Source organism: Dendropsophus ebraccatus, chromosome 9, assembly GCF_027789765.1.
Source record: "Dendropsophus ebraccatus isolate aDenEbr1 chromosome 9, aDenEbr1.pat, whole genome shotgun sequence".
NCBI lineage: Eukaryota > Metazoa > Chordata > Amphibia > Anura > Hylidae > Dendropsophus > Dendropsophus ebraccatus.
Window position 1 is genome coordinate 89,895,764 of NC_091462.1, and position 271,148 is coordinate 90,166,911.

At 44.2% G+C, this 271,148-nt stretch overlaps 9 protein-coding genes and 1 long non-coding RNA gene across 29 annotated transcripts in view; 6 read left to right on the forward strand and 4 right to left on the reverse strand.

The window, feature by feature from the left end:
• The first annotated feature begins 54,557 nt into the window (after positions 1-54,557).
• On the forward strand, positions 54,558-59,351 carry LOC138801822 (oncomodulin-like). Its single transcript, XM_069984919.1, has 5 exons — positions 54,558-54,598; positions 54,961-55,022; positions 56,810-56,942; positions 57,462-57,571; positions 59,193-59,351. Exons 1-5 carry the CDS (start codon positions 54,558-54,560, stop codon positions 59,228-59,230), a joined length of 384 nt encoding a protein of 127 aa, XP_069841020.1. The 3' UTR covers positions 59,231-59,351.
• Positions 59,352-63,101: 3,750 nt separating this feature from the next.
• LOC138800373 (parvalbumin, thymic CPV3-like) lies at positions 63,102-73,588 on the forward strand. 4 transcript variants are annotated; one of them, XM_069982004.1, is made up of 7 exons: positions 63,102-63,277; positions 63,922-64,011; positions 64,131-64,180; positions 65,808-65,875; positions 68,768-68,900; positions 70,614-70,723; positions 73,362-73,588. In XM_069982004.1, exons 4-7 carry the CDS (start codon positions 65,815-65,817, stop codon positions 73,385-73,387), a joined length of 330 nt encoding a protein of 109 aa, XP_069838105.1. In that variant the 5' UTR covers positions 63,102-63,277; positions 63,922-64,011; positions 64,131-64,180; positions 65,808-65,814; the 3' UTR covers positions 73,388-73,588. The 4 variants fall into 4 exon arrangements, with proteins under 4 accessions (XP_069838105.1, XP_069838106.1, XP_069838107.1 ...); XM_069982005.1 differs by lacking the exon at positions 63,922-64,011; XM_069982006.1 differs by lacking the exons at positions 63,102-63,277; positions 63,922-64,011 and having other exon boundaries at positions 64,113-64,180.
• An 11,115-nt stretch (positions 73,589-84,703) lies between these two features.
• Positions 84,704-121,367, forward strand: CCZ1 (CCZ1 homolog, vacuolar protein trafficking and biogenesis associated). Of its 4 annotated transcripts, none has more exons than XM_069983823.1 (16): positions 84,704-84,761; positions 91,825-91,915; positions 96,373-96,470; positions 96,685-96,778; positions 97,781-97,855; positions 98,359-98,406; positions 99,950-100,033; positions 100,513-100,688; positions 103,724-103,805; positions 105,937-105,998; positions 107,661-107,772; positions 110,119-110,152; positions 113,558-113,675; positions 115,493-115,651; positions 116,740-116,867; positions 121,048-121,367. In XM_069983823.1, exons 2-16 carry the CDS (start codon positions 91,826-91,828, stop codon positions 121,101-121,103), a joined length of 1,416 nt encoding a protein of 471 aa, XP_069839924.1. In that variant the 5' UTR covers positions 84,704-84,761; position 91,825; the 3' UTR covers positions 121,104-121,367. The 4 variants fall into 4 exon arrangements, with proteins under 4 accessions (XP_069839924.1, XP_069839923.1, XP_069839922.1 ...); XM_069983822.1 differs by lacking the exon at positions 84,704-84,761 and adding an exon at positions 84,775-84,900; XM_069983821.1 differs by lacking the exon at positions 84,704-84,761 and adding an exon at positions 84,909-85,010.
• Positions 121,368-129,927: 8,560 nt separating this feature from the next.
• Positions 129,928-145,535, reverse strand: RSPH10B (radial spoke head 10 homolog B). 2 transcript variants are annotated; one of them, XM_069982008.1, is made up of 19 exons: positions 145,452-145,535; positions 143,826-144,068; positions 143,264-143,339; positions 143,114-143,182; positions 142,724-142,897; positions 142,561-142,646; positions 141,820-141,940; positions 140,293-140,469; positions 139,929-140,070; positions 139,162-139,277; positions 136,854-137,043; positions 136,482-136,590; positions 135,223-135,302; positions 134,994-135,142; positions 133,803-133,910; positions 132,379-132,555; positions 131,982-132,075; positions 130,346-130,526; positions 129,928-130,252 (listed from the first exon to the last, which is right to left on the reverse strand). In XM_069982008.1, the coding sequence occupies exons 2-19, from the start codon at positions 144,047-144,049 to the stop codon at positions 130,033-130,035; spliced, it is 2,493 nt and encodes an 830-aa protein (XP_069838109.1). In that variant the 5' UTR covers positions 144,050-144,068; positions 145,452-145,535; the 3' UTR covers positions 129,928-130,032. The 2 variants fall into 2 exon arrangements, with proteins under 2 accessions (XP_069838109.1, XP_069838110.1); XM_069982009.1 differs by lacking the exons at positions 143,114-143,182; positions 143,264-143,339; positions 145,452-145,535 and having other exon boundaries at positions 143,826-143,901.
• Positions 145,536-145,808: 273 nt separating this feature from the next.
• On the forward strand, positions 145,809-158,970 carry EIF2AK1 (eukaryotic translation initiation factor 2 alpha kinase 1). Its single transcript, XM_069982010.1, has 15 exons — positions 145,809-146,038; positions 150,463-150,618; positions 151,268-151,404; positions 151,574-151,611; positions 151,703-151,802; positions 151,986-152,066; positions 153,060-153,159; positions 153,534-153,591; positions 154,152-154,524; positions 154,899-155,007; positions 155,263-155,369; positions 156,132-156,249; positions 156,589-156,668; positions 157,482-157,715; positions 158,805-158,970. The coding sequence occupies exons 1-15, from the start codon at positions 145,930-145,932 to the stop codon at positions 158,916-158,918; spliced, it is 1,914 nt and encodes a 637-aa protein (XP_069838111.1). The 5' UTR covers positions 145,809-145,929; the 3' UTR covers positions 158,919-158,970.
• A 3,072-nt stretch (positions 158,971-162,042) lies between these two features.
• AIMP2 (aminoacyl tRNA synthetase complex interacting multifunctional protein 2) lies at positions 162,043-169,454 on the reverse strand. The gene is made up of 4 exons (XM_069983829.1): positions 169,252-169,454; positions 166,448-166,657; positions 165,297-165,528; positions 162,043-162,604 (listed from the first exon to the last, which is right to left on the reverse strand). Exons 1-4 carry the CDS (start codon positions 169,345-169,347, stop codon positions 162,219-162,221), a joined length of 924 nt encoding a protein of 307 aa, XP_069839930.1. The 5' UTR covers positions 169,348-169,454; the 3' UTR covers positions 162,043-162,218.
• Positions 169,455-169,598: 144 nt separating this feature from the next.
• On the forward strand, positions 169,599-185,860 carry PMS2 (PMS1 homolog 2, mismatch repair system component). Its single transcript, XM_069983828.1, has 15 exons — positions 169,599-169,759; positions 173,343-173,482; positions 174,004-174,090; positions 175,463-175,565; positions 175,972-176,155; positions 176,371-176,541; positions 177,383-177,480; positions 177,844-177,943; positions 179,286-179,370; positions 179,735-179,887; positions 180,708-181,446; positions 182,621-182,788; positions 183,103-183,203; positions 184,132-184,301; positions 185,547-185,860. Exons 1-15 carry the CDS (start codon positions 169,746-169,748, stop codon positions 185,685-185,687), a joined length of 2,454 nt encoding a protein of 817 aa, XP_069839929.1. The 5' UTR covers positions 169,599-169,745; the 3' UTR covers positions 185,688-185,860.
• On the reverse strand, positions 183,862-187,305 carry LOC138801240 (uncharacterized). Its single transcript, XR_011364586.1, has 2 exons — positions 186,931-187,305; positions 183,862-184,299 (listed from the first exon to the last, which is right to left on the reverse strand). It is a non-coding gene; the product is annotated as an uncharacterized lncRNA (long non-coding RNA).
• Positions 187,045-212,654, forward strand: USP42 (ubiquitin specific peptidase 42). Of its 3 annotated transcripts, XM_069983825.1 has the most exons (16): positions 187,045-187,197; positions 191,873-192,101; positions 194,605-194,814; positions 197,630-197,740; positions 198,550-198,652; positions 202,650-202,717; positions 202,816-202,886; positions 204,533-204,615; positions 206,052-206,163; positions 207,135-207,275; positions 207,514-207,614; positions 207,707-207,839; positions 208,511-209,074; positions 210,453-210,538; positions 211,012-211,821; positions 212,519-212,654. In XM_069983825.1, exons 2-16 carry the CDS (start codon positions 191,882-191,884, stop codon positions 212,532-212,534), a joined length of 2,829 nt encoding a protein of 942 aa, XP_069839926.1. In that variant the 5' UTR covers positions 187,045-187,197; positions 191,873-191,881; the 3' UTR covers positions 212,535-212,654. The 3 variants fall into 3 exon arrangements, with proteins under 3 accessions (XP_069839926.1, XP_069839928.1, XP_069839927.1); XM_069983827.1 differs by lacking the exon at positions 208,511-209,074; XM_069983826.1 differs by lacking the exons at positions 187,045-187,197; positions 191,873-192,101 and adding an exon at positions 195,253-195,515 and having other exon boundaries at positions 194,727-194,814.
• A 33,868-nt stretch (positions 212,655-246,522) lies between these two features.
• SUN1 (Sad1 and UNC84 domain containing 1) overlaps positions 246,523-271,148 on the reverse strand; it is a 36,838-nt gene continuing 12,212 nt past the window's right edge. For 5 of the 11 annotated variants that reach the window (XM_069983832.1, XM_069983830.1, XM_069983831.1 and 2 more), the window contains 21 exons: positions 270,062-270,158; positions 262,865-263,062; positions 261,818-262,005; positions 258,410-258,433; positions 258,071-258,283; positions 257,742-257,864; positions 255,640-255,723; positions 254,723-254,836; positions 253,038-253,136; positions 252,584-252,677; positions 251,520-251,578; positions 251,232-251,368; positions 250,860-251,093; positions 250,496-250,570; positions 250,232-250,408; positions 249,891-250,136; positions 249,497-249,581; positions 248,813-248,928; positions 248,256-248,423; positions 247,506-247,598; positions 246,523-247,245 (listed from right to left, as the gene is read on the reverse strand). In XM_069983832.1, the coding sequence (XP_069839933.1) occupies positions 247,132-247,245; positions 247,506-247,598; positions 248,256-248,423; positions 248,813-248,928; positions 249,497-249,581; positions 249,891-250,136; positions 250,232-250,408; positions 250,496-250,570; positions 250,860-251,093; positions 251,232-251,368; positions 251,520-251,578; positions 252,584-252,677; positions 253,038-253,136; positions 254,723-254,836; positions 255,640-255,723; positions 257,742-257,864; positions 258,071-258,283; positions 258,410-258,433; positions 261,818-262,005; positions 262,865-263,062; positions 270,062-270,138 (2,718 nt within the window). In that variant the 5' untranslated portion in view covers positions 270,139-270,158 and the 3' untranslated portion in view covers positions 246,523-247,131. The remainder of the gene's footprint in view (positions 247,246-247,505; positions 247,599-248,255; positions 248,424-248,812; positions 248,929-249,496; positions 249,582-249,890; positions 250,137-250,231; positions 250,409-250,495; positions 250,571-250,859; positions 251,094-251,231; positions 251,369-251,519; positions 251,579-252,583; positions 252,678-253,037; positions 253,137-254,722; positions 254,837-255,639; positions 255,724-257,741; positions 257,865-258,070; positions 258,284-258,409; positions 258,434-261,817; positions 262,006-262,864; positions 263,063-270,061; positions 270,159-271,148) is intronic. The other 6 variants (XM_069983835.1, XM_069983837.1, XM_069983836.1 and 3 more) reach the window with 6 other exon arrangements.

Consider the following 271,148-nt stretch of genomic DNA (forward strand, 5'->3'; position numbering starts at 1 on the left):
GGGTCCCCTTTCATTATTTTGCAGTGATCGCCATGGCTACGAGTGGTAAACGCTCCCAAAAGGGGAAAGCGAAGTGTCTGTTGTAAATAGAGCGGACTAGTCAGCAGAGATAGGGAGCAGGATGGGGAAGGACAAGCGGCAGATGCTCCCTTCAAAGGTCCCATGACACCTGTCACTCTGCATACTTATGTGACATGCTGACCATGACCTGTGTTCAGCTGCTTCTCTTTTCTTACCAAAGTTCACAATTTTACTACTCTGCAATGAAAGGTATCTTGGGGCTTGTTTTTTTCTTTTTTGGAGGTGATCATATTTTATGGCTTTGTGTCACCCCTGCCCTGTAGTGTAGCATTTCTGCCTCTGCATGTGGTTCGTATCTTTATGGTTCATCCTATATGACTGCGGAAAGGATATTATTGTAGTCCTGTCAATATTACTAACATCAATAGACAAGTGGTTCTGTATGAATTACATATAGCCAGACAGATTTTTTCCAAAGCAACCAGTCACAGCACAACATTTCACCGAAGCAATATAAGATATAGAAGCTGCTTATCATGCGATGGTACTTGCCCTTACATCCATTATTTAAAAAACTGGACCCTGAAAATGACCTACCTAGTGTGAAGATATCCATTAATGTATGTTCACAGTTAGGGCCCTATTCCACCGGACGATTATCGTTCGCATAATCGTTAACGATTAACGATCTCAAACGACCGCTATTGCGAAAGACCTGAAAACGTTCACTCTTTTCCATGGACCGATAATCGTTACTTATGAACATAATTGCAATCGTTTTTTCTTCGCTATTTATTCGCTATTGCGTTTGTATCTACTGCGAACGACCGAACGATGTCTTATTCAATGCGAACGATTTGCGAACGTTTTGCGAATGAGCAACGATAAAAATAGGTCCAGGTCTTATAAAGCGATCAACGATTTCTCGTTTGGTCGTTAATCATTAACTGCATTTCAACCGATTATCGTTTAGATTCGAACGATTTAACGATAATTTGAACGATAATGGTCCGGTGGAATAGGGCCCTTAATCTAACACCGTCCGTTGCATAGCTGCCAAAAGCCGGGTGAACAGCATCCAGAAATAATAGGCATGTTCATTATTTCAACGTCCATTCTAAAGAACTGATGTTGAAATAACGAAGTGGGAACACAGAGGTCAGCATTGCATTGAATTCAATGCAGTGCCGCCTCTGCAGAGAAGAGGCCGTTCTTTTCTAAAAACCAACGTAGTGGGAACATAGTCTCACTATGCAAAGATTTTTGAATTATAATTAGAATGATCTTAATTATAGAAGTGTTTATAGTTTATTTTTATTAGCTAACAAAATGCAAAGTAAATGAATAGAAGAGAATCCAAATCAATTGAGCAAAATGGAAAGTGAAAATTCAAAGCCCCAGTGACTTCTATGGGATTTCTTTAGTGGAATTCGCCCAAGGAATTCACATGTCAATTCTTTGAGCGGAAAGCGATACAGCAGCAGAACATTCTGTGCGTAAGTTCTGCCGTGTGAACAACAGAGCAGAAATCCCATTGAATAAAATAGGACATTGCTCTGTAATTCGGAATTCAAGTTGAATACGCAAAAATTAAGCCTGGATTCAGCTTGAAATTCCTTGCCTATTCCTCTGTGTAAACATACCCTTAGTCAACTGCACATGACATGTTAATGGAATCTATACCTCCAGAATACACTGTAGCATTATAATAGGATGCAAAAATAAGAGAATTCATCTGTGTGTTTTCAGTAGCTATTGAGGAAGTGATTATTTCTTGAAAAGATTCTTAGAGAAAGAGGAGGCAGAAGAGAACAATGCAGGATGCTTCCTCCTCGGGTCCTGTTTGTAGACAATGAGAACAGTAATATTTATTTCAGTTCATTTAATTGTATCAGAAGGAAAGATGTGTTTCAGATGAGAAGCGTCTTCAATAAATAAGTAATGTCTGTAACTCTAGATCCTAAACCGACCTCAATATACAGCAGCAAGATCACCCTGCATTGAAGGTCTTTTACATAGTGGTAACATATCTTTCTATCTGGATGAGCATCAGATTTAGATCTAGATTTTAACCTTGTACGTAATGCCTTAGGCCATGTTCCCACACAGTATATTAGCTCATTTGCTCCATATTTTTCGACCAAAACCAGGAGTGGATTGAAAACACAGAAGTTACTCACTGAACACACTGAAGTTATGCTTTGTGATCTGTTATGTCATATGAGGCATCTAAATTACATGGAATCCACTAGCGTATAATATTCCATTATTATATGGAAGGTATAGCATAGCATACTACTCTAAATGTGCGATAAAAATGGCAGGATCCCCAATGGGATTCCCTAATGTCTATGTGAACTGATAAAGGAAAACAACAAGAACAAATACAAGATTACATTACTGGTTATTATATGTGACATATCCCAAAGCATACAATAAGTGCTCGTACATGGCAGTATGCTGTATTTGTGGTGTATGGATGCAATGGATCCACTATAGTGCTCATACAATTCTTAGGCCGGGTCACCACAGTGTAAGACAGGGGTTTTTCTGTGAAACGGCCACGTCACTTAACAGCCGCTGTCAGTGAAGTACACGCTGGCCGGTACGGCAGTATCGGCTGGATGAACTTCACTTCTTTCGATTTGGAGTGCGGGCGCATTTGGATGTCGAACAAATGAATAGCAGCCACACAAAAGTGACATGTCGGTTTACTATGTGACTGCATGAACTTGTGTGGCTGTATACACTCCAGCTGGGATTCTATAGGACACAACGTTATTTTAATTTCAATAAATAGCGGCCTGTGTTGCAACGGCTGTTATTTATTGAAAATTTACGTGTGTGAACTTATAACTGTATCTCTGTTTTTTTAACTATATACTGTATTGCATGAGAATCCATGCTTGACATTCAGCATTCTGTGTTATGGTCGGTTACAGGTCAGTAACTTAAGGGACTCCAGATACATACAGGCTCCTTTGTCATATGCAAGAGTTATTAACCATATGTTTCAACCTTACAAGAGATGTCAGGTTTGTAATTCGTGTCTTTCAATTCCACATACAGGCTGCAGCAACTGGAGCTGTAATTGTATAAATATGGCCAAATATGTGTAGCTAAAGAATCATGGACCCTGGTACAAAAGTTCTGTTTGCACTCGTCCCCTGGTTCTACAGCTCTATTGGGTTAAGCCAGAGATGGGAAACCTTTGGCTCTCCTGCTGTTGCAAAACTACAATTCCCATCATGCTTGGACAGCCAAAGCTAAAGCTTTGGCTGTCCAGGCATAATGGGATTTGTAGTTTTGCAATAGCTGGAAGGCGGAAGGTTCCCCATCCCTGTGTTTAGCAAAGGACAACAAACAACTATCCGGAAGAATGTGATATTTTTAGTGGCCAATCTTGTCCATAAACCTAAGAGCTGGTACCCCAGTCTTAACAAAAGTCCAGCAAATTACGGAACCCCAGAATTTTCACTCATTCATAAAACAATCAATGCACATTTGGCAAGCAATGCATATTGTATATAGACTATAGAGGAATGCACAGCACCGTTGATAAAGGCAGATGTAGGAATGTGCAGAAATCTATTATATCAGTGCCACCCATCTCCTCATTTGTTAATTTTGCAGCCCAATTTCATTGACGTGAATGGAGCTGAGTTTTAATACCACATACAACCTGAGGATAATAGGAATGGCGCTATTTCTTGAAGAAAACTATTATGTTTTTACTAATCCTGATTCTTGATCAATATGTAGTTATCCCTTTCACAACCTGGCAATCAACTACAACCATGTCACCTTTTATTAATCCCTTTAAATTGTTTGGATTTGTTGGCATCTTGTACTATATAACACAAGCAAGTCAAGTAGACCATATATACTGTAGTTTCTTGGAGGCTGGTGTAACAATCATATTAACTATAACGGACCGAGGTGACACTAGTAAGGACTATATCATCCACCATCCTGTAATATGCTTCAGAAAGTGCAGCAAAAGCATCACGCAAGATTATCCCATTCACCATCTCCGGAGACCAAGTTACCTTGTGCTTCTAATATTACCGCCTCGGCCAAAGATTCTCTTTCATTGTGCAGACCGCTGAAAAACCAATACACCAAGGTGGCAAAAAAGTTCACAGATACTTCCTTGGGTTATGTTCACAGGGTGTAAAATAGAAACACAAAAATACATGTGCAGTTCCAGGTAGAAAACTTCTATATGAGTGTTTTACATGTGTGAAAATAAGTGTTTTTTTTTTTTTAGAACACAGTTCATATTATGCTTCAAAATACATGTGAATCATACCTGAAATGAATTTCCTTTTGAATTGCAAAAAAGGTGTATTTTAAAGCATAACACAAGCTGGCTAGCTAACTGCTCAAAATTGGACCAAGAATTTAGATTTTTTACTCATTACTTTTAAATAATAATTATTTACAATTCACAGTCACAAAAATTTGGTGGCTATAAATTTACAGCTGTAAAAGTGAACCGTCCTTTTTTTTTCCCCGTCAAGAGCTATATGGCCAAGATATTTGCATGAATGCAATAAAGGGAACCTGTCACCAGGGACACGGGCAAAGAGCCCGCCCGACCCCCCGGTGCAGCCCCCGGATACTTACTCTTTCCGTTGAGTCACGCTCCTGGAGCCGGTCCTGGGACAAAGATATGAGATGAGTCCGATGCCCATAGAGAATGATGGCTCCATTCATTCTCTATGGGCAACGGACTAATCTCTGCAGCGCACGCGCACGGCTTCGGGCCCTGATATCTTCGTCTCGGGACCGGCTCCAGGAGCGGGACTCGCCAGAAAGGGTAAGTAATCGGGGGGTGCACTGGGGCTCTGTGCCCGTGTCCCCAGTGACAGGTTCCCTTTAAAGCGAATGTACAATCAGTACATTTGCTTTAAGTGTTTCACATGAATAGAACAGCGCCAGCAAGAGGAAGCTGGTGCCGCGGTAATTAGTTTGGGACTGCGGCATGGTTCCCACGTACAACACCGCTCTAGTCCTGGGCTGAAGCACTGTAGTTGGGCAGTCCCGCCCTTAGTGGGAAGAAACCCCCGCCCCTCTACATATACCGCTATTATGTATAGGCAAAGATAGTCTGGTTAAAGGGGTTCTCCAGGATTTAAAAAAAAAAACATAGTTGCTTTTTTCCAAAAACAGCACCACCCCCGCCCCTGGGCTGTGTGTGTATGGTATTATAACTTGATCTATTCACTTCAGTGGAACTGAGCTCCAACACCGCAAATGACCTCAGGACAGGGGTGGCACTGTTTCTGGAAGAAGGCAGCTACAGTATGTTTTTCTAATCTTAGATAACCCCTTTATTTTTTATGTGGTTATATATGTGAAATGTAGAAGCCTCTTACACTGTCCTTAATCTATATTCAGTATTCAGAATAATGTAGCAGAATATACCATTTATCATTCAGATTGGTGGCCTATTCATGCTCCCTCATTACCACCCCCACGCCCTTCCCCAGGCTGAACCCCTAGATATGCCCCTGGATATACAAGAAGGAGACAGTCCACAACTAGAGGTAAGTGACATCTCAATTAACATCAATCACCATGTGGTGAGGGGGATCTGTACAGACTTCATTATAATATTTCATATATTGTTACAGTGACTGCTGATAGAAGGAGAAGGCGCAGCCGAGAGGAGGAGGAGGAGCCGGTCACTGCCTCAGCACAGACCACGCCAGAAATAATCACAGAGACGCCGGTCACCACTGAGGCATAGGCGGAGGAACCAGTCACCATCACAGCACCCAGTGAAAAGACCAAAGACCAAAAGTACCCACCGTACACTCAGAAAAAAGAAAAGCTGGTGGGAATCCCAGTCGTCCTGCTGCTGAAGGGAGATCAACAGCAGTATCCCAGCTCAAGCATGTTCTGGAACAACTAACACCGGGCCCAGGCAACAACCACCAGCAGCAGCAGCATAGAACATGGCAGTGCAGAGGAGACCACACAGGAGAAGCACCAGGGCCCAGAAGATAGAAAGCCTCCCATCTCAGATTATAGCAGACAATAAAGGCCTGGTAGGAATTTGGTGGGAATTGTGTAACGATTGAGGGGCTGCAAGTTTGCCTCTTTTTCTCTGTGTGAACAGGCTCTGGCACAGTGCTTTCATGTCATGCTGTTGCTGACAAAATCTTGCAGTTGGCCAATTGATACAGAGAAGGCCTTTGGCTGATGTGAGAAGTGATCGGTATTCACAGCCTATGAATCATTCTATACATATGAAGCTCCCATCCACAAAGCCAAGGTGGCTGTGCTGTACATAGACAATGTGTCAAAGGATCAAAGGATAAAAAAAGTATATGTCAAACAGATGTTATAGATGCTGCTCTGTCTGTTTTCCATTGAATTATATTAGAAATATTACAAGATTGCAACATATACAAAATGCAACATATACTTTTATGGCGTCCACGATGGCAGAGACTACTAGGCAACACCAGACAGCAAAAATAATTCTATCACTTACATGTGTAAGAGTAACTAACATCTGCAGCATCTAAGGGGTTAAACAGCCGGGATCAGAGTTATTTTTTTTTTATCCGATATGTTACCATGAGATGTCATGTGTCAGGGTGTCAGGATTCCAGAAATAATGGACTTCATCATCAGGCCTCATTTATTAAAGCTATTATATTGGGAATTCTGCTGCCTATAGCAGCCAATCATAGTGCAGCCAGAGCTGGGATTGAGATTGGTTACAGTTTGGATAAATTACACCTAACATCTTTGGTCCATTACATCCATATATAATGGAGGCAGAAAAATTGTCTCTGTTGCCCATAGCAACCAATGACAGCTCAGCTTTTATTTTTCTATAGCGCTATTGGAAAAACAATGTTCTGATTGGTTTCTATGGGCAACTAAGACAATTCTTTATTACAGAGAAATGTCTCAGAGGGAGGTTTATTGTGTCAATAAAGTTGTGTTTAATATATATGACATCACAGTACAGTGATTTCATCAGTGTTCTATGACATACACAGCTAGAAAAAGCCACAGCACGGCCATTTTGGTGTCATTTCTTTAGTGGAGGTTTTACCAACACTAGTCCTGACTGCCAGAGAAGCAGATTTTTTTGCTAATCTGATTTTTTTGTGTGAGAACCATGAGCGGTCGTCAGCGGGATCACCGCGATAGAGGAGAAAGTAGACAGACTGCTACTAGAGGTAAGTGATATCTCTGTCACCGTGGGGTGGGGGGGTCTGTGCTGGATTTATTGTAACATTTCATATATTGTTACAGCAACTGCCGATAGGAGGAGGAGGCGCAGCCGGGGGACATCGGGGAGGAGCCGCCCACACCATCAGTGAAGGCGGAGGAGCCGGTCACCCCAAAGGCCACGCCGTGAAACATCGAGGCAGAGGAGAAGCCGGTCTTCCCAATTGCGTAGGGAGAGAGGCCGGTCACCATCACGGCGCAGGAGAGCAAGGCCGAGGCAGATGGAGATCACCAGGGCCCAGCAAATAGAAAACCTACCATCCAGGACTATAGAAGAAGGGGAGAGTCTGTCCTGCACCATCTGTATAGAAGATTTAGAAGCTGGAGACCAGGTGACAGTCCTACTGTGCAGCCATATATTCCATCCGGCCTGCATATCCCCCTGGCTGCAGCACAATACACAATGCCCCAACTGCCGCGCCAATTGCTTCCCATAGCCGCTCTGCTTCCTCCAGGGCGCGAGCCTAAACATCGCTCCAAAAAAAAATAAATCAGCATAACATCCTACCTGATTTACTGTAGAGGCCACAGTTTCCATCTAACCCATCCCAGTATTTACCGACATCTGTGCATGCTGGGATTTGTAGTGCGCCTCACAGTCTAACTACAAAAAGTGATTACAGCAAAACCATTCAACATCAAAAGACTAAAGCAAAAATCTAATCTGGTCACATGATTTGCTCCTTGAATTTTACCAATAAAGTGATTTTTACCGTTAAAATAAGTGCAATTGAAAATGGTTCCTAAGCGCTATAGCTAGCTGGGAGGGATATGACAATTGAAAGTGATAGGTGTGACAATATGCATATATATGAACTACAGATCGATCCTAAGGTCTTGTAAAATGCATCTAAAATGTGATGAGATATGAGCACATGGTATAAGTATATGTGAACAATCGTCCTACGGCACACAGTGCTGATGTACTAAAGCTTGAAACCCTGTGTCCGCTCGACAGGATCGTACAGCCCGTGATCCGTGTGAATGTGAGTATATAGACGTGATTACCTGTTGCTGGCCGCACTGTCCTCAGGTTAATGTCCGTATATTACGATTTTCCTCTTACACGTCAGGTTGTTCGTAATGCCGGCCGGCGGCTCCGCTACTACCAAACGCCCGGTGTAACAGGCCAGAGTATACCCCCAGCCAGTGGCGAATTATAATATGGGCGGTTTGGGCGGCCGCCCGGGGCCCGAGGCTCCGGGGGGGCCCACGCCACGCCGCCCACATTATAATCCGCCACTGCAGAGCCACGTCTGATGAGCGGCTGCCGGGGGTGTCCCGTCCTATCCCCGGCAGCGCGCGCATCAGAGAGCTCCTCGTGCGCCTGTGGCTGTGACTTCCGGCGCACGGGGAGCTCTCTGATGCGCGCGCTGCCGGGGATAGGACGGGAGACCTCGGGCAGCCGCACATCAGCCGGAGGCTGCAGAAGGACAGAGACTCGACGGGGGAACGGACGGCAGGTGAGTTGTGTTGTTTTTTGTTTTGTGTTATCTGCACGGGAAGGGGGGGGGGAGAGGGGGACCATCTATAAGGGGGGGAAAGGAGGACCAGCTATAAGGGGGGAAAGGAGGACCAGCTATAAGGGGGGGAAAGGCGGACCAGCTATAAGGGGGGGGGGAAGGAGGACCAGCTATAAGGGAGGGAAAGGGGGGACCATCTATAAGGGGGGGGGGGAAAGGGGGACCAGCTATAAGAGGGGGGGGAGGGGGGACCATCTATAGGGGGGGGGGCAGCTATAAGGGGGGGGGGAGGGGGGACCATCTATAGGGGGGAAGGGGGACCATCTATAGGGGGGGAGGGGGACCAGCTATATGGGGGGGAAAGGGGGACCAGCTATAGGGGGGGGAAGGGGGGATCATCTATAAGGGGGGAAGGGGGGATCATCTATAGGGGGGGAGGGGGACCAGCTATATGGGGGGGGGAAAGGGGAAAGGGGGACCAGCTATAGGGGGGGAAGGGGGGATCATCTATAAGGGGGGAAGGGGGACCAGCTATAAGTGGGGGGAAGGGGGACCAGCTATAAGGGGGGGGGGGAAGGGGGGACCAGCTATAAGGGTGGGAAAGGGGGGACCATCTATAAGGGGGGGAAGGTGGATCAGCTATAAGGGGGGGGGGGAAGGGGGACCAGCTATAAGGGGGGAATCGGGGACCATCTATAAGGGGGGGAAGGGGGACCAGCTATAAGGGTGGGAAAGGGGGACCAGCTATAAGGGGGGGGGAAGGGGGGCCAGCTATAAGGGGGAAAGAGGGGGACCATCTATAAGGGGGGAAGAGGGGGACCATCTATAAGGGGGGAAGAGGGAAGAGGGGGACCATCTATAGGGAGGGAAGAGGGGGACCATCTATAAGGGGGGGGAGAGGGTGACCATCTATAAGGGGGGGAAGAGGGGGACCATCTATAAGGGAAGGGGACCATCCATAAGAGGGGGACCATCTATAAGGGGGGAAGAGGGAAGAGAGGGACCATCTATAAGGAGGGAAGAGGGGGACCATCTATAAGGGGGGAAGAGGGGGACCATCTATAAAGGAGGGGGACCATCTATAAGAGGGGGACCATCTCCTATAGGATTAGCACCCTCCTCTCCTGACATCCTCTGTGCTGCTGTGACCTCCCCTATAAGATCAGCACCCTCCTCTCCTGACATCCTCTGTGCTGCTGTGACCTCCCCTATAAGATCAGCACCCTCCTCTCCTGACATCCTCTGTGCTGCTGTGACCTCCCCTATAAGATCAGCCCCCTCCTCTCCTGACATCCTCTGTTCTGCTGGGACGCTGGGACCTCCCCTATAAGATCAGCACCCTCCTTTCCTGACATCCTCTGTGCTGCTGTGACCCTGCAACCTCCCTTATAAGATCAGCACCCTCCTCTCCTGACATCCTCTGTGCTGCTGTGACCTCCCCTATAAGATCAGCACCCTCCTCTCCTGACATCCTCTGTGCTGCTGTGACCTCCCCTATAAGATCAGCACCCTCCTCTCACGACATCCTCTGTGCAGCAAGGGACCAAACATTATGTTTATTGGGGCCAGCAGGGAGGGGAGGCAGGCAGTGTTTATTGGGGACAGCATTGGGGGGGGGGCAGTAGTGGATCATAATGTGGGCGGATTGACCGGGAAGGGGCCCAAGGTTGGGTGGACAGCCCGGGGCCCAGGGTACATTTAATCCGCCACTGCCCCCAGCCCAGACTATACCCGGGGTTAAATGGCCTTGGCTAGATTATACCCCGGGTATATTTTGGCCTAGGCTATTTTATACCCCAGGGTATATTTTGGCCTAGGCCAATTCATACCCCCTCAGGCCATTTTATACCCCCATGAAATCAGCAGCACTGAGTGATAGAGGCAAGAATTACTTACTTTTTCACCATTTTATTGGGGATTCGCCTTTGTCTGGTGAGATAATTGAGAACCTGCTGATGGATATCTTAAAAGTCTAAATACATTGGGGCAGATTTATCATTGTGTTTGCACTATTGTTTTACTTTTATTTTTTGCTAATAAGATTTGTGCAAAATCTGTCCAAGATTTATTAAGGGTTTTGCGCTATTTTCCATCAGTTTCCACCACCTGCACCTTTTTTCAATGTTTGCACTGGGAGGGGGCGGGGTTTTCTGGTAACTACTTTTATCATTAGATTTATCATGTGCAAATTTTCAGTTTTTTGCGCAAAATCCTCCCCTAGCGTAGCTTTTTAGCAAAGCTGTGTTAGGCTGGGTTCACACTGCATTTTTGCAGTCTGTTTTTTTCCATCCACTTTTTGCAAAAAAAGGATGAAAAATGGATGAAGAATACGGATGCATTTGTCTGCCTCCATTTTGATCCGTTTTTTCCATTGACTTCCATAAAAAAAAGGATAAAAAAGGGATCAAAATGCATCAGTTTTTTTAGGGTACACAAAAATATGGTCCACCACGTTTTTATGTACGCTAAAAAAAAATACATTTTGATTTGTTTTAAATCCGTTTTTTTTTTTGAAAAAAAAAACGGACAGCAAAAAATGCTGTGTGAATCCAACCTTAGACATAAAAGATGTATCAATGCACTTCTAATAACAATTTTAGCACAACTGTAAAATTTTGCGCAACCCATACAAAGCACCGCCTGCTCAAAAAAAATGACGTGTAATACACCAATCAGCACATGACGTGTAATACACCGATCAGCACATGACGTGTCCTACACTGATCAGCACATGCCTATAATACACTGATTAGCACATGACGTGTAATACACGGATCAGCACATGACATATCCTACACCGATCAGCACATGACGTGTAATACACTGATCAGCACATGACATATCCTACACCGATCAGCACATGACGTGTAATACACTGATCAGCACATGACGTGTAATACACTGATCAGCACATGACGTGTAATACACTGATCAGCACATGACATATCCTACACCGATCAGCACATGACGTGTCCTACACCAATTAGCACATGACATATCCTACACCGATCAGCACATGACGTGTCCTACACCAATTAGCACATGACGTGTAATACACTGATCAGCACATGACATGTAATACACTGATCAGCACATGACGTGTAATACACTGATCAGCACATGACATATCCTACACCGATCAGCACATGACGTGTCCTACACCAATTAGCACATGATGTGTAATACACTGATCAGCACATGACATGTAATACACGGATCAGCACATGACGTGTCCTTCACCGATCAGCACATGACGTGTAATACACCGATCAGCACATGACGTGTAATACACGGATCAGCACATGACGTGTAATACACCGATCAGCACATGACGTGTAATACACAGATCAGCACATGACATGTAATACACGGATCAGCACATGGCGTATCCTACACCGATCAGCACATGACGTGTCCCGCACCAATAAGCACATGACGTATGCCGCACCAATCAGCACATGACGTGTAATACACGGATCAGCACATGACGTGTAATACACGGATCAGCACATGACGTGTCCTACACCGATCAGCACATGACGTGTCCTACACCGATCAGCACTTGACGTCGTACACGGATCAGCACATGACGTCATACACAAATCAGCACATAATGTGCAATACACCGATCAGCACATGACGTGTCCTACATGGATCAGCACATGACGTGTAATACACAGATCAGCATGTGACGTGTCCTACATGGATCAGCACATGACGTGTAATACACAGATCAGCATGTGACGTGTCCTAAACCGATCAGCACATGACGTCATACATGGATCAGCACATGACGTGTAATACACGGATCAGCACATGACGTGTAATACACGGATCAGCACATGAGGTGTAATACACGGATCAGCACATGACGTGTAATACACGGATCAGCACATGAGGTGTAATACATGGATCAGCATATGATGTGACCTGGAGGCCCTGCAGAGATAGGAGACAGCGCACTTTTTAACAAAGTAGAGACAGTGTGAGAAAACCAGTGAAGTGATAACATTGTGACCTGGAGAGATATAGTCTATTTTAAGCTATTTTACACCCCCGGGGTATACTCTGGCCTAGGCTATTTTATACCCCGGGGAATACTCTGGCCTAGGCTATTTTATACCCCGGGGAATACTCTGGCCTAGGCTATTTTATACCCCGAGGAATACTCTGGCCTAGGCTATTTTATACCCCGGGGAATACTCTGGCCTAGGCTATTTTATACCCCGGGGAATACTCTGGCCTAGGCTATTTTATACCCCGGGGAATACTCTGGCCTAGGCTATTTTATACCCCGAGGAATACTCTGGCCTAGGCTATTTTATACCCCGGGGAATACTCTGGCCTAGGCTATTTTATACCCCGGGGTATACCCTGGCCTAGGCTATTTTATACCCCGGGGTATACTCTGGCCTAGGCCATTTTATACCCCGGGCAGGGCCGGTTTTAGACTAAATGTGGCCCTGGGCAAAGTTAAAGGTGGGGCCCCATATGCTGAAATATTGTAGGAATAATTTAAGGTCCCCATACATTTTACACTTTTGTTGGTGGTACCTGCTGCTCGTGGTGGGTTCGGCCATCAGTGAAAGGTGTATGGGGCTCTGTGGACAGTCTGACAGATGACATCAGTGGACATAAGGGGTCGGGCGTGATGGAAAATCAACATCCAACCTCTTTGTTCTCAGAGAGATAAGCCGCCATCAGATCTGTCTGGCTAGAGCTTATCCCTCTTATAGAGAACACAGGAACACTCATCTGTGCAGAACATTCCTGTGTATGGGGAGGATGGGGCCAGATGGGAGAGAGAATTGTCTTCTGAAGGACCGTTCAGCCAGCAGTTATTGGAAGTGTACGGCCACTTTAAGGGCTGGGTTACACGGCCTGATATTCCGGAGAAGTGAGCGCCAATCTAGTAGAATGGAGCTCGCTTACAGAGCCTACTACATGGCTCAATTATCGTGCAGCAAAGGCTGTATATATATATATATATATATATATATATCATTAGTGATGTCTGTGCAGCCCTTGCTGTATATAGTGAACAATAAAGATATATATATATACTACCTGATCACGTTTCCCGGTGTCCTCCAGCCGTGTCTGTGGGATCTCCCAGTCACCGCAGCTGCAGCTCTCACTTCTGGTCCCCTCTCTGAAGTGATCGGCCGCTCAGACAATCACTGGCCGTAACAAACAGACAAAGCCTGAGGACACCGGGGGACGTGATAAGGTAAGTAACAGCTTTATTATGTTATACGCACACGCATTAGCAGCCAATGATTTTTACACTTGCCAAAAGACAATGATCAGTTAATGACTGTAGTCTTTATTACACAGAGTGATATCGTTCGGATTTGGACAATTTTCGCTCCGTGTATTAGGCCCTTACTCACATTGAGTTAGTTCAGAAGGTTACATGCCAGGACTGCCGCTACAGGGCAGGACTGCCGCTACATTCCAGGACTGCCGCTACATGCCGGGACTGCAGCTACTGTACATGCCGGGACTGCCGCTACATGCCAGGACTGCCGCTACATGCCAGGACTGCCGCTATTGTACATGCCGGGACTGCCGCTACTGTACATGCCGGGACTGCCGCTACTGTACATGTCGGGACTGCTGCTACTGTACATGCCAGGACTGCCGCTACATGCCGGGACTGCCGCTATTATACATGCCGGGACTGCCGCTACTGTACATGCCGGGACTGCCGATACATGCCAGGACTGCAGCTACTATACATGCCAGGACTGCAGCTAGTGTTGTAGACACAAAAACTATTCATATGCTTTGTTTTAAAAAAATGTTTAAAAAACTATATCAGGGCCAAATATTACCTCCATTCTGTTATTGAAGAAAACACACTATTTGTTTTCTTCCACCGCATAATGACACTATATACAGACCAATATTAGCACCACACCATAACCGCCACATAATGGCACTATACACTCTATATACAGACCAATATTACTGCCTTAGAGTGACCGCCAAATAATGACTCTATATACACACTATATACAGACCAATATTACTGCTGTAGAGTGACCACCACATAATGACTCTATATATGCACTATATACTGACCAATATGAGGTCAGTCTATGGCAGTAATATTGGTCTGTATAGTGTATATAGTATCATTATGTGGTGGTAACTTTATGGCATTAATGACACTATATACAGACTAATATTACCCCCATAGAGTGACCACCACCTAAGGATTGAATATCACCTTATCTCTTCTCAATAAAATACACGGTATTACCTTAATGACATCATCATACACTATACATAGGAGCTGCAGCCAATCACCGGCCTCAGTGGTCACCTGCAGCAATTACATAGGACTGATGAGGCCGGACAATGGCTGCAGCTCCTATATACAGTCTATTCACTTCTACACCTCTGTTGGACAGTGGAGTCAGCAGTGCTCATATATATATATATATATATATATATATATATATATATATATATATATATGCACACACACACTAACACATCCATGAAAAGACATTATACAGATCCAACCCATCCAGCCCATACACTATACACATGACATGTAACACACACTACATTCATCCCTCATACACCTACATCCATACACATTACACACTACATACACAGTATACTTACTACCACTAGCAGCATGCTGGGAGTAGTGGTGCATCCACACATGTCCATGCAGCAGCAGCAGCAGGCTGGGATCCTCACACTGCAGCCCTCTCCTCCATGTCCCGACGGCTGTAATATTACACCATGTGACACAGGGGAGGTCACATGGTGTAGTGAAGCTGGGGGAGAGGGGAGCAGCACACCTGGAGCAGAGCGTCCTGTAGCCTCTGTGTGACCCCTGATAGCTGTAGCCAGGGTTCATTCACAGACGCTGCAGGACGCTCCCACTGTGCTCCTGCCCCTGACACATTATGTAATTGCCGTAGGGGGCCCCCGGGGGGTGGGGGCCCTAGGCAAGTGCCCTGTTTGCCCCCCCCCCTAACGCCGGCCATGACCCCGGGGTATATTCTGGCCTGGAGGGGTATAGTTTGGCCTAGGCTATTTTACACCCCGGGGTATACTCTGGCCTAGGCCATTTTATACCTGGTATTGGACGCCGAACCCAGTGCAGATCGCGTCCCTGTGCCCATGGCAACGTGCGGCCTTGAAGTCCGGCCCAGCCGCTCTGTGACGTTGTTACGGGGGCGGGGTTTAGGACGGAGCGGCGCAGCGTCATCGGCGTAGTGACGTCTGAGACGCATGGTGGAGGCGTCCGCTAATGAGGGGGGATTATATCAGTATAAATACCGGCGGGCAGCGGTATATACATAGCCCCGTGATCAAGCTGCCACGCGAAACGTGCGTTGGGAAGGGAGAGGAGCCATAGACCACCGGATACCAGGTATATGTAGCACTTTGCATTGATGCACTTTACTGGAGCTGGGCACATCCTATGGTTAGGAACCTATATACCCATGTGATTAGAAACATTGGAGTTTATGTTATTGATATTAGTTTATGTACTGCACTTGCACTTTATCCAGCTTTCCTCCAATGCTGCTCAGATGCTCCCAAATACATAAGTAGGGTCCAGGTGTTATCTGTGGTTTATCTATGTCATCTTTGCACATCCGTTTTTAGTGTAATCTGATTTTATTAAAGAATTTTAGAAAGGAAACAGAGGTAATATGCAATACCGTACCAGAATACGGCTAAGAACAAATAAAACAGCCACCGCACGCAGGCGGGGATATGCACAACAGCAGAAACATGAGTAAACGGGCAAACTCTTAGAAAACAAAAATCCATCATAACTGAAAGTAAAAAGTCCAGCCCATACAGCAACCACGTCCCAACCTCTTAGTACCAGAACTTCGAATGCAAGAGGAAGAGAGAAGAAGAAAAAAAAAAAAAATACTAGTGCAATGGCCTATACAGTGCCAGCATATAGCTAATGCTAGCACGCTATCAGAAAGAAAAGAAGGGAATAGGACAGTAGCAAGAGTAAGAGAAAGGGGAAAAGAATGTCTCCGTCCGGGACATCGGACACCAGCACAATAGGACTCCAGCACCTACTCCAAGTCCAAGAGACCGCCGGTATATACTGGTTCAAGCTCAACCAATCAAGCTCGGGAAATCTGCAGAATCCCGAAACAGGATCCAACCCCCCCACACCTTGGAGAACGTAGCATTGCGATCATTGTCTTCCGCAATCAGCTCCTCGTATCTGCAGATCTTATTAAGCTCTGTTAACCATTCCACCATAGGGGGACAGATTTGCGTCTTCCAGTGTCTCGGGATGACCAACCGGGCAGCCGTCAGAAAATGTCTCAAGACCCCTTTTTTAATAGAGGACAAAGAGCCTGGGATAAGGCTCAAGAGGGCGCATTGGGGGGAATTAACCACTTTTCTCCCAGAATATTTTTCATATAGGGAAAAGATATTATCCCAGAAAGGCTTAAGCCTAGGGCAAGCCCACCAAATATGTAGGATGCCCCCATCTGCAGAGCCGCATCTCCAACAGTCCCCCGAAGCGGAAGGATACATGCGATGAATATCAGCAGGACAGCGGTACCATCTAGAAAGAATTTTGTAGTTCTTCTCTTTTGCGTGTGAGGCCACGGAGAGACCATGAGTAAGTGTACAAATTTTCTGGACCTGATCATCCGTGAACGTCAGAGAGCAATCTGCCTCCCATTTCTCAAAGAAACGGGCACGTCCTGCATTGCTGAGAGATTGGAGTAGTTGGTATAGCCGGGACAAGGTCCGCGGCCCCAGCGCATCAGAGAGGAACCAGTTATCAAAGTCAGAAAGCGATGTTGGCAGATCTGCCGAGGCCACAAGGGTCCTATAGAAGGATTGGAGTTGCCCATATTCCAACCAGGAGATCTGCGCATCTGGGTAGCTAGACATTAGCGCATCCAGTGAGGGCAGAACCCCCCGTGGGAACACCCGCGACAGGCGGATCCCCTCAGTTTTGTCCCACGCCAGAAAGGTGCGTCTAGTCAATCCCGGTAAGAACGCAGGATTTCCAAACAGGGGAGACATAAGGCCAGGCTGGGAAGAGATTCCAAATCTCGCAACCCATTTATCCCAGATGCAGAACACATGCGGCGCCAGGAAGGGCCAAGAAGCCGGCTCCCCTCTCGCGCCCCTAGAGAGCCACGGGGCCATGAGAAGATCAGAGGGGGAGGTGGACCTCTCCAGCAATACCCACCGCTTTGCAGGAGCCGCGTGAGACCAATCCAATAAGCGGGTGAGAATTGCCGCTTCATGGTACAGCTGGATGTCCGGAACCCCCGCTCCGCCCAGGTGTCGTGGTTTGGACAAGAGAGTGTGTCGCAACCTTGGTCTCGACGCAGCCCACACGAAGCGTGTAAATGCGCGCTGAAGTGACCTAAAGAAACCAGCTGATACATGAATGGGAACAGTCTGAAATAGGTACAAAAACCTGGGAAGAATATCCATTTTAAGCACGGCCATACGGCCGAACCAGGACAGAAATTTTGTGTGGTAGGAGGTCAGTTTCGCTAGGATTTTGGTCTGCAAGGGAACGTAGTTGAGCGGGAACAGGAGGTGGAGCTGGGATGGAATCTGAATACCGAGATATGTGATATGATCTTCCCTCCATTTACAGGTGAAATTTTGTCTAAGCCCCTGTAACACAGAGGGGGACAAAGAGATGTTAAGTGCTTCGGTCTTGGAGAGGTTCATCCGAAAATTACTGAGTCTACCGAATCTATCGAATTCAGAGAGGATAGTTGGGATAGAGACATGGGGTGAAGTCACATACAGTAGCAGATCATCTGCATATAGAGCCAGCTTATGGTGATCCTGCCCAATACCAAGCCCCCTCACATCTGGATTCCGTCTCAGGGCGACTGCCAGGTGCTCCATCGTTAGAATATATAACAGAGGAGACAAAGGACAACCCTGTCTCGTTCCGTTGCGAATGCTGAAGGCCTCCGACAGGATGCCGTTGGCTCGGACTCTGGCCCCGGGATTCGTATAGAGAGCCATCACCCGATCTATAAAGGCTTGGCCCGCCCCAATCTGTGCCAAAGATAGGCGAAGGAAGCGCCAGTGCACCCTGTCGAAGGCCTTCTCCGCATCTATTGAGAGAAGACATAGAGGAACCTTCGATCTCTGGGCGTGGGCTATCAACGTAATAGTTCGGAGGGTATTATCTCTAGCCTCACGACCAGGGACGAAGCCCACCTGATCCAGGTGGATTACCCCTGGGATCACTGCGCCCAAGCGATTAGCAAGGAGCTTAGAGTAAAGTTTAATGTCACAATTGAGCAATGAAATTGGGCGGTAACTCCCGCACAGCAAGGGGTCTTTGTTGGGCTTGGGCAGCACCACCACGTGGGCCTCTAGTGATTGACGTGGGAATGGGCAGGAAGGTGAGATGCTATTGAAGGCTTTAAGCATCAATGGGGCTAAAAGGGACTTAAAAGCCTTGTAGAACGGGGCTGTGAAGCCATCAGGTCCCGGGCTTTTGCCATTTTTGAGTGCTGAAATGGCCGTCTCAATCTCCCCAACAGAGAAGGGGGAGTCCAACAGTTCCATCCCCTCTGGGTCGATCTCCGGCAGAGCTGTTTCCCTGACATAGGATTGGATCTTAGCCTCTAGGGTGGGTTCCGACATATCAGAATATGCGCCTTTGAGATTATAGAGGTCTTTATAAAAGGTCCCGAACGCATTCGCAATCGCGCGAGGATGTTGTATAAGGTCACCATTAGGGAGTCGCAGAGCTGGGACATATGTAGGGGCATGCTGCGGGTGGAGAAATCTGGCGAGAGCTCTACCGCACTTATTCGCCTGTTCATATAAGTAACTGCGAAACCTCTCCTGTCTCCTGACCGCTGTCTGGGAGACCAAAGCCTTAATGTTGTCTCTCAGTAGAGTGATCTGGACCCATAAATCATGAGCTGAGGAGGATTTGTGGGATCTAACTGCCAAGTCTAGCTTCTCACAAAGGGATTTAAGCTTAGCTCCACGTTCCCGCTTCAACCGTGCCCCCTGTTGAATGAAGACCCCCCTTACCACACATTTAAGGGCCTCCCATTGGATCGGGTGTGGCGTCTGGTCCGATTCATGCACAGCTATAAATGCAGAGATCGCCTTCTCAACCTCGGCCCTGCAAACCACATCTTTCAGGAGTGTCTCGTTGAGTCGCCAGGACCATTCTCGTGGTACCCCGCCAGGCACTGCAATAGAGAGATAAACCGGAGCATGATCTGACCATATTGCCGTTCCTATAGAGGCGGAGGGGTCAGATAGTAGAGACATTTGTGATATGAGGAGCATGTCTAGCCTGCTATGAGTGCCATGCGCTGGGGAGAAATAGGTATAATCCCTATCTTGTGGGTGTAGAATCCTCCACACGTCCACCAGACGATGCAGACTAAGTGCTTTAAGCGCCTGAGCTCTAGAGGATTGGGGAACCACCGACCTGCCAGTAGAGGTATCTACAGAGGGGTCTAAAACCAGGTTGAAATCTCCCCCCACTACCAACACCCCTTCAACAAAGTGGTCCACTTCCAGTAGGATATCTCTCAATACAGATCCCTGATTAGAGTTAGGGAGGTAAATATTGCCAATGGTATACGTAGTGGAAGCCACCAGCAACTTCAAAAAGACAAATCTACCTTCAGGGCTCACCAGGGTGTCGAGGACTTGATGCTGCAGCGTCTTATGTAAGGCGATCGAGACACCCCGAGACTTGGAAGCCGAATAAGAGCTATGTACCCAATACGGGTAGTACGGAGAGCGCATCGTGGGGATATGATTTGTCTGAAAATGCGTCTCTTGGAGAAGGAGAACGTGAATGCGCTGGCGGTGCATAGAATAAGTGATATGCGAACGCTTAGAAGGCTCATTGAGCCCCCTAGCATTCAAGGAGGCCAATCTCAAGGATACTAGAGCCATAAGGATTGTCCACAGACCCGGACGGATAGGGGAAAGAAACAAAAACCAGACCATAAAGAAAACAGAACTAAGAAAAGAGAAAGAAGAAGATAAACAATAGGAGAGCCCACAGACAAGCTCCCACTGCTGCAAGAGAACTAACCTCTTGCAGAAAGAAACCCCCGTGAATACGGGAACAACGCCTATAGCGTCCACCTAAGTAGGGATTAGTCTAGCGACAAGTAGAGTAGAGACCCTGCCCAGGGGAATGTTAATGCAAAACAGACATAGATACACCCTTCACCTCTCAGAGAAACGGCAAGAAAAGAGAAGAAAGCTAAACACAATTGGAGCCAACCCCCCCCCCCCCCAACCGAACAGAAACCCATATGTCCGCCTCTGACCTTGACCCACCCAAGGAACTCTAATGTCAGGCTGCCTCCCCAACCCCCCCCCCCCCCCCCCCAAGCCCTGTAAATGGTTACATGAGATAAACTGGGAACCAGAACATGACCGGGTACAGTAAGCATATGAACTGTTAGTGTAACTACTTCTACCCTATCGACGTTGCAAACGAGTAGACTCTTAGTCCATCTAGAAAGGATACTGGAAAAGGCACTTGTAGTTAGGACCGCAACTGCAATTTCAACGGCCCACATCTTCTGCCGCCGGCGCCCCTGTAACTGCCCCAGAGCCGGAGCGGTTTGGTAGCAAAGGCATCAAGGACCAAGCTGGAAGTGACACTGGGGGCAGGTCCAACGCAGAGAGAAAGTCTGGGAGGCCTTCAGGTTCCCGTAGTTCATAGCGACGACCATTTCTTCTCACAATTAAATGGAAAGGGAAACCCCATGCATACGGAATCTCCTTTTCACGCAGCAAATCCAGTAAGGGTTTCAGGGCTTTTCGCTGTAGCAGAGTGTTGCGGGAAAGGTCTTGAAGCAACGTTAAAGAGATGTTCTCGTAGACAACAGCATCTAGATTGCGGACAGTGCGCATTATTTCCTCCTTGACTCTATAGTGATGGAGTCTGCAAATGACATCCCGTGGTCTCGCAGGGTCTTGACTAACAGGCCCCAGAGTTCTGTGCGCACGGTCTATTTCCAGATCATCAGAGATAGGGCGCTTCAGTATATTGCTAAAGATATCTTGGAGAGTTAGCACCAGGTCTGACGCCTTCACCGCCTCGGGCAGCCCCCGTACTCGAATATTGTTGCGTCTGCTGCGGTTTTCTGCATCATCCTGCATTCGGTACAGATGTTGAATATGTTGGTTGTGTATGTCACACCGCTCTTGTATTTCAGTAACCTGAGAAGTGAGGGAGTCCTGCGCAGAGGCCATGTCATCCACCCTGACTTCCAGCTCCTGAACCGATGCTTTAACGCTAGAAATCTCTTGTTTGTAAGATGCCTCCAGCCTCTCAATAAACTTTTCCATCTCATTCCTAGTGGGCAATTGTTTAACATGATCCTTCCAGTCCCACTCTGCGGCATCTACAGTAGGAATAGTGATGCTGGCAGATCCAGAGGAGGATGAGGAAAATGGAGTGGCAGCTGGGTTCAGGGAGGGACCACAGGATGGAGCATGTTTAGGGCCGCCATTTTGTGGCTTATTGATGGGCCCGTTATTTGGCATGGTGGAATCGTCACTATGCCCCTCTGTCCAGGACCGTGCTGGGGTTGGGAGAGATGGCCACTCCTGAGGAGCAAGCAGGCTGCCCTGCTGACTTTCAGAGGCTGCAGGGGAGATACGGTGAGGAGAGTGGAGGGACGGACCTGTGCTGCAAGATGGCGCCTGCTCCCTCACAGCGTCGGAGAGGAGAGCTGCACACGTGTCCCCTGCCAGACCGGGAGAGACCCTCGGGGAATGCAGCGGCGTCGGAGGGGTGGACGGAGCCACCGGGGGAGCCAGAGAGGGAAGTACCGACTCACCCCCAGGATCTGCGGCTGTGGACTCGTCCGGGACCAGGCGGGAAGATGGCGGCAGGTCTTCTGCTTCACACGGGAAGGGAGCCCGCCGGTGGTTCCTGTGAGTCTGCGGGAGTGGTGTCGGCAGACCGGGGGAAGCGGAGGCAGCAGACAGATCAGGTACCGGGTCGACCGGGAGGCGTACGCGTCCCTCTCTGTCACCGGCGGTTCGGGCAGGGGATGGAGGCCGTGCTGCAGAGGAGGACCTGCGGGGCACGGAGAGAAACCCGTCTAAATTGCCCTGACGGGTCGCCGATCGTAGCTCTCGGGTCTGCCGGGTGGCCCCCTTAGATTTGGTTCTCATAGAGCCGGCAAAGGCAGGTGATAGGAGGGTGAAAAAGCTGGATTAATTCCCCTGAGGCAGGAGCTCCAAGGATGTGCGTCTTCACTCAGCCATTGCCAGGACACGCCCCCTGCACATCCGTTTTTAATCAGTATATTTAAAAATTTCTTCTGTGTATTAAATATTCATCTAATAAAGGAATCATTGACATTTAATAGTTGCTGTATATTTTTTGGCGTAAGCCATTTTTCTTGTAGGATTTATACATTTTATACCTGGGTATAATCTGGACGGGGGTTAATCTGGCCTGCTACCCCGGCGTGATGGGTAAGTTCCAAGGAGTCCACGTTGTAGTGATGTCACTATGGTGGATACAGAGGCCATTCAGGATCAAAAACTAACGCGTTTCAGCGAACTCTGGTCGCCCTCGTCTCGTGTGCATGATGTTTAAATGGGGAGAAGTGAGAAAGTTACTTCTTAAAATATCACACCCAACCATTTACCATCAGAGGGACAGTCAGGATCCCCCCCCCCACACACACACACACAATAACTGTTCATCCACACCCACCACAATTGGCCGACTCGTAGGAAGTTATTGTTCCTCCTCCATTTTTCAAGGGCCAGCCCCCTGTGTGGTTGTACCTCTGTTGCCCCCTCCAAGAAGCAGCTCTTATAGTATTGCTAGTCAATTGTAACAGTTGGTTATGACCACATTACATTACCGTCAGTTGTTACACAATCTGACCTAACCTCAACTCCATGATGTAAGGTAGTGATCCCAATGGACCTTATAAAGTCAAATCCAGAACTTTGGGATGAATGATATCTAAGGCTATGTGCAGACTATGTAATAGACCGGCCGTTCCATGACCCGGCCGGGTCATGGAACGGCCGGTCTCTGAAAAAATCACCCTGGCCGGTACTGCAGTACTGGGAGGATGATCTTTTCAGCTGCAGAGTTCTGATGCGGGCGCATCCATGCGCGCCCGCAGCAGAACTCCCCTCAGCACACTATTGCCGCTCGTTCCACAGCGTGTTCTGACAGGGTTTTCTGCAACCGCTATTCAATGAATAACGGCCGCAAAAAATTGATATGTCAGTTGTTTGTGGCACTGCTGGTGATCCTGGCCATAGCGTATACTATGTGTATAAGCTCCAGCGGGTGTAAAAGGCCAGAGTATACCCCCAGCCCAGACTATACCCGGGGTTAAAATGGCCTAGGCTAGATTATACCCCGGGGTATATTCTGGCCTAGGTCAATTCATACCCCCTTAGGCCATTTTATACCCCCATGAAATCAGCAGCAGTGAGTGATAAGACACAAGAATTACTTAATTTTTAAACATTTTATTGGTAAATCAGTTCTGTCTGCGGAGTTAAGCACGTATTTATTTTTTTGGAGGCTAAGGCTAGGTTCACACTGCGTTTTCAGCATCCGTTTAACGCATCCGTTTTTTGCAAAAAACGCATGAAAAACGGATTGCAAAAAACGGATTCATTTGTGTGCATCCGTTTTTCCATTGACTTCCATTATAAAAAAAAAACGGATCCGTTTTTTTTGGCGGACCAAAACGGACCAAAAAACGTTGCTGACCCTATTTTTCTGAACGTTAAAAAAAACGGATCCGTTAAACGGATGCTGAAAACGCAGTGTGAACCTAGCCTAATAAGGAGATTTTGTGCACTTCATAAAAATCTGTGCAGGACTTATGAACTGCTTCGCACTATTTTACAACAGTTTCCAATGCCTGCATCTTTTTTCAATGTTTGCACTGGGAGGGGGCATGGTTTTTATTTTCAGTTTTTGCGCAAAATTCCACCCTAGTGTAGCTTTGTAGCCAAGCTGTTTTAGGCTGGGTTCACACTTTGTTTTTTGCATACCCTTTTTTTTATTTATTTATTTATTATTTTGCAAAATGGATGAAAGTAAACAGGAAGCGTTTGTGTGCCTCTGTTTTGATCAGTTTTTCCATTAACTTCCAGAATAAAAAACGGATCAAAAAACGGATGAAAATGCATCCATTTTTTTAGAGTACATAAAAAACGTGGTTGACTGCATTTTTGTGTACACTAAAAAAGATGCATTTTGATCTGGGGTTTTTTATCGATTTTTTTTTTTTTTTTGCTTGCAAAAAATGATGAAAAAAATGGAATGCAAAAAACAGTATGAACCCAGCCTAAGGCATAAATTGAGCAAGACTGAGCAAGGCACTTGCGTTTAATGATGATTTTTGCGCAACAACCGTATAGTTTTGTGTAGTTCCTAAAAAGCTCATAAATTGTGCAGATGATGCAGTGATGGGACAGCGCCATCTATTGTCAGTTCCATGTAAGCACTATACTGTATTTCCCAACAAGGAAGCAGCTGTGTATCCGAGTATGAAATTTTTTTTTTTCCAACAAATTAGACATTCAGGGAGAGATTTTTTAAACTGGTGTAAAGTAGAATTGTCTTAGTTGCCCCTAGCAACCAATCAGATTCCACATTTCATTCCTCATAGATTCTTTGTTGCTAGGGGCATTCTACTTTACACCAGTTTGATAAATCTCCCCCTAAGTGTGAAAAACAGTGAAGAGGTAAAATTATTTTTAACATTATGACCAGATATATTCTGGCCTAGGCTGTTTTACACCCCCTGGTATAGAATATATCCCCTGGGGTATACTGTAGCCTGGGCCAGAAGTGAGAAAAACAGTGACATGATAAGTTGGAGGGATATAGTCTGGCCTAAACTGTTTTACACCCCCAAATATAGGGTTTATCCCCCCGGGTATACTGTGGCCTGAGCTAGACTATACCAAGGTCTATAGTAAGGCCTAGGTTACTTTACCCTCCTGGGTACGAAAATATATCCCCTGTGGTATACTATGGCCTGAGCTAGACTATACCCAGGTCTATAGTAAGGCCTAGGCTACTTTACCCTCTTTACGAAAATATATCCCCTGTGGTATACTGTGGCCTGGGCCAGGGGTGAGAAAACCAGTGAAGTAATAACATTATGGCCTGTAGAGATTTATCATGGCCTAGGCTGTTTTACACCCCCAGCTATGGAGTTTATCACCCAGGGTATACTGTGGCTTGGTTCGACATTTGATGGATATATTCTGGCCTGGATGGGTATACTTTGGCCTAGGCTATTTTATACCCCAGGGTTTAGTTTGGTCTAGGCTATTTTACACACCGCGGTATAGCTTGGCTTAGGCTATGTTACACACCGGCTATAGTTTGGCCTAGGCTATTTTATACCCGGGGGTATACTCTGGCCTAGGCCATTTTATACCCCGGGTATACTCTGGCCTAGGCCATTTTATACCGCGGGGTATATTCTGGCCTGGAGGGGTATAGTTTGGCCTAGGCTATTTTATACCCTGGGGTATACTCTGGCCTAGGCTATTTTATACCCCGGGGTATACTCTGGCCTAGGCCAAAGTATACCCGGGTATAATCTGGACGGGGGTTAATCTGGCCTGCTACACCGGGATCCCATAGAAGACAAGGCAACATAATTTTCATAATAATCTGTATTTACGAAAATATATGTTGTGCGAACATAGCCTAAAATTTTTGGAAAACAGATTTACAGCTTTATTTTTATTACAGTGGTACCTTGGTTTAAAAGTAACTTGGTTTAAGAGCGTTTTGGTTTAAGAGCTCACAGTTTTTCAAAATTGTGACTTGGTTTAAGAGCATTGCTTTGGTTTAAGAGCTCCCTGTACTGGGTTGGAGCGCGAGTGGAGGAGGGGCATGGTCTGCATAGCGGGGTCTACAGCTCTGTACTCTGACCCAGGAAGTCTTACCTTACCTTCCAAATCATGGTAGATCCACTTCAGGCTGGGGCTTACATCAGGGGACAGGACTGTGGAGGTAATTTCTCCATAGCTGTAACCCTTCTCTCCCCGGACAAAGAGAGTGCTGCTATACAGTGCCCACATCTGCTCTGCTCATTCTTTCATGCTCCCTGCAGTCTCTGTCTGCCCTTGTGTTTCCCATCCTCTCCAATACTGCACAGTAACTTATAATATCACATATTCAGCTGTTTCTGAATGTTTGTTTCATCTGTTTTACATGTTATTCAGAATAATAAATCATTATTTTTGGGGTGTGGAACCAATTGTCTCCATATCAGTGATTTCTTATGGGAAAATTTGCTTTGGTTTAAGAGTGGATTTGGATTACAAGCACGGCCCCGGAACGAATTATGCTCGTAATCCAAGGCACCACTGTATTTATAATTACTGTAACATAAACCCATGACGGCAATTACCATAAATGAATGTGCCAAAGGGATGCGGAGCTTTCCTAGCGGCACTGCCCCTATGTTCTGCCGAGACTCCCACCGATTGGACATTCGTGGCACTTCCTTGTCTTAGGTGATGTGCACCTACATTTACAATTTGAGATTTCCGTTGTCCTGAGGTTCTGGATTTGGCGATATAAGGTCCATTAAAATCACCACTGTACATCATGGAGTTAAGGTTAGGTCAGATCATGTAACAAATTATGGTAACACATTTTATGTGGTCATATTCACCTATTACTGGCAGTATTTGGCCAGTAATTTGGCCAGTAATAATCGCTTTGTGTAATAAAAGGCAACGATCAGCCAACATGCACAATGTTGGCTGAACGTGTTGAAACACAAACGATTAGTATAACAATATAATCCGTGTAACAGGAGCAGAGACAGCACACCGCCGCTATCTCCTATGGGCTCTAAAGACCGTCCAGGAAACCCTCCCACTGTCCCCTCCCCCCACCACCACTTACTCGCTCACTGTTGCCGCGTATAATATCGCCAACAGCAAGCGGGGAAAGAGGAGCAATAAGAGTCTGCCAATAATGGTGGGTGTGGATGACCAGTTATAGTCTAATGGTACTTTTACACGGAGCGATAATTCGCCCAATCGCACGATTAACGATTTAGAATGAACGATGTTTTTTTTTATAACGGTGAGCGTTTAGACGGAACAATACATCGTACGGAAAAATCGTTTTGCGATCGCTTAAGCCTATCTCACACATAGGTGAAATCGTTGAAAGACTGTTTACACTGAACGATCTGCGAATTTTTACACTGATTGATCAACGATGATTTGAGAACATGTTGAAAGATCCAAATGAACGATTTCTCGCTCGTCGCTTGATCGTTTGCTGCGTTTACACGTACGATTATCGTTCGAATTTGATCGTTATCGTGCAAATTCGAACGATAAATCGTTCGGTGTAAAAGGACCATAAGGGGAATCCCGACTGTCCCTCTAATGGCAAATATCAGGGGAGAAAATTGTTGTGTATGTTGTATTTTAAGGAGTGACTTTCTTCTTTCTCCCCTTTAAGAAATCATGCACACTTGGTAAGTTCATCCATGCACAGTGGTGGATACAAACATGGGTCTGCCCAGTACTGCAACTTAGTCCTATTCAAGTGAATAAGACTAAGCTACAAGATTAATACTCATTAACCTCTTAATGACCCATGATGTATATTTACATCATGGCGCTGCTGGAGTACTTCAGAAAGGGGTTGCGTCGTGACCCCGCTCTGAAGCTCTGCGATCCCTGCTGCTATCTGTACTCAGAGACAGTTAGGACAAACTTGAGAGCTGCATTTAAATGCCCTCCATAGCAATCACCTGGTGGTCTAGTGGACGGATTTCCCCCCCCCCCCCCCGCGATATGGTCTCAGTATACAAAATTTAGTCAGTACATTATGGCCTCAATATGAATGGCGATAACTTTTTAAAGTAATTTACGAATCTGTATAACTTTCTGACACCAGTTGATCTAAAAACTTTTTTTTCACCATACTGCCCCTTTGTATAAATTCTTTGTATTTTTTCTACACTTGTATGTTATTGTTATTGCTGTTGTTATGGTATTGTTCATTATTGTTGCAACGTTTTATATTTGTAAATAACAGATCTACAGTATATACATAGCCCATGATTTTCAATAGAAATTGTGTAATACTTTATTTCTTCTGTGGTGGAGCTGCAAGAGAATGAAATACTTGCTTTCAGGTTCCTTAAAGGATTACAGCTGATCACTGAGGCTTCCAGCAACAGAACACTCTGTATACATTCGGGCCAGGATTCCTTGTGGCCGCACAAAAAACTGACATGTCAGTTTTTCAATGAATAGCGGGCGCACAAGACTGACAGAGCAGACAATGTAAAGTGCGGCTCTGGCTTTACACTTAAAGTGCGGCTCTGGCACTTTACATTGTCGGCTATGGTGAATTGGAACTCGGGCACACCCGTATGTGCCCGCATTGCAATTCAAAAGAAAAGAAGTTCATCCGGCCGGTAATTCACTAACGGCTGGGATGAACTTCACTGCCAGCGGCCGTTCTGTGACACTGTCTTACTAAGTGTACCTGACCTAAAGTTGTGATCGCTGGAAGCCTACAAGTTAAAAATTGTAATATGTTACCTGAGAGCAGCCATAGACATGTCTGCATGATGTTTTATAGCACCAAATGAGGTCATCCTCCTCATCCTCTTGTCCTCTAGTTTTATCGTGGCTGCACCTGTGATACATCATTTCATGAATTCTTCCTCATCTCAGACATGAGGTTATATTCTGTGCGGGTCATGAAGTACATTCATAGCTTCATAAATCACATAAAATACCTGGCAATATGACCATTTAATTATAAAGCAACAGACAAGTATTATGATTTATTATAAAGGTGTAGTCTATTATAACCACAATTGTTTGGGAGAAGAAAAAAAAAAATCTGATAAATCTGTAAAAATATCATGTGACGTGAACACTTGTTACTCTGGGCTTATACTGGACATGTGGTTTTTGGAGAGATGTGGGTGACATGCATTACTGACCTGACGTGGTCATTTCCATGGATGACCAGATTTTGGTAGCAGATGAATCGCACTCTGCGCCAGGTCCAGACTTTGTGACAAGTATACCTTAAATATATTATTTGTTGGGGGAAATCACAAAAACACAACTAGAGCACCAAGCCGTTGAAAAGAGAACATCAAGTCATTACAGATACGGGTTGTATGGTGTATTGCAACTCAGACCTATTCACTTAAAAAATCAAGGGGTACCCTGGACATAAAGATTTTTTTATATATTGCTGGGGTTGCTGAGAACATAATAAACAACCCATACTCACCTAGCACACTCTCCCCAGGGTCCTCCTATAGCATCTTTGGGTCCTCTGCTAGACACTCTGGCCAGTACTTCTGAAATGGACTCATTTCAGGAGTGACAGCCCACTCAGCCAATCACTGACTGCAGCACTATCCTGCCTCAGTCAGCGGAGGACCCAAAGAGGCTGCAGGAGGAGCCTCGGGCGAGTGTGTTATGTGAGTAGGGGTTGCTTATGTTCTTAGTAACACCAGCAATATATGAAAACAATCTGCATGTTCGGAGTACCTCTTGAACCCAACTGAAGTGAATCATTGGCCCAATGGCTAGTCAAGTACACATTTGCATATCAGGTGCAGGTGTCCAATGACAGAAAATGGGTGGGTGGGGAGTAGGCTTTTGGGAGGTGAGCCTCCTGTTTTCCAGCCTTCTATGTAGTGACAAGTCTTTTTTGTTTAATGCATGGACGCAGATATGGGTTTCAGGATGGCCCAGTGGGAAAGGGTGTCTAACTCTAAAGGTCATTGCCAGATAACAGCTCATGAAGTGGGAATTGGTGAAAGGAGCATACACATACCGTGTTTGTCGCGTTTGTCTGGAAAAAAAATGATTTATTATTTTATCTATTTAATTAGTTTTTAAGTTTTTTTGACGAAGAAGAAGATGATGAAGAAGAAAGGGCTAGGGCTTCTTTTCGGGATGTTTATTATTTTTGGAGAAAAACACTCTGCCCCTACACTGTAGCTAATACAGTACTTCCCACTGTTATTAAGCTCCTATACTGTAAGTTTGTCTGTAGTTAAGCCTCCATACTGTATACCTCCCTCCCCCCTCTGTAGTTCTTCCTCCACGCTGTATATATCCCCCCTTCTACAGTAGCCCCCCCCCCCCCACCCCCACTGTATACCTCCCTCCCCCTTCTGTAGTTATTCCCCCATACTGTATACATCCCCCTCTGCAGTAAGGCCCTCCATACTGTACACCTCCCTCCCCCCTCTGTATTTCCTCCCCTTACTGTATACCCCCTCCCATCCTGCAGTAAGGACCTCCATTGTGTATACCAGTGCTTCAGAAAAGTGCTTCTAAAAAACTGTGACTCAGGCTTCACCGATAGCTGCTGGTGAGGCACAGTTTGGGCAGATTTAACAAAAGTGATTATAAGCTGCACAGTCATGTTCCAGGCATCAAAAATCTCTACTTTAGGAACATTATTGACTCATTTTATGCTTATTTTAATATCATATAGAGTTTAGGAGACAAATGAAGAGTAGACTGAGCAATAGTTTTTATTTAATTTTGCATGGACTTTCACCACAGATGGGGAGGCTTAGCTTTCCGCTTGGCCAAAAAGCCTGCAAAATAAAGCTAGGGCTTAATTTCGGGGTAAGTCTTATTTTTGGAGAAACATGGTAGAATGATACAGTTCTCTGCTATAAGAATGGGCAGAGGAAAATACAAAGTCTAAATAACTGGAAAAATAAGCAATAAAAATTAGTTAATAACTAATCAGAAAAGCATAAAGGTCTCTCCTAAGATCATGTGTTAACATATGTTAAACTCTGTGACCGCTCCCTGAAGCAACTTGGCAGACGCCAAAATAGTAAGGTTGCAAGATGACAAGACACAGGTCATGTACCAGTTGCAAGCAGCTTCTTCCAGATGAACACAGTATATAATACATCATTCAGTCATCCAGAAGCTGTTTTAAGAGTCATCACATTTTTTTTAAACTAAAAGTTTTCAATTAAATTTCAATTCAAGTCATAGAAACTTTAAAGAAAGTTAAATCTACCTACAACCAGCACTTAAAGTGGTGTACAGAATATGCATTCATCCAGAAATAGCACTACCTTGCAATACTACACACAACCTGTGTAAAGGTGTGGCGCTATTTTTCAAAGAGAAAAACCATGTATTTCTTATTCTGTACAATCCCTTTACAAAGTGTACTTGTCATTTTAAAGATTTTAAAAGTCCTGCCTCCTTCTGTTAGAGAAACAGAATATGCAAAACAAGAGTCCGTGGAGCCTCAGTTACGAGTCTCAAAACACGGGATAGCCAGATATCTCTAGCCTGTTGCCAACGGGGTGCCTCCATGATGGGGAGAGCACCACACCACCCTGATAAATAACCCCTTAAGTCCCACTCGGTTGCGAGTATTGGAACATAGACAGGGAAACAATAGGGTGGCCCCTTTTGTCAATGTCTAACTCAAGGTGCGAGTATTGCGATCATGACAAGGGCTTGCAAAGGCAGGCTTCCACCCACAGACAGCCGTTTCGGGGGTTTTGCCCCTCGTCAGTGTGGGGTAGGATTCTGGCTAGTTGGGGCAATGAAAAATCAACCAACAAAACACAGTAATCACTGAACTTAAGGAGAACAGCGAAAAAAATTCCAATGAAGTACTCAATCAAGAGTCTCCACTGATGCCCCCAAAAATTTAAATATGCAAAACAAGAGTCCGTGGAGCCTCAGTTACGAGTCTCAAAACACGGGATAGCCAGATATCTCTAGCCTGTTGCCAACGGGGTGCCTCCATGATGGGGAGAGCACCACACCACCCTGATAAATAACCCCTTAAGTCCCACTCGGTTGCGAGTATTGGAACATAGACAGGGAAACAATAGGGTGGCCCCTTTTGTCAATGTCTAACTCAAGGTGCGAGTATTGCGATCATGACAAGGGCTTGCAAAGGCAGGCTTCCACCCACAGACAGCCGTTTCGGGGTTTTTGCCCCTCGTCAGTGTGGGGTAGGATTCTGGCTAGTTGGGGCAATGAAAAATCAACCAACAAAACACAGTAATCACTGAACTCAAGGAGAACAGCGAAAAAAATTCCAATGAAGTACTCAATCAAGAGTCTCCACTGATGCCCCCAAAAATTTAAATATGCAAAACAAGAGTCCGTGGAGCCTCAGTTACGAGTCTCAAAACACGGGATAGCCAGATATCTCTAGCCTGTTGCCAACGGGGTGCCTCCATGATGGGGAGAGCACCACACCGCCCTGATAAATAACCCCTTAAGTCCCACTCGGTTGCGAGTATTGGAACATAGACAGGGAAACAATAGGGTGGCCCCTTTTGTCAATGTCTAACTCAAGGTGCGAGTATTGCGATCATGACAAGGGCTTGCAAAGGCAGGCTTCCACCCACAGACAGCCGTTTCGGGGTTTTTGCCCCTCGTCAGTGTGGGGTAGGATTCTGGCTAGTTGGGGCAATGAAAAATCAACCAACAAAACACAGTAATCACTGAACTCAAGGAGAACAGCGAAAAAAATTCCAATGAAGTACTCAATCAAGAGTCTCCACTGATGCCCCCAAAAATTTAAATATGCAAAACAAGAGTCCGTGGAGCCTCAGTTACGAGTCTCAAAACACGGGATAGCCAGATATCTCTAGCCTGTTGCCAACGGGGTGCCTCCATGATGGGGAGAGCACCACACCACCCTGATAAATAACCCCTTAAGTCCCACTCGGTTGCGAGTATTGGAACATAGACAGGGAAACAATAGGGTGGCCCCTTTTGTCAATGTCTAACTCAAGGTGCGAGTATTGCGATCATGACAAGGGCTTGCAAAGGCAGGCTTCCACCCACAGACAGCCGTTTCGGGGTTTTTGCCCCTCGTCAGTGTGGGGTAGGATTCTGGCTAGTTGGGGCAATGAAAAATCAACCAACAAAACACAGTAATCACTGAACTCAAGGAGAACAGCGAAAAAAATTCCAATGAAGTACTCAATCAAGAGTCTCCACTGATGCCCCCAAAAATTTAAATATGCAAAACAAGAGTCCGTGGAGCCTCAGTTACGAGTCTCAAAACACGGGATAGCCAGATATCTCTAGCCTGTTGCCAACGGGGTGCCTCCATGATGGGGAGAGCACCACACCACCCTGATAAATAACCCCTTAAGTCCCACTCGGTTGCGAGTATTGGAACATAGACAGGGAAACAATAGGGTGGCCCCTTTTGTCAATGTCTAACTCAAGGTGCGAGTATTGCGATCATGACAAGGGCTTGCAAAGGCAGGCTTCCACCCACAGACAGCATGGAGGCACCCCGTTGGCAACAGGCTAGAGATATCTGGCTATCCCGTGTTTTGAGACTCGTAACTGAGGCTCCACGGACTCTTGTTTTGCATATTTAAATTTTTGGGGGCATCAGTGGAGACTCTTGATTGAGTACTTCATTGGAATTTTTTTCGCTGTTCTCCTTGAGTTCAGTGATTACTGTGTTTTGTTGGTTGATTTTTCATTGCCCCAACTAGCCAGAATCCTACCCCACACTGACGAGGGGCAAAAACCCCGAAACGGCTGTCTGTGGGTGGAAGCCTGCCTTTGCAAGCCCTTGTCATGATCGCAATACTCGCACCTTGAGTTAGACATTGACAAAAGGGGCCACCCTATTGTTTCCCTGTCTATGTTCCAATACTCGCAACCGAGTGGGACTTAAGGGGTTATTTATCAGGGCGGTGTGGTGCTCTCCCCATCATGGAGGCACCCCGTTGGCAACAGGCTAGAGATATCTGGCTATCCCGTGTTTTGAGACTCGTAACTGAGGCTCCACGGACTCTTGTTTTGCATATTTAAATTTTTGGGGGCATCAGTGGAGACTCTTGATTGAGTACTTCATTGGAATTTTTTTCGCTGTTCTCCTTGAGTTCAGTGATTACTGTGTTTTGTTGGTTGATTTTTCATTGCCCCAACTAGCCAGAATCCTACCCCACACTGACGAGGGGCAAAAACCCCGAAACGGCTGTCTGTGGGTGGAAGCCTGCCTTTGCAAGCCCTTGTCATGATCGCAATACTCGCACCTTGAGTTAGACATTGACAAAAGGGGCCACCCTATTGTTTCCCTGTCTATGTTCCAATACTCGCAACCGAGTGGGACTTAAGGGGTTATTTATCAGGGTGGTGTGGTGCTCTCCCCATCATGGAGGCACCCCGTTGGCAACAGGCTAGAGATATCTGGCTATCCCGTGTTTTGAGACTCGTAACTGAGGCTCCACGGACTCTTGTTTTGCATATTTAAATTTTTGGGGGCATCAGTGGAGACTCTTGATTGAGTACTTCATTGGAATTTTTTTCGCTGTTCTCCTTGAGTTCAGTGATTACTGTGTTTTGTTGGTTGATTTTTCATTGCCCCAACTAGCCAGAATCCTACCCCACACTGACGAGGGGCAAAAACCCCGAAACGGCTGTCTGTGGGTGGAAGCCTGCCTTTGCAAGCCCTTGTCATGATCGCAATACTCGCACCTTGAGTTAGACATTGACAAAAGGGGCCACCCTATTGTTTCCCTGTCTATGTTCCAATACTCGCAACCGAGTGGGACTTAAGGGGTTATTTATCAGGGTGGTGTGGTGCTCTCCCCATCATGGAGGCACCCCGTTGGCAACAGGCTAGAGATATCTGGCTATCCCGTGTTTTGAGACTCGTAACTGAGGCTCCACGGACTCTTGTTTTGCATATTTAAATTTTTGGGGGCATCAGTGGAGACTCTTGATTGAGTACTTCATTGGAATTTTTTTCGCTGTTCTCCTTGAGTTCAGTGATTACTGTGTTTTGTTGTTAGAGAAACAGTTCAGACAGGTGACAGGGTTATTTTAGTGTTATAGTTGCTGTTAAGCTGAGAGTCCCCTTCATGATGCAAAGTTATAGTTATTTCATTTCAGGATCAGAGCTGGGCTGTTGGACAGTATACACACACAGTTATTTTCTCCCTTAGTTGCCTAGCCAATTACAAAACAGCATAACAGTCAGTCCTTACTGCTAGACCTTGACATAGTTCCTGTGAAAGTGGACTGAATAGGCTGGCTTTGTGTTGAGGGTGATTTACACAGTACCCTACTATAGATGGCATGTGTTGGTGGTGTGTGTGTGTGGGGGGGGGGGTTACTAATACACCAATTTGCCAGATCCACCCCCTTCTTGGTTAAATCGGTGAGGGGTTTAGCTATGAGCGAGAAGCCGTTAATAAATTTCCAATAGTAATTGGCAAAACCCAAGAACCTCTGCAGAGCCTTAAGGTTATTGGAACAACGATTCCTCCAACCACAAACACACGGGTGTGAGGGCGCAGGTCCAACAAAAAAATATAATAAAACTAAAAAATATGTATAAAATATATGTATAAAATTCATTAAAAGACTCAACGCGTTTCGGAACCGCTCCGGTTCCTTTCTCAAGGAACAAAGTGTTGGAAGACTGCCGGGGCATTGCATAGTCCAAAGGGCATACCAAGGTGTTCGAAATGCCCTTCGGGGGTATTGAAGGCAGTCTTCCATTCATAACCTTCCATAATCTTCATCAAATTGTATGCTCCCCGCAAATCAGTCTTGGAAAACCACTTAGCTTCCACAATTTGATTAAATAAATCAGGAATAAGGGGTAGAGTATGTTGTTTTTTCACAGTAATATTATTCAATTCCCGATAGTCAATACAAGGCTGAAGCCCACCATCTTTTTTCCCCACAAAAAAGAATCCTGCCCCCAAAGGAGAGGAGGAGGGGGTGAATGTGACCTTTACATAGACTCTCCTTTATGTAGTCTCGCATGGCCTCCCTTTCTGGGCAGGATAAGTTAAATATGCATCCCTTAGGATATTTGGCACCAGGTAAGAGATCAATGGAACAATCATAGGGTCAATAGGGAGATAACCCCCCCCCCCCACACACACACACACACACACACACACACACTGAACCCTCATCAAATACACCAGCATATTCACTCAAAAATTCGGAGAATTTCCCCCTCCCCAGGGGAACATTCCGCAAGTGACACAACAATACAATGAGGACCACACTTAGGCTGAACCAGTTCCCTGCTGGACCAATAGAACACAGGTTTATATGCTTCCAGCCAGGGCATCCCAGGAATCACATCAGAAGACAAATTCTGCATAAGAAGAAAATCAAGGGTCTCAACATGAACAGATCCCACCTTTACTTCAAGGTGGGGGGCGATATACCGTACATCCCCTTGGGCAAAATGGGCACAGTCTGCTCCAGTGACGTTTACTGGAGACCTGAGCAGCAGGGGACATACCTCTAAACCAGGCGGTGGTTCCGGTCTGGAGGGACATTGCTGTACTCTATGTCCTGCTTAACACAGTACAGACAAAGATTGTTCTGCATACTGTGTACCCGTCTGGTCTTGGCGTCTGTGGTATCCACTTGCATCGGTTCTTCCCGAGGGGGTGAGACAGGAGGGGACGGTTTAGGGAAGGAGGTCGGAGACAAGGAGGCTCTAGTAATGCCTGGGGAACCCCTTTCCCTCCATCGGTCCCTCAACCGTCGATCCACCCTAAAGGCCAAGGTCATACTCTCCTCGAGGGTATCAGGAGTCGGGTAGGCCACTAACATGTCCTTTAGGCGGTTGCTCAGTCCGGCCCAGAATTGGAACTGGAGGGCGGAGTTGTTCCAAGTGGAACTCGGAATAATATTTCTCTACGGGACGTTTACCTTGCCGTAATCTGGTTAGTTGTCGCATTGGCTGTACTATCCGGGTCATCATACAGCAGGCCCAATGCAGAGAAAAATCGTTCAACTGTTTGCAGGTCGGGGGAGTCAGGTGACAGGGCGAATGCCCATTCCTGCAGTGGCCCTTGGAGGATGGAAAAAACTATGCCCACCCTCTGAGCCTCGTCTTCGGAGGAACGAGGATGCAGTCGGAAAAACAGCTTACAACCTTCCCTGAAAGTGCGGAAGCTTCTCCTGTCCCCCTTGAAATTCTCGGGGAGCTGGACGGGAGACTCAGGAGGTGGCGGAGAGGTCATATTAAGCTTACAGGGGGCGGTCTCCTGCTCTTGGACCCTCTCAGCCAGCTCCTGCACCATAGTGTTGAGCCGCTGCATTCGGTCCACTATGTTGGTCGTAGCATTCATGTGACCGTGAGGCAAAACAAGCTGGCTGGCTATTCTGTCAGGACAGGGGAGGTAGAGACAAGACACGACAGTGAACTCTGATGCTGAGCTCACCCACTGTCCCTACCTACTTGCCTCAAACGGCCCTAGGAAACCACAGACAACCACGAAGGTGGTCCCTGCACTAGTATAGGTGTTTACAAAAAACAAGACAGACGAACAAACACAAAGGGAAAGTCAACATGCCAAAATCCAAACCAAATGGGAAACACTGTACAAAGTCAGGTAACAATTGGATAGTCAGAAGTCAGGCGGAAGGTCAGATAACAGGTCAAACATGCAGAGAGATTAGGAACGGGGATCGCAGGAGTAAACAGGGGGAGCTGGAATCAGGGTGTGAACCTCAATAGCCAGCACTGTGAGACTGGCTTAGCTTTCTTTTATGAGGATCAAGAGTCCGGTCCGGATCCCCATTGGACCGGCGCTCTAATCTTCCAGGTTGCAGACAGGCAGAGAAACAAGTCAATCAAATAGACTTGCTTTGGTGTGGCAATCAAGTCTAGCAGAGTTCAGTGTAACTCTTGCATTGCCGGAAGCTGAAAAGCAATCGGGTGTGTCACACAAAAGCAAAAAAAACAGGCCCAGTTCACACCAGGCTACTGCACATTCCTGACAATAGGATTGCAGGATGTTGTGCTGTGCTGGCTTCTATACACCAAGGGTGTATGAAAGGGTGTAAATATACACCTGGTGTAAACTGCCCACAGCAACCAATCACAGCTCTTCTTTTATCCTACCAGAGCTGAAAGCTGAGCTGTGATTGGTTGCTGTGGGCAGTTTACACCAGGGGGGACATTTATGAAGTCCGGTGTTTTTTACGCTGGGCTTACAAATGTCCCCGCAGCTCCGCAGCTCAGGGGATTTATGTAGGGGTGCATTGCCTCTACATAAATCCCGATCGCACGGAGCCAGTCCGTGCTAAAATTTTGAAACTTACGCCAGCTCAGAGCTAGCGTCGGTTTTTATATAATTTCTTCACGGAAAAAATGATAAATGCAGAGCAAGCAGAGGCCGTGCCCCCTCTGCGTGTAGCCGCCCCCCCATTACGCCCCCTCTATGCCCCACTGGCGAAGGTGTCGCAGATGGGAAAAAAATATTTACGCTGATTTGCCCCATCTGCGCCTAAAAAAGCCATTTATGCCTTTTCATACATGTCCTCCCAGTTGTATATTTACACCCTTTCATAAATCTCCCTCCAACTGTATCTCTCCTTTCGCTGCTCCCTCCTGCAAAGGCTGCAAAACGGCTTTTTGAGTACAGAAGGAAACTCTTTTGCTTAATAAAAGCTATTACAGAGTTTCTTAAAATGACAGTTACACTTTAAGGTCCCAAGCCGAGAACAAAACTCAATAAACTGGTAATGTTCTTAGTTATATTCATGTCCAGTGTCTATTCAATGACCTGATGTCCTGGATACTTTCAATGCCTTTTTTCATTTTCCCATGTCTCAACTGAATAAGATGTCTTCTAAGATTGAATCTTTATTTTATTTTATTTTTGCTTTTAAATATCAGTTTTGGGTTGAAAAAAGCTTATCATAATTCTGAATGAGCCTTTGGTTATACTGGTCATTATAAACTTCACAGAGTTTTCCTGGATAAACACAGAAAGTTCTCACAAGGGTCCATAACTAGAGATGAGAGAACCGGGTTTGGGTTCAAGTCCATCCGAACCCGATTGTTCGGCATTTGATTAGGGGGGCTGCTGAACTTGGATAAAGCTCTAAGGTTGTCTTGAAAACATGGATACAGCCAATGACTATATCCATGTTTTCCACATAGCCTTAGGGCTTTATCCAAGTTCAGCAGCCACCGCTAATCAAATGCCGAAAGTTCGGGTTCGGATGGACTCGAACCCGAACCCGGTTCGCTCATCTCTCTTCATAACAAATGGATCCAGAGTAGAGATGAGCAAACCGGGTTCGGGTTTGAGTCCATCCGAACCCGAACGTTCGCCATTTGATTAGCGGTGGCTGCTGAACTTGGATAAAGCTCTAAGGTTGTCTGGAAAACATGGATACAGCCAATGACTATATCCATGTTTTCCACATAGCCTTAGGGCTTTACCCAAGTTCAGCAGACACCGCTACTCACATGCCGAACGTTCGGGTTCGGATGGACTTGAGCATACTCCGGGTTCGCTCATCTCTAATCCAGAGCCTTCAGCACTGTGTTCAGCACTATGGACAACATGTCAAATGGCAGTGCATTACAGATATTGTAAATTTGATAGTGGCAATCTATTTCTGAGACAATTCTGGTCTTCATGCTGCATGACCACCTTCCCATTGGAAAAACTTTTCCTTGTTTCAAGATAGCAGCACCCAATTTATCATTATCCCTTAAAGCAGAGACGGGGAACCTATGGCTCTGTAGCTGTTGCATAACTTCAATTCCCATCATGCCTGTATGATGGGAATTGTATTTTTCCAACAGCTGCAGGGTCGTAGGTTCCCCGTCCCTGCCTTAGAGATACACAATGCTGCACATATAAAGCTAATTATCACCTTATCATAAGAGGCTGGGATTAGAACATAGGTGGAAAGTTCAGTGGCAGGAGTTGTATGGGTGGAGGCGTCACATAGGGGTGTCTGCCATCATTTGCACTGATGGTAAAACCTGTTATTTTGGAATAATGGTAATTAATAACTATAGTATAAGGTCTTTCAGTGCGGTGAGTTTATGATCATCTATTTCATCACGAAGAGGAAGTACAGGAGATCCAACCTGAAATACAGAACACAAAAGAATCAGTGTTAAAGAACAATGGGGCTGATTTACTAATGAAAATACACTAGATTCTGGTGCACTTTGCTGGTATACAGGCTCTGCATACTTTTAGGCTAGGTTCACACCCAGTAAAAAAAAAAATATTAAAACACAATCGTAATTTTGAGTGAAAATAATGTGTGAAAAGGTGAAAAAAGCAGTTCATAAAAATGAGCATGTTCATTATTTGGACGATCGTAATCAATATAGTCTGGGGAACGCTGGCCAATTTATCGTTGGCTTCAATGGATCAAATTAATATATGTTATTGGACACTTTTAAATCCACAACTGACAAGGGGGTATGACTTAGGGGGTATAGCTTGAAATGTGGCACTGTGCTCCACAATTGTAACAACATTTTAGTGGAGGCAAAAAGACAAATTTGGTCACCTGTCCTACAACACCATTCACACTAGGTTGGAGCATGTTGCCACGGTGGAAATTGCAAACACACAAAAACACAAAAAAATGCAACAGCTAATGGCAAGAGTCAGACTTAAAACAGATATAAAAATCGATAAAATCACCCTCCCCCCAACTGCCAAAAAAAATCTCCATAAAAATAATGAGGCTCTTGGCTCAGGATGTACTTTAGCTGTACTTTAGCCATTCACACTAATACTGGCAAAAATACCACCTAGGTTGGATGGGTAAAGTGAACAATTAAGTAGAGGCAGCCGCTGCCCTATCTGGAATACAGGCAAAAAGACAAATTTGGTCAGCCCTCTTGAAAAACCATTCACATTAGACAGGAGCACGTTGCTATGGCAGAAATTGCAAACACACAAAACCACAAAAAAGCAACAGCTCACTACTAATGGCAAGACACAGACCCGATACAGATATGAAAATCACTAGAAGCAGCTCCCCAACTGGCAAAAATCTTGCAAATAGTGTGAACTGTGAACCATCCCATCATGATAAGGTGGCCTCATGCCAGGACAGACCTACACTTTACCCTGGCCTCTCCATGGCATAAAATAAGCCTATGCTCTGGGCATGTAGGATCCAACTAATGGAATGGGATGGGGGGAGGTAGAGGCAGCCACTCCCCCATCTGGAATACAGGCAAAAAGACAAATTTGGTCAGCTCTCCTAGAAATTTTAGCGATTTTTATATCTGTATTGGGTCTGTATCTTGTCATTATTTTGTTGCAATATTTTAGAGTAAACTTTTGCCGGAAATTAAGCCAAAGTTAGACAAAAGTGTCTAAAGGCGCACCAAATTTATCAAACAGCATGAGCCACTGTGAAAAACTTGACTCAATTTTAGACTGCATCGGTGTAGAACAATTTCTTATTGGATCGTAATTTGAAAAGACAAAAAAAGACGCAAGATCCTGAGGCATAGAAATGCAGAGTGTGGCTTACCTAGACCAGGTGAGTAGAGAACAACACTACCTCCTAGGACAAGCGGCTGTGTCACAAATGTAACGGTTCTTTATTGGTCAACGCATCACGTTTCGGCTCAAGGGTTGCATCTCATGCTTAAAGGGAACCTGTAAAGGTGAAGCCTGCCCAACCCCCCGGTGGAGCCCCCTTTTTTTTTTCTTCTTCTTTATAATCTTTATTTTCAAACCATTTTCATTAACACAATAAATAAAATCATATATTGACACCAATACAACGCAAAATAAACAATACATACAAACACAAAACTTACATACATAGAAGAAGAAAAAAAAAGAAAAGAAACTTCACCACTTTACCTTCTGACTATATCTAACAGTTATGATCTTTTAAATCATTGCTTTGCAAGAGCTTATCTCCTCCCTTTACACTAGCGATTAAGCCCCCTATATTATCCACATTTATACCCCATACAGTCCATTACCTGATAAGTTCTTTAACCCTATTATCAAGTAAGCATAATTGAAAAACTGGAGACCTTAAAAAATCCTCCCAAGCGATCCATGGCCTAAGCATCTCCATTGGGTCGCCCTTTCCTTCAATTACTAGTTTCTCCATTCTTCTGTTAGAATTAACCTCATGTACCCATTCTAGTATGGTACTAGGTATGACCAGGGCAGTTTCTAGGTAAGTTTAACTACAGGGCGAATCTTGATAGATATCTTGATGTCCGAGTGATGTTGGATAGGGTTGTTGCTAGAAATAAGCAGAGTGTGTATTATTGTATTATGGCATAGAGCAGTGTTTCCCAACCTTTAAAAAGTCATTCAGTGACTCACAGGTGATGTCTTCTTTGACCTGAGGCGTCACTTTCCTTTTCCTCTCCATCTGGCCCAGATCGCCATGATGATTTCTTGCAGCTACAATTCGTCTCTTCTGAAACTGACAGACAAACATCTTAGGCTCCGCACTTACAACAATTTCCTTCCACATTTTTGTGTCATGTGCATTAAAGTCAGAAGATATGTGGGTTGCCCCCTGTATATAGGATCCCCTGCTGTGCCCCCATATAGGAATAATGCCCCGAGCTCTGTCCCCATTATAATACTGTCCCCAGTGCTCTGTCCCCTTCGTAATACTGTCCTAATTGTAATACTGTCCCCCTGTGCTCTGCCCCTATTGTAATACTGCCCCCCCTGTGCTCTGTCCCCATAGTAATACTGTCCCTCCAGCAGGCGCAATGACGTCATATCAGTGAGCCTGCTGGAGGGAGAGATGACGTGCAGTGGTGGCGTCACCGGCCTGCACCTGTGATGTGCAGTCAGCTGAGCTGAGCGCGGGGTATGCAGCCGGGATGCCGGCGGCAGGGGCGGCAGCCTGAGCAGGGGATTGACCAGGTGATGGTGCGGGGGTGGGGGGCGCGTGGCTCGCTATTAAACCCAACTGGGGGAGCTCCCGGGGGGTAGCCACCAGTGCCCCATAGCTGGCGCCGCCCCGTGCCATCACCCAGCCCACCCGGCGCAAGAAACGGGCCTGGGTATGATAGCTCTTGCGGCTACTAGTAAATGTCTCAGGTTCCTTTTTTAATTGTTGTAATAGCTCCTGGTATAATGGATAATAGAGCCACCTTCGGGGTTAAAGGTACAGGGGTACCCGACAAAATGGTTGAAGCACAGCACATTCCCACCAAATATGAAGCATCGAGCCCCTCTCGGTGCCACATTGCCAACAAACTTCTGAAGTGGATAGGTAAATGTTATACAACAATGTCAGGCACCTGTACCATTTTGAGACTACCTTATAATTCTTTTCCTGAGCTTGACACGCTATTGACATCTTATAAGAAAATAAGAAAGCCTTAGCCCAGTCATCCTCTGATATATTCTGTTGGAGCCCCTTATACTTACCCCTTCCTTGAAGTCCTGTACCCCGTCCCACCATCGAGAAATCCCTGTCAGATGCCGTGCGCACGCTCACCAGAAATGAGTCCGATGCCCATAGAGAATAACTGCTCCAGGATTCTTTTTTGTGGAGAAAAAAGACGGTGGGCTTCGGCCTTGTATTGACTATTGTGAACTGAACAAAATTACTGTGAAAAATCAACATCCTCTACCCCTTATTCCAGATTTATTTAATCAAATTGTGGGAGCTAAGTGGTTTTCTAAAATAAATGTGCAGGGAGCATACAATTTAATAAGGATTAAGAAGGATGATGAATGGAAGACTGCCTTCAATACCCCTGAAGGGCATTTTGAATACCTCGTTATGCTCTTTGGGTTATGCAATGCCCCGGCAGTCTTTCAACACTTTGTAAATTATATATTCCGTGAGTACCTTGGTCGTTTCTTGGTTGTCTATCTTGATGACGTTTTGATTTTTTCCCCCGACTGGGCTTCTCACATTTTGCATGTCCGCACTGTTGCATGTCCGCACTGGAACTTCTAAGAGCTAATCAGTTGTGTGCCAAGCTGTCTGAATGCCAATGTGGAATTCAGGAGGTCTCATTCTTGGGATATAAGATAACATCAAACTCGTTTAGTATGGACCCTCTTAAGGTCCAAGCCATTGAGAACTAGGAGCAACCCAATAACCTTAGGGCTCTGCAGAGGCTCTTGGGTTTTGCCAATTACTATCGGAAATTTATTAAGGGCTTCTCGCTCATAGCCAAACCTCTCACCGATTTAATCAAAAAGGGGGCTGATCTGGTAAACTGGACCTCTGAGGCTAACTTGGCATTTGACAGGCTCAAGCGGTGCTTCTCAGAGGCTTCTTGTGCTGATACAGTCGGATTTAGAGCGTCCTTTCATAGAGGAGGTGGACGCATACAAGGTGAGGGTAGGAGCTGTTCTATCTCAAGGGTCCGCAGCTCTTAACAACTTCCGACCCGTTGCATTCTTCTCAAGGAGGTTCTCCAAGGCAGAGTGCAACTACGACATAGGCAATAGAGAGTTGTTGGCTATAAAAATGGCTTTTGATGAGTGAAGACACTTCCTCAAGGGAGCAACACATAAGGTGATGGTTCTTACTGATCACAAGAATCTCATGTATTTAGATCAAGCCAAACGTCACACACCACGTCAAGCCAGATGGGCCTTTTTTTTTTACTAGGTTCAATTTTAAGATAACATACCGGCCTGGTTCCAAGAATGTCAAGGTTGAAGCACTGTCCCGCAGCTTTGACATCGAGACCACGCCCATAATCCAACCTGAAACCATCCTGTCCCCTGGTGTGGTAGTGTCCATTGTGAAGCCAGACTTGGGGACTCAAATCACTGAGTCTCAGTCCCTGGCACCTCGGAACACTCCAGAGTGACTACTTTTTGTACCCCCTAATTTTCGCCTCCGGGTCTTCACAGCTCCATGTTAGCGGAGATTCCGGATGGAGCTTTGCTTGTGACATTGGACATGGAATCCCTTTATACGAATATTGGACATGATGTAGGGGTAAGGGCGATATCCACTTTTTTGGCCCCTGGGAACATGCAACATAACTCGTTCCTGCTTGAGCTTCTTTATTTTATTCTGAATCAGAATTATTTTATGTTCGACAACGTCTTCTACAAGCAGGTATCAGGGATGGCCATGGGTGCACGTTGTGCCCCCTCCTACGCCAACCTCTTTTTGGGGTGGTGGGAGGGGGTACACGTGTACCCTAGGGCCTGCTTTCAACAGCATGTTTTTAAATGGTACCGGTACATCGATGACATTCTCATCGTGTGGACCGGTACCAGAGATAAATCTGAAACATTTGTGAACTCTTTGAATCATAATGATTTCAACATTCTTCTTACTTTCCATATTTCAGACACTGAGGCAGAGTTCCTGGACCTAAAGCTGATGTTACGTGACAACAGAATTCAGACTACTTTACATCGTAAACAAACGGCAACAAACAGCCTTTTGGAATACAACAGCTTCCATCCACAGCACCTTCGCTATGGTATACCCACTGGAAAATTTCTGCGCATCAGGCGCAATTGCTCAGATGTTCAAGATTTTCTTCATAAGGCCAATTCACTTACACAGAGATTTAAAGGACGAGGTTACCCGAAGAAGATAATTTCGAAAGCCTTCCAACGGGCACGTGACACAGAAAGATCACATCTATTACAACCTAGAATTCGCAATAATTTAAATAAAGTTAGGATGATAACTACATACAACAACCAGTGGAACGACATTTATTCAATATTGCGAAAGAATTGGGGCATTCAATTATCGGAACCAAGACTTACCCCACACATCTCGGAAAGACCACTCCTGACTGCAAGGAGAGCGAAAAATCTCAAGGACATTCTCACAACAAGTCATTTTACACGACCTCGAATTGCCCTGAATAGGGGCACCAGACTCAAAGGTTCGTACCCGCGTGGTAACTGTAATATATGCTCCTTTATGAGTCCAAGCCAACATTTTGACAACCCAAAGGACTGCCACCGGTATACCAGGCACCAGGGACGTGATCTATGTGATCACTTGTTCGTGCCCTATGGTATATGTTGGGCAAACGACACAGGAATTACGGAGGCAGATACAACAGCATCTGTCAAATATTCGGAGAGCATCATCTACAATACATGAAACACCTGATTTGACATCGGTAGCTGCACACTTTAAGGAACATCACAGAGGTAAGTTTGACGACCTGCACGTTGTGGGCCTTGAGAAAGTCTCACTGGGTGTCAGGGGTGGTAACATAGGCAAACTTCTTTTACGTAGGGAGTCCAGGTGGATTTACCGTCTAGGCAGCCTAGTCCCGGATGGCATGAATGGAGAACTCTTGTATACTGGGTTTTATGGGTAAGTATAGATCTCTATGATCCTTGAATTTATTCATTGTGTTAATCCTTTGGTTTCATATACTTGTGTTCACATACTTATGTATTTAGTTGCATTTTACATCATGGATCACTAGGTGTACACATGCGACCAGGCTTTTCCTGGTCTCTTTCAGCACTTTTTCTTCTTTTTTTCACCTATGATATTTTATTGTATATGTCTTTTATTTCTACTTGTTATTTCTTGACTTTTACACACTGTCCTTTTTGGATGGTGGGTTCTTTAACACACTCACATATACACGCTTATACCATGGTCTCAATTTCCTTCTTTCTTTTTTTCTTTTTTCTTTTCCCTCCTTTTTCCTTAGTTCCTTTTCTTAGGCTTCTTTTTCTTTTTCATTCTTTATCATTCCATTCACACACATATATAATTAATACCATATTTACACGGTTTTCGATTTTTGATTATTGTTTATTTTTCCACTAGCATTTTTCACCACACTGTTCACTTCACTCCAATCTCCTTGTGATGCATTGATTTGGATCATACTAATCGATGGTTACTTGCCTTGTCAAGTTCCGTACAGCGTCAAGACTTCGGGCTAATGTCGTCTACACCTGGGCTGCACTATGATCAGCTTGGATCTCACTTGCCCCTTCAAGTTTATTGCTCTCAGGATATGAAATGGATTTCTTTCTGTAATATATGGACATATTGTCTTTGCATATATATGCATGTATATCTGGGATTTCCTGATGTGGTTATTTTCCGTTTACCCTATGAATTATTTGTCCTCCTCATGGTTTGTATAGGTCTGTTGGAAATTATTTGATAACATATATTGATGTGGGATATTTTTAGTTACTTAGGTTACTTATACCCTTATCTGTGAATTTTCAATTTCATTTTGGTGTGTGATGGTCCGATGCTATATTGTTTTGTAGGATATCCTTTGTCTATTGCGCATTATATATATACTTTTTGTATCCATCCATTTATTATTTTTATTTCCTAATATTGTTTACTGTCTATACAATAAACATTTCTATAATGGTAGGTTCTCAATGCATGCTGTTACATTTATCATTGAACCGGTCTTATTATGATTGCTGAGAGATAATCGACTTGAGTATAGTGTTATCAGGCATGCTAACTGCCATATATACGGTTTGGTTATGGTGGCATGGGCGCTGGCACATATTTTCGCCGAATAATCATTATTGGACTGAATATTGCACTTGTATTATCTGCGCTTGCGCAGTAAGGTATTGGCACCGTACTTTCATTCTCTGTATGGGCAATCTTGCCCTTATTTTCACTGCGCTTGCGCATATTTACGTCAAGCAGCGTGTTGACGCGACGCACGTTACGCCATCGGCGGTTGCTAATAGTACTCCTTGGAACGCTGCGGCCATCTTGTGTGTATCTAACAGACGCCGGGCCATCACGCACCAATTAACAGGTATCATATGTGCATGTGTATCAATGTGTATATTATTGACATGTATATAAATATGGGCACTTGCCTCCGTACCAATAATCCCTGACGAAGTTCCAGTAGGGAACGTAACGCGTAGGGTCATGGACTCCAACCTTGTTGCTCCGGTTGCCCATAATTTTTTCCCGATATGGTGAAGTGTGGCTTATTTGTGTTTACAGTGATGTATTTTCAATCATTCATTTTTAGGTGGCTTTCTATTTTGCGTTTGATTAGTTGCCTGTTTGATGCACTTCAGCAGTATTAGTTTACACTTGCACTTGTTCACATTTTCTCTTTGGGATTTTTTTGACCTTTCATCATGTTATTGATTTCTGTATGCATCCGGAGCATATATCTCATATAGGTTGTTGAGTCTTAGGGTACCTTTATATTTCATAGGTCCCTTGTTGTACATTTTTTAATTGTTTTTAAACGTTAGAAGGCTTTGTGGTCATATGTTTTTCATGTATTTGTATATGTTTCTTGTAATCATGTGAATAAAAATTCTTTTTTCTATTTTCCTAAATCTGTTGTGGTGTGCCTTACGTTAATTACATACCTCTGTTGTTCTTTGTTGGTTGGTAACGCTCCATGTTAGCTGGGCACCTAGGGGTGGCAGGAACCAAATACTTGATCTCGCGCCACTACTGGTGGCCTTCCTAGGCCCGAGATGTGAAGTCCTTCGTTGATGCATGTAAGACCTTTGCTAGGTCCAAGGTTCCTTGTAGGTCATCAAAAGGGTTGTTACACCCTTTACCTGTGCCTACGAGACCATGGACACATATCTCGATGGATTTCATCACTGACTTGCCCCTGTCCAGGTAAAAAAATGTCATTTGGGTAGTTGTGGATAGATTTTACAAGATGTGCCATCTTATCCCTTTGTGCAAGCTACCAAACGCTCGTACATTGCTTATTAATCCCATTTTGCGCTTGCATGGTATTCCCGAAAATATAGTATCCAAGGAGGTGTTCAGTTTGTGGTTAAGTTTTAGAGAGAATTCTGAAGTTGATTGGGTATCTCCTTGTCTTTTTCATCTGCCTTCCACCCACAGACGAATGGGCAGACAGAGAGGATCAACCAGTCTCTAGAACAATTTCTGAGATGTTTTATGGCTGATGCCCAAGACAAATGGAGGGACTTTATATCTCTAGCTGAATTCGCCATAAACAATCATGAGCAGCGCTCGCTTAAGGTATCACCATTCTTTTGCAATTATGGTTTCAACCCTAGGTATTCCTCTACTCATGCCACAGAATCAGTTAACCCCTCATCCAAAGCCATATTCTCAAAACTGTGCACAGTTTGGGCCCAAGCTCATCAGAGCTTGGTCAAAGCCCAAGAACAAGTCCAAAAGCATTCTAATAAAAGACGCATACCTGGCCATCAGTATTCATTAGGTGAAAAGGTTTGGCTCTCTACAAAGAACCTGAGGTTAAGGGTGCAGTCCGGCAAACTGGCACCCAAATATATTGGTCCATACACTATTGTTGAGGTGATCAACCCGGTTACTTTTAGATTGAAATTGCCTGCTTCATTCCAAATCCATAATGTATTCCACAAAGCACTCCTGAAAAAATACATTTCTCCGGTATCTCCATAAACTCCTCCTGCTCCACTAGTCATTCAGGGTGAGTTGGAATATGAGGTGGAGAAAATATTTAATTCTCGTTGGGTACAGGGTTCCATATAGTATCTGGTCCTCTGGAAGGGCTTTGGCCCAGAGGAACGTACATGGGTTTCCGGGAAGGATATGAATGCACCACTTCTTATTTAACAATATCATGCACAAAATCCTTCTAAGCCTGGTCCATTGGCTAAGGGTCCTGAGGCCCCTCAAAAAAAAGGGGGTACTGTCAGGAATGTGCAGTAGCCTGGTGTGAACTGGGCCTGGTTTTTGGCAATGCAGGAGTTACTCAAAGCTCTTTAAGACTTGATTACTGCAGCTGAGCAAGTCTTTTGGCTGACTTGTTCCTCCGCCTGTTTGGAACCAGGAGGATTAGAGCGATGGTCCAATGGGGATCCTGACCGGGCTCTTGATCATCATAAAAGAAATCTGAGCCAGTCTCTCAGCGCTGGCTATTAAGGTTCATACCCTGATCCCAGCTCCCCCTGTCTATTCCTGCGATACCGTTCCTAATCCCTCTGCTTGCTTGACCTGTTAGCTGACCTCCTGTCTGACCTCTGACAATCCGATTGTTTGCTGATTCTGTACTGCGTTGCCCGTTTGGTTTTGGATTTTGGGGTGTCGACTTTCCTTTGTGTTTGTTCCTCTGTCTTGTTCTGTGTAAAACCTATTCTAGAGCAGGGACCGCCTTCATAGTTTTCCGCAGCTATCTAGGGCCATTTGAGGCAAGTAGGTAGGGACAGTGGGTAAGCTCAGCATTAGGGCTCACTGCCATGTCTTGTTCCTACCTCACCTGCCCTGACAATACTTTCATTATTTTTTTTTGTTGTTATCATGCTGTAAAACAAAGCTGAAAAAAAACCCATAATGAATGTAAATTGCAAACTTGCTTTATATCACATCTACTGTTAATTTAGATTTTAAAATTTACAACCACAGGTACACTTTAAGCAGCCTATAGCAATCGAGTACAGATAACATGGATCAATGTATTGCTCATAGATATGCGTGTTATTGTTAAAAAAAAGGTTTTCCCGATTATTAACACATTAACTAAAAAAAAAAAAGTTTACATCGTTATAATCGTACTGACTTGAGGAATATAGATAACATATCAGTTTTACCAGTTCATATCAGGGTGAACTGTGGTAAAACTACCACCCCCCTCAAGAAAGAAAAAAAATATCCTTTGATTTCATTGGAAAAATGTAATGTGTCATTGCAAAGTTGTGCAAAAAATAAGACCCCATATGAGCCTGTAGATGAAAAAAAGAAAAAGCTATGGCTTTTAAAATGAAGAGATAAAAACAAAAGCACATAAAGTAAAATTTGCATGCTCCATGAGGGGTTGATAATGTTATATTTTAATAGTGTTTATGTGGTGACCCCCGGAGATGTTGTGTTGCTAGATGGTGGGGTGTGACGCCACTCCGCTGGTGGATGGCCGAGATACAGCCGGACCTTAAGATGTTATTCCGTGACTGCTTCACGGAAATACGGGATGGTATTTTATATTCATATTTTAAATAGTTAAAACTTTTTTTTTTTTTTTCACTTTTTTAGTCCCCATAAGGGCTTGCATAAGCAACATTTTGTTTACGAATTCAATACAATATTATGCTGGGTTCACACACTGTATATTTCAGGCAGTATTTGGTCCTCATGTCAGGTCCTCATAGCAACCAAAACCAGGAGTGGATTGAAAACACAGAAAGGATCTGTTCACACAATGTTGAAATTGAGTAGATGGCCGTCATATAACGGTAAATAACTGCCATTATTTCAATATAACAGCCGTTGTTTTAAAATAACAGCAAATATTTGCCATTAAATGACGGCCATCCACTCAATTACAACATTATGTGAACATAGCCTTTCTGTGTTTTCAATCCACTCCTGGTTTTGGTTGCTATACAGCCTCACAAATACAGCCTCAAATATACATAGTGTGAACCCAGCTTTAATGTATTAAAAGGGTACTCCAGCGGAAAAAAAATTCTTTTAAATCAACTGGTGTCAGAAAGTGCCAGAGATATGTAATTTACTTCTACTGAAAAATCTCCAGTCTTCCAGTACTTATCAGCTGCTGAATGTCCTGCATGAAATAGTGTATTCTTTTCAGTCTGACACAGTGCTCTCTGCTGTCCAAAGCAGAAAAGGTATTCTATGGGCATCTGCTACTGATCTGGACAGTTCCTGACATGGAAAGAGGTAGCAGCAGGAAGCACTGTGTCAGACTGGAAAGAATACACCACTTCGTGCAGGAGATACAGCAGCTGATAGGTACTGAAAGACTGGAGATTTTTATATAGAAGTAAATGACAAATCTAAATAATTTTCTGAGACCAGTTGATTGGAAAGAATTTTTTTGCCAAAGTACCCCTTTAATTTATTGACAATCTGCTGGTAGAGCAAATACAGTACAGGCTGTAAGAGCAGATCGCAGGTGGCAGCCACGATTGCTGCCATGACAATAGGTTGGCTACCCACAGTCAGCTATAAGCTTTTACAGCAGCATTTAAAGAGTACCTGTCATTAGGAAAAAAAACTTTTGACATGTCACAGTGTACAGTGTACCATCTTGCCACATTACGGTGACCTCAGATAGATGGTCTCTGTTTTAGCTATGTAACCCCATTGAAGATCACAGTACCAGGATTAGCAGTGGATGTCGCTGCAAACTCACAGTGTGAAATCCACTGCAAATCCGGTATGTGTAAAGCTACCGTAAGCCTGCAAAACTAGGCAAGAAGGATCCAACTAATCTCTGTTTAAAACGCCCACAGTAGATGGGTGAAATCAAGCCAAGAGGAGGTAGCCACACACCCCACATATAACACAATTTAAAGCGTAACTGTAATTTCAGGGTCATTTTTCTGAAAACAATAAATATCTATAGTACAAGCGATTTTAAGAAACTCTGTAATAGGTTTTATGTACTAAAAGAGTTTCCTTCTGGACTGAAAAAGCAATCTCCCAGCCTCCCCCCTCACATCAAATGAAGCAGGATTTCTGTCTCCATTATGTGGCTATGGAGAGGGGAGGGGCTGAGAGGAGTGACTGAGCACGGAGCAGTCCTGCACAGCACAACACCCTGCAATCTTCTCTCAGTAAGTTCATAGATAAGCACTGACCTTTCTGACACCTGAATCCAGCATTTTAGGTGCCCAGAGAGTCTACAAACAGCTGACCTTCATGTCACCTCTTCCTGCTCCCTCATCTCCCCCGGCCCCTCCCCTCTTCATAGGCTTACAATGGAGAGAGCAGAACCCGTCTTCACTGGCTTCTCTGTAATGAAGACGTGTTTGCCTGATAATGCACAGATAAGAAGTCAGGGGGGGGGAGGCTGGGAGATTGCTTCTTGAGTACAGAAAGAGGCTTTTTTGGCTGATGAAACCTATTACAGAGTTTCTTAAAATCGCTTATACTACTGATTTCTGCTATAAAAAAAAAACATGACAGTTACGTTTTAAAAAAAAATGTCCAGCACTCCAATATCACTATTCACACTATGCAGGTTGCACACTGCAGGTTACATGCTGTAGCTAACATACAGACAAAAAAAACCCTGAAAAATGCAACAGCAACCTGCAAGTGTTGGGACTTACCATAAATACTCCACCTATGGTAAATGAGGTTCTTAACAAACCATTTGATCAAATAGAGTGTACCATCTCACCAAGATAAGGTGATTTTTCAAGAGGAGGTTCCAAACTCTAGCCTCTTAGGCTAACATTATAGGACAACTCCCACGGAAAAAAATTTTTGGCTTATTTAACACACATTACAAAGTTATATAACTTTGTAATGTGGTTAAATACCCGGTCTGGCCCCCTTCCCCCACTGTTGTCCTTTAAGCCTACAAAGTTGTTACAGAGACATGTCAAAAGTTTTGATCGGTCAGGGTCCCAGTGTTTAGACCGCAACCAATCAGGAGAACACGCCAGGAAAAGTCCATGCTACCATGTGCTCCTCTTCTCGCTCTGTGTCCGTCTCATCTGGATAGGCCTGTAGACTTACATTATGTGCTCGTCCAGGTCACATAACAAAGAGCCAGAGAGAACGCACTGCCCGCGGACTTGTCGCAGCTCATTCTCCTGGTCTTAAATAGTCTAAATACTCATACCCCCAATCAATCAAACCTTTTCATGTCTATGGAACACTGTTGATGTCCATTTTTGTCTTCTGTCAGTTTGTCTATGCTTTGTTGGTCTTGATTGATAGGTTTGTCTCTATCTGTGGGGGCAGAAGCCGGATGGGACCGCCCAAATGACTTTATGCTCCATTCCTGGGCAGTTTCTAAAATAGGATCTTATGTAAACATAGAGGTAATATTGGAGTCTGTCCTTGTCTCAAGCTGCCCGTGGAAGCTGATGACAGATCTTCTTTAATGGACCTCCCCAAATAAGTTGCAATAACTTTACCATAGTTACTATAATATAAACTTGAGCTGATGACAAGATTACTGGCTTCATTATTGCAGTAGACTTTGCAATCAGACAAGAGATTCACCCAACAGGTAATAATAATTACTTCTTTGTTATGAAATGAGGGAGTTGGCAGAAGGTTCCCACCCAATATATAGTATATATGGAGCTAGGAGTTGTACTGATGTACAAAAACACTTACTACACTGAGAACACAGGTAGCAGGTAAGTATTCTAGAATATACAGTATGCCTATGTCTTTTATATTGTTGCTGTTTTATCATTACGCTGTTGTTTTATCTTTAGCCAGATATGTAATAATACTGCACTGTAATGTATGTTATAGCCTGGCTCTAGACCCCATTGCTTCCCTCTTTTAGGTGGGACTAAAGAAGAATGTAGGCCCCCTTTCTCTTGTGATTGAACACATTGTACTATAATAGTTATAGTATTTTTTATCAGGACTACTACTATCACAATGTCTTGTTTTTACCCATTTGGAGAAATAATTTTAATGTATATATTGTATATTAAAAGAATCTTTTATACTCTATGTACGGTATGGTTGATTGTTCTTCTATTCTTAGATACAAGATGACTTCCTATCTCAGTGAATGCAATATCGATGCCGCTCTGAGTGAGTGTAAAGGTAAAAAGCAATTTCCACATTATTATCTGTAGGTAAAGCAAACAAATGTTCCCGTAGGTTATTAATATGGCTTTTATTAGCTCTGCATTGGAAAGTATTTTCTGTGTTGTGACTTTTAAAGAACTGTTTTGTGAAAACTATATCAGTATGTACATTACTAGTAGATAGATAGATTGATAGACAGATCAGGGTCGGCGTCAGCAAAGGGCTTACCCAGCCAAGTGTTGGGGCCCACAACGCCTCTAAAGGGCCACAGAGGGAGAGGGGCCCAGTGTTCTAATGTTTAGTCTGCTCAATGTAGTTCAGGGTGAGCGGCTAAACATCAGAAGACATAGGAGACAGAGCAGGACCTGCACAGAGAGAGAACAGGGTGAAGGACCTGATCACATGACCTGAAGGTCCTCAACCTTACAGTGTGGATAGCAGCTCGACATAGAGTAAGAGGGAGCTGTAAGAGCTGTGTGTCAGTTTCTGCCAGTGTCAGTCAGCGTGTGTCAGTCAGTCAGTGAGTGTCAGTCAGTGTCGTGTGTTTGCATATGTTAGTGGTGTCTCACGTTATTGTACATAGTGGATGGATGAGGGGCCCACTGAGGCTCTGTCGTCTGAGGGCCCACAAAAACCTGGAGCCGGCCCTGAGACAGATGATGGATATATAGGCGATGGATAGATAGGATGCAAAAAACTAAGACAACCAGGATCACAAAGAGACGGAAATAGAAAGTAGGGATTGAGAAAGAAAAGAAGAAATAAAGTTGAAGAGCCTCACAATATCTAAGTTGAAAAGAAGACAATATCCAGATACGTTGAGTAGAATGTATGAGAATGTAAACAAAGAAAATGGAGCTCAAATAACATGGCTGCTAATGTGATCACCAGAAGCAGTATATGAGCTGTAGAGCTAGTAATCCAAGAAGACCCTGTGAATATGGATGAAGTTCTCTTACATTCTATGGAAGTGGTTCATATGAGTAAGGTGCCATACGTTACATGTATATAAATGAAAACCATACCCATGGTGTGTTCATAGAGATGAACAGACTCAATGCAGTCTAGGCTTTTTCTTCCTCACTGCAGTATATGTTTAGCATAATATACTATGTTATTGCATCCCGCAAATAAAATATATCCTCTGGTATAGCAGATGAAACATAGCCCCATGTAGACTAGGTTTGGTTTATTCATCACTACAGGTACACAGTAATGACACCTTTTGAGTTGTTTTTGTGGTGTATATACATAATGTATGGCACTTTAGTGATCTGAAACCTTCACTACAGGGCTATGATCACTCAAAGTTTTTTGAACGTAAAAAAAAGATGTAAAACATTATTATTGATCACTATATAAAATTATATTAAAATAATGTCCATTATTATAAGAACAAGAAAGTTTTTGTACTTTAAAAAAAAAAAGTGTGAAAGTGTAAACATAGCCTAAAGATGACTTTGTGTATGTTTTTTTCTAATGCTAGAAAAAATTGAATTCCTTTCTAAAAATTTAAATTATAAGGCTGGGTTCACACTGGGCTTTTTTCATCCATTTTACGGATGAAAAACGCATGGAAAAATTTGTGTTCATCCATTTTGATCACAAAAATGTGGTCGACCACGTTTAAAAAAAAAAAAAAAAAAGGTTCTTTTTTTATCCTTTTTTTTTTAAAAATGAGAGTCAATGGAAAAACAGATGCACACAAATGCATCAGTTTTTTGTAAAAACATATGAAAAAAAAAAGTAAGTCTGAACTAAAAGCCTAAAAGTGTGATAGATACCATTTATTCTGCTTTCAGAACCTGGAACCTTTAAGGCAATGAAATTCTTCCGAACCTCTGAAATAAGTAAACTGGCACCTGCACAAGTAAAAGAAATCTTTAAATTACTGGATAGTAATGGAGATGAAAGTTTGGATAAAGAGGATGTTGCGTAAGAACTTCTATTTTACACAAATTAATTCACCTGCAAATATATTAAAGGGGTTATCCAGCAAAAATCTTTTTTTTTTCCAGATCAACTGGTTTCAAAAAGTTATATAGATTTTTAATTTACTTCTATTTAAAAATCTCAAGTATCACTTATCAGCTGCCGTATGTCCTGCAGGAAATGTTGTTTTCTTTTCAGTCTTACACAGCGCTCTCAGCTGCCACCTCTGTCCGAGACAGGAACTGTCCAGAGCAGGAAAGGTTTTCTATGGGAATTTGCTGCTCTGGACAGTTCCTGAAATGGACAGAGGTGGCAGCAGAGAACACTGTCAGGCTGAAAAGAAAACACCATTTCCTACAGGACATACAGCATTTGATACGTATGGGAAGACTTGAGAAGTAAATTACAAATCTATATAACTTTTTGAAAACCAGTTGATCTGAAAGAAAAAGATTTTTGCTGGATAACCCCTTGAAGAATAAAAAAACAAAGTAAATCTAAAGTATATTTTCTTCTGCTTAGTGTTTTCCTTCAAAAATTCCAGTCAACCGCCAGATCCTTAACAGATCAGGAAATATGCGGTTTCTTTGCTGAAGGTGATCCCAATAATGATGGCAAAATTGGAGTCAATGGTAGGTGGTGTATTCACTGGAGAAGCTGGTATATCACAACATGCTAGAAACTTAGTATATTTCCATATTTTAGTTTAGATTGTCTAAATATCAGGGTCATCATTTGACATTTGATTAAAAAAAAACTAAATTCTTTACATGCAAATACTATCAAAATTTAAAGTGAATATTCACCATGCAGTATAATAATTTCTAATAATTCTTGCTAATATTGTAAAAAATATTGACTGTGCTCTCATGTCTGCTAATTGTAATATAGAGCTCCAAATACCCTGCATGGCACAAGCGTCAAATAATATAATTCTGTCTGCCTCCAGTGACCTATAGGTAGAGCTTACTGCACATAAGATGACTTTATAATAAAACAGTGCACAGTTAGCTCCCTCTAGTGGTGGGGATATGTAGAGTAGCGGAAGCTTAGTATTATAAAATTTAAAAATAAATAAAATAATAATTTAATAAATTATAATTGAAATTAATTATTTAATTTAATTAATTATAAAATAATTTGACTGTGATCCTATGTCTTCTTATTGTAATATAGAGCTCCAAATGCCCTGCATAGCACAAGCGTCAAATAATATAATTCTGTCTGCCTCAAGTGTCCTGTAGGGGGAGCTTACTGCATATTGTTTATTTAGTGGACTTTATAATAATACAGTACACAGTTAGCTCCCTCTAGTGGTGGAGATATGCAGAGTATCAGAAGCTTAGTATTAGGGACATTAAAACCCAAACTTTAAATGCCACATCCCAAAAAAACAAACAAACATGGTGCACAAGGACACCCCCCCCCCTTTTTTATTAGGATTATAGCCATCCTGCTGATCACTATTTTCTTAATCAGCTGGGAATGTGTGGAAAGCCACTACAGTAAAAGTGTGGTGTTATATATCATAAAAATTCAAAAAAGCTTGGCAAAAAAACACATGGCCTTTGACCTGACATGGCCTAAGACTTTGACCTGAGTGATTGACCAATTTCTGGGATGTCCCTATGTTCTTACTGACAATACTTTACTTAAGGAAATACCTTATTACAAATGTGACTTTATTATCTACAACAACCAATAGAATTCTGTCTAGTCGGCACTAGAAAGATGAAAAACAGAATCTTGGCTGTTGAGATTTGGGGACAAAAAAACTTTTTTTATACCAGGCCAGCAATGCTGTAAAAACAAAAAAGAAGTGATACACGCTTACCCTAATCCCCTGCAGCTGCCCTTCTGACAGCTCCCGGTCTCCTGCTCAACACCGCCTCCTCCTGATTCCAGTGACACATTGTCGCTGCTAGTACTGCCCACTCAGCCAGTCGCTGAGGGAGGCAGGACACTTAGTGATTGGCTGAATGGGGCAGTTCCTGTAAGGATGACACATCAGGGAGAAGTGGGAACCGGCAGCAGCCAGAACAGCAGTTGTAGAGGATCCAGGTAGGTGAGTATCACCTCATTATTATTTTGACACCAGCCCTGTTTCATATATAAAAAATATTATCCCCAGACAACCCCTTTAAGCCTGAGCTTGGAGTCATAATGGAACAAAAAGATCTGTCTCTACCAACTAAGTAAATATACATTGGAACAGATTGTTCAATAATTCAGTATTCTTCTTTGTCTTTGCAGAATTCCAAGACATGGTTCTGAAGTCAGCAAAGGAATAAGCAGATCATTCTGTACTAGAACAATGTTCTTGCCATTCATCAGTGTATGGTTCTGATTAATACTGTATATTTATAAAAAAAAACCAGGATGAATTATCAGCCTAAAACAAATAAAAAAAACATTGTATATGTCAACATTGAATGATATTATGTGTATTGGGCCTGCAATGGTACTATTGGAATTTGGCTAGGGTAATCTAAAGGATATTGTAAATGTCCCTCACAGGAGTATAGACTGTGCAGACCATACCCTCTGAATAAGCCGTAATAGAAACCCTCACTGGCCTGTGGAAGATTTTTTCATCGTTAGGGACCAGAATTGATAAAAAAAAAAAGTGTGGTCATACAATTCTGAGGTCAGGGTAACACCTTAATAAATCATCAGAAACCAAAGAAGCTTGTTGCTCAGGCAAGGAGTGGCACTACTGAAGAAGCAGTACAGGTTTAAATATCAGAGATGACTAGTCAACATAAACCTGCAGGAGTTCAAAGGAAAAGGAATTGTTTTCAAACCAACACGTTATATATAAATTCATAAATTACTTCTATTTGAAAATCTCAAGTCCAGTACTCTTCAGCTGCTGTATGTCCTGCAGGAAGTGGTGTATTCTTCCGCCACACAGCACCCTCTGCTGTCACCCCTGTAAAGTTCCTGACACTCACAGCCCTTCAGCCCACTGGCATGTCTCACAACAAGTGCAAACTGTATTATTATACTGCAACACACGCGACAGGCAGTCACTGCTGCCCTCTATCTCCTCTTTCCTCCACATTCTTATTTTTTGCCCCTCACTATGCAGCAATGTCACGGTGTAATGCTCAACATCATCACCTTGACTCCTATGTCAGCATCAAGCCCTGCATGGGAGACAGGAAAGACAGGAAACTAACATTCTGACAACTTACGTGATCACAGTTTTTTTCAGTCAGTCCACCCTGCAGAAAAGTGTAAAACAAAAATGTAAAAAAAAAGGAAAACAAGCGTTATAATGAGTTTTGGCCCGATCGTACGATTAACGATGTCGGAGTAACGATGTTCGAAATTCATTTTGTGATCGCTTAAGCCTATCTCACACATTGGTTAAATCGGCAAACGACTGTTCACACGGAACGATCTGCGAATTTTTTGCGAACGATCAACGACGATTTGAGAACATGTTCAATGATCAAAATGAACGATTTCTCGCTTGTCGTTTGATCATTCGCTGCATTTACACATACGATTATCGTACGAATTCGATCGTTATCGTGCAAATTCGCACGATAATCGTTACGTGTAAACGCAGCATTATACAGGTATATATCAAATGTACATCATCTAAGCTTGTGGGTGTTGTGGAGAACCGCACATAGAGTAAGGGGGTGACAATAATACTTTAAAGCATCCTAAGGCCCCATTCCCACTGAGCAAACGTAGCGGAATTCCGCGACGGAAGAATGAACATGTTCATTCTTCAGCGCGTACAGAGCAGGAGCGCGTGCCTCCCATAGACTCCCATTATGAGCGGGAGGCTAATGGCATTCCGCGGCGGACAATTCCGTCGCGGAATTTCGCTACGTTTGCTCAGTGGGAACAGGGCCTAATACTGTCAGCATCTTTGGCTTTGAGAATTCGGACATAAATAGAGACCATGCCCCCTGCCCATTTCCTTTTGAAAAGTGTCAAGAATTGCTAAAAGTGACAGACTATTGTACACATATGATATGCGCTATAACCATTCAACATATCTTTACAATATTCTTCATCAAGATCCAACCATGGGGATTTCAATTCTGCATTGCAAATACAGTGGTGCCTTGGATAACGAGCATAATTTGTTCCGGGACCGCGCTTGTAATCCAAATCCACTCTTAAACCAAAGCAAATTTTCCCATAACAAATCCTAGAATTGCAGACAATTTGTTCCACACCCCAAAAATAATGATTTATTATTCTGAATAACATGTAAAACAAATGAAACAAACATTCAGAAACAGCAGAATATGTGATATTATAAGTTACTGTACAGTAATGGAGAGGATGGGAAACACAAGGGCGGACAGAGACTGCAGGGAGCATGAAGGAATGAGCAGGGCAGATGTGGGCACATACATGCAGCGCTCTCTGTCCGGGGAGAGAGGGGTTACAGCTATGGAGAGATTACCTCCACAGTCCTGTCCCCTGATGTAAGCCCCAGCCTGAGGTGGATCTGCTATGATTTGGAAGGTGGGGGAGACTTCCTGGTTCAGAGTACAGTGCTGTAGACCCCACTAAGCAGACCATGCCCCTCCCCCCACTCCCCCTCCCACTCAGTACAGGGAGCTCTTAAACCAAAGCAATGCTCTTAAACCAAGTCACAATTAAAAAAAACTGTGAGCTCTTAAATCAAAACGCTCTTAAACCAAGTTACTCTTAAACCAAGGTACCACTGTAATCTGTTCTGTGTAAAATCTATAGGAAGCGGATGTTACAAAGATTCCCACCTGAAATTCGCATCAGAATCCATGTAAAAAAAAATCCATCAAGTGAACATGCTCTTAAAGGGAACCAGTCAGCACTAGGGATGGTCCGAACCCTCCGAGGTTCGGGTTCGTATGAACCCGAACGCTCGGCATCAGATTCCCGCTGTCTGCCCGCTCCGTGGAGAGGGTGGATACAGCGGGAGGACCGCCTGGAAAACTGGGATACAGCCTATGGCTATGGCTGTATCCCAGTTTTCAAGGCGGTCCTCCCGCTGGATCCGCCCGCTGCATGGAGCGGGCAGACAGCGGGTATCATTATCGAGAGTTCGCGTTCGTACCAGAATGTAGCGGCAGTCCTGACATGTAGGGCAGTCCTGACATGTAGTGGCAGTCCTGACATGTAGCGGCAGTCCCGGCATGTAGGGGCAGTCCTGACATGTAGCGGCAGTCCCAGAATGTAGCGCCAGTCCCGGCATGTAGGGGCAGTCCTGACATGTAGCGGCAGTCCCAGAATGTTGGGGCAGTCCTGACATGTAGCGGCAGTCCTGACATGTAGCGGCAGTCCCAGAATGTAGGGGCAGTCCTGAGATGTAGCGACAGTCCCAGAATGTAGGGGCAGTCCTGACATGTAGCAGCAGTCCTTGCAAATAGCGGCAGTCCCGGCATGTAGCGGCAGTCCCGGCATGTAGCGGCAGTCCCGGCATGTAGCGGCAGTCCCGGCATGTAGCGGCAGTCCCAGCATGTAGCGACAGTCCCGGCATGTAGCGACAGTCCCGGCATGTAGCGGCAGTCCTGGCATATAGCGGCAGTCCCGGCACGTAACCTTCTGAATTGAGTATGGGCCCTAATACATGGAGCGAAAATTGTCAGAATCAGGACGCTATCGCTCTGTGAGGACACTGGGGAACATGATCAGGTAGTATATATCACAGACAAGGCCTGAGGACACTGGGGAACGTGATCAGGTAGTATATATCTTTATTGTTTACTATATACAGCAAGGATTGCACAGACATCACTAATGATATACTGTATATATACACCTAGAGGGAGATTTATCAAACATGGTGTAAAGTAAAACTGGCTCAGTTGCCCCTAGCAACCAATCAGATTCCACCTTTCATTACTCAGATTCTAAGTAGGAGGAAGCTAATTGGTTGCTAGGGGCAAATGAGTCAATTCTTCTTTACACCAGTTTGATAAATCTCCTCCATAGCTTTTGCTGCATCATAAAAGAGCCATCTACCAGATTGGCGCTCACTTCTGCGGAATATCAGGCCGTGTATTACGGCCTTAAAAGTGGCCGTTCACTTCCAATAACTGCTGGCAGAACAATCCTTCAGCTGACAATTATCTCTCCCATCCGGTCCCATCCTCCCCATACACAGAAATTTGGCACATCTCAGTGTTCCTGTGTTCTCTATGAGAGGGGAAAGCCATAGCCATACAGATCTGATGGCGGCTTATCTCTCTGAGAACAAAGAGGTTGGGCGTTGATTTTCCATCAAGCTCGACCCCCTATGTCCACTGATATCATCTGTCAGAGGACTGTCCAGAGAGCCCCATACACCTTACACTGATGGCCGAACCCACCAGGAGCAACAGGTACCACCAACAAGAGAGTCAAATGTATGGGGACCTTAAATTGTTGCTACAATATTTCAGCATTTGGGGCCCCACCTTCAACTTTGCCCAGGGCCACATCTAGTCTAAAACCGGCCCTGCCAGTCAATCATCCCCACAGAGCAGGCTGACAGGCAGAGAGCTGTGACTAGTCACGGACAGCTCCCGCCCAGATGACTACTTGCATAATAAAACTCCTTTTTCCCCCCATTTAAAGCTACCCCATCTAAAGCTACTGCTGCAGATGCTGCTGGTGACCTCGGGGAGCTGCACAGTAGATCTATACTGTACAGCTGGGAGCCATATAAACACAATGGTGCTGATTGGTTCCCTTTAAAGCGCCATCTTGCCGTAACAGGTATATCCACAGGAGCAGCTAAGCTTAATATGCCCTAAATCATAGAGTATATTCACATATTGCAGTGAATAAACCCTTAAGCTGGGTTCCATTGGGATCCAAGAGAGGGCAGATGAATTAGGCAATAAGACAAATGCATGGTGTAATAAAGAAAAAAAAAAAAATACTTATAATACATATGTTCTGCAAATATCATACGTCTCACTTTATATTAGGTATAGGAACAGATACTATGTATTCAATAAACCAAACTTGGTATTGTGATTAGGTCTTTGATGACAATGGACGTAAAACAATTCCTATGAACTGCCTATGTGTCATCCATGCAGGTATAAAGTAGAAGAGGTTGATTAGTTCGGTAAGAAACCTGAGCTTGTCACCAAATCATGCACTTGATCCCTGCATTGGTAACCCAAGTAACACTTATTGTCACCTGTGGCATCCTATATAAACCACACTTTTTCCTTCCATCTTCAGTTCTATCACCTGTCCTCTCTCTACAGAAACCTCATCCTTGACCACCCAAGGTAAGACGCTCTGTCTGATGGACAGTGGGCTGAAATAGTGAGAGATGCAGCTAGGTTTTCTTCTTCTAGCTTTTTATAGTTTATACTGCTTGTTGTAATATATATATATATATATATATATATATATATATATATATATATATTTATTTTTTAACATTTTTCCAGTAACTGAAAATTTGTTATAATATATATGTTAGTTACTTTAGAATACCATTTTTTTAATCCCTTCCCTTGGTCCTTAAAGCACATTTTAGTCATACACGTCTAATGCTATATATGAGGCTTTTCCGCTGTGGTTGACGCTGTCCCTATTGCCACCGTCACATATCCCATGAGATGGTATATATGAAATTTAATGTAGCAGCGCTTGGTTCAGTGGGTGGCACTGGAATGGAAATCATTGCAAATCATTTTTTTTTTTTACCAAAATGGTATTGCACAACCATCTTACAGGTTCGGTCCACACTTTGCAATCTAAACGGCAGTTTCCATTCAGCACTGGAGACCACCTTTATATTATGATAAATTATCAATGCATTATTATTTCCAGAATTGTTTTTAATAATTCTGTTTCTATTAGAAATTTTAACAGTTAGCATGATTTACGAAACAAGATGGGGAAACATCAGCTATAACATATCAGCCAGTGACTGAGGGCTCGGTAAGAGAGTAATAGTAAGAAGACAGAGCTACAGCAGCAAGGACCCAGTATCTAAGTGTCCTCCTACTTGTCAAGAATAGAAGGAAGCAGAAAACAGGGGGTAGAGGGGATCTTACATAATAAAAAAAGGTAAAAATGAGACAAATTGAAAGGTGTTTCCTAAACAGGATAACTCCTTTCTACTCGGATTATAAGGGAATATGGACATTATAAAAGAAGGCCCTGTGTTCAGGCCTTTCACTATGAGGGTATGTGCACACTGAGGAATCCGGGTGGATCTATGGTCCGGCGAATTACGCTGTCTACAGGTTCATTCTTTGGGCAGACTGTGGAATCTGCCTGTGCATAAAATGGAGTCTATGGCACAGGCAGATATGTGCGTGGGCGCGAACGGAGGAATTTGTGGCGGATTATCCGCCCTTAATCCATAGTGTGGACCCACCCTTAGGCTATGTTCACATGTAGTAAAAGTGGTGAAATTCCACTGCAGAATACCGCCAGCCTCCCTGTCATAATGACAGTCTATGGTAGGCTCGCGCGGCTCCTCTCTCCGCGCTGAAGAATGAACATGCTGGTCATTCACTTAAAGGGATTTTCTTATACTGTCAACTTATCACTTGTTTACAGGATAAGTGATGTGTTGGATCATGGACCCGTACTGATCACAAGGGTCCTGCGTGCCCCTGTTTGCATGAATTGGAGGTCAAGCATCCACAATGCCCCTCTATTTGAACTCTATACTGAAGATAGCCGGGTGTTGTACTTATTTACCTGACATCATGGGAAAAACTTTTTAGGATGAATGGTGTAACTGATTTCATATTAAGCTGCTTGGAAAATATGTGTATGTGTGCCTTTCTCTGGTGCTGGGGTTCATTGTAAAGGGGTCATCTGTAATATAAGGGTGGTGTTATTGAATTACTTATTGCTTATGTCTATCAATCCTTTTATCACATCTGTTACCAGATTAAAAATGACCCTCACCGATATCCTCAGTGCTACTGACATTGCCGCTGCCCTGAGGGACTGCCAAGGTAACGTCTGATTTTTAGTTTTACCAGATTAGTTATTTTCTTATTGTTACATGGAATAAAGTGAAGCAACATTAGAATTTGATGTTTTCAATTACAATTGATGTTTAAAGCTTGGTTGACACAGTTTAAGGATTTCCCAATGTATACTGATGGAAGACTGTGATGTCATACAGGACATAGTAAAAAAAACACAAAAACAAAAAACATATACTATACAGTGATTGGAGCTTTCTAGTTACGTTTCGGTCACTGTAGCTTTCATAACACATACTCTGAATGTGGAGAATAAATTAATGTAGTTTGCAAATTTGTTGGTTGACTAAAACACACATAATCTATCTATCTTCTATCTATCTAACTATCTAACTATCTTGCTTGATAATGATTCCGTGAGAGAATTCAACCGTTGCATCTCTTTTCACATTTTTTCATCTGGAGCTGGTGTGCTGTGGACTATCGCCATTTTAGCGATCTATCTAGTGGACTATCTATTTACATAAATATCTCTCTATATACAGTAGAACTGCCGTGCTAGAAGCAATCCCAACCTCATGTACAATTCTGTGCAACTAAGAAGGCCCCTTCTCTCAGCTAAATGTCGCAATAGACAGCCTGACATGTAGGGTAAAAAAGGGCCGATCTGCTAGAATGGCGCCTACTACACGCCTTGAAAATTGTGTGAGCAGGTCTCCACAGACATCATTAGTCTTTGCTTTAATTGTCCGTTGGCAGTGGCGAAGATTTTTAAACACGGACAACAATTAGCTGACACGCAAACGTGATCGCTGTCTATATATATTGTCTGATTCTGCAAATAATTGCTCTCTATAATAGAACAAACATTGATGACTTATGCTGGGCTAGGCTTATGTATAGCAGTAATACATGATAATTGGGGTCAGTATTGCTTATACTGACTAGTCATATATGGTATAGTGTTTTAGCAGATTAGGTTCAATAGCTCTAATGGGACTAGTGTGAAATTCTATTAGAAGCCGTGTCTTACTAAAGAAGATACAGTATATGGTTTCAAAACATTTTTCTGGATTTTGAGATATTGGCCCTGTTCACACAGAGCAAGAGGGGCGGAATTCCGCAGCGGAATGCCGTTAGCCTCCGTGCCATAATGACACTCTATGGGAGGTGCGCGCGCTGCATCTCTCAACGGTGAAGAATGAACATGTTCATTCTTCAGCGCTGAGAGACGCTGAGCAATGCGGCGCACACGCCTCCCATAGAGTCATTATGACACGGAGGCTAACGGCATTCCGCAGCAGACAATTCCGCGGAACTCCACCCCTCTTGCTCTGTGGGAACGGGGCCGATCATATAATTTTTTTAGAGGGGTCTGCCAGCTGCTATTTTAATGGGCAGTTTAATTAAATAGATGACGGCTTAACAAGTGTTCGCCAACAACTACTGAGGGTGTATAACCAGAATGCGGTACATTCGGGTGTGCCCATGCTCCAATTAAGCATAGCACACAATGGGAAGTGCGGCCGGGGGCACAGTCTAGTCTGTGTGGCCGCTGTTCATTGAATACCGCAAAATAGACATGTCAGTCACACAGAACCACGGCGCACTGAATACATAGGAGGAGATTTTTCAAACATGGTGTAAAGTGGAACTGGCTCAGTTGCCCCTAGCAACCAATCGGATCCTACTTTTCATTCCTCACAGACCCTTTGGAAAATGAAAGGTGGAATCTGATTGGTTGCTAGGGGCAACTGAGCCCGTTTCACTTTTCACCATGTTTGATAAATCTGCCCCATAGTGTATTCAGTGAGTAGTTCAATAGAAAACAATGCAGATGGCCACTGTCAATAAACAATGGCCATTGCCCCAAACTACAACAACGGCTGTTGTTTATTGATTATATACGTTGTGTGAACGTGGCCTTTGATCCACAATAGGCTATGTTCACATGACATCAAAAAAAGAGAAAAGACAGCCACCTTGTATATTAAAATGATGTCTGTTATTGCCGCAATGCAATGCAATGAAGTCAGTGGAATGACGGACATCCAATGCACAGGCGTCACGTTTTCTGCACGGACGTCAAAATAATGATCATGTCAATTATTTCTGGATGTCTTTTGAAAACAGTGGACGTTATTTTATAATTGTTCACACACAGTTATTCTTTTTTCATCTTCCTTTTACCATTTTTACTATAAAATATAATGGACTTTTTAATAAAAACACACCCAAAGGGCAATTAGTAAACCTAGGCAAGAATAATATACCAACAGACGTCATTGCACTGACGGGCGGCCAAACAGCGGACATTGTATTAACCTCAAAATGACGGTCATTTTAAATGGAGAGGAAAAAATGTGTGAACATAGCCATAATGTGACTTTTATAACCATCTGAACACTCAGGGCAAACCTGATTCCAGTGGCGTAGCTACCATAGTGGCAGGGAAGGCGGTTGCTATGCGGCCCATGGAGGGAGGGGGCCCAGGGAAGATAAGAGCCTCCTGTGTCCTTTTGCTTAACCCCTTATGTACTGCAGTGTGTAAGTGACCCAGTGTTCTCTTACATGCTGCAACAGAAAAAAAGGGTTAACAATTAGCTCTCTGCCTCACTACTCTGATAACCTCTGACCTCTGTTCTCTGAGCTCCTGCAGTGCAGGAGTAGTGAAGGAGAGAGCTAATTGTCTTATTAACCCTTTGTTTGTGTTGCAGCATGTAAGAGAACACTGGGTCACTTACACACTGCAGTAAATAAAGGGTTAAGCAAAAGGTAGTCTTCTCCTGTACCTAGTATATAACCATGCCTGATTCACAGACTTTTGCATAGAATCCTTCTAAGCTTAATATAGTACCTTACTTTTCTGCCCCCTTATACCCTATACCTGGCATAACACTTTTTTCCCGTATTTTACAGCTCCCGAATCCTTCAACTTTAAAAAATTCTTCCAAACTAGCGGGATGACTAAAAAAACAGCCAGCCAAGTGAAAGACATCTTCCGAATTCTAGATAATGATCAGAGCGGGTTCATTGAAGAGGACGAGCTCAAGTAAGCCCCATTATAGCAATAATAACTATAATGCTTACAATAGTGCATGTCAGTAACCCTCAGTCATAGCACTACTACATACTTCTTTAGTCTTCTTATTTCATACACCATTGACATGGCATGAACTGACCTTAAAGGGAACCGATGCCCATAGAGAATGAATGGAGTCGTCATTCTCTATAGGCGTCGGACTCATCTCTGCAGCGCGCGCCGGGCTTCAGACGGGGATATCTCCATCCCGGGACGGGCTCCAGGAGCGGGACTTTGTGAGATGGGGTAATCGATTGTCGATATGGGGGCAGGGCAGGGCTCCTAATGGTCATACTGGACTGAGGAATAAACAACTAAGTGCAAGGGAATGGTGTGGAGGATGAAGGTGAGAGACATACCTGCATCCTCGCCGTCTCCTGCACAATAGGGGACTATGAGCGGGTTAGATTAGTCTAATCTTCTGATTGTTCCCCTTTAATTTATTGAAATGTACAAAGGCTCTTCAAATGATCAAATGCTATAAATGTGTTTATGTAGAGATGCTAAGCCCAGGCGCATTTGTGTTTCACATAATCTAAAAATAATAAATAGGGGAGCTTACAATGCTTTCACCAGATAAATTGTGTAAAAATTTACAATTTGCAAATTTTTACACAATGGGGAAGATTTATCAAACATGGTGTAAAGTGAAACTGGCTCATAATTCGTCCTAGCAACCAATCAGATTCCACTTTCCATTCCTCACAGACAATGAAAGGTGGAATCTGATTGGTTGCTAGGGGCGACTGAGCCAGTTTCACTTTACACCAGTTTGATAAATCTCCCCCAATGTTCTCAAATGTCTGCGCAAAACACAGCAACAGTTGCCCAAATAAATGACTGCTCATAACTCTGCCAGTACTTTACACCAAAGTCTGCACAAAAACAGTGATAAATTCCCCTAAATAAATATATACTGTAAGTGACAATAGCTCACTAGTGGTTTAGTTGCTTGAAAGGTAGAACCATTCTATCCTTCCTAGAATGCAAATGGGTTCTGCATTTCAAAGTCTTCCCACTAAACTTGTGACGGGTTAACATGTACCCACAGCAGCTTATCTGAAGATGGGCTGCAGTGTAAAGCATGAAAGATAGGCAGAACCACTGAGCCTTACAAGGGAAGTCTGGCGGCGGCCATTTTTTTTCCAAAAGTCGGGGAGGAGGTAGCTTCCTGGTCTGAGCGCAGACTCGGATCGTGACATGTCAGCCCTGCTCAGCCAGTCAGCAGCCCAGCGGGACCAAGGCTCATTGGAAAAAAATGTCTGACGCTGAACTTCTCTTTTAACTAAGGAAGGGTGTACAACTTCATATTTCTATAAGACAATCTATTTAAACTGCAGTCACTGGGCAATGGAACATAGGTAAAAAACAGCCACATATGGAATCTCTATAAATTGTATTGTCACTATATCCTAATACTACCATAATTGTAATGCCTGACTCCTCCTGCGGTCTTCTTACAGTCATAGGTAATGTAGAAGCACATGGAATGCCTATGGGCACATTTTACCCACAAAGTTCAACTTGCTCTATATGCTCTATAGATAAAACCATGGGCAAGTACAGCTTCATTTGTATCTGCTTAGAACGGTGAGGACGATGAGGTAGGGGAAACACGTAGGAAATCTTTTCTTGTATGATTGTTTTCTCCTAAAGCTGGTCATTTTATGTTTTTCCCTCTAGGTTCTTCCTTCAGCGTTTTGACCCGAGCGCCAGAGAGCTGAGTTGCAAAGAAACTAGAGAATTTATGGCTGCCGCCGACCATGACGGAGATGAGAAAATTGGAGCTGACGGTGAGTAGAATAAATCTAATTCTGATATTGTTAATTCAACATCACAATCACGTTAGTTATGATGCGTATAGAAAAGGTGACCAGGGCCGTATTAACATCTGCTGCTGCCCTAGGCACTAAACCTGAAGACGCCCCATCTTCACTCACTTATTAGCATCAGGATTGGTAGATTGGTAGGCAATAGCTCCAGGCGTCACATTTAACACCACAACACCAAACCCGAACAATGCTGCCCTACTGTGACTGGATAACACCGCCATACTAGAACTGACGAATGACACTATAGTCCCACACACCCCTAAAAAAGACACCAGATTTACTGGCAAGTTTGAACAGGAGGTGGGAGACTAGGAAAAAAAAATGTTGTTTAATTCCCCCTGCTCCCTGGTGCTGCCCCCCTGAAAGGTGCTGCCCTAGGCACCAGACCATGGGTGCCTAGTGGTAAATACAGCCCTGGAGGTGACCCAACAACTTTGGCCATAATTGCAACATGTACCCATTGGCCCAGATTTATCAACCAATGACATCTCAGCTTTCATAAACCCTGATCATTATGCTCCTGGCAAGTGCTCATTTCCTTGGAAGCAGCCGGACCAAAAAGAGGAAACTTTTTTAAATTTGTTCACGCACAACGGTGATATTTGACCTTCTCTATTGTCACTAAGTCATGTGCTGGGTAATTTTTGTTGCTGAGGCTACCTTCAAAGGTTCATATTCCCGCTGTGCCACCATAGAGAGAATAAAGTATGAGGGTACGTTCACACTAAGGAAAACAGGCGGAAATTCTGAGTGGAATTCCCGCTGCAGACCTCACTCGGAATCCTAGCAGCCTGCTGCTCAAAGAATTGATATTTCAATTCTTTGAGTGGAGGGCGTGAAGAGAAGAGGCGCCCTTTATATAATTGAAAAAACAAAGGGCGACAGCGCTTCATGGCGAGGATCAGAAGGACAAGGTGCAAAGGGGTTAGGGGTGCACGGCAACCCTCACCTGATGTGGTTGTGCAAAGGGAGGCACAACACTCTGCAGCGTATAGATAAAGGACCGCAGCCACTCCCGATATCCAAAAGGAAACAAAGATACAAACAACCTCCAACTCCAAACTACACGGATTATGGGGCGCAGGTCCAACTTGAGATCGAGGCACAGTGAATAATAAAAATGTTTTATTATGGAGACTCAACGCGTTTCGGAACCGCACTGGTTCCTTTCTCAAGAGTCTTGATGACTCTTGAGAAAGGAACCGGTGCGGTTCCGAAACGCGTTGAGTCTCCATAATAAAACATTTTTATTACTCACTGTGCCTCGATCTCAAGTTGGACCTGCGCCCCATAATCCGTGTAGTTTGGAGTTGGAGGTTGTTTGTATCTTTATATAATTGAGACATTGAGGCAGACAAGATTCCAAGCGGAGTCCTTGGAGGGGATTCTGCTTGGAATTTCCGCCTGTTTTCCTCAGCGTGAACATACCCTTATACAGTTCCAGTTGGAATTAACAAGATGCTACTCTCTGTTCTGAGTAATATATACCGTCTTGAACATTACTGCAGACTTGACGGAAGGAGAACAGGGGTGAAAATATGCACATGACTAGAAAGGGGCAGGGATGTATTTGCTATCAAGCACTCCTGGTCCTGTGGCTAGGGTATCAGTGTGGGGGGGGGGCAGCACTTTGGTGAGAAAAAAATAGACAAATACTCTTGATGTAGCTGCAGCCAGCATACTGTAGCCTGGTGAAAAAAAACATTGTCTTCCTTTGGTTAAATCTACATGGATCAGAACTAAAGCAAACCGTACCTGCAGCCACGGCCATTTACTATGTGATGGATTTATGAAGGATTTCACCACTTTCTGGGTACAGGGGGAGATCCATAGTGAATCTGCAACAAAATCCAGACATAACTTCAATCTGGATGAAAAATTCTGATGTTTGTGGAATCGACCTACAGGGAGGGGTGTATTCAGTCAGGGTGCCTATTGCTGGACAAGCCATAAATATGGCCCTGGATTGCGCATATGTTTTTTTCATCTCCATGGTCCTTTCCAGTGGCCATTTTGCTAATATGTAAATGAGGCAAAAAGCCCAGGGACCATTCCACAGTATGGCAAGAGCCCAGGCAGGTCCACCAAATGTCCATCAGTGGGCATCAGTGAAACGGAGTAGGCAGATGCAAGTGGGTAAAAAACCGATGAATAAGAAGACCTGGGGTGGACTAATTTTCCTTGTGGTGGCGCGCAGGAAAATTGAAGACCCAGTCCCAGCGGAAGGGCAGCTAATTCGCTAGCGATCAATAGCGATGACAGCATGTAGAGAGTGAGCTAACAGGTGCCGCTCCTTTAAAGTGTCCAATCAGCACCACTATGACACAGTCACATGGTGCTGATTGATTCTTATGGAAAGTGAAGGCCTTCTGAAGGCCTCTGTGACTGCCATGGTAAATCTGCTTGTACAGTCTGCTTCAGGCTGGCCTCTTCTGACCTGGTACCATAATTCAAGCACATGAGTTATACAAGGATTTACCTAACCACGTAGCTCAGGACACACCACAGACATTGTAACTTTTTGTCAATTTTCTGATTCTTAGTCTGTTCTAATACATTACTTCTGTTTGAGTAATCCCTCGGTCTGCTATGCTTATAGAGTTCCAGGAACTGGTTCATTCTTAAGTGAGATGTGGACTCCAGGCGTGAACATGGCTCAGTGAACTTATCAAGGTAACAAGGATTGTAGAGGCCGAAATGAGGCGAGCATCACATCTCATCCATATCATTCCTCAGCAAGGGAACATAGGAATCAGCTTGGTGGATGTAAGGAAATAGGATGTTGTTTCATGTGGAATGTACTGATAGTCACTGAATGTACTGATGGACCAATAAAGTATATACACCTTATATGTGATTGTGTCACTCGGCTTATTGATAAGCATGGTAGAAGTACAATAAAGAAGCTATTGGGGCTGGCTAACCATACATAGAGGGATATACTGCATATCATTCTTCTACAAGAGTTGTAATCAGTATGAATAGTCTTGGCAAACTTGTATGAGGCCTAAAAGGTTCCAAAGTGGAATGTGCTATTGTTACATATACTAACATGTTTATAGTCAGCAGGTCATACCTAACCAGAAGAAAGGCAGAGAAGTAGATGGCACTGAGTAGTATGAGTGCCAGTAACAATGCAAGCCATAGAAGACTATAATCCAGACTGCTTTCATAAGTGTTAGCTGAATAAATAGCAGCCAGTTTATAGACCAGATTTCCCTCACACATGCCTTGGTTCATTGGGCCGCCATTGATGCTGAGAATTTTTGCGTTGACATACCTGACCAACATCATTTTGAGCCATCTCTTTACAGACCAGAGACCTGAGTCTGACAGCTTGAGAGGTGCTGATTAGAGATGAGCGCAACCCGAGCATGCTCAAGTCTAAACAATCAGCTGAATACTGATGGCTAAAGAAGTTGGATGCAGCCCTAGGGAGTCCGGGAGAACATTAATAAGCCTACTATCTCTTTCCTAGTACTAAACTCTCTATACTGAAAGCTAATGTACTGAGGGGTGTAACTAGAAATGTCTGAGCCCCATACTAAACTTTGATTGGGCCTCCCCTCCTTTTTCGGATGACTACTAAGCCGTCAAGTCTAGTCATAACTGCATAACTGCAAGTGGTCGTCAGGGACATTTGCAGAACTCAGGAGGCCCGCTTGGCTACCTGGTGCTGCAAATGATGACAGCTCAGGGGGCCCAGTGTATTGCAGGAGCAGGCAACAGGGCCCCCTGATGCAGCAGGCCCCATAGCAGCCGCTATGGCTGCTACAGTGGTAGTTACACATGGATATAATTTAACATCAGGTGGATCCTCTACCCTTGATATTGCTGCACATCAGGCATCAGGCCTAATGAGAGCAGGAGACTATTTGCAGAAAATGCATCTATGACAAAACATTTATTTGATCACTGCTTATAGGTGATTCTACATATAACAGAATTATCCCACCAGACTGATTCTAAAAATCACCAATGATACCTATAATCTAAGGTACAAACCATATGTGAATGCAACCATATACACAATATGCTGGGCATGGACACTATAAAGCTTATTGATCTTTGTATTAGCAAGTAGGAGCCAACAACTCTCAGCTGCAAACTTACTGAAAGCCATAAAGAGAAAACAAAACACAATAAATAAAATAAGCCCCAAAAACTAATTAACAGACAATTGAATGTTGAAAAACAAGCAACTGATACAGCAACGATCTGCTGCCGTCGCTCCGTTGAATAGGAGCATCGGCAGCAGACGCTGCTGTATCCTATGGGCTGCCCAGACGATCAGCGATCCTCCGAGCAGCCCTCCCCCGCTCGCTGCTGCCGCGTAGAATAGCGGCGGCAGCGAGTGGGGAACGAGGAGCAAACGAGCGCTGAGAGCGGTCGTTTGCTCCTCTTAACGACCGGTGGAATAGGGGCATTAGGCCACAATTGCAGATAGAAAAAAGGATCAATGTATTTGAATGGCCCCATTCACACATCCGTAGTTGTGAACAGGGCTGTGATCGGACCCGCAAAAAAAAATATATATATATTTTCGCGGGCGGACATATACGCAGTGTGAACATAGCCTTAGGGTATGTGCACACTGATTGTGACGGAAACTCTGTTGCGGAATTCTCAGCTCACGTGCACGTCTCTGTCCGTGTCATAGACTCCATGCTATGCACGGGCAGATTCTTTCATCAGTCCAAAAATGATCAAGTTCATTCTTTGGACAGAGGGCCGAATCCGCCCTCCCATAGAACGGAGTCTATGACACGGACTGAGACGTGCACGTGAGTTGAGAATTCCGCAACGGAGTTTCTGTTAAAATTACTCAATGTGCACATACCCTTACAGTTGAGAGCTAGACAAGGTATATAAAGGTTTGTGGTGTATGAACATAAACAAGACCCTACTCACGGATGCAAATAAAGGATTTGGAAACAGTGAGGAACTGACAATATATTATTAGTTTTCATTTATGCAGCAATTAAAGTGTTTGTCCCACAATTAACACATATCACCTGTCCACAGAATCTGATTGCTGAGGGGTTGGGGGCCTGGGTGTCCCATCACTGCTCATGAGAATTGGGGTAACATTTTAAATTGGGGTCACAGCTTAAATGGATTATCGGTGCATTTCAGCTCCATTCAGAGTCTAGAAAACTAGTGTACGTGCCTTAATAAAGTCTCCCCTATGGGTCTGACAGATATGGTCAGTGCGTCTAACAGTGCATGCTAGACCAGCGTTTTGCTCTTATCAGTTATCCTGTGGCTAGGTGTAAGAGCTAATTGGGAGAAGACCTCTGAAAGCCTTATTTGTATATACCCAGAAAACCTCTTAAGGTTACAAACCCACTTGGCGGGTCTGCAGCGAGTCTCCATGCTGCGTTTTTGCAGCGAGACTCGCTGCAGATCCCGGCCCTATGCTTTTAATGGCAGACAAACACGCAGCAGGGATGTACATCCCTGCTGCGAGTTTGTCTGCAGCCCACCCCATTAACCCCCCGGCCGCCGGAGCTGATACTTCGCCTGATCCCGGCTCCAGCGGTTCCCGATGTCTTCAGCAAGCCGGAGCGGGGACCAGGTGAAGTATATGCTCCAGCCAGCCGCCCGCAGCCCCGGCTGCCCGATCGCCCCCCCCCCCCGCAGCCCCGGCCGCCCGATCGCCCCCCCCCCCCCCGCAGCCCCGGCCGCCCGATCGCCCCCCAGCAGCCCCGGCCACCCGATCGCCCCCCCGCAGCACCGATCGCACGCCCCCCCGCAGCACCGATCGCTTACACGCCCCCGCAGCCCCGGCCGCTCGATCAGCGGTGCTGCGGGGGGGCGTGCGATCGGTGCTGCGGGGGGGGGGGGGGGCGATCGGGCGGCCGGGGCTGCGGGGGGGCGATCGGGCGGCCAGGGCTGCGGGGGGGGCTGCGGGGGGGCGATCGGGCGGCCGGGGCTGCGGGGGGGGCGGCCGGGGCTGCGGGGGGGCGATCGGGCGGCCGGGGCTGCGGGGGGGGGGGGGGGGGCGGCCGGGGCTGCGGGGGGGCGACCGGCCGGACTATCGCGCGGACGACTGTCTACACGGAACGATCGGCGAATTTTTCGCGATCGACGAACAACGATTTATAAACATGTTAAAAGATCAAAATGAACGATTTATCGATCGTTCGCCGCGTTTACATGTACGATTATCGTTCGAATTTGATCGTTATCGCGAAAATTCGCCCGATAATCATTTCGTGTAAATGTACCATTAGGGTCCATTTACACAGAAAGATTATCTGCCAAAGCCAGGAGTGGATTTGAAAATAGGAGAAATCTCAGGCTTTCCTTTATGACCTGATATCTGTTTATAGTCTGTTTCTGGCTTTGGCTTTAAATCTTTGGCAGATAATCTGTCAGATAATCTTTCTGTGTAAATGGACCCTAAGGGTATAAACCCACACACCGTATATGCAGCGTATTTACTGCTGCGATACGCAGCAAACTCGCAGCAGATTAGATCTAAATAACTAAACACAGCATCAAATCTGTACCAACTAATCTGCTGCATATTTGTTGCATATCTGCTGCGTATACGGTGTGTGGGTTTGTACCCTAATGGTGCGTTTACACAGGCAGATTTATCTGACAGATTTTTGAAGCCAAAACCAGGAACAGACTATAAACAGAGAGCAGGCCATAAAGGAAAGACTGAGATTTCTCCTTTTTTAAAATCCATTCCTGGCTTTGGCTTCCAAAATTGATCAGATAAATCTCTCTGTGTAAACGCACCATAAAGATGGTCCATTAACAGATGTAACTGAAAACCTCCTTTTTTTCTCATTTTTCATTCTGCATTCTGAGAGCTGCAACTATTGCTGGTATCAAGGTTTTCTAATTGTGGCGATACCTTATATGTATAGTTTTTTCATATGTCACATCTGTATTGTACAGTAGTGGATTATAATAGGGGCGTTTCGGGCGGCAGCCTGGGGCCCTGAGCTCCTGGGGGGGCCATGACCATCCAAAAAGACTCATACTTTTAGTGGTGTATTGTCTCCTGGCTACTGTTCTGCCATGATTTGCAAAAAATCACTGCTTTTTACCGCAATTTTGCACAAATGAGGTGATTATGACATTATCTGTCCTGTACTATGAACGCCAGGCTAGTGCTGCCATAGTTACAGTGGGGTGGGGGGGCCCAGGCTTGGTGAACAGCCCGGGGCTTATGGTATTGTATATTATCACCCCTGGTATTGTATATTATGGTACTTTTACACGGAGCGATAATTCGCCCAATCGCACGATTAACGATTTTGAATTAACAATGTTTTTTTTATAACGATCAGCGTTTAGACGGAATGATACATCGTACGGAAAAATCGTTATGCGATCGTTTTGCGATCGCTTAAGCCTATCTCACACATAGGTGAAATCGTTGAATGACTGTTTACACTGAATGATCTGCAATTTTTTTGCGAACAACCAACGATAATTTGAGAACATGTTGAAAGATCAAAATGAACGATATCTCGCTCGTCGCTCGATCGTTCGCTGCGTTTACACGTACGATTATCGTTCGAACTCGATCGTTATCGTGCAAATTCGAACAATAAATCGTTCCGTGTAAAAGTACCATTACTCCTGTCAGCCTTACACTCACTGGCAGCCAGTTCCATGGAGTGGCAGATGGAGCTCCCTTCTTCTATTTAACCACTTGGACTCTGTTCACATCTGTGTAGTGGTTTCCAGTCATAATGTACTCTGTTGATTTCAATTGGGACTCCTTCTCTCAAATATAATGGAATGAAAGCTTAGGCGGACACACTTTTAGATATTGCCTGTAATTAAAAATAAAATGTGAAATTTCATATGGCATATTAAAAGTTATTAATGTCTCCCCGGCTGTGTCTCTTGATTGCAGCGGGTGTTAGCAGTGAGATATAGATACAGCCCGGTACAGAGCACACAGGCTGCGCGATCCACTCCCCGGCTGCTTGCTAGTTTTGACAGTTTAGCCTTAAAGACTATAATAAAGCCAAAGTTTCGAAATTAGCGAGCGGCTGGGGAGAGGATCGCACTGCTGCCGCACTCTCTCTCCGGCTATATCTCCTGATCACAGCGGGTCTTAGTATTGAGACCCACTACGATCAATATTTATAGATATGCCTGATGCATGTCAAAAATGATTTTTAAATGACAATGACTCTTTAAAGGGTACCTGTTGTTTCACAAAACTTTTGACATATCATAGAGACATGCCAAAAGTTTTGATCTGTCCAGATCTGAGTGTTAGTGCGCTCTTCTCCCGATTGGTATGGGTCTGGACTCTCAGCTTATTTTTGCATTCGCGTTTTTCGTTTTTTCCTTCTTTTTTTTTACACATCAGTACGATTACAACGATATGTAATTTATAAAACTTTTATTTTATCTGACTGCTTTTAAAAAATTAAAACTAAATGTGTTTAAAATTGCTCTATTCCCAGCCTTAAAGGGCTTTTATCCTTTGGTTTATGGGGCTATGTTAGGTGTCATTTTTTGCCATGATGCCATGATCAGTTCTTTCTATTGGTACGTTGCTTGCGAATATGCGACTTTTTGATCGGTTTTTATTACAATTTTTCTGCATTTGATGTGACAAAAAATGCGCAATATTGCACTTTGGCGTTTTTTTACGCTTACACCGTTTACCGTGCGAGATCAGGAATGTGATAATTTAATAGTGTTTTTTACTTTATACTTTAACTTTGAGTCCCCCTGGGGGACTTTCAGTATTACTGCAGTGATCTCCCATAATGATCACTGCAGTATACTTTATACAGCAATGATCGATTCGATCATTGCTGTATTACTCTGGCCTGCAGCAGACCAGACACATCGATTGCCGAGGTAGGATCTGTGTCAGTGCGATGTTTAGCCCCCACTAGACACAAGAGGTAGGGGGAAATCATACATTTAAATGCAGCTGTCAGTTTTGACAGCTGCATTTAAATGTATAATTAGCGGGCACGAGAATCGGACTGCGCCCGCTAATAGCCTACAAACAGCACCCGGGATCGCAGCAGTTCAGAGCGGGGTCGCCACGCATCAGGACGTGCAGTTACAGCTGATGCGGGAAAGGGTTAAGACACTTCCTCTTGTTCCGCATGATAAGTTCAGGTATAAACACCTGACACAGGTATACTTGGTGCTCCAAATTAATAAGTTAGGGCCCTATTACGCCAAAAGATCTTTTTTCAGATTTTTTCAGCCAAAGTCAGGAACGGACTATAAACAGGGAACGGGTCATAAAGATAAGGCTGGGATCTCTCCTTTTTCAAATCCATTCCTGGTTTTGGTTGAAAAAAATCTGTCAGATAATGTCAGACATCTTTTGGTGTAGTAGGGTGGCTACAGTCTGCCGAAGATCAGAAAGGACACATGAAAAAACTTTGTGTTCAAGATAAAAAGCTTCTGTTTAATCAGACTGTAGCACATTGTTATAAGCAAAGATAAGGAAAGAGAAACCATTTCTAAACACACACCTTCTCTAAGGGTCCTATTACACGGGGCGATTTTTTTACGATTAACTACTAACCATAAACGATCGCAAACCAGTGTTTATCGTTAACCTGAAATCGTTCACCACTTTATACAGAACGATGGTCGTTAGATACGATCGTTATTGCGATCGGTTTTATCCTTCTGATCTCAGAAAAACAATGGGCAATGTGCTATTCCACTGAACGATTAGTGAAAAAATGAGGAACTTGAGCGAACAAATGTGGAACTACAGCAAACGATTAGCGAACGATTAACGATAATTTTAGGTTCAACTCTAAATCAAGGATCAACGAACGATTTTTCGATCGTTGCCTGCAATTACACAGAATGATTATCGTTTAAATTCGAACGATATAACGATTTTTCGCACGATAATCGTCCCGTGTAATAAGGCCCTAACAGTAGTTACATAGCCTGGCCCTAGCACTTCACTTTTTGTCACATATACTGGATGAGAAACTGATGTTCTTGGTGTTACATCCAGACATGTTCATGGCTATCTAGAGCAGGGATGGGGAACCTTCGGCCCTCCAGCTGCTGCATAACTATAATTCCCATCATGCCTGGACTTGGCTGTCCAGGCATGATGGGAATTGTTGTTTTGCAAAAGCTGGAGGGACAATGGTTCCCTATGCCTGATCTAGAGAGAGACTTCGAGGGTCATCTGCGTTACTATTGTGCAGACTATCATCACCACAGAGCATTGCATCTACTTGCTGAATATATGTTATTCCTTTATCAGAATTACCTTTTGTTGGCCATAGGATCCACATTTTCCTCTATGCGAGGAAGGAACCTTGAGCTGTGTCATGGCTCTACCCTTCTCATTTTAATTTCTAGTATTATGATCTCAGAATTTTTACATTACTTTGTTAACTTGATGAACTGCAGGAAAATATAAATATAATAAAAAAATAAAATAAAAATTCCCCTTTAAAAATAGAATGACAGGGGGCTGAATGCAGGCAGCTATTCCGGCCCTGACAAAGCAGGTGGAAAATATCCGTCTAGTTCCAATTTCATCCCATTTCCTTGATTGTATGTAGGGTAACAACACACTTTGAATTTAGCAAACAAGATCATTCTCATGTGAAACCCGAATCCTCACCTCTCCGTCATGTGAACTGACACCACCGCACAAAAACCGTATCCATTATATATGACGCTGGGGAATCCCTTGCATGGCTTGATGGCACATGGTATAATCCTGAAAGGCAATACTCCCCTTTCACTGTGCTCAGAGAATTTTTTTTTTCTTAAATAGATCTGAGGAGATGTACATATTGCTTAAAACACGGGAAGACTGGTACAGTATAAAACAGTATAGGAAGATAAATAGGTCTGAGGCCGTTGTCTAATGGCCATTGTTTGACATGGTTTTTGTTGGCAGTGTCAGACAACGGACGCTGTTTTGCATGTTCATCCAGCCAACATTATTTTAAATACCATTAAAATCCATTCGCTGTATAGGTGTGCCTGGAAATCAATTAACCCTTGATTTCCAGGTACACTATGGCCGACATGACAACCACACATCGCTGTTTCCGAACACCGTCCGCAAATAATGGACATGTCAACTATTTGTGTGGCCGCATTGAACAGCGACCGATGTTTGCCTTGATTTTAATGCTGCTCATTATTTTATGGCATGATCTTATCATCGGCTGATCGTTTATTTAGGGCCCGATCTAAAATGATCGGTCCCCCACCGCGCATCGCTACGGTGGAATAGCGGTGCACGGCGGGCGACTGACGATTTGAGAGGCAGCAGCATACATTACCTGCAGGGCTTCTCCTCCGCTCCTCTCGTCTTCCTCCCCGGGTCCCGCGACACAGCAACAACTCCGGAGCGGCCTGACTGAGCAGTCAGACCACTCAGCCAATCACAGGCCAGGACCGCAGCGGCCAGTGATTGGCTGAGCGGTCTGACATCTCAGTCAGGCCGCTCCGGAGCTGCTGATGCTGTGCCGCGGGACCCGGGGAGGAAGACGGAGCGGAGTCCTGCCAGGTAATGTATAGTTACCGATGTCCGAGTTTACATCGTTGATCGGGCCCCCATCAGCCCGTGAAATAGGACCCTAAGGCTATGTTGCCACACAGTATATTTAATGACAAGAACGGCTGTTGTTTGCAATAAAACAACAGCTGTTCTTGTCACAGAAAAATGTGTTGCATTTAAGTCAATGGAAAAAACGGCCATTCTTCACCCAGTGTATTGAACAACGTCTTTTGGTAAGGCCATGGAAATTGACACGTTGGAAATTAAAGTTGACTATGTTCCCCGGGGAGCTGAGGGGGCCAGAGAGCCCCGTCTTTGCTCATATGTGTCCTGCACAATGTGCCTGGCTCAGCGCTGCCCCATAGTACCCCCTTACTGGATGATGACAGCTCTGGTGCAGGGAGGGGAGACAGACCACCGGGATGATGAGTCACATGTCACAACATGTGGTCTCTCTCCCATCCCGCACCAGAGCTTTCCCTGCTTCAGGCTCCCATCCCCGCAACAGCACACCCCGCACCTCTGTATGTTAGACAGCAGGGGGGGGGGGGGGGGGCACGTCACCATTTTTGGTAGGAAAAGAAGACTGCATGCTTTAGTAATTCTATATGTGCATTTCCCATAATTAGTGTATATTGAGAAGTTGTGTAACTTTTGTTAGGCTGTAGGAGAAGTCCAATGAAAAATTTTATTAAAGTATTATATTGCCCCCCAAAAGTTATACAAATCCCCAATATACACTTATTATGGGAAATGCTTATAAAGTGCTTTTTTCTCTGCACTTACTACTGCATCAAGGCTTCACTTCCTGGATAACATGGTGATGTCACTTCCTGGATAACATGGTGATGTCACTTCCTGGATAACATGGTGATGTCACTTCCTGGACTGGACTGCCGCGATCCCAACTATCTGCAGCACAGGACCGCGGCTATTAGCGGGAGCGGTCCGATCGCCGCTCCGGCTAATTAACACCGTTGGATGCAGCTGTCAAACATGACAGCTGCATCTAACAGTATTAAATGCAGCCCATCCCTAGTGTCTAGTGTCCCCTAGTGTCTAGTGTCTAGAATCCCCCTCCCGCCGCGATGCAATCCCGGAGGGGGATTCCCTTCAGCTTACCGGGCCGGGCCTCAGGGACGTAATGATGCTGATCCCGGCTCGGTATTCTATTGAATTGGCCTGCAGCAGGCAAAAGCAATAGAGCACTGATCTCATGGATCGGTGCTGTTTTTATACAGCTACACTGATTTCTATGAGAGATCACTGTAGCTGTATTAGAAGTCCCCCAGGGGGACTTCAAATTGAAGTGAAAGAAAGAAAAAAGGGTTTCCATTAATAAAAAAAACTCTCCCCTAATAAAAGTTTGAATCACCCCCCTTTTCCCATTTTAAAAATAAATAAATAAATTAACATGTTTGGTATCACCATAATCGCGTGAACTCGTAATTTATCACATTCCCGATCTCGCACGGTATATGGCATAAGCTATACAAGTATGTAAGTTATATGGCGTAAGCTATAACAGTATGTAAGTTATACAAGTTGCATATCGTTTTAATCGCACCGATGTGAGGAACATATATAACATGTCATTTTTTCCATAGGACAAACAGCGTAAAAACGAAAACCGCCCAAAGAAAAAGAATTGGGTTTATTTTTCAATTTCACCGCGCACATAATTTTTTTTCTGGTTTCGCAGTGTACTTTATGCAAAAATCTGCAAAGTCTGCCTTTGGAAAGTACAATTAGTGACGCAAAAAATAAGGGCTCATGTGGGTTTCTAGGTGAAAAAATGCAACTGCTATGGCCTTTTAAACACAAGGAGGAAAAAACAAAAATTGGCCCCCTCCTTAGTGAATAGAACTGAATTGTAATACTACAAACAACCTGAGGACAGGGGTGGTGCTGTTTTTGCAAGAAAGTAGCTGCGCTTTTTTTCCCCTAATCCTGGAGAACCACAATGGAACATCCACTATTTGACCATGGAGACAAGGCTGCCATGTCCTCAGCTCCAGCTGTCTCATAGACTCGGATAGCACAGCGGGGGACACGTGATCTCCAGGATTTGTAGCAACATTTAGCCATAGGGTTTATTCACATGATGCGGCCATATGACGTTTTTGCAGGAATTCCGTTAGCAGTGACACCACTGCACTGGGCAGCCTGAGCATGGATTAAAACCTATGTAAATTCTATGGTTATAATGATAAACCGATCCCAACCCACCAGGATGAGACCTCCCAGAGATCGGGCACAGGATTATGACAATCCTAGCCGGCAACCTCCATCCAATCAGCAGCGAGCCCGGATTTCCTTCTGATCATTCTATTTACAGACAGTAGGGGGGTATTAAAATAAATCCGGCTATAAGAGGCCAGACCGTAGATGAGTTACTATTCAAACAAACCCCTACGATTACGGAGTGGTCTGTTCCAATGACGACTCTCTCCGCTATGGTTCTAACCATTCAGCCGTAGAGGGGTGTTTATAATGGTACGATCCGCAGAGCCTATAGTTTGTGAAGTGTGTGTGTCCGTGGAAGCCCCTCAGTAGATAGATCACTTGCAGAGTTCTTCCTGGTTGTGCCTATGTGTTATGAAAATATGTAAGGGGGCTCTGTGCGGCTGATCAGGTGAGTGAGTGGCAGAGAGCGCAGCAGCTGAGCCGGCAGGGGCTGTGCCCTCCGTGGGATGTGTGGACGGGGCAAACCGCCATGTCTCTGCGCCCAGTCACCGAGCTGCTGTATGTACTCATCTATTAGCACATAACTGATGCACAATGAACGTGCTGGCACTTGTAGTCCTCTCCTTTTATGCAATGCTAGTGGGCTGGGCATGCTGGGACTTGTGGTTCTCCTGGTGTATATATATACAATCAGCTCTTATAATCCAAAAATAGCAACCATTGCAGTATGGGCATGCTGGGACTTGTAGTTCTCCTGGTATACAATCATCTTCTATAATCCCAGAATAGCCACCATAATCTTTAGTATGGGCATGCTGGGACTTGTAGTTCTCCTGGTGTATATACAATCAGCTCTTATATTTCTAGAATAGCAACCATTGTCTGCAGTATGGGCATGCTGGGATTTGTGGTTCGCCTGGTATACAATCAGCTCTTATATTTCTAGAATAGAAACCATTGTCTGCAGTATGAGCATGCTGGGACTTGTGGTTCTCCTGGTATACAATCAGCTCTTATATTTCTAGAATAGAAACCATTGTCTGCAGTATGGGCATGCTGGGACTTGTAGTTCTCCTGTTATATATACAATCAGCTCTTATATTTCTAGAATAGCAACCATTGTCTGCAGTATGAGCATGATGGGACTTGTGGTTCTCCTGGTGTATACACAATCAGCTCTTATAATCCAAGAATAGCCACCATTGTCTGCAGTATGAGCATGCTGGGACTTGTGGTTCTCCTGGTGTATATACAATCAGCTCTTATAATCCAAGAATAGCCACCATTGTCTGCAGTATGAGCATGCTGGGACTTGTGGTTCCCTTCTTTTCTAGATCCATACATGTAGAGATTGGTGGTGCTCCTTATCCTGGTTATACCCCCTATGTAATAGATCTGTGCTGTCGCTTGTAGTTCTCTTGGCGTTGTATACAATTGGTCCTTATAGTTGAAGAATGGCAGACATTGCCTGGGATATGGGCATGCTGGGACTTGTAGTTGCCTCCCTAGGTAATACCCGCAGGCTGACCATGTGTAGACTTGTAGGTGTCTAATTATTATGGCTGTAGCGATCTATGGGCAGAGCATGCTGGGACTTGTAGTCCTCTCTATTCTTACACACCTCTTTCTGTAATGTAGGTTGATATCACATAATTGTGGCTCCATATGGCGTCAGTACTGGTGTGCCGATGGTTTGGTGGTGTTACCGTGTTTAGCTTTGGCTGTCCAGGCATGATGGGGGTTGTAGTTTTGCTGGAGAGCCAAGGTTCCCTACCCCTGCTCTATATGATACAGGACAGCTCTAATATGAATCTGAATATGAAGTATCCCCCATGTAATAAGAATCCTGGAGCCTCTCTCTGTGATGTGCCATCTCTGTGTTAATCTTACTAGAAATGCATGAATAAATAAACAACTGGGTGTTGCCATATGGGGGCGTGTCCACACACTGTCAGAGACTATCCAATCAAAGCTGACTGCATAGGGACACGCCCCTCTCTGGTAACACAAATCCAAACAGGACATGCCCTGCACATCTGCTGCATATGAACGTACCCAAACGGCCTCTTATTGGCCGGCAGGATCGCTCGTTGTTGATGATCGGCCACTGATCATCTGGAAAATGAGAAAACACTTGTTCATCGGCTGATCACATCTTTGGGCGCACGTTGAAATAGTTGCTAGTCGGCCAAAAATCTTATAGCGTAAACAGGACTGTGCGGCCAACCATGATGAAGGTAATAGAACCTACACAGTCCAACCATCACTTGAGCCCAGTTCATACTTTGCAGATTTCATATGTTTTATAGCTGAATTGTTCCATTGAGCAGGCGTTGTAGAGTATTGCACAGTTTCCTATTCAAGTGAATGGGACAACACTGCGATTGCCTGCAACTAAACTATGAATAGTACAGTATGTGCAAGGGACAGGGTAAACACAGAGGAGGCTGGGGCCCTCACATAAGCAACATGGCCCCTTTATGCAGCTGACCACGAGGGTTGCAGGACCCCCACTCATCTAATATTTATAGGGGGAATATATCTGATGTGGGTTTGAAAGGCCTGTATGGTAGAAACCCCCAATAAATCACCTCATTTACGGACTGCACCCCTCAAGCAATTCATGAAAGGATTTACACACTTTATTAAAGGGAACCAATCACCCAGAAAATCAATGTAAAGACAAGGATATGTGCTGATAGATCACCCAGCACACTTCCCAAATATGCCCCTGTAACCTCTGTGCCCCCCTCAATTAGACAGTAATCTTACTTTGTTCAGGTCACACGCTGTATGTAAATTTTTGCTAAGTAGTCCTGGTGGGCGTATGTAGTCCTGGTGGGCGTATGTAGTCCTGGTGGGCGTATGTAGTCCTGGTGGGCGTATGTAGTCCTGGTGGGCGTATGTAGTCCTGGTGGGCGTATGTAGTCCTGGTGGGCGTATGTAGTCCTGGTGGGCGTATGTAGTCCTGGTGGGCGTATGTAGTCACGGTCCTGGTGGGCGTATGTAGTCACGGTCCGGGGGCGTATCTAGTCACGGTCCGGGGGCGTATGTAGTCACGGTCCGGGGCTGTAATCACGCCCAGAGGGGCGTGATTCGGAGGCTTGCGGTCCAGTGACGTCATCCGGCGGCTTGCGTTCCGCGTCGCGGCCGCGCTGACGTGTTCGGGAACCCGCGCATGCGCAGTACGTCAGCGTCGTCTCCCGCCGTACTGCGCATGCGCGGGTTCCCGAACACGTCGGCGCGGCCGCGACGCGGAACGCAAGCCGCCGGATGACGCCACTGGACCGCAAGCCTCCGAATCACGCCCCTCTGGGCGTGATTACAGCCCCGGACCGTGACTAGATACGCCCCCGGACCGTGACTAGATACGCCCCCGGACCGTGACTACATACGCCCACCAGGACTACATACGCCCACCAGGACTACTTAGCAAAAATTTACATACAGCGCGTGACCTGAACAAAGTAAGATTACTGTCTAATTGAGGGGGGCACAGAGGTTACAGGGGCATATTTGGGAAGTGTGCTGGGTGATCTATCAGCACATATCCTTGTCTTTACATTGATTTTCTGGGTGATTGGTTCCCTTTAACACTTTAGGTGGTTCACAGGAAAGAAAGCAAAGGGTGGATGATACTTAAAGCGAATGTACCATTAGGTACATTTGCTTTAAGTATTGCACATGAATAGAATGGCGCCGGCGTGGGGAAACCCTGTCCCTTTAATGACGCTGCTCTATTGATTCTAATGGAGCCGTGTCATAGAGGGGCGGGGTTTCCTCCACTGGGGGCGGGCCGGCCCACCTCCAAAGCTTAATAGACAATTAATAGACAGTAATAGACAGGCACAGTGTGCGCGGGAACCGGGCCGCAGTTGAAAAAAGGACAGCGTCACTGGCTTCCCCACGCTGGCGACGTTCTATTCATGTGCAAAACCAAAAGCGAATGTACCTAATGATACATTCACTTTAAAGGGGAACTGTCAGAAAGTATGTCCAAACTGATTACATGGCTGCATAGCTATATAAGTAGTGAGACTATCCATACATTTATTGCAGTTTGCAAGTCACCTAGAATGAAAAAAATATACCGCATAATACACACACATACAAAGGCAACCCCCACACCCCCCCAGCCGGAGAAACCCACAACCCCTGTCTCACAACGTCCCAGAGCCAAGACACTATATGTAATCATTAGACAGCTGTAACACCCAGCATTAGCCAATGGATTCTTATATTTTGGATTTTTTTAGGACACATCCTACTCTCATATAAAACCTGGTAAAGGGGAAACAGTTTATTAACCAACTGTATCCAGTGAGAGAGTGAGGGGATGTCTAAGCTTTTCCACTCTATGGGCCAGTTCAAGTGGCAGAATTCTGTGGCGGAACCCCACCTGCTTCAGTGTGACTCTGTTTCTCTATGAGAGGGCTAGCATGCCTCCGCTTTCATCGCTCTCCGCTCAAAGAATTGACTTGTCAATTCTTTAAGTGAAGACCTGCAGAGAGCTAAGGTGTGCGAGCCCTCTCATAGAGTCACACTGAAGAAGGTGGGGTTCCACCGCGGAATTCTGCCAGCTTCATGATTGTGAACTGGCCCTATCATGACGGGCACAGAATAGGAGAAAACAGACCGCATGCAAAAAGGACCCAGCCGTGGGGTAGAAGCTATGCTCCACTTCCGTCCAGCAGTCTGCGATACGAGTGGGAATGCCCCCCCCCCCCAACTAGGCAACATAAGCCTTGTCAGATGGTGATGCAACAATCCATAGGCTTGGGCTAGCAGTTTGGGCAGGTCTGCAGCACCCAAGAGCATTTTAAGGTTTGGAGAATTCTGTTGTTAGGGTGAGGGAGCCAAATTGAACTTTAAAGGGATACCGTCATCCTCCCTCCCTTAGGGTATGTTCACACTGAGCAAATATGGCGGAATCCGGCCGTGCTCAGTGTCCTGTAGTGAGTGAATGAGAGGGCGCACGGGCGCGTCCGCTTCCTCCCCTTTCCTCTCCTCTCATGTCACTTCTTTGAGCGGAGAGCCGTGGCAGCGGAGGAACACGCGCTCTCCCATAGATGGACTATGACACTGAGACAGGTGGGATTTGCTCAGTGTGAACATACCCCTACTTTATGTGCGGTTCTCTGCACCATCCACAAGCTCAGGTGCTGCACATTTGATATAAACCTGTATAATTCTTTTCTGTGTCTTCTTTCTGCATTAAAATGACTTCATTTCCTCTGTGGACAGTGCCACCTAGGCGGGGCTTCTCAGCAGCTGTGCCCTCTCCCCAGTGAGGAAGCACCGCCTAGGTGACACTGTCCACAGAGGAAATGAAGTGAGAGTAAAGGGGGGTGACTATCACTTTAACAGCAGGTAATGAAGGTTTGTGGGAAGGTTGTGCAAGGACCTCAGTTGTTTAAAGGGGAGAAACTTGTCAGATAATAGCTGTGATCTAGCTAGCACCACTGCAGCGCTCCTTTATTCAGGTGCTGGTCAAAAGACTGTTCTGTTGTAGTTCCAGTATCTTCTCCTCTTATCTGTATGATTTTTCAGAACTAGATCCAACCAGCATTGTACACGCACAAGTTGGGAAACGATATAGTAATGGAACATTCGGAAAAGCCAAACACTGAATCAAACGCATTGTACATGTCCAAGCTAAGGACAAACCTAGGGCCATTTTTAGTGCCGATTTTTCTGGACCGATTTAAGGCACCATGTCGCTTATGCACAACCCCTGAGACCCCCGCATGTGACCCAATTGTGTGAACTACACCTCTCGAGGAATTTATTTAGGGGTATAGTAAACATTGACGCCCCAAACTACAAATGTTTTGCAGAGCTTAAATTCACTGCAGTATTTTTTCCCTTACTTCTGCAACAAGGGGTGCACACCCGATAAATTTAGGCCTTATTTGAAAATGTGTTTTCTATATTCTTTCTATTTTACATTTACACAATACAAAAACTTAAAGGGGTTATTCCAAGATTTCAATATACCAACCAACCATAGGATTGGTGCTGAGTAGGGATGGTCCGAACTCTCCGAGGTTCGGGTTCGGGCTCGGCATCAGATTCCCGCTGTCTGCCCGCTCCGTGGAGCTGGTGGATACTGCGGGAGGACTGCCTGGAAAACTGGGATACAGCCTATGGCTATGGCTGTATCCCAGTTTTCCAGGCGGTCCTCCGGCTGGATCCGCCCGCTGCACGGAGCGAGCAGACAGCGGGAATCATTACCGAGAGTTCGGGTTCTTACGAACCCGAACCGAACTCGGTTCGGACCATCCCTAGTGCTGAGTGATCACTGGGGGACTGTTGGAACCCCGCCGATCACAAGTATAGGGGTCCTGGGTGCCCTCTGAGTGAAGCGCTGGTTATGTACGCTCAGAGGTCTTACTGGATGATAGCTGATAAGATAGTGGAACATGACGCCCCGGTTATCCTGGGCAGTCCCATAGTGTGTGATACTGCTACTCCATTACCTGAGGGGCATTCAGGACCACCATTTTTGTGATCAGTCAGGGTCACAGCCGTCGGACCCCCACCAGTCATTTAAAATCAATCCTTTGGATATATCATAAATATCTTGGGATAATCCTGTAAAAAATCCTTTGTTTTTGCATCCCAATATTCTGGCAGCTATAACTTTTTGGGTCAGGGTTGTTGTTGTTTTTTTTTTTTGCAGGACGAGCTGTAGTTTCTGGTACCATTTTGGAGTATATATGGCATTTTGATCAGTACTTATTACATTTTATGGGGAGGTAAAAATAGAAATTTCAACCATTCTTTTTTTCTACACTGTGTACACTGCGCGGTTATCTCTATCCTGCCGGTCAGTAAGATTCTGGTGATGCTCAGTTTATACAGTTTGTTTTATGTTTTACTACCTCCAAGCCAATGAAGCGGTGTCAGGGCTTATTTTTGCAGGAGGACCTGCACTTTTTATTGGTAGCAGTCTTGCGGTACATACAATCTTTTGATCATTTTTATTCATTTTTTTTGCTTATTTTTTTTTGGTAATTTTTTTTACAGCGTTCACCAAGCAGGATAAATAACATTACAGTTTTAAAGGATAGATCACTACGATGCTTCGATGACTGGGCCTCACCGCCTTCTGTACCTAGCAAGCTGGAGGTCATGATAAGGGGAAAACCTTTAATACCATTACATGTATAGTACAAAGTGTGAAAGGGTTAATAACTGCTTTATGTCCTCCACACTTCTCATGTCTCAGATCTTACAGTGAAACCTCCTTTCTTCCCATCTGTCTTAGAGATACATCTGTGGTTCATTTTTTTGAGGAACCAGATTTGTTTTCTGATTTTATAAAACCAGACGTGTTAGACATCTTATGACTGAAGCCTTGTCTCCACAGGATGGCCTTTGCCGTGCAGGAGAAGCACTATCCCCCATCTCTGCAAAGTTTCTTCATCTACAACCCCAAGTTTGGTCCTAGAGAAGGAGAGGTAAGTTTATTGTAATCTAGATTGCCTTGTATCTATGGTAACACGTGGTGACAACCAATATGGCTGCCATCGTGGGGAGTCCTGTCTAGATGCCTTTCATTTGGAAGAACATGGCGTGGCAATGTGTTACCACCAGGGGCGGATTAAGGGTACCATAGGCCCCGGGCAGTTTAGAAATTTGTGGGCCCCTGTTAACCACACCCCCTCTAGCCCTGCCCCCACCTCACTAACCACGCCCCAACTAACCCTGTCCGCAGGAGCTATAAAACATGACCTTAGGCTATGTGAACTATAAATGCAGGGCTTTGCTGTGGCCATGTTTAGCATCCCCCTATATAGAATAGTACTCTCTGTGTAGAATTCCTCTATATACAATAGCCCCCTCTGTAGCTTCCCCATGACTGGCTCCCTCTCTGTAGCTTCCCCATGACTGGCTCCCTCTCTGTAGCTTCCCCATGACTGGCTCCCTCTCTGTAGCTTCCCCATGACTGGCTCCCTCTCTGTAGCTTCCCCATGACTGGCTCCCTCTCTGTAGCTTCCCCATGACTGGCTCCCTCTCTGTAGCTTCCCCATGACTGGCTCCCTCTCTGTAGCTTCCCCATGACTGGCCCCCTCTCTAGCGCCACCCCTCTGTAGCAACCCCCATGACTAGCCCCCTCTGTAGCACCCCCCATGAAGAGCCCCCTCTGCTGTGCAGCGTTCATGTGAAAAACAAAATGATAAAAGTAAACTCACCTGTCACATCGCTCCCCAGAAGTGTTTCATTCTCCTGGAGATAAAGAGCTATGTCGTTCTCCTCTTCTGGTCTCCGCTCCTCCGCATCTGTGTGCGTCCAGGAAGTGATGTCACCTGCCAGCGGGGAGAGCTGCACTGGATCCCTGGAAGGACCGCAACGCTGGGCAGAGGTGTGCGGCGGCATTATGATAATGGGGGCAATCTCACTGGGCCCACTGGTGCGATATGCCCCGGGCGGTAGCCCAGATTGCCCTCATTATAATCCGCCTATGGTTACCTTCTGTAGCCTGTGAGCCACGTGCAGCATTGAGTCTTGGTCGGGAGCCATATTTAGTTAAGAAAAGGAAGTGCTAAATATTAGATCTACATATGCGAGTCATGAAACTGCAAACATAAATACAATATGACTCACTGGTACTATACTACATTATACCAACCATGTCGGCACTGCTACATGGTTAGGATGTGTCTACAATGTGGGTGTTGTATTGTAACCAGTGCTTATGGCCATAATTCGGGCATAGGGGTCACAACATACAAGTCATTGCTTGGGGGCCCCAATGTTTCAGGATCACCTATTTATTTGTGGGTGAATTCACTGGGGAATTAAGCTGGGACCTGCATCTTTGCTGGGCTATACTGGATGATTACTGGGGGATTCAGGATCTAGACCCACCATGATCATTGAAGGGGAGAGGGAACTGGAAGAAGCCCGACCTCAGTGACACTGTCATCCTGGCGGCTCCACTAAATAAAATGCTTTTTCACCTAAAAGATGACACACACCACTAATAGTTATATCTGCAATGTGCAGCAGCTGCTATTGCACGGGGGAAGACACAGGAGACAGTATCACAAGATCCTCGAGCCATGTAAATAGGCGCAAATCTTGTAGCTCGCCCATCTACAGCATGACCTGGGCTATGTATTGAAGTGTCACTGTCGTTATAACTTTCAAAATCTAAATCAACAGTAAAATGTGAAATAAAGCAAGTTTGCAATATACATTTATATTTTTTTTATGTTATCTTGCTGTACAACAAAGCTGTACTTACCAGAAATCCAGGTCCAGTCTCTAGAAGGCAGATTTTCTGACTTGTGCTGGTTTAAAAAGACAGACTAAACACAGGAATTCTGGCCAGTACAGAGAGTCACGGCTCATTGTTTCCATCAGTCACATGACTGTCTTCTCTCTGTGAGCGCTCAGATGGCCAGGGATACACAGGATTTCCTGTTTTCTGACTGTTTCCTGTTTTTTGAGGAAAAAAAGAGTTAGAAAACAGGAAGTGCCGTGTTTTCCATGATAACTACAAAAAAAAAAAGAATGTAAATTGCAAACTTGCTTTATGTTACATCTATTGTTGATTAAGATTTTGAAAGTTATAATGACAGTGACACTTTTAAGACTTTCCCATCTGCAGAGGTGGCGGTGGGCATGACACAGCTGTCACCTACCTATCCCCCAGTGTTTTAATATATGAATACATTTCTTTCCCTTCCTAAAAAATGTGCAGTATGGGTAATTGTACAATAAAGTATTTGCTTTCTGTTCCTGTTTTCTATTAAAGTCCCTTTACTTTTGTAAGTTGATAATTAAAAAACAAAACTGTGAAAAGTGATGGATGCTTGTTAAGGGGCTACATTGCAGATTTTCCTATGAAAACCCTTCCTGTCAGTCAAGGCCGACTGACCACCCTGATGACTCGGAGCCCTGTTGCCAGCTGTAATCACATCTATGACTATGAGGGAATCATAAGTCAGTGTGATAACAGAGCCTGTCAGTGTTTCATGCAGCCTTTGGTTTGGCTAGCATCACCTTAGTGATAGATTCCCTTTAGGGTTGAGCAGAATTCGAGCATGCTCAGGTTTGTCCAAACCCAATCGGTACAGCATTTGATTAGCGGTGGCTGCTGAAGTTCTGGAAAACATGGATACAGCCTATGACATATGGCTGTATCTATGTTTTCTAGGCAGTCTCGAGGGTGCATCCAAGTAGCTATGCACGTCAGATGGTATTTAAACATCTTTAAAAGACAACAATCGGAAAATGATTGTTTTTTGGGCTGATCTAGTCTTTATTACATGGATTAATAGTTTGGCGAATCAGCCTGTTGGGGCAGATTATCACCCTGTGTAATAGGGCCCTAAGGGTAGCATAAACTAGTGACAGAGAAGCTGAACAGAATAATGCATCACTTACATTGTTCTGTGCAGCTGATTTAGAGAGATCCTCCTTAATAATGTGGACAATAACTAGTCCTCTCCATTATCTGTGTGAGCTCAGTAGTCCTGGATATCCATGAGCACCAGCAAACTCCCCCCTCCAGCTGCTGATTGGCAGTTATATATCCATGCTGTCTATAGGCGGCAACTGTCAATCAGCAGCTGGAGGGTGGGGGGATGTTTGGCAAGAATCCTATTCTCCTGCATATTAGGAGAACGGCTGAACAATGTAAGTATTACACTGATCTGTTCAACAATTCTGTCACATTTATGATGCCCTCATTTGAGGCAACATAAACCTAGTGACAGATTCCCTTTAAGCATTTATCAGGATGTTCCTTAGCACAGTGAGTGCTATACTGTCCATTAATAGGTTGTTCACACTCTCATTAGTGTTGAAAAATATTCATGTAAAAAAAAAAACTGTATATAGTTAAAGCCAGGCCACATGTTTTACACTTTGTATATGTTAATACAGTTCAAGCTTACAAAATGCTTTTGGCTAGATCACCCTTCACATTGTTGCCTTGACAAACTTATTCAGATACAAAAGAAGAATACTTGTGTATACAACGGGGGAAACCTTGTGAGTTTAATATGAGCTGGATAACAGAATCATCTGTCAGCAAGCAGGAAGTCATGTAATTTGATTTACTGATCATAGTCACTGTGGACGGATTCATTACAGAATTACATAAGACTTTGATGCTTGGGTTCTGTGATGAAATTCAGGATCTGATGCGACTGTGTGGGGGAACTCCAGAGAAATAAAAACTGTTTTCTAATCAGCTGGTGACAGAAAGTTATACAGATTTGTAAATTACTTTTGTTTAAAAATCTTCTAGTACATATCAGCTGCTGGATGTCCTGCAGGAAGTGGTGAATTATTTTCAGTCTGACACAGTGCTCTCTGCTGCCACCTCTGTCCCTGACAGGAACAGTCCGGAGCTGTAGCAAATCCCATAGAAAACCTCTTTCTCTTTTGACCATTCTTGTCACGGACAGAGGCAGCAGGGAGCACTGTGTAGTACTTAAAAAAATGTACCACTTCCTGCAGGGCATACAGCAGCTGATAAGTACTGGAAGACTTAAGACAAATAGAAGTAGTTCTTAAAAAATAAACAAATCTGTTACCAGGTGATTGAAACCATTTTTCTTCTCTGGAGCACCCCTTTATAAATTCTAATAATTTTATGTCCGCAGCTCCTATGCAGACTAAAAAAATGTAACTGTTTTTTTTTTTTATTATTTCACTTTATGCTAAAAAACATTTAAGTTAGCCAGACGTAGGAAACAGGTGGAAGGGAATGTATCTGTGGTATCAGACTACAAAGGATTTGTTTGTAGTCTGTTACCATGGAAACACATTTATATTAGCGCTGTAGATCTAAAGAGTGGATGCCTTTTCAGTTACTAAAATTTTTACATCTTTTGACCTTTTTTTGTATACCCTATGTGGCCATATTAACCTTTTTTGCTTTTATATTTTCTTAATGCAGGAAGAAAAAAAGATTCTTTTTTACCATCCCAATGAAATTGAGAAAAATGAAAAAATTAAAAATGTCGGCTTATGTGAAGCAATAGTACAGTTTACTAGGTAACAGAGCAAATCCATTATTTTTCATAATCCAAATGGGTGTGGTCATAGAGGCGGCCATGATGGGCATAGATTGTAGGGGCGATCTGTATCATACATGTAATGCCAGTGGGCATCACTGGATATTATTATCCTTGGGTACAGCATGTCACTAGTTTTTAGGAAGAATGGTTCAGTAATCCATGATAAATTTTCTATATTGTGTTGTCCTTAGGACGTTTAACCCAACAAAGCCAGCACAGTCATTACACACACAGAAGAACAGACAGTTCTTTCATGAGCCTGAAGATGGGTTTTGGATGGTTATGGTAAGACTAACCCTTTTTTTTTTTTTTTTTTTTTTTTTTTTAATTTATATTTGTATCCATACAAAACTCAAGAAGTTGCAGCCTTGTAGTTCCCAATACTGACATTGGTGGCAGCAGAGAGTCCTTTTATTGTATTTCATTTCAGAATATTAACTTAGTGGCCCAGATCTATCAATCCAGACATATTGTTGTCTCCAACAGAGGGCAACCAGTTCCAGCTCAGCCTTCATTTCTCATAAAGGACTGTCATAGGTTGTAAAAAAATATGTCCCAGTTTTCTCTTGGAGAGATGATACATCTGGGCCAATGTGCCCAACGCCAGTGAGAAGAAGCTGCTTTTAGTGCACCCATTTTTAGCAAGTATTGTTCTGCTACCTGTGTACAAAAGGATCCAGCGGGTGGGACTGAGCACGTGTGACCACTGTCACTAGACATATTAGGTGGACATCTTGGGGAATCCATAGTTTTGGATCGTAATAATTTAGTTATAGCATCTCAGTATTTCTTCTTATGCTGGTAGTGTGTGCCAGCACGGACAACTATCTTATGCCTATGGGCAGCTATTTGGTGTTTAGTAAATGTGATGGATGGGATAAAAGGTTGATTCACAGATAACATGTACCAGCATGATGGGTGTTGTATAATTCTGTATTCTGGTTTATACTTATCATACATATTCCAAGATTTGTTTAGGTGTTTACAGCACTGAGATCTTGGCAGATGAATGATAGCCATTAGGAGTGGAATCTCCAGGGAGGAATATAAAATCACCACTATGTTCCTTTCCAGTTGCACATCACATGACTGCGGACTAGGCAGCACTTCACACTGCTTAACTATTGCTGTTATTAGGGCAGATTATGTAAAGGATTGTTTTCCTTTTTTTTAGCATTGATAAATGTTTTGCATAAAGATGGACAGAAAATGTTCCAATTCCCCATTCCCAAAAGTATTTTTTTTACTGAAAAAAAAATGTATTTCTTAACTATTACTTTTTTTTAGGTGGTAAAAAATCCAGTTATAGAAAAACATAAAGATGGCAAAGCTGTATTAGAATATCAAGAAGATGAGTTACAGGTAGGTATAGTATAGTTACCTTTCTGAGTGTGTTTTTATGTATATACATATATATATATGATCTTGTCGCATGGTGATGAATCATTGACTTCTGGAGAGTGTTGTGGGCATGCTCTATGACCTGTGTGGAGGTCATTATGCAGTGAGAGGAAGAGGGGGCTGTGACTATGAACTATTGTGTATAGTGTTATCTGCCTTCAGCTATATATCTAATGTTCTATTTCACTGTAAACCTGCCTTGATAGTGAGGAAACATTGCTTAGCATGAGAGATTCAGAAGTGCAGGTATATGAGAATGTACATCACAAGGAATCTTACTTACAGACTTCATCCTACATCATACATTATATTTTATTATTTTTGTATGATTACACAGTGAAATACATAAATAATGAAGAATCAGTCAAGTTTCATTAACGTTAAAATAAGGGGATGTTAATCCAGAGACATACCTTTATAGACCTCTTTTAACTTTTTTTTTTTTTTTTTTTAATATACTTAAGGACAAGGTGTTTTCCTCAGTCTTGAAGCAATGCTACAAAATGTATAAGGTAAGTAGTCTACACACAGCTTCATCCATTATATAGTTCCCTATAATTCTGTGGCTTGTATTTATATGTTGGATCTACTAGCTACCTCTCTATCTAATATAATTATCTAGCAGGGAGAAAGTAAAGGGCTACAGTAATTTTTTATCTCCGGTTTTCTCAGGCAAATACTCGGGGCCCATAAACTAGACGTGCCTATAAGATTCCAGTTAGAGCATCTTTATAGAATACACAGGGTCTGTGCTTAAAGGAAAAGTCTGGCGAAAATTTTTATTAAAGTATTGTATTGTCCCCCAAAAGTTATACAAATCACCAATATACACTTATTATGGGAAATGCACATAAAGTGTTTTTTTCCCTGCACTTACTACTGCATCAAGGCTTCTTTTCCTGCATAAAATGGTGATGTCATGACCCGACTCCCAGAGCTGTGCGGGCTGTGGCTGCTGGAGAGGATGATGGCAGAGGGATACTCAGTGTCCCTCCAGTGCCCTGTGTCCCTCAGTGTCCCCCTGCCATCCTCCTCCAGCAGCCACCGCCCACACAGCTCTGGGAGCCGGGTTGTGACATCACCATGTTATCCAGGAAGTGACATCACCATGTTATCCAGGAAGTGACATCACCATGTTATCCAGGAAGTGACGTCACCATGTTATCCAGGAAGTGACGTCACCATGTTATCCAGGAAGTGACGTCACCATGTTATCCAGGAAGTGACGTCACCATGTTATCCAGGAAGTGACGTCACCATGTTATCCAGGAAGTGAAGCCTTGATGCATTAGTAAGTGCAGGGAAAAAAGCACTTTATGAGCATTTCCCGTAATAAGTGTATATTGGTGATTTGTATAACTTTTGGGGGGCAATACAAAACTTTCATAAACATTTTTAGCGGACTTCTCCTTTAAAGCGGTTTCCAGGAAAAATTAACTTTTCCCCTATTCACATGATATGGCAAAAGTAAGAGATCACGGAGGATCCATCCTCTGTACCGCCCACCGATAATCATATCGGGCCCCAGGTACTGGATTATAAATAAAGCCGCTGGTATGGCACGTGACCCATGGCTCTATTCATTCCTATGGAGCGACTGAAAGAGCGGAGCACGTCAGAAGAACGATGTACTCTGCTCTTTTTGTCGGCTCCATAGGATTGAATAGAGCCGCGGGTCACATGCCCAAACCAAGCTCTATTCATTACATAGAAGCCAGGGCCCGATACGAAGAACGGTGGGAGTTCAGAGGACGGAGCAACCGCGATCTCCTACTTTCCCACGATCCTGTGGATAGGGGAAAGTTAATTTTTCCTGAAACTCCTCTTTAACAGTCCATATAGTACACATGCCAGTGCTTGTCTAGATTGCTTTCACTTTATGCTTATTTGGGAATTTGTTAATTGGTCAGATTATCCCTTTAATTCCTATTCTAGTATGTAATAATAGAGTTTATACAGAGAGAGGGAGAATATAGCATAACCTACAAAAATTGTTGCCCTTGCTCCTTGTACCTGGAGGTATAATCATCTGTTTTTTTTTTCCCCCCGTTTTAGCTATTCAATGGCACTTTTAACAAAGCTATGGAAGCTGGTGGAGTTACACAGCTAAAAGACAGGCTGGAGAAATTCTTTATTCGGGTAAATATAATGTAATTTTGTGGTAGTAGGTCAGTAAATCCATGCAGGAATGACACTGACTGTATATAAACCTACAGTTGTCCTAACTCAGAAGGGTTTTTGGGACAACTTTTCAAAGACTTTTGCTGGGTTCACAGTGCATTTCACGTGTACATCAGTCAAGGGCATACCCCTAATGGGGCCCATTCAATTCAATGGTTGGCAAATAGTCAGCTAGTGAATATGTTCATTTCATGAATGTACAGATACAGTGTGAACCCAGCCAAAGTATATAAGTATATGGGTCAACAGTGTGCACGCCCAGCCGCTGCTCTATTCACTTGCTGTGGGACTTGTGAAGATGGCTGAGCGCTGAGCTTGTCTCATACAGAGTGAATGGAGTCACGGTGTACTATACCTGCTGAGTAACAAACACAGAATATGAGATGCTGACCTCTGTATTCTTTGGCTGAATTGTGCCTGCCTTCTTCTCTCCACAGTATTTACAGACATTGCACTTACAGTCATGTGACCTGCTCGACGTGTTTAGCGGCATCAGTTTTTTTCCGTTAGATAAGATGACGTACCTGAAAATTCAGTCGTTCATTAACCGAGTGGAGGAAAGCCTTAGTGTTGTGAAGTATACGGCCTTCTTGTACAATGACCAGCTCATCTGGTAGGTGTCTGATACCATGTTTACCACCACCTGTTGCATATAGCTCTCATAATATGTGGATTTGGGCTTGGAAAAACATTATCTTTTGGATTTTGCATTGATTCTGTATTACTGTACAGAGCTGCATTTACAATTTGGCAGGCTTCACAGCTGAAATCTTCCCAGCATTTCTTAAAGGGGTTTTGTAGGCAAAATAGACTGGCTTGGTGCTGACACCCAGCACCACCACCAGTCACATAACACAATGAATGGGGCTGGAAGCAGTTTGTCTTTGTGAACTGTGTAACTGCAGCTCAGCTCCTGGTCAAGTGAACATCTGGCCACTACACAGTGCATGGAGACATCTGCTTTAGACCCCATTTACTGTGTAGTGCGGGCACCAAACAACTGATTGACAGAGGTGCTGGGTGTCTACACTCCATTGATCAGTGACTCATGAAATATTTTGCCTGGAAAATCCCTTTAAGCTAGGCATGCCTGTTAAAGTGTCACTGTTAAAAAAAAAAAAAAAACAATCTCCTGCGAGAAGGCATGAATCATGGTTTATCTGGCATGAGGAGAGGCCATGCCTCCTCCCCGTCTTGCCACATCCCCTGCCCACCCATCTTGCGACATTCCCCCCCCCCCTCCCCCCTATTTCTCAGGCATCATCCAGTGTGCGGAGTAGCTTTAAGTAGGAGATGCTGAGCCAGAACAGGTGGGACAGGTTTTGGGTGCACTCACAGCCACTAAAGCCACGCTCTCCTAAGGGCCATGGCAGAAACGTCCGTAAAGGAGAGTGGCCAGGCAGAGGGTCACATACCTAGCAGGCACTTGATGGTTCCCCTTTAGGTAAAGGTTGTTATTGCAGTGGAGCCAGTAGGGGGAGCAAGTTGATCACATTAGAGAAGTCTCCCGCTTAGTGAAGGGCCTCTCATGGTCACCATCTCTAATATAACTTCACAGCGGTAGGTCGGCATATATAGCACCACCTGCGGCTGATCAAAATAGAAATAACAGCCTGTTTGTACCCATCTCATCTACATGGGTCATGTGTCCCATTTCTGCAAAGGGATAAAATGTAGTAATAATTTATGGCTGGGTGTAAATTGGTGTGAAAGGAGAGAGCGGAGGAGATGTGTCTCTTATCGGCTTCTAGTATTGTATCTTGTTTGCTGAGTGGCTGGGTGCATCTGTCAGCCTCACCCTCCAAGACCAATATATTACAGCTCATTAATAGTACAGGGATGGGTGTAGGTTACGGATGGCGTCTGCAGGATGACATCATTGTAGGCTAAACTAAAGGGGTTCGGTCACTGTGAAGACGCATTCATCATGGCCATACAGCTTGGTAATAGCAGATCCTCTATTTATGTGCTGCTGGCCTCAGGACCTGCTTGTGAAAGCAGAAAAGCAGTCTCCTTGTATAAACCCCAGGCAGGAGGGGGGTTCTGCTTAGGACATAAAGTACAAATTACTCCTTACCAGGACACTTTTCACATTAGACTAGAGAGAATAATTATCTTAAAGTGTCAATGCTAACATTTGACATATGTAGAGTTTTTATCGGTTAGGTTCTGGGCGTTCAGAGAAGCACTTGGTAAAGTGCTTCTCTCTCCATCTCACTTATTGCTGAACAGGACAGACCCAGAAGAGCTCTATATGGAGCTTGTCCTGTCCTGAAAACTCCTGCCACCTCAATCTGGCAATTGGTGGGAGTTTGAACACCCCGACCATAACCAAAACTTTTAACATGTTTCTTTGATATGCGACAGACAATTTAATGTGTAACAGATACCTGACTGTAACATTAGGAGTGATTTTATAACAACATATATAGCTATAGGTAATATACATAATTTTCAGAGAATTGATGCTTCACTTATTCCCTTAAAATCCTATCAGCATTTCAATGACTATAAATAAACTTCCATATTCAAAATTAATAAGATCCCTGAGGAAGTCGGCCTTTGATTAATAATACGCGTTGGGCAGGGAGCAGTACGGGTCTCTATCCAGTGCACCTATGACATTAAGACTTTTTTTTTAAATATACAGTGTAAAGCATGTGGCAATGTCAAGTGGTTATAACAGCCCTATCCATGTTACGAACAATGCTGAGTGTAAGGGTCTGTTCATGTTCCCTGATGATGGTGCTGATATTATTCAGCATCCACATTAGATCCTGCACTAGGCAGGGCACAGTGGATCAGTTTTGCAGAGAGTGTTCCTTTAAATTGTTAATAGATGTGATTTTTATTTTATTTTTTTATTGTTAACTTCCTTTTGATCCCCTTTGCTGCACTGATGTGAATGTAAAATATCCATACCATCCTTTTTTTCTTTTATGGTGGGAAAATATTAGGGAAACAAGTCCTTGTGTTCCTGTCAGTCAAAGCTGTCATCGCCACCCTCCTAGCTCTGCCATTCCCTGTTAACACTCGGCACTGGGGCTCTGTCAGGCTCTGGTTTCAGATGGTAGATCTCCTGCTCAGATTTCTGCACATACTATAGTGTGTCTCATTTACATGCTGTATCGGGATATAAATAAAGCTGCAAGCCGGTGGCCTTGTTTGAGAGGCGTTAGAATAACTAATAAAACTTGCATCATCTGAGAATCTTCCCTTCACAACAGTTTCTAGAGCTGTTATGTTTGTTAAAGGGTTTGTTTATTTTATTTCACTCTCATAGGGATTTGTGGGTTAATAGAGGGTAGCCCTCTCTTCAGGATCTTCATCCTTTGGCCATAGTAAACAGTGGCGACAAAGAGTGTCTCTTCCATTGGAGGACCTGTCCTGTCCTGACCTCTTATTGATCTTGAATGGGCACCATGCAATACTCCATGTCCCCTGTGGGGGTGCTATAGAGAAACTAAACACTTATTGTGTGTCTCCTACCTTTTGGTCTCCATTACCTTATCACCACTGTGAAATGATTTCGGGGAAAAACATCTAAAGAAAATTAAAATTCAGCGCATGTTGGTGTAGCCCTTTAAACCAACGTAGAATCTTCTCACCTAAAGATTATATGTGACGGGACTGTGCTCTTTCTGACAGGAGTGGATTGGAACAAGAAGATATGCAAATATTGTACAAATACCTCACTACATCACTCTTCCCAAGACACACAGAGCCTGAGGTAAATGCTGGGATCCGATGAAGAGAGTTATAGGAGGAAAACATGTCTGCTTTCTTCCAGAAACAACACCGCGCTTGCTTATGGGTTGTAACTAATACTGTAACATAAGCCTATTCACTTATTGGGGTTGAGCTGCAGTAACAGACACGGCCAATTATCCAGTGTGGTGCTGTTTACTGAAGTAATTAGCCATGTGTTTTTCAATCTTCTTCAGCCTTTTCAGTGTGTTAGGGCCCTATTACACAGGGCAAATATCTGCTGAACAGATGGTAAGCTAGCCCAGTGGTCAGCCTGTCCATCAGCTGACCCACACAACGTCCTGTGTAATGGGGGATGTGCCACTGTCAAATGATAGAATAAAGGATCACATGAGCAATTCGGTGGTTGTTGGTGTGCCCCTGTTTGCACAATGACAAAGCCATGTAATTGGTTCCTTAAACAAGTCGGGCAACAGTGAGCCCATATAATACCACCTAATTCTGATGCCTGATCCCTGTTGATGTAGAAACCTTATCCTAAAGAAGTCGGGCAAAAAAATTTATCAAAGTATTGTATTGCCCCCCAGAAGTTATACAAATCACCAATATACAGTTATTACGGGAAATGCATGAAATAAAGTGTCTTTTCCCTGCACTTACTACTGCATCAAGGCTTCACTTCCTGGATAACATGGTGATGTCACTTCCTGGATAACATGGTGATGTCACTTCCTGGATAACATGGTGATGTCACGACCCGACTCCCAGAGCTGTGTGGGCTGTGGCTGCTGGAGAGGATGATGGCAGGGGGATACTGAGGGACACAGGGCACTGGGGGGACACTAAGCATCTCTCTGCCATCATCCTCTCCAGCAGCCACAGCCCGCACAGCTCTGGGAGTCGGGGTGTGACATCACCATGTTATCCAGGAAGTGACATCACCATGTTATCCAGGAAGTGAAGCCTTGATGCAGTAGTAAGTGTAGGGAAAGAAGCACTTTATAAGCATTTTCCGCATTTCCATATCCTGCAGAGCATACAGCAGCTGATACGTTGTTTTTTTTGGGTTTTTTTTTCCTAATAAAAGTAATTTACAAATCTCTGTAAATTTCTGACACCATTTGATTTAAGTTGATAAATTTTTTCCCCTGTGGAGGACCCCTTTTAAGGCAGCTCGTTTTTTTTTTTTTTTAAGGAGTGTTCTTATAATATAAATACATTCTGTCATTAAAGGGAACCAATCAGCCTAATAGGGCTGATATGGTTCCCTGAACTGCTGTATACAGCGCCTGAAGCAGCCACGTCATGTACCGGCCACGGCTGCAGCAGGGGCTGTATACCCAAAAGAAAGGACTTTAATCCCCCGGGCCCGTGACAGGCAGCGGCAGGGAAGTAGTAATCTGGGCGGCTCCCCGCCTGTATCTAGTCACTGCGCTCTGCCTATCAGCGCGCTCAGAGAGGATGAATGACAGGCAGAGAGGTCCCTTACTGGCCTCTTTTCCTGTCAATCATCCCTTCTAGCTCGCTGACAGGCAGACCGCGGTGACTAGATACAGGCGGGGAGCCGCCCAGATTACTACTTCCCTGCCGCTGCCTGTCACGGGCCCGGGGATTAAAGTCCTTTCTTTTGGGTATACAGCCCCTGCCGCGGCTGCTTCAGGCGCTGTATACAGCAGTTCAGGGAACCATATCAGCCCTGTTGGGCTGATTGGTTCCCTTTTAAAAGGAGCCCCCACAGATCAAGCATGCTGTTTTGTGACACTGGGGGTCTGTACTTTGCCATCCCTTTTTTTTTTTTTTTTTCATTTGGATTATAGAAAATTCCCTTTAAGCATAAAAAGAGCATCCAACAGGAACATGGGATCAAAACCAACATATGATATCCACAATCCATGTGCTTCAGGCAGCTGCAACCCTTAGGGTACAAACACACACACCTTATACGCAACAGATACGCAGCAGATCTGCAGCAGATTTGATGCTGTGTTCAGTTATTTAGATCTAATCTGTTGCGTATTTGCTGCGTATCGCAGCAGTAAATCCGCTGCGTATACGGTGTGTGTGTTTGTACCCTAAGTCATAGGCTGTATGTATGAATAGTAGTGTTACATGGTAGTCACAGCTGTATGATTATTGTGCATTTGTTTTTATAGCTGGCAGGAAGAGATTCTCCTTTGCGCCCTGAAATGCCAGGAAATCTACAGCACTATGGGAGGTACAGTTCTTTTCCTGCCTTCATTTACAACCGCCTGTACCATTTACCTTTTACATTTTACATTTACATTTAATGGGGTAGTCTGTGGCTAGAAAAAAATTATATATAGTGGTGTGAAAATAAGAACCAATTGATTCTCACTTACCAGTAAGCCCCTGCAGCTGCTGCTGTGTTGGCTCATGGTCCCTGCTCATCACTGCTTCATCCTGGTTCCTTTGATGTGTTTTCGTATCCTATCAGCCAATCACTGGCCACAGCTGTGTCCTTCCTTAGTCAGTGACTGGCTAGGTGGGCACATCTCGCGGGGACAACAGGTCTCGGGAACAAGCAAGCAGTGGTGACAAGCGGAGACCAGAAAGTCTCAGGGACTAAACCTGCTCTTTTATAATGTTATTTTGATCATGTAATCCAATGGTCCCTTCCCCTTTTCAAAGTCAGGTGGTGTTGAGCCATATATGACTTTTTGTCTAGTGGTAACTACCATTGATATCAATGTACCAGGTTCTAGTAATGCTGTGACCTCTGTAGTGCACATAAGTACTGTAAGTGTAGCCAACAACAGCTGAAGAGGCACATGGGGGGCTTCCCAAGGTACAGGTTGGGTGCCACTGATGTAATTGCTGAAATTATAGTAAAAATATAGGAAGTATGATGCTATGTATAGGCTTTATCTGTCCCCCTGCTATCTGATGATATGTATAGGCTTTGTTATCTGTCCCCCCGCTATCTGATGATATATATAGGCTTTGTTATCTGTCCTCTGCTATCTGATGATATGTATAGGCTTTATCTGTCCCCTGCTATCTGATGATATCTATAGGCTTTATCTGTCCCCCTGCTATATGTATAGGCTTTGTTATCTGTCCCCCCGCTATCTGATGATATATATAAAGGCTTTGTTATCTGTCCCCTGCTATCTGATGATATCTATAGGCTTTGTTATCTGTCCCCCTGCTATCTGATGATATATATAAAGGCTTTGTTATCTGTCCCCTGCTATCTGATGATATCTATAGGCTTTGTTATCTGTCCCCCTGCTATCTGATGATATCTATAGGCTTTGGTATCTGTCCCCCTGCTATCTGATGATATATATAAAGACTTTATCTGTCCCCCTGCTATCTGATGATATATAAAGGCTTTGTTATCTGTCCCCCTGCTATCTGATGATATATAAAGGCTTTGTTATCTGTCCCCCTGCTATCTGATGATATATAAAGGCTTTGTTATCTGTCCCCCTGCTATCTGATGATATGTATAGGCTTTGTTATCTGTCACCTGCTATCTGATGATATCTATAGGCTTTGTTATCTGTCCCCCTGCTATCTGATGATATATAAAGGCTTTGTTATCTGTCCCCCTGCTATCTGATGATATGTATAGGCTTTGTTATCTGTCCCCTGCTATCTGATGATATATATAAAGGCTTTGGTATCTGTCCCCCTGCTATATGTATAGGCTTTGTTATCTGTCCCCTGCTATCTGATGATATATATAAAGGCTTTGTTATCTGTCCCCCTGCTATCTGATGATATATATAAAGGCTTTGTTATCTGTCCCCCTGCTATCTGATGATATATATAAAGGCTTTGTTATCTGTCCCCCTGCTATCTGATGATATATATAAAGACTTTGTTATCTGTCACCTGCTTTCATTTTCAGGTTCCTTACTGGACCTTTAAACCTCCATGATCCTGAAGCAAAATTTAGATTTCCCAAGATCTTTGTTAATACGGATAAAACGTATGAAGAGCTTCATCTCATTGTTTACAAGGTGACATGTCTTGCTTGATCACGTATTGTAGACAGGGATGCCCTGCAGTGGAGTGTTTCTCCGCCCGGCATGCTGTATAAATATGCCGGGAACGGGGAAGGTGTTTAATTCTCTGCGGCACTGTTATGACAGAGCCATGTGGCTGCTTCATTACAGTGCCATGGAGTTTCCCCTATCCAGGCATGGTATTGATGGGAGCGGGGACACTGTTTGATTCTTCGCACCACTGTAATGACAGAGCCTTGTGGCTGCTTCATTCCAGTGCAGCAGAGATTCAGACACTTTCCCCACTCCGGGCATGATACTGATACGTCATGCCGGGCAGGGAAACACTCCATTACAGGGCTTCCCCCTCTGTAGCTTCTGTGGAATAGGGGAATAAGCCCTTATTGTAGCACAAAAGAATGCATCACATATTGCCTATCTACATGGTGGGAAAATATGATATCCAGTGGAAACAGTAAACCTAACCTGCTGATGTGTCTCTATAGTGCCTGAGATACTGAGGAGGAAGGTATGTTTCTTACCTTCATCCTCAACACCATTTTCATGTACTTTGTACATTTAATCCATGAGCTAATAAGGTAGCTTAGTGAACTCTGGGAATGACTACCAGTGATCCGCCCCAGCTGACCCGTCCATTCTAATAAATATTTCTCTGGCTCTGCAGTGATGAGCGCTGGGGTAACACTACTGTACCCTCCCCAATATTCATTAGAAGGGGCAGGCCGGCCGGGGCAGATTGGTAGTCCCACCCCCAATGCATATGGATTAAACTACAAAGTACACAAAAATGGTTCAGAGGATGAAGGTAAGAAACTTACCTTTACCCTTAGCTCCCTGTGCTCTATAGGGACATGACAGCCGGATAGATACTTTTAATCTGCTGATAGTATCCCTTTAAAGCATACCTGTTTAAAGAGATTTTATAAATGTACATGATTTTGTTAGGATAAAGGTAACCAATAAGCCCAATTGGGCTGATATGGTTCCCAGGAGCACTGTATAAAGCTCCTGCAGCAGCTGCGCCACGTACTGGCCACGGCTGCTGCAGATGCTTTATACTGGAGTAAAATGAGTTTTATTCCCCGGGCGCATGATAGGCAGAGGCGGGGAGGTAGTCATCTGCGCAGCTCCCCGCCAGTGTCTAGTCACCGCTCTCTGCCTGTCAGTGCGCTCGGAGGGGATGAGTGACAGGCAGAGAGGTCCGTTACTGGCCTCTCTGCCTGTCAATCATCCCTCCGAGCCCCGCATCTGCTGCAGGAGCTTTATACAGCGCTCCTGGGAACCATATCAGCCCAATTAACTCTTCAGAATGGTGACAAGGTGATATTTCGGGACCTTTTTACTGTTGTTAAGCTCTTTAGTCTTCTCAATTGGACACAACTATTTTTTATTTTCTATGGGCTGTTTGCTATTAGTACACATACAGGTTTTCCTTGTTCTTACTTCTCTGGCCAGTCCCAAGGGACAGCTGCTCAGTATGGGTGATGAGAGGTAATAGAGAAGACTTGATTTACCTTTCAGGAACAGTGTGGATTTTCTTTAGCAGGCAGACTTGACAGAAAGTTTCTATGAGATTGCTTAATCTCCTGTATTACGTGGATCCAAATCACCATCCAACTCGGGGTCCTTATCCATTCTACCTCTAATGTAACTGCAGATTTCTCTCATATGACCCCAGTAGTGTATGGCATTTTTTAACTGTATGTATGAAACTGTCATTCTGGTTAACCACAGGATTATGGATAAATAGGGGATTGATGGAGTCAGATTCTAGCAATGGAGGACATATGTTCTACAAAGAAAAGGAATCGTTATCAGGATTTTAGATAATGCTTTAAATCAATGATCAGCCAACACTGTTCATGGCGCTGATCGTTGATTTAAAACATGACCTATTACATGAAACGATTCTCTGCTGAAACAGCCAGTAATCTGCCAAGTACGGCTAATGATCGCTTTGTGTAATAGTACCCTAACACTTACTGAGTCCTTACACTTTATACCCTGGGAGAACCTGAGCAGGTTTTCTGCAGGCTGGTCTAGTAGGATAATAAAGCCATGACGTACTATATGTCCTGTAGTTCACCAGAGTCCAAGTGACATTACTGTCTAGACAATGAGCATGAATGAGCTGCCAGAGGAGCCGACTCCTGGGGATCTCCTAAGCTTTTATTTCCTCTTACGATAAATTTAGAAAGTACAACAGAGATTCCCCTGACAGCTTTGTGTGTAATGAAGATGTAATTGTTACGGTGCCTGTAGCGGGATAACAGATGGTTTGTCAGACGTACATAGAGTAATCCCCATGTCTTTTTTTTTTTCCCTCTTTCCAATCTTCAGGCCATGAGTGCCTCCGTCTGTTTCATGATTGATGGTGAGTATGATCCTTCCTATAAATTTCTAGGTATACTCTCTCCTTACACAAGGATTACTTATACGGCTGCCATAGTTTTCTAGGAACTCTGCCAAGATAATGGTCGATATATATTGTGTCTCTGCTCTTCCTGGAAACAAATGCTGGGTTGCTTTTACTAAGGTATTAAGAGGCTGCATCCTCTTGTTGCCCTGCCAAGTCGTAACTCGCACATTGCCAAGCAACATAGGAGATGGTGAAAACAGTAGAGAAATTTTATCAGAGCTGGTGCGAAACGTATTATGTTATGCCAGCAGCATTGGGCTGATCATGGTCCTTTAGTGACTGTATGGGCTGATCATGGTCCTGTAGTGACTGTATGGGCTGATCATGGTCCTATAGTGACTGTATGGGCTGATCATGGTCCTGTAGTGACTGTATGGGCTGATCATGGTACTATAGTGACTGTATGGGCTGATCATGGTCCTATAGTGACTGTATGGGCTGATCATGGTCCTGTAGTGACTGTATGGGCTGATCATGGTCCTGTAGTGACTGTATGGGCTGATCATGGTCCTGTAGTGACTGTATGGGCTGATCATGGTCCTATAGTGACTGTATGGGCTGATCATGGTCCTATAGTGACTGTATGGGCTGATCATGGTCCTATAGTGACTGTATGGGCTGATCATGGTCCTATAGTGACTGTATGGGCTGATCATGGTCCTGTAGTGACTGTATGGGCTGATCATGGTCCTGTAGTGACTCTATGGGCCATTTCCTGAACATACTGTTCTCAAAAGCTTTGTCTAATGCTTGAGTGTTCCACAGAAATAGTATATATTCAGGGAACTATACAAAATGTATCCTCTGTTATGGTCTAATATATTTTTTGCTATAGTTTAATTTCTGGAAAACAGTCTGAAGTACCCCAGTTAGGTTAGCAGAACCTTGCCAATGTGGAGAGCAGTGTCATGGCTTTCTCTACCATGTCTACCATGGGTTGGTCAGACCTGAAGCTCTGAGCTGCAGAGCAAAACCACATGGGGAAAAAGTGACCTATTATTTCATTTTTATTTTTTATCATTTATTATTATTATTATTATTATTATTAATATTTTGTGCGGTTTGCTGCCTCCCTTGAAGTAAATGAGAGCAGGATTTTCTCCACGGCATGGATGTTGATGTAGAAATTGTCATATTTTCCACTTCATAAAGTACAATGTGAACATTACCCTGACAGAGTGGAGCCATACGAGAGCCTCTCAGGGTTTTAATGGGGCTACTTATACTGTTAGATTTCCTTGATCATACCTAGGCCTTTTCTATAGCAAACCTTTGAGGGTTTTCTAGGCTTTAAAACTTATGTCCGCTTTCTTGTAGAAACAGCACCACTTTTGTCCTCAGTTTGGGTGTGGGTTTTGCAGCTCAGTTCCATTGAAGCTAATGGAGCTGAATTGTAATACCACATGCAATCTGAGGATAGTATGAAAGTATCTGTTTTTTTTTGTTTTGGTATTTATTAAGTTAATGAAGGTAATTTTCTTACCTTGATCCTAAAGGCCCTATTCCACGGAACGATTATCGGCCGCTACGGACGATAATCGTCCCGTGGAATAGAGTGCAATGATCAGCCGACATCATTCATGTCGGCTGATCGTTGCAGTTGCTTGTTTTTCAACATGTTGAAAAACAAGCGACTGATATAGCAGCGATCTGCTGCCGTCGCTCCGTTGAATAGGAGCGTCGGCAGCAGAGGCTGCTATATCCTATGGGCTGCCCGGACGATCAGCGATCACCCGGGCAGCCCCCCCGCAGCTCCTCCCGTACTCACCCGCTCGCTGCAGCCACGTGAAATAGCGGCAGCAGCGAGCGGGGAACGAGGAGCAAACGAGCGCTGAGAGCGCTCGTTTGCTCCTCTAGATGTTCCCTATGGAAACATAACAGCAAATTATGGTCTTCTAAACGGCTGTTAGTTCCCCTTTAGACACTCTCACCAATGCAGTTTTGGTGATCTGAAGCACCTTGCTGCTCCATCAGGTGACAACCTGTTCCTCTATATGGAATTCCCATCATGCCTGGGCTTTAGCGTTGGCTGCCCAGGTATGATGGGAATTGTAGTTTTGCAACATCTGGAAGGCTGAAGGTTCCCCATCCCTGCTCTATACACATTTCTAGCATCAGGAGTCTTGTTTTCTCTTGGGCTTTATTCACATTGGTGGCATGATGTCTGATTTTACAGTACTGATTTTTTTTTTTTTTTCTTTCCCCACCTTGTAATGGATTTGTCAAGGTTTTATCATGTATCATTTTTATATTTTTTGCTGGACACTGTTCTGCAGCATACTATGCTAATCTATCTGTCACAAAAAAAGACTTCAGCCCGACCAGAAAAGAGCCAACGCAAGTGTGAATGGAGCCATATCTGCAAAAAAAGTGAAACCTAATGACTTACCGGTCGTAGCTATAAGGCAGTCTAGAAGACATATGGCGTGAAGAGTTTAAGACGGTGCAGAATAGGCCGCATAGCACAGCATTGCCCGCATACCATGTAGCCGCCTACGGTGACACCACTGTTAAACTCTTTGACCCTTGACAGCTCTGTGTGCAAGCTAGTTATATAGCTTGCAGTCCTGCCCTATAATAAGCCTGCAAATACCCCCACTGCTTGTATCCCCTCTCTTCTTACTCCATGTCAGCATGACCACTTGGCTCCAGGTTTCTGCTGAAGGAGCTGCCTCATTCCTGAACAAAACTGTGGTGTAAGTGCTTAGACATGGAATGAGCTTTGAAGCCCCGGACCCTCCTTAAAATGGTTCTGCCATATACCTATAGTATATAGATAGACAGACACATACATATATATATATATATATATATATATATATATATATATATATATATATATATATATATATATATCTATATATATATATATCATTTCAATTCAAAACACGTCCATATTTGTCAATATAAATACGATATGATCAGGCAATGTCGCCATAAAGGAAATTGCGCAACATGCTGCATTATATTGCAACAGTGCCTCAAAGCAAACTTCATGCCCCTGTGTTGAGGGAAACGCATGTCAGCGAAACCAACATTGGAAAGTGCTGGAAGGAAAATGATATCTTTAAAACCCAATAAGAAAAATTATGGAATATGCAATATACAGATATGACCTGAGGGTGGCGCTATATAAATTGTATCACCACAATAAGGAAAACACTATTGGAATGTATTGCCTATAGCTCTGACGTTGATCAGTTTGGTTATTGTTGCCTATGTATCCTTATGGCTGGTGGGGTGGGTGAGGTCCATTATATTAATGGAGAATTTAAAGAGGATATAGCACTAGGAAGACCTCTTCAAATTTATTAATAGACAGTTTAATATGTTTTACATTTGTTTTCTTTCCCTTTTTAGCATCTGTTCAACTAACACCGGATTTCTGTCGAAAACTGGACAGCCTTGTAGGACCTCAGCTTACAGTGTTAGCATCTGACATCTGTGAACAATACAATATCAACAAAAGAACATCTGGGTGTGTATGGAGCCTTGTCTTTAGGTCATTTAGACATTAGTCTGGTGACCTTTATACATGTAAAAGGTGCCATTTTAAAGGGGTTATCCAGCAAAAATCTTTTTCTTTCGAATCAACTGGTGTCAGAGAGTTATATAGATTTGTAATTTACTTCTATGAAAAAATCTCAAGTCTTACTTATCAGCTGCTGTATGTCATGCAGGAAATGTTCTTTTATTTCCAGTCTGACACAGTGCTCTCTGCTGACATCTCTGGCTGAGACAGGAACTGTCCAGAGCAGGAGAGGTTTTCTATGGGTTCCTGTCTCGGCCAGAGATGTCAGCAGAGAGCACTGTGTCTGACTGAAAATAAAAGAACATTTCCTGCCTGACATACAGCAGCTGATAAGTACAGGAAGACTTGAGATTTTTTAATAGAAGTAAATTACAAATCTATATAACTTTCTGATACCAGTTGATTTGAAAGAATTTTTTTTTTTTGCTGGACAACCCCTTTAAGGTCCTATATCTGGTTGGCAGGACTATAATGTTAGGATCATAGGTCCTGGTGCAAAGTTTCAGCTTGGTGCCCTCCCCTTCCCAATATTACTTTCAGCCCCATCTCTGGCTATGTTCCCTTTAATCCTTTGAAACTACCATAGTGATGGGGGCACATAGCGATCTTGGCACCCCAACAATTACTTATAAAACAGCTAGCTATACAGACCTATATAGCATCTATGCAAATAGTATGAAGAGCATACAGGTCTAGAGCAGTAAAGGTTGTCTGCATCCCTGGTGGTCTAGGGCAGTGAAGGGGCTAGTGTCAGCATCCCTGGTAATCTGAGCAATGTCTGTAATTCTAGGGATCCAGACCAGCAAATGGGTTAATATACCTGGAGGTCTAGGAAATGGATGGGGTTAGTGTAAGGATCCCTGGTGGTGGAGCACTGTAGGGACTATAGGCTCTTTGGCGCTAATTATCGATCTGTGTAATAAAGACAGCCAATAATCGTTCATAATAATCAGCTGATCGTTGATTGTTGAAGTTTATTTGAATCTAAAACTCAACGCGCATTGCTACCTGTAAAAGCGAAGCGTGGCCAACGGCTGATGACTGTGCTAAAAAATAATGAAGTTTATACACACCTCTCCACACTCCCCGGTGTTCTCCTCACTTCTGTCTGCAGTCGTCGGTGGAATTTCAGAGCCAGTCTCTGGAGTGACAAGCAGCTCAACCGATCATTGGCCAAGATGAGATCACTGCAGTCAGTGATTGGCTGAGCGGCCTGTCACTCCAGAGACTGGCTCTGAACACTGAGAGCGTGGAGAGGTATGTAAGGGCTGCACGATGTGTGTGTGTGTGTGTATATATATATATGTGTGTGTGTGTGTATATATATATATATATATATATATATAATCCTTGCTGCATAATTATTGAGGCGTGCAATAGGCTCTGTAAACGCCAATCTAGCAGATCAGCACTAGTTTACATTACTGATCGGGCCGTGTAATACGAACCTTTGTGCGGTTTGTGAGGCTTACGAGCCTCTATAGTTTTGTCTTTTCTGGTTTACCAACATACTAAGGGCATGTTCACACTACAGAATAGGCGAAGAATTGCCAGTCAGTTCTTTGGGCAGACTGAGGATTGCACTTCAGAAATCTTGTTAAATCAATGGGACAGGCAGAATTTCAAGCGGAATCTGCATCGCGGATTCTGCTTGAAATTCCTCGCCTATTCTGTAGTGTGAACATACCCAAACTGTCTCGATTGTGAACACACAGATGCCGTTCTTTGCATTTGTGAACATAACGTCTCCTTTTTTTCTGTAGGTCAGAGAAGGAACCTCAGTTCAAGTTTATTTATTTCAACAACATGAACCTAGCAGAGAAAAGTACAATACACCTCAAGAAAACGCCAAGTGTCTCGCTTACCTCTGTACAGCCGGAGCTTATGAAAATTCTTGGAGATATAAATAATGATTTTACAAGGTGAGATTTACAAGGGGAGGTATTCATAGATGGCCTCTGTCAGGATGCAGCTGGCACCCCGGCAGCAGCTGATTGTGACTGACCATGTAATATATGGTCAGCCTCATCCTCCCCGAGCGGTAGCCTCTCTTACATTTCAGGGTTTGGGCCAATAGGACAGGGTGGGCCACTGTAATTCTATATGAAAGATAAGGTTTAGTCTTGTTCAGATAAAGGATTAATGTTGCAAATTTTCGTACCGACAACACATTGCTCATGTATACAAGTAGACAGTATGTTGCCTTCTTGTACATGTCCCTAGTGAGGGATTTGCACTTGTAAGCATCAATTTTCCACAGTCCACTGACCTCAAGTAGTGAGTGGCACTGGGCTAGAATACTTTACCAATCGTTCTGCCCCTTGGAGTACAATCTGTACTGCTCTGTGCCGATAAAGGCCCAATAATAACTGTACACGAGCCCGACCTGCTAGATCGACACTCATTTACTGGGCCCATTACATGGCCCGATAATCGTTTAACAAGGGCTGCAGGGACATCGTTACCAATGTCCTTGCAGCCCTTGATTAACTTTATACATTACCTGTCCGGGCTGCAGAGCTCCTCTTGCGGTCCGCTTCTCCCCAGGTCCCGCGTGCTCCAGCTTCAGAGCGGCCTGTCTCAGTTGACAGGCCGCTCAGCCAATCACTGGCCGCGGCGGTCCCGGCCAGTGATTGGCTGAGTGGCCTGTTAGCTCAGACAGGCCGCTCTGGAGCTGCAGCGCGTGGGACCCGGGGAGAAAACTGCAAGAGGAGCTCTGCAGCCCGGATAGGTAATGTATATTGTCAGCCGCCGGCCGCGCACCGCTATTACACGTAGCGATGTGCGGTCTGCGCCTGACAGCGATCAGCTGATCGTTGTATTTATTACACGGAGCGATAATCGTCCGAATCGGGCCGATTATCGTTCCTTGTAATAGTACCCTATGATGTACCAATGTAGCCCTTATTCACCTCTCATGATCGGCAGGGGTCCCAGCTGTCCTGCATTCACCCACTGCATTCACTCACTGCCTTTTTAACTTTTTTACTTTTTTGAACTTTATTTTCAGAGTTGATGAAGATGAAGAAATTGTAGTAAAAGCCATGAGTGATTACTGGGTTGTAGGGAAGAAGTCTGATCAGCGGGAGCTGTACGTCATCTTAAACCAAAAGAATTCCAATCTAATTGAAGTAAATGGTGAGTATTGGCGTGTTTATAAATCGGGGCGATTCCTTCACCTGTATATCATCCTTTGCATATATACAGTACACACTGGTGCCATGTTTCCCTTACTTGTCTGACCAATCACAGGACAGTACCTACTCATTTTGGCTTTACCATGACAGTGCTAGTAAATGTACCCAGGACTGAGCAGGCCATCACTGTGCTTGGGGGGCATCATTTACAGTACACTGCTATAGATGCCATTTGGAGTTATTGATGCACTGACCTTGCAAGATGCTGTTTCAGATACAGAGTCGGCACAACAAGGAAGAGGTGATGCTAAACACGGAACTGCTGCACCTCCTGAAATCAAGGAAGCCTTGATTTACCTTTCAGGAACAGTGTAGATATTCTGGAGGAGGCTTACTCTCCTCCCCTCTACTGCACAGTGCAATATGTGACCTCCCCCTCCCTCCTGTGTTCTGTATTGATCTACCTGTTACTAGAGACCTAATCATTGTGCTGGGTTTGGGACATACAGCAATCAGCTGTAACATATGTAGAAACATACTGAAGCGATCCTTGGTTGGTGCACTGATAAATGCACACTCATCTGATGTGGACACAACACCATGACGTGCCTTATATCCCTCTACGTACTACTTGGTGTCTGTGTAATGTATAGATACACTACGTTTTCCACATTGAGAGATACTTTACAGCAGCCCACTATTTGGAAATAGTTTTTTGTCAGCCAGACACCTCCTTTAATATGTGTCTGTAAACATTTGCTGTATTCAGCCGATTCTTTCTTGTGTTTACTAAGGTTCTAATATCAGGAATCTGTTCTTGAGCTCTGACTTCCAAATAATTTCAGCTCTCCCAGTTCTGTGTATGCGAGGCACGAGAAGCTCTGCTGGCATTGCACTCCCAGAAGTGGTAGCCCTTCACATAGCTCGGTGCCTCTCCATCAGGTCAGGTTGCCGCTGGGGTGTCGCCTTACCGTTTCATGCTAAACTTTGGAACAGCTCCGAGACGTCATCAATATTCATCCCATCTTTTTTCAGCAGATGGTCTTAATAATTAAAAACCAAGCCCTGTCTTGCACCTTGACATTGAAGGCATAGCTGAATCCAGTAGGTCTCATTACAATGTGCTAATCCCGCAGGGTATAAATGTCATGATTAAAGCCTGAAGTGTCAGTGCAGTCATCACAGGTGCCAGTGTTATTCACAAAGTGTTTTGACAACCGTAATTGTCACTTAGCTGAATGATTGATGTGCAGGAAATAGGCGCTTGCAGTCGCACAAGTATATGTCACAGCCAGGCTGTAATTGCATCTGAACGTATGGATATTAATAGCCAGCTGCTCCCTTGTGGATCCGCTGACTCTACATGGTGCTTATTACACCCAATTACATTTACTTTTGGGTTCCTCTTAGTACAGCAGCATCTTTGTTGTCCCAGATCACTATCTAGCAGTTTGTAATTAACCTGTCATGTACTTATGTGGCCCATAACTCTGTCGTAGGGCCATAAGTCACATAAGTCCAAAGACACCCATATTTTCTGCATACAGTCAGCAGGTGGTTGGAGCCTTCACTTAGTCCTGTGTCTTTGTGCCTAGAGCCATAACTACCCAGGCTCTTCTTATGGCTAAGGGAAGTGCTGAGTAGCTGTCAGTCATTGAGCCCACTGTGCCTGGCTTTGGGGTCCCCAAGGCCAACGGGTAAGCATATATACCCTGCAAGCACATGGTCGGGCACAATTGATACGATAAGATTGCATCAAGCACTTTTCCAGAACATGATGGTCAGCGACAGTCATTGTTACTGAAGCTTTGCCCATGTCACTGGTTTCTGGTAAATTATTAGGGCCCTGTTATGTGGGCCATAGCTACCCCAGAATATGGAAATCCAAAAAGTAACTGCAGCACACAGGACAGCACGCAGTTACTTTTTGGATTTCTATATAGACACCTGGGGATTGGGGTGTGAACCACGGCACCGGGCAAAGCTCTTTCATTGAGTGCTGCGGAATTTGTGTTTTGTACCCCAGAATATGACCACCTCAAAATGTCATGGATGATGGGATGTGGGCCATTTACTTCCCGGATCAAATTCCCACTGAAAGGGGAACTATTAGCAGGTAGACAAATCTAACCAGCTGATAGCTCCCTGTTGTGCACGAGGCACTGAGGATGAAGGTGTGCGGCTATCGTCCCCAGAGCACTGATCTGGCCTGCTCCACTGATAATCATTTGAAGAGGCGCACTTGCTGAGGTAGATCGGCGTTCGGGGGGTGGGTGTAGTTGTTCTTAGCACCTAATGGTCTTACTGGACACAGGACTACACTACAAACAGCACAGGAACGGTGCCGAGGGTGAAGGTTGGAGACATACCATCATCCTCAGCTTCCTGTGCGCAGTAGGGAACTATCAGCAGAATAGATTTGCCTAAGCTGCTGATAGTTCCCTTTTAAAGGGTTTCCAGAACTTTTTAATTGATGACCTGTCCTTGGGAAAGGCTAATAATATCTGATTGGTTAGGGTCCAACATGCTGCACCTCTGCCGATCAGATGCTCGCCAGTGCCCTCTTATACAGTGAAAAGAGATGGAAGCAAATGTCTCCATACATTATGTAGTGGCGATGCTATGTTACTGCAGCACAGCTTCCATTGAGGTAAATGATTTTCTTTCCCAAGATAATAAGAAAGAAAATACTAAAAGGGCAGACTAGATGGACCCAGTGGTCTTTTTCTGACAACAATCTTCTATGTTTCTATGATAACAGAGCTGTGGTGACCAAGCATGGCTCCAGAGCACAATAGAGAAACCATCTATCGGAGTCGCAGGACTCGCATGTGCAGTTAAGAGACAGAAGCAAGGATCCATGTTGGTCCCTCGTTGATCAGATATCGAGCGCCCACCCTGAGGTTAAGCCATCAGTAAAAAAACAAAAAAAACAAAGGACCTTAAAACCCCTTTAGGGTGCGTTCACACCTACAGGATCTGCAGCAGATCTGATGCTGTGTTCAGTTATTTAAATGAAATCTGCTGCAGAAAATCAGCTGCAGATCCTGTAGGTGTGAACGCACCATTAAAGAGACACAGGACAGCATAAACCTACTGACAATCTCAGGGTAATAACAGAGAAGCTGAATAGAATGATGTATCACTTACACAATAAGTAATCTTCTCCATTATGTGCATGAGCCCTGTAGTCCATGATATTCATGAGAAGCAGAAAACTCCGCCCACCAGCTGCTGATTGTCAGTTATCTATCCATGCTGTATATAGGTAGTCACCTGTCAATCAGCAGCTGGAGGGCGGGGGGAGGGATGTGGCAAGAATCCTATTCTCCTGCATATTAGGAGAACGGCTGAACAGAATGATGTAAGTAATACACGATCTGTTCAGCATTTCTGTCACTAGTTTATGCTACCCTCATTTACACCTAGCGACAGATTCCCTTTTAGGTGTTAATAGTACCAGTGTTTCCATATAGTGTAAAGCTACTTTACATGTCTCTAGTTCTTGGTGAATGCTCAGATTTCTGTTGTGTGAGCTTTTACTTTTTAGATCTTAGCCACCGTATAGTAACAAGGAAGAGGTTTATGTTGTTTAGCTGGCATGTATAGTGCTGAATGATTCTTGTCATCAAAGATGCAATTATTCTGAAGACAGCATGCCTGTAGCATGGACTACACAGGGACATGGTGATTACATCACTCTTCACAGTGGGGCTTTAGGAATACTGGGTCAAAGCCATGGGCACCTTGAAATACGATTCATAGATTGCACTAGTGACACAAAGACCTTCCAAACAGAACACTCCCTTTAAATAGGTGTTCCCCAACCTGTGACTCTTAAAGGGGTTGTCCAGCGCTACAAAAACACGGCCACTTTCTTCCAGAGACAGCCCCACTCTTGTCTCCAGCTTGGGCGGGTATTTTGCTGCTCCGTTCCATTGAAATGAATGGAGCTTAATTGCAAACCGCACCTGAACTGGAGACAAGAGTCGTGTTGTCTTTGAAAAAAAGTGGGTATGTTTTTGTAGCACTGGATAACCCCTTTAAGCTGTTGCAAAACTACAATATCCATCATACCAGCAGCTGAAGAGTCACACGTTGGGGAACATTGTTTTCCTGTGACAAATCTAGGAACTTAATAGGTCTTATATCTAATTTTTTTTTTTCATTCTCTTTTACAGATGAGATCAAGAAGCTTTGTGCCACACAATTCAATAACATCTTCTTCCTGGATTAACGGGATCATTAAACATGTCTCTGAGACGGCCTGTGACAGCCATTTTGTTCAGCATGGACAGAGTATCAGTCATATTATTGACTGGAATGACTGTTGTAAGGCAATACTTGCCTTGTAAGACTCTCCTTTCTACCTGTAGACTCAGCGATGAGACCATTTTTAGATTTTAAATATTTATTGGCGCTCTACTTGGAACATCTCCATCCATTTCTGTTACGTTACTATGACTGCAGCCAATAAACCCACTAATTGTTATACTTTTAATGGTCCCGCTTCTACTACTCATTTTCTTGCTTTCTTGTACCTGCCCCCATGGCCTTGATCATGCCCTATACCCAAACAATGATTGATCTATACAACCGAGTCAGTGGCTCAGGGAGAAGCCAATGGGGACTGCCCTGATGACTTGTGGTCCAGGCAGCATGAGAGTAATCATAGGTTCCATCATGTAATCTAGAAATAATGATAACCTGGCCCTTTAGGTAATAAAGCTGGTAAGACTTTGTTCACATGATTTGAAGGGGGGGGGGGCTGCATGCACCATTTTTTCCCAATAAAATGACAGACGCCCCTGTGGAAGCTGACAGACCTTGTAGTATTGGTTTTGTGACAGATACACAAAAAAAACCAACAAAACTTTGTGCCTTTGGGCTGTATTAGACTGCCCGAACACTATAAAAAACCAGCACTGATATGCTAGATTGGTGCTTGTGTACTGAGCCTATTACACAGCTCGACAATTGTGAAGCAAGTGCTAATATATATATATAATATGGGATGGTCCGGACCTGCCGAGGTTCGGGTTCGTATGAACCTGAACGCTCGGCATCAGATTCCCGCTGTCTGCCCTCTCCGTGCAGCGGGTGGATACAGCGGGAGGACCGTCTGGAAAACTGGGATACAGCCTATGGTTATGGCTGTATCCCAGTTTTCCAGGCGGTCCTCGCACTGTATCCCCCCGCTGAGAGAGTTCGGGTTCATAAGTCCCGGACAGCAGGGGTTCATGGTCTTAATTATATGAAGCGATGATCTGCTCAATCGACCTGATTCGGCAGATTATGGGTCCATTTACACAAAAAGATTATCTGACAGATTATCTGCCAAAGATTTGAAGCCAAAGCCAGGAACGGACTATAATCAGGGAACAGGTCATAAAGGAAAACCTGAAATTTCTCCTCTTTTCAAATCCATTCCTGGTTTTGGCTTCAAATCTTTGGCAGATAATCTGTCAGATAATTTTTCTGTGTAAACGGACCCTATCACTCCGTGTAATAAGGCCCTTTCCTTGTGAACAGAAGCCACAATGTAGATGTGAACAGAACCAAATACAAAAAAAAAAAAAAAAAATAGAAACACTTGAAGGTGTTGTCAGCAGTTTTTTTTTTTTTTTTAGGGTGGTAGTAAAACATAACCGTGTACTCGCATGCTGCCAGTCCTGCTGCTCAGGAAGGGTCTGTTCAGCCAATAATTAGTGGCAGTTGTGTGGTTTATTTTGAAAACTTCTTAGGGCCCTTTTTACATGGCCTGATACATGGCCCTGTACAGCTGCAGAGGAGCGCTGATCAGTGAGAATGTTGCTCACTTTTAGTACCTTTGTAAGGGCCCTTTTACACAGAAAGATTATCTGACAAAGATTTGAAGCCAAAACCAGGAATGGATTTGAAAAGAGGAGAAATCTCAGGCTTTCCTTTATGACCTGCTCTCTGTTTACAGTCCATTCCTGGCTTTGGCTTCAAATCTTTGGCAGATAATCTGTCAGATAATCTTTCCGTGTAAAAGGGCCCTAAAACTAGATAAATTGAGTGTCGATTGCACATCCATTCAAATACATTGTCACTGGCTGTACGTCTCCTGTTTAGACAAAACAAGTGTCGTTGGCTGATTGCTGGCACTTTTACACAGGCCGATTATCAGGTTAGGGTCCATGTACACAGAATGATTATCTAACAGATTATCTGCCAAAGATTTGAAGCCAAAGCCAGGAATGGATTTGAAAAGAGGAAAAATCTCAGGCTTTCCTTTATGACCTGATCTCTGTTTATAGTCTGTTCCTGGCTTTGGCTTCAAAGATCTGTCAGATAAATCTCTCTGTGTAAAGGCACCATAACTCAAGATTTTTTTTGGCTAGGGATTGAGCTCACCTGTTAAAGGAATTGTCCTTCATAAACGACTAATCTCTGAATCTGCAGTGGACATAACAGTGTAGTATACTTGCCTGTCCTGCTGTGCCACAGCTGCCTGTTCCTGGACCGCCCACTTTACGCCGCTGTCATCTTTCACAACATCTGCTGACATAAAATTCTCACTGCAAATGGGGGCTCAGTACAGACGGCACTATGCTGTACTTTGCTTAGCGGTCTTTTCCTTTGGGAACCTTGTGTAAGCTGATGTTGTAAAACAGGAGAAGGGACAATGATCAGTAGACGAGCAAGCAAACACACATGCGATCATTCGTGTGGCCCAGCCGCTCAATCAGTCCTGCCACGTTAAGGCATTGCAAGTGTAATCTGTGCTAATTTGTGGCTGTACACGACCCCATATCGGGCCATGTGATTGAGCCCTTAAGAGTTGTGCAAATCCAGGCATACCTCCACTGAAGGCAGGAAAATGGCTGCAACTTCTGCAGAGTCCAAAATACTTCCAAGGAACAGAGAGTTATATTCTTCAAGTGGTTTATTAAAGGGGTACTCTGACACTGATAAAAAAAAAACAATTAATCATAAACATAGTTTACATTTACCATCCCTCCGGATTCTGTCTCAGTTTGAATTTCCTGCTGTTTACAGGTCTCTGAACCTCCAGTTGGTGGCTTCATTTTTTCTTTACTTCCTGGTTTGGGCTTTCCCATGATGCACTGTGTCTCCTGTCATGTCTAACTGGCTAAACAAGCTGAAAGCCATCTAGTCAATCGGAGCTGAGCAACCTTTGTCATCTAACAAAGGGAGGCTGGCCTAACAGGGCTTAGACCCGCCTCCCTCTTGAGGATGTCATTGTCACAAAATGTCTGCCACAGAGCAGCCTGGGGTCAACAGTCATTAGGTAAGAATGAGCTAACTTCACTTCCTGTTGAGGGGGGGGAGACAGGGAAGGGAGGCAGATAGGTGATTGAAGCATATTACAAAGTTATATCACTTTGTAATGTGTTTCAATTACTGGGAAAAAGCTTTTAGCTAGAGTACCCCTTTAAGGACATTTAAGGGAGAACTTACCTCCAGATCTGAACCTGAAGAAGTTCTCTCTCAAAATTTGTTGGGGCACATTCATTAAAACCGGCGTATAAGTCCACCGGTCTTAAATTAGGCCCCACCCCTGTTCGCCCCACTGGATTTACTAAGAGGTGCACGTGCCTGTCGCAGGTTGTGTACAGAGCTCTACACCTGTTCAGGAAGTTATAGATCAGTTTATGGCAAAAGAACGTTTATAGGTAAAATAAAGAATTCCTGATAGATTTGTATCTGTTTTGGCAAGAAATGTACAGACTTTACCTGTGTTCAGACAAAAGAGATTTGTTGCAGACGTTCAATGACTTACATCTGAATGGAGTTGTTTCTCTAGTATGTGTATACATTTCCACAGACACCATTCAGATATTTTTCACAGAGCTGTTTTTGGTAAAATTGCTAGTTACCCTATATACCCTGGAAGTTACACACCGGGGCAGATTGATCAAAACTGGGTAAAAAAAAAAAAAAATCTTGTTTGCCTATAACAAACAATGACCGCTCAGCCTTCATTTTACCAGGGCAATATGAGAAATAAAAGTTGAGCTGTGATTGGTGGAAACAACTGTAATACCGCACACAAACATAGGACAGAGGTGGCGCTGTTTTGTAAGATGTTTTTTTTTCCCTTCTAATCCTGGATAACACCTGTTGTATACATCCAGCAATGCTGGGACCTGTACAGAAACCTTTTTCAGACATCCGGTGTACCTACATGCCAAATTTGGGGTCAAATGCTTTAGGCTTTTGGATGCCTATAGGACAGACTGTGAGCAAGTGCTGTATATTTCCGGTAAGGTCTGATTTTTTTGTGACAATTACTCTGTGTGCATATACCCTACTTGTTGCAAAACTTCAATTTCCATCAAGCCTGGAGAGCCAAATCATTGGATTTGACCATCTAGGGATGTAGGGCCATAGGTTTCCACTGCTTTAAAGGGGTTATCCAGTGCTACAAAAACATGGCCACTTTCCCCCTACTATTGTCACCAGTTTGGGTGGGGTTTTGAAACTCAGTTCCATTGAAGTAAATGGAGTTTAATTGCAAACCGCACCTGAACTGGAGACAACAGTAGGGGGAAAAGTGGCCATGTTTTTGTAGCGCTGGATAACCCCTTTAAATAGAGACATTTGCATAGAACTGCATTAGTTCCCATTCTACAACCCCTAGGTATGGCATCCCACATTTAAAGGATGATCGCACACCTTTTTGTACTTTAGTACGATTAGACATCACATGAAATATACCGTCAAAAATAAAATACATTAATCTTTCAAGTAGATAAAAAAATATGAAATAATTTAACTAAATCTATGTGATTAAAAAAAAAATAAATAAATAAAATCCTGGGTGATATCCTGTAAGAGTGAGGGAGTCTGTCATTTTGTCAGGGGTTGTAGTTGAATGAATGAGGAGTGTGAGACACTACTGCCATCTAGTGGATGGGATAGGTATTTATATAAAAGAAAGTAAAAAATTGTTCTATAAAATACAATTTTTTTTCCTGGGAATTTAACACTATTATTTTGGTTGGAAATAAAATCTTCCCTGTACTTGTCTTCATTCAGCCATTGCTAGGTCCGTGTACATTTCTATTCAACAGTGTGTCTTTTCCTATTGTACTTTTTATTATTTTTTTTTATATAAATTTACGCTGGAAAAGGCTAAATTTACTGACCTATCCTCAGGATTGATTATAAATATTAGACCAATGAGGTACCTGCTAATCAGCTGCTTGGAAGAACCATGGCATTGCATATGAGGACAACAAGGCTGGAAGCAGGCGGCGCCATTTTTTGTATAGTGGTCATGTTGGGTTACTGCAGCTTTACTTCCATTTACTTTAGTGAGAGCTGAGCTGCAGTACCCTGCACAGCCACTGCACAAAGTACAGCGCTGTCTACTTCCTGCTCTACCGTCACCACAGTTCTAGCAAACAGCTGACTGGCAGTGTGCTTGGTGTCACACCCTCCATGTAACATCCTACCATACTGGATACATTCATCTCATGTTGTAGGAATGACTTATTGGCATTGCTGTGGTGCCCTAGCCTTGTAATACAATGTCTTATGTGATGACGGATAAGCATAAATATACAGTATCTTGTGGACAGCAGCTCCGGCCGTTACTGATACTTACTGCCTCTTTCCCCATTTGTTGTGACACTGACAAGCAATGCCATTAGTGGGGGGGCTAGAGAGCAGAGGGTTCTGGATTTAACCTTTTGTGATTGGAACCTGCAGCCCTCCAGCTGTTGCAAAATTACATTTTCCATCATCTTAACCAACCAGGTTTTGGCTGTCCAGACTTAATGGGATTTGTAGTACTTCAGGTTTTATAACACTATCAGGGGTATAGATCATAACTGGTACAAAAAAAAACAATTAAGCAGTTGCTGATAGCCGTCAGTGTGCTATGGTATGGTGCTATGATAGTTGCAGTGATATGATAGTCTCCCCCCCCCCCCCCCGGGGACGGTGTTCCATTGTGCACTCACATGTATAGGCATTATCTGTATAACTGTATAAGAGCAGCGTTCAGACTACGGCGCTGTCAGCAGATCAGCGTATGCCGCTTCTTGTATGGGGTATATACAGGTGGTAACCCAATCTTCAGCCCGCAGTATTTACAGCTGGCCACAAATAAGCTGACATGTCTATTACACCAGGGCACTACAGTATTTATCATCCTGTGACACATATCTCCCCTATGAGCCCCCTACCCCGACATATGGTGATAATGTGTAAAATAGCTGTCCCATGCGTTTTGTGTAAGTCGGTGCTTGTCAGCTTCATTCCCGGACAGCTGAAGCTCTTCATTTGGCAGCTGTTACCTCAGCCATGTTCCAAGTATTATAGAGAAAGTGTTACTATGTTCAGAGCCCCTGCCATCTCCCATTCCCACAAGGTCTCTGTCTTCATCACTATCTCGTCTTCGCACTGAATTTATTTTTGACGATAACTAAAAATTATCGGATCTAAAAATCGACATGAGGTTCTGTCCAAAACAGCAGATGCCATAATGAGTGGAAGCATTCCCCATAGTAAGAGTCCTGAGTGTCCCCCCACCCCACCTGGCTGCAACCTGCTCCCCTACTCCCTCTATTCAGGACACATTAGGGGTTATCCATGACAGAGGACATGGGGACAGAAATGGCACTGCTTTTGGAATAAAGCAGCCATGTTTTTCTAATCTTGGATAACCCCTTTAACACTTGGGCGAGCTGAACATTTATATGTATGGAGGAATTTAGAAAAATAGCTGCTGGCGGAATGAACAGCTACTGAAGGGGTATGGACACCTATAAAGATGGCTTGTTCTGAATATCAGAAAGGGAACCTATATCTCGGAATTTTCTAATAGAGTATTAAAGAAAACCTGTCATGCTACTTTCATGCTGCCACGTTGCTGAACCACAATGCATTAGTGCTTTGATTGACAGATATCATCTAGGGGCAGGCAGAAGCCACCGTGGACCGTTAAGATGACATGGTTGAGACAGCATAAAAGTGATGACAGATTCCCTTTAAAAATATAAATATATATTTTTCTAAACCAGACAACACCTTTAAATAAAATACAGCAGTCCCTTTAAAATAATGAATAGGAAAGCTATACAAAAACCATCAGGCCCACCATAGGGAGAATTTGTGTAGAAAGATCATAAGGCACACCATCCAAATAAGAGAAGAAGACAGCACTGGCTATAACGGCCAAAACATTGGGCACCTGATGTAATATAATGTAATTCAAACCTGGAGTTACTTTAGAAGTGCTGTCCTCTTCTCTTATTTGGATTCATTACCATCTGGGCCCGGTGTGGTGAGACGTGCACCCACCCAAATTCTTTTGCATCTGTGCTGCTGTGAACTATCTGAGTGCACTATACCAGCATGTATAGGGAATCACTTGTAGCAAGCCAAGCCTCATAAATCATCCAGGGGTATGGAGCCAAGCTAACTCCTGGGTCAGACAACTGTAGAAGGAGTGCTGATAATGGTAATACCACTGAGTGTGCTGGAGACTGAAGGTGCACCAAGGACACGATGATGAGAAGTAGAATAAAGGATACTTTTATTCTACTTATCATCGTGTCCTTGGTGCACCTTCAGCCTCCAGCACACTTAGTGGTATTACCATTACCTCAGCACTACTACAGTTGTACTACGGCTGGGTTCACACTACGTATATTTGAGGCTGTATATTTCAGGCCTTGTAGCAACCAAAACCAGGAGTGGATTGAAAACACAGAAAGGCTCTGTCCACACAATGTTGAAATTGAGTGGATGGCCGCCATATAACGGTAAATAACTTCCATTATTTCAATATAACAGCCGTTGTTTTAAAATAACAGCAAATATTTGCCATTAAATGACGGCCATCCACTCAATTACAACATTATGTGAACAGAGCCTTTCTGTGTTTTCAATCCACTCCTGGTTTTGGTTGCTATGAGGATCTGACTTGAGGACCAAATACAGCCTCAAATATACGTAGTGTGAACATAGCCTTAAAAATGAAGGAAACTGTGTAAAGTTTAGAATGGGGATGGAGAACCTTGGCGTAACCACCTGCTGCACCTGCATCCCCATGGCTAGTTACCAGGACTGAACATTAAAGGGGTTATCCAGCGCTACAAAAACATGGCCACTTTCTTCCAGAGACAACACGACTCTTGTCTCCAGGTCAGGTGCTCCATTCACTTCAATGGAACTAAGTGGCAAACCCCACCCAAACTGGAGACAAGAGCGGTGTTGGAAGAAAGTGGCCATGTTTTTGTAGCGCTGGATAACCCCTTTAAAAATTGATTTTTTAAATTGTCGTCTTGACAAAGACTGCCGGACACATCGCCGGAGAGGTGTTATCAGCAGCTATAAGATACTGGGGCCACTTCATACTCCACCAGTGAAGTGACTGTTCCCCTGAAGCTTTGGCTGTCCAGGAATAATGAGAATTGTATTATGGCAACAACTGGAGGGCTGCAAGTTCCCCATCTCTGGTTCAGGGATGGCTCACCTATATACAGTTGCATTCAGAGATTTCTATTTGCATATATTGCAGTGGATTCATACATTACGTAACTATACGCTATCAATAAGTTCAGTGAAAAATCTGCAGCGGGTTTCCCTTTTTGCATTGCAGTAGGTGAAATGTGTAGATTGCAAATCCCCATCAATACTGCAGATACGTGTCACACATGCAGATTAATCAATAACATAAAATCACATTATGTGTGAATCCACCTTTACTAGGTTATAGGTTATCTAGCTGCAGCACTATCCATGAGAACATTAAAGTGACTGTACCACCAGGCCCAGGCTGAAGCACTGGAGGTGGCCGACCCACCCTTAGTGGGAAGAAACCCCAGCCCCTCCATGACGTGACTCCATTAGAATCAATGGAACCCTATCATAGAGGGGCGGGGGTTTCCTCCCACTAAGGGTGGGTCGGCCGCCTCCAGTGCTTCAGCCTGGGCCTGGTGGTACAGTCACTTTAAAGCTGCCCAGGCATGCAGTGATTATATCTTATATATATATATACACACACACACTGTATATAGTATTACCATTCAGGACTCTAGAGAAGCTTTGTCATACCCCATCATGACCCATCCATTTTTTATTCTGAAGAAACATACATGTCTATGCATTGTATTTAATAGCCGCTGTAGCACTTAAAGTTTATTTTACAGGGACTATTTCTATCATTATTTCTTCTTCTTTTTGCCTGTTGATGTAGTAGCTTTAGTGCTGGCAGTGGATGGGGGGATGGGAACTTCTTCCTTGGCTGTGGCCGGGTCCTGTCCACTCTTATTGTCCTCAGCCTGGTCATCAGATACCTGCCCAGCCTCCAACATGGCTGCTGCCCTCTCCAACTCCATCTGTTCCAGCCTCTTTGCCTCCTCTTCCGCCCTCAGTGCTTTCAGTCTTAATAAATAAAGTGAGTGGTAGTATGTTAATAATGGAGACATAGATATACACATAAAGCTGCCATAGATGTAAGTCAGCCACCACATTTACCGCGCTTCTTCCTCCTCTCGGATCTGCTCTAGTCGGGCCTGCTCAGCTTGCCGCGCTCTGTTTTTCGGGATTTCGGCCTTCAGCTGTTCCACTTTCTCATAGGCCGTAAAAAATACTTTCTGGAAAAACACATCAACCTGACGAAACCATCTATCGGTCATGATTTTCTTTTGGGTTTTCCCTGCAAACAGAAAAATAAGTGATATTCCATTAATCCAGCGTCCTACAGACTGCTAATCTGGTACATGGGCAATCCAACAAAGAACTTCAATATAATGTGGATGTGATCAATACCAATGTGTGTAACATGACGTCTGCATCATGCTGGGCTGGGGGAAAGAAAGACACTTTGAACAAACAACATCCAGAAATCCTATCACCAGTGTTAACATGCAAATCCAGTGTGCCATAGGAATATACTATCATACACAATATTAGTGAGGTTATACTGCCACCAAGTGGAAAACAACAATTACTGCATGGCTGTTTTGTAACCTGTTTGGTGTAGGCTTTGGTATACAGTTAGGGCCCTATTCCACCGGACGATTATCGTTCGCATGATTAATAACGATTAATGATCTCAAACGACCGCTATTGCAAAAGACCTGAAAACTCATTTCCATGGAACGATAATCGTTACTTAGAATCGTGTTTGCGATCATTTTTTCTTCGCTATTTCTTCACTATTGCGTTCGTATCTACTGCGAACGACCGAACGACATCTTATTCAATGCGAACGATTTGCGAACGTTTTGCGGACGAGCAACGATAAAAATAGGTCCAGGTCTTATAAAGCGATCAACGATTTCTCGTTCGGTCGTTAATCGTTAACTACATTTCAACCGAACGATTATCGTTTAGATTTGAACGATTTAACGATAATCTGAACGATAATTGTCCGGTGGAATAGGGCCCTAAGACATAGTGTCATCTTCTTTGGCTCATTGATATGATCAGAGGTCCCCATGTCTGTCATATGCATGTGCCTATTAGGCTTTGCTACAGGTTGCCTGTCAGTAAACCACAGACAGGTAATGATACAATGAAATACAGAAGTACTGCAATGTATTATATGAATAATTAAAAAGGGGTAAAAAAAAACAACCTACAATTGTCATCACACCTTGGATTTGTAGTTTTGCAACAGATGACGGGCTGAAGGTTCCCCATCCCTGCTCTAAGGCATAATGATAGATTGGGTGCAATATATTTCAGTGGGGTCACATGAAATAACATCTACAGGGTAAGTGACAGGTCTCAGGAGACCCAGTTATTTTAGAAAGGAAAGTAAATATTACATGTGAGTACCCCTGCAAGTAATGGGTGAAGGGGTCTATCTTTTAGGCTATGACCAGAACATGGCCGCCATCTTGAAAGTTATCAGACTGCACCAAGGTCTTTCCAATGGGAAGGTGGTCATGTAGCATATCAAAGAAGACCTTAAGCAGAGAACTGCTTTAACAAGACATTCAGAGATGTCACATGATGTTCTCGGAGACTGCATCACCCAGCCTGCTTCAATGTCAAATAGGATAATGGATGGAATTATACTGACACTTTAATTGAATCTGAAAGTGCTCAATTTCTGAATTTAATAGAGATGATTGTAACGTACATGTGTCTACAGTTTACTCACTTGGAGAATGGAACAGTAGTCGCGGGCTGCGTCTTTCATTGGCCTTCGAGGCAATACTAATCTCCCGTTCTTCTCTCCCGCTGTCACACTTACTCTGCAGTTTAATAAAAATAAGCAGAAAGTCTACCATTTACCTTCACATGATTTTAAAGGAACAGGGAAACAATTCCTATAACGTGGCCGATACTGGATAATACAAGTGGCTTATACATATAGAGGGAGATCAAAGGGAGTAAAATTTAGACTGGTGCAAACTGCCCACAGCAACCAAACTCAGCTTTCAGCTCTGGTAAAATGAAAGCTGAGCTGTGATTGGTTGCTGTGGGCAGTTTGCACCAGTCTAAATTTTACTCCCTTTGATAAATCATCCCCATAATACATTCTGAATAGATCTTACTGGGGTTGAAAGACCTGGACGGTGGTTGGTAAGATCTGCACTGGCACTGCCATCCGATAACAGATTTGCCTCTTGCTCTCCTTGAAGTTGTTCGCGGTTTGATTCTTGTAGTAGTTCATCTGTGACATACACAATGGCGCAGCCAATCAAAGCCTCCAAGAATTCCAGAAACGTGAGCTGCAATAAAACATATGTGATATACATTAAGCAAAAAGATCAACATGTCTAAATATGCTGGGTGGCTGAAAATCATTATTCTATCTGTCAATCTGTACAATCTTTGCAGAATGCATAACATAGCACATAGCGCCACCTACTGGTTGTTTAACATGGAACCATGTTTGAGCCTAATAGACAAACCACATATGATCTAACCAACAGCAGCCATACTCCATTACAATAAATGGATCGGAGGAAGGGAAGTGGGATACGATTTTTTTATATTAAATAGGTGCAGCTTAGAAAAAATAGATAGACCAAATTTGGATTGCAGTATGGTCCCACATCCTTTTCATGGCTCATCTGGAGTCAGGGGGTTACAGGGTTCTCAGTGTGGAGACCCCTCGAGGTTCCTCGGAACCTTTCTCCTAATAAGTTGTTGAGGGACGGGGGATGGGAAGTGCCTAGCATGTCACATTTACATTTCATGTCTCATGGTAATTGCACTAAATGTCATTATATTGGTACAAGATGTTAGACCCTTTCCTTTTATTGTGCATTTCATTATCTCCACTGGCATGTTGGGATGTCGCTGTTTAGTCTTCTGTTCTTCTAAATAAAGAGTTAAAAAAAAAAATGCAGCAAATGTATCCCAGTGGCTCATGTTGTATAATGCATATGGGGCATCTTGACACCCCTTTCCCGCTATGGCACACCTTGTCGACAGCAAGGCAAAAAGGGTATCAAAAACACTAAATAAATCTAAGTTTTGATCAGTAAGATTGTCCCCTTCTGATTCAGGCCAGGTACACACAGTATGACACTAGCCGTTCTGTGAAACGGCCAGGTCACAGAACAACCGGTGTCAGTGAAGTTCATCCCGGCAGGTACTGCAATACTGGTCGGATTAATTTCATTTCTTTAGAATTTGGATGCCGGCACATTCCAGTGTGCCCGCATTCCAATTATCCATAGCTGACAATGTAAAGTCCGTCTGGAGCTGTACTTTACCTTGTCTGCTCTGTCAGTCTTGTGCGGCTGCATTCAATGAATAGTGGCCGCACAAAACTGTCAAGGAATCCCGGACAGAGTGTATACAGTGTGTATACACTCCGTCCGGAATTCCATTGAAATCAAAACAGTGTATTTTTTCATTTATTAACAGCCGTTGTTGCAACAGCTGTTATTAAATGAAAAAATACATTGTGTGAACTTAGCTTTAATGTGAATACCCCTGAATCTATCATGTTACGTGGATCTCTCACCTCTAGCTCCAGATTGATCTCATTTCCATCTCGCACACTCGGATCATCCTCAGCTAAAACGTCCACAATCTTTGAGACACTGAGTTCTTTACTTAAGACTCCTAAATCCTGTATTTTGATATAATCCAAAAGGCAGAAAGACAATGAGATAGACCCCAGATAATCAAATATCTCAGATTATTGGACATTGCAGATATTAGCAGAAAACTTTCAGGAACTGTCATGTAAAATACTAATGGTAAGGCATATGGCTCTCTTATACTCCTTATAGCCTGAAGAGTATAATAAGTGGTTATTTCTGCTCACTCTTCTGGTCCAGAAGGTTTTTTAATTGTGATTATTAAAACCAAAGCAAAAAAAGAAAGCAGTCTGGTGACTCTCATACATATCATAAGGTCAGTTGATCCAGCTGAAGTTGGTGGGTTCAGCAGATGGTTAGCTAATGTCTACAGCCACCTACAGAGCAGCAGTCCATTGGATACCGATTTTTTGTTTTACACATGAGTAGCACAACTTGTTCTATTCCATGTAGCAAAGATTTTAAAGCACAGTCATCTGAACCCCCTATAGACCTGCTGACTATCCTATGTGTCCCCGCTCTCTTCTAAGAGCAAATGTTAGGGAGATGAAGGATCCGACAAACACTCTGATTCGTAGTTTCTGCTGCAGATGTGTCAGGCCTATTCCGCTCTTCACACTAAGGACACATGCACGATTACTCAATAATATACAGGGGTCAATTTAGGCGTATATAAAATGCATGTATTTATAATATTTGTAAGAGCTGTATGCGTAGATCTTAGAAATCCAGTCCCTATCTCTATATGACATAGTATTATGGTGATAATGGTTACTGATGAGCCTGACAGAAGAAATCTCTGCATACCCGAGATATATTGGAGGTATAGTATGCGTGGATATTGTACCAGTGGATACTGTACCAGTGCAATATACGTGATCCCTTGAAGTACCTTGTAGTTTTGCTAATCGGTTTCCAGCTTTCTGTTGGTCCTAGATAAATTAACTCCTAATCTGTTAGTAAGAACAGACTGTACCTTCGGGTGGTATGAGCTACTGTATGAATTAGTAGAGGCATGATGAATGACATCTCATCTTCCTAAGAAACAGTATACTATGTCCTGTTCACAGTGAGGGACTAGTAAGTAAGGGACATATTCATTTCATACTTACCCTCATTATCCAGATAAAATGTCTCATGGTCATGGTAGGCTCAAATGGTGCAGACGTCTTCTTCTTGCAGTAGGTCTTATAGATGTCCCAGCACTTATCAATGTAGGACATTGCGTGTTCTGTCTTCTGTGCATCACTGAATAAGTAACCTACAACAATGAAGAAGACAGAATCAGATGTATTTAACCCTTAACATAAAATCCCCAAAAGACAGGATACACAGACTGACCTTTAATGGTGCCGGCATGGGGTGAGATGTTGCATGTCATGATCTTGGAAAAGCAGTCAACAAGGGGAAGCTTCTTATCTCTGCAAGAGGAAAAGGTAAAATGCCCCATATAAAATACATGTACAGCTTTAGGTCTCGTATAGAGATGAGCGAACCTGGAGCATGCTCGAGTCGATCCGAACCCGAACGTTCGGCATTTGATTAGCGGTGGCTGCTGAAGTTGGATAAAGCCCTAAGGCTATGTGGAAAACATGGATATAATCATTGGCTGTATCTATGTTTTCCAGACAACCTTAGAGCTTTATCCAAGTTCAGCAGCCCCCGCTAATCAAATACTGAACGTTCGGGTTCGGATGGACTCGAGCATGCTCCAGGTTCGCTCATCTCTAGTCTCGTACTAATAACTAAGTAGATGATGTTTATACAGAAGTTAGATTTTTAAAATTCTTTTTTTTCTTCAATTTGGGTTATTCTGGAAAAAGCTAAAATATTCTGTTTTGCAGCATCTATGTGTTCATCCCCAGCCTCTGGGCACTCACACACCGCTAGATGGCTTCTCTCCCTTAGCAGTATGTGTAGTGTACTACCACAGCAGTGGCACAGTCTATATACAAGGCATATTGAGGGAAATGATCAACTGTAGATGAGTGACATTTTTTTTCTTGCAAATATATATATTGCATTATGTTCTCTGTACTGTGAAGCATCACAGATTCTCTGCCATAGTATTATTCCTTATGATATCAATGAGCTGTCTATTCAATGCATAGACATACTGGGGGACATTTACGATGACCAACTTTTCCCAGCCATATTCACTAAAAGACTCACGCCTCTTAGTAAACCCAGCAGGTGTAGATTTGTATCATGATTGACGCCTGAGTGGGAAGGGGGGGGGGATATGGCTGGTGTACGCCAGGGAGAAGGGGCAAATTAGTTTTCTGGTACTTAGGATAGGCCATGAATATCAGATCATGGGGGTCTTAGGGTCCTTTTACACACAGAGATATCTGACAGATATCAGATATTTGCCAGGAATGGATTTGAGAAGAGGAGACATCTCAGTCTTTCCTTTATGACCCGTTCTCTGTTTATAGTCTGTTCCTGGCTTTGGCTTCAAAAAACTGTCAGATAATGTGTGTGTGTAAAAGGACCCTAAGACCCCTATGATCTGATATTGATGGCCTACCCGAAGTCCCAGAAAACTAATTTAGGCTAATGATGCTAACTCATGTTAAAGAAAACCGCAAAAGACTTACGGACTGTCCGCACGAGTGACGTGGTAAGCCAGGTAGATGATATTTGTCAGGAAAGTTCGAAGCAGCATGGTAGCATAGGGAGAGTGGATCTCTTCAGGATCAGAGTGATCTGTTGGATACACAACATTTATCATAATGTATAATTATAGCAGTAACCTGTAAAGTGCAGGGCTATGGCAGACAACCCATTCTGGGGGACTCATTTAGTAGACATGGTTTCTTGTAGGTGTCATGTAGTTTACAAGCATCTACATAAGGGTCTCTTGAAAGCAAGAAAAAATGTTGGAAACAAGGCAAAGGATACAGGTCACAGGTCAACTCCACAGCACAACTAGTTATTAATCATATAGATATTCCTATTTATAAAATCACCTGCCAAAATCCGATCCATGTCACAAAGCGTTAGGCCATAATGATGGAACTTGCAGTCTTTTAAAAATCTCCAGAACTGTAACCTTGTCATAAGGAAGGCGTTATCAAAGCAGTTCTCATTGCCCAGGCTGCTGTAGCACTTGTATGTCTTCCGTAGGGTTGTGATGTTCCGGAGGACACCGTATTCCACCTAGGGGTCACCAAATATACAATTACAGGTCACCTACGTGTCCACATAAGAAAGAAGAATGTCTTGATGTTTTCCTATAGCCAACCAGGTACAGACTGTCTGTTGTAGAGATGGACTACACCATCATGGATGGGACAGATTAACTACACAATTACTACAAGTGTGTGTAGAAATAATTTTTCTTAACCCTTTGAGGACCAGGCCCAAAATGACCCAGTGGACCTCGCAAATTTTGATCTTAGTGTTTTCGTTTTCCCCTTCTCCCCTTCTAAGAGCTCTAGCACTCTCAGTTTTCTATCTACAAGGCCATGTAAGTGCTTGTTTTTTACAGGAATAGTTGTACTGTGTAATGGCGTCATTCATTTTACCATAACATGTATGATGGAATTCCAAATATATTATTTATGAAGATATAAATAGGTGAAATCGTAAAAAAGAATGCAATATGGTAACGTCTGGGGGGTTCCTGTTTCTACGTAATGCACTATATGGTAAAAGTGACATGATACTATTATTCTATAGGTCAGCCCGAACGCAACCATATGCAGGTTACACAAATTCTCTAATGTTATATATATATTTTTTTTATGAAATCCTTTTTTTGGCAATTAAATATTAATAAAATGGGCCTATTGTGACGCTTATAACGGTTTTATTTTTTCACCTACGGGGCTGTATGGGGTGTCATTTTTTCCGCCATGATCTCTAGTTTTTATTAATACCATATTTGTGAAGATCGGACGTTTTGATCACTTTTTATTGATTTTTTTAAATATATAATGTAACATATAATCGGTAATCTGCGCACTTTTTTCCCTCTTTTCGTGTACGCCGTTCACCGATCACAATGATGCTTGTTATATTTTAATAGATCGGACAATTACGCACGCTACGGTATATTATATGTTTATCTATTTATTTATTTTTTATGTTTTATTTATATAATGGGAAAGGGGGGTGATTTAAACTTTTATTGGGGGAGGGGTTTTGGGGTAGTGTAATAGTGTTTTGAAATTTTTTTTTTTTACACATTTAAAGTCCCTTTGGGGGACTTTTACATACACTAGTTTGATTTCTACACTGATGAATGCTATGCCATAGGCATAGCATTGATCAGTGTTATCGGCGATCTGCTCATTGAGCCTGCCTGTGCAGGCTTAGTGCAGCAGATCGCCGATCGGACCGCACGGAGGCAGGTGAGAGACCTCCGGCAGTCCGTTTTACCGATCGGGACCCGTTTTTTGCAGAAATCAACAGTACAGGCGATTTTAAGAAACTTTTTAATTGGGTTTATTAGGCAAATATGCCATTAAATGCATTAAAAACGACTTTTCAAAGCCCCCCCCCCTCTTTTTCATTCACTGCTCATTATCAGGAAATCATGTCTTGTTGCATCAGACGTGCCCTTGTCTGTTCTATAGAGAGGAGAGGGGGAGGAGGGAGATTAGTCGGCAGCAGAGAGCAGAGAAAAAATCATTACACAGTGGAACCTGCGTCAAAGCCCCTATTCAGAGGTCAGAGAGGTCAGTGCTGACTTAAGAGGAGATAGCCGGTGATGTAGCTGTAAATTAACTCTTTGTTGTCCTGTTTTGGTGCCTAATCTCCCTCCACCCATCCCCTCTCCATAGACAACCATGAAGACAGGGGGGAGAGCTTCAAACTGATTTTTTAGGATAAAAATGCATTTTTTGGCTAATAAACCCAATTACAAAGTTTCTTAAAATCGCCTGTACTAAAAATTAAACAACAGGTACACTTTAAAGTACGAAAACTTCTAGGGGATATCTGGAGAAAGGTCCTACCTTTTCTGCTCCCCGGCACCCCTCTTACTCCATCTGCCCATTCATGCATATACTCCCACAGACGAGAGAGGACGGGAGTATGTTACCAGCGCTGCGGGCATTGCATGCAGGTGAGACCACGCCTGTACGCATTGTGCAATAGCTGCCAGGTGTCGCCACAACAGCTAGGGCCGCACTTTTACATGTTCCTGCCATATTGGCCAGAACGGTTATTTGAATTGCGGCACCTTTAGGTGTGCTTGCAATTCAATTAACTATTGACCTAACAAAATGTCTACAATGAAGCCACTATGTGTGAATATACCCCGACACTTACCTGCTTCTGCTCTTCACATTGTTCATTCTCTGGCAAGGGGTTCAGCAATGAAGCTATATCAAGTTCAATATAGGAGCCGGATAAACTGGGAATACCTGAATTCAGAGTGGAGCTTTCTGCCAAATAGACACATTTAATACATACATTAGACCTACGTGATTTACTGTTAGAATGGTTACAAGTCTCTTTTTTTGAAGCATGTCAGTACAGTAGCGTGAACATTCAAACAGTTTCGGAGCACCCGGCATCCATATACCTGTGAATGTCCATATACCTGTGAATGCCCCCTAAGGCTATGTGCACACTTAATATGAGACTGGCCGTTCCGTAACCTGGCCGGGTCACTGAACGGCCGGTCTCTAAAAAGGTCATCCAGGCCAGTACTGCGGTACCGGCCAGATGATCTTTAGGGCCGCAGAGTTCTGATGCAGGTGCATCAGTGCGCGCCTGCATCAGAACTCCCCACTGAACACTTCACCGAATAGCGGCCGCAGAAAACTGATATGTCAGTTTTCTACGGCGCCCCTAGGGATCCCTGCCGGAATGTATACCATGTGTATACACCGTGGAACTTATGTTGTGTGAACATAGCCTCAGGCTGGGTTCACTCTGCAGTCACTTTGCAGTCTGTTTAACGTATTTGTTTTATAGGGAGAAAATGAAATTGTGCGTCATCAATTTAGATTGTTTTTTCAAATAACTTACATTATAAAAAGAAAACTGTTTGAAACGGATGAGTTTAGATTTCTTAGATTTGACATGCTTACCTCCACATACAGGACTCTGGGTGCGAATACCACTCAGATCTGGAGTATTCACTCTGTCGTACTTAAAATTTGGATATTCTGCAATCTGATCTTCCACAAATTCCCCAATGTAAGTCCTTCCATTTTTAAATATAAATTTGCCCTAATGATAAAAAAGGAATATCAAAAATATTGCCCACCAGTACACAGCAATGTTGTGTACTATGTATCATGTATAGCCAGCTGTATGACAAACATCTGAGCAGGGAGATCAGGGATCTTCTGGCCTAATTCACATAGACACGTGATGGCTACTAATTCAAACCTCAATTGTATTAAATAAAATAATAGAGTGAATGTCCCATGGTCTGATGACATAACTTACCATTCCATGCTTTTTGTTGTTTTTCCACTGTCCGTCGTACATTGCTCCATTAGCATAGTAATACTGGCCTTGCCCATGGCGTGCACCATCGACAAAGTTCCCAATGTATTCATTTCTTAAAGAATACTGTGAACCAGCTACTCTCTTCAGGAACCACGTGTGTGTCCCAAGACCATTCTGTGAAAAGGAAAGGATGCTGTAATTTGACTTGTGTTATACAGCTATATAACAGTTTCAGCATTTCATACGTACATTAAGGGGTACTCAGTAGAGACGAGTGAATCTTGAGCATGCTTGTGTCCTCTCAAACCTGAGCGTATAGCATTTGAAGTTGGATGCAGTCCTAAGGCTGCCTGGAAAACATGGATACAGCCATAGGCTGTATCAATGTTTTTTGGACTCCCTAGGGCTGCATCTAATTCCTTCAGCCACCAGTACCATATTTAAAATTATCCCCTAGCTGATCTATTGCGCACACCACTAGGCCACCCACTGTTTATGAGAACTGTGGCCAAATGTCTCCCAAATGAATAGAACATGCTTTGTCACCACTCCATTCAGCTGTATGGTTTATGATCATGGCGGACTGTAGCAATGAATAATACTGCACTGTGGTTAACATGTACTGTAGCTTCATATGCTTACTATTAGTTGAGTAGTTCTGCACACTCAGGGTGCGTTCACACCTACAGGATCTGCAGCAGATCTGCAGCAGATTTGATGCTGTGTTCAGTTATTTAAATTAAATCTGCTGCAGAAAATCAGCTGCAGATCCTGTAGGTGTGAACGCACCATAAAGGGGTATTATGTTAGTGGGCCTCCTTGTGTGTCAATCAAGATGCAGAGGGCTCTAACAGGACAGAGAGCTGTGACTAGTCACAGCCCAGATGACTGGTTTACAGATCACCCCCCTGCCTCATGTGCAGGATGAGCATTTTACTCAACATGAAGCCCACAGAGCCCAGAACCCCCTACACCATAGGAGACCTGGCTGCGAGATCTTTGCAGCCGTTCTGGGAGCCCAATCAGTGCAAATCTGCTGATTGTTCCTATTTAAGATGTGTATCATTGACAAGGGGTAAGGTTTCTACTTGTGTGCATCATAAACATGTACTCATTCATGCTCCTTTAGGAATCCAACGTTTACCCATTGAGCCATATGGAAATAGTGAATGTAGCATTTATACTTAATGTGAAAACAAATTTGTACAAAAAATTCCAAGATGAATAAGGGGAATGGCACAACAAGGACTTCTAAGGTAAGGTGCCTAATATAGGGAATTCAATGCACTAAAACAGGTCCTAAGTAGTGGTCAAAAAATGTTTATGCCAAAGCACATTTTCCCTGAAGCCACAGACAAGAGCAGGCTATAGACCAGATTTACAGTGAATCATAAGCCATCATGTGAGACACCAAGAAGAATGTCAATTTCCTGGACTATAGAAGCTTTTATTTTCCTTACAATGGTATAAAGGCATCTGATGTATATTAAACCTACGGAGTGATAGAATAATTAAAGATGGTACCTGTACTCCGTTCTCCCACTGACCCGTGTATTCTTCATTGGAAGTCAGCCACCTCATCCTGCCTTCTCCATGGAACTTGTTATTTTTCCATTGCCCTTCATAGATGTTGCCAGATGGAAACCTGACAAAATTTCAGAAAGTGAAAAACTATTCCAACAAAGCGTAAGAAGGCGAAGCATACCTGTTACCTCCTCACTGTCAATCATCTCTGTCCCCATAGACTTTAAGTGCTGCTTGGACAGAGATCACTGTGAGCTGGGGAGTAAAATGCTCTACCACATGCATGGAGAAGGCACTGTGAGTATTGAGACCTCAAATATGGAGCTATGGTACAGGTACAAGTTTGTCAAATCCAATGTATCAGTCTATCAGTCTATCATGTATTAGCCCCCACGCACACGTCCTGTGGTCTAGCCAATGATAAATAATTGGTGCAGCAAAAGTACTATTCATTAGCTGGGTAAATAACCAATGTGTATTGTACAATGTCCATAGTGTAGTGTGCCATGGAAACAGTGTAGTATTCCACTAATCGTGTTGGTACCGAATGAGGGCCCAAAATGTAAGGCTGCCACCTTACTAAAAAACGCATGTTACTATAAGTCACTGGATTTACAGTGAAATATATTCAGTTACACTGGATGTTGGTACCAATATGGCCTCCGTTACAGGTTCCTTGAGGGTTGTGATACTCATACATGAAAAATATCCTCAGAAAAAAAGGAGAGAGAAGACACCTACCTCTGTACTCCCCACCCCTCTTTCCTGTTGTGTATCCAGTCCCCTTCATACCATGACGTTCCTTCTGCATTGTAGTAGACGGAACCCTAGAATAATGAAGCATGTACTGTGACACGTAATTACTTTCAATGTTATTAATGGCTAACACCCATCTACAATTTACCTTCCCATGACGCTTGCCCATGTACCACTCTCCTGCGTATGAAACCTGTTGATCACTAGAGATGTGGACACCGCTGCCGTGCCTTATGGCCTTGTACACCTGTCCTTCATAGCGGCTGCCATTGGGCCACGTATAGATTCCATGTCCCATGGGACAGTTCATGAAAAATTCTCCCTAAAAAAACAATAGGAAGTGTGGTGAGACCCTAGAGCTTCACTTTTCAATGTATTTTTCTTGAATGAAATAACTTGAATTGAACTAGCAGGGGACCAAGGTAGGTGAATATAATTCTTTTTAAATGTTTTTACCACTACGTCAGCATTATATAATTTTATTTTGTATTGGAATATCCTTTCAATGCTACAATGCAATATAAATACTGCAACATACCTCATATTTCAGCCCATCCGCCCAAATGTATAGGCCTCTGCCGTGCATAAGACCCTCCGAAAACATTCCCTTCCAACATAGAAATGTCACATATTAATATAAAGTTAACGTCGCTTTCCTCGCCATTCGGATGTATGGGGGGGGACTCACTCTGTAAACATGGCCGTCTTTATAGTAAGCCACACCTTCTCCTTCATACAAACCATTCAGCAGTTCTCCTTCATACCTGTATAATAAGACACAAAGTTAAAGCCTTTAAAGAGGTTATTCAGGACTAGAAAAACATGGCCGCTTTCTTCCTGAAACAGCACGACTCTTGTTTCCAGTTAGGGTGTGATTTTGCAATTAGGTGCCATTTCAATGGAACGGGGTTGCAAAACTTCACCCAAACTGGCGTTGTGCTGTTTCTGGAAGAAAGTGTCCATGTTTTTCTAAGCCTGGATAACCCCTTTAAGAAAGGGGAACTCAGTCCCTTATTCCGACTAACAGGTGGCAGCTTACGCAGTCTGGTAACCACAACAAAGCATAGAAGGATGCAAGTGGAATGGAAAGTTATTCATTGACATATAAGGTTTTACTTATTGGACCCCCTGATCACTGAATAAGACATAACGGGACTCCCATAACTGCTCGGCACTTGCATACTGCATCCTCTTTCTTTTCTCCTGTTTTTATTAGAAAGCAACAAAACACTGAAGAATAATGAACTTACCTTTCTACAATAATCTGAGCTAGAACAGGTTCCTCATAGACGTCTGCTGTGGCTATTGGGGCAGGAGGCTCTTCGTGTGCCGCAGGGTCATCATCTCTGGACGTTGGAGCATGTTCTTCTGTAGGTGAGACGGACACTGAGGAGAACTTAGAACTGGCATCTTCTGCAGCCTCTGCTGTTGACTTCTCTGACTTCTTGCCATCTTTTTTCTTAATTTTTCCCATACTTAATTTTTCCCATACACTGCAACACAAAAATTATAGTCTGGGAAACGATTTTCCTTCCGCTGTCTTCATTTCCCAGCACTGTATTCTAATGGGCCATTGGGATAACTTGATTTGATTTCACAACATTTACATTGACTCTGCACCTCTGTTGGATACAGTAACACAGTACTCGATATGGTGAAGATTTATTTATTGTTCAGTGAGTAAATTTTTCGGGAAAAACTAACAAAATGAATGTATGAAAAAAAAAAACCCTAAGAGACCATATAGAATGGATCCATCAGAGTACACGGAGATGTGTCGTAGACTGGAGCTGTAAGGCTTTTATGACACAGCAACCAAAAAACTAGTGTGAACAGCGGCTTACAGTCCTTTGTCAGATTCCATTAAAAGAAAAAAGAAAAAAGCAGTGTCCATTTGCTGTATGCATTAGGAAATCTCCTAACGCCAACATATTCAAAGAGCCACGTCACCCAACACAGGCCAGGAAATTTCATCAGGCCTCATGGAATAGTACAGATCTCTGCGAAATTCCCCATTTCAGGATCCTGGCTCATGGTTTACAACGCCTGGTTTACACAGAGAATAAGATTACTTCCAGCACCCTGATGGTGTACTCAAACTGATAGCAGAAAAAACTCCATGCAATGCATGTCAAACATTTTAAGCGGCTTTCTTGGATTTCTTTCAGTCACTTAAAGGGGTTATCCAGTGCTACAAAAACATGGCCACTTTTCCCCCTCTCTTGTCTCCAGTTCAGGTGCGGTTTGCAATTAAGCTCCATTTACTTTAATGGAACTGAGTTTGAAACCCCACCCAAACTGGAGACAAGAGTGGGGCAGAAGTGGCCATGTTTTTGTAGCGCTGGATAACCCCTTTAAGATTATGTTTATCATACAATGCCCAATGTGGTGTGCTTTGGCTCTTTGCAAGTATTTTGCAAACAAATGTATGAAAAAAATATATAATTATAGGTCAGAGACTTATAGAACCATGTACCTGGCCTATACATGTACCAGGCATTTGTTCCTGTCTGTCTGGGGAAGGCCGGGAGAGCCGAAACGCGTCACATATAATTACGTTTGGATTGCAACTGAGCGCAGGTTCTTGTTTTCTGCATTTGATTTAAGGGCTGATGATCGTAACACACAATGGGGAAAGGTGATGACCAAACTACTTCATTGACTGTATCCCACCTGCCGGATGCCATCATGGATGCCCATCTGCACTATTATAAAGGGTCAATTGGCACTTTGCACTTTCCTGAACAATACCCTTGGGAGTGACAGAGTTTATTCTAGCAGATCTGAAAACTGCTCTGCAAAGTAGATGCTGCAGAGCACAATGTCAGCATGGCATGAAGGGGTTAACACTAACTCCATATCCCCACTGAGCCTACCTCAGGGCTGGGATATCCTCCAGGTGCTGCAGAGCCGAAACTATGTCAGACCTTGTACAAAAGACAGGAAAGCGTCCTGGAGTATCCAAGGTAACGAGTTACCACGTGACTTATTTCAACCAATAGCATTCGACCCCGCCATGTTGTGATTGGCACAGAGAAGGAACAGAATTGCGGTTTCAGGATGAATTAGATGAACTAGAAGCATAAATGTTTTTCTTTTTACTTCAGGTTATGACTTTGCACACACAAAAGTCTTATAAATAATGTAGGAACTGTATATATACTATTATTACTGTTTAACTTAGGAAAGTCTATTTCCTGTTTTTAGAACGCCCACTTCCGGTAGTTCTATCCCGCGGAATGTGATGTCTATGGTTGTCTTGGAAGTTGCTGGATGACTGTAGCTACGCTCGTCCGTGGTGTTGCGGATCGGAGGGTGACCATGTGCAGCCGGTAATAGCAGGGATACGCCCCCATGTCTGAGAGCCCGGGACCCCCCGGCACCGGTCAGGTGGTCATGAAGAAGGGCGGCGGCGGGAAGCCGGTGTTTGATTACCCGGAGGAGCCGGAGCTGGAGCTGGACGGTGGGTGATCGTGTAGTGTGCGGAGACAGCTGTCACCTACCGCCTGCCGGACTGCAGGGCTTTATATAGGCACAGAGTGGTCCTGACAGGAGGGGCAGCTGGGAAAAGGAGATAGAGATAGATAGAGATATATATATATATATATATATATATATATATATATATATATATATATATATATATATATATATATATATATATATCTCTGATTAGTCCAATTGTCAATTAAAAAATAACCAAACTCCTGTCTTCGTAGCCATCCCCTTTGCTCAGTGTGCCACCAGAAAAAAACATAACTACATTGAAAGTTCATTGGGTACTGTTCAGACTTCATTGCGTTTTGTTGTCTGTCCATGCGTTTTTGTACCATAGACTTCATATATTAGCCAACTCACACATTTAAATAATGATATCTGTCCATATTTCTTCTTAAACTTGTCTTCCCATATTGCCGTATTTTTTATTATATTGCACATATTTTTTATTATATTGCACTAGGTATGGCACATATTTGTTGTTGTATTGCACTAGTTTTTGGGTCACAGTTTGTGTAGTATAACAACAGTCACTAATAATGTCCTGATTTTCCAAGATAAAAAATCCATACAAAAAAGTTTATATTTTTGCTAAAGGTATATTATTACTTCCCTTGTTTTTGGGGAGGACTCACTTCAGACTTCTCTTGTTTGGCCCAATGCGTTTCAGCAGCCACTCATCGGGGGCCTTGCTGCTTCATTGGATTTGCTTCAGCAAAAAAAACTTTTTTGTATGGATTTTTTATAGTGACTTATCGTAGTACATAAACTGTGACCCAAAAACTAGTGCAATATAATAACAAATATGTGCAATGTGGGAAAACAAGGTGGGTAATATAAAATAAATGAAGTCTATGGTACAGAAAATGCATGGACAGACAAAAAATGCAATCAAGTCTGAACAGTACCCAATGAATTTTCAATGTAAATAGTTGTTTTGAGGGGCACACTGAGCAAAGGTGATGGCTGCGAAGACAGGAGTAAAGGTAATTTTTAATTGACTATTGGACTAATCAGTCATTATATAAAGTGACTATAGTCCCTAACAGTAAAGAGATATCAGAGATTCTGGTACGTACACACACACACACACACACACACACGTACACGTATTAGGAGCACCTGACATCTTGTACACAATAACATGATACCTCATGGTGGTCGTGTCGGGTAATGTGACTACTTCCCTGCACAGCTGATGGTGACCTTTTCCACTCATGGGTAATGGTGGTGACTGGAGTGCCCCTGACTGCAGGTAGAGTATTGGGGTGTAGAGATGGGGGCCAGTATGTCTGAAACGGTTGCAGTTGTTGGCAGTTCCTGAAGGGTGTACCGAGCCTGGATGACCCATAGACGGGAGATCACCCAGCAACTGGTCATGTGTGGTTGATGTCAGGTGACATGCTCAGCAGCGACTTACCATGGCGGTATACAGCAGCGGCAAGTAATTGGGGTAACAATTGGTGTTGTCAGTATGACACCCAGGTACGGGTCACCTGTTATATTTTTAATATAAATGTATGGTGTTTCCTAACATCTGCCTGATGAAGAAGGGATTTTGCCCTCGAGATGCGTTGCATCGTGAATGAAAGTTTAAATGTGAAAACACCAGTGCTGTGAGTATTTTTTATTTTTCTTGAGCCATGTGGAGGAACCAGGCTGGTGTTTGAGTCTGGTGCCACAACGGATTCCACCAATCATCTCCTGCCCATTGGGATTGGCATTTTACCAATCACCCATTTTGGATAACCAGAAGGTGGCGGGCAGCCCTTTGGATTCTGATAACAATCACTTATTAGAGTCGGGCCTAATGTGTACGACCCATTCAGGTGAGGTTCTGCATTTGTCATCACAGTAGTCTCACCTGCACATGCAGCGCCGCTGTGTTCTTTTTTTTCATTTGCATTTACAATCTTATCCATTTGAATGTCTGACAATCCTATTGACTCACATTACTTGACATACCCATAGACTTGCGCTGCAGAATCTGTTGGCGCTATACAAATAAATATTATTAGTTACAAGGAAAAGGCTTACTATGAAATATGTAGAAATGAGCGGGACTCCTGAAGCATGATGGAGTCTGATTGTTTGGCATGTGATTATAAGTCGCTGAAGAAGTTAGATGCCACCCTAGGGAGTTCGGGACCCATGGATACAGCCTATGGCTCATGTTATCCCAAACCTCCTAGGGCTGCATCCTACTTCTTCAGCCACCGTTAATCAGACTCCAGCATGCTCAAGTTGTGCTCATCTCTAGACATATGTAAGTTTTTTTAATGCAAAAAAAAAATTAGAAATGTTTAGCTCTGTGTCACATAATTGAAGAAAAAAGTGTGCATAAAGTTGCTTATGTTTGCCTGTGTTTACACCTTACGTGTAACACCCCCCCCCCCCCCCCCCCCGAAAACTCTGCACTGTCGACCTCCACCACCAGTCGAGTGTGCTCTTATTTACGTATGGCGTGTCTATGTGGAGACATGATGGCTGTATGTGCACACTGTATATACTGTCTGTAATACTGTGCTAGTGATAAGAGTACCACAGGCTGGATGGAGTGTATCCCCGCTGATGTAACAGTAAGATATCCTGTCACATGTCGGGTAATGTCCCAGCAGAAGCCATGAGATCTTCATGCCGAGAGCCGTCTCATGTATCGTACCTCCTCTGTATGAGGCGTGCAGGGAGCAGATAACCACTATCTGCAGGGCATAGCCCACTGACTGCCCTGTATAGGGACCAGCCCCACCAGCACGTAGCACATAGACACAGGGGTAAGAAGTGCACACACGGCCACCAGATAGAGACAATGACAGGAGAACACAGCTTAGTGTTATTTGCTTGTTTCATATTGAGTGTGTGTGTGTGTGTGTATATAATTATATATATATATATATATATATAATATATATATATAATGTATATATTTATTCTCTTAGCTGTGAGCTCTGCTGTATAGCCGAGAAATGTTGGTTCAAGTCAATGAAATATCTGGTTCTGTGTAGTTGAAGGGGCATCCCCGATCCCCAGCTCTACATGAGCAATGTTTGGAAGCCACCTAGAGAATAGAGCTTTGGCTGCACAGTGTACTCTGTTCATTAAAGTCAATGGAGAAAGCTGCAGTGAACATGACATGCTGAACCCATACTGCAGGACAAAGTTTTTTCTGCAACGTACTGTATGTTTGATGCTTCCAACATCTTATACACCTTGTTGCACCTGTAGACATTGCAGCTTGTCAGTCCAGCGTGTGTCACCGTACTTTAGAGACAATGGTGGCAGACAGTCTGCTAGCATACTTGGCGGCAGCAGCTGTGTGTCTCCGGTGAGAACGCCACTTCGGGCCTCTTGAAATCCTACGTTTGCCTGCAGAGATCTGGCTTCTCTGATAAACTACAGAAACAGAGAACCTGCCTGTAAACACAGAGCGGCTGCCTTGACCTTGGGAGGTTTTTGCTAGTCGCCTCCCCTGACCTCACATTATATAGCCTGGCTGATCTGTGATATGAAGCTCTTGTCCCTGTAGACACTCACTAAGTCCACACAGTGAGCGAGGACCAGGCTCTTATGTATAAGTACAGGCTGTACCTGAAAAACCTGTTTCATGTGTTTGGCCGTATGGATCAGCACTAAAAGATCTTAACCAGATCACCTAGCTGTGCCGACTCGTGTGTGTATTTTTACTCTTAACATTCATGTGTCATATGTTAGTGCAGTTTGTTTTCCCATGTAGCCTGGAGATTGATATGCCATCTGTTCTTGTAAGCAGCCGCTTCACTAAGGTAGGTTTTTCCCCCCCATAAGGGTGCGTTCAGGATCCGCAGCAGATTTGACGGCCCAGATGTGATTTTGCTTTTGATCAGCAGCTTCAAATCTGCGCCATCAAATCTGCTGCAGATCCTGTACGTGTGAACGCACCCTTAAATGGATATTTTAAAGGGACTGCAAAAACACAGTGTGGCCCTACCCTAACAGTCTCTATGCAGTGTAGTTTGGCACCATACACTTAGCTGCAATTCCTGACACAAGCCATAGATTTTACTTTTGTCTCACAATAGGGATTGAGCAAGTGAGCACGGTAGGGCACTCGCCACTATATTCTGCATCATTGCTTAGATTTGCTAGGTCAACATAAATGTCTGTCGCTTGGCAAGTGCAGCAGCCCATTGGGGTCCATATTAGTTGCAGATGGCAGACTTCTAGACTAGGGTTCAAATCTGACCAATATCATCAACATAGAGTCTATATATCCTTCCCATGGGGTTTGACCACACGCCAGAACATCCTGTTGGTTTCATTGACTTCCTATAAGACAAGGCATTATCTGGTGACATTATCTCGTACTGTTACGTCGTAACACGTTCAACATGAGCTTTCTTTATTCTACAGAATCCGATTCACCGTCCGATCTCCAAATGGTGAAAGGCAGATGGCGGCTCCCAAATGTGACCACCGTCCCCAACCAGCTGCTGCTTGTGTCTTTGGTGGAACATCTGTGCTACGTCCATGAGCAGAACCCTCACCGCTCCAAGCATCTGTTCAGATGTAAGTCGTCTTTAGAGGTTTTTGTTATTTTCCCCATAGGTGAGGCCAGGGCAAACCCCAGGTGTCAGGTATGTTGCAGTAATATTTGCTTCCCCTCCATTGTTGTGAGTGCTGGTTATCCGCCATATGACCGGCAGGGCAGAGTACAGCAATGTGCTCACCCTGGAAAGCAAACAGCCTGCATGCATGTGTGATCAGTGATAAAGTCCAGTCTCCCTATAGTGTCTTATAAAGCTGAATTGCTCAACACACACGTAACTTACATTATATTGAGCACCATACTCCCCACACCCCTCAGCATAGCTGTTTCCTATGATTACATCATAGCCATGTGTGGGCCCTGGTATAGCATCAGGGAATGAGGCTCCTGGGAAATCTGTCAGGGTTTCAGATACAGAGTGACTATACAACATGATGCAAAACCAAACAGCTCAAAGAAAGAAAGTTGCTCCACCCTTGAATCAGATTTATTGTCGAAATCCTAAAAATGAACGTCTAACTTACATGCAGTTAGAAAAATAATCTTTTTATATAGCAGCAACATGTTCTGAAGTGCTGTACAAAGCTTATTATTTCCACTGATACCCAGACAACAAAGGCAATAGCAGCTCCTAGCACGTGTTTAATGTGTGTGTATCTCTCCACCCAGTGCTCTGCCAGACATTCACCAGGATGGGCCTTCTGACTCCATTTGCCTTCAGTGATGAGTTCAGCACAGTGCGGCTCCAGCACAGCACCGCCATCACAGAGCTGCTCAAGGCTGCTAAACGCCACATGTACAAGGAGGTATGACAATGCATTCTCTATGGAGGATACAGGGCGTCTTCTATCCTGGGATGGTGCCTGATTGCTGTCTGTTAGGAACAATGCATGCTGGGAATTGAGCCGCACATAGTAGATGCACTGCTGTAAATCTTATTAGTGGTTCAATCGTCTCTTCTTGTCATTTACACAGGAAATAGCCAATGGTGACTTGAATTTCCATCTGAACAGGTTGGTGCTGGTAATACAGTGTGTTATTTGTAAGAAATATCATCAAAGATCATGCTAGAAAGTCTATGTACTAATGTCATTCTCTTCTCAGAGCGAAGGATGTGCTCGCTGAGGCCCAGACATCACGATACCTCAATGAATTTGAAGAAATCGCTCAGCTTGGGAAAGGAGGCTATGGGAAAGTGTACAAGGTATCGATCAGGGTCTTATAACACAACTAGAAAAGTGACCATGAATGATATAATATACAACTATACAGCTTATATATACTGTAGTCTCTGTAGTAGTTGGGGGTTCGGGTTGTTTTCTATGGGGTCCGTATTAAAAAGCAGTCATGGCATTTTGTGATTATATTGTTTTGTTATATTTTGTAGGTGAGAAACAAATTAGATGGTCAGTTCTACGCCATTAAAAAAATCCTCATAAAGAAGGTGTCCAGGAGAGACTGTAAGAAGGTACGTACTCCCTATAGGGTGTGTTTGTCTGTACTACTACTGTAAGGATGCTGCGGCAGAGCAATGCGATTGTGATGGGCCGTGTTGATGAAGAACTATGAGCTGGTGTAGATTTATGCCAGTAATACAAGATTAAAGTCCGGGCATGGATATTTTTTTTTTTTTTCCAGAACTGCCGGGAAGGAGGTAGGTGAACAAAACATGCACTTTCCTCCCCTGGGTCTGCTGTCATACGGTCCCCGGCTGCTTCCTAGTCTAGAGAGGGGACTTAGGATGTGATGTTCCGAGCCCTTTTAACCAGTCAGTGGCTGTAGTGGGGTATTGTCTCTGCCGCTGACTCCCTGAGTGGGCCTGACATGTCACATCCCAGATCCCACTCAGAAATATAAAGGACCAGAGCGGAGAACAGCGCACCCCGGGGATGCAAGTGCATGTTGTTTTGTTCACCCACCTCCTCCCCGGCAGTTTGGGGGGGGGGGGAGTTGTTTCCGGACTTTTTACTCTTTGTTTTTAAAGACCCTTCTCCTTTAAAACCATATAACAAGCATAAAAGGCCGATCATATCACTCCAAATAATCCAGCTGTTATACCACTAGCTAACCACATGGAGACTAGCCAACTTGGTCATGACAAGATTCCCTGAGGCTAGAACTACGAAATCCAGCTTAACCGCATGGAGTTAATGCTGTATGCGTAATACATGGTTATAAAGGAGAAGAGTCTTTGTATAATGTAGCTCCCAACCATCCTGGACAAGTGACCCGCTACCTCCCACCACAACACGGCAAAAGTGTCCCATCTTCAGTTCTCACAGGCAATAAGCTGCCTCTAGATGTGTCTTTCTCCTCACACTGTATAAAGGGCACATATACACTTAGACAAGCCCAGTGTGCATGTGTATAGGGGCGCCTGGGAATAGATGTACTGTGTAAATGTGAACATACTTTTTTTGTATGCTTGTGTATTAATTCTGCTTTGTTTCTCTCTAACCAGGTACTTCGTGAAGTGAAGGTGTTGGCCGGATTACACCATCCTAATATTGTTGGTTATAATACAGCATGGATGGAACATGTGCAGCCTCCAAATTCCAAATGTACGTGTCTTGTGCTCTGTCTCCCACCCATCTGACCATAGACATGAGTTGAATTCCATAAATTCCAGCTGATCCTTACAGTACATAGTAAAAACCCTGCTCAGTTATCCAGTTTGTTTTAAGAAACCAAAAAGGTCTGCACGGGACTATCTAATTTTGCAGCAACTTGGGGGGGGGGGGCGCTATGGGTTGTGCACCACTGGTTTACACTTGTTGTAGGGTGGAAGGCTCTCCTTTGTCCTCCTTATGACACTACATACAGTAGTATACTTCCTGGAAAGCAATGCAGAACAACATCTGAACATAGGTTGATAGGTAAATAATGCTGTCATATCCCTGTATTCTAAGACTTAGCTATTGTGCTTTGATTTTAGGTAAGCCAATTCCCTCCTTACAAGCAATTAAAGGGTCCACCAACCACAAGTCTGAGGAGTAAGTATTGCCCCAGAAGATTGTATTCTGCATCCCATATTATAGACTAGTCCATTACTTTCTATTTGTGATATATATATTGCTGTCTATTAAGAGATGATATCCGCTTTAAGCCATCTAGTTACTGACCTAGTGATAGTCTTGTACTTGTTGTTCGGAAGTTTTCCAGAACTCTATTATTCTGTGGTGGTAGTGCAACTTGATCATTACTTCTGCCAAAAGAAACCAGCACTGTAAAAAGCCTATTTTGAATCTGCACTTTATAAAAGTTTGACATGTCAGAAGTTTTGACCCGTTGCAATATGGGTGTAAGAACTCGACCAATTGTTAGAGCCTAGAGTAGCAATCAGCGAAGAGCTTCACTCACTGACTATATCTTCTTTATCTGTCCTACCGCATCTACTGCTGTGAGCCAGGGAGTGAAGGGCTTGGCATGTGCTTCACCTCGCTCTATCCAGGGATAGAACACCCAAACCCTGACTGATCAAAACTTTTGACTAATCTGCAGGAAAAGTTAGACGGATTTCGTGGTATTGAACCAGATATTTTCATCATTGCAGGAATAATAAGGGTCTACAAAGTGTAGAAAGCAGTGGGGGATCTATTGTGTTTGCTGACTCAACAGATGGAGAGCAGCCGGGGGACCCAGCCTCCCAGAGTGTTAACATGGCTTTTCTGGATAAAGACAAGTATTACGCCAAAAACAAGATCAAGAACTTCAGTATGTCTGACGTTAAGCCGTGTGTAAACAAAGACTCCAATGCCAATGTGCGATCCTACTCCAGTGTCTGCAATAAATATGACTCCTCACAGGAACTGTGTCCGAGGGACAAGTGTCCTTTTAATTCTGAAGATGACATGGATGATGGGAGTGATTCTTCTTGTGATGAAGAGTGCCCCCAGAAAGAACTCTGCTTACACCGTCACTTTGAGGTACAGTGTTAAAGTTTGTGCCATGTACAGTATATAATATTAGCCAGACTGCTGCAAGAGGTGCAGACTGCTGTTATATGGAGGAGGTACAGATTACACAGCCAGACTGCTGTTATATGGGGGAGGTAAAGATTACACAGGCAGACTGCTGTTATATGGGGGAGGTAAAGATTACACAGGCAGACTGCTGTTATATGGGGGAGGTCCAGACTACACAGGCAGACTGCTGGTATAGGGGGGAGGTCCAGACTACACAGCCAGACTGCATTTATAGGGGGGAAGGCGCTCCTGTCTACACAGCCAGACCGCTGTCATTGTGTGCTGTTTGTGATCGATTTAGTATAAGTTGACTTAATGGTTTTGTGTTCCCACAGATTCAGTATCATTTGATGTTACACATACAAATGAATCTCTGTGAAAGGTCCTTGTGGGACTGGATTGAGGAGAGGAATGAGCACTACAGAAAAGGGAGAGATTCAGCCAGTAAGTTTGCTGTAACTGCAGCTTTATTAGGGCATCTTCTCGCTTACATTTCCTGTGAATACTTACATAGCTATTATAGGTTATTCTGCCTCTAGACCAGGGAGCATCATCTGCATTATCTAACACTATACACCCATGAGTTTATTAATTTAGTGTCAGTCCAGTGTGTGTGTGTGTAGCTGGGGAATATGTTAGCGTAAATTCTCTTGTGTTAAAATAAAATCTATAATGGTTCTTCATACTGTCTGTCCTCAGGATGCTTTGGCTTTGTGGATGTCCGAAGTGCTTTGAGTATTTTCTATCAACTCTTGCAGGGTGTACGATACATCCACTCCATGGGGGTCCTCCATCGAGATTTAAAGGTATAATCTCTAAGCCAAGTGTAATATTCTCTAATTTCACATGCTGGTTTCTTGGTGTTTGACTATAACCTCAGCAACTAATTGTTGTCACTAAGGGTCCATTTACACAGAAAGATTATCTGCCAAAGATTTGAAGCCGAAGCCAGGAATGTTTATAGGCTGTTTCTGGCTTTGGCTTCAGATCTTTGGCAGATAATCTGTCAGATAATCTTTCTGTGTAAATGGACCCTTAGGGAAAGCTCCACATTTTTTAAATCAAAAATATGTTGTTAATGGCATATCCATAGGCCTGTCACCTAGAGTGTCCAATACATTTATTAAACTATATGGAATAGCACAGTCTGCTGCACTAATCTATACTGATACATCCAGTTAAAAAAAAAATAGTAGTTTACGGAGCTATATGGCACTGGTTGTAAAACTATACAGTTAGATATGTCATACCTGTATACCTCATAAATGCAGTATATGAGACCATAAATGTCACTCTTCCCATTGAATATATATCCTGTAGCTATCTGACTTGCTTTTAGATGCGTACGTAATATATGCATATTTGAGCATCTGCATTAGAGTCACAATTCCGAGACCACCTGCGTTTCCTATGGGATCTGAAGTCTGGATTCAGTAAATGTTCAGTATATTGCAGCCACAATACAGATGATGTGTACCTATATAATAACCATGGCAGCCTCTGCAGTTACTGCTTATACTGGACACTATGACCTGTGACCTGACATATTGCTTCTGTGTTTTTTATAGCCAAGAAATATTTTCTTACAAGGACCAGATCTTCATGTTCGTATTGGTGACTTTGGGCTTGCATGTAGAGATATAATACAGCACTCGGATATTTGGCCAAAGAAAGATGGGACCAATGGTAAGTGACTAGATGGCAGATATTGTATATTTATAATAGACTGATATGTCTTTAGCGTGACTATAGTGGCACCTAATATGAAAAGTCCTTATTTTATTTTTACATGACACAACTTGTTGTTAAGGTTAAAAGTCCCCATAGACATTATTAAAAAGTCACCCAACCCTGCCAAGTTCAGAGGGGCTGATGGACGGACCCTGTATGGGGCCTCTCAGTACCCCTTTAAATGTGGTAGAAAGAGCAATAACCCTACCATGTAAATCCTCATAAATATTCCTATAACAGCTTACATACAATCTATAGAACTAATAGTACACTCTTGTTTCCCACTAAATTCAGATTCTACACACACGTCAGGAGTGGGCACCTGTATGTATGCTGCACAGGAACAGTTACAAGGATCACACTATGATTTTAAGGTACGGAGATCTTTTAATATTTATACAGCACCCTGATAATCTTTGACAGCAGCAGCTACTGCAGTTGGTTTGCACAGCCTGTGTAATCTCTCCACCTGTCTTAAAGAGGATGTACCATCAGGTACATCGTCTTTAATATGACCCATGGATAGAACGGCGCCGTCACGGGGAAGCCAGTGCTGCGGTCCGTTTTTTGAACGGGTACCGGGGCTGAAGCACAGGAGGGACAGGAGGAAGCACAAGCCCAGTGGGCGGTATCCCCCCGTCCGTCTATGACATGGCTCCATTGATTCTAATAGAGGGAATTCCCGGCCGGCCCGTCTCCTGTGTTTCAGCCCCGGCGCCCGTGGATAGAACGGCGCCGTACTTTGGAACCGGGTCACTGTTCAAAAAAAAAAACGTCCGGTGGCACCAGCTTCCCCGTGACGGCGGCATTCTATCAGTGGGTCATATTAAAGAGGATGTAACTGATGGTACATCCTCTTTAAGGTCCCAATACGCCTTATACCTTTGTTGGCTGTATGGTTCAGTCTTCAGTATAAGGTGTAGGGGATTCTCTCCATCGTCCACTGACATTGTTCTGAGAGAGAGAAGCTGCAGCCAGAGCTCTCTGGCTCCGACTCTAGCCTCCTCATAGAGGACACACTCTCTTGGCCATGCCAAACATTCCTGTGTATGGTGGGGGGGGCGGGAGATATGACTGTACTGCCCTCCTCCTGTCACTTGTGGTATAGGGTATGCATGTGCAGTGCACACAGTCATAACCACAAGGATCTCTCGCTTTAATGAAGTAATTGTGCTTGTGTTTTGCAGTCTGATATGTACAGTGTTGGCGTTATATTACTGGAGCTCTTTCATCCATTTTGGACAGAGATGGAGAGGAATAACGTCTTAACATCTCTCAGCAGCGGGATCATCCCTGAATTGTTTGAAACCCACTGGCCAGTGCAAAGTAGATACGTTCGGTTACTGACCAGTGCTGACTGTTCACTGCGTCCATCTGCAGACAAAATGCTGAAAAGTGAGCTCTTCCAGGAAAAGGAGAATGTAAGTATAGAGAGGGTATGGTTAGCACAATGCTGGTGACTGCATAATAAACCATCAACTCTCCCATCCTGTAGAGATGCAGTTGTCTTATAATTAGTAGAAATATTAGGGTGCCTTCACATGTACTGGATTCACAGCAGATTTCACGCTGCTAGTTTGCAGCGAAATTCGCTGCAGATCCTGATATAGTAAAGTTCTATGTGGTCACATACCCGCAGCGGAATTTTCACTCTGCTGAGGATATGTGGCCCGGCCCCTTTAACCCGTAGCCCCGGCCCATACATTACCTGCTCGGCGCCGCAGCTTTGTGTGAGGTTTCTGACTCCCCTCGCTCTTCATCAGCCAATCAGTGCACGACAGCACTGACTGGCTGATGGGGAGCTGGGAGCTTCACACAGCCACGGCGCTGAGAAGGTAATGTATGCTCTGGGCAGCCCTGCAGCGTACATCACCTGCTCCAGGCTCCTGATTGCTTCAGAGGCTCCCGGCGGTCAGCCAATCAGTGCGCAGCGGCGGGGCAGTGCGCTGATTGGCTGACCACCAGGGGATGCTGGGAGGCTCCAAAGCAAGCAGGAGCCTGGAGCAGGTGATGTATGCTCCAGGGCAGCAGGGGTTTAAGGGGCTGGGTTACATATCCACAGTGGATTTTGCTGCAATCTCACAGCATGAAATCTGCTGCGAATGCGGTACGTGTGAAGGTACCCTTGAAGGGGTAATCTAGGATTTAAAAAGTTACTTTATTGAAAAACCAGTAACACCCTTGTCCCCAGGTTGGGTGTGGTGTTACAGTTCACCTTTCCCAAATTGAAGGCAAGAGATGTGCTGTTTCTGGAAGAAAGTGGTCATGGTTTGTAAGCCTGTAGTTCCTGTTGAAGTGAACAGAACGGAGCTGCAATAACCAGGCACAAATATATTATGGACAGAGCCAACTGCGTACAGCACTACTCACAGCATAGATCTGGCCAATTGGTGAGGGTGCCAGGTGTCATGATCCTACACAGTAGCTATTAAAGGTCTTTCCCGAGGATAGGTCAGCAATCATCTTTACCTTTAGAATAGTACTTTTTAATTCTTATGTTTTTCTTGCAGATGGTTCAGGATCTTCAGCAAAAAGTTCTTTATTTAGAGGAGGAGAATGAGAGACTGAAGAAGAGCCTTGAGTTATTACAGGGACAGATTTCGAGCAGAGATGCCAGCCTTTAACTGTTGCTGTCTGTTCACTAAATTTTATTGTAAATTAAAGGTTATTTATATACAGGGGTGTACCGTCCTTTCTGTGAAGTGCTGCTATATGCTCAGGTGTGGTCATGATTTCTCTACCTATTCTAATGCATAGTTGTGTGGAGGTGTCTAACCCTGGGGCATAGCTCTTAGTTTGTTCCTCATTCCATTGAGGAACTGCTGTATATTTTCAATGGTGACTTAACCCTATGTACACTTAGCTGATAGTCAGTGACTGCAGAATGTTCTTACCCACAGATCTAGGGTTTTCTGACTGCAAGAACAATGCAGATGCATATAGGAGACCAATGGTAATAACTTTCCACTGTGTTTATAATGCTGATGGCCTAGTCACAAAGGCAATCTATGTCTGATTGGGGATCTGCTGCAGCATCAACCACACACACTGAACTGTGCTGGAAGCCCTGCACTATTTATTGGTAGTGTTAGTTACTTCAGCTTCAGCAAACAGCTGCGGAGACATTGATGGCCTAGCTGGTAAGCTCAAAAAACTCAAAATTTCATGATATTCCCACACCTCAATTCAGAGTAGGGCTGGGCGGTATACCGCAAAAATACCGATACCGTCACTGGCGTCGGTTAACCGACCAACTTAGCCAGGACGGTATCTGCGGTATTTTTGTACTTCTATCTTCCTTTCAGAGCGCCCTCTCCCCTCTCCTGTCCCGTCAGAGTGCTCCCGCACACACGCGCGCTGCCCTGCATTAGCGCTGCACGTTATGTGCAGGGACGCCGGCATCAGAGCGGGAGGTGGGGGAGGAGGAGAAGGAGGAGGAGCAGGAGCAGGGTCCAGGTGAGAATGCCCGCCCCCGCCACAAGTCCCGTCCGAGCACCCGATCTCCCCACCCGTCTGGTCCCACCTCACCCGTCCGAGGCCCTCACCCCACTGGACCGGTCCCATCCGAGGCTTCCCCACCTTACCTCACCCGTCCGAGGCCCCCCACATCCGAGGCCCCCCGTCCGGTCTCATCTGAGCGCCCCCCACATCCGGCCGGCAAGTGCTGCACATGTGTGTGTGCAGGGACGCCGGCATTTCAGAGCTGGAGCAGCAGCTGACCTGTAGTCCTCTCAGTAAACAGTACAAGACTGTAAGTTAGGAGGAATGGATGGGCTGCAGCAGGCAGGATGTCGCACACAGCAATGTCTCCTACAGCTTATCCTGCCTGCTGCAGCCCATCCATTCCTCCTAATTTACAGTCTTGTACTGTTACTGAGGGGAACTACAGTCATACATACACGCCTATCCACCCCCTGTATAGTAGCACATCCCTGTCCCCCCGTACAGTCATAGACCCCTGTCCACCCTCCCCCTGTATAGTCATACACCCCTGTACAGTCATACACCCTGTCAGCCCTCCCTGTACAGTCATACACCCCTGCCACCCCCCCCCCCCCCCCCTGTATAGTCATACACCCCTGTCCGCCCCCCCTGTATAGTCATACACCCCTGTCCGCCCCCCCCCTGTATAGTCATACACCCCTGTCGGCCCCCCCCTGTACACTCATACACCCCTGTCCGCCCCCTTGTACAGTCATACACCCCTGTCGGCCCCACCCCTGTACAGTCATACACCCCTGTCGGCCCCACCCCTGTACAGTCATACACCCCTGTCCGCCCCCCCTGTACAGTCATACACCCCTGCCACCCCCCCCCCCCCCCCTGTATAGTCATACACCCCTGTCCGCCCCCCCTGTATAGTCATACACCCCTGTCCGCCCCCCCCCCCTGTATAGTCATACACCCCTGTCGGCCCCCCCCTGTATAGTCATACACCCCTGTCCTCCCCCTTGTACAGTCATACACCCCTGTCAGCCCCACCCCTGTACAGTCATACACCCCTGTCCGCCCCCCCTGTATAGTCATACACCCCTGTCGCCCCCCCCTGTATAGTCATACACCCCTGTCCCCCCCCCCTGTATAGTCATACACCCCTGTCCGCCCCCCCTGTATAGTCATACACCCCTGTCGGCCCCCTTGTATAGTCATACACCCCTTTCCGCTCCCCCCCCCCTGTAAGTCATACACCCCTGTCCGCCCCCCCTGTATAGTCATACACCCCTGTCCGCCCCCCCTGTATAGTCATACACCCCTGTCGGCCCCCTTGTATAGTCATACACCCCTTTCCGCTCCCCCCCCCTGTAAGTCATACACCCCTGTCCGCCCCCCCTGTATAGTCATACACCCTGTCAGCCCTCCCTGTACAGTCATACACCCCTGCCGCCCCCCCCCCCCCCCCCCCCCCCCCCCCCCTGTATAGTCATACACCCCTGTACAGTCATACACCCTGTCAGCCCTCCCCGTACAGTCATACACCCCTGTCGGCCCTTCCTGTGTAGTCATACACCCCCTAATAATGACAAATGATAATAATAATGATGATAATGATAGACTAACCACGGCTTGCTGCTCAGTGAGCTTTTTTACTTTTTTGATATCAAGTATGGCAAGTGGGTGTGGTTTGCAAAAGGGGAGTGTCATAATTATCGTTCAGTTATCGTTACCGCCGCTACATGTGCGATAAACCGCGATATTGATTTAGGCCCATATCGCCCAGCCCTAATTCAGAGTCTAGTATAAGGGTGGGTTCACACTACAGAATCCACACTAAGTTCCCACGGATTCCGTTGCTCGTCTCCACCCATCCCATAAACTGTCCCCTTAAATAATTAACATGTCGGCAGAATCTGCTCGGCCATAGAATGGTGTCTATAGCACAGGTGTGACGAGCGTCGGAATCCACCGGAACTTATCCGCACGAATTCCGTAGTGTGAACCCACAGAGTCGGGTATTGGATTCTAACTCGTAATGCAGGGATGGGGAACCTTCGGCCCTCCAGCTGTTAAAAAACTACAATTCCCATGATGCCTGGACAACCAATCATGGGAATTGTAGTTTTCTAACACCTGGAGGGCCGAAGGTTCCCCATCCCTGTCGGAATGGATGGATAGAAAATCCAATAGCACCTCAACACTTTCAGGTCATCTATCCCATAGCCCTAACCATAGGATTTCTCAGTGTACATTAAACATGTTTTAATGTATAAGTTTTGTTCAGCTCATGTAACATTTACATAGCTATGAAGACACAGTTGTAGAGACGTTTATTATATCCATGGCGTACCAATACAAATAACCACTTAAGTGCTGGCTTACAGGCTACTAGAAAGTTGTATACATGCCAAGGATCCCCCCAGTACAGTACATCTCCTTAGGTATGCCATAGGGATCTGCACTGCAGATGCCAAACCCTCAGACCACTCTCACTTTAATAATTTAAGAACTGTATTAAAGGAGGGGAGGTTTTCACAGGACTTCATCCATTTCAGCACATTTGCAGGGACTGCGGTGGTATTTCCAGACTGCTGAATGGCACACCAGCTCACGATATCTGCAATGGTCAGTTCATTCCCTACCAGCCAGGGAGTCTTGCCCAGGGCAGAGTTCATGGCCTTCAGCACTGCAGCTTTCTCCTTGCCGCTGCCTTCTCTCATCTGAAAAATGGCGGTGTCCACCCAGCTATCAATGAGTGTAGCTGTAACCGCACTGAACGTGTCGCCCAGCAATGAGAACAGGAACCTGGCGATATTCCCTTCTCCTTCAATTGGACACATATTCTGAATGCTGAATTTCATCTGCGGTTTGGGCACTAAAATTGTGGGAGGAAAAAAAAAAAAAGTTAATCTTGTACAGGGCTCCAGACTAAAAAATTTACCTGGGAGCCATTGGCTCCTAACCTGAAAAATTTAGGCGCCAAATAGAATATTTGGTCGCCAACATTTTAAACCATGTAAAATTAATGTTATGTTAAATGGGACTTACTGTGTGCAGATGCCACGGCAGCCTCCTCCTCCTTTAGATTCTTTCTTTTCTTAGTTTGAAAACGTTCAACATGGAAACTTGCAACTTGACAACAATATACAGTCTGACTCAGTACTTCAGCTTCACTTGGCTAGCCTTTTAATGAGGATTACTCTTCTGAACTTGAACTTAAAGGGAACCTGTCGACCCCCGTGCCGGGGTGACAGGCTCCCAACCCCCCTATACTCACCTCATCGCGCCGGGTCCCGCTTCTGAAGATGGCCGGGTCACGGAGATCTCAGCCGCTGCAGCCCGGCGTGCACTGAGAGATGAGTCCAACGCTCATAGAGAATGATGGGAGAGTCCAGCGCTCCGTCATTCTGACATGACGGAGCGCTGGACTCTCCCGTCATTCTCTATGAGCGTTGGACTCATCTCTCAGTGTGCGCGCCGGGCTGCAGCGGCTGAGATCTCCGTGACGGCCATCTTCAGAAGCGGGACCCGGCGCGATGAGGTGAGTATAGGTTCTAACGGGGGGTTGGGAGCCTGTCACCCCGTCACCGGGGGTGACAGGTTCCCTTTAAAAGCTTGCAACAGTCTATACATACTGAGCTAGACTTATGACTGCAGCCATAGTGACCCCCCACAAGATGTGTATATAGATAGATATATCTCTCACCTAGTGACTAATGCAAGTGACCCCCTACAATACAGACACCTGAGGGGCCCTGATAATAATAATTGTGCATATATCTATCTCCCAGTGTCTGCAGCCAGTTTGCCCTACACTTATAGATGGCCCCCTCCCCTTATAGATGACCCCCTCTACCCCCATTATAGATGCCCCCTTCTCCCCCCCATTATAGATACCCCCTCCCCTTATAGATGCCTCCTCTCCCCCCCCCCCCCCCATTATAGATGCCCCCTCTTCTCCCCCCCCTTGAAGATGGCCCCTCTTCTCCCCCCATTATAGATGCCCCCCCTTTCCTCTATGCTAAGCAGTATTTAAAAAAAACAAACACACAAACTCACCTGACAACCCGCTCCCCCGGCGATCCTCTTCTTCAGGTGCTGTCCCCGGCTGATGCGCGGCTGCCGGGGGTGTCCCGTCCTATCCCCGGCAGCGCGTCGCGTCAGTGAGCTCCCTGTACGCTGGGGCTGTGACTTCTGACACAGGAAGCGTCTCTGACATGCGCTTCCTGTGCCGGAAGTCAGGGCCCCAGGCAGCTCACTGATGCGCCGCGCTGCCGGGGATAGGACGGGACACCCCCGGCAGCCGCGCATCAGCCGGGGGCCCGGACTTAAAGAGACAGCGCGCCACCGCCGGGGCCAGTCGCAAATGGCGCCCAGATTAATAAATCTGGGCGCCATTTGCAAAATTTCAGTCGCATTGGCAACCATTTTGGTCGCCATCTGGAGCCCTGTTGTATGTTACCGCAAACAAAACCAATGCTGTCACCTGCTATTAGAGCACAACTGCTACCCTTCAACCCTGCCATCTTATAGGTTCTTGCTGTATACTTAAAGGGGTAGTCCCCCCATAAGAGCTAAAAAAATAAAATGCCCCCAAACCTGGCTGGTCTTACTCACCAAGTCCCCCTGAGTATTTTGAGCCGTCTCCAGTCTTTCTAGCTGCTTCTGCTCCATAGTTTAAAAAAAATTTAAATAGCTAATCTATATCCAACATGGCGCTGGCCAGAAAACTACATCTCTAACTATGCAATGCGGGTGGGCGGATGCAGTGTTGGGGGCCACACTGTGTAGGAGGGAGACAGTGAACAGCAGCTATCACTATCTGTATCCTCCCTCACTACAGTGAGCTATGTTAGAAGCGCTAACCAGGCCCATGGAACAGATGGAGGACACGTTATCCCGACACAGAGGGTGGGGGCCAGGAGCAGGGAGTGGTGTCGGGTTGGACTGCATGCATCTAAATAACAGCAAAACTGTGCAGAATCCATAATAAATTCATATTGGAAAGATGGAAAGCTATGGGTGGGCAACATATTAATGCAAAAAATGTTTTGGGGGAATACACCTTTAATATAGCAAATGTCTGGGCAGCTGGATGGCAGAAGATGGTAAGTAAAATTGTCACCAATGCCCCCTAAAGTTTTAAAATGACACTTTAAACTTTCAAAAATACTATTTGCAGCTGTAACTTTAAGAAAGCTACATTTTCACTATGGGAGTAGCTACTGTGCCGCAGGCTAGAAATGCCTGCTATATCGGATTTAAAGCATCAGCCTTCCTCTTGCATTTATATAGTTCCTTTATATAGCACCAACATATTCTGCAGTGCTGTACAGAGATTGTTCACACTCCCACCAGCCCCTGGACCCAATGGAGAGCACAGTCTAGATCAGGGGTGTCAAACCCAGGCCCTCCAGCAGTTGCAAAACTACAATTCCCATCATGCCTGGCTGTCCAGGCATGATGAGAATTGTAGTTTTGCAACAGCTAGAGGGCCGAAGGTTCCCCATCCCTGATCTAGACTGCAGTATGTTTGAGGGTTACCAGGGAAGACTCACACCACCTACCGTCTTTCCAGATGAGGGTGAAGCCGAGCTGATAGTCCTGCCGGGACTTCTTCTTGACCTGATCTCCAAAGCACTTGAGCAGCGGCTCTGGGATATTTGTGACGGATGAGTGAGTGTGCACGGCGGACAGCACCTGGTATCTCTCGCACAGCAGCCCGTGCAGGATCAGCAAGGAAAGAGGCGGCAAAGAGGGATTTGCATTGATAACAATATCTCTCAGTGCGCCGTAGTCCTGAATGTGAGAAACAAACCATGCTGCACATCAAGCAGGAGATTTACAGTTACATTATATACACTTGGATCTGTATCCCTAATGACTAAATATACTCTCCCTCCCCCCCCCCCCCATGCCTAGATTGGGAAAACAAAAATCTATAGGCACTAAAGCCAGTCCTTTCTAGCGATTGGTGGGGGTCCTAACAGCCAAATCCCATTGTTCACAACTTCTGGTTGTCTGAAGGTTTAGGTACGCTTTAAAGGGGTTATCCAGCGCCACAAAAACATGGCCACTTCTTCCCCTCTCGTCTCCAGGTCAGCTGCGGTTTGCAATCAAGCTCCATTTACTTCAACGGAACCCCAATCTGGAGACGAGTGGGGCAAGCGTTGCCATGTTTTGTAGCGCTGGATAACTCCTTTAAGGCTATGTTCCCACGCTGCATAAACAATGAATTCAATACCCCAGAATTAAAGGTGTATTCCACCCAAAATAACTTGATATATTGCTGCCCATGGTGAGACTAACAATTCATTCTACACTTGTTATTATCTTTTCAGTCTCCTTCCCCCAGTTCTGAGCTATGAATATTAAATCCGGACATAGGTAGTGTTAAACAACGTCCGGAACATAACATAGGTTTTGTTACGTTTTTAAATTGATGGTGTCTTCTTCAGAAAAGCCATCTCTATGTGCTCAGTGGTGGTCTGACATATGGCACCCCAGATGTCTCCTAGGGCCCCAGTGCCTGCAATACATTACTATTCATAAAGTATTTACCTTTACTGACTAAGCTGTCCATCATTATATTGGTTATGCAATGGTAAGCCACATTGTCTAACAGAAAGCATGTCCGTGCACTGCACTGAAGCCCCTATATGCCAACCCACGTAGCTTGGTGACAAGTTCCCCTAAAATACCAGCATTTATAACATACCTTTCCAAGTATAGAGTCTAGGTCAGCTCTGCGGGGGGCTGAGGTTGCACTCCCATCTGCCTGAATTATGTCCGTCACATCCAGATCTGCATCTGGGGTCTGGATCATTTTAGAGAGGCCGTCCACAGCAGCTTTCAGCTCATACAGCCGCTTTAGGATGTCTTCTTGTCTAGATTCCAGGGCTTGAATTGCTGGGTCGGTGGTCCCCTCCTGAAGAGACCGTCATACAGATCATAGGCGTTATTCGCACGTATTTTTACTTACATTGGGTAAACATAAAAAGTGACTTCCCATGATAAACTGTAAATACGTTCTTTAGTTTGACCTTAGAAATCTGCACGTAAGACCCGATTCACATCTGCATCGAGGACTCCATCACAGAATCCATTCAAACAACCAGACATAAGAATGTATTCAGCACTATTTTTGTCCCATTAAAATTCAGTGAAATGACGGACACCAGCTAGAAACTTGCCAGACCCATTAATGTCAATGGAGTCCATGAGCTCACGCAGTGGACTGGCCGGCTCTGTTTATTAGAATCTGAGACTGAGAACCCAGACCAAGTCCTCAAATCAGAGCCATGTAGGAGGCTTTAGAGTGTCATGTATGTAACTATACAGGGCTCCATCATTCTACCCTAGAAGCACCTGGAATACCTCCACCCCATGATACTGACCATGCCCCAGTACTTCCATTAGATCTGTATGAAATCCAACAGGGAAATAACTACCGCGTTTTCCCGACAATACAACACTGTCTTATATTCATTTTTGCTCCCAAAGATGCGCTAGGTCTTATTTTCAGGAGATATCTTCTTTTTCAATGAAGACGCATTCACGTCACATGCACAGCAGGGAGCGGACGGTATAATTGTTTCTGGCCACCAGGGGGAGCTCACCACAGCGCACTCGTACAGCACAGCAGGGACAGCGTAAGGTGTGGCGGCAGACTGTGCGCCACTCTGCATCTGGCTGTAGCGGACAACAGGGATGCCGGCAGGTGACGAACCTCCTGATGCCTTGCCTGCACATTTACAAGTAATGGCCGCAAAAGGGAGCATCAGATGGCAGCCTCCATGTCCTGCATGCAGCTGCTCTGCAACAGATGGTGGAGGTAGGGGACAACAGCGGCGGACTAAAAAGAATCACAGCTGCATGTCCTGGTGTTCTGATCGGTGGGCATGCCTCCAAACAAAAACCCTGCTAGGTCTTATTTTCGGGGAAGGCCTTATATTTAGCAATTCAACAAAATTTCTACTAGTTCTTATTTTCAGGGTAAAGAGGGTATATGACACAAAGGCCCAATGACAACTGTAAGAAAACGTGGACCCCTAAGCAGAACCCCAAGTCATTTCCATCATAAATGGAAGTCACAATGCAGGTGTGAATAAAGCCTTAGAAGTGGTTACATAGATTTCACATAATTTATGAAAATTCATGATTCCCCAACATAAAACAATAGATATATTAGCTATGCCAAACCATACAATAAAACACTGTTCACATTACAGGTATACAAGCAAATAAATATTCTACCATACTGTGGCATGGCCATTGTGGGACCCCATCTTACAGCTACACCTCCAATCACACACAGTGGTATATTCTGCATTTACTGATCTGTCACTGAAGCCAAAAAGAAAAAAAAACTGCGGCGGCGGATCTATTTACGCCATACAGAACCCATTGACTTTAATGTTGTCCATCAGGTTTCTGGCAGTGTACAGGGAAAAAATGGTGGTATATTCTGTTATTTTGCCTGGTGATGGAACCTAAATGTGAGAACATAGTGAGACCATATACAATGCCTGGTGACATATCCTGACATACACCACTGTATGCAGCCCCTAATGTATACTGGCACCTTACAAGGCTGACTACACAATTATTTCCTACAATTCCTCTCTCTTCAACAAAACATGGGGGACTCCCATTGTAGTCTATGGCCCTGGTGATAAGCAGTCTATTCCCATTGTAGTCTATGTCCCTGGTGGGCAGCAGTGTATTCCCATTGTAGTCTATGGCCCTGGTGGGCAGTAGTCTATTCCCATTGTAGTCTATGGCCCTGGTGGGCAGTAGTCTATTCCCATTGTAGTCTATGGCCCTGGTGGGCAGTAGTCTATTCCCATTGTAGTCTATGGCCCTGGTAAGCAGTAGTCTATTCCCATTGTAGTCTATAGCTCTGGTGAGCAGTAGTCTATTCCCATTGTAGTCTATGGCCCTGGTGATCAGCAGTCTATTCCCATTGTAGTTTATGGCCCTGGTGGGCAGTAATCTATTCCCATTGTAGTCTATGGCCCTGGTGATCAGCAGTCTATTCCCATTGTAGTCTATGGCCTGGTGGGCAGTAGTCTATTCCCATTGTAGTCTATGGCCCTGGTGGGCAGTAGTCTATTCCCATTGGAGTCTATGGCCTGGTGGGCAGTAGTCTATTCCCATTGTAGTCTATGGCCCTGGTGGGCAGTAGTCTATTCCCATTGGAGTCTATGGCCTGGTGGGCAGTAGTCTATTCCCATTGTAGTCTATGGCCCTGGTGATCAGCAGTCTATTCTCATTGTAGTCTATGGCCCTGGTGATCAGCAGTCTATTCCCATTGTAGTCTATGGCCCTGGTGGGCAGTAATCTATTCCCATTGTAGTCTATGGGCCGGGTCCTGTGCGGTCAGCAGTCTATTCCCATTGTAGTCTATGGGCCGGGTCCTGTGCGGTCAGCAGACACCATGACAGTGCCGGCCCCAGGATCTATGCCCAGAGCTCACAGTGACCCGGGAGGAGTCCCCGGTGGTGACGGACGGCGTATTACCTGCTCATGGTGCACGTTGGGCAGTCTGTACATACAGCTGGGCAGATCCACCGTGATGTCTCCGCTGTTATACGGCTGAACCTTATACATGGGCATGACTGCAGCAGCCCCGGCACCACGCTACTCACTCTAGACCTGACGACGTCACTCCCTTCCCGGCATACCTTGCCGCAAGCGGCTCCTTCCTAGCTGCACGACGGCCATTTTAACTTAGGGCAAAGCTCCGCGCATAACATTAGGAATACATATCCACTCTAGTGTTTCCCTCATCAAACGTGGCCGAATCGGTTCTTCTGCAGTCATTCTGCTCCTTCATTTCATCGACCAATGGAATGTGAGCGGTGGAGATTCTGGCGATGTGATTGGATGAAACAGTGAGCAGTAGAGAGAGCGGCGCTCAGCGGGCGGGAGTAGCGGGGTTCACTCACCTGCTCTGTGGACTACAACTCCCAGCAGGATAACCGCACAGCTCAGCCCCCTGACTGTAATGTGCTATGGAGCAGGAATGGTGAGTCTCCACAATCTCCCCTGCAGCGTCACAGCCTATTGGGGGGTTTCTTGTTCGTTGTCAATTTTGTTAATTTATTGAAAAATGAAAAGTTTTGCAACTTCCTACAGCCCTTTGTGCCTGGCCTCCTCACCATTCCCAGGACCAGTGCTTGCTGTCAGCGAATGGAAGTCATGCAGGATAGGATGTGCTGCAGACCTGATACTTCTCACAGCTGCGGGTTTGTTACAGTCTGCATCTGGTTAGATCTTCCTCCATTGTATAAATCTCACAAAGCATGAGCATGTCCTGTGGATGCAAGTGTAGCAGACTGCCAGCTGTGAGAAGTATCATGCAGGGAATAACCTCATTGCTGACAGCCAGCAGAGGATGGGAAAGAAGAACTAGAATACAGCCTATCGGACAATGTTATACACTGTATATCAATGGCTGACTACTGGTGGCCAAAGAAGCAAGGCCCAGAGCGGTGATGGGCGAGGTTATCTTACCCTGTTTCTCTGAACATAAGTCAGTGTCTTATATTAGTTTTTGCTCCCAGAGATGCCACATGTCTTACTTTCAGGGGATGTCTCATTTTTCCACGAAGAAGAATTCACACTTCCCACCCCACCCCTGTCTGAACGCTTCCCACACTGTCCCGTCTCTCCCCTCACTTGCCCGTCAGCCCCATCTCTCCCCTCACTCCCCTCAGTGTCCCGTCGGTCCCGTCTCTCCCCTCAGTGTCCCGTCGGTCCCGTCTCTCCCCTCAGTGTCCCGTCGGTCCCGTCTCTCCCCTCAGTGTCCCGTCGGTCCCGTCTTTCCCGTCAGTGTCCCGTCAGTCCCGTCTCTCCCCTCACGGTCCCGTCTCTCCCCTCACGGTCCCGTCTCTCCCGTCACGGTCACGTCGGTCCCGTCTCTCCCGTCACGGTCCCGTCGGTCCCGTCTCTCCCGTCACGGTCCCGTCTCTCCCGTCACGGTCCCGTCTCTCCCGTCACGGTCCCGTCTCTCCCGTCACGGTCCCGTCTCTCCCGTCACGGTCCCGTCTCTCCCGTCACGGTCCCGTCTCTCCCGTCACGGTCCCGTCTCTCCCGTCACGGTCCCGTCTCTCCCGTCACGGTCCCGTCTCTCCCGTCACGGTCCCGTCTCTCCCGTCACGGTCCCGTCTCTCCCGTCACGGTCCCGTCTCTCCCGTCACGGTCCCGTCTCTCCCGTCACGGTCCCGTCTCTCCCGTCACGGTCCCGTCTCTCCCGTCACGGTCCCGTCTCTCCCGTCACGGTCCCGTCTCTCCCGTCACGGTCCCGTCTCTCCCGTCACGGTCCCGTCTCTCCCGTCACGTTCCCGTCTCTCCCGTCACGTTCCCGTCTCTCCCGTCACGTTCCCGTCTCTCCCGTCACGGTCCCGTCTCTCCCGTCACGGTCCCGTCTCTCCCGTCACGGTCCCGTCTCTCCCGTCACGGTCCCGTCTCTCCCGTCACGGTCCCGTCTCTCCCGTCACGGTCCCGTCTCTCCCGTCACGGTCCCGTCTCTCCCGTCACGGTCCCGTCTCTCCCGTCACGGTCCCGTCTCTCCCGTCACGGTCCCGTCTCTCCCGTCACGGTCCCGTCTCTCCCGTCACGGTCCCGTCTCTCCCGTCACGGTCCCGTCTCTCCCGTCACGGTCCCGTCTCTCCCGTCACGGTCCCGTCTCTCCCGTCACGGTCCCGTCTCTCCCGTCACGGTCCCGTCTCTCCCGTCACGGTCCCGTCTCTCCCGTCACGGTCCCGTCTCTCCCGTCACGGTCCCGTCTCTCCCGTCACGGTCCCGTCTCTCCCGTCACGGTCCCGTCTCTCCCGTCACGGTCCCGTCTCTCCCGTCACGGTCCCGTCTCTCCCGTCACGGTCCCGTCTCTCCCGTCACGGTCCCGTCTCTCCCGTCACGGTCCCGTCTCTCCCGTCACGGTCCCGTCTCTCCCGTCTCTCCCCTGTCGGTCCCGTTTCTCCCCTCATGGTCCCGTCTCTCCCCTCATGGTCCCGTCTCTCCCCTGTCGGTCCCGTCTCTCCCCTGTCGGTCCCGTCTCTCCCCTGTCGGTCCCGTCTCTCCCCTGTCGGTCCCGTCTCTCCCCTCACGGTCCCGTCTCTCCCCTCACGGTCCCGTCGGTCCCGTCTCTCCCCTCACGGTCCCGTCTCTCCCCTCACGGTCCCGTCGGTCCCGTCTCTCCCCTCACGGTCCCGTCGGTCCCGTCTCTCCCCTCACGGTCCCGTCGGTCCCGTCTCTCCCCTCACGGTCCCGTCGGTCCCGTCTCTCCCCTCACGGTCCCGTCGGTCCCGTCTCTCCCCTCACGGTCCCATCTCTCCCCACACTATCTGGTCCCCCTCAGGACTGGTCCATGTACCTCTGCCAGATCCCGGTAACAGCACTGTTGTGCAAAGACAAGCGTAAGACCACGGTAATCGCACAAGGCAGCGACTGCCAGACCTCTAGGTAGAGACAGCAGGATGGCTGTAGCTGCCGATTCCCCCTCGCTGTGCCGCCCGGCCTCTTCACAGAGTGGTGCATAGAAGTTATCACACTGGCGGCCCGCTTCTTTGCCTCATGAGGCCTTATGTTCGAAAGATTCCTTATTTTTGGGGGGATGCTTTATTTTAAACTTTCATGTAAATCCTCCACTATGTGTATACCGTGTTTCCCCCGAAAATAAGACAGTCTGTTATGTGGGGTCACTGACAGGGATCTGGAGTGCTAATAATGTGTCTCCCAACCTGTGGCTGTCCAGCTGTTGCAAAACTACAACTCCCAGCGCTCTCACTTCCACCCATCACATAGGCTCTATTATATGCTTGAGTGGATTCCGTCATCCGCCCAAAGTAATGACTTGTCAATTCTTCAGGTGGCCAACGGAATCCGCCCGACCATAGAATGGAGTCTATGGAGCAGGCGGAGAGGGAAGCAGAAGCACGCAGGGATGAGCGTCGGATTCCGGAGTTTTCTATGAGAATTATTTTTTTGCATATACGCTAAGGCACAGTGTGCTGGGAGTTGTAGTTTTGCAACATCATTTGAGGATTGATTAAAGGGGTATTCCCATCGTAGACATATATGGCCCAGTCTAGGCAGGGTCTAACCAGAGAGGTGGTCAGGAATACAGGAGCGCCTGAGATCACTAGTTTTCACTGTTTCTGTAACTCCCACAGAAGTAAATGTGAGTTATGGTAACATGGTGATTGCCACCATTTTCTGCAATTTCTTACACCTATCTGTTCCATTCTCTATTCAGGTAAGGGGCAGAGGACCCAAGTTTAGCAGATAGATGCAGGTTCCCACACAGACATCTTCTTTTTCGGCAAAAACAGTCTGCCATTGGTTGGCTACAACAGTCTGCCGTTGGTTGGCTACAACAGTCTGCCGTTGGTTGGCTACAACAGTCGTTTGTTAATAACTTTCAGCCAGCGAACAGTCGCTTTAATTGAAATCATTCACTTTAAGGTGTATGGGCCCAGACCCCACTGATATCTACTGACCTGTCTCCTGGTATGTCATAGGTAAATGTGCATATAATCCTGTATATACAGCTTTTTTTTTTCTAATTTTGAGGTATCTGAATTTTCCTTTTTTCCCCTCATTTTCAGCACTGAACCCGCTAAAGCAATCAAGCCGATTGACCGCAAGTCTGTCCATCAGATCTGCTCTGGCCAGGTCGTACTCAGTCTTGCCACCGCAGTTAAAGAGCTTGTGGAGAACAGCATTGATGCCGGAGCTACAAGTATCGGTAAAAGGGACTTCATACTATCTCTCTCATAGAGGAGCAGAGGTGCTCCCCTGATTGAGGAACACATGCCAGGCCCTTATGGGAGAATACCTTTAAAGGGGTTTTCTGGTGACTGAGTGTCCAGCAATAAATTGTAATAAAATTGCATTGCTGTTTAATTGTTTCCGTATGTGATAGAAGCGGCAAGCGACCTTTATACTATGGCAAATATTTTAGGCATCGTTGGAACTATTGCTATAGTTACTTTACTATTTCCCTATAGGAAATGCCAGGACTGCAAGTTGCAGCAATGCACTAACCTTATGCTACTGCAGTATATATGACTATTATTAAGGATAAGTGATTTCATATTAGTTCTTGTAGTGCAGATCATAGAATAGACGGCTGCAGTGACAAGCCTGGGGGAAACACACCCGATAAATGTCAGGATAATATAACCTGGGGTCATTTTCTTTGCAGCAGCTTACATCCTGGTCACACTCATGTGAAAAGAAAATAACCAATATTTTATTATTTCCTAGACATAAAACTGAAGGAATATGGAGCGGAACTCATAGAAGTCTCTGATAATGGCTGCGGCGTTGAAGAACAGAACTTTGAAGGATTAAGTTAGTTAACTCTTTCTTGCCATGAACCAATGACCTAAAAATTCTAAAGCCGACAAACCAGTTAGAAAAAAAAGTTTTCCAAACCTGTCGATTTTAACAGGACTGGCTGTTTAATGTGTATGGGGACCTTGTGAGTCTCTCCAGACAAAAGATGTTGACGTGTATGGATGGACAGAGCATTTATGTAAATCAGAAACCTAAATAACCCCTATGAGAACCTATGGAACTTACAGAGTGGGCGCTCTGCTCAGGACCCCCTATATGAGCTATGGCAGAGAGCCACATACAAGCGGCAACTCACACCATGGCAGGCCCTGCATCTATTGCATATGGCACTACATACCCATATCATTTTCTAATTATTAGACAGCCCCTTTAAATTATTTTTACAGTTTACAAGAATATAGGCCAAATAGCAATACTGTAGTATAGTGGTGGCATGTGCAAGCAAAAAGGTGGATTGATTTCTATTACAAAGTAAAAGGGGTTTATTCAAAGGTTATTCAAATATCAATAAAATCCTCCCAAACACTTTTACACAGATTTGCTATGGCCTAGAAGCCATTTCTACTTTAGGGTAGCTTCACAGGTACTGTATCGCAGCAGATCCGCAGCAGATTTGACTAAATAAATTAGCACAACATTAAATCCGCACTGTCAAATCTGCCGCAGATCCGCAGCAGATTTGATGATGCAGATTTGATGCTGTGGTCATTCATTTAGTCAAATCAGCTGCGGATCTGCTGCGATACGGTATGTGTGAAGCTACTCTTAGGGTACATTCACACGTACAGGATCTGCAGCAGATTTTATGGCGCAGATTTGAAGTTGCAGATTCAATGTCCGGAGGCGACAAGCCTTCTTTACCATGAGAACTGTGAATCTGTGGAACAGTCTACCGCAGGATCTGGTCACAGCAAAAACAGTAGAGGGCTTCAAAACCGGCCTAGATAAGTTCTTAGAGCAAAATAATATAATTGCATATGTATAGAACTTAATCACCCCTCCCCCTTCCCTGTATTCATTCCCTCCTTGGTTTAACTTGATGGACCTGTGTCTTTTTTCAACCAAATTAACTATGTAACTATGTAATGCAAAGTAACCCTGGGCCATCAAATCTGCTGCAGATCCTGTGCACCCTTAAAAAGATAAATCTGGTGTTAGTGACCCCCAATAAAATTCCAGACTGGCCATGAGGTTGACACACAATGAAAAACTACCAATCCCAGCCACCACTTCCCCTCTTCTCTGCTAGCCCTATGCTCAGATAAACCCTTTTTTTATGTGAAAGCTTCTAATATTCCTTCTATATCCTGCAGTACGTGATATGTTGCATTCTGCTTTACGTTACTGATCATGTTTCATCCTACAGCTTTGAAGCATCACACGTCCAAATTGCAGGAGTTTTCCGACCTGGTTAATGTGGAAACATTCGGTTTTCGAGGAGAAGCTTTAAGTTCTCTTTGTGCATTAAGGTAAAGCAGACAGATTATAGAAATACAATTCTGGTTTATAAAATGCTCCAGATTATCAGACTGTGATCGAAATGTGTAAACCTTGTGTGTTGTTTATTAGATGTTAGATTAAAGAAATTCCTCTTCTTGTTAACAAAATAAGAGGGCGTGCACACGCTTTGTGATTATGGTTCGTGCATGGAAAATGTGCTAGGGACCAGAATGTGGAACTTGAAGCATGATGCCGGGGGTTCCATATTCCAGTCCATAGCACATCTTTCTTGCACAGACCATAATCAAGGAACATGTGACAACCCCCTAACTATTGTGATGTAGTTGTCCTATGCATTCTGTATTCTGATCAATTATCTTTGTACATAGCAATACATTACTGTCTGTTATATATGATTCTTCTTTTACCCTATAGTGATCTGTCAATTTTAACCCGCCATAAGTCAGCTAATGTGGGCACTCGCTTGGTTTTTGATCAAAATGGAAAGCTCATCCAGAGATCCCCACTCCCCCGACCGCAAGGAACAACAGTCAACGTACAGCAGCTTTTTTTTACTTTACCGGTACGGCACAAAGAGTTTCAGAGGAACACAAAAAAGGTAAGGTGACCTTAACACTTTAAGTAAGTGAATTAGGACTGATCCTAACCAGCACTCCAGCAGCAGATGAAAGATGTTTCTGCTGAATGATCTGGATGCCTGATGTGTAGTGTGTGTGTTCATCCAGAGCAGTCCTGATGCAGTATATGATAAATAAAAATACTCAACACATCTCACCACAGTAAAAGTCTCCTCTCTCTTTTGTCCCTTTAAAGGAGTTTGCGAAAATGGTCCAGGTGTTACAAGCTTACTGCATTATTTCAACGGGTGTGCGTATAAACTGCACCAATCAAGTGGGCCAAGGGAAGAGGACCCCCGTGGTCTGCTCAAGTGGGAGTTCTGGTAGCATGAAGGAAAATATAGGAGCAGTGTTTGGACAGAAACAGGTAAATTACACAAGTCTGCATTATGCATTTCACATGTATAGATGGCAGATTATTGAAGGGATCCCATTCTGTACAGCTATAAGTCAACTTAAAGGGGCTTTTCCAAGAACACTGTAAACATCTGATAGATTTTAATACAGCGTGATCAGCTCAGTGAAAAAAATGTGATGCATCTTATCAGAGGTTTTAAGGTGTATCTATTGTATATGATATGAAAGTCCTTTATTGGAAGATCCCATTAAATTAGTATTCCTGGGAAAAACAATTGTTTTTAAATCAATTGGTGGCAGAAAGAAAGCTGATTTGTAAATCTCCAGTCTTCCAGTACATATCAGCTGTTGCTTGTCCTGCAGGAAGTTGTGTATTCTTTCCAGTCTGACACGGTGCTCTCTGCTGCCACCTGTGTCCATGTCAGCAACTGTACAGAGCAGTAGCCTCAGAGAAAACCTCTCCTGCTCTGGACAGTTCCTCTCACTGACAGAGGTGGCAGCAGAGAGCACCTGGTCAGACTTCCTGCGGGACATGCAGCAGCTGATAAGTACTAGTAGACTGGAGAATTTTAAATAGAAGTGATTTACAAATCTGGATAACTTTCTGACACTAGTTAATTTGAAAACAATTTTTTTTAAGTACCCCTTTTAATCTTTTATCCACGTACCACAAATCCAACTACATTGTTTATTGCATATATTTGGGTTATGCACTTTGCCAAAACTGCTGGCTTGCCGAAGGTTGTGAGGATAGGCCATCAATATCTGAACTTGAAGAACTTCTTTAATTCTATTCATAGATCCACAGAAGTGATCATTCCTTATTCTGTCTCTTTTTTTCCCCTTGCCAGCTGCAGAACTTGATTCCTTTTGCTCAGCTGCTTCCTAGTGAAAGTGTTTGTGAAGAGTATGGACTGAATCATGCAGATCTACTAGATGGGCTCTATAAGTGAGTAATGGTGTTCATTGTGCATTTCTATTGTACTTTTTACCTCCATGTTGATGGGGTTTTCTACAACCTAAAGATGAATGTGTCTCCATAGTTACAGACTACAGAGAAAATTCAGTGTAGTCTGATCCTGTAGCTTTGTTTTTTTCTTAGCTCTCCTCTCCTCATGACAACCGATATAGGAGAGGGGGTAATATGACAGGAGAAGGGCAGTTCTTTTGCATGCAAATCCAGATTTAGTCTTCCAGTTTGAGTATATTGCAATTCTGTACCTTCATTGTCATTATATTACTGTATATGTGTCATGAAGGAATAGGAGAACCTTAGAAGCACCAATATTCCAATGCATAATCTTTCTCTCAGTATTACAGGATACATATCTCGATGTGACCATGGTGTAGGAAGAAGTGCCACAGACAGGCAGTTTTATTTTATCAACCAGCGGCCTTGTGATCATGCTAAGGTAAATTGTTATTGAACGCACATAGTAATTCATGAGTATTACAGTATAGTAGAGAACCTGTTTACATTTAGTTTTGTTACATTGGTCACACCTAAATATAATGTCCATGACCTGGATACTGATTACTCCTAAAATTGAAGGAGCACTCCATATAAAAATAACTTATTAAAGTGTCACTGTCGTACTTTTTTTTTTTTTTTGCAGAAATCAATAGTACAGGTGATTTTAAGAAACGTTGTAATTGGGTTTATTAGGCAAATATGCCATTATCTGCATTCAAAAAGACTTTCTCCAGGGCCCCCCCCCCCTCCTCTCTCTCATTCACTGCTCATTTTTAGGAAATCTCTACTCTTTTACATCAGTCGAGCCCTTTGTAACCTATGGAGAGGGGAGGAGGGAGATTAGTCGCCAGCAGAGAGGAGAGAACAAAGGATTACATAGCGGGACCTGTGTGAAAGCCAGTATTCAGAGGTCAGAGAGGTCAGTGCTGACTTCAGAGGCGATAGCTGTAAATTAATTCTTTGTTGTCCTGTTTTGGTGACTCATCTCCCTCAACCCCTCCCCTCTCTAAGTTTGCATTGCCTAAGAACTGAAGAGTATTAGTAAATCTGGGCTAGTGTTTCCACTTTGCCTAAAGGCAAGGAACTGTTGGGCACAACATTAATGTCTTTCTTAAAGGCATGTTCCTACCTCGGTTAAACATGGCTCCAGGAGCCTGTGGCCTGTTTAAAGTTAATGTAGGTGTTTGGGAAGCCAAAAAAGCTGAAGAGGTTGGGTTATGCAATTTGACTTTAAAGGAAAACTATCAGCAGGTTAGAAGATCCTTACCTGCAGATATGTCTCTATTGTGCGTGGGGCGCTGAGGATGAAGGTAAGTTACTCTGCTTCATCCTCAGCACCATTTCTGTGCAGTTTGTAGTTAAATTCATAGGCTAATAAGGCGGTTTGGTGCTTTTAATAAGTTCAACATTAGGTGTAGCACTGCCTGTTTTCAGCTTTCTGACAATCTCCAGTGGCCACATATAGGCTGGAGTGGACTGAGGAGTCCTCGATCTAAAGACATACATTGTGGACAGAACATTGTTTACATGGGGAGATGTGCTGCGGACTATGATTTATTTTCCACATTAATGTGATCAGCCATTTATTATGCATGTGTTCTTTTTTCAGCTGATGAGGGAGATGTTTACCCAGGGCAGTGATCGGAAATGATTATTTGTAGGGACATTCATTCACCCAATTATTGACCCTATGTAACAGGGTTGTAGAAAGTTGGAAAATGATTTCTGTCAGAAGAGCGGTTGTATAGTATATTAATAACAGTGTGCTTTCTGTTACTCAGGTCATCAAGGTTGTGAATGAAGTCTATCATTCATTCAACAGACATCAGTATCCATTCGTTGTTCTCAATATTTGTGTTAATTCGGGTGAGTTTTAGGGCAACTTAGGGATCATTGCATATAGAGCAATATCAGGAGCTGACTGTATCATACAGCTGACACCTGCCTGCAAATACCGGGAGCAAACATCAGTCCAATCCTGTCAGTTTAACCCTCTAGATGCCATAATCAATAGCGATTACAGCATGCAAAGAGTGAAGTGACAGGTGCCGCACCTTTGACGGATCCGATTGGCATACATGCGACACAATTTACAAGTCAGACACAATTAACATATCAGTTATTAGTGTGAATACTAATAATATATGAATAAGTTGCATGCAGATATTATAGCTTGCTTATGGTCCACAAATAATTTATGGATATCCGGAAATGTTGGTGCTTCTTGCAGAATGTGTTGATATTAACGTCACGCCAGACAAGAGGCAGATTTTACTTCAGGAGGAGAAACTTCTACTGGCCATATTAAAGACGTCTCTCACTGCAATGTACAGCAGCAATGTAAATAAGTTACAAGTGAATCAGCAGCTGATGGACCTCACAGGTATGTACATATTATTATACGTATCATACAAGGATTGTCCCACCATGACCTATCACATTTTATTGTATAGTTTATAAATCGGAACAATGTTTGCCATTTACATGATGTTAAAAAAAAAAAAAACAACCAGGGAAGACATTTACTTACATATTATTGCGCCACCTTGTGTTTATAGTGTATAGTAATATGCGTGTCCACATATTGTTTGCAAGCTGGAGGATACATATGATCTGTGACAGCCAGGTCCCTGCATAGCCATCCTGTGTTCCTTGTAGAGCATTCAGGGTATCCTTGGCACCTCTCCTGTCAGATGGGACTCCACAGGGAAGGAGAAAGTAGCCACTATAGTATACAATATTATTTAGACTTTCCAGTACTATAGTGTAGAGCCTTTTTTATGTTTTAATTATTTTATCACATCTCTAAAGGCCGTAAAGCCAGAGCCAGAGTGTAAACAAGTGCGGAGCTGCTAGATTAGGTAGCCTATTACTTAGTGCAGCCCCTACCTTTTAATCAGCCATCGGTCACACATCTCCTATTATATGGAGACATGCGCGGCTGATGGCAAACTGTTTGTTGACACTTGAATACTGTCTCTATTACATGGTGCAATATCTGCCTCATTATGTATATATGCCTGTGGCATATAGTGTTGGCATTCTTCTGAAATTTATCCAATGCCGCTTAAATGCTCCTTATATGTTACATTTTTTTCTACAATCTAGTACACTCTGAGGGGTAGCAGAGTGCAGTTTTCTGTACAGTGGTGTAAGGTGTGGGTCTGACGTTTTCACGTGTATACTATGAACGTTCTATGCAGGAAATCTTAGAAGAGTCAATGCAGAAGAAGCAGACTGTCCCAAAGAAGAACAGCCTTGTTTATCAGACAGAGGCGCACTCGCTGTCTCTAAACTCCGGGAGGCCTTCTCCAGCAGCCAGAGGTCTATGGGCAGTCCAGCAAAAACAAAAACGCAGGGGCAGAGCTCAGCTCCAGCTCAAAGGAAACTACAGTCATTTTTTAACATTTCACCTAAACCTGCATCAGATGTTAGTGATCCCAAGGAGTCTCAAGACACAAGGCAATCGTTTAGTGATGTTACCCAGACTGAAAGTGACGGTGACTGTGGTAAAGAGACCATCAGCACCTGGGAGCCGTTCTGCCGCACTAGTACTGACAGCATAGCCTGCTCACCAGAGACCTTTGTAAAAGCTGAGTTAGGATCCCCAACAGCTTGTCATCCTCCTCCTGTAGAAGCTGCAATCCTATCCCAGGATCGAGACAAAGATAAAACCGATGATATTCCTGCTCCAGATTACAAACGTTTGAAAATTGAGAGGATGGTGAAAAATGTAAAACCTGATTCGGTGGATGCACCAGTTCACATTATAAAGAAGACCGTGCCTTTAAATTTCTCAATGTGCCATCTGATTAAACAAATGGAAAAACTAAAAAGGCAAAGGCAGCAAAATGAGGAATCGGAAATGTTCCGGAGATTCAGAGCAAAGATCAGTCCGGGGGAAAATCAGGCAGCAGAAGCTGAGCTCAGGAAGGAGATCAGGTACATGGATGGTTGCTCATTGTATATCTACATTGCCTGCTTGCTGTAACCTCTCATCGTACGCTGAGATTGATGGCATTACTGATGAATGTGCAAGATCTTACATAAACAGCTTAGGAAAATAGGCGGAAATCCCAAATTTAATCCCTGCCGTGGACCACTCGGAATGCCGCCTGCCTCAGTGTCTCAATGTTAAATATAGGGCGCCTTCGCTCTCCGCAGCTCTTCACCAAAAGAATGGACATATCCATTCTTTTAGCGAAGAGCCTTTTGTTAGACTGGAAATCCACTACAGCCATGTAAAGAGAGCCTATGATCTTTTCTGCTTCTCTCCAAGTGCCAAATGATGGGGAGTATGAGATCCCTATTCTTCACAAAAGGTAACTCCCATTTTTCAGACACTGATGGTATTGCCCATTAAATAATATAAATGTCTCTGATTAGAACACCCTTTCCAATGGGTTATCCAGGATTAGAAAAAGCAAAGCTACTTTCTTGGCAAAATTGCACCATCTCTGTCCCCAGGCTGTGTATGGTATTGCAATTAGGCTTCATTCACTGAGCTGCAAACCCACACTCAAACTGAGGGTGAGAATCGTGCTGTTTCTGAAAGAAAGTGGCCATGTTTATCCAATCCTGGATAACCCTTTAAGTTTTATTGCTATAAATACAATGTGACAGTGGTTGTTTTAGTGAATGAATGACTAAAGGTAAAGAATGAATATTGCAGAAGAGAACAATTATTGCCTATGCCTGACCACATAGGATTAGTCATCAGACAACACCTACATGTAGATTTTATGAGGTGTTGCTAAACACAGTACTTTCCAAGGTAGCTCAGGTTTTTAGACACGTGGAGCACGGTATCCAAGCTGTGGCTCCCCAGCTGCTGCATAACTACAATAATGGCTGCTACAGCCTCGGGTTTGTTAAAACAATATTATCCAAAAAGATAGTGATGTCCCTTCAGGTAAAGCGTCGTCACTTTCACCAGTCCATCTGCTGTTTTTTATATCTGAACACTAGGGGATTCGTGTCATTTCTAGCACTGTAGACATCTTAGGCTTATTGTTTGCACATGTCCGTTTTCTATTATTATCTTTCTATGTAAATTCTGTGTAATTATTTTGTCCAGTTGATGTAAAGAATGACAGAAAATAATTGTTCTTTACAGCAAAGAAATGTTTTCAAAGATGGACATTATTGGGCAGTTCAATCTGGGATTCATAATTGGCAAACTAGACTCCGACCTCTTCATCATCGACCAACATGCCACAGATGAGAAGTATAACTTTGAGGTGTTACAGCAGAACACTGTCCTGCAGGGGCAGAGACTTATCATGTATGTATACACCATTTACTCTCTTAGAATAGTAGACAACATAAAGGAGTTTTCCAGAGAGATGGCCTATCCACAGCACAGGCCATCAATAGCGGACACCCACACTCCACTCTGATGGTGTATGTATGTATGTATGTATGGGGGGCAGCTCTTTCCTATTAACTAATTGCAGAACAACCACTATAAATGGTCACTGACTTTATTTTCTCATTAGTTATTATGTTATATCTGACCCTTTAATACAGTGAGAGATACGGCAAAAAGGCATCACGACTTCTCACCATTATATTATATTATTGCATGTGTCATTTCAGGCCACAGAAACTAAATTTAACTGCTGTGAATGAGACAATTCTGATGGACAATATAGAAATATTCAAGAAAAATGGATTTGATTTCATCTTTGATGAAGATGGTATGTATGAGGATCGGTTCTTCTCTTTGTCTCTCTATGAATCATCCAGGGTTTCATATACATATAGTAACTGGGTCCGCTACAAGGGAGGATTGTCTGTGGCAGCTGGGCTCTCCAGAGAGAACTATCCCTGCCTGCTCTATCAGTGTATACACAGTGCTCAGTGAGTGATGGGTATACAGCTTAGCTTCTGGCTGCCACTCATATGATTGCTGTATGCCAGGTAGTTACAGTGAGTGTCACAAAGCTGTACTCCCTCTGTAACTCTGTAGCTATATGCACCCACCAGACCACTGCTTTTACAGAAGAGAGGTGGTCGGTAACCCAGAGAACGACCTGATAACAAGAGGAGTAAAGAGCAGCATATCAGGAGAAGGAGGCATGAATGTAGTTTTAACTCTGCGCCCTTCCGGATGCCTGGAAGAGCTGGATCCAATCCCGGGAAACTGGGAGAAGTTTCCCATTACTGGATCCAGCTTTTCCCAGCTCCTGATCGGAGCAGCACGAAGTTCAAAGGCAAGACTGCTGAGTTAACACAGAGCTTAACTTTTTTGTTAATATTATAAATTTGCTCATCTCTAGCGATGAGCTCTACAAGTATAACTATATTAGTTGAGATGGGAATACCCCTTTAAATATAAAGAAATTTAACCTCAAACCCCTTTTAAAGAGTTTTCCAAGGCTTAGAGAAACATTGCCACTTCCCTCTAGAAATGGGACCTCTCCTCTCCTCAGTTTGGGTGTGGGTTTTGCAGCTCCGTTCTTTTAAAGGAAATGGAGCTGAATTGCAATACCACACACAACCTGAGGACAGGGGTGGTGCTGTTTTTTGGAAGCAAGTAGCTGGCTTTTTTTGTAATCCTGGAGAACCCATTTATTACTGTGAATTGGAGTTCACAGGCTGATAATATCTCTTTTATGTTTTAAGCTCCCATCATGGAAAGAGTAAAGTTAGTTTCTTTACCGACCAGCAAAAATTGGACCTTTGGCCAGCAGGACATTGAAGAATTAATCTTTATGCTGAGTGACTCTCCAGGAGTTATGTGCAGACCGTCTCGGGTACAGCAGATGTTCGCCTCAAGAGCGTGCAGGAAATCTGTAAGTGAAACAAGTTGTGTCTTCAGTTATTTGTAGTGTTCACGGCAAGAGACTAAATCCAAAGAGAACCTGTCACCTATATACATTGCTCCCTGCTCCCACCACGAGTGACCCAGTGTGTACCGCTGGCCTGTTCTAACATTATATCCAGCAGTCAGTTAAAAGTACTAGGAAAAACTTTTAAAAGTTACTTTTGAAGGCATTTGTTTTTATCGTGGTACAAAAATTTTTTTGCCATGAGTCTTGGCTTAGTTAAAGCGAATGTACCATCAGGAACATTCACTTTGTGTTGCACATGAATAGAACGGCGCCGGTGTGGGGAAGCCGTTCCTTTTTTTGAACCGCAGCCCAGTTCTCAAGCACGACACCAGTTTAATACTGAGCAGTGGCCCGGGCTTAAGCACTTGAGGTGGACCGGCCTGCCCCCAGTGGGCAGAAACCCCCTCCCCTCTGACGTGGCTCCATTGATTCTAATAGAGCCGCATCACAGAGGGGAGGGTGTTTCCTTCCACTGGGGGTAGGCCGGTCTACCTCAAGTGCTTCAGCCCGGGACAGTGCTTGGTAACTGACTGGCGCCATGCGCGGGAACTAGGCCACGGTTTACAGAAGGACTTTCCCGTGTTCTATTTATTTGCAACAACACTTAAAACCAATGTACAGAGACATGTCAAAGGTTTTGATGGGTCCGAATCCGAGTGTTTAGACTTGTACCGATTGTGAGAACAAGCTGGGACAAGACCACGCTGGAGCTCCCCGCTCTGTGTCAGCGAAATCAGCCAGGCTCCACAGACTTACAATGGCTATCAGTCCAAGCCCGGCTGATCATGTGACACAGAGACGGGAGAGGATTGTGCTTTTCGTGGTCTTATCCCGGCACGTTCTCACGATCGGTCAGGGTCTGAACACTGAGACCCAGACTGATCAAAACTTTTCTCATGCCTCTTTGACATGCCCAAAGTTTTCTATAATGAAAGTAAAAAGAAGCTGCTTTGACAGATCTCATCTCTCCTCGCCTAAAGGGGCTCATTACAAATTACAGATTACAAATCACAGGAGAGAAGGGCTGATAAAACCTACCAGAAAAAGGCTGTGTGACTGGCTTAGTAGCTATTAGCACACTGCAGGAGGCTGTAGAAGGGAAAGTCAACAAAAATTGTTATCATTATACCATGATCCTCTGCTGGAGCTTACTAGTGGTGGTACTGCTGTTGGGTGAGGATTCATGGTCTCTTTTTTTGCTGACAGGTGATGATCGGAACAGCCTTAACCCCTCAGGAAATGAAGAAACTGGTGGCACACATGGGAGAAATTGAGCAGCCGTGGAATTGCCCCCATGGGAGGCCGACGATGAGGCACCTGGCCAGCCTGGATATGATCGACTTCTGAGTTACAGAGGCAATACATACAGTAGTGACCTCTGTAGTTCTGCATGTGTTTTATCTAATAACAGGTTGTATTTTATACGTTCTTATGGAAAAATAGTCATTTTACACGGCCCAAGTTTAACGTTTTATTTTGTATTTGTTGATATTTTGAAATAAATATTTTTTATAAGCCTTTGCCTATGTTCTCATTGGTTATGTATAGAGTGCTAGCCATGATAGCCAACCATCCCAACGTTTGAGATGCCAACATATACTGTGGTGTACTGCAGCGAACTCCATTCCGAAACATTCGAGGTGCTTTCTGCTGCTAATATACTGGGACAGAACAGCGCTGCAGGCCATGGTATTAAAGTGAATGTACTATCAGGGCCCAGGCTTAAGCACCCCCAGTGGGTCAAGCACCCTGCCACGCTATGGTATGGCTCCATTAGAATCAATGGAGCCGTATCATAGAGAAGCTAGGGTTTCCTCCAACTGGGGCTTCAGCCCGGGCCCTGATGGTACATTCACTTTAACACTAAGGGGCCATTTACACAGAAAGATTATCTGCCAAAGATTTGAAGCCAAAGCCAGGAATGGATTTGAAAAGAGGAGAAATCTCAGGCTTTCCTTTATGACCTGTTCCCTGTTTATATTCTGTTTCTGGCTTTGGCTTCAAATCTTTGGCAGATAATCTTTATCAGTAAATGGACCCTAAGTAATATCTCCCCTGGGCCTGTGTGTTTCTGCATTGATTCTCCCATTGAAATCAATAGATGCTGTAAAATCCCTGTAAATTCTAATCAAAATCTGCAGATTCTGGAAATTGATGGTCTGTTACCCATAGCAACTAAGCACAGCTTTAAAATGAAAGCTGATCTGATTGGTTGCTATGGGTAACACACAGCAACTAATTACTTCTTAAGTTTTATAAATGGAGGAATTTTTTTGCAGAAAATCCCTAGCTAACCTAGCTTAGGCATGGGGAACCTTCGGCCCTTCAGCTGTTGCAAAACTACAATTCCCATCATGCCTGGGCAGCCGAAGCTAAAGCTTCGGCTGCCCAGGCATGATGGGAATTGTAGTTTTGCAACAGCTGGAGGGCCGAAGGTTCCCCATCCCTGACCTAGCTGAATAGGTCTTGGTCACACGTGCGGTATTAGGAGGGACCCGCCCATCGTAGTCTACACAATACGGAGCATTCAAACAGGTTTCTCAACGAGGTGGTGAAATAAGGTCACATGACTGTGACGTCACCAATGTACCTCTCTAGGATAGGCAGGCGCCGACGCCTTTGTTTTACACACGGGCAATAGAAAGTGAAGGGCCGTGATTGGATGCCGGGACAGGCCCGGCATGACGTAGTGACGGAGCTCCACCCATTTCCAGCGTTCCGCCTCGTTTCCGTGGTTACCCGGATATAGGCGGTGTAAGGAGAACGTCGTTGTCCGAGCACTTCCCCCGGCAGAAAGAGGCGGCTATGGAGGTGGTCGGAGACGCTCGGCGAATCTAAGTCGGTTACGCCACCCGAGGTAATGTGGACGCGGCGTCAGGGGGCGTGGTGTGCCGGCACATACACCGGAGTGGGGCCGCAGCGCGGCGAGGGGCTGGTCGCCATGGTGAGGCCTGCGCCGGCTCTGTAGGCCCTCCTGCTGCTCTGCCCATTGTACCGGCCCCGCGCTGCCAGTCAGGTGGCTGAGCTGTCAGCTCCCAGTGTCTAATGGCTGCAGCGGGGGCTACGTGACGGAACGCAGGGCGGCAATGGAGGCGCCTGAGGCCTCATAGTGTGCGGGGCGGGAGACGTGCGACGGTGAGCACAGGGACAGGTGTGTGTGTGTATATATATATATATATATATATATATATATAATATATATATATATATATATATATATATATATATATATATATATATATATATATATATATTACACACACAGTGCTGGGCAACCTGAGGCTGGGGGTAGCTGCAGGTATATATGTGTGTGTATGTATATATAATTTTTTTTTTTTTCATACAGTGCTGGGTGATGTGGTTTCCTATATATGTACACACCTGCATATACTAGCATCTGTCTGTGTATATATACTGATTAGGGTGTGTTCACAAGGTAATGTTTGTTATTGGATACAGGCCAGAGTTTCTTCCCTACACATGCACTACATTTACTTACCTGGCTCTGCATTCAGTAATTGTAATTAAAAGCCTGATGGTGTGAACACACCCTAGTGACCAACACTGATAGTCTCATGACAATTGCTGGGATGTATTGGGTGGCAAGAAACCAGTCCGTTCTTTACCTGTCTGAATCAAATGGAGCTGAGACAACACTTGAAGTGAAAGTAATCTGTGGCTACTTCATGAGTTGGGTGAATACAGTAGCCACCATTGCTTTCACTTCAAGTGGTGTGTCAGCTCCCTTCTTTTCTGGCTGATGTGGGTTAAGGCCACATTCACACATCCGTAAATTTTGTGGACGGGGAAGCGCAGTAATGGATAGTTTTCCTGCCTGGCATGATGTGTCTGTACCATGTCAGCAGCGGGGAAAGTTTTTGAATCGGAGCAGAGTAATTTGGAAGATGAAAGCAGAGTTGTGATTGGTTGTGATAGGAACATCGGATCGTTTTGTACTGTACATTAATAAATCTGGGCAGTGAGACAGAAGGCGGAAAATGGGGAAATACAAGGATCAGAGTGACACAGGCTCCATTCACATGTCCACAATCACAGATCTGCAACTGCCGACAACACTTTGTGCCTTCGTAGTAGTCAGCAATTTAACACTTCTCACTTTGTTGGGTGACGGCCGCCTGCCTGGTCTGATTCCACAGCTACTGTAGAGCTGTACAGCAAACTGCTGCAAATATTCTAGCTGGCAATACACTCACCGGCCACTTTATTAGGTACACCATGCTAGTAACGGGTTGGACCCCCTTTTGCCATCAGAACTGCCTCAATTCTTCGTGGCATAGATTCAACAAGGTGCTGGAAGCATTCCTCAGATTTTGGTCCATATTGACATGATGGCATCACACAGTTGCTGCAGATTTGTCGGCTGCACATCCATGATGCAAATCTCCCGTTCCACCACATCCCAAAGATGCTCTATTGGATTGAGATCTGGTGACTGTGGAGGCCATTTGAGTACAGTGAACTCATTGTCATGTTCAAACAGAAATCGAGACTCATCAGACCAGGCAATGTTTTTCTAATCTTCTACTGTCCAATTACGATGAGCTTGTGCAAATTGTAGCCTCAGTTTCCTGTTCTTAGCTGAAAGAAGTGGCACCCGGTTTGGTCTTCTGCTGCTGTAGCCCATCTGCCTCAAAGTTCGACGTACTGTGCGTTCAGAGATGCTCTTCTGCCTACCTTGGTTGTAACGGTTGGCTATTTGAGTCACTGTTGCCTTTCTATCAGCTCGAACCAGTCTGCCCATTCTCCTCTGACCTCTGGCATCAACAAGGCATTTCCGCCCACAGAACTGCCGCTCACTGGATGTTTTTTCTTTTTCGGACCATTCTCTGTAAACCCTAGAGATGGTTGTGCATGAAAATCCCAGTAGATCAGCAGTTTCTGAAATACTCAGACCAGCCCTTCTGGCACCAACAACCATGCCACGTTCAAAGGCACTCAAATCACCTTTCTTCCCCATACTGATGCTCGGTTTGAACTGCAGGAGATTGTCTTGACCATGTCTACATGCCTAAATGCACTGAGTTGCCGCCATGTGATTGGCTGATTAGAAATTAAGTGGTAACGTGCAGTTGGACAGGTGTACCTAATAAAGTGGCCGGTGAGTGTATATCAGAACACTGGGCATTGCTGCTGGTTAGAGTGCCTGTGCTGAGTCTATATGGGCCTATATTGCTCACATGAGCTTTAGAGCGTCTGTATTTGGACAGAATGTGATCGTATCTACAAAGCATTCTATAACATACTTGCAGTGCGTTGGGCTATCGTATAATTTGTCACAAGGCATGATTGAATCCTGTGATGGTGCGTTTACACACACAGAATTATCTGACAGATCTTTGAAGCCAAAACCAGGAACAGACTATAAACAGGGATCAGGTCATAAAGGAAAGACTGGGATCTATCCTCTTTTCAAATCCATTCCTGGCTTTGGCTTCCAAAATCTGTCAGATAAATCTTTCTGTGTAAACGCACCATTAGGGTCCATTTACACAGAAAGATTATCTGCCACACATTTGAAGCCAAAGCCAGGAATGGATTTGAAAAGAGGAGAAATTTCAGCCTTTCCTTTATGACCTGATCTGTTTATAGTCTGTTCCTGGTTTTGGCTTCAAATCTTTGGCAGATAATCTGTCAGATAATCTTTCTGTGTAAATGGACCCTTAGACAAAACAGTAAGGTGTTTCCATTGGTTACTTTGTTGGGATCAGCTCTTTTTAGTTTATAAAAGTTTTATTTAAAGGGAAATAACAGCAGGATAGAAGAACGTTGCCTGTTGTGTCCCTATAGTGTATGGGCCCTGGGAATATAGGTAATTTTCTTTACTACTTAGCGCCGGTTTCCTGAAATTCTGCATTTTATTACTGCTACAGGGCACGATCCACCCGCTGCTTGCATGAAAAGTTACTTTCACTTTAGGTTTTGTGGCTTTGTCACTGCAGAGTCCAGCCATGATCCATGCTGGCGGCTGCTCCTATCTGTTCCTCCTTAGGAGACAATGTTCTGCCCATACTGGAGACGGAGCTGTGGGAATAGAGCAGGACACTCTGTTTCCTGATGAAACAGTAGCAGCTGCCGGCAAGGAGCACAGCTGGTCCGTACACTGATTCTAAGTTGCAAAATCAAAAGTGAAGGTTATCTAGAAACATAGACATCCTGTTAATACCTGGTTTGTGCTAAAATAAATAAAAATCAGATCGAGACCAATTATTTTAGATTTCAACCTTCATTGTGACCCATCAGGAAACTCATCAGCTATTACATAGCGGGAAGCAATTAAACAGTAGTTTTTACTAGTTGTTGAGGGTAGAAATAAGTGTAACAAAGGGCATATATTGCTTATTAAGAGCATTTGCTTCCTCCCACACCCAAAACATGCAAAGAGGCAAGTTTAGTGTGTGAGCCCTAATGGCGACAGAGGCCAAAATCCACAAATCTACATCAAGTGCTGCAGATCAGTTGGTGCTATACGAATAAAGGAATCATTATTTAGTGTCCCTCGTAATATTATATATCTGCAGCTGAAAACCATGCGCTGTGAATCTATGCTGACTCTGAGCTACCAAAGATTTCCAAGGAACCTGAGTCCCCACCTCCTTAACATTATTCACATCCCAAATAAAGGCAGTTTTTATGGAAATAAAAAACCTAGGCAACAAAGGTTTGCTATGAATGCTTTTATTGTGTGTGTATCCAGTGGTGCTGCCAGTCCGATAGTGTGATCGGTGACACTTTAAGGTACACTCCCCAAAGGGTCTCCAAAAGGACCACAGTCGTGAATACTGGTGGTGGTCATATTGGTCAGTATTGATTCTGCTGTCTCTCTCCTTAGAGGTGTTAACATCACTTTCTAATATGTTACTGAAATATCTATTTAGAAAAATCTGCTTCACTGCAACGGCTTGGTTGTTGTACCGGTGGAGGGTATGGATGGTTTTCTAAAAAGAATGGAAGCTGGTAGAACTGCTAAGGGCTGCCTTACTCCATATTAGTTCTAAAGGGATGTCCTCAAAGCTTCTATAGTTATAATGTAATGTATCCCAATACTTTAGTATTTCTTTTTAAATTAAAGTGTACCTGTCATTAAACTTTTTCCAGATTTGCTTTAAAGTGACTAGCCGGGATTTTTTTTTGTATAGCTCACACAGATATCTGCCCATTCATATTAAATCATTAAGATCTGTGTATGGGTCTGTACAGATATTAGGTAAGCTTACATGTTAGATTGGTGGTGATACTTGGATGTCAGTGTGCTGATTGATGAGCAATACTAGAGACTGGTGACCGCCACTTATCCGTCCACAATGATCATGCATGCTTTCATGTGGCGGAGAATAAAGACGTCATATGTTAATGGGCAGCTGTAACCTACATGCTGATGGAAACTAGTATGTGGTATGTATGATATCTGATGGTGATGCAGTCATTTCCATAATATATTCTGTGCAGTATAAGTGAAATGACTCCTTATTTCTGTGTTTGGTTATAATGTCTTTATTTTACTTTTTCCCCAGTGTCAAACCATGACCATCATAGATAAAGTTTCTTCCGTCACTGCAGCATGCCGGAACCAGCTTTACAAGCCAATGGCGCCGTCATCGGGAGACAAAGACACAGGTTCGCCCATTTGGGGCATCGTATCGTCCCCAGCTAAAATCTCTCTTGGACCAGTACCTGGTGCTGCCGTCTACTCAAGCTCCTATGTTCCTGAAAAGCCTGTGCCTTCAGAGCAGACCGATCCACGTAAGACCAGCCTAATGTCTTCTTTTGTTTTCATGTCTTAAAGGAGAAGGAATGGCCATACTTTGCTATAAAGCTATTTGCCAATATGATAGTATTATATATTTATCTCTGTCCCCTTCCACATTCAGTTGTAAGGTGAAGGAAAAGTGTATATGTTTGGGTTGATCAGTAATGCATTATGCTATGAACGTAGCAGAGATTGCAGAATAGGTTGATTTTTGCAATACAATGGCACTTTTAAAAACATTACTATTCCATTACAGGTAATCGACTGCTTCGGGTACAAACCCACTTGACGTATTTGCTGCATGAATCAGTCTTAAAAATAAGCAGGCAAAACGCAGGTTGGCTTTATACAATTGTTCTGCGTTACAATACGCAATTGCGTATTTTTGAAGCGTGAAGCTTGTTGTTAGCAAAGCATCAGTTGTTAACAACCTGTGCGAAAAACGCATGTAGCTTCACGCTTCAAAAATACGCAATTGCGTATTTTAACGCAGAACAATTGTATAAAGCCAACCTGCGTTTTGCCTGCATATTTTTAAGACTGATTCACGCTGCAAATACGTCAAGTGGGTTTGTACCCTTAAAGTGAATCTTAATTCTCCCCTCCAAACCTTTGGTATTGTTCTGTAGGTTGATTCTATGCCAGGGGCCGTTTTCCTCGTTTATTCTTGCAGCGCTGGGTTAAGAGCATACATGCCTTACACCTTCATTGCCTCTCTTTTTTTTATACGTGCCCTTCTCCTTTTGCAGGAGATTTTCTGTAGTTGTGCACACTGAGGAAAACACGTGGCGGACTTGCGGTGGATTCCACTGCTCATCCGTGCGCGCTTCTGCTTCACTTTCCACCTTTACCATAGACTCTATTCTATGGTTAGGCAGATTTCTCCCTCTGCCCAAAGAATGGAAGGGCTCATTTTTTGGGAAAGGCGGAGTCTATGGCAGAGACGGAGAGTGAAGCAGGAGCGCTTGGGGAGGAGCAGCGGAATCCACCTCAAGTCCTCCATGTGTTTTTCTCAGTGTGCAAATACCCGTTCTCCTGCAGCGAGCCATCATAGAAGCTCCCAGTGAAGTTCTTCTCCAGACTTGTTTTTTTTAAATGGCACCAATGTTTGAAGTGCTGCTATGACCCCATTTTTTCTGTCTCTGTGCTGTTATTAGTAGTATAGGCATAAGGACTAACACTCAGTCTGATTATACCAAGTGGAAAGTAGAGGTATTCTTGTCAGAAAATTACCCACTGAGTAGACAATGATCATAGAAGAAATGCTCGTGATATTTGATGCAAGTGCTCTTGTGCACAATTTTATTTTGGCATAAAGTGTAGTCACAGACATTAATTCCGACGTTTTGGTGGTGACGCCTTTATCAGGGGTCTGTGTTAGTTGTTGCAGTATGTGGGTAGCGGAGTAATGGAGGTCAGCTCATTGGTAACAGGAGGTCAGGGGGTGGCTGAGGTCCGAGCAGAGTCGGGGATGGTGAGAGCCGGACAATGGAACCAGGGAGAGACCATGCGGTGATCCGGATCCAGCGGAGCTAAGTCGAGCACTTTATGCAAAAATAAAATTGTGCACAAGAGCACTTGCATCAAATATCACGAGCATTTCTTCTATGATCATTGTCTACTCAGTGGATAATGTGCTGTTATTAGTGCCATCAGTTACAGTGTCACTAAGGCGAGGGCCAAGGATACGTTAAACCAGATGCTAAGCCCCGCCTTAGTGACACTGTAACTGATGGTGCCAATAACAGCACAGAGGAAAGATGGGATGACCATATCGCTTTAAAGTGTCACTGTCGTGAAATTTTTTTTTGCAGAAATCAATAGTCCAGGCGATTTTAAGAAACTTTGTAATTGGGTTTATTATCCGAAAAATGCATTTTTATCATGAAAAAGCAGTCTGAAGCTCTCCCCCCTGTCTTCATTGTTCTCCTATGGAGAGAGCTAAAGAAAAGACCAAAACAGGACAACAAAGAGTTAATCTACAAATCCCTCACGGGATATCTCCTGTGACAGTCACCAGTGACCTGTCTGAGCTCGGATTACAGCTGTCACCCAGCTCCGTGCCTGTAATCCTCTGTTATCTGCTTTCTGCTGCCGGCTAACTCCCTCCTTCCTCCTCCCCCCTCCCCTCTCCCTAGAGCAGACAGGGTACGTCTCCTGCAACAAGTCACAATTTTCAGATTTTTCAGAGTGGATGAAAAAGAGGAAGGAGGGGGGGACCTGGGAAAAGGCTTTTTACATGCAGATAATGGCAGATTTGGCTAATAAACCCAATTACAAAGTTTCTTAAAATCGCCTGGACTATTGATTTCTGCAAAAAAAAAAAATACGACAGTGACTCTTTAAGGTTAATCTTGGGAAGACCCCTTCTAAGGTGTTGATGTGATTTGCTTGAAATGATACTTATTTAATTCTGCATTCTCTTCACATGATGATTTGGACAAAGATTTCCTTTAAAATAAAAGTCATTGACCTTGCAAATGTTTTATTTTTTAGCTTTGGCCGTTCCGGGAGATGGAATAAATGCTCCACAGAAGATCCTTTTCCCAGCAGAGAAACTGAGACTAAAATGGCAGCGGATACAAAAGGTTGGAGCCGGTCTCCAAAACCTTGGCAATACTTGCTTTGTGAACTCGGTTCTGCAGTGTTTAACATACACTGCACCTCTAGCTAACTACATGCTCTCTCGAGAGCACTCCAAGACTTGTGAGTATGACTTCTGATACACTTTTCTGTTTGCTCAGCTGGTTAGTGAGGTCCTGAGTGGGCAACCTCCTGTTCAGCTTTCATTGCTGCAACACCAATCATGACATGTTATTCACAGTACCATGAGCGATAGGATGCTGGGTGCTGTAGGCCAATGATCAGATGGTTATTTGCTCCTGTTTTAGGCTGTGACATCAGTATTAGTATTATACGTAGCATGGTGTCCTACAGACGCATCTCCTAACAAAAATTTTATAATTTTTTTATCTTTGCTCATTCTTTAGTCCTATTATACATCCAGTCTAAATGTATCCCAGTGGGAATCAGAATACTTTTACCTGACTGAAAGCCTGCAGCAAGGGAAATTGGAGGAAAGTGGGTTGTTTTTCTTTCAATTCAATTTCTACTCTGATCTCCCGTTTCCTTTAATGTTTCTAGCTGTAAGTTCTTGATGCTAAGCAGCACTGGCTTCAAGCAAGATTGCAACCTTTTGCTAAACTTGTCCACTATAATCCTTGCCAGTGTCAGCAAACTTGCCCTGCTGTGCTGCGACACTTAAGTCCATCCTTGAGCAAAGTCTCAGGAGAGCAAATGCTCACGTTATCTTGCTCTTCATCACCTACAAGCTATTTTGGAGTTTTTTGGCCCTGGACTCAAGGAGCAGCCCAGGATTTGGATGATACAGCCACCATTTTGGGCAGGTATATATTTTCTGCACATCAATGTCCAACAGCTACCCCCCTTAAATAATATTTTCTATTGATTTGTTTCTATACCAAACATTATTATGGTGGAACAGTTCAAACTGAGTGACCCCTGATTCTATAAGCCCACATAGCCCGTCCATGCCCTACATAAGTGATGTCATCCTGCTGCAGTCTAATACATTGTGCCTATTTACCCATAAACCCCAATTCTTGAGATGAATACAGGTATGGGATCTATTCATGTGAATGCTTTGGGGGGTTTTCTGCACTGAGACACTTTCTATATTTTTCATACATTTCCCTGATAATGCTGCTCTTGCACTTTTTTCCGTCTTTCCTGTTGTGAACACTTTATAGCTGTCCTTGGCTAAGAGACCCCATACCTGTATACCTCCAGGGTTTCTTTGTGGTATTTATAGCCACTGATAACATGTCCTGCTCATTGGCAGACCTGATTCTTGTGCTTAAAGGAGGAGTTAATAGATATTACTATAGTTATGTTTCAATCATTATTTGATCCGATGCAAGGGCTGATATTATAGATAAAGCACTAAGGCTAGTCTAATGTACTAGACTAGATTTGTCAACAGTGCTTGTGTACTAGCAGTAATTACAGCCAAGGAAGAGAGTTCAGAGCTCTAATACTAGAAAAATTGAGCTGCCTATGGGTGTAGACTAACAGCATTTCATTCTTACTAAAGCAAATTGTATCGCTTGTAACATCCAGTCACTTAAAATCCAAAGGTATTTGCTACAAAGTATTCCCACTTACCGATGAGCTGTCCGCTCTCCTGACATGTCTTTTTTAGAAAATACTTTTTTGTTTTTTTTATTAATATTCTTTGTGCAAAAACATATCCAGCCTGATTGAGCTGTCCTTCAGGATTCTGTTACCTCTGCCCACAATCTGAGTTTGTGTTGAAAAACTAAGGCTGTGTACAAACACAAATTTATTTATTTATTTTTTTCTTCTTTTGCGACCTTGTAAAAATTGAATTCAATGGGACACTTACTTTTAAAAAAATGGCCGTTCACAGCCCTTAAGTAGTCCGATTTGTACAGTATTAGCATTTTTGTTTTTTCATTGAACCTGAAAGTTCCGCCTCCCCGATATCTAGGCATTGGGGTGGAGCTGCCTCTGCCCTCTTCCTGTCCACTCACGCTTGATAAGCAGCCTGAGCCCTGGCAAATTAATGCAAAGGCCACCCCTCAGCCTGCCAATCATGTGTGAGTGGCTGGGAAGAGGGTGAAGGCAGCAAGACTACATGCAGCTGAAGCTCCCCTTAAAGCCTAGTTACTGGGAGATGGGACCGAAGATTAAAGATGTGTGGTGTGTTGTGTTGTCTCTTTTTTTTTTTTTTTTTTTTTTTTTTTTTTAAATTGCCTTGCCCGGCAGCTATTAGGTACTGGGGCCAATTCACACTCCACCAAGGAGCTGATTGGTTCCCTTTTAAAGCATTAGTGCCATTTTAAATTTAACTTTTGATGTGTTACACAGTTACTCCCTGATTGTTGGCAATAGCCCGGTGATGCATACAGCTTCCATATTCAGCCCTCAGTCTGACTGATGGCAGGAGACAGGCTTTATAGATTATATGGGAACCTGTCTGTTGTAAACAGAAGGTTGGGTGGAATGCCATGCTGGGGAGTGAAGCTATATGTGATGATTGGAGGTGGTGTTTTATAAAGAACTCTGCTTCTATGTCGTTCTTCTGATGATTCTTCCAGGAATGTGTGAATAAATTGGGAACTTTCTTACTTATATTGTTCCAAAAAGTAAAGTTTCTGTATTTCCTACAAGTGACATGCCAGAAGAGAGGATGCATCCTCTATAAAGAAATCTTTGTCTTTTTACACTGAAAATGGCCTAATCCACTTTTTAGTTATTATTTACCTCCTAGATTATATTAGGGTGAGCAGATGTAAGTTGCTATTAGAGCTCCTAGTCCACAAAGTCCAACAGGCAGAATATCTGAAGAGCTGCAGGTTACGGGCTCTCTGAATTCTCCCAATGTGCTTAAACAGTCCATTGCCTTTGTTATAATGTAATATTTAACAATTCTCTTTTTCTGGCTGCTTATGGCTTTCTTTCATGCATTAACTTTCAGGTCGAGAACAAGATTTCTGTATGATGTGTGTGATGCAATCTCATGTAGCTCAAGCCCTTTGTAATTCTGGAGGAGTCATCAAGCCTACTAGTGTTATCAATGATCTTAGACGTAAGTTTCCATCATTATTGTTGCCTATGAACTTGCTGTTTTGTCATTATGAATAACTTTTCACCTGTCAAAAGTTATTGATTGCTGAGACCCACTGCGATATAAAGATAGAGCCAGGTAGAGTGTGTAGCAGCAGTGCGCTTGACTTTCTGGCTGCTCGCTAATTCTGACACTTTCACTTCATCATAGTCTGAAAGGTCCGTTAGGCATGCAATACTTAATGCTACATACTTATCAGATTTCGGTGGTTTAGTGACTGTATGCGGGCCACACAACTCTCCCTCGGCAGATAATGTCATGGGAGAGAAGGATCAATTATGTTTGATTTCAAGGCTCTTAGACTTGTGGCTTGTGTTTTTGTACTTGCCAGAATTCTCTTGTTCAGATCATAAGCCTCACTTTGTTTAAAAATAGATTTGATTTTTTTTTTTATTTTTTTTTTTTACACCTGCAAGCAGCTTTGCCTACTAGCCAGAAGGCCAGATTGTGCACTTCCCACATCCTAGAGCAGTGATGGCTAACCTTGACACTCCAGCTGTGGCAAAACTACAATTCCCATCATACCTGGGCAGTCAAATCCATATCTTTGGTTGTTCAGGCATGATGGAAATTGTAGTTTTGCCACAGCTGGAGTGTCAAGGTTAGCCATCACTGTCCCACAGCCTAATATACATAATTTTAGCACTAGATATGACAGCAGTCAGTGCATTGTGATTTGTTTTTGCTCGTTATTTATTGTATAATAGGCCGTTGCATACTCCAAGATTAGTAGTGCAGTAGTTAATAATCACACTTTGTCTTTGTTCTAGGTATTGCAAAGCACTTTCGTTATGGAAGCCAAGAAGATGCTCATGAATTTCTTAGATATACCGTAGAGGAAATGCAAAAATCCTGTCTCAGAGGTTGCTCAAAGTAAGTGATGCCCAATCTACAACAATACAACAAGTCCTACCTTGTGCAGTATGGTTATGCAGCTTCCTATTGAAATGGCTGTAGTAGTCTGCTTCGACAACACCACTGTTACTAACCAGTGATGAAAATGCATGTCGCTGTTAGTTTGTTCTGCTTCATGACATCCTTTTTTATGTATTATGGTGCTGTGGTCACGAAGGGGTTAAAATGTACATGTAGGTATAAACAAAAGGCCAAATTCTGTAGTATTTTACCAGTAACTTTTAAAGGGAAACTATATGTCCCTCTGTGCCATTTTCATGTACTGTTGTAGTTGAGTACATATCCCAATGAGGTACTTTGGTGCACTGGGGGCGGGACAACTGATCCAGCGAGCCCGCCCCACCTAATTAATATTTATCCAACTCTATGGGGAGTAAAGTCACTGCAGAGCACTGCCCCCAATGTTTATTGGAAGGGGTGGGCTGGCTGGGGCTGATCAACGCATTGTGGGTTTTAGCTCGGCCCCCAATGCACGAAACGCCTCATTAGCATATGGATTGAACAGCAAAGTACTTGAAAACAGCGCCAAGGATGAAGGTAAGGAACTTGCCCTCAACTTCCTGTGCGCTTTAAGGACATATCAGCAGGTTAAAAACAATTAACTTGCTCATAGTTTCACTTTTATAAATCTTTATAATGGGCTACGGTAGTATAATCCTCCTGAGATAGTGACACAGACTTTGCTAATAAAACAATTACAGCGGGGACACAATCATATATCTGCAGCTTTGTACTTACTGACAACACTAGGATGGGCTACATGATGTTGGGGGATGTTGCCCACACCAAAACTGTAAATCTCCCACCAGGGAGATAAAGGAGTTAGACACTGAACATCATAGCTCTACAAGCTGATATGCTATTGTGAGTGGGTATGAGGTTATGTTACACATTGGTTTAATTAGATGCTTTCTGGGCAAAATAGCTGAATCCACGCAATAGTTCATCAGTCACTGGCCGACTGGATGCCGACACCTAGCTCCGGCACGATCAGCTGTTTGGCATCTGCACTACCCAGTAACTGGGTCAGAAGCAGTTTCTCTTTGTTCATTTGTGTAGCGGCGGTCAGGGCTGTGGAGTCGGTAAGCCGCAGCTCCGACTCCTGAATTTTATCAGGACCGACTCCGACTCCTGCTCCTTTATAAATGGCCAGTCATATACCAGGGGAGTTATTTATCACACTGGCTCAGCAGCTTCTCCCTAATGTCCTACATGATCCTGGGGCAACTTCTGAGGGAATAAGGAAACATATAAAGCATCTTTTCCTGTGTGTGCAGTGGATGCAGCTAGTCTCCATCCTTCATGTCCTGAACAACTCAGAACTAGATTAAATGGAGCAGGTGGTCTTTTCCTGCTGACAATCTTCTATGTTTCTAACTAAATATTCACCATATACACAGAAATACTACTAACAATGGCAGATCACTGTAATATAGAGGTCAGACATTGTGATATAGAGAGAGGTCACACATAATGATATAGAGAGGGGTCAAACATAGTTATATAGAGAGGGGTCACACAGTGATATAGAGGTCACACAATGATATAGAAGGTCACTGTGGGGGCACGCAATAGCACTCACACACACCCTGCTGCAGCCATAGCAAACACACACAGCTTGCTGCAGCCATGGCCCACGCACGCACCCAGCCTGCTGCAGCCATAGCACACACATAGTCTGCTGCAGCCATAACACACACACACACACACACACACACAGCCTGCTGTAGTCCTAGCATACACACAGCTTGCTGCAGCCATAGAGCGCGCACACACACACGCACACACACAAAGCCTGCTGCAGCCATAGCGCGCACACACACAGCCTGCTGTAGTCATCGCACAGACAGCCCACTGCAGCCATAGCGTGCGCATACACACACACACACACACACACACACACACACACACACACACACACACACACACACACACACACACACACACACACACACACCACCTGCAGCCATTGAACACTGCAGAAGAACACTGAAGAAAAACACACAATCTTCTCCCAGAGAGAAAACCCCACACTGAGGACAGAGGTTACTGCTCAGCGATGTAAACGAGCGGCGATCTGCTAGATTGCCGCTCGTTTACTGGGCCTATTCCACCGCCCGATGTTCGTTGAGCGAGGGCTGCAAGGACATCGTTACCGATGCCCTTGCAGCATCATACATTACCTGTCAGTTCTTTTCTGCGCTGTCTTCATCCCCGGGTCCTGCGCGCTCTATCTTCAGAATGGCCGGTCAGCTGACCGGCCAAACTCAGCCAATCACAGGCCGCGGCGGTCCCGGCCTGTGATTGGCTGAGCGCTCTGTCAGCTGACCGGCCATTCTGAAGATAGACCGCGCGGAGAAGACCTGACAGGTATTGTATGATGCTGCAGCCTGTCAAATCGTCAGTCGCCCGCCGTGCACCGCTATTCCACCGTAGCGATGCGCGGTGGGGGAACGATGATTTTAGGTCTGGCCCTAAATGAACGATCAGCCGATGACACGATCATCGGCTGATCGTTCTCTCTATTTCACCTAACGATAATCGGCCGCATCGGGCCAAATGGGGCCGATTATCGTTACTGTGGAATAGGGCCCCTACACTACTTATGTCTCCTCCTCTATATTACACAGGATATCTTCATATTACACTGCTGCTCATACACTGCTGCCCCCCCCCCTTATGTAATAGGGCCAGTGTCCTATTAGAATGTTGCTCATAATATGTATTCAAGAGCAAAACTTGTAAAATTCATATCAAAATTCAATTCTACATTTTTTTTTTTAGGGTACAAACCCACTTGGCGGGTCTGCAGCGAGTCTCCATGCTGCGTTTTTGCAGCGAGACTCGCTGCAGATCCCGGCCCTATACTTTTAATGGCAGACAAACACGCAGCAGGGATGTACATCCCTGCTGCGAGTTTGTCTGCAGCCCGCCCCATTAACCCCCCGGCCGCCGGAGCTGATACTTCACCTGATCCCGGCTCCGGCGGTTCCCGATGTCTTCAGCAAGCCGGAGCGGGGACCAGGTGAGGTATATGCTCCAGCCAGCCGCCCGCAGCCCCGGCCGCCCGATCGCCCCCCCGCAGCCCCGATCGCACACACGCCCCCCAGCAGACCCGGCCACCCGATCGGGCGGCCGGGGCTGCGGGGGGCGTGTGTGCGATCGGGGCTGCGGGGGGGCGTGTGCGCGATCGGGGCTGTGGGGGGGCGGCCGGGGGTGCGGAAGGGCGATCGGGCGGGGGGGCCGATCGGGCGGCCGGGGCATATACTTCACCTGGTCCCCGCTCCGGCTTGCTGAAGACATCGGGAACCGCCGGAGCCGGGATCAGGTGAAGTATCAGCTCCGGCGGCCGGGGGGTTAATGGGGTGGGCTGCAGACAAACTCGCAGCAGGGATGTACATCCCTGCTGCGTGTTTGTCTGCCATTAAAAGTAAGGGCCGGGATCTGCAGCGAGTCTCGCTGCAAAAACGCAGCATGGAGACTCGCTGCAGATCCGGCAAGTGGGTTTGTAACCTTAAAGATTTTTTTGAAAGCTGGAGTCGGAATCGGTACATTTTTTTTTCCTAACTCCAACTCAGACTCCTACTCCAGCCAAACCTAACTCCAACTCCAACTCCACAGCCCTGGCGGCGGTGACCTGTAACTGCAGCCCGGCTCCTGCTCTAGTGAATACAGGCCCAGCCACTACTGTGAACTAAGCCAACCTCCCCTCGCCCAGTTCACTTTGTAGTGCAGATATCCTGCTGATCAGTGGTTTAATCAATCTGATTTGCTCTGAAGAAAGATTTTAAAGGTCCATTCGCCAGGGTTAATTTTTGGAAAATGGAGCTTGTTCACAATAATCAGTCTGTGTATAGATGAGAAAGTGTTGCTCAGTTCATCAGATGTATATCTGTACATAATACAGGCTTTATTCTCACTCCATAGCTTAATATCTGTGTTCCTTTTGTTTTAGTTTGGACAGACATACACAAACAACAACTTTTGTACATCAGATATTTGGTGGTTGTCTTCGTTCTCGAGGTAAGATGTATGTCTTAACTGTGATTTCAGAAATTGTATAAAAATACGATATTAATATAAAATATATAAATGGTGTTTTGTTTTTTTTCTCGTTACAGTGAAGTGTCTAAATTGTAAATCTGTTTCTGACACCTATGATGAATATCTAGATATCCCTTTGGAAATAAAGGTAAAACATCCATGTCCTTTATGTTAAGGTATAAATAGTTAGTGTGCTGTTCAGTGTCTGCACTATACTAGGAACAGAGAGGTGGCGCTGGGGTACTCGGCCATTCTCGGCTCCTATTCACTTTAATAGGAGCTGTGGCTACAGTACCTGTGGATGGGCCCCCAACAGTAATGAAATATCACACACTTGCCCTAAGCTAACAGACTAAACCTTCAAGAACTGTTTTGGCCAGAAGACACTTCTCCTGACCTCTCCATATACATGAATGCTTGTTTGCCACAGCCGCATGCTCCATTGGTCTCTTTGAGGTGGGGAGAGTTAGTGTCACTGTCAGTACGAAAACCATTTTGACATGCCATAGAGGCACGCCAAAAGTTTTGATTGTTCTGGGTCTGAGTATTCAGACCCGTCGCAATCGGGAGAACGAACTGGTAGAGTCGGGCTCAACTAGAAGTCCGACATTTATTTATTTATCCCAGAGTGGAGATGGACATGCCGCAATGCGTCTTCTCCTCGCTCATTCTCCTGATCTGTACCGGTCTGAACTCTCCGTCCCGGACAATCAAAAGTTTTTTTTATAACAGACACTTAAGGCCACAACCAAATGGCTCTGGCAGTTTCTCTCTCCAAGAACAGATGTCAGGGAGCGAAAATCACTTACGTCTGACCCCCATCTCCACTGCCATCATCTGTCGGAGTCTTGGCCCTGCTGCCAGCGGCCTGTTTCGACCTCATTATAAAATGTATGGCAGCTCTAACTTTACACTGCATTTTCATAAAAATCTGCACAAAATTGTCAATAGGGTAAATCCACAGTGGATCTGCAGCATGAAAGACTGAAACATTTCTTTAAAACTTCATTTGCAGTGCTGTTACAATACAACACTGCAGATTTCCTTTATACAAATCCACTGAAAAGTCCACCGATTAGCTGATGCCTCTAAAACCGTCTGATCGGGTCTTTGAGAGGGCTTTAAAATTTATGATTGTCTGGAGCACATTGTGTAAACAGGGTTATGTGTGGCCAATAACAAAAGGAGACTGACAGCATGGATATATACATATCTTTTCAGATCACAAGCAGCAGTGTACACTGTACTATCTATGCAGCTTGTGATCCGACATCTGGGTCTCCCATCCTTGACCACTGCTGTATCTTCAGGCCCTGCCTCCAGAATGATTAACAGCCAGAGGAGGCAGGGCCTAAAGATACAGCTGGCATCCGGAAGACGTCCGATCACAAGCAGTGCGGAAGATAAGTATACACTTCTTCTTGTGATCTGGAAACTAACAGCACAGGTGTAAACATATCTGTGCTCTCAGTTTCCAGGGCTGCAAGAATACAAGGATCATTTGTGCAGCCCAGCCACCTGATATTGTTGTGCCATGTAAAGGCACTGTAAACAAGTGCTGAGCTCGCTGAATGGCACTAGTTTGTGGCTGCCAGTGGCCAACAAATTGCATAATGTAAAAGAACCCCTACTTTAATGGTGCGAACATGGTCAACAAGTTTAGTGGGTCCAGTACACTGCAGTAAATGTTATTACCTTCTTGACCGTATGCTGACCTAATGTAAAGGGAAATTGGGATAATTTAGAACTTGAAAAGGGCTGCTCTTATCTGTTTGCTCATTTTTCTTATTGTAGACCTCCCACAGTGTAAATAAAGCCTTGGAGCAGTTTGTGAAAGCCGAGCAGCTCGATGGGGACAATGCATATAACTGCAGCAAGTAAGTAGGGCTATAAACTCTCTCTTTATATTTGAATGCAATGACATTCTACATGTTGAGCCGCAAACAAATAAGTTACAATTTCATTGTTTAATATTTATTTTTTTTTCCTGTGTGGCAGCGTGTAATGATGCTTGTCACTCTCCACAAGCCTGCCCCCCCCCCCCTTGTTTGAGTGATGCGTATGTGACACTCCTCCATAGAACACCATGTATGGAGGGAGAAGCCATCTAACTTGACGCAAACATAATGGGGTTATTTGGGGGCAGAGCAACGTAGTAATAAAGAACGGCCCACAGTAAAGGCACTCTGTAGACCATAAACATTATTAGTGTCTTACAGAATGCGTGTACCCAGCCCCCTGGTCCCTAACCAGTCTTTTGCACAGTTGTGTGACAGCATTTTACTAGAAAGTCTGGGTCTTTCCAGTTGCATCTATGCTTTATACTACACTGGGACATGGCCCTCTGACAAATGGAATAGTACCCCTAATTTTGTCAGTTTTTTCATGCACTTCTAGGACGAATAAAAGAGGGAAGGCACAGTGTAGAGCTCTAAAAAGGTGCTCCATACAGGATTGTTATATTATGGTAAAATTTACTGGTAAGCATTACGATTGGAAAATCCTTTGAATAAGGGGACCGCAGCACAGAAATATGGGTGGAACATGGGCTTAAAAACAGCTGCTGCTTGAAACAGTGAAAAGTTGTGGTGCAGCCAAGAATTATCAATGAACCTCAACACTGGTGCCTGCGCCTAGTCCTAGCCCAGATTCACTGATAATTCTAATAATCCTACATTAATATGAGGTCTGCCATCTTGCCTTAGGTTTTTACCACATGCTTTACAGTAACCCCCGTGGGCCATAGGCAAAAAGAGACAGAACATGTCCTATTAAGATGAATGACAATAAGGCTTCTGGGCATGCTCCGTTTTCTATAGCAGTCATTCTGCAGGGAGGATGAAGCAGGGTTGTGAGCAGCAGCTGTTCTGCGCACCTCTATCTATGTTAGTGTCACCTGTCACAGTACTCGTGTCTGTGATAAGGAGGCGCCATTGGGAAATGTTCGGTACAGAACAGGAAATCTTCTTTTAGCCCTAGTGGCCAGAATGGAAATTGCTAAATTTCTGAATTATTTTAAATATAAATGTAAAATAAAGATATAAATGTTTAACATAAATAGAATGTACAATCAGAAAATGACTATTGCTTAAATCACATTTTTAATTTCCAGTACAATGCAGGTGGATAAGGTGCTCATCTTACAGCAAAGCCATGACTTTCAACCTATAAAAGAACTTTCAGCAGCATCGCCCCTATATCTACTTGAAACAAATGAAGATTTTCCTGCTGATTCTGTACTGATCCTTAGGAGTAACATTGTATTACATTAAATGCACTGTCTACATTTCTTTATTTGGCCTTTTCTTGTTAGGTGTAAACAGTTGGTTACTGCAACAAAAAGATTTACAATACATCGAATATCGAATGTGCTGACATTGTCCTTGAAGAGGTTTGCAAGCTTCAGCGGTGGGAAACTTTCAAAGGTAAATCTAATTCTTTTATTCTTTTTGCTGCTATTCTGTTTCGGCTCACTGGGTGATAGTAGCTCTCCCAGCAAAGCTGCAAACTGTGATCTAGAAATCTCCCTGTCCTGGCATCTGCACTGCTCTGTCTTCTTTTTGGAGATTTATTTCTCCTTCCGTTGTAAGCATCAGCTTGGGATGACAGGGCAAATCTGAGGGACCTAGGAAACATTCAGAACAAACCCAAGTGAGGTTTCCTTACTTGCCATAGCTATGCTCGGATAAGTGAAGTTTCATCCTCCACTGGGATCCCTGAGGTCAGATGGACTCCTGTAGGGGCCTCTGTTTGGCTCATGGTGGGGTTTGCTAACATAGAGATACATGTGTCAGTATCATTTTCTGTTTCTCTGTATTTGTCTACCATATATTGCAAGTTTGTACAAAGCTTGTCTTTTCTCAATATTATAAGACACCCCACCATCAAAAGCATAAAAACATCTGTGATTAACCCTTTTGTCACCACCAATATGATTTATTTTATTTTTTTTTTTGGCTGTCATAAGGCCTTATCCTGACCAATACACCTTTTTACGGCATGGTCGGAATAAGTAAATGCCACTCTGCTACGTCAGCTTAGCGTGAGATCAGCTATCAGTATGCCAGCCGGGCAGTAGCTAGCCAGAGCAGAGGATCATCGCAGCAGCATGTAACAGATCTGATACTGAGGCATGTTCTATTACTTTGTAATATATCTTTATTAGAATAAATTAGATATTAAATAAACATTAAAATGGATGTATACTTTGCATTTTGGTTTACTGGCAGGGATAAGGGGTGACACAGTCCCCTCTGCTGCCACCAATGGAAGTGCATAGGTAACAGGCAGTGTTCTTTCTTCCTGATGATCTAAGCTTTTGCATTTCAAGTCATGATGTATTTGAATACATAGTTGGCAGTGAAAGGTTTAAAGTGTTTTGCTCCCTTCTGTCTAGGAAATAAAGTACCCAGAATACCTTAACATCCGTCCATTCACCTCCAACCCCCATGGAGAACCAATCATGTACTCTTTATATGCTGTTCTTGTGCATACAGGCCTGAGCTGTCACACCGGACATTATTTCTGCTATATAAAGGTGAGGAACGTCTAGAGCATGTATTCTATTCTACCTTATATGCCAGGTGCATGACTGAAGTAACTGCTTTCTCTGTATCACCCTTTTCACTCTATAGTAAACACATTTTCTTCATAGGACATCTGTAGTCTTTAAAATGTATGTGCTTACTATAGTTTACTTTACTGTCCGTTCTTACTAAATAAATTATTATTATTATTTTTATATCTTTATTTTTTTATTTTTTTTTTATTTCCAGGCCAGTAATGACCAATGGTACTTGATGAATGACTCGATTGTGTCCAGTGCAGATATCCGGACAGTGCTTAACCAGCAAGCGTACCTTCTATTTTATATCCGGTATGTAATTTACTTTTGGCTATAGTTGTCTGGGCACAAGACATATATATTTTTTTGTTTTAGAAGTTTTACTTTCTATTTCTTTTCTTTAGATCGCAGAATGTGCAGTGTGGAGACGCACCTTACTCTCATCAGTCTGCCAGCCCCAACTCTCCTCAGCCCAGTAGCAGCCATCAGGTTGGAGGCACCAAGTCTGATTTCATAGGACCACAGCAGATCATCAAAGTAAGACTGTCCCCTACATTATGTTCACAATGTTTAATATAACTAAATATTTTTTGGACCACTTTAAGTGTAAGATTTTTCTTCAGAAGCTTGCATGTATTACATTACACTGCAAGCTGCTCAATTTCAGCCATCTGGTGATCTTGCTTCTAAGCTCAAATCAAATTTAATATTGTTTGATTTGGGCTTAGATGTTTATTCGCTAGAGGGAGTAGAATTGAGCATTTTGCACTGTATTGTAATAAAGGAAATTTAGGCACTTAAAAGTAAAACCATTAGCATGGTGTCCAATATCTACGTCTATGCTGAGCGTTCAGGCTCTGACTCCCGCCACCACCGCCAGTCAGCTGTTTGGAGTAGCTGCAGCGCTCGTGTTTGACACAGCTGCTTTACAGTTGCCTTCACTTGTCCCTGCAGTTGCCGTACTTCTACTAGCTGAGGTGCAAGAAATTACAGCATTCTCCTATTCAACTGAACTGGGTAACGCTGAAGTTCCTTGCACCACTACTGCTAAAAGTATAGAAATTGTGAAGCAAGTGCAGATGAACATTGAAGAAACTGCCGTGCACCTGTAAACAGCATATTGGTGGGGGTGCCACACATCAGACCCCCGTTTATCTAATATTGGTGGCCTATCTGCAGGAATTATTATATTTTATTTATTTTTGTAGAATACAAAGAGCATGAATGGAAATAGATCACCGAAAACACCTCTAAATGGTTCTGGAATAAATGGCAACGTTATTAAAAGATGCATTGGCCCTTTGCCTATGAACAGACAAATGACTATGAATGGCAAAAAGCAAAAAATCATAGTGAACATCAATAAGTCACTTCCTGTCCAAGGCATGTCCTCCTCTGAAACTAAACTAAACACCCCAGCCCAGTCTACCTCTGTTGCCCCTGCAACGTCATCCACTATGGATCTCCCATATAAGTTGAATCGTGGACCTTTGGCCAGTGTCAATCCTATAGTATCTTCCACTTTGTTGGTTCCTTACGGGACTGAATCCTCAGAGGAATCTGAAGAGGAGAGTAAAGGTGTACGGAAAAAAAAAATTAGTGGAGAGCTAGTGAATGGATCGGTCATAATTAATGGACATTCTGCCATTGAATTGCCTGGTAATTCTGTTATGAAAGAAGAGGAGACTGCATCTAAAGCTAATCCAGTTGACCAGGACGCTTATGAGTCCACCAGTGGTGCAAGTTCTGTTAAACTTAATGGCTCTATTGAAGTAAGTGTTATACTTTTAAGTGTTACTGGTCTTTCTGGTTAGAACTTCTCCTCAGATTATTGCCAGCTCTACAATAATGCATTGAATACATTGGTACCTTTTGTACCACCTAAACACTGAAGGATGAGATGCAAACTGGTTCTTATGGGCAACTGCTGTTCTCCAAGCACAGCTTAGTACACAGCTACTATTAATAATATGGAGCTGTGCCAGTTATAAAGTGAAAAAGGTGCAATGAATGTTTTATCTTTATAGAGTACCTGTCATCAAAAAAAAGAACAATCTCTTGACTGGTCAGGGTCTCGGTGTGCAGACTGTGACTGATCACGAGAACAATAATAATTAATAATAATAATTTTTTATTTATATAGCGCCAACAGATTCCGCAGCACTTCTGGGGTTACGTACATAGACAAAAAATAGACATTACAGAGAGATACATATAATTATCCATACATGAGGAGTGAGATCCCTGCTCTCATGCATGAGCTTACATACTATCAGAAGGGGGTTTGAGACAAAATGGCAGAGGGGCAAAATGCATCATTGTTCTTATGGTCCGGCCATCTCTGGGAGAAGTGTGTGCACAGCTCTGTGAGGCTGGCAATTCTGAAACTAAAGGGCCAGGAACAAATGTAGACTGCCTACTGTTAATAGTAGATCTCACGCTTTTAACTTTTAAGTCACAGCTTATATAGCTCAATACTGCTCTATAATGTATCTATATCCATGCTGATCTTGCTCCTTAAAGTGACTGTACCACCAGGCCCAGGCAGAAGCACTGGAGGCGGGCTGACCCACCCTTAGTGGGAAGAAACCCCAGCCCCTCCATGACGTGACTCCGTTAGAATCAATGGAACCCTATAATAGAGGGGCTAAGGTTTCCTCCCACTAAGGGTGGGTCGGACGCCTCCAGTGCTTCTGCCTGGGCCTGGTGGTACAGTCACTTTAAGGTGTACAATAAAGAGGTAGAAGAGCAGTATATGGGTGACAACATAACAGCTGGCCTCCACCCAGTAGCTTGGGGATTACTGAAAGGTTGAGAGGGGTGTCATATACCACTTATTTAGTAACCTAAAACTAGTGCCGCTCCTCCTGTAAACACACAGCAGCTTACCCTGAAAAGTTATTTGAAAAGAGCGAATTTACAAGGTAATTTAAAAGTGGGATTTACAATTGGACTGAAAAAGGTGAGGGAGCCATACAGTTCTGTCCACTTAGACCCATTCTAGAATCCATGCTTATGACCCTAATATTTTTAGCGTGCTGATTTGCTATGACAGCCAGTCATGGGGGTCACAGTGACAGGTCTGTCTGTGTGGTATGGCACCTATTTCATATACGGACTTGATGTACATCTATGTTTATTTACTTTTAGGTTGACCTTGAAACTGTGACTAAGGAAGAAACAGCAGTAGCTATATCTCCTCACCCTGAGAGTGAGAGAGCAGAAGTGCAACAAATGTAAGTAGATTGTGCCAAGCTGAAAAACCTTCACTTTAAAGGGGTGCTTCAGGGAGACTATACCATTACATTGAGACTTTGCCATTACATTGCTTTAATAAACTTAGAGTACTTTGTAGAGTACTGTAATAAAATAAATGTATAGTTTTTTTTTTTTTTTTAGCTACCATTCACCTTATGTTGAGTGTCAGCAGTATAGGGTGAAACAGGCCCCTCTGCTGCTCTGAGCATTCCCCAGTGTTCCCCCTCCCCCGGGCGGATACTGTATATAAGAATATATGCTCTGTATAGTGCTGTGCAGCAGTGCTTGATCAGAGGAGGATATCAGCCCTGTAGTTCCTGACACAAACTGTGGCAGCAGAGGGCCCTGTGTTGCTCCCTTTCTGCTGCCACTCAATGGAAGTTAATTTTTTTAGCGTCTACAGTCCTCTTTAGTAATTGACAATATGTTTTTCTCTTTTCTTGTTTGGTAGACTGCAAAATACAGAGAACGACAGCATGGATGTTAATGTAGAAGATCATTCAGAACACAATGTAGCAAATTCTGAGATGCATCAGAATGGATTTTCGCCATCTTCTGTACCCGAAGAGCACCAAAGGGAAGCTTGCACTACACTCCAAGATGTGAAAAATGGAAATGATCATACATCTCATAATGGACACAGTGACCGGAAACGTTCCCGCAGCGAGAGATCTCGTTCAGAGCATGAGAGAGACTCTCGGAAGAGTGAACTGTATTCACGGAGCAGAGACAGCTCCAAGTACGATCGGTATAAACACTATCACAACGATGAATACAGAAGCAGGAACCATTTGCCTCAAAGTGAAAGTGGTCACAGAAACCATGGGAGACATCGGTCAAGGAGCAGAGGGAAAATGGACGATCATTATCGTTATCAGTCAAGACGAGATCGCTCTCACAGCCGCGAGAGGAACCACTACAGCAGACATCAAAGATGGGATCATTTTCATTCCTCTTACAGAGATGATCGGGACTATCACTACAGGGATTACAAACACCATAGACCTGACTGGTACCATCACTCTAGAGACAGACGGGATAATGGCTACAGCAGCAAACACTCTCATTACTCTTCTTTCTCAAGGCATTCTGACTCTCATCATTCTCATGGAAGGTTTAATCACCATGAACATTATGAAAACTGCAAGAAACGAAAACCCGAGCATGGTAGCAGCGCAGGGGGAGATGGTTATGAACCGGACTACAAGAGAAAAGGGAACTCTGAGGAGAAACAGACATTTCGAATGGAAGAAAGAAAAGTGTAAGTTTAAACCCTTTTCAAGTCTACCAGTATTGCTTGGCAAGCTTTAGGCAGCCTCCACCCTGTGGCCTTCTGTTACCCTCCTATCTGTTTTTGCAGATTCCCAAAAAGTCAATTTATCACTGATAATTCTGAAGTCTGAAAAGACCTTAATTTTACACTTCATAATCTATGGAGCGTGAAGCTGCACAGTGGACTAGCAGCTTTCCTGGTGTTATGTATCAATATGATGCAGGGAGAAGCTGAAAGTCTTAAAATGTTTGTGGGACTGTACTGACCCAGATGTGGTTGTTTCAATACAATCCTGCGATATTTAAACATTTCTGCTCTCCCCGCATCATTAGATGCATAATAAGCTGCACAGCTTCACACTCTGTAAGATCTGTAAATTATGGAGCGTGAGATTTATCTGGCAGATTTTTTAAGCCAAAGCCAGGATCAGACTATGAAAAGGGATCATGCTGATATTTCTGGTCTTTCTCGGGTTTTTTTTTTTTCCTGGCTTTGGCTTCAAAAATCTTGTACGATTAAATCTCTGAACACACCATTACACTGTGTCTTTTCTGATCTACATACCTGATGTGACTGAATTGCATAGGGTTATATTGTGGAAGTAATACAGCTGTCTAACAATGCACTTTTTTAAAATCTGTATAAGTAACCTTTTTTTTTTTTTTTTTTTTCCTCTCCTCTTTAGATCCCTTAAGACGTAGCATCTCCTGCATGGACATGACTCCATAGAAACATCCTGATATGCTGCATTTAAACTACCACAAATGATTTTTTTTAATTTTTTTTTTTAAACTAAATATATTTCTCCTCCAGACTAGAAAGGGTTAGTTGCCCATGATTCATTTAAAGATTTAATTTATTACATTTTGACATGCGATAGTGACATGTCTGGCATTTTGTTAAGTGGGGTTTCTCCTCTGGCGCCCAACCCCCCCACCCCAAAATTGGTCTTTGCTCAGACTCCCATTACTCAAAGCTGCTGACACGTCACTCATATACCAGAAGTTTTTGAAAATAAGTACCCTTTAAATCTGAATGCATGCTTATCCTATAAGAATGTGAGTGTTGTCAGAAAGGGCTCTGTAGCAGTCACAAGTTGCCTGAGAGTATTGATGCAGTTGCACAGATGTGGTTCCTAGCTAGTCATAAGTTGTGATTTCTAATGGTTCTCAGACTTTCCTCCACTATGGCACTACAGGAGGCTTACTCCACACCCTAGCTGGGACAGGATACCAGAGAGGTTGCCCCGGCGGCACAGCCCCTTCTAATGAATATTTGGGCTGCGCCCTGCAGTGATGTCATGCCGAAACGCCTCATTGGCATATGAATTAAATTACAGAGTCCCCAAAAACAATGCCAAGGATCAGGCAAGGTTCGTCAACACCCTGTGACATAGCAGCCATGCTTGTAACCTCCTCGTAGTTTCCCTTTGACAAAAGGCCTTGGGAACTTTAGCTTTACTTAAAACTAATTTAGCCTTAACATGTGTTTCAAACTGGTCATAATAACTTAAACTGCAGTGTTGGGGACAGCATAACATAGGGGTCAGATCTCATATGGTAAAGTGTCAAGCCTGACAGGGATTAGCATCTCCGTTTATTCCGCGATACCTAGTGACTCTATAGCCAATTGTGTTCGTGATCTCAAATTGAGCATATTAGAACACCATTAGAATGTCATTCTCAGCATATAACAGATACTGGGGCCAGGACTACGTATTCAAGGGGCTGAATTAGAAAAACATAGCTGCTTTCTTCCAGAAAGTGTGCCACCCTTGTTCGCAGTCTGTGTGTGGTATTGCAGCTCAGTTCCATTAATTGGAATTTTACCTCTCTGTTTTCCCTCTGTACCATTGTGGAGGATTTCTAGAAACCAAATTATCGGTAAAAATGTATTTTAATTTTTTTTTTTTATTTTGTTGGTAAACTTACAAAAATCCCATGAGCTTCCATTATAGTCCTTGCAACCATATGTGTCCGTTCCATCTTGTCGGTGCTAGTTTACATGCAGCGTTCCATACTGGAGTTAGTTCCCTCAAGAAGATCAATGCTTTTTGTCTTCTGTCCTTGTGCTACTTGACTCTCCATGGAAGGATGGATAAGAGATCATGTCTCTGGCCCATTCTACCTGCTGTGTGAACCATCTGAGCAGAGTTGGTGCTGTTTGACAAATGTGTAAAACTTTACCACACAAGTATTTTTTAAGTTTTTTTTTTTTAATTTTTGTTTTATAAACGTTTCATCCTACTGAACTGTCACCTGCTGATCATGACGCGGCCCCTGATCTCAAGCAGAAGTGGGAAATGCCCTGGAACATGTGCTCTCCAATGCTGCTTTTCTTAAAGACTCAGGATTATGTGTATTTCTCAGCATGTTTTTTCCACATGTGACAGCGAGAATTGAGGAATTAAGGAGTCTTTCATGTATATACAATTAAAAAAAAAAAAATCTACATCGAGACCTTGCATTTTGTGTATGATGAATACATACTGTATTATTTTAGATGCTCATTGTATGAACCATCCTCCATGTTCATGTATGTCCTACAATAGAAACGGTTTCTTATTTCCACGGACCTAAAGGAATCCAGAACTACAAAATGTGTCTTCTCTCGTTAATCTTGACAGCATGTATTGGAATCTATAAGAAGAGAAAAATGGCGGATCTAAGAACGAGAATGTTTTCTGCTATTACTCCTTGAGTAAATGAATGCTTTTCATTTACTTAGATTGTCCGTTTACTGATCAGTATACTGCATATTTATCAGCCTGCCCATCCATTATTAGGATTACTGTTCTTTGTATCCTTGTTGTGAAATGCTCAATCTATTATCTATTTAAATACATTATAATTTGTATACACTTGCATCATTTTCCCAATATAAACAATGTGATGGGTTGCTCCCAGAATCTGATTTTACAAGGTCTGTCTGTTTGGGGGGTTTTTGGTGTGTGCATGTGGTCCCAAGCTGCTAAGGCAACCCAACAGGTAAGACACCTCAGATTGGAGTGTGTTATGTTACTATTCCAATATGGCAATATTGGAATGAAATCTGCTCCCTAAAATTTCACACTGATTTCAATAGATGGGTATAGTGGGTAGAGATACAAATATCATACATAATATGCTATTTAATATATGGTATAAGGCCTAATCCACACACAGTTTTTTTTCCAGGATGTCCTGGAGGAAAAACAGTCAGTTTAGCAGATTCACAAAAACTGGCAATAAATGGCCACAAGGTGGAGCCTGCCTAGGGCTTACTAGGCAATGTTATAGTGAAAAACTGATGGCACGTTGATGTTGCATTAGTGTGCCCTCTGACCCATTGACTTCTACTCTAGCTTCCATTCTGGAAAAAAAACAGACCATATAAGTGCAGGTTCCATTTTTTTTAATATAATGGGTAAGGTTGTGTTTACACAGTGTCTTTGCAGTGTTTAATGTATACATTTTATGGGGGGGGGGATACAATTGTGTGCTATCCGTTTGGACAGTTTTTCCATTGACTTCCATTATAAAAAAAAAATATACCTTACATTGAGGAGCTGAGGCAGGTGGAATTCCGAGCAGAGTCTGTAATGGGGATTCCGCTCGAAATTTCAGCACTAATTGCTCAGTCTAAACTGACCCTTAAACACTGCAAAAATGCAGTGTGAACCCAGCAGTGGTGAAAAATATATATTTTTTTTTTTCTGTCTGTGAATAAGCATCAGATGTGTTAGTGAGGCCTTACTATATGCAGTAAGGGTCCATGTACACAAAGATTATCTGCCAAAGATTTGAAGCCAAAGCCAGGAATGGCTTTATGACCTGATATCTGTTTATAGTCTGTTTCTGGCTTTGGCTTCAAATCTTTGGCAGATAATCTGTCAGATAATCTTTCTGTGTAAATGGACCCTAAGCTTCCTCCATAGATAGCCAGTAGGTTATTATCTAATTTACTGTCTCCTGTTCAGGATTTGAAAAATATGGCTGCCTTCCTACAGAATCAGCACAACTAGAGATGAAAAACGTGATATGAATCCTACTGCCTGGAAAAGATGGGGCTGCAGCAATCTTAACCCCTAGACGACCTAGGACGTACCGGTACGTCCTGGAAGTCTGTCCCCAGACGACTCTGGACGTACCGGTACGTCCTGAGCTATGAAGCTTCATAGCAGGTGGGGGCCGGCTGCAATCAGCAGCCGGCACCTCACCGTTAATGACGCGCTGCAGTGTGACATCAACTCCTTAAAAGCCATTTAAGTGTAAGTGACGGGGAGTCCCCTGTCACTTACCGATCGGGACTCCTGCAGTGTGACTGTGGGGGTCCCAATCGTTAAAACGGACTGCCGGAGGTTTTTCACCTGCCTCCGTGCCGTCCGATCGGCGCTCTGGTCACTGAGCCTGCACAGGCAGGCCCAATGAGCAGAGCGCCGATAACACTGATCAATGCTATGCCTATGGCATAGCAATGATCATTGTGTAAAATGAAACTAATGAATGTACAAGTCCCCCAAAGGGACTTAAAATGTATATAAAAAAAAAGGTAAAATCACTAACACACAACCCCAAAACCCCTCCCCCAATAAAAGTCTAAATCACCCCCATTTCCCATTATACACATAAAAAAACAAAAACATAATATACCGTAGCGTGCGTAATTATCCGATCTATTAAAATATAACAAGCGCCATTGTGAACGGCATAGAGGAAAAAAAGTGCACGGATTACCGATTTTATGTTACATATATAAAAGAAAAATTAATAAGTGATTAAAAAGTCTGATCTTCACAAATATGGTATTAATAAAAACTAGAAAAATGACACCCCATACAGCCCCGTAGGTGAAAAAACAAAACCGTTATAATCATCACAATAGGCCCATTTTATTAATATTTATTTGCCAAAAAAAAGGATTTCATTAAAAAAAAATATATATAACATTAGAGAATCTGTGTAACCTGCATATGGTTGTGTTCGGACTGGCCTATAGAATAATTGTATCATGTCGCTGTTACCATATAGAGCATTACGTAGACACAGGAACCCCCCAAACGTTACCATATTGCATTCTTTTTTACGATTTCACCTGTTTATATCTTCATAAATAATATATTTAGGATTCCGTCAGACATGTTATGGTAAAATGAAAGACGCCATTACACAGTACAACTATTCCTGTAACAAACATCTCATTACATGGCCTTGTAGATAGAAAACTGAGAGTGCTAGAGCTCTTAGAAGGGGGGAGGGAAAAACGAAAGCGCAAAGATCAAAATTTGCGTGGTCCACTGGGTCATTTTGGGCCTGGTCCTCAAAGGTTTAAAGTGTAACTATAAAATATTTTGACCATTTAGTTTTAGTTAGCTTAGGCCATGATAAAAAATGTTTTCAATAAACATTAATAAGCTAAAATGAACAGTTTTTTTTAATACATGAAGCTGAATGTGCTCTGAGCCCTGTGTCCGCTTCTGTGTTATTTGTGCAATCCTACTTGACACGCCCCTCCCTGGAAATCCATCCTGAGTAGCAGTTTTGTATGGACTCTGATAGCAGCATCAGATAACAGCCCTGACAGAAACAAAACCTCCTCCCCTATCTCCTTCACCCCCTCCCCTCACAGAGGTTGCTTAGCAGAGCTGGTGTGTTGTGTGAGGAGCAGCGCAGGTAAGAAGCTGGATGGAGGGACAAGTACCCAGTCATTCAACTAGGGGGAACATGCCAGCCATGACTCCAATGTACTGCATGAGGGAGAGTGGGTGAGTCACTGAGGGGAGGACTACAAGTCCCAGCACAACACAGCTGTAGTCCTTCCATAGTACATATAACATTCACTATCAGATGTCTGCAGCAGGTGCCCCCACCTCCATGGCTGACATTATCCTACAGTGTAATGAGAGCAGATGACTGTATCTAATCCCATTGTGTGTGATACCACCTGTTGGGGCTCTGTATCTAATCTCACTGTGTCATACTGTATATTGGGGCTGTATCTAATCCCACTGTGTGTGATACCATCTGCTGGGGCTCTGTATCTAATCTTACTTTGTCATTCTGTATGCTGGGGCTCTGTATCTGATCCCACTGTGTGTGATACCATCTGCTGGGGCTCTGTATGTAATCTTACTCTGTCATTCTGTATGCTGGGGCTCTGTATCTGATCCCACGGTGTGTGATACCACCTGCTGGGGCTCTGTATCTAATCTTACTGTGTCATACTGTATGCTGGGGCTCTATCTGATCCCACTGTGTGTGATACCATCTGCTAAGGTGCTGGTCAGTGACTGGAGAGACGCAGCCAGGAGATGAGGGATAGGCCACACCCACTTTCTGTCAGCCAGGAGAAAAATTCATTTATTCTTCTGAGCCAAACCACTGGGGATATCTCAGCAAGCGCATGCCCGCATCAATGCAGTTTAGGGCTCTTTGTAAAGCGTAACACGTGGGCTTTTTATTTGAGAGATTTCATTTGTTGGCTACTTAAATTATAGTTACGCTTTAGGGACTTATTACACAAGCCGATTATTTTTTTTATTGGCCAGGAGCATTGCTAGAAAAGCTTCTGCAGCCGATTATAGACCCGTGTAAAAGTGACATTGATCAGCTGAGGACGGGGAAAATCTTGGCTGGTCAGGTCCTTAGAGCAGGCCTTAAAATTTATCGCCGGCCACACATCTTTCTGTGTAAACAGGGTTATGAGCGGCCAACGACCATAAAAGAAAACTGATAATATATCTGTGCTGTCAGATTAAAGATCACAATCAGCAGTGTATACTTACCAGCCATGCTGCTTGTGATCTAGGATCCAAGTCTCTCATCCTCTGGCCACCGACTAACTTTAGGCCCTGCCTCCTTCAGAATGATTGACAGCCAGAGAAGGAGGGGTATGAAGATACAGACTGGAGACCTGGATTTGTAACACTAGTATACACTTCTGCTTTTCATCTTTAAACTGACAGCACAGATATATACATAACCCGGAACCCAATACATACATATCTGTGCTGTCAGTTTCCGGGGCTGCACAAGCGATATAAGGATCATTCGTGCAGCCCAGCCACTCGATTTGTTGTGCCAAGTAAAGGCACTGCAAATGAGCACCGATCCCACTGATCGTTGCTCGTTTGCGGCCCCCTGCGGACAACCAATCATCTCATCTAAAAGGACCCTTATCCAGGCAGCGGGATTCAGAGTGTTTGGGTTTGTGCGAACCTGAACTTACTGTATGTTCGCTTATCTCTAAGAACAAGCCCTGTTCTCAGTTTCGGTGGGGATTCTCTACTCCATTCCAGTGAATGCCACTGAATTGTAATACCTCACACAGCCTTGGGGTGGTGCTGTTTTTTCCAATCCTGGAGAACACCTTCAAGTAAAGAAGATCATAAAGGATATCGTGTGAGCAAGTCATTATAGAGAATTTACTTGCTAGTAGCTCTGGAATAACTTAAAAGTACACATAGCACCTGCAGAGGGTAAAAGTGCTTCTTCCAATATACACACATGACTGCTAGGTTTAACTTTTGAAATGCTTGGTTTGGACTTCATCCTTATTAGCTCTTGGAAGTGGAGGACATATAATTGCAAGAAAAGGGGAACTCTGGAATTCCATCTTACCTACAAAGTATGGTCTGATTCTCTGTTATGGTGCGTTTACACAGGCAGATTTATCTGACAGATTTTGGAAGCCAAAGCCAGGAATGGATTTGAAAAGAGAAGAAATCTCAGTCTTTCCTATATGACCCATTCCCTGTTTATGGTCTGTTCCTGGCTTTGGCTTCCAAAATCTGTCAGATAAATCTGCCTGTGTAAATGCACCATAAGTCTGGTTAGCATCTGCTTTGTATAACAGTTGTACTGGTCATGTCTTTTATTGAGCACATTGGTCATAAAGTACTAATGTGTTTGCTCCACACCTCTGAGTTCTTCCTAGCTGGTTTGGTGCTGCACAACTTTTTTGCTGCATGTGCTGTTCCTGTGCACCGCAGTTCTTTGTTACCTATAGGACATTACTCTGTGTGCCAAGCACATACCAACCTTATTACTAAGGATGGTCCGAACCTGCCGAGGTTCGGGTTCGTATGAACCCGAATACTCGGCATCAGATTCCTGCTTTCTGGCCGCTCTGTGCAGCAGGTGGATAGCCTATGGCTATGGCTGTATCCCAGTTTTCCAGGTGGTCCTCCCGCTATATCCACCCTCTCCACGGAGCGGGCAGACAGCGGGAATCATTGCCGAGAGTTTGGGTTCGTACGAACCCGAACCTCGGCAGGTTCGGACCATCCCTACTTGTTACACTGACGTAAAGTGTTCAGAAAGCGCTTCCCTACCCTAAACTCTGGCTTAATTAAAGCCCATAGACAATACCCACATTATGAGTGTGACTGCACAAAAAGCACATACAGTGGTCCCCCAACATATGATATTAATTGGTTCTGGAGCAACTATTCTACTATATTGTTAAGGATGTCATGTTCTGTATATTTAGTGAAGCTATTACAATATAGTGCTAACCCTCTAAACAAGTAGAGATGTTTATATTCCTTAAAGCTGACGTAGTGCTTCCCCACCCCCTGGGATATATAAACTGGCTGCCATCTTTGAATAAAGGAGATCCACCTCAACCATCAGTGTGATAGGTGTTTGACTCTTAGTGCACACTATAAACAGACTGCTGCTGGTTGCTTCTACAGCATTAAGAGAAGCCGAGTGACTTTTATTAGTTTTGGTTATGTTTTATGTTTGGAAGAACTTGTATTGGGCCCAGTTTTTACTACAAGGATAAATAATAGTACAAAGTAAACAGAGAGAAGTATATCTACATGTGTATATATGTGTCTTCATGAATATTATATGATTATGAAACAATATTAATTGAACAGTAAATTCATGCTATAAGTAAGTGTATAATATTCAATTATTATTAACAAGAAGAGCTGTAATAAGTTGTTAGACTTGTGCGATTTAACTGTTTTATTTCTAAAGATGATTTGTAGGTACAAACTGAAGTAAAAAGACTAAAGAGATGAAGTGTAAATTGAGAGAATCCTATACTTAAGATTATGAAGATTCACTGATTGGTTATCATAAGTGAATCTAGTAGTTACATAGTAGGCCTCATTGTAGAGATTTTATTGCATTTATCTGTTTGTTTGTTTTTTGGTTTATGTGGTATAAACTTTTTGTCTTTGCCAAGAGATAAGATTTGCTCACATCTAAACTTTCGCTTTTCAGAATTTTTTTTTAAAGTTAGTTATTGTGATTTTTCAATTCGTTGATGATTCCGCAGTCCTTGTGATACCTGAGAGTCAAGATTTGTTATATGCAGTGGAGAAGGAAGAGTGACAGGAGAGTAGGTTAGGTACGAGACGCAGGATGTCCTACCTTTAAGGGCAGTCCTACGGTAAAGGGACCCAGAGGAGGTTGGCTACATGGTAGTCATTCAGAGGAATAGGGACAGTCTAGGGACAGGAGTGATGAGACAATAAGGACCCTCTTTCCCCTCATTCAGAAAAGCACCCAGAATAATTCTTTTAACCTCTTTTCCAGGATCCACCCACAATATTTTTTATAAACTACCTCACCTTTTCCCAGAATCCCCGAGTACTTTCACATTCCCATAATAAATGGAAGAAGTCTGGTACCTCCTACATTTTAAGAGTTTCTGCATCATCCCCAAACATATAGGTTCAAGGGAGAATAATAAATCTAATACAATATTTTCTATAAGATAAGCCAGTATGATGAGCTATCCAAGAAAAACTCAACATTTTTCCCAGCCTCCTGCCCCATTTTCTCTGTTACACCCCCCACCATCACATCCCATTTCTCCCTCAGGTTCTCCATCTGTACCCTCCCCCTCTCTTACAAACATTTATAAAATGATAAGATACTTATTCCCCGGGCTTTCCCTAAGATAATGTATCGGCTCATGTTTATTAATGACCCATATGTCTAAATTATCATGTGCAAAATCTTTCTCAACCCTATGAAGACCCGGCCAATTTTCATTTTTGTGCTTTAGTTTTTCCCTCCTTGTGCTTAAAAGGCCATAGCGCTTGCATTTGTTCGCTTACAGACCCACATGAGCCCTCATTTTTTTGCGCCACTAATTGTACTGTGCAATGACTTATTTTTGCATAAAATATGCTGTGAAACCAATTTTCATTTATAAAATGGGAAAAGGGGATACGTGAAGATGTATCCATACCCGGAGATCCAGATAAGCATTTTTGGGTTTGAGGACTCCTAACTGTACTTTAGAAGGTTATCTGACTGGAATTGCCATAAATACGGTCTCCATAGCTGATTGCCCCGGGACAGTCCTGGTGCCGATGAACAGCCAGGCATGGAAGTGGACATAGGCAAAAGGCAAGTGGAGACAAAACCTTATAAAAAAAAAAAAATTAAGAATTTAAACGTGCTGGTTCAAGTGTGTCAATTTTAAATATTCTTTCTATTTCTACCTGGGACATTTTTACAATGTAATCCACAGCACCCCTCCAATCTCTAGGAACACTTTGGATAGCAACAAAGGATAGGTCAGAAGGGTCTCCTTTTTTGATGTGGTAAATGTTTTCTGTTGATCTCTTTTTTAGCTGTCTCTTTGTCCTGCCTACATATTGTTTCATACAGCTGCACTCGATTATATAGATTACTCCCTTAAAGTTACAGGTTAGTAATTCCTTAACCCCTTAACGACATTGGGCGTAAGTATACGCCCCCGCAGGGTGGGCTTTAACGCAAACGGGCGTATACGTATGCCCGATGTTTCCCCGATCGCTGTGTGTTCACAATGTATAGCAGGCCATCTCTGCTCGTCGGCACGGGGGGTGATTAACCCCTCCCGTGCCGATGATCGCTGCTATATGCTGATCTATACAGATCAGCATATAGCAGCTGAAAACAGCTTTCCGGGTCATCGGTGACCCGGTGACCCGGAAAGCAATGGCGATTGGTGCTGTCCGAGACAGCACCAATCGCCATTAGTGTCCCCACCAAAGATGGCGCCGATGCCACCCCCACGATCGCCGTGATAGGCCGGCCAGTACCAGCCGGACCATCATGGCGATCAAACTGTAAAAAAACAGTTTTGTCGCGTTCTGCACCCCTCAGCTAGGTAGCTGAGAGGTGCAGAACAGGTGTGTGTGGTGCAGGTGTACCATACTCACCTGATCTGGGCGTCCAGACCAACGATCTGCGGTCCGCGCCATCCTCGCGTCTTCTTCGGGTCACTTCCGGGTTCGGTCGTCCAGCGTTGGAAATCTTCGTAATCGCTCGGGTCCTCGTGTTCGGCGGGCCTCGGTAATCTCCGGCATCGTCGCTCTACCGCCCCCTAGCGGCTGATCAGTGAATATCATTCACTGATCAGTTGCTTTGGGTTAAAAAGATTTTTTTTTTCCAATTTTTTTTTTTCTTTTTTTGCGCCCTAATGCCGCTGAGTGCTGATCAGCATCGCCCGTAAGTGCGCCGCTGATCAGCAACTCCTCCTTTTTGGCGTAGGGGCGTTTTTCCCCCCTATATCCTACCGCCACTGGCTGCTGATAAGTGCCACACATAAGTGCGGCATTTATCAGCAGCTCCTTTCTTGGCAAAGGGATATTTTTTCTTACTGTCAAAAAAACAAGTAAAAAACACTACACTACACTACATGAAATAAAGTTTTACACTACACCACTACACATTTACATACCCCATATACCAATCCCCGTATGAAGATGGCCCCCAGGGTGTTTTCGGTGTCGGACGCATACGCTATTATTGCCTCCGACACCGAAACAGCCAGTGAGGATGAATGGGGGGGATCCTTCTTTCCTCCATTCATCCTCATCATCCTCATCATCCAGTGACGTGTCTGGGGGTAGCGTAGCGTACGCTGCCCCCCAGACACGTCTTTTCCGCCAGTACCGTCCCAATAAGAGATCACGGTATGGCGTGAAATTCTACACACTCTGTGAGAGTACCTCTGGGTACACTTACAGATCCAGGGTACGTGCACACTGCGGAATGGCGAAGGATAACCCTTTGTGCATTCTGCAGCTGGCACCCGCCGGCGGACTGATGGAGGCGCGCGTCTCCGTCCGTGTCATAGACTCCATTCTATGCACGGGCAGATTCCGTCGTCCGTCCAAAGAATGAACACATTGGACAGAGGACAGAATCCGCCCGTGCATATAATGGAGTGTGACAAGAGCGGAGACGCGCGCCTCCATCAGTCCGCCGGCGGGTGCCAGCTGCGGAATGCACAAAGGGTTATGCTTCGCCATTCTGCAGTGTGCACGTACCCTTAGAGTGTATGAAGGAAGGGACACCCAAATCCAGCCCCCAGATGCCCCCCCCCCCCCATCCTCGGAGTTAGTGGGGAGATCATTTGGGAACTGATCTTCCCACTGCTGGATAAAGGTTACCACCTGTACGGGGATAACTTTTATACCAGCACCCCCTCTTTCGGTCCCTCGCTACCCTGTAGCTTGCGGCACGATCCGAACATATCAGAAGCAGTAATAGAGCCCTAATATTTAGCAGCCATGGAGCGAACCCAGCGCTTCTGGATATGAAGGACCCCGTATCGCACCAGGGCAACATTCTCCAGGTGACGTCCCCCACACTGGAGAACAGGAGACCCCAGAAGAAGTGCAGAGTGTGGCGTAACAGGGGGATCAGGAAGGACACCATTTTCCAGTGTGACACCTGTCCTGATCCCCCCGGCCTCTGCATACTGGATCGCTCCAAGGCGTACCACACGTCATTGGAGTTCTACATTTTCTAAATTCTGTCCCTTATTCCTATTTCAGGGGTCACGTTGATCCGGGGATTATTCTGATCGCCATTATGGAGTCAGGAAGGAATTTTTCCCCTGTGATGAGGCTACTGTCGTCTGCCTTATGAGGGGTTTTTTTTTGCCTTCCTCTGGATCAACACAGGTTGAATTTGATGGACACCTGTCATTTTCAACCTTATAAACTAATAATTGGCCCAACACCCCATATAAATTAGAATTGTCCCTTTTCCCCAGCTAAATAGGTATGGCCGCCATTCCCATTAGAGGATGCCATGATGCAATTACAAAGCCTCTGTGCGGCCAGGACAGTAGAAACCCCCCACAAGTGACCCCATTCTGGAAACTACACCCCATAAGGAATCTAACGAGGGGGGCAGTGGGGATATGGCCCCCTGGTGACGGCCACATTTGGGCCGTAAAAATGAAAAAATTGTATTTTTTATTTTCATGGCACATGTTCCACTTATGTGCCCATCACCAGTGGGGTCCATATGCTCACTGTACCCCTTGTTGGATTCCTTATGGGGTGTAGTTTCCATAATGGGATCACCTGTGGGGGGTTTCTACTGTCCTGGCAGCACAGGAGCTTTGTAATTGCGACATGGCCTCCATCCTCCATTCAAGCCTCTAAATGGCGCTCTGTCCCTTTGGTGGCTTGCCCTGTGCCTATATGGCACATTATATCCATATGTGGGGTATTTTCGTACTCAGGGGAAATTACCCTACACGTTTTGTGTTCACTTTCTTTTTTAACCCCTAGTGGAAAAGGAAAAAAATCAAGGCTAGACCAACATTTAGTGTAAAAAATGTTTAATTTTTACACTAAATCATTGATCTTGTCTTGATTTTTTCATTTTCACAAGGGGTTAAAAGATAAGAAAAACACTAAGGGCCACATGTATCATCCGGCGAACGGATGATTTTCGGCGGAAAGTGCCGATTTGCGTATTTTTTTATACGCAAATGGACGATTTGCGAATAAAATATTCGCAAATCGGCACTTTCCGCCGAGTACGCCAGGGGGCGGAAAAGGGGCGGAAAGTGGGCGGAACGGAGGGCGCGGACTCAGAGTCCGCGCGATTTATCATCCGTTCCGCCAAAATGTACGCCGAAAACCTACTCCAGTCCTCAGCTGGCGTAGTTTTTCGGCGGTGCGCAACGGCGCGCACGGGATTTATGTAGAGGCCTCTACATAAATCTCCGTAGCGCCGGAGCTGCGGGGGCATTTTTACGTCCGGCGTAAAAAACGCCGGACTTAATAAATGCCTCCCTAAATGTGTAGAGCAATTTCCCCTGAGTACGGAAATACCCGACATGTGGACATAAAGCGCCATGCGGGCGCAGGGTAAGCCTCCAAAGGAAAGGAGCGCCAGTTGGCTTTTTGAGGCTGGATTTGGCTGGAATGGATTTCGAGGGGCCATGTTGCATTTAAAAGGCCCCTGTGTTGCCAAGACAGTTGAACCCCCCCACAAGTGACCCCATTATGGAAACTACACCCCTTAGGGAATGTAACAAGGGGTGTAGTGAGCATATGGACCCCACTGGTGACGGGCACAAATGTGGAACAATATGGCGTGAAAATGAAATATTACATTTTTTACACTATAATGTTGGTTTAGCCTTAAATTTTTCATTTTCACAAGGGGTTAAAAGAGAAAAAAACACTTAAAATGTGTAGAGCAATTCCCCCGAGTCCGTAAATACCCCACATGTGGACATAAAGCGCCATGTGGGTGCAGGGCAAGCCTCCGAAGGGAAGGAGCGCCATTTGGATTTTGAAGGCTGGATTTGGCCAGAATGGATGATGAACGCCATGTCGCATTTACAGAGCCCTTGTGCTGCCAAGACAGTGGAAACCCCCCACAAGTGACCCCATTCTGGAAACTACACCCCTCAAGGAATCTAACAAGGGGTGCAGTGAGGATATGGACCCCTTGATGACGGCCACATTTGTGCCGTGAAAGTGAAAAAATGAAATTTTCCCCTTTCACGTCACATTTGTGCCCGTCACCAGTGGGGTCCATATGCTCACTGAACCCCTTGTTAAATTCCTTGAGGGGTGTAGTTTCCAGAATGGGGTCACTTGTGGGGGTTTCCAGTGTTTTGGCAGCACGAGGGCTCTGTGAATGCGACGTGGCCCTTGAAATTCATTCCAGTAAAATCCAGCTTGCAAAGGCCAATTGGCGCTCCTTCCCTTTGGAGGCTTGTCCTACGCCCGCTTGGCACTTTATGTCCATATGTGGGGTATTTCTGTACTCGGGAGAAACTGCGCTACACGTTTGGTGTTTTTTTTTTCTTTTATCCCCTTGTAAAAATGAAAATTGAAGGCTAGAACAACATTTTAGTGTAAAAAATATAATATTTCCTTTTTTACACCATATTGTTCGGAAAATCTGTGAAGCACCTGTGGGGTCCAGATGCTCACCGCACCCCTTGTTACATTCCTTGAGGGGTGCAGTTTTCTAAATGGTGTCCCTTTAGGGGTGTTTTTTAGGTTTTGGCACCCCAGAGCCTCTGCCAACCTGAAGGGGTACAGTCAAAAATGACCAAATATAGCGGAGGCGTTGAAATTCACTAGGCGCTCCCTTATATCTGAGGCTTGTGGTTGCGTCAAATAGCACAATAAGGCCACATATGGGGTATTTCTATAAACTGCAGAAACGGGGCAATCAATATTGGGGTGCATTTCTCTGCTAATGGGTTTATCATTATGAAAGATATTTTCAAATTTCTTACACACTTAGCTTTTATTTCTGTGACTCCCCTAAAGGGTTAAAAAACTTTTTGGATGTGCTTTTGCAGAGTTTGAAGGGTGCAGTTTCTGAAATGGGGTGCTTTGTGGGGTTTTCTAACATACAGGACCCTCAAATACACTTTGAACCTGAACAGGTCCCTAAAAATATCTGATTTTGAAATTTTACAGAAAATTTGGAAAATTGCTGCTAATGTTTTAAGCTTCCTATTGTCTAAAAAAAATTAAATATAGTTTAATAAATGCCGCTAACATAAAGTAGACATGTTGCTAATGCTATTTAATATATAATTTATGTGGCATAACCATTTTCTGTATAAGCAGAAAGGTTTCAAAGTTTGAAAAATGCATTTTTTCACAATTTTTCACGTTATTTTGGTGTTTTTCATAAAGATTCGTTATGAGTATCGACTCCATTTTACCAGAAATGTAAAGTACAATATGTCACGAGAAAACATTCTCAGAATCAGCCGGATAGTTAAAAGCATCCCGAAGTTATTAATGAATAAAGTGACACTGGTCATATTCATAAAATTTGTCTCTGTCCTTAAGGCCATTTCAGGCTCTGTCCTTAAGGGGTTAATAGTCCACTTGAAGTTATTTACCGTCGGTGCGACTCAGATGATTTTTCAGGGAGTTGCTGTATTCTTACACCCTACGCAAATGCCACATCTGTGGAACCCCGCAGTTGTTAACTATGTTGTGTTGATGGTATGTTTTTTTGGTCTGACAGTTGGGGCTACTGGGATCCCCAAGTTTGGAGCTTTTGTGTATATGATAGATGGTCTATCTGGCAGCTGAGTCCCCAACACTTTGAGTCCCATTTCACCAAATGCCAATTCTCATATATCAATTTCTCAACTTTCTTATGATCAACAGTATATGGTAAATGATCTATTCATTTCTTTCTGGCAGAATTTTGGTTGATGGATTAAAAAAAAGTTAGTACGGTCTAATTGTCTGACTTTTTCTAATGAGGTTTGTAGAATTTGGTCCGGGTAATTTTACAGGCAATTACGGTTTAAACATCTATACTGTCCCGTTGATACATTAATAGTTGCCACCCCAGAATATAACTGTTTCGCGCTGTAGGTTTCTGGAAGGTGCAACATTCTAAACTATTGAGCTAAGCTGTGATGTGTAGATCTAAGAACTCTATTTGTTTTTTTACTTTTGACAAGGTTTAGTTGGATATTCCACTCATTTGTGTTGAGTGTTGTGATAAACATTTCTAGTTCTTGGATACCATCCCAAAGCAGTATGATATCATCTATATATCTACGCCAGAGGACCAGACCAATTGTATCCACTTAACCACAATGAATGCACATATGAACATGCAGTATCCTAATCTGTTTGCACACTCTTTAGTGTATTGTGTGTGTTTATAGATATGGGCATTGACTATTATTGACTATTGATTGTTTAAATGTTTTATGCCTTTCATACTATTATTGCCAACACTTAGCAATTTTTTTCCAAAATATTCTTCTAGCCATTGTATATTTACAAGTGTGTCCAAATAGTTTATATGGCCACATCATGCACTTAAATTCTTTTAATTACAGACCCACACACCTGTAACATGAATCTGTGCTTATTGTTATTTAATGAGGGTGGTGATAGTGGAAGCTTAGGTGAACAAAAGCGCACATGTGCTTGAAACGCATCTGATTGTCTGTGGGGTCCCTGCACACTGGTGTTCATGTACATATTTTATGGATTTTTTTTTTTTATAGGATATATTTAGGAGCTGTCCAGCACCTTCCTTGTATCCAGTCCGGTGGTATGGTTATAGTTCGGTAGTTTCGTCATGGTTTGGTGGGTTTCTCATAATCCAGTAGTTTTAGAAATGTCCGGGTAAATTATTTGGTATTTTCTGGAAGAAAACAGATATATGTCCAGATCAGTATCAGAATAAACTAATGCCACATCCTATATATACAGTATATAACTGGGGATCTTCGGGTAATATAGATCACTAATTCTAGTTGCTTAAAGGAGAAGTCCAGGGAAAATTTTTATTAAAGTTTATTAAAGTTATACAAATTACCAATATACACTTATTATGTGAAATGCTTATAAAGTGTTTTTTCCCTGCACTTACCACTGCATCAAGGCTTCACTTCCTGGATAACATGGTGATGTCACTTCCTGGATAAAATGGTGATGTCACGACCCAACTCCCAGAGCTGTGCTGGCTGTGGCTGCTGGAGAGGATGATGGCAGAGGGATGCTCAGTGTCCCTCCAGTGCCCTGTATCCCTCAGTGTCCTCCTGCCATCATCCTCTCCAGCAGCCACAGCCCACACAGCTCTGGGAGTCGGGTCGTGACATCACCATTTTATCCAGGAAGTGATATCACCATGTTATCCAGGAAGTGACATCACCATGTTATCCAGGAAGTGACATCACCATGTTATCCAGGAAGTGAAGCCTTGATGCATTAGTAAGTTCAGGGAAAAAAAGCAATTTATAAGCATTTCCTGTAATAAGTGTATATTAGTGATTTATGTAACTTTTGGGGGGCAATACAATAGTTTAATAAAAATTTTCGCTGGACTTCTCCTTAAGGATAATAAGTATAATAAATGAAAGTATCTCCAGAAAATAATGGAGAATAGATACAACAAATATCCTTACTTGTCAAGTCCAGTATTTCACTCATCACTTGGCTAGCATTTCAGCAATTCTTGGATGGGGGAAGGAAAATCCATCAAATTATCCCGGGTCCCATGAACCTGTATGATCTTTTATGCAGAAGAATAGGAGCGGAGTCTCATCGTGAAGTTCGTTGTATAAGTTGTGCCGTTTCCACAGCCGGGAACCAAACTGCTGTGAAGCCTAGGTGACACTGTCCACCAATGAAATAAATTGAGAGGAAGGGGGGATGACAGTATTGCTTTAAAACAATATATATTAGAAAGCTACAGAACTGATTATACAGTGATAAAGGAATTGTTATCCCCCTTATATCTCTTCTGTATTCTGGCACCCAGTATGCCAACACTATCTACCCTAAGTATCAATGCAGGTCTCCACCATTTATGTATTATATTACAAAGAATATATGTGCCTCGGTCTGGAAGGTGTAATATAGATGGTTCATAAATGGATATTCTGAGGCTAAGGCAAGAACCTGTTTTTCCACCATGACAGATCTTTTGTCAGGGATGATGCTGTATGTTGGCACCCAGTATGCCAACATTATATACCATACCCAGGCCATATGTCACCAAGTACTATTCGATAGCACAACACAACACAAGCACCATCATAAAGAAATGGTTACACTTTGCACCTTACCTATATATGATGCCTTTAGAGTGTAAAAACTGAAGTCCGATGATGATCTCTGCTGTCTAGAATCTGCAGGATAAACAGGAGAGGGAGGTATTAGACATTTAACCTGCATGGAGGATCCAACCATTTCCACTGAAATATCCTTGTGAATGACTTCATGTGAATAGTGACCTTATTTCTGCCGTCTTCTCTTGTGGCGATATTGCTGTGAGAAGCACTTACCTTGCTCTTTCTGGGTCCAGTGGCTGCATGTCTTTCATGTGACTTTTGAGGTCTCCACCATTTATATATTCTATTACAAAGAATATATGTGCCTCGTCTGGAAGGTGTAATATAGTTGGCTCATAAATGGATGGTCTGAGGCTAAGGCAAGAATCTGTTTTTCCACCATGACCGATGTTTCGTCAGGGATGATGCCCTTCTTTATGACCTTCATAGCCAGAAGCTTCTTGGTCTGTTTATGCTCCACTAAGAACACCTTGCCAAAGCTGCTTCTACCCAAAAACTTATTGGAGACGAAGTCCTCCACAGTGATGATGTTACGCTGTTTCTGATGTGTGTCGTCTGTGGAACGAAAAATAGATCACGCTTAATAATGGGATTTTGTGAGTACTCACCGTAAAATCCTTTTCTCGTCGAAGTTCATTGGAAGACACAGACACAGTGGGTATAAGCTGGTGCCACTAGGAGGCGACACTAAGCATAGAAAAAAGTGTTGGCTCCTCCCAGACAGGCTATACACCGCCTGCAGGCAATGAGCTTATCAGTTTGTATGCAAGCCAACAAAAGGTACCAGAAAGATGTAGGAACAGAACTCCTGATGGACAGTAAGGAAACCATCTAGCAGAACCTACAACTGCCAAAGGAATGGAAGAAAAAGTAACTGGGTGGGAGCAGTGTCCCCCAATGTACTTCAACAAGAGAAAGATTTTACAGTGAAAACTCAGAGAAAAATGAATTTGAGTAAATATAATGTAGGTAGTGGGACTCCATAATATCAGATACTATGGGGGGTGTCACTGTGCTGGGGCCATAATAAAATATAAAGAATTACACATGGGTAAGATTTTTTTTTTTTTAAGTTGTGTAAATGAAATGAAGAATAAATTCTATAGGATATATTTCGGAGTTATCCAGCAGCTTTCTTGTTTCCCATCCAGTGGTATTGTCTTAGTTCAGTGTTTTTTTTTAGAGTCTTGTAATTTCGTCATAGTTCGGTGGGTTTTGTCATAAACTTGTAGTTTTAGAAAAGTCCGGGTAAATCAGTCATATTTGGTATTTTCTGGAAGAAAACATATATATGTCCAGATTAGTTTCAGAATAAACTAATTCCACATCCTGTGTGCACAGTATAACTGAGGATCTTCGAGTACAGGCCCGCTTCTGCCATGAGGCGGAATGAGCCTTCCGCCTCAGGCGGCAGAATTTGCGGTCCGGCTGGGGGCGGCATAATGTCCCCCCTGCTGTCATTTTTGTTAAGTCTCACTTAACAAAAATGACAGCGGCCGCTCACCTGTCCCGTCGCCCGCGCTCTCCACATCCCGTCAGGTCCCGCGATGTCACCCTGCAGCTGTCACGGACCTCCAGGCTGTGGTGAGTTCCCGGGGTCGGTGGGGGACGCGCTGGGGTGATCGGGTCGCGCGGGACCGCCCCGCGCGACCCGATCACCCCACTCACTCACCACAGCCTGGAGGTCCGTGACAGCTGCAGGGTGACATCGCGGGACCTGACGGGATGTGGAGACAGCAGAGATCGCGGGCCGGCTGCGGTGTGGGACAGGTGAGTAGATGGCTGCTGCGGCGGCGGGGGGTGGGGGAGGGGGGGTGGTCCGGGGGGATGCCGGCTATCACTCGGGGCGGCCGCCTGAGGTTTGCCTCAGGCGGCAGAAACCCTTGAATCGGCCCTGTTCGAGTAACATAGATCACCAATTCCAGTTGCTTAAGGATAATAAGCAATGTTCCCTCTAAGCTTCAGCCACAGCTGAGCGGAATGGCAAGAGAGCTGAGCAATGGTCAGGCAAAATTGGGCAAATCAAAAACTTGACACAGGAACATCGGTACCATAGTCTAAAAGTGAATGTAGCAGAGCAAATTAAATCTAGTAGAACATCTCATGTCAAACAATAAAGACTCAATGTAGGTATTATAACTTGTTTATTACTGTTACACAAGTTGCGTGACCTCATTATATATACTGCACACTGCAACTTTTTATTCCCTTTATTGCTGAAAAGTTAAAGAACCTGTGCGAAAAAAAAAGAAAAGAAGATTTTTAGAGAAAATCTCAAGGAGTGATAGCACAGCAAAGATAAAACAAAAAAAAAGCTCTAGGCCATTATACTTACCCATCAGTATGAAGAAACCATCTTGGCTTCGTGATCTAATTGTAACAACTGTTGGGGTGATTTATATTGTGAATGCAGCTGAATCATCATCATAGCCAACATCAATAACACTTTATTCATGTAATGCAAAAGTAGTGAAAGAACCTGTGGGAAAAAAAGAGAAGATTTTTAGTCCATATCAAGAAGAGTGATTGCAGCACAGCAAAGATACAAAGAGCTCTAGGCCATTATACTCACCAATAAGTATGAAGAAACTTTCTTGGATTAGTCATCTCATTATAACAACTGTTAAGGTGTTCGTGCTGCATTTTAAAGTGATAACTAGGAAAAAACTGTATGATCACTAAACTAGTCTCAGTCAACATAGATAACTTTTTATTCCTTTTATGCCGGGAGAAATAAAATAACCTGTTGACGGGGAGACAAAATATATGTAGGACAAATCAACAATGGTAGCACACCAAAAAAGTAAAATGGAAACCGTACTTACCAAGCTTTGTGAACTAATACTTGTTTTTATTCTTTGCTACGTCGATCCTTTGCTGTATTCCTTTTGGAAAATACTCTTTCCAGATCAATTCTAAGTCCAGAATTCAGGTAGAATTTTATGCGCATCAGCATTTCCAAGTACAAAGCTTCAAATCTATTTCGTTTTTTTTTTTTTTTTTTTCTTTTTTTCATGTTCATTAGACTGAAGCCACGTTCACAATCACAACTGGAGGTAAGGAACATTGCACAGATATCTAAAAGAACTGCAACATTTTGAAATTGTTTCTCATGTTAAAAAAAACAAAACACACAAGATCTTGAAAGGATTTTATCAATCCACATTTCATCTTTTCTGCTATTACAAATTTTACATCCTGAGGCTGGGTTCACACTACATATATTTCAGTCAGTATTGTGGTCCTCATATTGCAACCAAAACCAGGAGTGGATTAAAAACACAGAAAGGATCTGTTCACACAATGTTGAAATTGAGTGGATGGCCGCCATTTAATGGCAAATATTTGCTGTTATTTTAAAACAACGGCTGTTATATTGAAATAATGGCCGTTATTTACTGTTATATGGTGGCCATCCACTCAATTTCAACACTGTGTGAACAGATCCTTTCTGTGTTTTTAATCCACTCCTGGTTTTGGTTCTAATATGAGGACCACAATACTGACTGAAATATACGTAATGTGAACCCAGCCTGAAACTGAGCTGTTACTTTCATCACTGTATCGTGGTCATCAGGTTCATGTGGTAATAATTTGTGTGAATATCTTGTCTCAAGAGTCAATACAAATCAAATATTCTCCACTCCATCAACTCATTTTGCTGCAGCCGGAAGCAATCGAGTGCCGAGCCGGGATCAGCGCCATTACAACGCTGACCCCGGACGGGGTAAGAAGTGTGGATCGCTACTCCGGGACCGCGGCGGTTCAGACCGCAGCCCCGCACTGAAGCGTAGAGGCGGCCCTGGACGTACGGGTACGTCCAGGGTCGTCTAGGGGTTAATGTTAAATGCCGCACTACCCCTTTAACTGTTTCATTAATGCATTCCACAAACTCAAAGGCATAGTTTTTAGTACACCAGGACTGCGGAATTGGTATATGATTTGTCATGTGATCATGTATATCTTTAACTGAAAGCATTGACACATTCATATTAATAGCCAATAAAACATTGTCTATTAAAACTTTAACTTGTTCTGGTTTCACAGCAAAGTGCTAATTCTGTTTTTCTTTTCCTCTCATCAGCAGTTTGTGACAGCAACTCTAATAAACCTCCCAATTTCTGACATTTAAGTTTAGCTACTGCTTCAGAATGCATTTTTTGCTTTATATGTCTCTTCATATAATCAAGCTTCCAGTTGTTCTCCCACTGTTTCCCTGTGGTAAAGTCACTGACTACACCAGCTTTCAGGCAAATCTTACAAATAACTATGTTGTCATGAAATGTAAATACTTCACCCTATTTAAAGAAGCAGTTCACTTTTTTTTTTCTGGCCCCCTGGTAGCCTCTGGCATGTATACTCCGCCGGCTGCTGTGAGTCCTCTTCTCTGAGCTGTCATTATAGCCGGAAGTCGAATAGCGAATAGCGGTGCGCGGTAGGCGACCGACGATTTGACAAGCAGCATCATACATTACCTGTCCAGGCTTCTTCTCCGCGCTGTCTTCATCCCCGGGTCCCGTGCGCTCTATCTTCAGAATGGCCGAGTGTGGCCTGTCAGCTGATCGGCCATTCTGAAGATAGAGCGCGCGGGACTCGGGGATGAAGACAGTGTGGAGAAGAAGCCTGGACAGGTAATGTATGATGCTGCAGGAACATCCCTCAATGATCATCGGGCCGTGGAATAGGCCCAGTAAACGAGCGGCGATCTAGCAGATCGCCGCTCGTTTACATCATTGATCGAGCCCTCCTCGGCCCGTGGAATAGGACCCTAAGGCAAGAACCTGTTTTTCCACCATGACAGATGTTTCATCAGGGATGATGCCCTTCTTTATGACCTTCATAGCCAGAAGCTTCTTGGTCTGTTTTTTCTTCACTAAGAACACCTTGCCAAAGTTGCCTCTGCCCAAAACAGTATTGTAGGTGAAGTCCTCCACAGCACATGCTGTTATGCGGTTTCTGATGTGTGTCGTCCGTGGAATAAAAAATAGAGATCACACTTAATAATGGGATTTTGTGAGTACTCACCGTAAAATCCCTTTCTTGTTGAAGTTTATTGGGAGACACAGACACAGTGGGTATAAGCTGGTGCCACTAGGAGGCAACATTAAGCATAGAAAAAAGTGTTGGCTCCTCCCAGCCAGGCTATACCCCGCCTGCAGGCAATGAGCTAATCAGTTTGTTTGTATGCAAACAGTAGGAGCAGCCAGGGGAAGCCAACAGGGAGCTGTGTCCCCTGAAGAACAAGAAAAGGATTTTATACGGTGAGAACTCACAGGGAAAAAAAATGATGAGTAAATATATGTAGGTAATGGGACTCCATAATATTAGATAGTATGGGAGTGTCACTGTGCCGGGGCCATAACCAAATCTAAAAAACTACACCTGGTTAAGATGATTTTTTTAAATTGTTTAAATGAAATGAAGACATAAATTCTATAGATTTTTTTATAGGATATATTTAGGAGCTGTCCAGCAGTTTCCTTGAATCCAGTCCGGTCCGGTGGTATTGTCATAGTTCGGTGGTTTTGTCAGAGTCTGGTAGTTTTGTCATAGTTCAGTGGGTTTGTCATAATCCAGTAGTTTTAGAAAAGTCTGGTTAAAAGTCATATGTGGTATTTTCTAGAAGAAAACAGATCAGATCAGTATCAGAATAAACTAATGCCTCATCCTATATACACAGTATATAACTGGGGGTCTTCAGGTATAGATCACCAATTCTAGTTGCTTAAGGATAATAAGTATAATAAATTAAAGTATCTGAAAATAATAGAGAATAAATACAACAAATGTTCTTGCCAAGCCCAGTACTTTGCTCATCGCTTGGCGAGCATTTCAGCAATTCTTGGATTGGGGAAAAAAAATCCAACAAATTCTCCCTGATTCCATAAACCTACAACATCCTTCTTGATAGGAGCGGAGTCTCATTGTGGAGTTTGTTGTATAAGTTGGTAAGATCCTACAGCAAAAGTAAGAAAACTTTTTTTGTAATCTCAATACAAGAAGCTTCATTTTACAAAGGAACATGGTGATATAGAAATGGAGAGATGGAGAGATGCTGGAGGGGGAGGTCAGACAGTTCAGCAGCTCTGCTATACTAACTTCAGCTGTGCATCCAGGTTACACCCTAGCAGGCGGTCCCTAAAACCTAACCAACCTGCACATCTAAGGCTGATTCACAACTATCACCCCCATTATGCTCTGGTAGCCTCCAGCTGTTAGACCAGAATGGGAGTTGTAGTTATTCCTGTAAGACCAGGATAGGAGTTGTAGTGGTGTAATTCCAGCTGTGAGATCAGGGTGGGAGTTGTAGTTGCGGCTGTGAGGTCAGGGTGGGAGTTGTAGTTACGGCTGTGAGATCAGCATAGGAGATAAAGTTTTGCTACAACTTGGGGCCCACAGTGATTCTCTGCCTAATCAGACATCGCCCCATGTTACACGACCAGTGATCAGCAGCAAAATTGTCAGCTTACCGGGCACTTGTCTGTCAAAAAAATCCACCATCGGCTGCACATTTCTGTGGCCCATGCAGTATTAGTTCCCTTACCAGTACATCTCACAATAGTTACCCCATTGTTTCTTTAGAATATAATCCCCCCCAATACTGTCACATATACTAGTTAATTTCCCAATAGTGTCTCAAAGTTTTTAATCCCTCCCAATAATAATCCCCATATAGTAGCTAACTCCTGCCAGAACTGCCGCATACAGTGGCGCCGCAATGATGAGGCGACCTGAGTCGTCTGCCTCAGGCGGCGCCACCAGCTGTTATCATGGGGGCGGCATTCAGTGGCGTAGCTACCACGGTCGCAGCCGCGACCGGGCCGCTACTGTATTGCCACTGTACTGCTCCCATCCCGCTCCTTCTTGTGACCGCAAGCAATGTTTTGCCTGCGATCACAAGAGGCGGCTGGGACGGCCCCCGGCTGACTTGCGGGGCTGAGAGCATCTTGAGGGCAAAAAAACAGGTCCCGCGAAGCTCTGCCCCCTCCGCGGTAAGCCCGCCAGCGCGCGTGACAAGAAGACTAGAGGAACCATTCAGGTGAGTAAAGATTTTTTTGTTTTAAAGGGCATGATGGGGGGTGTAGTGGTATGGTGGTGGAACAAGAGGATGATGGGGGGGTGTAGTGGTATGGTGGTGGAACAAGAGGATGATGGGGGGTATAGTGGTATGGTGGTGGGGGGTGTAGTGGTATGGTGGTGGAACAAGAGGATGATGGGGGGTGTAATGGTATGATGATGGAACAAGAGGATGATGGGGGGTGTAGTGGTATGATGATGGGGGGTGTAGTGGTATGGTGGTGGAACAAGAAGATGATGGGGGGTATAGTGGTATGGTGGTGGAACAAGAGGATGATGGGGGTGTAGTGGTATGGTGGTGGAACAAGAGGATGATGGGGGGTATAGTGCTATGGTGGTGGAACAAGAGGATGATGGGGGTATAGTGGTATGGTGGTGGAACAAGAGGATGATGGGGGTGTAGTGGTATGGTGGTGGAACAAGAGGATGATGGGGGGTATAGTGGTATGATGATGGAACAAGAGGATGATGGGGGGGTGTAGTGGTATGATGATGGAACAAGAGGATGATGGGGGGTGTAGTGGTATGGTGGTGGAACAAGAGGATGATGGGGGGTATAGTGGTATGATGATGGAACAAGAGGATGATGGGGGGTGTAGTGGTATGGTGGTGGAACAAGAGGATGATGGGGGGTATAGTGGTATGATGATGGAACAAGAGGATGATGGGGGGTGTAGTGGTATGGTGGTGGAACAAGAGGATGATGGGGGGTGTAGTGGTATGGTGGTGGAACAAGAGGATGATGGGGGTGTAGTGGTATGGTGGTGGAACAAGAGGATGATGGGGGGTATAGTGGTATGGTGGTGGAACAAGAGGATGATGGGGGGTATAGTGGTATGGTGGTGGAACAAGAGGATGATGGGGGGTATAGTGGTATGGTGGTGGAACAAGAGGATGATGGGGGGGTATAGTGGTATGGTGGTGGAACAAGAGGATGATGGGGGTGTAGTGGTATGGTGGTGGAACAAGAGGATGATGGGGGGTATAGTGGTATGATGATGGAACAAGAGGATGATGGGGGGGTGTAGTGGTATGATGATGGAACAAGAGGATGATGGGGGGTGTAGTGGTATGGTGGTGGAACAAGAGGATGATGGGGGGTATAGTGGTATGATGATGGAACAAGAGGATGATGGGGGTGTAGTGGTATGGTGGTGGAACAAGAGGATGATGGGGGGTATAGTGGTATGATGATGGAACAAGAGGATGATGGGGGTGTAGTGGTATGATGATGGAACAAGAGGATGATGGGGGTGTAGTGGTATGATGATGGAACAAGAGGATGATGGGGGTGTAGTGGTATGATGATGATGATGGAACAAGAGGATGATGGGGGTGTAGTGGTATGATGATGAGGGTGTAGTGGTATGATGATGGAACAAGAGGATGATGGGGGGTGTAGTGGTATGATGATGAGGGTGTAGTGGTATGATGATTAAGGAACAAGAGGATGATGGGGGGTGTAGTGGTATGATGATGAGGGTGTAATGGTATGATGATGGAACAAGAGGATGATGGGGGGTGTAGTGGTATGATGATGAGGGTGTAGTGGTATGATGATTAAGGAACAAGAGGATGATGGGGGGTGTAGTGGTATGATGATGAGGGTGTAATGGTATGATGATGGAACAAGAGGATGATGGGGGGTGTAGTGGTATGATGATGAGGGTGTAGTGGTATGATGATTAAGGAACAAGAGGATGATGAGGGGTGTAGTGGTATGATGATGAAAGGGCAGGAGGATGAAGGGGGTGGTAGTATTATGATGGAGGTGTTTGTAGTATGATTATGAAAGGGCAGGAGGATGAAAGGGGTAGTAGTATGATGATGGAGGGGCAGGAGGATGAAAGGGGTAGTAGTATGGTGATAAAGGGGCAGGAGGAGGGGACAACATGGGGGGCATCTGTAAGGGGGATAAAATGGGGGGCCATCTATATGGGGGATAACATGGGGGGCATCTATAAGAGGGACAACACAGGGGGCCATCTATAAGGGGGAAACATTGGGGGCCATCTATAAGGTGGACTACATGGGGGGTGTATACAATAGGGCATGCACAGAGGGGGGCATGTACTTTAAGGGGGGTCACATAGTGTCAGGGCTACCTACTAAATGAGGGTGTAAAGGGGACAGTACAGATGCAGACAGTGCAGTTTTTAGAGAGATGATGGTGTCAGTGTGAGGAGCCTAATATGTCTGTCTGGCAGATTCTGTGGATTCGTGGCCCAGAGAAGTTCTCAAAATCGCCCACAACAGATGGAGAAGATGAAAAGGGAAGAACTCCGATCAGAGAAGACGTCCCCTGTGAGTCACTTGATATAACTGCACTGTAATATATATGGTGTATAGATCCTGTGTACAGTGCGTCCACCTCTATATGACTGGATGAAGTGATATTGGTCTATGTACAGAGGATTATATTCAGTAGCAGCGGTGGTGTTAGTCACTATGAGGTGGTATTATTTGTTACTTGTTATCTGGTACTGTGTTTTATTGGATTTAGTATACTGGATTTGGTCAGTAACAATGTGGTGGTGATGGTTGTGGTGTGGCGGTAATATTTCCCCTTGTGTACTGGTAATATTGGCAATATTGGTCTCAGTAAACAGGATTTGTTTAGTAACAGTATGGCGGTGATAATATTTCCTGTATACTGGTATTATTGGTAATATCAGTCTTGAGATATATATATATACCAATAGCATCGAGAAAGGGGGGGCCCAAGTTGACCTCTTGCACCAGGGCCCAAGAGACATGGGGGCGGCATTCAGTGGCAGATTATAATATGGGCGGTTCGGGCGGCCGCCCACATTATAATCCGCCACTGATTGTACCATGTACCAGAGACCCCCGCGCCCGGACAGCATCTGTAATTAGATGCTGGGAGCGGGGGAGATCAGCCACGCGGTGCTGTTACTACAGCGCAGCGCTTATGAATACAGTCTCCCCCGCTCCCAGCATCTAATTACAGATGCTGTCCGGGCTCGGGGGTCTCCGGTACCGGCATTCCACGGAACGTGGGAATGCAGCCTTTAGTCCCCCGGCTGATGTGTGGCTGCCGGAGGTGTCCCATCCTGTCTCCGGCAGCGCGCGCATCAGAGAGCTCCCTGTGCACTAAAAGTCACAGCCACAGGCGCACGGGGAGCTCTCTGATGCGCGCGCTGCCGGGGACAAGACGGGACACCCCGGGCAGCCGCACATCAGCCGGGACCAGACCAGAGAGGCTCGATGGGGGAACGGAGGGCAGGTGAGTTGTGTGCTGTTTTTTGTTTTTGTTTTATCTGCTGTGCAGGGGGGGGACCATATATAAGGGAGAGGGAAGAGGGGGACCATCTATAAGGGGGGGGGGAGAGGGGGACCATCTATAAGGGAGGGGGGGAAGAGGGGGACCATCTATAAGGGAGGGGAAAGAGGGGGACCATCTATAAGGGAGGGGAAAGAGGGGGACCATCTATAAGGGAGGGGAAAGAGGGGGACCATCTATAAGGGAGGGGGAGAGGGGAACCATCTATAAGGGAGGGGGAGAGGGGGACCATCTATAAGGGGGGGGAGAGGGGGACCATCTATAAGGGGGGGGAGAGGGGGACCATCTATAAGGGGGGGAAGAGGGGGTCCATCTATAAGGGGGGAAGAGGGGGACCATCTCCTAAAAGATCAGCACCCTCCTCTCCTGACATCCTCTGTACTGCTGGGACTTCTCCTATAGGATCAGCACCCTCCTCTCCTGACAGCCTCTGTGCTGCTGGGACCTCTCCTATAGGATTAGCACCCTCCTCTCCTGACATCCTCTGTGCTGGGACCTCTCCTATAGGATTAGCACCCTCCTCTCCTGACCTCCTCTGTGCTGCTGTGACCTCCCCTATAAGATCAGCCCCCTCCTCTCCTGACAACCTCTGTGCAGCAAGGGACCAAACATTATGTTTATTGGGGACAGCAGTTGGGGGGGGGGGCAGTAGTGGATTATAATGTGGGCGGATTGACCGGGGGGGGGGGGCGTCATCCTATAGTTCGCCTCGGGCAGCAGAGAGGCTAGAATCACCCCTGGCCGCATATACTAGTATACAAGTTATTCCCCCCCCCCCCATGGTGTCCCATATAGAAGCCAATCCCTTTCAATACTGGCACTCATATTGGTTACTTCCTAAATAATGCCACCATTAGTGACCCCACATGGTAGCATACCCCCCCCCCCCCCCCCCCCCCCCCATGGCTTGCAGACAGTTATTTACCTCCTCTGGCTCCCAAGATGATTATGTTCTTGAGGCAGGGGCGTAGCTAGGGGTTCAGCCTAGGGGGGGCGAGCAAGTCTGAGTGGGCCCCCAACCGATTATGTTACCCAAAGGGAACCTCGCTTGACAACAATGCTTTCTAAATAATAAAGGGTATATTCTGCTCCATTACTCATAGTGAATTAAGAGCAGTGTTAGAGGCTTCTACATTTACATATATAGACACATAAAATGAAACAGTGACTTACAAGGGGTGTCTCCTCATCGGAGTCGCTCACTATCCCAATGTCATGGATGTATGGGCAGTATAACAGGTTCACCTGAGATCTGTAGTTAAAACTGTAAAAAAAAGTTAAATCCATTATGCAAAGACTATTATTTTCCCTATACACTGACTGACCCATATACCATAGAGGTAGATAATTTGCATTCTGCCTAAGACAGGTGCATCACTCACAGGGAGGTACCGCAGGCTCAATCACTAGCTAACTCGGGCAGCCACTACAGGCTGCTGCACCCTGCTCTCTGTGATCCGAATCACAGCTTTCTGATTTAAACATACTTGTCCCTTATCCTGTAAGAGACTGGGGTGGAGGGGTCGGACCTCTGCCCCCATTCCCCCAGGATCTCCAGATCAGCCCCCAGCTCCTCTATGAAGCTGCCAGAGAGAACTGGGCCAAATAGGGTTAAATCAGAAAACCACTGTTTTCCACATGTCCAGCTCCCCCTGGTTTCCACATGTCCAGCTCCCCCTGGTTTCCACATGTCCAGCTCCCCCTGGTTTCCACATGTCCAGCTCCCCCTGTTTCCACATGTCCAGCTCCCCCTGTTTCCACATGTCCAGCTCCCCCTGTTTACCAGCTCCCTCTGTTTCCACATGTCCAGCTCCCCCTGTTTACCAGCTCCCTCTGTTTCCACATGTCCAGCTCCCCCTGTTTCCACATGTCCAGCTCCCCCTGTTTACCAGCTCCCCCTGTTTCCACATGTCCAGCTCCCCCTGCGTCCACATGTCCAGCTCCCCCTGTTTCCACATGTCCAGCTCCCCCTGTGTCCACATGTCCAGCTCCCCCTGTTTACCAGCTCCCCCTGTGTCCACATGTCCAGCTCCCCCTGTTTCTACATGTCCAGCTCCCCCTCTTTACCAGCTCCCCCTGGTTTCCACATGTCCAGCTCCCCCTGTTTCCACATGTCCAGCTCCCCCTGCGTCCACATGTCCAGCTCCCCGTGTTTCTACATGTCCAGCTCCCCCTGTTTCTACATGTCCAGCTCCCCGTGTTTCTACATGTCCAGCTCCCCCTGTTTCTACATGTCCAGCTCCCCCTGTGTCCACATGTCCAGCTCCCCCTGTTTACCAGCTCCCCCTGTGTCCACATGTCCAGCTCCCCCTCTTTACCAGCTCCCCCTGTTTCCACATGTCCAGCTCCCCCTCTTTACCAGCTCCCCCTGTGTCCACATGTCCAGCTCCCCCTGCGTCCACATGTCCAGCTCCCCCTCTTTACCAGCTCCCCCTGCGTCCACATGTCCAGCTCCCCCTGCGTCCACATGTCCAGCTCCCCCTGCGTCCACATGTCCAGCTCCCCCTGCGTCCACATGTCCAGCTCTAGTCTATTCCTAAAGATACAGACTGCCTGTGCAGTCTGTATCTTATGCTTTTACCTATAGCTGTGTAGCGGAGCGGAGCAGTAAGGCCGGGGGCGGCCATCTTGATGACGTCAGTGGTGCGTTCCAGCGCTGGAACGCAAGGGACGTCATCAAGATGGCGCCCGGCTTTACTGCACCGCTACAGAGGAGTGGGTAAAGTATAAGATACAGACTGCACAGGCAGTCTGTATCTTCAGAAATAAACTTCATGAAGATACAGACTGCCTTTGCAGTCTGTATCTTATACTTTACCCAGTCCTCTGTAGCGGTGCAGTAAAGCCGGGCGCCATCTTGATGACGTCCCTTGCGTTCCAGCGTTGGAACGCACCACTGTGACGTCATCAAGATGGCCGCCCCCGGCCGTACTTCTCCGCTATACTGGATTAGGTAAAAGCATAAGATACAGACTGCACAGGCAGTCTGTATCTTCAGGAATAGACTTAGGGAGAGAAAATTCAATAGCGATCTGAGTGGGCCCCTGCCAGAGTGGGCCCGGGGGCGGCCGCCCCCCCTGCCCCCCATCAAATTTCGCTACTGTCTTGAGGTTAACCTCAGTAGCTCCCAAGGAAGAAAAGCACACAGGGGTTTGAGGTCCCAGTCATTCCTGGCATGTATCATTGATCAAGCCCAGGGTATATATTGCTGTGTATTTCCCTATATAATTATAGAACTGATTGCCATATTGTAGTGTATTTTCCTATATACCTTATTGGTATACTGTGTTTCCACTGCAATAAATGTTGCACAATACCGCCATCTAGTGTCCACATAAATTAACATTCTGGTTATATGCTACCATGTTTCCCCAAAAATAAGATGGTGACTTATATGTTTTCCCCCCCAAAAAAACAGGCACTATGGGGGAGATTTATCAAACATGGTGTAAAGTGAAACTGGCTCAGTTGCCCCTAGCAACCAATCAGATTCCCCCTTTCATTTTCCAAAGAGTCTGTGAGGAATGAAAGGTGGAATCTGATTGGTTGCTAGGGGCAATTGAGCCACTTTCACTTTACACCGTGTTTGATAAATCTCCCCCTGTGTCTTATTCAGGGGATGTCTTATTTCTCTTCCCCGGGTATTTCAAGTTCAGTTCCGACTTCAATTAAAGGGGATATCTGGAGAAAAGGAAAGGTCCTACCTCTCCTGCTCTCCATTTCCTGTATCTGCACCAATACCTCCACAGACAACAAAGGAGCAGGTTGTAGTCAGTGGCCAAAAGCTGCCCAATAAAATGTACCAACTCACCACGTTAAGGTGACCTCAAAGAGTTGAACCCTATGCTTAGCTAATAGCCTCTCTTGGACTAGAAAACTGGGCATATAAGATGAACTAAACTTTGTGTAAAACACCCACAGGAGCTGCCCTATATGCCCAGATTTGTAGAGTTCTAGACCAAGAGGCTATTAGCCAAGCATAGGATCCAACTCTTTGAGGTCACCTTAATGTTGTGAGATGGTACATTGTATTTGATCAGATGGTTTGCTAAGAACCTCTTTTTTTAAATTTAAAACAAAAATTCTAGAACAGGTTTTTATTGTATGTATGCTTAAGGGAGTATATGCGGTGAGTCCTGGCACTTGCAGTTTGCTGCAGCCTGCAAACTGCACAGTGTTAACAAGCGTTAATGTGGAAGTGCTGGTTATTAGATTGCTTTTTGTGTCAAAAGCTGCTCGATGTTACCAATGTCACAGCGACATCAGGCAGCTATTAGAAATTGTGTGCGGGCATGGTTTTACCCATATGCAATGCCTGCAGATGTATCAGCCCAGACGGACAGGGGAAGGAAAGCGCTAGAGAGGTAGGACCTTTTCTGCTTTCCGGATTGCCCCTTTAAGTGATGCGGTATCTGCAGCTCACCAAGCAATTTGGATGCTAAATAACAGGCGGCAGATTACAGAAAAGTAGTCCACTGTTTATTTACCTTTCCAAATATTACATGCACTCAAAAAGTAAACTCTTTATTTAAAACATTTCAATATTTTCTCAATATAGAGCAAAGCAAAAACACGTACTGAAAAACAAAACCGCTGAAAAAGCCTTTACAAAAATACATTGCACAGTCCTATGCAGAATCTTTAAAAATAAATAGGTTTTTTTTTCTTTATTTTCTTTTGGAAAAAAACAAAAATGAAAAAAGTCCCTTTAAACCCATCCCCCAGCAGTATAGGGCCTATGTAATAATGTTATTTCTGTACATCTCATGTGTAAGCCATTATTTCTGTACATCTCATGTGTAAGCCATTGTTTGCATCTTAAGGTTTCTGGACTGTTCTGCAATATACATATAAACACTATTCAAAAAGCCAGTCAGCGGAGTTCTCCAGTTCTTGATAGAGAAGTCTGAACCTCAGCGCCAAAACGCTGTACAAATCTGTGCCGTACCTCAAAATCGCAGAAGTTGTGATCTTATAAAAAGTTCTCTATAAATATATACATAAAATATGTCATTTTTTGGCTAGCTTCTCAAAATAATTTAAAAATATACAAATAAAATGATACTGAAAGAGCAGAAGAGATAGCAACGAAGCAGAATTCGATATTGTACACATCGGGGGTGAAGGGCTTGTCCAGAGAGCTCTAGGTTAATTCTGCAATACTATATTGGCAAAATAAGCATCGACATAGGCCTACCTCAAATGCCACCAAAAACAAGTTGTCCCCTTCTGTAGATATTAAGGCTGGTGTCAGGCGGCTGCAATAAAGCCGCTACTTTTTTTTAATGAAATTGTGATCCAGCTTTGCTTCTGTAGAACTGCAGGGGTTGTGCATTGATATACAGACTGTCAGAAAAGCAGGGTGACAACCAGTGGGTCCACTCTTACACCAATCAGAGGTTGTCACTCAATCTTTCAACCACAGCAAGGTTCCCCCCAAAATACAAATCATCAACCTGACAGAAGGGGACAACTCAAAGACATATGTAATAGTTTTTTGTTTATTTTTGCTCTCTCTAAAGTTGAAGTAGATCCTAAATCCATGTTTAATGAACAAATGGCAACAAGCTTTGGCTACTTCTGCACTGCATTACTTTAGTGTTATAGCTTATTGCTTCTCTACTAAGGTCAATACAATAGTCACAAGTGGCAACAGAAGCTTTGTCCACATGTCCTAGGCTCAGCCAGACTAGTAATCTGGAAAGAGCTTTACCACAACCTACTGGCTCTGCTATAACTACATGACGCAGTGAAGTCACATCAGGTGATGTTTCGGATAGTGACACCATCCAGTGGGTTTCCATCGAGAGATGATATGGTTTCCCGCTAACTGGCCTTTCAGTCCTGAGAGGTCGGCATGCAGCATTTCATTGAGCTTGGAGAAGAATGAAACCAAAAGCATTGTGGCAACTAAGTGCATATTAGATGGCAGGACTTGGGTCTCCTTGTAGATAAGTGTTCTTCGTTTTGGCCTTGTGCACCCTATGGAACGACTTTTACTTTTACGTCTGATATATTCCAGTGTTCCAGGTTTTTAGTATTTACAACATTACAAAAAAAAGTGTTCATTTCTGTGGATAGCTTCATTCGGCTTATTTCACTGGGGTCCCGTGAGCTCGGAAACGATATAGACAGGTATAGTTGGAATGGCCCCAGTTGGAGAGGATTCGAAGCTCCACGATCTGGAAAGATTTCCTATTTTCTTCCTGTAGGATTTAAAAAGGGAAAGCAGAATTGAGCAGGTTCTCTGAGCTGAGGATTAGTAGTAGGTCCAGTAGTTGACTCCCACTATTCACATATAAGGCTATATACACACACATGCTATCACAGCTATGTGACATATAATACATTGGTTTATTGTTTTACACCCATGCCCTAAGCTACATACATAAGGAGCAGCACATGTACTTGGCGGGTTGTTGAACACTACACTGGAACTTCATAAGCTGCAGGAGAAATAACTTACCGTTACTTGGAATATCTGCAGAGGCTCTCCTTCTTCATTGTATGTAGACTGAACCAATAAGACGCCATCTTCTTGATATTCATTTTCTAAGCCCTTTGGAGTAGAGACACAAGTCAGAATTTACTATTGGTGGAGATTTATCAGACATGATGCAGATGTAAAGTACAGTAAGTGCTCATGGTAAACTGCTCCACTGGGCTGTGACCATATAGAAGTGGACAAAATAACTAGAAACCCCTATTTTATACAGTGAAGTTAAAGCCTTCCGGTCACTCCGGCCATCACCAGTAACACATCCTTTTCTTCTCAGTCATGTAGCTTATACCACTGTTGAAAGGCGAGTAACTGTTGTGCCTGGTAGAGAAGTTTGTGATCAGATTTGCGGAGTTAGTGGCTGTGTCAAGGTCTACTGTTTCCTTTATCACATCTTCGTATGGAAAAAAGGGATATTACTAGTGATGAGCACGTTTGGGTTCACCCAAGCCTTCTGATTCCTGCTGCTGGGAGAAGTTTGATGCTGCCCTAGGGACTCCTGGAAAACATGGATAAAGCCATAGGCCATAGAATGTAACCATGTTTTCCTGGAAGCCCTAAGGCTGCATCCAACTTCTTCAGGCAGCAGGAGTCAAATGCCAAAGACTGGTGATGGCAATTGTGTCTGGAAGACTTCACCTTGTTCATTTAATAGGCATGTTCTAGGTTTATTTTTGCACATTCTAGTTATTCTGTGTACATCACTACTTTACTTACATATACAGCAAAATCCTTTGGAGCGCTTGTGATGTTACCAGTCGGGGATAAGGACTTTGGGATGTGCTCCAATGAGAAAGCTGTAGGAAAAATCTCCATTGAAAGCCGCACAACCAAGTATCCTTGAGATCCTTTAAAGGCCCAGCAGTTACCTGGGTACATGTCAGGCTGAAAGAAGAAGTAATAGAACATATGAAATCTGTGAACAATACTAGCATATCGGTTCAAATAAAGGGGGGGGGGGGGGGGGGAAGGCTGGTGGGGACAGCTTAGTAAATTTGTTGATAAATTTCCCCCAATGTGCTCCAACACAGCTGTGTTGCAGTTTGACACAATGCTAGATTGAAATGGGACAGCTTCACAAAAAATACTATGAAAACAACCCCTTGTTCTATGTATCAGTGCAGCTCCAGCAGTAAGCCCTCCTTTATCAGATCTGAATATACTGTCAAGCAGACTAAATCGCACAAAACATAAGAGAAAATAATGCGGCCAGAAGGATTCATCTTATTGAATGTTGGGTAAATATGATGAAACAGATGGAAAAGTGGACTCACCTGAATGACCACCCGGGGGGACTGTGATAGATACCACAGGGGAATTCCAAACAAGCTCACAAGCGCAGTCTTTGTCTCATAGGTTTCAGAGCATCGAGTGCCGAGGATACTTCCACCTAGACAGAGCAGACAGAATTTTGATTCCCTCACCTCTGATGATTGTGTGAATGGGTATACATATACACGAATGCATGGTAACTAGGAACTGTGCTAATCTTTATAGAAAATTGTTGCAGATAAACAAGTACAACAAAATAAAAAGTATATGGCAAATGTCCATAAAATGCTTTGCAAAGAACATACACACATTCTGCAAAAAGTAAATAAACAGTTAACCATAAAAAAAAAAAAGAAAGTTACAAGTAATGCTTTGGCCCAGCCAGCACTAGCCTATGAACCTCTGAATCCACCTGGCAGCTATTCCTTTGGAGGGCGCCATTCCAGATATCCAAAAACACACATCCTGTCCAGAAAAGCTCACAGTCGTCACAACCTCCAGAAAAAAATTAAACACACTAAGTTGGATGAGTGGAAAATTCCCAGAAAATAGTCTTGTTTATCCCTGTGACCTTTTGCTCAGTCTGTAAACTTCCTGAGTTTCATTTGGTATATACAAGATAAAACCTCCTTAACATTAACAAATGTATAGATGTGCTACAAACAGCCAAATACAAGGGAACATACCGCCAGATTCCAATGCAAAGTCCACCATGCCGGTGCGGTCCTGTGCGTACAGCTTCAACGCATTATTTACAATAACACGAGCTTCCTGTGAAGAGAAATCAGGTTTCAGTATAATATCTATTTTTGCGCAAAGACATGTCTGTTTGTCCAGATGTGGGGTCCCTGCCCTAAGAGGAACAAGCACAAAGACTGGCATACGGTAAAACAGTAGGGCCTGGGACACGCATGGTCACCACATTACTGATCCATTCTCCTTGGTGGCTGTAGAATATGGTAGTGTACATGAGACCTAACAGCAGAGTCTTGGCTCTAGTCAGCTGGGAGGTGACTTTGCATGTATAAAAGCTACAGAAACCTACAAGTGCCCTTTATTGCTCTTTTCATGGCCTCCTACCTGCTCAGTGATTCCAGCTATTCCTCCTCTCACTGTCTCCTCCACCATTTGTGATGTTGGCACCTTCCCAGTAATGGAGACTTGATGTGTAATGTTCCGCAATAGATGAAGCTCCAGTTCTTGCAGTCTGGCACTGAAGTCTTTGTTGCTCACATAGTTGGCAGAAAGCCACTGCAATAAGCCTTCTGGCAAGTTTGCTTGGCTTCCAAACATCACCTGGACAGATTCTCGCACCCTGGCATCCACCTAGTAAAGGAAAAATACTTCCATCAACTTCCATTTTTCTTGCTTAAGGCTTCTCAGAGAATGGCCAAATCCTATATACAGAGAGTAGTTCTTACCTTCTGAAGCATACAGTCTGGTAAGTCACAGCTGGGCTTCATGGTCTGTTCTCGGAGAAATTCTGCCTTATAGGCTTCAAACTCTTTCTCCAGGACTTCAATCCTTTCCCGTAAGTGATTCTGGTCTTGAGTGTGAACATTACTGGACTGTGCTTGTTTCCGATCTTCCTCAATGGCCTAAGAAGAAATACAGAAAAAATTGCTAAAAATTTCCAAGGAATTCCATTATGTAGCAGGGATCGAATGAAGCACCGAGGTACAAACCTCTGATAGTTTGCTTAAGAGAGCTTCTAAATGTAAAATTCGAGTTTCATGCCTTGTAATGATAGAGTGGTCCTCCTACAACGAAACAGTACAAGGGATCAGTCAGAGGGGGGGGGGGGGGAAGTTCTCGGATTTCACCACAAAAATATTTCGGATAGCAAGTAGATTGAAGAGAACAAGCAGTAAGTGTTGTGGAATGACAGTGTGGGCAGCCATGGAGGCCAATGAAATGACATACGTACAGGAACAATCCCTGACGCCTCAGCTTGGTGACCACAATGTTTAGTAACATATCAAACAAAAATCACAGAACCCATTTACTATCAAACCAAACGTCATGAAGATAAAATAGGTGGCTACTCACTGTGGTTGTGTCCTGTGCATCTGTCTTTATTTTGCCAAGATGCTCATTGAGAAGATCAGAAATTAAAGCTGACATGTGCCCTTGGTCATTCATCTGACCCATCTGGTTCTGAATTTCCACAATCAGAAGCTTCAGTTTTTTGTAGTCTTCCAGGTGATGATTCTGGTTGGCAGCCATTGACCCAAACTTCCGCTCCAGCTCTCTCATTCTGATGTCAAACTGAAGCCCATAATCCTGAAAAGTAATGATATTAGATGAGAAATGCCACAAGAGAGCCAACCTCGTGAGCTCCTTGGGAACAGAGACTACAGGCAACTGTAATAAAAGCCATGGTCTTGCCTATCCAGACGGTCACTGGAGAAGAAATATTACCTTTTCATCAGCACTAGGTATATGAATATCAGGCGCTGGCTTTTGGCTGGGAATAGGATCTTCGGCTGTTTGTATACTAGATCCACTGAATAATGGTAGCATGGCATATATAGCATTGAAGCCCCACAACCAAAGACCTAAAAACAGGCACATAAAATCAGACATTTTACCAAGGAAAGAAGGAATTAGCCAGTTTTAGATACATACAAATGAACACATTAAGACTAGAAGAAAAACTGATGTCTGAAACAAAAAAATCACTCCATGCTGAATGGTAACTGCGCTTACCCAGGAGAAGCAGTAATGGGATGAGGAGCAGCAGCGCTCTGGAAACTTTGGGAAGGCATCTACAAATAAAATAAAAAAGGTATTTACGGCAACAATGCAAACATCATGCACAGGATCTATTGGCCACGGTCATGTATTTGCTGGTTTACATAAAAAGAAAATAAACAACAAAGTTTATATTAAAGGAATCCTAGGGGCCAAATCCCTGTACTATCCCTAGTGCAAGAACAGAAGAGGGAGAAGGAGAATCTAACCTGCTGATAGCTTCCTGTAGCACATGGGGCACTGAGGATGAAGGCAAGTTTCTTCCTTTCATCCTTGAAAGAGTTTAATCCCTTTGCGAACTACCACCCACATCGCACAAATCCACTGGCCGGCCTAACCTGCCTAACCAATATGATCAGCAGAGGCGGCTGGCCACACCAAAACATATTTGCATAGGGATTCAACTCTTAATAATTGCAGGATATTCAAAAAAGGGGTCTGTGGAGCCTCAGTTGCGAGACTCAAAGCACGGGAATAGCCAGTTATCCCTTCAGGGAAGGAAACCCATTGCCAAGGGGTGCCTCCCAGTGGGGAGATCACCAAACCACCCAGATACGTAGCCCCTAAGTCCCACTCGGTTGCGAGTATTGGGACAAATAGGGAAATACCAGGGTGGCACCTTTTGAGTCTAACTCCGTTGAGAGTATTGTAACATGACAAGGGTTTACCGAGAGTATTGTAACATGACAAGGGTTTACCAAAGCCAGGCATCCACCCACAGACAGCTGTTGCCCCTCATCACTGTGGAGCAGGATTCTGGCCAATGGGGGCAATGAAAAATACCGCAGGATATTACCTTCATTCTTAGGGCCCCTTGTGCTATAGGGAGCTATCAGTAGGTTAGATCAGTCACATTATAGACACCAATGGTACCAGGTTAATCCTTGAAATGATTGGGTTCTATGAGGAATAATTGTGCTGCATGTTGTGCTATTCTTCCCATCAACTAAACTGGGCTCTGTGAGTCTTCAATACAGATGTGAGGAGAGCCTAACATCTCACATTAATAGGATACTGACCTTGTTAGCAAAAATACGTTCAATAAGGATACCAGGGTAGTGAGTTGGTACCAGCCCGTGCCCAGCCACCAGAACATTCCAGATGCTGCCTTCCCTGCAAGGGAGAGATGAAGGATTAGACAGCGTGCCACTGAACAAACAGAAGTGAAAGCGGAGAGCTCATGCAGATGAATACACAGTGATAAATGGACACCTCAGCATGCAGTAAGGTCTGGAATGAAAAAAATGTGCATCCCAATACCAGGTACAGAACAGAAATGCACTTCTACTAGAACACCACTGCGATATATACACAAGAGATCAATGTGAAGTGTCATACAGGATGAGAACAATAACCTACAGAGGATTAGGTATCTTATATAATAGACAGAAACCAAAAAAGGGTTTACTATGATAAAGGAAGAAAGGGAGGAAATGCAGAGACCTTGCCAATGCGCAAAATCAAAATAATAACCTGGTGATACAATGGCCAACCAAAGAAACGACAACACCTTCCTGGATACAAACCATCCAGCAGCTCCAGCACTGCGCACCGCTTGCATTAAAAAGTAACCTAAAAACACAGAGGAGACGAGGCTTCATAAAGCTTTCATGGATGTGCGTGCATGCTGTGTACAGTGCAGCGAGATAGGTTAGCGCCATACAAACAATTAGATAGGTGGACATGGAAGAGCCGAGCGGTTAAAGGAAAAGGATATGCAGAGAGGAAGAGTTAACTGAAAGAGATATTTATTCATCCCTATTGTGACATTGCTCCTCCTCAGAAGTGCAGGGTCCCTCCTTGGACTGACTATAGGATAGGGACAGTTCTGTAACATGGATTCCTGGCACCTGGCCAGTGAGGACAGTACTAGGGAGATGGGTTGTATGGGGCCACAGTATACCTCTATATGACCATGTGCATGCTGTTTGAAATCAACAAGCTGATCAAAAGTGGCGATTTGTTTTAAAGGAGACACATTTATGGCCTATCTGCAGGACACAGCATAACTCTCTAAGGCCTCATTCACACGTCTGCAGAAAGGGGTCCATATTTGCGGATCCGTAATAGATTACAGATTACAATGCATTCAATAGGGCTACACACAGCCACATTTTTGTCTCTGCATTTGAGCCCCCACCGCAGCACACTCATTGGCTCAGCGGGACGTTCAGACACGGAGTGTAGACCAGTAAAAGTATGTGCCGGCCAGCGGGGGGGTTAAGGGAATTGTCACATACTCGCAGTGGGATTTCAATTCAACTGCAAGTATGTACTCTCATTCACAATGACAGGCAAAGGAATCCGCTGCGGATTCGCTGTGTGTGAAACTGGCCTAAAGGGGTTATCCAGCATTAGAAAAAAAAAACATGGCTCTTGTCTCCACTTTGGTTGGGGTTTTGCAACTCCGTTCCATTGAAGTGAATGGAACTGAACGGGAGACAAGTCATGTTTTCTCTGGTAGAAAGTAGTCATGTTTTTCTATCCCTGGATAGAGATTCTAATATGTAGTTCAGAGAGGACGTATGCTTCATCCCATTGATATGTGCCCTACAACCTACATCCAGACGCATGCAATCCTCTTACCAGCTGAGGCATTAAAGGCATCCAGAACATCTTAAAGGAAACATGCAATGCTTTACCATTAGCTTTCTGAAAGGATGGCTATATAATGGGGATTCTGAGTGGTGAGGCTAGACCATGTTGGGGCAGGTTTGCTGGCTGGAGGGAGAGATGAATGGTCTCGCACATTCCAAGAATAATCCCTCACAACACACATGTGCCAGCATGCCGAGGGCTACAGGTCATGCACCTTACAAATTATCTCACATATACACAAGAGTCTTCATAAATTGACACATAGACCAACATACTAATAGAGAAAGCTCTGTAGGGAGGACCTGCAAAGCCCTCCTCAACATCCCTGACTTTGATGGTCCACTAGGACAGCCCTTCCCCCAAATATATTAGTTGACTACTAACTACAGAACAAGAGTGTAACCCTGGGCAGACAGATATTTCAGAGAGGTTTAATGCAAAACAGAAAGCTGAATATGTAACTGAAGCTGAGAGTCTGGTTCAGTCGCTGTTCACACGGACAGTGGGTGTTAGTGAGGAGAAAGGCAAAACGGAAAAGAAAAAAAATTTGCAAAATGAACCTGTGTAAGAAAAGATGTGCCACAAGGACCCTGCCACCCTTTTAGCCCGTGAGAACTGCGTATGGACCGCAGTAGTGTGTTTTTCGTGTTGTTTCATCCCTTTACAGTCATCACCTGTTGGTTATCACAAGAATTAGTTAATAAAGTGGTAGAATCCCCCCCCCCCCCTCCCCCAAAGATTAAAACTCAAGTGTGACAGCATGTAAAGGGGCTCCTGGGACTACTATACTGACCGCCCATCCTCAGGATAGGTAAACAATGGCAGATCTACCAACATCGGACTCCGATTAAAGGGGTTGCAGTGGTCCAGCAAAGGTCACGGCCCAGTCATTGTTTACTACCATACATTTGGTGGTGGTTGTGTCTGATGTGTGTGACTCCTAAGACTCAATCAGCTGCAATAACACCACCCTTCAGTTTAGCAGTTCTGGAAAACCCTGTCGATACCAATACATTCATAGGGATGAGGAAGCAGAGATATAGGGTGCCACTATCTAGCAAGGTGTTTACTTACTATAGAGAGAGCTACTTTAGCCATCATGGAGGGAAGACTCTTTCCTGGTGGCCCCCACACATCAATGTACCATTATCCAGGGAGATGACCTCTCCAAACAGCTCCCTGTATCTCAGCTTCCGGAACCAGAATGTAACATGAGGCTGAAGAGGATACTGGAGGGGGAACTGCAGTAACACTTGAGTTTAGGCTTTACATAGAATTTAACGTTAGTTTTCCCACAGGATGCCGACAAAGGACATGACTGGGTTGTCACCACCTATAGCTAAAATGTTTTCACCACCAGAGGCTCATGCAGAAAACCCCTCTAGTTTTGATGGGAGTAGGTCTCCAGTATGTGGGGAGCAAGGTGATCCCACCACCCTTGTGATGACCAGGCGACATGCATTACCGTCATACTTACAAAGGGTTTCTCCATTCATATGGAGATGTCCGTCCTCCGTGTGATAGTCTTTCACATTCATACTTCCACAGAAATTCGAGTGAGCTGGAACATACACACATAGGGAAAATGAAAAAGAAAAGTGTCTCGATGGGGATTTGCATGACACCTAGGAAACTGGAATCTTGGCTTTGCAATGAACAAAATTTGTTTACCGCTTGCATATTGGCATTTTAAAAGGGGTTTTCCATCCAGTGCCAATTTATGAACATTTGTTTTTCCACTTAGTAAAATATCCTATGAAGATATTCCATAAATAATATTATAGCGCCACCTGCTGTTTCTTTTAACCATATTTACTGTGTCCATCTCAGAAATGTGCCATGATGGACGCACATGCCTAGCCCTTTGTTCTTCTCTATTTCCCTGGGTATATGGAAAGATACCTGGTGTGATGATCTGGTGGACTCCGAAGCCTCAGCACCTTCTCTGCTCCTCAGAAAAAACGCTAAGCAAGTACAACTGTAATCTTATCCTCTGCCAAGCAGAGAAGATGGTGCAGATGGGGCAGGATTTCACTACAGGCAAAAATCATGGTACAATCCTTTTAAGAACTCTGTTGCTACGACAAAACTTCTTGCCTTGTACTCCGTCAGTTCGGAATCACAGTAAAATATATCTAAGTCAGTACCTACATATCAGAAATATAAAACTTCATACTTCTCATCCCTTTAACTTCTCCTCACTGTGGCCACTTTTGGCCTTTATAACCCAGTAGTTTTATTTCACCCTGACATTACTCTACTGATGTAGCCACATGCTGGGGACTATTTAGCCTGTAATAGTGTATGGTAAGGGGTTAAAGAAGTCCTCTTCAAATAACTGCTTTGTAGATACACACAGATTTAAGTAAGTAGCCAGGAACAAAGAAAGAAACACTGTCAGAGGAACAGTAGTAACATGCTCCGAGTAATATGGACCTAGTGACACTCATGTGCACCAAATTGGGTTATCCTGCAGTCAAACATTAAGGGGGCATTATTATCCATATCTGTAGTATAGGTGCCCAATGTCCAGTCAGTAGGGGTGCAGCCAAAGGGCCCAGAAGAATGGAGGGTTCCACTATTTTGATCAGGCCCAAAGAGCTGAATGGAGTTGGCATTGCATACATCTGACCACTTGCTCCATTAAAGAGGGAGGGGTACACTGAACATGTATACTCAATCTGTAAAGAGCAGCAGTCAGATCCCCTCTGATCACCTATCCTCTATATAGACAAGTGTTGGCTGATAAACTCCTTTAATAGCCATCATTAAAAGAGAACGGACCAGGTCTGAGCCACAGCATTCGGTTATTCTAAAATAACTGGCATACCTGCTGAGTAGTGTTCAACCAATATTGAAAATAGGAGGAATAAAAATGTTAGCCCATCTAAAAAGCACAGCTGTAAATGGATAAATACAATGATGATTGATGATTGATGCAGCATCACACCAGTGCATAGCAGAAAAGTGACCTGAAGATTCCCAAAGCCATAAAACTGAAGTGAGCGATAGAGATAAATATATATATCTATACAGCTATATCTATACAGCTATATCTATACAGCTATATCTATACAGCTATATCTATACAGCTATATCTATACAGCTATATCTATACAGCTATATCTATACAGCTATATCTATACAGCTATATCTATACAGCTATATCTATACAGCTATATCTATACAGCTATATCTATACAGCTATATCTATACAGCTATATCTATACAGCTATATCTATACAGCTATATCTATACAGCTATATCTATACAGCTATATCTATACAGCTATATCTATACAGCTATATCTATACAGCTATATCTATACAGCTATATCTATACAGCTATATCTATACAGCTATATCTATACAGCTATATCTATACATTTTTTTTTTATTATCACCTACTTCAACCAGCAAATAGCTGTGCTGAAAAAAAGACAACTTTAGTATAATATAGCACAGGGCACACACCATCGCCACCAAGAGCTAAAATAATGTAGACTTCAGAGAGAAGAAAAGCCCCCAAGCCAAGTGATCGAGAAGCCATAATGTGCAGGGGGTCACCATTGTTTGGTACCTTTCATCTCATAACCAAGCTTCATCGTAACCATGTGAAAGAGATTCACAAGCAGTGCTGTCAGGGACGACACGGCACTTCTGACCATCACCGTGGCCTTGTACATGTAATGTGGACGTTCTCCTACCAAGAAAAATCACAAATCTGAAACTCTACAGAAAAAAAAAAAAATATAGCTTTCATGTTCATCACCTGGGCACCATTTAGGATGTAAAAGGCATGGAAAGAAAGACCAGATTCTTCCAATGCATTAGGCGTGAGCTACACCAATGGAGCATACAAGTTAGTGTTAAAGAAGGACAATAGAAGCCGGGGGGCAGAAATCTTACTTGACTTGTGGCTCCGGTCCCTGGAGTACACTGTTGTAGACATTGTGTAGGAGGACGAGACGGGTGGCACGCGAGAAGCGGAGTACGCGGTGAGGACGTTACTCCTCTCAGAGAGCATGCTACAGTCATTACATGTGTAGCCATTTATCAGGGTTGTCTGAGTTTCTGCAGTGAGGACATCTCCATTTGCCTGAATCACTGTAGTGTCCCCAGCTGGAGGAGGGAGGGAGGGGGGGGGGGGGGGGGAATAAAAAAAAAATTAAAAACTAAATAAAGGGACTATACTTTTTCTTTGACAGGTAATTTAAAAGACTGGAGGATGTATACCCAACTTCTTACCTTTAGGATCATCGTCATCAAGACCTTTAGGGGAGAAACCAAAAAAAAGGGAAAAATTAAACGTGAAACCATAAAAAGCAAAAAAACCTAGTCCTCAAAGTCTCCTCCGCACATAGGCATCAATGGTAGAAGATAAAACAAGATGGCGGCAGCAGGGGAGAATATACAATCCTCAGAATGTAAACAACTGATGATATACAATAACTGGAAGAGTATCAGGGATGAGAGGATAGTAGGAACAGCGACTTCAATGAGCAAAGTAAAAAAATAAACGTGCTTTACAATGTTCCTGTGAAATTTCAGCCAGGTACACAGAACAGGGGGAGATCGGATATAAACATTATATAAAAGAGGGAAAAAAAATTATGCTGCAAAGAAGGAGCGGACGCATGGTGACAGGTTGCTTAGCAACGGTGATTAACAGAAAGGGAGCAGTGGAAATCATAGCTGTACTAGCGCGGCGCCACGCTAATCCTGAACTGTTCCCTTGTTCTCGATAAAATGACTATTCTCTATAACAGAAAGGCTGCCGCACTTTCAGCTACAACATTGTTTTTGTGCATGAATCACTTACATTCTAGCTGTAGACTGATCTTCTAAATTGGAAGGAACCCAATGGCCCCAGTGTAATGCTTATCCAGTGGAACAGAGCAGGATTTACAGTGGAATTCACCTGGTACGATGACAAGTGTGAAACCCGCCATGATCCATGACAACCACAGAACTGACAAATCTGCAATGTGTGAACTTGGCCCTATTTGGGATGAATCCCAAAATAACCATAATTTACTCAATTACATTCAAACATAACTTTTATTTGTATTGATATAAACTGGTAATAGAAAAATATCCACCATGTGATTTAAAAACTTCCTCTATAGGGTGTGTATGAGATGGCTGCGCACCATGCTGGGTCTAGATAGCGAGGCGACAGCCAGTTACTGACAGCTAGAGAAAATTGTCTAAAATATACACGGTCTATAAATAAGTGAGTGAAACTGTCAAACACTAAAAGGGCCCTATTCCACTGGACGATTATCGTTCAGATTATGGTTAAATCGTTCGAATCTAAACGATAATCGTTCTGTTGAAATGCAGTTAACGATTAACGACCGAACGAGAAATCCTTGATCGCTTTATAAAGACCTGGACCTATTTTTATCGTTGCTCGTTCGCAAAATGTTCACATTGAATAAGAAGTCGTTCGCAGTAGATACGAACGCAATAGCGAAGAAAAAAAACGATCGCAAATACGATCATAAGTAGCGATTATCGTTCCATGGAAATGAGTGAACGTTTTCAGGTCTTTCGCAATAGCGGTCGTTTAAGATAGTTAATCTTTAATGATTATGCAAACGATAAATCGCCCGGTGGAATAGGGCCCTAACACCTTTGTAAGATGACCTATTACTGAATAAAAAAAAAAATACTCCTCTATGGGCCAAGTCATAGGTTCCGATATACCCAATTTACAAAGGGACTTCTTTTTGTTTAGAGCCAGGCCCAAGCAGGAGGGTATGCTGATCAAGACTTCTGGCTTGAAGGGTCTTTTTCAGATAACCCCCAGATGATAGAAACGTACTATTTTTACAACCTTGTCAATGCATAGTTAACAAGTATTCATTAGAAGCAGTGTAAGGTCCAGTTTAGGAAATGTTCACAAAGAGGAAGGTGACAGATTTTAGCTGGATATGTGCCTGAATTCCCCACCGCTGTCCTGCTCTAGCACCAAGTCCATAGGATCAGATGAGCCGTTTCCCCTTACACTAGGCTTAGTTTACGGAAACAGCTTTGACCAGCTCCTTAAAGACCAGTGAAATTCAGGTTTAAACAAGAATTTACTCAGGATTGTTCAAGAATTCTTTTGCCTAAGGCCAGCCAAATATATTGGCAACAGTGAAGTATTAACAAATCTCACGGCTGCCAAGAAAACCTCTAGTCAGCTACTCATTAGGATGTATGAATTGTATCCGCTGTTAAGAGATGTGGGTCGCATAATAAAAATTGCAGCCTACAAATTTTGCTTAAAGGGGATTTTTTGCAATATTTAAAGTCGCTGTCGTTTAATTTTTTAAAATTTTTTTTTTTAAAGTCGCTGTCGTTTAATTTTTTAAAATTTTTTTTTTTGCAGAAATCAATAGTACAGGATTTTAAGAAACTTTGTAATTGGGTTTATTAGCCGAAAAATGCATTTTTATTATGAAAAAGCAGTTTGAAGCTCTTTCCCCTGTCCTTATGGTTCTCTTATGAAGAGGGGAGGGGTGGAGGGAGATGAGGCACCAAAACAGGACAACAAAGTTAATTTACAGCTACATCACGGGCTATCTCCTCTGAAGTCAGCACTGACCTCTGAATATGGCTTTCATACAGCTCCCACTGTGTAATCCTTTGTTCTCTGCAGGCAACTAATCTCCCTCCTCCCCCTCCCCTCTCCATAGGTTACACAGGGCTTGACTGATGTAAAAGTCGAGACTTCCCGAATGAGTAGTGAATGAGAGGGGGGGGGGGGGCTGGGGAAAGTCTTTTTGAATGCAGGTTCAAAATTACAAATAAACCCAATTACAAAGTTTCTTAAAATTGCGACAGTGAGGATGGGAATTCCTTGCCCACTCAGTCCCAGAAGTCAGACCACCAAGTTTAAGCATACCTCTCAAGTTCAACAGCCACCCAATCCACAGATCCCATGTGGGGAGACCAGACTGGGAGGTCTAGTTGCAGTTCCAGCTAAAAGAAAAAAAGGGCTCATGCATGGAACCCACTGGGCATTGCAGTTGTCTCAGCAACCATACTTTTCAATGTGGAATCAGTCTCTCGACACTGGATGTGAAGTAGTGGTGAGAGTTGAACTTCGAACCTTTGCTGCAAATCTTGGAATGACCCCTACTAAGGCGTAGTTCACACACACACAAAAAAAACATCTTTTAAATCAACTGGTGCCAGAAAGTGCCGAAGATTTGTAATTTTCTTCTATTAAAAAAATCTCAAGCCTTCCAGTACTGATCAGCTGCTGTATGTCCTGCAGGAAGTGGTGTTCTTTCTAGTCTGGAAAGCAGGAGAGATTTTTCTACAGGGATTTGCTGCTGTCATGGACAGAGGTGGCAGCAGAGAGCACTAAGTCAGACTGAAAGAACACACCACTTCTTTTTTTAATAGCAGTAAATTACAAATCTCTGGCACCAGTTGATTTGAATTTTTTTTTGGGGGGGTGAACTACTCCTTTAAATGTGTTGTCTCTATGCTCCAATAGAGCATTCTGACACATCACAGTGGTGGTGCCTGAACAGCTTCCATGTAATTCTTCAGATTCCCCTACAGCAAGCGCTAGAGAAGGGCATTACTAGAAATGTCATGTGTCTACCACCCAGGCGGACATATTAAAGATCCTTTCAGCACAATGTATCCACTCACCCCATAGGTGGTCCACTTCAGTCTGTTCCCGTATCGATGACTCATCTAACACTGTGGACAACGTGGAGGTATCCGCGAGCTGTGTGCTGAAGCTGCTCTGGAAGGATTCATTGCCGACCCCTTTGAGCGACAGACGGCGGCCGCTGGATGTAGACTGTAGGCTGGTGTTATGCCGCGCTCTACCAGATCTGAAGACAAACAGAGCATGATTTCACATCTATCTGTATGGTAAACGGAATGACATAACCCCAGTCAGTGACCAAACTCACATTCTGCACCTCAGATTACGATTGTGACGTTGTGGTTTGTGGCCTCTTTACACATCATACAGAACACAAGCTGGAGTGAATGCAGAGTGTGTCACAGTATGAGCTCCATGCTCTATAGAAGAGTTAGGCTGCATCCACACGTCCCATAAAATTGTCCGTAGCTGCGAATCCATGACCACGGACAGTTTTAGGAATCATTCAAATGAATGCAGCCATTCACACGATCCGTGCCGCAACCCACACTGTGAAAAAAAAATAAAAATAGCACGTGTCCTAGTGCGGATCGCGGCACGGATCCCCCCGCCACGAGATGACAGGAGTGCAGAAGGCCTGCTCCCCCTGTGCCAGTGAAAATGTGAGCCAGCAGGCACAGGCGGAGTAGGCAAGGAGTTGTCTTCTGCACTCCTGTCCTCTCTGCTGCTGGGTGGGGGATCCGTGCCATTATCCTCCTCCGGTCACCGCAGTGCGGACCGTAAGAATGAGGCCTGAAGGGCACAAATATTATATTGGCAGCAGAGGGAGGGAAAGGGGAAACCGAAACCGTGCACAACTCCTGCTTGTACAGGGCAAAGATCCAACGATATAAGATGGACATCTCATCTCAATCAATATATTGAAACTAAGGCCAACAACAGTGGTGGGTATGCGGTTCCTCGTTCTGGCTTGCTTTGGGTTAAAAAAAAAACTCTATTGAGTATATATTGTATATATGTTTAACACCACTGGAAAGAACACACAGCAAGAACTGGATCTACTTGGTTCTTCCATTAGGACGTACCTGTGAACAGATCGGTCACTAGAAACGCTTCCAGAATAGGAAACTGTGGAGCTGATGCTGCTGTTGAGGAGATCGTCAGAAAAGTTGGCAGTCGTGTTCGCCAAGCGGAGGCTACGCCGCGACATTCTTGGGGAATCGAACACCGGATCCAATTTATGTAATGTCTCAAAGTCCAGTGCAGCCGAGGAATAACTGGAGCTACAGGAGTGAAGCGGGTGTTACTCTTCAGGAAAGTATTTACATACTCATCTGACCCAAGATATCAGTGAACAGTACTATTACACCAACAGATCTGACGACAGATTATCTGCCAAAGATTTGAAGCCAAACCCAGGAACAGACTATAAACAGAACAGGTCATAAAGGAAAGACTGGATTTCTCCTCTTTTTAAATCCACTCCTGGGTTTGGCTTCAAATCTTTGGCAGATAATCTGTCGTCAGATCTGTTGGTGTAATAGTACCCTTAGGCCTCTGTTATTACACAAAGGGGGGCGCTCAATCCCCAGGTAGCAGACTTCACGATCCACAGGGCAATAGGAAGCAGCGGCACTCTGATATCAGTGAAGAATAAGTGATTTATTCATCCATCAATGTGCATTAAAGGGTGAATAAATCAAAGAGTGTGCCGCCTCTTCCTATTGCTATTTATCTATATATATGGTGAATGGTGCAGAGTTGTAATACCACATTTAACCAGAGGACCAAGGTGTCACTATTCTTAAAAGAAATCTGATCTATAACCAGGACTTAAAATAAACAAAGATTACAGAAATGTCTCCATGAAATAAGATTTGTGCATCAACAATCTGCAATAGACAGCTAGGGATTTATAAAAGAAACCTATCAAGGAAGAAAACAATGTTGGGTGGAGTTTCCAGGAAGCGGTCAGACTTCAGCCAGATTCCCTGCAGCTTTTAACACGTAATAACCTATGCAGCAGTGTCCGTGAGAATTCCACCTGTAATAAGGGCTGTATTAGAAAACAGAAACAGTGCCACCCTTGCCCACTGGCAAATTTGGTACTGCAGCAAAGTCAGAGAGACCATGAACATATGTGGCATGGTTTCTGAAATTACACTTATGTACCAACATACAGCCCCTCTAAGACCCTGCGGCACAGACTGCTGCTGGTTAGCAGGTGGTAATGAAGCACAGCTGGGGTCTGATCAGCTGCCAAGAGAGTCCTCTGAGAGTCCATCACTAGCTTCATATATACAAGTGGGACAAAAGAAATAGACAAAGATGATTCAAGAGGAATACAGTAATTCTTTTGGGTACCTGGGCAATAAGTCATGACCCCAATTTGCACATGTACATTTTATTTCACCAGACTATCTACAAGGAATATGGGGCAGAGAATAGGGGACACGAGAAAATACACAAAAAAAAAAAAAAAGTAATGCAAACAGTCAGATCTGTAATCATTGAACTGCTTAGCATTAGGAGAACCCCGATCACTTGAAAGGAAACAAAGAAACAAAACCTACCACTGATCCTCCTGTGTGAACATACATGTACAGTAATACCTCGGTTTTCGAACGCTTTGGAGCTCGAACTGCTTGGTATTCGAACAAAAATTTACCCAGAAGTAGTGTTTGGAATTCGAACTTTGCTCGTTTTCGAACGTTTTTGCGAGCGTGGATGGTGGGTTGTACCTGGCGAGTTAAGCAGTGGTGAGGCTTCACATACAGTACAGTGCTGTATAAGACTGCTGGAGTGCATATACAGTGCATTAGTAGTACAGGCAGTGCACCACCATCTCCCATACATTACAGTGCTTGGATGGGGGGGGGGGGGACGCTATACAGTAAAGGATGGGTGAGGAGTTGGTAACTACTGTAATATAATTGCTGGTTCTGATGAACATTTGTTATGTTTACTGTCCTGTACAGTATATAGTGCTGTTCTGTACTGTAGTGTAGTGATTATACTGAGCACTTATCAGTGTAATAAATGAGTATTGTAGGTAATTATTGGTGGCTGTTGGAACCAATTAATCCCATTTACATTATTTCCTATGGGAAGACACTGCTTGGTTCTCAAACTGCCTTCCGGAACCAATTAAGTTCGAGAACTGAGATACCATTGTATATATAATAAATCTGTACTTACCCCTCTGCCACCCTTCTCACCATCACTGTGGGTTCCCCATTGCACAGTACTTCCCTGTGTCTGACACACAAGCACCTACCTGTTCAGTTAGTCAGTGGCCACAGCTGTGCCCTGCCACAGTCCTGAAAAGCTGAGCACGGTGGTCTTTACGCGACAGACAAGATGCAGCCTTGTAGGGTACAAACACTGGAGGGGAGAGGTTAAAGGGGTGCTCTGGCATCTAGATTTGGAATTTACGTCTATTTAAAAATCTTCAGTCTTCTCATACTTATCAGCTGCTGTATGTCCTGCAGGAATTGGTGTATTCTTTCCAGTCTGACACAGTCCTCTGCTGACATCTCTGTCTGTCAAGAATGGACTAGAGCAGTAGAAAATCCCCATAGAAAACCTTTCCTGCCCTGGACAGTTCTGTCATGGACAGAGGTGGCAGGAGAGAACATTGCATCAGACTGGAAAGAATACACCGCTTCCTGCAGGACATACAGCAGCTGATAACTATGGGAAAGACTGGAGATTTTTTTAATAAAAGTAAATTACAAATCTGTATAACTTTCTAACACCAGTGGATTTGAAAAAAAGATTTTTGCTGGATAACCCCTTTAAGTATATATTTTTTTTGTTTTAAACCGAGCAGATACAGAAACAGATACACACGCATACACATTATATATAATATATATACTTGGCCAACAATCTTGCATGTTTCCAATCCAAGTTTAAAGCTCCAGCAACCTAGGGGTGTCTAAGGGGGGAAAGAAAGCTCCACTTGTCCTCATTTGGATGTGGTTTTGCTGTTCTGCTCCAATGAAGAGAATGGAGCAGAGCTGTAATACCACACATAACCTACAAGACAAGAGTGGTGCTGTCTTTGAAAACAAGCAACTATGTTCCTAATCTTGGACAGACCAAGAATCAAAGTTATTCCCATCCACTCTACAGAATCTATATAAGCTTTTTTTTTGTATTGACATAGCCTGCAGACGCTATCATTGAACAGGCCCTCTATGAAGTCTTTGCAGAATGTGCTGCCCAGGCCCTTTGCTATGACGTGTCTCACTACAGACAGTCCCTGGCAGCTCTTGCAGCTGGTTCCCAATAGTATAACGCCTCTCAATCTCCATTTCTACAGTCCTGGAGTTTTCATCCCCAGAATAATCAGATCCGCCGGGACAATCCACGTACAAGCTGCAGTTCCCTGTGACACACTTGAGGCCTGGCTCAGACATCTCCATGAAGAGATGGGGTGAAGAGAACACTGTCTGTATCAATGAAGCCATTATACAGAGCCTCTTCACTAAACAAGGGTCACTCACATTTGCCAACAGGCATGTGTCTTTAGTAACGTGTCAAACGAGCAGCGGCCGTCAGCTGCCGCACGGCACCGGAGGAGAGTATGGCCGTGCACCACAGCCTCCTCCACACGTGTCTGAAGGATTACTGATCAATAGCCGGCTATGTCTATGGCTGCTAAATGGTGTGCAGTGAGAGAAGCTGCTTTCAGGGGCTGATGGGACATGACAGAACAGCTGAGGAACACTGATAGGTTACGTTCGTACAGCAAAAGCAAATCTAACATACAGATGTAGCAGTATACATGGTGCAGTCATTATACTGTATACATTCTATAGAGCATGTGAATGGAGAAGAACCCTATAACACTCCCAACCACTCGGTTCTAGTCTTCAGGTTGTGTCTCCCGCGGGCCTGATGACAGGCGGCTGCCAAAACTTGCACACCACCAAGGTATCGCCAGTTATCAGTGCAGCATGCCAAGTTCCCAACCCCTTGTTCCACTGTTCCTGTCACCTATACTGATCATGGATTCTCCTCGCTGTGGTCATCATTGAGGGTAGCTTCATACGTAACGTAACGTGGATTTCTCACTGCGAATTTACAGCAAAATCCGCTACAACTTGCTCATTCACTTTAATGGGCTGACATACTTGCAGCAGGATTTTCATTTTGCTGCGAGTATGTCAAACTCAGCGGCATTAACCCCAGTGGCTTGGGAACATACCATACCTGATCCCCGCTCCGGCTTTTTTTGGGGGCTCCCGGTACAATATGCTCCCAGGCCGCGGGGGTTAATGCCGCTGAGTTTGACATACTGTCAATCTGTCATATTGTCATTCCGCTGCAAGTATGTCAGCCCACAGAAGTAAATAGGCAAGTATCCGCAGTGGATTTTGAAGCGAGAAGTCTGCTGCGGATATGTTACGTGTGAAGCTACCCTTAGGGATGATTAAAGGGGTACTCCAGCAGAAAAACACCACTTCCTGCAGGATACACAGCAGCTGATAAGTACTGGATGACTGGAGATTTTTGAATAGAAGTAAATTACAAATCTCTTGTAAAATCTGACAACAGTTGATTTGAAAAAAAACAAAAAAACTCAAAATCCTGATAAAATAGTCCAACCAGTTCATTGTGCATCACCATAACTGTGGACTCCACTATGTGGATTTTAATGGCCAGTAACAGTGTGAATATTGCACTAGTCCCTATCCTTGCATTCATGTAAGTACACAGTAATGGTACAGTCATGGTAGTACAGACCTGTTATACAGCTGTGCCTCTGCTCTGTGCTCTCATGTGCGGTCAGGATGGGATCAGACCTGACCACAGGACTGCTGTTTAGCCGGGTGTACTGTAAACCAAGAAGACAGGAATCTCCATATACTAAACAGGAAAGGAAACTTCTAATTCTCCTCAAACATCAAAACCTGAACTTTCTAAAAGGTTGATACACAAAGCTCCAAGAGCCTGACTGCTACATCGCAGATCTGGAGTCATAGCCGAGGACTTTGTTCTCCAATTGCTGTAAGATCTAAGCCGCCGTCAAGACTTCTAGCTGCAGAAAAGGAAGAGCTATGTCCTATATGGCAGATTCTTCATTTGAAATTCTTATTTGGTGAAGCCAACATCTTACGGCTCACCATCTGATGCGCAGAGAGGCCTACGGAGCTGATGTCAGAGAGAAGGAGTAAAAGCCCTATTACACTAAACGATTATCGGCCGTATTTGGACGATAATCGCCTGGTGTAATAGACAACGATCAGCTGCCGAACGACGTCGGCTGATCGTTTTCGTTTGTCTTTTAACATGTAGAAAAACAAATGACCAGGATAGCAGTGAACTGCTGTTGTCGCTCCATGGGGTGGAGCTAAATCGTCCGGGCAGCTCCACCACAGCTCCCTGTGCCCCCCCCCCATGCTCCTCAATATGTAATGGGGGCTTTAGTTTTTGGGTGATAAGCCACAGCCAATTTACTCCCCCCCCCCCCCCCCCCGAAATGCCAAACCAGGAGAGATCTCAGTCTTCAGGCTTTGTTTGCAGTGTTTGAGCCTTCTGTCCATTGAGGATTACTCCTGATATAGGCCCCTCTATAATACACTGCAGCAAACTAGGGACGGGAGAGAGATGACTTGTGCTATCCATGAACTTCTCTCACTGAGGATTGTCACACAGGGTACAACTGTAACAAAACACCAGCTGTAAAGGCGCCTATACACATTCACAGAGGTGAGCTCCACATAGATATGCAGAGAACACCGTGACTTCTGGCCTCGCCAAAGGCGCTAAATAAGATTACTGTTGGGGTGGAGTAACATTAAAAAAAAAAGAAAAACTTAACGTTTTCTAGATATTGCATTACTTTTTTGCTCAGAAATTGTATTCAAATATATATGCTTTATGGTCTACTCACATACCTGAGGAAAAGTCCAGATGTTACCATCTTACTACACGTAACATTACTAATTATTGTATTTTTATTATTATTATTATTTATACAGGAGCTGGAGAACTTCACGGCCCTGCTGAACCCCCCGACCACCTCTCTAATGTGTGATAACCCCGCAGCAGTAACACGTCCGACTATTCTCTCTTTACAAAACCCTGGAGTAGAAGGTTTACAACCTGTCAGGAGTGAGAAACATCCCTAACCCATTAGACAGCCTGCATCACTAAGTAGTAAACATGTCTGATCTGCCCACATACTATCCCCGGGCGGGGTGATACCGAGCTTCCAAGGCCAAAATACTGAACATCTGACTCATCAGCTGCCGAGAGGCCGCACTGCCTGCTGCCACTACCAGGGATATATATACAACTCATTCACATACAATGCGCGTTACCCATAGCAACCAATTACAGGGCAGTTCTATCTCATATGACTGTACCTGGTTGCTATGGGCACCTGTCACGCTGCCTTTGTTACCTTCTCTCTTCATTCAGGAGTGAACATTCCTCTACATATAACATACAGGCCAACCGCGCTACGTTACACCACATGCCACTTCTCTATTCAGATATTTTACACCCAGATAAGAGTCACATCCCCGGCACACAGCCTACAGCAAGGAAGTAACCGCAGTACTCCATTCACCAGTGTTCACCAACCTGTTGTAGAACTACAACTCCCATCATGTCTGCACGGCCGCAGGTTGTCGTGCTGGGAGTGGTAGTTCTACAACCGCTGGAGAGCCACAGTCTGGAAAACAGTGATGCAGAGTTAAATCCACTGACAAAGGATATTTAGCATTTGAACGTCCCCCTGTAGTGTAGACGGCCACCATATTAGTTATCTTACAGAAGATAACACAAGGCGACAACCCTGCCGCTTTACATTGCGCTCAGTAAACACATGCAGACATTGCGTATTACAGGTTCTGGTGAGGACATACAGTCACTGCCAGTGGTTATTCGAGATTAAAAGAAACAAAGCTACTTTTGTGTAAAAACAGCGCCACCCCTATCATCAGGTTGTGTGCGGTATTACAACTCCGTTCCATTTACTTCAAAGGAACCAAGCTGCAAAACACACACCCAAACTGAGGAGAGGAGAGGCGCTGTTTCTGGAAGAAAGCGGCCATGTTTTTCTAGGTCTGGACAATCCCTTCAATGCTGGCCTTACCATTTCCCAGCACCAGCTGTTGCCAGGATCCTCACCTTTTCTGTGCATGAACAATTATAGCACAGCTTATACATTGTCTGGACTGTCTAATCCCAAGCCTCCTCTATGTAAGCAGCAGATGTCACCCGGAGGTTAGGATCATAGAGCGATACGTGCCGGAGAGTCTCACCTTAGAGCATAGGTGTACCCAGTGTTTTCAGGAAGACACTGGGGAGGAGCATACGTGTGAAGATGGGAATAATCCATTCTCAGGGTGTCAGATCATGCTGTAGCAAGTAAAAAGTGCAAAAGAAAAAAGCCAATATTACAGTGTTATATTATATATGCAATCTCAGGACACAGGCAGGCATGCACAGCGGTCAGGATGATATGGATGAATGATCAGGGTTATGGTCTGGGATGGAATTGCTGTAATAGAAGGCTAAATTAGGACTCCAGACAAGAGCCATACTCTGATCCGACCATCCTGCTCAGCCAATCACAGAGCTGAGAGGGATGTCAGCAGAACAAGAACACAGCCTGGACCGGAAGGCTGCAAATATGGCTCACTATGTTACAGGGAGGCAAAGGGGAGTTAGATTTTTCCAAACAAACAATCACTTTAAAGTCTAAAAGACAGACATAAGAATGTATACTTACCCGTCCCTGTGCCCCCGCAGAGCAGTGTCATATCAGTTTGCTGCAGCATCAGGTCCTGGCTCAGAAATGCCCGCTCAGCCAGTCTGTGAATGGGGCAGGACACCACCGCAGTCACCAAGGCTCAGCGGGGATATCCCCAGGCCAAGCCAGGAGAAACAGGAAACCGGCTGCTGTCTAAGAGCTGGTGAAGCTGTGTTGTGGGGGCACAGGGAAAGGAAAGTATAGATTCCCCTGACTAGCCCCTGACTAGATTTGTCTGGAGTTCTCCTTTAAGGCTTGTTTCAGGCGACATTGCTTTCAGATAGGTGACTGGCAAGAGTACACAACACCACTAATCTAACATTGGCAATCCTTAAGAGTACCTAACATCGCATCAGACTTCTGACAAGTCATAGTGACATGGTGTGAAGCTGTGATCAGTGGCGGAGGAGGTGGGGTGACTTCTGCATAAAAATCTTTCACTCTATCCATGTACCGATGGGCTTTAGCCCCTTCATTGTAGCACTGTGGGGGATCTCAGCAGCCAGACCTCCACAGATCACAACTTCTGACATGTCACTGACATGTCACTATGCTTAAGTGTCAGAAGCCTGCTGAAACAGGCACACTTTAAGCCT

Excerpts from the sequence above, each read along its gene's own strand:
- EIF2AK1 (XM_069982010.1), top strand. The coding sequence starts at position 145,930 with ATGTCTGAGAGCCCGGGACCCCCCGGCACCGGTCAGGTGGTCATGAAG. Across the intron at positions 150,619-151,267 it reads CTCCAAGCATCTGTTCAGAT|TGCTCTGCCAGACATTCACC; the intron begins GTAAGTCGTCTT and ends CTCTCCACCCAG. Across the intron at positions 153,592-154,151 it reads ACCAACCACAAGTCTGAGGA|GAATAATAAGGGTCTACAAA; the intron begins GTAAGTATTGCC and ends TCATCATTGCAG.
- RSPH10B (XM_069982008.1), bottom strand. The coding sequence starts at position 144,049 with ATGGGAAAAATTAAGAAAAAAGATGGCAAGAAGTCAGAGAAGTCAACA. Across the intron at positions 135,143-135,222 it reads CCATGCCGGCACCATTAAAG|GTTACTTATTCAGTGATGCA; the intron begins GTCAGTCTGTGT and ends TCATTGTTGTAG. Across the intron at positions 133,911-134,993 it reads ATTTTATCTGGATAATGAGG|GATTTAGGAGTCTTAAGTAA; the intron begins GTAAGTATGAAA and ends ATCAAAATACAG.
- CCZ1 (XM_069983820.1), top strand. The coding sequence starts at position 95,322 with ATGTTTTACACTTTGTATATGTTAATACAGTTCAAGCTTACAAAATGC. Across the intron at positions 98,407-99,949 it reads AATGCTACAAAATGTATAAG|CTATTCAATGGCACTTTTAA; the intron begins GTAAGTAGTCTA and ends CCCCCGTTTTAG. Across the intron at positions 105,999-107,660 it reads AATCTACAGCACTATGGGAG|GTTCCTTACTGGACCTTTAA; the intron begins GTACAGTTCTTT and ends TTTCATTTTCAG.
- AIMP2 (XM_069983829.1), bottom strand. The coding sequence starts at position 169,347 with ATGCCCATGTATAAGGTTCAGCCGTATAACAGCGGAGACATCACGGTG. Across the intron at positions 166,658-169,251 it reads CCAACGTGCACCATGAGCAG|GAGGGGACCACCGACCCAGC; the intron begins GTAATACGCCGT and ends CGGTCTCTTCAG. Across the intron at positions 162,605-165,296 it reads CACCCTCATCTGGAAAGACG|TGCCCAAACCGCAGATGAAA; the intron begins GTAGGTGGTGTG and ends CCACAATTTTAG.
- LOC138800373 (XM_069982004.1), top strand. The coding sequence starts at position 65,815 with ATGACCCTCACCGATATCCTCAGTGCTACTGACATTGCCGCTGCCCTG. Across the intron at positions 65,876-68,767 it reads TGCCCTGAGGGACTGCCAAG|CTCCCGAATCCTTCAACTTT; the intron begins GTAACGTCTGAT and ends CGTATTTTACAG. Across the intron at positions 70,724-73,361 it reads TGAGAAAATTGGAGCTGACG|AGTTCCAGGAACTGGTTCAT; the intron begins GTGAGTAGAATA and ends CTATGCTTATAG.
- PMS2 (XM_069983828.1), top strand. Across the intron at positions 173,483-174,003 it reads TGCCGGAGCTACAAGTATCG|ACATAAAACTGAAGGAATAT; the intron begins GTAAAAGGGACT and ends ATTATTTCCTAG. Across the intron at positions 183,204-184,131 it reads TTTCATCTTTGATGAAGATG|CTCCCATCATGGAAAGAGTA; the intron begins GTATGTATGAGG and ends TTATGTTTTAAG.
- LOC138801822 (XM_069984919.1), top strand. The coding sequence starts at position 54,558 with ATGTACAAAAACACTTACTACACTGAGAACACAGGTAGCAG. Across the intron at positions 55,023-56,809 it reads CGCTCTGAGTGAGTGTAAAG|AACCTGGAACCTTTAAGGCA; the intron begins GTAAAAAGCAAT and ends TTCTGCTTTCAG. Across the intron at positions 56,943-57,461 it reads TTGGATAAAGAGGATGTTGC|TGTTTTCCTTCAAAAATTCC; the intron begins GTAAGAACTTCT and ends TCTTCTGCTTAG.
- USP42 (XM_069983825.1), top strand. The coding sequence starts at position 191,882 with ATGACCATCATAGATAAAGTTTCTTCCGTCACTGCAGCATGCCGGAAC. Across the intron at positions 198,653-202,649 it reads TGTCTCAGAGGTTGCTCAAA|TTTGGACAGACATACACAAA; the intron begins GTAAGTGATGCC and ends CTTTTGTTTTAG. Across the intron at positions 207,276-207,513 it reads ATTATTTCTGCTATATAAAG|GCCAGTAATGACCAATGGTA; the intron begins GTGAGGAACGTC and ends TTTTATTTCCAG.